Genomic DNA, 288,358 nt, shown 5'->3' on the forward strand with positions numbered 1-288,358 from the left:
AAAGGAAAGGAAAGGAAAGGAAAGGAAAGGAAAGGAAAGGAAAGATCTACAATAGAAGGAGACAGCAGTATTCCTGCTGTTATGAGACAACAAATGAAAACAGCCTACAGTGAGTGATCTGGTGAGTGAGCCAACGCAGCTTTTGAAAGATACAAACACCAGGGTCTATCTCCAGGGCAAACGGGTCAGCCCTGCACTTTGAGAGGACAAAAACTTGGGCCCTGGAGTGGGAAGCCGACAGCCTGTCATTGGAGGTCCTTGAGCTGCTCTGTGGGAACCGTGTTTGGGAACTGACCTTAGATTGCCTCTGGACCATGAGGAAGAACAGACTGTTAGGAAACCTCCTCTGAGATACGGGACTCTCCTAGTAGATAGAAAGCAGTGGTGCTGAGGAATGTGGTTGGGATACACTAAGAACCACATGTCAGTAAGTTAAGCATTGCAACACCCAAACTTTGGAGTTCCAGCTCTCTTTCTTTTATTATAGTCAAAAGTCTTCATAATAGAAATGGAGGCCACACATCTTTCAATGAGTGTGACTGCAGATAAAGCAAACCAAACACCCAGAATGGTTACCCAAGTGCCCACAAGATTATTTCTGATGTTCATACTCCTCTCTGTCATACAGTTTCTCAGAGATTCAGCTCTGGTGTCCCCTTCCATTTCAGCCCCGAATGTAACCCCGGGCGGAGCAACGTTACACTGCAACAGCCAAGAAGGCAGCAGGGTCTGAGTCTGCCTGCACAGTGGTACGAAAAGCTCACGGCAATGGCTTGCCATGGGGTAAGGCAGAAAGGAGCAGCCTGCAGGTTCAGACTCCCTGGGCACGCTGCTCCGCAGGGCCGCAGCCCACCCGGGCTCAGCAGCAGGATCCCGGGGCTTGCGATCGACGCTAATGAAGGGAGTTTGTCATCGTGAGCACTGAACAGGCGCTGTTTTCATTTGAGAACAGCCCGCAACTCCGACAGCGCACTACAGCTTGTAGGGAGAGTAAATCGCGACTGGGACGGGCGTTACGTCCTTCGGGCCAGACCTGTTTTGTTACAGGAAACTGCTACAGGTACACAAGCGCCGCGTTCGGCGTTGAAACAGCCGAGAGGCGTCGTTCCCAGGGCCGGATCCGGGCACGGCCGCGGGGCCGTTCAACCCGGCCTCCCCTCCCCGCAGCGGGAACCCGCCCCTCGGCTGTTGCCCCCACCGACCGGCGGGAGGGGGCCGGACGAGGGGGCGGGTGCCTCGTGCCGTCGCTCCGCCGCTCAGTGCGGGCGGCGCGCGGAGGGACTCCGGGCATCTCGCGGCCGTGCCGAGCCAAGCCGTGCTTTGCCGAGCCGCGCCGCTCCTTCTGCATGGCCGCACCTTGAGGGCCGGGAGAGCGCGGCGCCGCGGCGGGGAGCGCTCAGCGCCGTTTGCCCAGCATGCTGCGGAAGGTAAGCGCCGCGCCGGGCTGGGCGCGGGGCGGGGCGGCGCGGCCGGCAGGGGGCGCCACAACGCCGGCAGCGGGGCTCGCGGGGGGCGGCGTTGCCAGTCGCCGGGTGGGGCGGCGCGGCGCGGCGCTGTCCGTGGTGTGGAGGGGAAAACTTTGCCGTCTCCGAGCGGGCCGCTCCCGGGCTGGAGTTAGCATGGATGGTCGCGCTGCAGCCGCTGACGGCGTGAGGCGTGAGTGTGGAGAGTGGGGAAGGTCTCCCTGCCCACCTCCGTTGCCGCTTCGCGCACAGGAACGGGCTTGAGCAAGTGGAACGGCTCCGCGTTCTACACGGCGGCTGCGCTGTTTGTGTTGCGTGGAGGTGAACGCGAGGCTGCAGTGACTGGCGAAGGCGCTGCTGAAAGCTGTGGAAAAATACCCCGAAGGTCTGAGCAGAGAGGAGGGGGGCTGCATAGCGGCATCAGAGCTGCTGTGGAGCCTGAAGCTGTTAAAGTCAGTAGGAATCTTTTGCTTGACCTATGAGGATGTGCGTTCAGAGCTTCCAGCTCCCAGCCCGGTCCTCAGTAGTCCTCCCAAGTCTCTAGTGCCAGGTGGAGCTGGGCTGGTTCCCACCAGCTGGAAACTGGCTGTGACAGAGAGCTGATGGTGGAGCAGAAGCATTAGCTAAAGAACGACCCGCATAACTGTGCCCTTTTGCGCTTATCTCACTCCTTTGCCTACCAGGAGCAGTGCAGAGATTATCAAGATCTGAGAGGATACAAGGTATCTGAGCCGTGTTTCACTTGCATGCTTAATTCACAGGCTGCCCAGGGGTGAATCTAACTTCGAGGGTTGCTCTGCCCTGGCAGCCTGTTCTGTGCTGTGTATTCAGCGACCTGCCTTTTCCAGGATAACCTCTGTGTGAATTCTAGGCCACTCGCGCGATGTTCCTCTGTTATACCAGAAGTAGCGCAGTACAAAGTGAAGTTGCACTAAGCTCAGTTTAGCTCAGAGGTGATAAAAATAGTAATGCCTAATTCTTAGAGAACACCTCAGGGCTAATGAAGGCTGCGGAAGGAACCTTCTAAGAGAGGGAGGCTCCCTTTAGGAAAGGTAGCAATAAATAAAAACAGCTCTACACCTCACTTTGGATCACAAGTGCCCAAACCACATTTTTGTTTTAGGCATCTCAGTGGAGAACATTCCTATTGAGTTCATGGATCAGGACCTTCACATGTCTCAGTAAATCAGTAATCGTGCTGTATCCAACAGATTAAATTGGTTTCATGCCGTGGCTCTGTATATGCTTCTGCACTTCTGCTCACCGGCACAGAGGCACGCCTTAGGCAGAGGACCTTCCTTGTGTTCCTCAAGTTCTTGCTGTGCTCTGTGTGTCCCAAGCAGAGTAGCTTAGGCTAAATGAGATGTGGTGCTGTGTGCAGTGGAGATCTATGAGTTTAGGAGGAGAGAACGGAGTGGAGAAGGACAGGTAGTAGCACAACACTGCTGATCTCCTGGTTTTAGAGCTTTCTGCTGAGTTTGGAACTTAGCTGAAACAGCTCTCGCTGTGTGCTCCAGATAGGGAGCAGTTGAGACCACTCTGCCTGCTGCCCACCCCATTCTGCTGCTTCCAGATACATATGCTGAAATTGAAGGGAATGCTGATAAATCCTCTGAGCATGAGTGAGGTCAAGGTTTCCTAATTCTCCTATTGTCTTATTTGAGATGCTTTGAAGCAATCTCCTCTTTCCAGAGAAAGTGTCCCTTAGACTTGACAAACATGATGTACTGAGTTCCTTGGCCACTCTTCGGGTGGATCAAAATAGTTAAAGATGACATAGGCATTTCCACATTATGCTTATACAGATACACATTTTTAAGAACACCATTGCATGGTATCTAGGCACTACAGCTGGATTTATAGCTAATGTCAGCTGAGGTTGGTCCACTTGACCCAATTATGGTTGAAAAACCTGATTTTTTTTCTTCCATATGCCCTTCCCTTTTGTTGTGGTTTAACCCAGCAGGTGGCTGAGCAGCACACAGTCACTAGCTCACTTCTCTGCTTTCCAGTGGGATGGGGGAGAGAACTGAAAAAAAGCACCAAAGTAGAACTCATGGATTGAGATAAAACTATTTACTAAGATAGAGAAAAGGAAAAGAATAATAGTTATGACTCTCTCTCTCTCTCTATATATATATACATATATGAGAGTATATAACAAGTGATGTACAAGCAATTGCTCACCATCCACTGACTGATATTGAGCTAGCCCCTCAGTGAGCAGAAGAGAACAATATGAACTCCCACTTCCTTCAAAACTCCCCTTCCATATGAGGTCCTATGGTATGGAATATCCCTTTGCCAGTTTAAGTCAGCTGTCCTGATTCTGTCCTCTCCCAGCCCTTCGTCAGCATGAGCTGAGAAAACTGGAGCAGCCTTGGCTCTGCGTAAGACTGTTCAGCAATAACTATAAACATTGGTATGTTATCAATATCAATAGAACCAAAACATAGCATCATACCAGGCACTCTGAAGAAAACAATTCCATCCCAGCTGAAACTAAGACAACATTTTACTCAGTTTCATATTAGCATGAAAGTCTGAATGCAAATATAAGCAGGAAGAAAACCACTGAGTTGTTTTTATTTTCTTTCTTTTTACACATTTCCCTCCCCACCATTCAAATGAAATAGGTTGGCATTTTTGTTAATAGAGGCACTATCTGTTAGGCAGTGTAGGAAGGTTTTAACAGAGTTAAGAGAGGAGTGACTACATTCCTAAGCAAGGAGTGGAAAACCAGTTCTTCAAACCTTAGCGTTCTTACGTCTTTGAACTTGTTTCTTTCAGCTTCTTTTGCCAGATGTATGTGTCTTCATCTACCATAATAGAAGGTAATTTATTCAGCCTAGACAGTCCTTCAGCAGATCACTGAAGTACATATTAGATATAAATTCACACTGGCTGATTTTGTTCTCACCACTGTGTATCTTGCTCATCTTCACTTAGGAACACGAAAGCCCAATTCACTTGTCAAATTCTGCTGGAGTTATTTTTTCGAGCAAGATGTACCCATGGGAAATTAGTAGAACTCAAACACATCAACAACAAATTATAACAGTATCTGGAGACAGCAAAAGGAAGAAATTACTATACTGAGAATATACTGAAAATCCAGGCTGGTCTAAATAAAATGTATAATGAAGATGAAATTGTGTGTTACTTCTGTTTTTATTGTAAGTAATTTAATGTTCTTAGATTTGTTAATGTTCTGACTCTCAGTAATCAGTAGTTACGGTTATAGATAAAAATGAGGAGGGGAAGAAAACAGCATGCTTGGTGTTTAATTCATAAGGCAGTTAGGAGGGACATACATATCTTGACAGGTACAGTGCTACATCTTGCTGTAAGCTGTAATCACAATGTATTCGAGCAGAATGAAAGATTTATTTTTAAGCAAGTTGTCTTTGTCTGTTCTCTACAACTTGTAGCGCGGAACTGTGCATGGTGCGATAAGGGGAGTGGGTGGCACTGCAGCTCTGCAGGGGAAGGAAGTGCCCTTCTGGTATTTGAAGTTGCTCAGAGATTGTCTTCATAGCACTGTCAGTCAAAAGCAACACTTCAGGGGCTGAGGTAATAAAGAGACTTTCCTTATTCAGCAATTTTAGAGGCTCTACTATGTTGGCTGCCCTCCGGGAATATAAAATGTGTTATTACCAGTTAAATGCATGACAACAGAGAGCGTTCTTCAGCAGTAATACAGCTGAGCTAACACGTAGGCAATTTAGCTGGATAAGACACAGGCCATCCTGAATTGAGAGAGTATTGAGTGAATTCTTGCTCCAGACACAGCAGTGAGATCTGAATACAGGTCTCCACTGGGCTGTGAAGAGAAATGGGACAAATGTGGAATGGAGATTTCTATTAGAGCTTGGGCAAGCTGTTACTGGGAGGGTTATGGCAATTCTGCCAGTGAAAATGCAGCTGCCATGAGGAGTTTAAGGGCCTGAAGATCACAAGGTGTGTGAGTGAGGGTTTCAGTGGCATATTGGTGCTGGTTTGAAAGCACGGAAGATAAGAGGATTTCCAGCTTTTGCCTCCTGTTAGCTAAAGAGTTCTGCTTTCCCATCACTGCTTCTGCTGTTGGTTTGTGTGCGTGTGTGTTTTACTGTGACTCAACTGATCCATCTAAGCCAGCAGCGTATGAGGCAAATATGAACATGCTTGCATGCGTTGAGAAATTCTTGTCTCTAAAGGCCCTTGAGGCAAGAAAGAGGCTCAGAAAGCTCGTGGCCTGCAGATCCCTAGCAGCTGGAAGGTTTTCTAGAGAGCATCGTTCCATGATTATATTGTGATTAGAGTCCTCCCTTAGCATCTGCCATTGTCCACTTCTTCAGCCAAGATACAGGCATGGATGTAATGTGATCCAGCATGCTCCATAAAGGTCATCACCACAGAACTGAGCCTTGTTTTCCCTCAGTTCGTTTGTGAGATACTGAACCTGTTGGAGTCATACACTTGGCTAAGCAGGTCAGCTGAGAAATGTTTTATGAGCCTAAGCTGAGAGTGTTCACATAACTTCTGTCTGAAGCAGCATGAGAACAAATAGAGGAAGATTAAAATCTCTTATGCATGTTGACTTCATTGATCTAAAAGCAGTAGGATTTTTAGCAAGTTATTTCTTGTGTTAGCGACCTGACTCTGGCTCCTGCTCAGGGCCATGGAGCTCAGAGTGACTGTTTCCAGGCTTTTCCATTGGCTGTCCTCACCAACATCTCCCTGGCCTCATGTTCTGAGCTTGCGACAAAGCAGAACTTAACACTTAAAAGATACAGAAAAGGGCAGTTAATACCTCTTCCTCTGGACGTTCTCTGCTGCTAGAATGTTGTCCTGCTGAGAAAACAATAAAATACTAATTAAAAAATATATATATATATCAAGAGTCTCCAAGCAGACATGGAAAAAATAGGCACAGATGTGCTGATTCACCTTTTTGCTTGTGAATAGAGAGAGTTTTGCCTCCTCTAACAAAGGTTGTTTCCAGGTCTGGCCAATGATAGAACTGCTATATCAAAACGTTTTTTCTTGTTGTTGTCTGTTTTCATTGCTTGGGGATATGGCCGTGCTGGATTGAGTGGCCAAATAAATAGAATTAATAGGTTCACTGTGGGATGAATTTTTGACGAACTATTCACGTGTCACTATGTTTTCCTGTCAATCTTTTCTGCAGTAGTTAGCAGTCTGTGCAAAAATGGATTTCTTCAGTCTGCCTCTGTAACACATGGCAGAAATTGGCACTGATGGTTTGTGTTTTTGCCTCCAAGGCTGCCTGTTTCCTCTTAGAGAAGAAATGACTCCTGCTCTGGCGAGAGTGCTGCCTGCTGTTTCTGCCCAGAGCACTGATCCCTCCTTAATAATTCAGTGAGATTGAGCAAATCTGTGTATTTCATGGAATGCTGTAAGAATGACCAGTTCATTTGATACTGAATTTCATGTAGTTTGATAGCAACTGAAGTCTCCTTGAGTTGAAACATTCAGCTTACAGATGCACACTGCTACTCTGTGGTAGGACTTCTTGGCTAAATTTCCCACCTGTTTCAGACCAGAGGATTACTGTGAATTGTGAGCCTCTCTAAACTTGTACTGATTGATTTTCAATTGGAAACTGCCGTGCTCTTCTGTTCTTTGCACCATTTTCTGTGGCCTCAGCTATGTTTTGCAAACAGTGCTAGGCATTCAAGGTATCTCTTCCATGCCATCCAATAAGGTAATTTCTGTCCTTGGAGGAAAAATGGCACCAGCCTGTAAAATCCTTATTGTAATGATCACCCCCTGAGTGTGGGGTGTATGTCAGTGGTTTGGGCTTGAGATTGATTCAACAGCTTTGCTCTTCCCACTGGGATGTTGGCCTGCTGTGTGATTTGTAGGCAAATTTGTCTGCTCTTTTTCCCCTATGGCCTATCTTGTACAAAAGGAAGAAACCTTTTATCTCCTTGAATAAGTAAGACTTTCCAAAACCTTTGATGTTCTCCAGTTGTAATGTGAAAAATGGATAGGACTCACCTTTTCTGTTGCAACATCTGTGCATGCTCTGAGAGATCTCATGAAGATTCAGGACCTATAAAATGAAGACATTGGCTCTTTGGTCATGGGTTTCTTGCTTCTGAACAGCTGATATTCAGCTGTTGTGTTTAACAGTGCAGCCTGACCTTGAATGTCAGAAGCCATTTTAAAGAAAATGCCTCACTACCCCACTTACTTTTGCCAAAGATGTCCTGATACAAACAGAGTTTGATGTCAAACAAACAAACAACCAAACAACAAATAAACCTCTGCAGAAAATGTATTTCTGATGAAAATACTGAATTTTCCCTGAAAAAATAACTTAAAGCTCTTTATTCGCAGAGGAGAATCAAAATCTTTTCCAGAAGGGGAAAATACGTATCTTTCCCCAATAGCAGTATAGTAATAATGCTTGCTAATTTGATTCAGATATTCCACTGTTTTGTAAATAATCGTTTCCATCTGTTTTTTTCTTTTTTACTGTTATTCAAATTGGGTATTCACAATCATGTCATAATTCATACCAGTTAACGAATTAGCAAATCCTTCTGTAGTTCTCTGTCTTTTTCAGAAGCACTAAAAACTATTCCATTAGATGTTCTCTTCATCTTTTTTTCTCTTCCTGCTTATTTCTGGAGAGATGAATATGTACACTTTTTCATACATTTCAATTATCTTACTTTTTGCCAAGATATATTTTCAGGTAACACAATTAAAACTCCATTAACTGTTTTAAAATGAAATATCCCCTAGTGGCAGTTCTTTGGTACTGGCCAACTTTAGTTAATGATTGCAAATGGAGGTATTGATTTGCTCAGAATTGAAAGAGGATTTTTTTACCTTTTCCTTGCTCTTTGATGTAAAAAAGAAGCCTGAAGAGATAGATGCTCCTTCCCGTGCTTTTTGCCACTTAGATTCACTTCATTCTTGTCTTCCTGCATGTTAGATTTTAGGGCTAATTCATATTATTTTGTTGAAAGCAGTGCTGGTTGTATAGATTTGTGATACCTTTTTAGCAAATGGATTCCCTCTGACCCGTAGTAAGAAAGAACTGGGACACGTTACCCAAGTTTTTTGCTATTTGACTTGGTCTCAGCAGAGATGCTGACCCCCACCCTGCTGCAGAATGAAATGTACCCAGTTTTGGTTGATAACAGAAGGAACATTTTCCTGACAGACAATTAGCTATCCCTCCTACTTTTAATGTGTTGCAAGAGGATTTTTTAACTTAGCCCTACAACAGGTGAGTTTTTTCAACTGCCAATTTCAGATATTAAACAGTAGGGGTGTAGCTTTAGTGACTGAGGAGGTGTATCTACCTACCTGATACTCCAGTAATTCACACTCGCTTGGAAAAAAATGCATATTTGTATCTCAGTTGCCTGGCATGCTACTTCCAGAGGTGAAAGCAAGTAGTCAAGACTTTCGTATTCAACATCTCTACTGGCAGACACTACTGAAATTGAAATAATTAAAGAAAAGGATAAAGTTACTTTTACTCAGTATGTCTCTTGCAGAAATACAGTGATGGAGAGAGGTGGAGTCTAGAATCACTGGCAGTGGCTGGCAATCTAATGTAAATCCTTGGGCTGGTTAAGTTAGTCTGTTCTCGGCATGGTGCCCAGAGTAGGATGGGGGGGCAGGAATGGGGAAGGATGAATCAGTTCTGGTGTTTTGCAAGATTCTGCCTTCTAGTTCAATATTGTCTTGTTTTCTTAGCCTGAATTTATTTCTGACAGGTGGTGACAGAATGTTTTCATTAAAGAAATGCTCGTACCTTCCTAGAATCATAGAAATCAAATAAAATCTCCTGTGGCAAACAGTATAATCACACTGACAAACAGCCAGATTTTCTTCACTAGTTCTTTGAGCTTTGGAAATCCTCACTCCGTACAACAGCACTCAGCCCCAGTGCTCACCAGAGCACATAAGCTGTCCCTTTTGTTCCTCTTCTTTGCCCAACCCTGCCCCCTGTAAGCAGAGCTGCCTGCACTTGGCCTGTTCACAGCTGCCCTCAGTTTTGCCATGTGCAGCCGTAATACTGTGGTCTTGCTGACTTTTTCAGGGTCTTTAGGCAGTGCCAGCATCACCCAGATGGATCTTAGAACTGCTTGGCTACCCCTCAGGCTGCAGCATGGGAGCAAATATGAGAGGGTAGCTGTCTATCTGCTCCTAAGCTGGGAAAGCAGTCAGCCAGAGAGCCGCCATTTCCAGCTTGAGGGCCATTTGCAGGGACCATATGTGGGCTGGCTCTCTGCATACAAGGCAGAAAAGGTCATCTGTCTGATGGGTTATCAACCAAAGCTGAGGATGTTTTATTTTGCATTCTGCCACACTGTGCAAAGGCACTGACTCTGAGCAGTCTTTCTTGAAAGAAATGGGATTCAATGAAAAGAGTGAGGGTGAGAAACATCTGGTATCAGCTGCAGCCCAGAGGCTGCAGAGAAGATGAAGCAGCACTGAGAGCCAGGGAAGGGAGCAAAGACCCTGTGACTAGTGCTTTGTGTGCCTGTCTCTGAGATATGTTACACTGGATGCTTTTCAAATAATGAGCTAGGAAAGAGCTAAGTGACTTATTCAAAACCTTCTAACTGTTAAAAACTGGCTTAGATTCATGTATCAGCTGTAAGCCTGCCTTCCTGAAAACAGAGCAAGAATTGGTGTCCTGATTTTTGCTCATGATCTATTTTCAAACTTTCTAGTAACCAGCAAGATGTGCTGGTACCCAAGAACCAGGCTCCTGTGATGCTTTTGCATCTGGCCCTTTCCTGAGAAAACAAAGTGACTGATCAGTGAAGCACTCTGTTTCTTCAATTGTGTGTCCTGTGGTTTTGTTTCCTCTCCTAAGAATGCCAGGCAGGTACTAGCAAGGGTGATTAGTCAGTATGATGTCTTGGTAATTTTGTGTGCTTCTGTATTTGAGATAAACTTAAGGAAATTGATTGCTCTGTGCAGTCAGTCTTCCAAGCTATGGGAAGTCATACACTGAGCTCACTTTGCCTGAGTATCTTGCATTGCGTTGTTACAAGAGACTAAGAACTAGTTAACTTCATGTCACGTTTTGTAGTACTAGTTTAAGGTAATTGAACTATGTGTGATTTGCCTTCTGGTCTCTCACTTCTCCTAAAACCAGCTGATAGTCAGTGCCTGTGTAAGTTAGACATTAGTAAAATGCTGTTCAGCTAAGCAACTTGGATCATGTAGCAAATGGTGCCATTCTGCATGCCTATTCAGAGCACATAAAATCAATCTGCTTCCAAGCTGGAGCCCTGCCACTTGATCTGTTGTTTTCTAGCAGTTTCAGACATAAACCAGTTTACATTATAGTTAGCATAATCATGCTGTCCAGACATCAGCATATAAACTGCACAGATTATGCTAGAGAATTACATTGTGGAAATACAGATGGATCTGTTTAATGAGGTACAAAACCTATTTTGCATGAAATTTATAAACCTCAATTATCCATCTGCCACAAGGGACAAATAATAATTCTGATTCTTAAGCTTTAAGAAAATGGAGAGAATTTTATTCAACATGATAAGCATTAAGAATCACAACCTCATGTGGGGTAATGCAAAGCTTGAATAATTGAAGTGCTTTTGTATTGGATTCTAAGAGTGCAGTGGTATTTTATGTTTGGGCTTCAGTTCAGTATCCAACTCAAAAACATGTGTAAGAGCCATCTAGGTCCAAGCACTTCTCACCACCACTGGTGAGAAGTCTTTAACTAACCATTACTGGAGGCAGAAATAAAGAATTTGATGATTTTCTTCTTAAAGAAAACCAATGTAAAATTTTTATAGTGTGCTGACTAAAAAAAAAAGAAAAAAAAAAAAAAAAAGAGTTTTGTCTGAATGCCGTGTTTTAAGTTTAAATCTTTCTTTTTTTTCTTTGCTTAGTTTGGGTCTCAAAATACTTTGGAGTATTTTTGTTGCTCATTTAGAGTAAATCCTTCTTCATTTGCGCTATTTCTCTGTGGTGATATTTGATACAAGGATCTCTTTAATGCTCAGAAGAGGAAAAAACTAGACTAAAAATCATCATAAATCTTGCAGTTAGAATGTTATCATCCTTCTGCCTCCCACTATCACCACCTGTTGTTTTTTTTAATCCACGGAAGGTTTTTTGGACTGCTCAGATGTCAGTAATCTTCCCATTGCTTTACTAGAATGGTAGAGATTAGGTAAAAATTAGCTGAAGTGGTACACACTGAACAGGTAACTATTTGTGTTCTTGGTATGGATTAGTGTATTCTCTTGTTTGAAACTCAGTATATTAAGTCATCCTAATGTTTTTATAGTTAGAATCATAGAATCCTTAGAGTTGCAAGGGACCTCTGAAGGCCATCTAGTTCAGCTAAATCAGGTTGCTCAGGGCCTGATCCAGCCTCACCTTGAAAGTCTTTGGGAACAGGGCATCAACCACATCTCTAGGCAACCTGTTCCAGTGCCTCACCACCCTCGCTGTAAAGTTAGACCATTCCGGTGACTTTCCAGCTGATTTACTTCACTACCAGGCCGTGTGTAAGTGTAACCTGCTCCACTAGCAGTGAACAGATTACTGTATACAGACAGACAGATGGGCAGATGAATGTATGCTGTTTTTCTGCTAACTACAGCCTGGGTCAATCCATTGGCAATTGCCCTCTCCTGAAGACCTGCCGCAGCTGACGCAGCTCCCTGCTGAACCTCGCGCTGCGCCTGGAAAAAGGTGTGTCGCTGTCCATGGTCCCACCGGCTTTGGAACACTTCAAACCACAGTCAGAAGGGATGCCATCACTGCTGGGGTGTAATGCTAGGTCAGAAGTACTTGTAGGAAAGAAAATGTCAATGTCTAGGCTCAGGTAGTTATGCTGTCTGCCCCTGATGTTCTTTTGCATAGCATGTGGTAGCTGGAGGTGGACAAGCCACGCTTTATGACAGACTGCAAAAATAACTTGTTCAGAAACTTGCGTCTTCATAAATGAAGAGCAGCCTGAAAGCTGAGGCGTTCTTTGCAGTGCAAGTGACCAGCTGGATGTAGAAGGGCAAGGGATACCTAAATTCATGGCCTTGCTGTTTTGAGATCAGTTGGTTTCTTACATGACAGTCCTTCAGAAGGTTCTTCAGTCGGTAAGCATTTATCTTCTGACCCATTTCTTTTCCTTCCACATAATTGGCACTGAACTCTGAAATGCAGCCAGCCTCTCATCCTCTGCATGTGCACAGCATATTTGGCAGATAGGAGCTGTTTGGGCAGGATCCTTATCTTTGCATTTGAGAAGATGTGTTAAGAATGACAGACTTGCACTATTGTCTCCTGGACTGTCATCATCTCCTTCTTTCTCATACCTGTCTTTAGATCTCTTTTGTCATTCATTTAAAATGGTGCCTGCCTTACTGTGCTATTTCACAACAGCACATCAGTAGCCACAGGGAATCTCTATATTTCATTTTAGCATAACCATTGTTCATTTCCAGTAACTTCCACTTGCTGATCCCTTGCTCAAAGCCTGCTTTCCCAAGCACTGTGCCAGTCTTGTCCTACATGAGATATTGAAGAGAAAATTACTTATTAAAGTGTCTTTATTGCATGTTAATGTGGCACAGAAAAAAAGACAGGATCTTTATCGTACTACATGCCAGAGGACAGTCAGTGGTGCAAAGCTGGCAGTGAGTGAGGGGAATGCTGTTACTGGAGGCAACACTTTGAAAATGCATTTTCAAATTGGATTGGAGGTATGGTATTTGAGCTAAGGTATTCAAGACATTTAGTTTTTCAGGACAAAACTTAGCAATTTAAGAGTAAAAAATGTTTGTGAACGTACACACACCAGTGATGTTAATGACAGTTATGCTGATCGGAAGAATGCCTCTGTTCGCTTGGTTTCAGTGGGAACTGTGTGTTCGTGGAGTACAAATTATGGCAAATCAGGGGAAATACTCGGAGATAACGTTTCTATGCAGTGCCACCTAATGGTGCGTTTCAGAATAGAAACAGGTGGCTTTCATTTGTGCAAGACGTAGCCCCTATATAGCTGGGCCTTCTGGCTTCCTTAAATAATCACTTTCTGTGCTTCCTGATCATAGGAGTCCTGATCATAGTGTGACCTGTACCTATCCCTATTAGGACTAGCTGCAGGGTAACAAATACAATTATTAGGCTGCTTCTCAAAGGGCAGACATTCCCTCTGTACAATTAACCATTACCTCTTGCCTCTGGGTCCCTCCTTCCTACACTGCTTGCAGAGGTGCAGTTACTGCTTAGGACTTCCATTCCTGCTGTGACATTTAGTTCCAACCCAGGGTCAAAGTCTATAAGCCAAAACCACATGACTGACAGTCTACAGCAGCCAGCTATTGGTTGCAGTAGTTCTAGGAGAATATTTTCTTGTGCTTAAGGACCTGCAGCAAAGAGGGGAGGGACAAGATAGTTAAATAACTTATCCTCCACACAGTTTTGCTGCACAGGGAAGCAGCTATGAGGCTGTCTTCCCAAAAGTGAAGTCTTTCAGGCTGTGGAAACTGAACAAATAACTACTTTCCCTCCACTTTCTGCAGGCTCTGTACTGTGCCTCCAGGTACTGTGGACTTTCTCAGCCCAGCCGTGCCTAGCAAACATAGAGTAGAAAAAGAGTGCAAAAATACCTCCCACTGAGATTGGTGGTCAGAAGTGGAGGTAGCTTCTGTAGCTGGGATGGAGGAAGGCAGCTTGCAGGCTGGAGAAAGGGCTGCTGTAATCAGGAAGCTGCCAGCCAGAAGCTGATAAGATCGGAGACACAGAAGTACCTTATGTAGCCTAGGAAGGAAGTGTTACTGGAAAAACATGTTCCATGAGCATTTCTCCTCTGAAAAAGCACACAGACTTGATTGTTCTTAAAGATCTCAAGCTCTTCAGCTTGGTGCTCATCATTTCAGCATTCCTGAAAGTATACTCATATTACCACTGGCTATGCTTTTGTCCTGAACATTGTGTGAACAAACAGGAAAAATGCTGACAGATTGAAGCAGTATCTTAGCGATGTTCTCCCTGCTGTCTTTACTTTCATTTTTGCTTTCTGCACATCTTTACTGCCTATATTTGTCCTTGTAAAACTAAAGAAATACTCTGTTTTATGTTTAGCATACTTTTCTGAATAACACTCCCATAGGAACATTTTTCCAGAGCAATTCTAAGGTAAGGGTTCTCATGTGACAGCATCCCACATGCCTGCTGCACCGTCCTGTGCCTGCTCTGGCAGTGGTCATGCAGCTTTTGCCAGTGCTCTAGCTGGGACAGGGGAAACTTTCACCAAATCCAGCTGCACTGTGAGAATAATAAAAGCAGGATGTTGTTAAAGTCCAGCGTAGTGAGCCATGAAACCTCCTTTTTCTCATTTAGAAGAGGCATGTAAATGGTGGCAGATTTAAGATGACAACCTTTCCGGATGACTCCTTGTAAAATAGTGATAGATGTCACCAAGAAATATATTGGAAAACTTTTTACTTTTCAGCTAAGGATTTAAGAAACCTGATCCTAGAGGTAAAGAGTAGAGGGAGAGTTTCTGGCATACGCAAGAGTCATGAGAACCTTTCATTGTGTGTGTTGGCAGCATTTTCTTGATAGCTGCAGCCTGTATTCATCATACCTATTCCCACAGTCCTGTTGTTCACACCACAGTAAAGAGTTGCTGACTGGCCAAGAGTGGGAAGAAAGGTTTTGAAGTACTGCATCCCTGCTGCTCACTGGTGCCAACATCCCTGATCCTTAAGCAGCATGGCTTCACAGGCCTGGATGTGATGCTGCACCAAGGGAAGATGATCTCAGAAAAAATCCTTTCAGTAGAAACTGATGTTATCATTCTGTTCTTGCTCTCATTCTAGTTTCTGGCAGGATAAGCAGCTGCCTGGATGCCAGAAGCTTGTCAAAACTGTCTGGTTGTGTGACTGCACTGAATTCCCTGTGAAATCAATTTCAAATTAATGTATGCTCATGTGTTAATTACAGCTGCTGGTACAGCTTGGAGACCTCTTTTGCCTGCAGTAGCCATAATAGCTTCTATGACTGTGGTGTGAGAGAAGGGTCACTGAGTGACAGAAGAAAAGTGCTAGGGACTTTTTAACTAAATTCTGGATTTAATGGTAGCAGTTTTTTTCAACAACCACAATGCATAAAGCACAGAAGGGGCATTAAGGAAGAAAGGATTCCTAGATGCCCTGCCGAATGCAGAAGAATTCCATTTCATGTAGGAAATAGTATCTGAGCATTGGGAATGAGAAGCAGCACAGACCTGTGGCCAGAGGAGGTGGGACTCACGTTAACCATAGCCACAGTTCTGCTCAGTGCAGTTTGTCAGCCAGCACCCTGCTGTTCTCAGGGTTGATCTGCCATTGGTTGCAGTGGGTAAAAAAAGCCATTAGCTAGGCTTCACCTCATTTTGTTGGATCACTTTATTCACCAGTCCTTTCTTCTTTGTTTTAGTACCCCACAGTAGCTTCCCCAAGTGCTGTGCAGAGATGGATAGCCTAGCAGGACTGCTAAACTCCCTCAGATTCCAGTCTCATTTATTGTGGATGACAGTAGAGTTTAAAAATAAATATCTCATCAGTTAGTTTAAATATAGCTACTGTTACAAATGTAGCTTGTTCACAAAGGTGTGCATGTTATGTCCTGAGGCTACAGAGAGCTGTGAAGTCAACACACAGTAAATCACATTCTCTTTGACCACTAAGTGTAAATATGAAGTTGTTCCTGAGCAGGGGAGCTAAATGAATCTTGGTTTCTTATGGTCTTGCGCACATTGCAGGCTTTCAAAAATTAAATTATACTATTAATTTCTGATCCCACAACATATAGTATAAAATTCCCACCCTTTCTCATACAGCAGCTACTCCAGCAGTCTTGTATGAACACCTGAAAAGTTCACTGTCTTCCATAATCCATGGCATTCTGTCATCTTTGTTAATGAATGCCTTGAGCTAGTTACTGGGGTCACGTTCTTCTTAGGAGTAAACCATTACCGTTTTGCTGCCAGCAGGTTCACACTAGCACGCTGCTGAACACCAGGTGAGGGGGAGTGCACATTGGAACAATTTTGTAATACATCTTGAATCATTTCAGTCCTGTATCACCTCAGAAGAACAGTGCTACTCTGCCTTGGGACATCCATGGAAATTTTAATGCACAGTACTGGTTTGGCAGGCCTTTCTATAATTTAGTCTTTTGCTTGACATTCCCTTTCATTGTAATACACTTTTTTGTTGTTGTTGTTGTTTGTTAATCAAATGGTGACTATATCTGTTTTAAAAAAGATTTATCCTAAATGAGGGAACTCACTGGCAAGGAACTTTACATGTTTATCTTTGACCTCGACATAATCTTTCAACAGTGTTTTCTGTTCATGAAGTGTATTCTCATTTGGATACACGATGGGTTTATGGGTGTCACATATACTATTAGATATTTAGCAAGAGGACAAGAGGAAATGGCCTCAGGTTGCACCAGGGAAGGTTCAGGTTGGATATCAGGAAAAATACCTTCTCTGAAAGAGCAGTTCTGCATTGATACAGGCTGCCCAGGGAGGTGGGGGGGTCACCGTCCCTAGAGGTGTTCCAGAGCCATGTGGATGTGGCACTGAGAGACATGGTTTGGTGGGGAAATATTGATGGTAGGTAGACAGTTGGACTGGATGATCTTGGAGGTCTTTTCCAACCTTGGTGATTCTTTTTGTCGCTGCTGTTTTCTTTAACCTTCTCTGACAGGTATGATTTTAGGTGTGAAGTGGTGAGACACTAGGTTTCAGACCCTCTCGTTGGTATTTGTGGCTGGATTTAAGGATGTGCAGGTCTGTAGTTGCCTCCAGCAATATCTGCAGGCATAGAATATCTCTAATTTTCAAGCCATTAATTCTTGCTTTAACTCTCATACAAGGTCTCATGCTGTATGTAGAGTTGAATATTTTTAATCCTCTGAATTAGAAAACATCTCAGCTTTGTGCAAGTTAAGAAGACTGAAAACCACGCTGTGTCTTGCAGGTGTTTTTTACACCTGACAGAGCGCTCTTATTTGTGACATCTGAACTGTGATCTGCTTCTGGCCTAATAGCACTGCTGGAAAATATTCATGGCTTATTCTTATGCTGTTTATTTTTATGGTATTTGAAGCCTTTGTATTGTTCTCATGTTTTTAGCAAGGAAAAAGTTGGTTTTGGAAAACGATACCATAAAAGAATCAAGTCTTTCTCTCCTTTTTCACCTTGCAGATGCACAAACACACAAACATCTGTGTTCAGTGATTAGGCATTCAGTGCACAGAATAGTGTGTTGTGTGAGTACATTTTCTTTTGGTTACACCATTTGTTGTATCCCCTGGAAAATTATTACAGATGCTGCAAACTGTGGAAAAAGTAGTGCAGCTGAAGAATATGGGGTAACAACTGTTATGCAGGACTTTGTGCTTGCCTGGATCCTGCTGCAGGATGAACAGGTGATGTTGATGTGAAAAGCTCAGCCACTGAAGTGAAAGTGCCAGGTTTAGGGGCCTAAGATGTAATATAAACTATGTCTTTCTGTTTATTTTTCCAAGCTCTGCAGTAGCTACTGCTTGAATACTCTTCATTCCATTTCCTCTTTCTTAGGTACTCAGCAGAAGTGCATCAGAACTGTACTCTTTTAGGTAACATAGGTTTCAGCGCCCTGTTTTGTGTCCTTCTAACACTGCACTGCAAGAGAAAGAGAATTATTTATGAGAAATCATACTAAGAGCAAGGCTCCCTGCAAGAGACAAGTTAACCCCATCTTCTTGCAGAAACCAAGCATGTCTTTCCTGCATCCTAAATTCCTTTTACACAGAATGACTTTCAGCTCTCATGAGCTCTGCTGCTGATGCAATCAGTCTCATTTGTTCCTCTGCACACTGTTTTCAGAGTTTTAGGTTTTGTACAGACGCTGCTCTCCAGTTCCAAGGCTTTCAAGAAATCCATGAGGTACCCAGTGACTTTAGTGAGCACTGATGCCTTTCAGAGGACCAAAACATTAGGAGTTTTGAAATAGGCAAATCAACAGGATATTTATGCGAGGTACAACATATGACACCTTTTTCATCATGTATTCTGAAAGTTACTGCCTTCCCTCAGATAAAGGGATGTGGTTTCATACCTAAACTAGTCTGTAGTAGGATAATGTAATATGACTTTTTGCCTTCTGTATAGAATCATAGAATGGCTTGGGTTGGAAGGGACCCCAAGGATCATCAAGTTCCAAGCCCCCAGCCTCAGCAGAGCCACCAACCTCCAGATCTGGTACTAGACCAGGTTGCCTAGGGCCCCTTCCAATCTGGTCTTGAACACCTCCAGGGCATCCACAGCCTCTCTGGGCAGCCTATTTCATATATACAATGACAATAAGACCTTGGTTACTCAGTCAACCACTGAAGTCAAATGGAGTAATTTTTCTGCTGTCTCTAATACATAAAAGTAGTGATTGTTGAGAGGGTTGGGCCTTCTCCAGGCTGCAGCAGCTAGGTGGGAGCACAGGTCCAAGCACACTGTGAAGCAGGAGAGACTGCTGGAGGCTGGGAGAAAGGAGTGGGAAGGTGGGAGACCTCCTGGCTGGTCTTCAGGGCCAATGCAAGGTTGTGTGTCCCTCTCCCTCAGCCACAATCAGTTGTTGCAAGTGCTGTTGTCTTGCTGGCCAGAAAATCTCACTCAGGTTCCTGCAGCACATCTCTGCACACTGTGTTGCTTTTACCAGCACACACAAGGGCCTGCCTTCAGGAGTGGATAGTCCTGTTCTGCGAGATGTGAATACTGATTTTCATTTTGAAGTGCTATGTACTTGTAAATTCATATGGTATTTATTTTGTAAAAATAATAGAGTTGTGTTTACTTGATACAACAGTAAGTATACACAAATGAGAAACCTATATACTGTGCTTATACAGTGGGACTGGAAAGCAACATCTCTTACTGTAAGCATCTGTCAGTTTCAGAATATCTAGCATGGCAGTGAGCTGTCAGCTGTACTTTGTCCTTTAACAAATGTCCTGAGATCAGCAAGGCAGCAAATATTCATTTTACTCTTGCTCAAACACTCCTCTGGTAACACATAAAAAAGCAGAGGTTTATGAGGAATTGCAGTGCCATTTGGTGGTTTTGGCAATGGGATTGTACTGGATTCTTACAGCAATTGCAGTGCTGCTCTGTTCAGGTCCATGGGGAGATCTCCAATACCAAGGCTGTGTGAGTAAGCTTCAGATCCATCTGTGTTGAGATGCAAGCCTGGCTCTGTGTTTGGGCCCTTGTTTTATTTGCTCCTCTGAGCTCATAGCTAGGACTTCCAACCAGTTGGCCTGAACACTTCAAGTCAGCCACAGGGGAAGGCAGCAGTTGTGTGAGCAGATGTGCTGAGGCCCACCAGTCCCAGCTGCACAGTGCCACGTGCCTGCTACATGGGCCCCATTACAGCTGTGCCCCATGGACTGGGCCATGTCTGTGGCTTTATGGAGATGCCCAGGGTAGCGAGGGGAGGCCATGATAAGCATCCTCCAGGAGGCATCTCCCAACAGCTATCACCTGTGAGTTCAGAGAGCAGCTGCTGCTGCATCCCCTGTGCTCTGCTAAGCACAGGTCTGTGGCTTCAGGACCTCAAAGGGAACAGCAGATGAGGCAAGGAGAGAAGGTGAGAGTTTTTGACTTCCTGGCCGCTTCTGCTGTCTCATGGGAGCCCAGTGCATCAGACCTGGAATCTTCCTGCCCTTCTTAGACAATTTCTCCTGTGCAGTGAAGTCAACAGGAGCTTTGAAATCATTTTCTGGATTTCATTTTTCTTGTTCTATTGCGGTCCCCAAGGACCATTGAATTCTTGCCTGGCCCAGGCGTTTAGCTTGCATGTAATCACAGAAATTGTAAGCCTGCTTCATTAAAATAGACACATTTTCCCAGCTCTTGTCCTCAGTCTGTGAAGAGGAGCAGCCATCCTGGGGTCACGGCAGCCCTCAGCCTCCTCCTTGAGGCCCAGGGATGAAAGTGGGTCTTGTCTGAGTGCCACCATGCTGGGACTTCCAGGAAGTAGTTTCATTGGCTTTGCAGTGTATGTTGATGTCCTTAATGCAAAACAATCTGCAGAAATGGAAGATCTGTTTGCCTTAGCTACAGCTGAACACTTAGCCAGTCATTTGCATCTCACTTATGATGGAAAATTGGTGGTCTTTTGTCACAGGACTGAAAGTATGAAAGAATAAAACTGCCGAGATAGCTAGTTTGAAGATGATTCCTTTTATTTTGAACATTACGCATCTTGGAAAAGCTTTGTTGACTTGGGTTGGTTTTGAACCAACCTCTTCAAGTTGTGGATCTGATCTCAATTTAAAAGTGCAAGGTTAAACAATTCTTTTCAGCTGCTCTTGCAGTTCAAAAGAGGCAGTTTCACAGTTGACGTTTGATCTGATTTCAAGGTCTGTCAGCATGGAGAGTTATTTTTTTGGACTAATGTGAATTTTTTTTCAGCTGTTGTTGCTGTCTTTGAACAAAGTAGCAATAACATTTTCAGGTACTGCATTCCTTTCTGGAAAAATGTTCAGAAGCTGTTAAGCTATCAAATAAATCAGCACCTAGCAACAGGCTGCTTAGGATATGTATGGATTTGATGTGATTCGCCAATAAACAACTCAGTGATATGTACACTGCCAATTGATTTTTCTGCGCTACAGGACAGCAGTGCCAGCTCTGGATCTCAGCCCTTTGATTTATTTATTGTTTTGCAAGTCACAGGTGATATTGATTTCCACATGTTATTTCCTATAGCCAGTAAGGCTTTTGCACGATCTGAAAAGAGGAAGATCCCACCGAATTAAGCTGTTCTGTGGTTGAGTTGGCAACAGAGAAGTTGCTAGGTGTCAAAATACACAGGGCCCAGCTGGGTGCAGCTTGCGAGCAGCTCCAGGCATGGCCTCTGCCGAGCAGAAAGCCGTGTCCTTAGTCCCATGCAGCCTCTCCAGCCACAGGAACCAACACAGCTGCCCAGACAGAGCTCCTGAGGGAACATACAGCCACCCAGGCCTTGGACTGCAGAGTGTTCTGAGCTTTCTGCTAGTGTCTCGTGGCAGCAGTGAGCACACCTATGGGAACTGTTCCCAGGGGGAACTGCTCCACCATGGGGACAGAGGCTGGGGAAGGTGAGCTTTGCTGTAAAATCACCATTTTGAAATTTTAAATAACATTTACAATTTTTAAGCATTAATCATTTTGCGGAATGTGAGAAAACCGAATTTTTCTTTTGCTAGGAATTTAGAAACTGCTTGTTACTTGTAACATCCAAGTAATCTTTGAATAAAAAAGAAAAAAAAAAAAAAAAGGAGAATATGAATCAGTTTGTCATTAAAACACCATCAAATGCTATGGGGATGATAGATTTCTATTAACTTGTTCCAGCAGCAGAAGCCAGCACCCAGATGTGCTTGTGTTTTCCGAGAACTAGCAGCCAAATTTTATCAGATTATATGACAGATAGAGTGCCTCAGAGTCCTTATGGACTAGAACACAGGGCTGGATTTGTCAAGAATGATGCCCAGTTTCTTGAGGGCAATTGCTTGACATCTAAGAAAGTAAAGACATACACTATCTGTGAGTTAACCAAGTTAGCTGCATCAATATGTGCTTGTTTTGAGCTCTTCACATTGTGATAATGGCTTCATTTCCTTTTGCTGAACATTTAGCTCAGAAGCTGCTGTTTCTGTCATGCAAGTGACTTCCAAACCAATTAAACCTAATTTTAAATATGCATCCAAAGCCACTTTTCATCTTCAAAGATGAGTCGTGGTGTGCTTTTGAATACCTGCTTTGGTCTCTCATCAGTATATAAATGCAGGTCTCGATGTTTTCCTGCAGAAATTAAGGAAATAAGGTTTCCTTTAGAAAAAATGCTGTATAAAAATGTTCCTATTTACTACTGTCTTGTTTTCATTATTGTGTGCACAGATGTGAGAGTCCATAAATAGCTTTTGCTGTACTGTGTTGCTCAGTACAGCCTAATGTGCTGTAGAAGTGCTGTAACTGAGGGGAAGGAAAGAATGTAGCTACATCTGTTGTGCAACACATTCAGACACAACCTCAAGTGCATTTTAGCCGCAGTTTACATATCTCCTGTATGTTGGGAGCCACAAACGTTCAGTTTTAATTAAGATGAAGGAAAGAAAGGATGGGATAAACACCACTGTCATCTCTCACTGGCTAGACTGCATGACATAAGGCAGTATTTGCTTCTTGGTGACAGCTATAAAATAAAAGATATCAAGAAAGGTCTGGAACAGATCATTTTGTCTACTTAAACATTCTCTGAGATGTGCATTTTAAATGAATTAAGTTAAAAAGCCTAGTTCACCTGTAGCCTTTTATTGCTTTAAATCTTTTTCAATTTGAGTTGTATTGTTTTGGTTCCAGAATATAGAGCTTTCAAGCCATTAGTGAAAAGATGTATTTCCTGAAGTCTTACTTCTCTTACATTTTCCTACGAAACATCTAAAATCCTGTCCCAAGGCAAAGAAACAAGGTTGTTTGATTTCAATTTTGTGCTTATTATTTAACTTTACCCTTTTGCTATACCTGTCTCATGATAATTGGTCCCAGATTCTTGGAATAAGCTCTACAGGCACATGCAGGAAATAGTAAAAACAAACCAAACTCTTCAACCAGTAATTTGGAGAGGAGCACAGTGACAGCTGACCGTGATGCAGAGCTGTGCCAGTTGAATGGAATGTTTCTGTATGAGTGGTGATATGGCTATGTGACTGCCTGTATGCTTTCATACCACTTTTAGCCAGTGTTCTGTGGGTAAAAGTACAGCTTCAAGTAAAGGCAGTAAAGCCATTTTCAGACCAAGAACATCCATCAGCTCTTAACATAGCTATTTTATGTTGAACCCACTAGACCTGTGTGTAGGCAAGCTCCAAGGTGTGTGCAGACGATGCCCTAAAGAGGCTGATAAGTCAACAGGGGCATCTGGGGAACCTGATGCCTCTTTCCTTTGCATGCTGTACATTTCTTTTCACAGCGGTGTGAAATGAATGACACTGCTGTGTACTGAATGTACATAGAGCAACGTGCAGCCCATGAAGCCTCCAGTCCTGCGGCTCTCAACCTTTATCTTCTAACAAGCTCACACATCATTTTCTGTGTGTGTTCAGACTTTACATTTCCCATCCAGGCCATATCTCCCCAGTTCAGATTCTAGGCTGGATTAAGATACTGTCTTAAGGGATGATGACGGGGAAGTTGTGCGTGCTTTGCTGCTGGAAAACCACCACCCCAGCACCACCACCATCACTATGCTCGTGCAGTAAGTTCTCCATTGGTTAGAGGACCAGGAAGTCCAGGCAGGAGAGATCTGAAGCTGGATATGTAAGAGGATTGAACTTTTTCCTGTGTTTAAATTGCTAGTGCTGCCTGTTAAGAGTGAGAGCAGTGCATGCTTTCTCATGCTTTCACTTCCTGATCCTTATTCTAGGATGGCAAGAAAGTCTACTTTAGTCCCTAGCAACACTGAATACATAGGTGTGAGCAAAAATACCTAATTTGCAGTGAAATGTGCTGTCAGCTACAGACTTTGAGAGAGTCAGAGTCCCGAGGCAGAGTTAAACTACCAGCAGTCTACATTATCCCATGCATTACTAACATTTTTCCTGTGCTTAGGCAAGCACGTATTACTTTAGACAAACCAGAACCCATCCAATGATACACGCTTTCTAAGTACATTGGGAGTATGAGGACTGCAAGGAGAAAAAAAAATGTATTGCTCCCAAGTAGAATTGGAGTATCCTGCAGGACTGCCTCTGTATCCAGCACCCACATCGTCCAAATCTTCACTGCCACAACAAACACAGCATTTGTCTTCCTGGCTGGTAACTTTGCTGATCTGGACATCATACACCTGCTGCCAGGATGAATGAAGTGGAAGGTGGAAGGCTGTCATCTCTCTAAACCACAACAAGGTGGCAGCGTGCCTCAGACTATTCCTGTTGCATCAGCAGCTGAAAAGCCATTGGCTGCTCCTTCCTTGCGACTCCTTTGGTGTGCTTATGTCTGGCACCGACTGCTTCGAGGGCAGCCCTATGCATGCAGGAGCCGTGAGAAGAAACGTTACTATAAGTCTCTGACAGAGTCATCGCCATATCATGTCCCACTGTAGGTTCCTCATGACAGTAGGTATTAGCTCAGATTGTGTGGGTCTGTGCTCCCTGCTGGATGTCTTCCCTGGCTCCCAAAAACTCCTTTCTTCCCTTCCAGCCTGCTACCTGGGCACCTGCCCTGCTGCCCCTGCATAGAGAGCACTTGGCTGTGCTGTGAGCAAGGAGCTCAGAGCTGGTGCTGTTACAGATGGGGTGTGAGAGCTGTCAGACTGATACCAAGGTGCGTAGGCACTAGAATGATGAGGAACACTGGGATGCTTGCACCCTTCCTAAAGATATGTCTTCATGTGTGTTTCAGAGGAGTGAGTCTTTGGGCTTTCTGACTTTCACTGAGTTTACACAGCTGTATGTAGGTCCAGAGATGTAAAATGGAGAGCAAATACCCTATCAGCATGTAGAGATGATAACAACTTTTTATTCTTCTGGAATATCTTTTGTTTGTTGGTTTTGCCAGCTGAAATGCAAGCTTTTTGCTCTTTGTTACATATGCAGCGTGGGGAAGTACCACTGAATCTTTTAGTTAAAGCAAGATTCTTATCTTTTGTTTTCAAACTTCTCAGAGTCAAGATACCTGCTTTCCACTGCAATTACATTCTTGTATTACTTTTCAGCCTCACTTAGTGCTCAGAACTAATCTGCTGCAATTTTTACTTCTGAGTTTTGACCCTGGGACTGTATATGGACAGAGGCAAACTTGCTGAAAGTATTTGTGGAATGAAACGAGCTTGAATTGGTGACTCAGTCATACAGGCATTTTCTTGTAGAGATCTATCTCCTTAGTGAGAAGATCCTACAACTAACAATTGCGGAGTTGGATTCAGGCCTGAATTCATTGCAAATTCATTGGATTTACAGCAGCTTTTGGTGGTGGTAAATGCTGTCACAGTGCTTCAAGATTCAATAAATCTCCTCTGCTAGAGCCACCCGAGAGGGCAGCCCTGTTTGGAAGAAAGGTGAGACTAGCGCATAGCTACCAGAATTTTTCAGCAGTTTTCTCTGAAGGAGTGCAAAGCAGATCTAAAGCTGTCCTCAACCCTCTGGGAAGATCAGATGGCCGGGACATTGGCTCCTCTATCCTGAGGGAGATGTTTTGTTGGAGGACACTGACTCACAACGAGCCATCTCTATAGAAGTCTGATTGCAGATTGGAAGGAATCCATGTCTGGCCCACAGACTGGGAAAAAAAATGGGCTGTGGTAGATGATAAGTATACACAGTCCTTGGCTGAAATGGGTACCTGCGATCAGGTTGGCAAGTGGAGACATCAGTCACAACCTGACAAGTTTCAGGGCTTGCATTTGTTAGTTCCAGAGTATGTTTCACTGCTTTAAACTGCTTGCATAACAGCAGGAAATCAAATCCAACTCGGAGGTTTAAAGTGTTTGCTCCATGAAAATCCTCTGAGTTTAATCTTCTTTGGAACATATATATGATTCAGTGAGAATTAAATCTGAGCAGAAGGTTTATGAGGCGTGAATGTATACATAAGCAAATGCACACACTTGGATATGCACATCTGCACACACTGCATCAAAGTCCTGATTTCCTACTTAAAAGAAAAAATAAAACGTTACTTGGCTCAGAATTATAGAACTGAATTGAATTCCCTTGAAGTAATTAGGGCAGTGCATGGGGCTTGTGGTATTCGTTGGTTTTGGTGTTTGTTTTTTTTTTTTGCACATCTGTACAATTGTATGAAATAGTAATTTCTCCTAAATTTCATTAAGAGATGAGGTGTATGTATACATTGGTTCCCTTGTTTTTCAGTGGTCTTCAGGGACTACAGATGTAAGCATCTTGCCTAATTGGAGATGCAACTGCTCCGAAGTACAATAGCAGTTCAGATAGGACTTCCTAAACGTTGTTCCAAATCAGCACGGCGAGCTGCTTTGGAGGTCATCTATCATCTACAGCTGAGAAAGAGGGAGCACCATTTGCTCTGCATAGAATGGGATGCAAGGGGACTTATAGCATATAATTCTGTTTTCAGTACTGCTTGTGTACTTTATGCACAGAGAGAAAATACTTTAATCCTCTGTGGAAATCTTTTACATCTGCCTTCCCTCATTTTTACTCTTGTGTTGAGGGGTGTAGTGTTAATCCCTAATAATGTGGGGAAAGAATCCCTATTTAAAAGATTTCATTTTATCCATTTATATTAGCAGTTTTCAGCTTTTTGTGGCATACTGCATAAAAGATACTGTGTGGAATGAAAGCAAAATATAAACTGAACTGGAAAAATGAACAGACTTGGGGAATCTAGAAGTGCTAACACCACTTTTTAGCTAAATTACTAACACGTACTTTGTAGTAGTCAGAAATTATATTGGAGCAATTTCCTGGCATTCAAACATATCTGAGAACTCCTACTATTCTAATTCTAGCTTGATGCTTCCAGTGAATAGACTCCAATAAACGTTACATTTTGTTCTCATTTTCCTTATACAGACTTCAGTTTCAATTTACATAAATCATATGCTGTGGGCTGTTTTGTTACTTCCTCTGTTTGTCATTCTGTATATTTTCCTGTACGTGGTAATGCTTTGAAAAGATTTACAGTCTTTCTGAGGTGTACTGAACTAGGAGACTTACTCCCCAGATTTATGCTCCCGATTGTCCTACTTTATAAATAAATTCAGCAAGCTGAACCCAGAATTTCATTACATTTTATGTTAAAGACGGTGAAGATAGTCAGGTGAATTGGCAAACATGCAGGTCCTTTTTATTCCATGCTTTGTGGTATGTATCTGCCACAGTGTTCTAGGTTATCTTTCTTTGCCCAACACATCAAAATATGGTAAAAGCTTGTTCACACCATGCTGTACTTCTGAATGCTCTTATCTCACAACACATGCAGTGCTTGGTTGGCTGTGAGCCTGGTGTTAGAGAATTGCTTCATTGACAGTACAGATGGATAAACTGATTTGAAAGCTGGTTCTATTGCAATTTTCCACTTTCCTGTTACTTCTGATTGTTTAGCAACTGTACCTTCCTACTGTTTGTACTAATCCTTGGCAATGCAAGTATTATCAACAGATTTAGTAACAGACAATAGAAGTGTGAGTTTTAATTTGAGTTCCATTTTCTTTAAGCGTGGTGCCACAAAATAACGTCATCAACCAATCAACAACCAGTAGGTGTTGTATGCACTTGTTACCTCCAAAGCCTGTTTTTTGTAGGCTGGTTTGTCTTCCGTCGGAATCTGTTCATTTCTTCCTCCTGTTACAGCCCATAGGAACAAGGTGCAGACTGAGCATTCTCTCAGAAACCGGTCAGCAGCCTCCATTCACATCCTAATTTTGCAGTTGCAACACAGAGTGGTAAAACCCTTCTTTGCTATCTACAATTTTGCTAGCTCTTCAAAAAAGAGAATGTGATCATCTTGCTCTTTAATAGTAGGCGTAATTAAATCATTGGTAACCAAGAAAACAAATTAAAAGTTCTTTCATTGAAATAATTAATTTGCAGTGTTAATTTGCAAAAACCTGAGGGATGATGGGGATTGGTCTTGTGATGGGTGTTTAATTCGGTGCTTCTGGTGTATGCAGCGCTCTAATCCTAATGACTTTCAAATGATGGAAGAAATGAGTTGTGTTCATCTGCTATCGTCTGAGAATCTTGCTTGCATAAATCAAATGCTGCAATCAGTTGAGAGGACTGATGGAAAATGACAGCACATAATCTCGTTTCAGTGAGTCTGTATGCTCTCTGCAGGTTACTACTGAGTTTCTTTTCATCCTAGCAGATTCTGCACTTTTATTTTTCGGTCTGTAATGTCCTAAACATGTAGCCATACACCATACAGCTCTGACACCAGCCAGCAGCACACTGACGGATGGAGAGAAAAGCTGGGGAGGAAAGGGCAAAGGGCCATGTGGCCCCCCATGCCCTGTGCCCTGTGAGCAGATATTCAACCTGTAGTCATAAAAACTTTATATGCTAGCACAGTAAACTGGAAAACACCATGTTGTTTTTAATATGCATCAGTATCAACTTTTATTATTTCTTGGCTTATCTCTCATTTATCTTTAAAACAGCATGCAAATAATGAAGTAATTTTGCATAGTAGAGCAGAAGTGCACTGATGGCAGCTATATATTAGATGTACTGCTTTATGCTAAAGGTTGAAACCCTCTCCTCTGGTGCCTGTGGCGAACTGCAGGAGGGCCTGTGTTTGTCCTTCAGGCCAGGCGTGCTTCAGCAAGGTCTGGAAGATGGAGATGCCTTTGTAAGCACAGCCCTTCCTCAAGGCCAAAGTGGTACTGCTTTCCTTATTGGGCAGCGGTATCTGAAGCAAACAAAAAGGACCAGCAGATATCTTATATGACATGTATTCATACTGAACTCTGGATTACCTTTGCTTATGTAAGGCAGGGAGGGCAGTGAGGCGGGAGCAGCGCGCTCTTCACCCAGCAAGCACAGATTGAGGGTGGCAGTGGGGACTGGCAGGGACCAGGAGCTCTCTTTGGAGCCTTCCCTTGCTACTTCCCTGCCCTGGGTCTGGGAGCACAGCCAGGCCCACGGCTCCCAGCAGGCTGCCACCGACAGGATGAGCTGCCCACGTCGAAAGGGCCTCACATTTTCCTGAAAACAGTAAATATAAAACATTCGCAGAGACAGTGCAGTGTAGCCTTAGCTTCCTGCAGGCGCTGTAATATTGAAATGATGGTGGTTTAGCTTTTCTGTTTGAGAGAAACATATATTCTCTAGATATTTCCATAACTTAACTCTTGAGGAGCTGAGATTCCTGAATCAGCGCTTGACCTGAGGAGAGGATAAGTAAGAGAGGCTTAGTGTTTCTCAGGCATTTCATGAGCTGAAAACACAGCTTATCTGCAGCATCTCACAATAGGAAAATGTCAAAGCCATTTGATGAATCTCTGTTTTTCATATGCCAGTGCAGTATCACAAATAAGCACAGATCCCTGTGAAGTCCCTTGCTGCTTCTAATGCATCTGTTGCTTTTGATTTTCGTATCTTTGGTTGATATTAATTGATATGAAGAGAGATACTGTTGTATTTATTTTGGAGCTCATTTGGTGCTAGAATAGCCTGGGAGAGCACTTGGACTCTTGGACTGTCACATGCAGGGACTTCTTCAATTAGCAGCAGCTCTCTCTCCACTGGCTTGTTTTCCTTGTCTCTGGAAGTATGTCAGTTTCATTCCTCTTCTTCTTTGTCATCTGAATATTTTTCTCCCTGTCACTTTGCAGTAGAAGCTGTAATGTCACTCAGCTACTGTTGCGCCTCCCTGTCCTCTCTGTGTCAATCAATTCATCTGGGATAGAGAACAGCTCAATATTATAGCCTCACCTTTGCTCTGGCTCTAATAAAATCTGAATGAAATGAAGGCTGTAAACTAGAAAGGAAATAAGCTGTGCTTTGACTGGGATGATCTGAGCCCTGGGCCTTCTTTGTCTGCTCTGTGGCAGTCTGTCCTGTGTGAGGTGAGAAGTGTGGTGCCCAGCCACGTGCAACGCTCTTGCTGAAGCATTAACATCTACTGCTAAAACAGAAGATTTCAAAGTAAAGTTTATTTTAGGGTCACCAGTTGGTTGTCTGGTTTTGCAACAGCATGACATGAATGTGACATTATCTATATGCATGTCCTTTCTGGTGAAACAGGTATATATGTATCCATTATCCATATTGTATTTGTGCTGCTGATAACCTCAAGTGTTCTCTTCTTTATTTGTTCATACTGTATAGGATTGTGCTGTGGAACTGGTGGAATTCTGTTCCACTAATTTCACAAATCCTTTTAAATCCTAATTCTTCCCTCCAGTTTACTCACAGCACCTTCCAGATGCTATCAGTAATGTGCATAGATAGTGCATATACTCTGCATATTTCCCAATCCATGTTGAAGACCTAGGAGAATATCGCATGGAACTCCATTCCAGTGTGGTAGCAAAGCATTGAGAAGCACTTCCTAGCTGGAGATTTGTATTGTGAAAGAGAATAGAAAAGTTGTACATTACCTGAGCATGTAGAGAATCTCCACTTTCTCTACTGTCAAGAAGGGCCTTTATCATGCAGTAGACAGAAGACTGACACAGTCTCTCTCTGACAAATCTGCATGATCTTTTTCTTAATACTGTACAACCTTCTAGGTGCTTGCTAGAAGAGCTCATTTCCTCTGCTGTCTCCATGTTTCCTCCAAAGCTGAGTGAGGTCAGGAAGCTGCTGCTCAGTCAGAATATTCATTGTTCTCAGAAAGACAGCAAGTTTTCTGCTGAATGGAAATTCCAGAGCCCAGCCCAGCCAATTCTTAGGTAGAGTTAACTAGGAATCCATTTCATTTTAATTTTCACAGCAGAAAACCACGTTGATCTGCATTTTTACAGAAACTGTACTTTCCATCTATATTTTTGACAGAAGATTCCTGGCAATCTTCCTTTCAATAACCACCACTGAAAACAGTGTCCTTTATTTAGTGAGTTATTACGGCAGTGACAAATGTGGCAGTCTACATTTCAAAATAGTGGGAGTTAGAAAGCAGAGTCCTACTGCTGACGCAAAAGGATTTGTGTCTGTAGCTGCTACTACTGGGACTTCTACATACATCAGCCCAAATTCATCCCACGTAGTTTGAAGCTTAAATGCTAACTCCCCTCTCTTTGCACAGAATATAGAGAACTGTTTTATACCAATTTAGGTCCTACAGTAAAATAAAACAAGTTATCTCGGTGAACTTGGGCTACAGAGAGCAAGTAAATGCATTTTCAAGTCAATGATTTACTGCATGCATCGATGCAATCACTTAACATTCTGGAAAAAAATGCAGAGACCTCACTAAGATTAGAAAGGTCTGAGAGAGATTCTATCTGTAATCAGCTTTGGCCAAAAATATAATGACTGTGACTATCCAAAATGCTCAGACTAAGAAGACAGGCTGATCAGCCAACTAATTTAGGTTGTGATCCAAATTGCACTAAAATTAATGGATGGACTGCGACCTCATAAAAGTTGAATTGAGCTATAATTGTTAAAGGAATTCACTAAGAAAAAAGGCACTTCAGAATATTTTTATGGCTGCTCAGAAGTTATATTTAGTTTAAAAGTTTCAGTTCTCTTTCTTAAAATAGCGTTTGCCTATGGTGAGCTTTAAATGGCTGGGCTGGTTTGCAGTACAGCAGAAGGTAATGAAATCTTAGTCTGTTCATGTCTCTCCTCAAAATTTTCAGCTTAAGATTTCTTCCACATGATTACCCTAGCAAATATGACCTTCAACTTTTACCTAGGTTATTTTTTTTTAACATTAGCATCTCACAGAGTTCCAGCTCACTAGTCATAGGAAAGAGGTGAATCACAGAATCGAGCAGGTTGGACAGAACTGATGGATGACTCTTCCCTTCTCCAGCTCAAAGTGGGCCTGGATAGAGCAGATTGCTCAGGTACTTTGCAGTGGAGTTTTGAATATCTCCAAGAATGGAGATTGCACTGACTTTCTGGACAGTCTGTCCCCCGGTTTGGCTTAAACAGAGCTCTCAAAGAAAGGTCTTGCCGTGACCTCAGCACATGCACAGGTATCCCGGGTTTCCTCTAGTGAGAAACAGGCATTTGTAGTTGTGAAGAGAGGCCCAGACAGTCAGTCTGTGCAACACATACTGTGTCCTAGCACTCTTGGCAGCTTCAGTTAGGACTGACTAATGTATACACAGTCTGTGGTCTTGCTGGAATTTTTCAAGCAAGAAGAAAACCCAATCTCAACTTGATTGCTTTATTTACCATTAAGTTTTTTTTTGCCTTTTTTTTTTTTTCCTGAATGTAATTCTTTGTTTTCTTTGGCTGCTGCAGAAGTTGCTTTCAAGGGTTGTTCATTTGGATCAGTGAAGAAGACCTCCAGGAGACTGTGATGGATGTGGAACTCACTAAGCTGGCTTCTGAGGTTTTTTACTTTGATCCAGTCACTGTGGTGCTTTCTCTGTGTGTATTTGACACTGGCTCAGCAGAAGGCCTGTCTACATGCAGGCAGGAGGGAGAACATCACCTCTGATTGCCTTTCAGTGAACATTTGGAAATGAAGTCGGCTGTGATAGTAGTCTCCATCCCTGCTGTCGCGATAGCCTCCATCCATGCTGCCGCTGTGAAAATCAGTCTGAGGAGATCAGAAAAGCCCAGAGGGACAGCACAGCCTAGTTGTAGAATTGAAGGTGACTCCTCTTCTGTTCCAACCCAGTCTGGGCTGGCATGGACTTGCCTCATTCAAGATTTAGCTTCCTCATTTCTTGAGGTTTGGCCCCATTTTGCCAAGGGGGAACTGAAAGCAGCTGCTTTCTTCTCCCCCTCCCTGTCTGTAAGGTTGTGTTTAGCAGTTGGAGGGACTGAGCTTGCGCTTTTTTCTTACTTCCTTTTCTTACATTCCTTGAGATGCATCAGTAAACCATGCACATCATGTTATGGGAAACATTAGAAGCAATAACTTTATTACAAGATCCAATTTTATTTATTTTTTACTCACTGAGAGTAATGAAGATTACATATAATACCAGTTGAACAGATTCCTTCTATTGTAAGAAGCTTGCACTTACAGGGACACTCATTGCACAGTTTTGGTTTCAAAATGACTTCGTTTTGGAACAACTGTGCTCAGTTTTCACCTTTAAATACCAAGTTTAGTTTCTCAAGATACAGGAGAAAGCTGGGAGAATAAAAGACTCATTAATCAAAAGACAAAACATTGGAAGTGTATAATCCAAAATCTCCTGAATGTTTTCTAAACCCAGGTCTTGAATCTCACGGACTCCTGTCAGCCTTTTCTTAAAATACTGCAATCCTGCTTTGACCAGCCTCGCTCTGCAGCCCCCAGCTGTCTAGAGCAGCTGAAACAAACCTTGGTTGGAACCTCAAAACTCGAATGTTAATACCACTAATTAACTTCTGGCGTGGTAAAGGGGCAAGAGTATTAAAATTGATTTTCACTTTGTTTCACTGTTTTGACTGATTGTTAAGCTACATACTTCTAGCAAGAATACAAGCACTGCACTGTGAGCAGTGGAAGTAATTTATGGTTGCTTAGCTAGCAGTCTGAATGTTAATTTTTTGCTGGTGTTTAAATTAAATGACAGCACCATTTTGTTCTGTTCTACAGTATCCAAATAAATTGATTACACAAGTGCATTTAAGACAACAAGCTTAATCTCTCCTTTCATTGAGTAAGTTGGCAGTGCTAATGTTAGCCTGCAATCTTCATGAGGTGCTTAAGAATATTTTACATTGCTTTGCAGTCACTTAATAAAATTAAACTTTCTGAAGAAAAATCATTCAATTATTCTTAGAACAATGGACCAGATGTCCATAGCATGCAGGTAACAGTCAGGTTTTAATCAAAGCACATCATCAGTAGAACACACTTTGCAAAACATGTCTTAATGCTGACAGTATTTAATCTCAGTTTTACATACCTGCACGTATATGTAGCTCATGTTCCAACACTACTTAAAGCAGTGGTTATGCATGATGCAGTGTCCTCAAATTACAGAGCTCAACTCTTAATTAAAGCAATGCCTTAGGGAGTTAAAGATCCTATTATGAATAAAAAAGTACAGAAAAAAAAACCCAAGTATTTCCTGACAGGAAAAACGTTAGGAGCAACCCATCTCTTCCAGCAGAGACCGAATTAAAGACTCAGCATGTTATTCCTGCACCAGAACTCAATTAATGAACTTTTTTTAAAGCCTACAAAGACCTTGGCCTTACAGAACTCCTGCCTTCCTCCCTCAGCTCCCTCCAGCTTTAGTTCTTTTCTCACTTGTTCTTCTAAAGCTGCACTGTAAATACATTTGAAAGTCTTTGGAGCCTAGCTCAAGAAATTAACTGCTTCTGTAAATTTTTACCCTGGAAACTGTATGCAAAACTCAGGATGATCTGGGGAGTTTATATTCCCAGGTCATCCTGGTGTGGTTTGGTAGCTGTGGAGCCCTTCCATCCTCTGTGAGCGAAGATGGTGGCACCTGCAGGGCTTTGTGTAGCGCTCATGCCCAGGTCTGTAGGAAAAATAGCATTTGGTGGCAAAGCAGCTTAGCAATGAGCCACAAAGAGAATATTAGTTCTTGGAATCTTGCTTTGTTCTTGTACCTCTTGCTTCCCTCTCTGCCTGTGCCGGGACCTTGTCTTATCCCTGGAATTTTCTGCCTGTGTGCCTCAAGTCCATTTTGCATCTGGCTTCAAGCCCAGGGGTCTAAATCTAGGAAACACAAGGGGGTGGATTAGTGACTGAAGGAGGAGGACTGATCTGATGTGAGCCTCCACCCCACTTTGCTTTCTGTTGCTCTTCCGCACTGGTGTATTTCCCTAAATTTGTGCAGCATCCTTGCTGGTGTTGTACTAGCTGGGTGTGAGCGGGTGTCTGGATCCTGGAGTTTTTATTTGCTCTCAAGCTGAAAAAAATGTTAGAAGCAGTTTTATGGTTTAAAATGAGGAACTTGGGATCTGAAGTAAAAGTCCATTTATAGCTTCATAAAAGTTAGAGGGTTTTTTGATTTCTAATAAAGTATGTGCTTAATGAACTACTCGGCGTAGACTTAAATATAATTCAGGGGAACCGGAAGAATCCTGAGGCTTCCCATGGCTAGGTTAATGCACACCCAGCCAGCTCATGAGTGCAATAGTCTCACTGGACTTAATAACTGCTAATTCAAATCACGTCAGTCATTAACTGTTCATCTTTTTTGTCTTTTTTTTAGAAAAGGTACTCACATTTTTCATCTGTTTTTAATGAGGTGGCTCCACTGGATTTCTTTGCATAATTGCAGTTTGCATACGTCTGCAAGAAGCGGTTCTGGGTTTTGCTTTTTGTTTTCTCCTATTCCATTAAATCAGTCATAGAAGAAACCATGGAGACATCTGAGTGGAAGATCCAGTTAGCCCGCCAAAGTGCCCCAAGATCAGACATCTATCAGACTGCACTAGGAAGAGCAATGCCATCTGGACACAGACAGAGCTGTTCAGATGTTTTTGTGTCACATAAGGCTAGTACCAGGGTAAACATGTTGCAGTGCTGCCTGCCAGAGATCTGAGAGCAGCCCCATGCACTCCTTAGCAGCTGTGGGTATTTAAACTCCCAGAACTAACAGCCTGCAGCTGTACTTCCATTAGCTCCCCACAAATTTCCCCTCAGTTCCTAGATGGTAAAACTACTTAAAAAAAGATCTCATTTGATTTATTACTTTTGGTTCTCTGGTAGGAATCTGTCCGGAAGGCAGTTTCACTGACAACAGCTGAAACATGCTACTTCATCCAAGTGTACATGGATGCTAGTGTTCAGGCATGATTTTTTAGCCATCTACAAAATCCAGCTTTTTAACTAAAACTCTTATTACAGCTTTAAGACTTAAACCATTCTCCAAACTTGTCCTAGCAGACACAAAAACTAACAGGCCCTTGAGGTAGTTTAATTCAGCTGTTCTTGTGGCAGGAGCTCAGCAGATTCCACTGGCCTGCCATGGAGTCATTAAGTTGGAACAGATTTTGGCACATTGCTTGGTGCAAGTGGGCATCATCTTGCTTGGGCTTTGGGGTACAGTTGCAACAGTGTCAGCTCTCTGCAAGGAGAAGATGCCCATTAAGTGCATTGCTTTGATAAATGTTTGCTCTCAGTGCTAAGTCAGTTTGTGAGCAGCTAGGAGCATGTTTCTCATAAGCTGCCTCTCCAGGTCTGGAGGAAACTGTTTGATCTTACACCTCTGAACTGAAGAAAGGTGGTATTGCATCCTGCCGTTATCCTGCCATTCAGCTGTGCTCTCTCTCTCTTCAGAAGATGTCACAGCAATGGGGAAATTGAAATGATTTCCCTAGAAATTGAAATGACTTCCCTTTCCAGGAGCTAGTCCAATCTAAACCAAAATATGATGAGAGTAAAATTGCAAGGAGAAAAACTTAAAAGCAAGCCTGTGCAGTAACCACCTCATCAACCTTTCCCCTCTCATTTGGGTTCAGTATCCCACCTGAGGAAGCTTAAAATCAGACCAAGTGCAGATGTTGTGAATACAGTTCTGTATTCTGAGTGCAGAGCTGTGTTGCCTCCTGACTCTGCTCCATTTTTAGCTTCAGGGTAATGTAGTGCTCTTATGATTTATTACACCAAACATTCTGGCAGCAGAAAGGATCAAGAGTAGGTGAGTCCATTATAGCTGTTATCTAATTCCTTTTGAATGCTAGAGACTATTGAAATAAAAAGCTCCCTTTTTTTTTTTTTTTTTTTTTTAATGTATGCTCTGGAGTTTTCTCTTTGCCTATGCAAAGGAGTGATGTATATAACTGCTACTTGACTCTTCTTAAGCAAGAGAAGATCCAAACACTGAATATCATGAGTAAAAATTTACTGTGTTCCCAGTAAACTGAGATGGGGCAACATTTTAAAACCCTTTGTGTGACCTCAGAAGAAGCTTCTCTCCGCTCTCCAAAGGGCAGGCTGGACCATCCACCTGCCTGTGCATTCTTTGCAGGTTCTAGTTGATAAAGGACAGCCATACAGCTCAATGCGGGGAGGGGGCGGCTGGAATGGTTGCAATTGGATGTAGCAGTGGTAATTAAACTCTTGGTGAGCTACCAACTCTGTCTGGTGCTCCTGTCTGAGCAGTGTGCATTTGCCCTTTGTGGATGCAGGTTGCTCAGCATGTCCACCTGAGGATACGAGGAGAGGTAGGAACATTGTGTGGACAGTGCTCTGAGATGCAGGAGATGCAGGCAGCAGGACTGATTTGGATCGGAATGTAAGATCTAGAATATTCTGGAAAAAAAAAGCATTATAAAAAAAAAAAAGAAGGTAAGTTAGTGGTTGTACTCCTTCAGAGAAGCTTGCTCCTCAGTGCAGAAGCTAGCCAAGGTGGGAGAAAGTGTAGCTTTCTGAGTGTAACTGCTTGAGGCTAGGAAGGTCCTACAGAGGGATCTGGATAGGCTGATCAGTGGGCTGAGGCCAACTGCATGAGGTTCTACAAGACCAAGTGCTGAGTCATGCATTCTGGTCACAAACCAGTACAATGCTACAGGTGTGGGACAGAGCAGCTGGAAATCCGTGCAGCAAAAAATGATCTGGGTGTGCTGGCTGACAGCTGGTTGAACAGGAGCCAGCAGTGTGCCCAGGTGGCCAAGAAGGCCAATGGCATCCTGGCTTGTATCATAAATAGTGTTGCCAGCAGGAACAGGGAGGTGATCATCTCTCTGTACTCTGCTGAGGCCACACCTTGAGAACCGTGTTCAGTTTTGGGCCCCTCACTACAAGACACTCAGGTCCTGGAGTGTGTCCAGAAAAGGGCTGTGAAGGGTCTGGAGCACAAGTCTGATGGGGAGCTGTGGAGGGAACTGGGGGATTTAGTCTGGAGAAGAGGAGGCTCAGAAGGGATCTTATTGCTCTCTACAGTGACGTGAAAGGAGGTTGCAGTGAAGTGGAGGTTGGCCTCTTCTCCCAAGTAACTAGTGATAGGATGAGAGGGAATGTCCTCGAGTTGTGCCAGGAGAAGTTCAGGTTGGATATCTGGAAAAATTTATTCTCAGAAACAGTGGTTGGGCACTGACGCAGGCTCTCTGGGGAAGAGATGGAGTCACCTGGAGGTGTTCAAGAACTGTGTGGATGTGGCACTGAGGGACATGGTCAGTGGGCATGGTAGGGATGGGCTGATGGTTGGACTGGATGATCTTAGTGGCCTTTTCCAGCCTTCATGATTCTATGATTCTGTGATTCTCCACAAGCAGCATTCAGCCTGCAGAGGTGGCTGCTACGTGGGATGGGCTGTGTTTGCATCCTGACTGTCAGGCACTTGGCAGTAATGCTACCAGTGATTAATGATATGACATGAGCTGTATGTGATAATACCAACATTTATGGATGTTGCTGCACTTCTGATGTTCATGCAAGATCAGAAAATAGGTTAATAGCATTACTGTCATCCATGTAGCCCTTACAGGAGAATGCAGCAGATTGGCTTCACATACCTTGTAATTTTCCTTCCATTGGGAAAGGTTATACAGGCTGCACTGTACAGATGGCACACAGCAAAGCTGCTTTTGTTTCTGCACTGTCAGTGCTACTGGATAAGCATCAGTAATCTGTCTTTATTTCCATGGGGCATGCTTGTTTGCTTGGAGTTTACTTCAGTGATCTGGATGAGCAGAAGTGAAATTTCCTGGGTGACACATGCAGCAGTCAGGCAAGGTTATGAGGAGGAGACCGTCTACTGCTGTGGATGGCAGAAAGAAAACCGCAATGGAATTTACCTGACTGTGAGAAGGAAAGCTGCAAGGTCTCTGCTCTGTCTTAAGTTTCCCAATAGTTTTCTTAGCAGGAGGATATTTAAAAAATGGGATCCTACCCTCCCAGAAGGGATAATTATCAGTAGTAATTAGTAATGCAGCAGGTGTGCTATAAACATATAGGTAAAAGGAGGCTATTAAATCCCAGGGGAGAAACTGGCCTGATTTGTGCCTGGATTTTGTACATTTATTGTAATGGTGTTATTACAAATATCAGTGAGCAGTTACTCTTAGCTTCCCCTGACCTCGTGTTGTTCCTATGGGAAGATGGAGTCTGTAGTGGTTGCATCCATTTCAGTCCAGTTTTGTCAGTCATGCTGTCTGAAAGGCAGCAGCTCCCCTCTTGCTTTGGAGCTGAGCTCATGAAACCATGCATTAATTGTTTTCATTCCTGGGGCTAGAGGTATGTTGGGTTATTCTCCAGCCTGCTACTACTCCAGGTTGAGATTCACATAGTGGTTAAAGTCAGCAGTAGCAACAGATTGCTTCTCCTCCAATTTATGCACCTTGGAGAATCTGTGTTGAGTGTCACAGTTTAAGAAAGTCAGAGATGGAGACACAAAGCACAGAACACTTGCCCAAGGGGCATAGGGCTTCCCTCATTTCTTCTTTGGCAACTTCAGTTTGTGCCAGCAGGGTGAAGGTGCTTGGAGTGGACGTAGGCTGACCTTGCTGTGAATCCCTTATGCCTGGGGATTACTGGAAGTATCAGTGAGCTGAGGTTAGCAGAACTTGTCTCCCTGCTGGGGGTTCTTGGGTGGTTTCTGTGCCCTTTGTGGTGCAGTACATCAGAGTAGCACACTGTGATCTTTGCTGCTCTGAAATGTCTCTGCTTATGTGAACCAGTGAAAATGTGCAGTTGTATGTAAAGAAAGCCAAGAGACTTCATCAACACTGTGCTTAACTCAAACCATTATTTGATGTGTTAAATGCTACTTTGAGTCCAACAAGGGATATGATGTTAACTAGACCTTTGTGTTGCCTTTACTCCTTCAAATAGTTCCTGCATTACAGGCTTTGGTGTGGTATCACCTTATCTCCCCTATTAAGGCCTTTCACCACTGAAGTATTTTTAGCCTTGTAAGAAAGTACTCAGGAATAAAAGGAGAGAATCCCCTAGCAGATAAGAAGAACTTAAGTATGGCTTTCACTTCAGCAGGTTTGCTTACAGCCTTTTACTTCAGCTGTCTGGAGTGTTTGTCAGGAAGAGCCCCCAGGTGACTGGTCCTGAGCTGGTGTTTGTCTTCCTGAGGCCATCAGTGCAGGTGGTTCTGCAGCTCTGACACAGGCTGTTTTCCACTAGGACAGGAAAAAAGGCAGATAAGAAAGATGACTGAAATGATGAATTTTCTACTTGACACCCATGTATGCTTATAGCCTTCTTCTGGAAAAGTAAAAGCATAACACAAAATGTCCCACAAATTGTCACCTACTCAAGTCCGGCCAATTTTCACCAGCATTGAGCTTTAAAAAAATCCAAACCAACCAACCTGTTTTCCTCTTGCTTTCTGGAGAATCTTGGCAGTGGTGCATTTAGTCAGGACGACTTGGCCAACTAACCCAGGCCCTTACTAAATGAGAGGCAGAAAACTGGAAGTTTGAAAGAGAAGAAATACAGAAGACAGGATAGTGTGTGCTTTTTGGAGATATAGAATTTAGTTGATGTCACTAGTAATAGACTTTGCATTCTATGTCACTGGAAATATCTGTGTAGTTTTCACTAGTGAGTGGAATGGAAACAATTAATGGTATCTTGCGATCCTTTCAGACCATTTGCAAGGCTTCTAGACCCCTCTGTGTGACATTGCAGAGTGACTGTATTATTGACAGGACACTTGGAGAAGTGTTTTGGTTACTTTCTTTTTTTACACAGTTTCTGGAACAGATTCTATCCACTGTTAGTTTTGACTTTACAGAATAAGATGTCTTAAAACAAAGTTAGTGAATTTTTTAGTTTTGCTATGGAAAAAAAAAAAGTAAGGATGCTTATCTTTCTGTAGTTGCACATTAATTGGCATTGATAAGCCTGAATATGAACATGCCCCAGATTTTCAGAACAAAAGAGCACAAACTTTCCAGCACCTGGCTTGTAGGAATATGCTGGGATTGATGGCAAAATGTGTAATGGTTGCAGCACACCTACAAAATCTGCTAGCAAAATCCATACTTAGTTTTTTGAAGTTTAGACAAGAGAAAAAAGGAGGAAAGAAAAAAAAAGCCAATCCCCCTCCCTTAAATTTATGGGTTCATTTCAAGTCCAGGTGAATTGTGCCTTTCTAGAGACCTTAGCAGGCTTTGGATCACAGTGGTATCTTAAAAAAACAGTATTTATCTTCAGAAAACACAGGCTGAGGCTAAATAATAAAGTAATAGAAACAGTAAATTAAGTGAGAGGTAAAGCCTGTTGGATCATACCCTTCATTGGTGTGAATTCTCCATGAATTTCCCAGTGGTATTTATGCTATTCTTTTCATGTGACTGTAAATCACTTCAGCAGTGAAGCTTCTCCCAGCTGTGAAAGGACAATATCCCTCAGCATGACAGAGCTGACTTTCCCAAAGCTCAGCATCCATTCTCCTTTCCACAGGCAAAACCATTGCCTTCGGTCATATCCCAGCGGACAGATCGTGCAGCATCTCATCTGGAGAATCTGAGGTTGCCTTTGAGGACAACTTGAGGGTTGCTGCCTATCAGCATGTTTGCTTCTAAGTGTTATCTTCTCCTCTCTCAGGCTAGCACTCACCAGGGGTTACCTTTGCCTTTTAATTTGCTTTTCCAGAGATATCTGCCAAGGCAAAAGCCTGCATACCAACACTGCTGTTCCCCATCTGGGTTGCTCTCTCACGGGCAGTGTGAACTGCTGGAACCGCCACGGGGAGAAGGGATGGCACTCCCAAGCAGGGCAGGCTGCCTTCCTCCTGACAGCACGAATAACTGCTGATGTTATTAGTGTTGATGGAAATATCATTTGTTTGCATTTTTTAGAGACTAAAATTGGGCGTAATGCAGTGGCTCTGCAAATAAGAACACTTGGATTATGTATTCTGCTCAGTGTTTGTGTTGTGCCAGGCACTGTGGGAGCTTGTCCTAGCCTGTAGGCACTACTGTGCTATAACTAATAAATAATAGCGTCTAACAGTAATTGTTTCATTACTTTATGAGTCAGACCTTTTACTGGGGGATTTGTTCGTTGACAAACATATTGTTCAGCTCTGCATTTCCATTAGGGAGACTACCAGGCTTTTCTGCATCTTTGTACTGAGATGAAGACTTGAAGTTACTCACAATGTTTTAAAAAATATAAGAAATCAGGCAAATAAGATGGCGTTCTTGCTTTGAGCTTCTTCCAGTTCTTCAGTCAAATGCAGTTAGGGTTGGGGTTTCCAGTATTGGGGTTTCGTAGCCCACATCCCATGATGGAACAGCTGGCCTGTCCATGGAATTCATGGGCATTCCTGGGAGAATGCTCCAGAATTGAAGGGCACATTGGTTTTGGAGCTGAGCAGAGCCTGATGCTCATCCGAAAATGGTAATTTTACTCCTAATTCTGCCACAGGCTCTGGTGATGCTTTAGACATGTTGCTTCTCTCCTAATTTCCAAAGAACCCTGAAAATACCGATTTCTCTCAACCATGCCCAGTTTCTTTCCACAAGTGATTTCTTTGGGAAACAAAGGATGGCTTTGGTTGGAAGGGACCTTAAAGATAACCTAATTCCAACCATTTGCTATGGGCAGGCTAATCACTGGACTGATTTTCTCACCTTGTTCAGAGATAATTGCCAGTTTTCCAGGTAAGATGCCCAAAGATCATATTTTCAGCCCTTAAAAGTTAACAGAACCTTAGATGCATAAGATTTCTCAAGGACAGAAAACCCAAACCCACCGAACAACCACTGTCTGCTTTTGTAAGGGTATTCTCTTTTCAAAACATCCAGATTTTTAGTCTGGATCTCCAAATTACTGTACTGTAGTTGAAACATATTAGAAAAATGTACTTTATTAAAATACACATCTGAGTATATTTTTCCATGCTAGCTTATCTCTGTGACTGTGAAAGCATATCAGATACACTTTAAATGCAAAGGGCTCCTTCCTTCTCAGAGGAGAAGAATAAAGGCCCAACCCCAAAACCTACGGGATGGCCAACGCTCAAGCTGTTTGGTAGTTTTAACAGCTAGAGCAACAGTTTCATCTGTCAGATGAGTCAGATTCAGCCACTGAATCCATTCTGGCTCATGTAAGTTCTAGTTGAAAATCCCAGGATCGACGTAGGGATATGCAAGGAAGTCTCCCAATTTATTGCCTTCTGCATCATAATGGAGCATTCGGAAACAAACATCACAGAAGAAACAAGGATCCTCTGGTGCCAGGCTGTCCTTGTTGGTTACCCACCTGGCTGTATACATTTTGCACACAAAGCATTTTCTGGTACATAACCAGTGTTTTTTGATTAACAGCGGATAGAGGTTCCTGTCCAGGCAGTCCTCATGATGAATAAGTCGTATGTCTGTGACGATAATGATGTGCTCACAGTCCCCTTGGTGGCAGAAGAGGTACGGATAGCCGATTCTGAGGGACACATCATTGAATGTGTAGTCCTCCATTTTGGCAGACTGAAGATTTCCATAGCCTCTGTCACGAGATTCAGACCACTCAATAATGGTTCTGCTCAGATCTCTGCACTCTGGGTATCTGCTATCATTATAAAAGATGCCTTCAAAGTAAAAGAAGGCAGATTTGTAGAGGTCCTTGCTGATGTGCTCCGGCGCTCGGTCCGGCTCGCTGCTGAACTCCCCGCCGATCTGCAGGTCGCTGACACAGGACAAGGAGTCTCTGAGTTCAGTGAGCCTCTGGCTGCCCAGCACCAGGACTGTCTGGTAGGGCTTGTGCTCCTTGTGCTTCTGGAAGATGACGGGATAGAAGACGTTCAGAGTCAGAAGCAGCTCTCCCTCCTCCACCAGGTCTGCTACATCATCAGGCCTCTTCCCAATGGCGTGCGACTCCATCTCGTAAGTCAGTGTTTCCTGTCTGCAAGCCCGATCCACGACGATCCTTTCTTCTCGCCTCTGCAGCGCCTTCTTCCTAAACCGAAGAGTTTCCAGCCCGCTGTCTTCGGGAATCGCTTCTGGGTCCCTCTCTTTATCAGCAGACACTAACGTATCAACATTGCACAAGGCCCGCAGCTCGGCCGCCGTCTCTGCCGTGCAGCCCAGCTCCTCCGCCACGGCCCCGGCCGCCTCCTCCTCCTCCTCCTCGTCAGCCAGCGAGAGGTCTCGGGGATGCAGGCGCTGCCGCCAGCCGCTGCCCAGCGCGCCCACGCGGAAAACGCGGGTGTGCGGCTCCCCCGCCTCGTACTCGATCGCCTCCGCCGCCATCGGGCCTGCCGGCCGCCGCGCAGCTGCCAGCGGTCGCGGTGGAAACGCGTCACGGCCGGCCCGCCCCGCCTCGGCCGCGCCGGGACAGCCGCGGGGGGAGGGGGAGGAGGCAGCGTAGGAGAGCCGAGCGCGGGGCTCTCGTGGGGACAGTCGTGCGTGTGTGTTGTTGCCTGGAGCAGCTTGTGCGTCGTCTTCTGCCGTGTGGGGAAATCTCAGAGGGCCGCTTTTCTCGGTGTTTTTCGGCGCAAATTCCATGCTGGTCGCGGATTGGCGTCGCTTCTCTTTTATTGATCTCAGTGAATGAATGCTGTTGCCGCAGCAGGATTCTCCCCCAGAAAGCCGGGTAGCACATTTTTTCACTGTCGAGATACGAGGTGGCTGGAGAAGAGGGGAGTTGTGCTCAGTGCCTGCTGCTTCCCACTGCCAGCCTGCTCTGTGCCTGTCCCCTGCCGTGATTTCTGCGGGCAGAGCAAGGCCATAGCCTCAGACCTCAGCACCCACATGCTCACAAATGGCTCCTGGAACGAGATGAAACACAGCATTTATTTTCTGCCTCTGTTTGCAGTGACACTGCTGTGACATTTGTGAGGCCATGACACCGCTCTGATTTCAGCCTGCTAGCATGTAGGTTATCTACACTAGGACACGAACACAAGACTAGAGGCTGGCTTTCTCTGCACTCATCCCCACCTGACAGCTGGGCCCCAGCCCTTCTTCCAGGGAGAATCTTTTGGCTTACACCACCCAAAAACTGCACCTCAACTGTGTCCCATCCCAAGCCCACTCTCTGGCACTTTAAGGAAGAGCTGCGTTGCAAACCATCGGGTGCCACGCACTCCCCTTTGCATGATGTTTCAGATTTGATTTGCTCATTTCCGTACCTGACGGTATGACTCACGCTGTGTGGGCTGGTGGGGATGAGGTGGATGAGCTGGGGTTGGGTGTGCTCAGCAGGCCCTGTGTCATCACAGGTCCCTGGGTGTCCTCTGCCACATCCACTTTGGATAGGGTGGGGCTTGGTGCTATGCTCAGGGCTCCACTGCACATTTTCCACCTTCTCACGGTACGGAGCAGAGTTCTGGTCTAGTGAGTGGCTTTCCTGTGGTCAGCTGCTACCCGTGTGTCTTCTCAAACCATGCTGAATAAAACCCAGCACACTCGGAGGTAAACCAAAGACATTTGGTAGGACCAACGGATTGGGAATTTCCTTGGGCCAAAATCAATTTTACCGTGTGCTGCAGAAGTGTTCCCCGAGTCCCAGCTGAGCCAGGATTTTCAAAATGAACTGAAATGCCAGTTTTAAAAAGGTTAACTTTGAAATGCTTTTGAAAGTTTTGAGACGTCAGTCAGTCATCAGTCTTGGAGAGAGGGTTCAGATCAGACTGATAAAAGTGTCACTTTGTTTTGACCTCTTCTGCTTTCTTAACTTCATAGCATAAGCTAACTCAAATTTTGACATGTAAAGAAGTTAAGGACTTTTTGTAAAATTCACAATTGAACATTCGCAATGGCTTTTTTTTTCAAATTGAGATTTGCCATAAATCAGGCATGAGGGGAACAGTTTATTTCAAGAAATAAGCAAAACCTATTTAAGGAGCAAGAAACCAAATGTTCTGGAAAGCCTCATCTAGAAATGGGAGGACTCTGGTCCCGTGATGCCCAGCACAGCCTCTGGGAGTGCGGCAGCCCTTCCTGGGCAGGCAGAAGGGAGCTCTGCTCTCTCTGGAATGAACGTTCCCAGGAAACATTCTGTGCCAAAAATATCCATGTAGCAATTTCTTTTTTGTGTTGATTGAATGCACATGCTGTGTTCCTCACTGTCCAAGAAATAGATTTCACATCTGTCTCAGCAAGTAAGTAATTTCTTACAAGAAGTACCACAACAAATTCATGCAAATAAGGTTACTCAGGTGCAAGAGTGTTTGCAGGGCCTCGCTTAAGAAGAAAGTGGTTCTGACCCCATATGCAGGCTGAAAATATCTGAGTCTGTAGCCAAAAAGGTTCTCAATTGAAATGGCAACTTCTGGTTTTGTCTTCAGTAGGTACTTTTGTGTTTGGTGATGGGACAGAACTTTCCATGAGCAGGATTCAAATATGCTGTTAGAAACCCTTGTAGTGGAAAAATGGCTATTAACTGCTATCCAGAAAATACCATTTTTTCATATTCAAATTTTAGTGGGTACAGGGAGGGAGATAAAATCAGCATTTATTCAATATTTACCTACTTCTTCATGTTAGGACCAGCTCTTATTTTAAGCTGTTTGTCATTTTACTTTGCAGAGTGCCACTATAATTAGAATCTGAAGAAGTGGTATTTTGGGGCAAATAGCAGAACTGCCAATGTCAAGTGTTTAAAAAAAAATGCTGGGTTAGCTGTTGTTCCCAGACCAGGAGACTGACCAAAAAAACCAAACCAAAACAAAAAAAACTACCCATCAGTTTTTCTTCATTAGTCTTATGATTTCTGGTCCTTCAGATGTGCTGAGATCACATTTCACTTTTCCTTTAGAAGAGCTAAAAACTTTGAAGTGTTGTATTGTTGTTTTTTTGTGTGCTGACAGCTGATACAGGAACACTGATCCAGAAACTTCAGCACTAGTGTGGGATTCATCTTAAATTCCTGAGCACCAGAACACACCTCTGAGCACACCTCTGAGAGGTATGTATTGCCATGCCAGTAACTTTGCAGTCCTTTAAGTGTTTGAGGAGAGATTGTGATGCTGGGTTTGTCTGAGTTGGTATGAATACTTTGTCTAGAAGTTGAGAAAAAGAACATCAAATCATTCATTTTGAGGACAAGATTAAGGAAAACCATTGGCTGTTGCCTATTTGCAGGTCTTTTAGACCCCCTGCTTCAAAGCACAAGCCTCAATACAGAAATAATCATGCTGTCCCTTACCCTGTGCTGGCCTAAGGGTTAAGGAGGTTCGTGCCTCATGCTGTGCAGTTAATCTCCCAATGAAGGCAGCTAAGCATATTCTGAGAGGGCTGTGGGATGCAGCACGGCATACTGGTGTCTAACCTGGAAGGATAAGGGATAAGGGCTTTTCTGTTTTCATGCAGGCACATAGCTTCAGACCACCAGTTTGGCCCCATAAAGCAGGGAAGTGGAAGTCCTAATTTTGGGAAAAGCTTGAGTCAGGGCTGACAAACAGACACCAGTTCAGGAAGGCAGACCTTAGTCCTGCTCTGCAGAGAATGTTCTGTCTCCTTTTAAGGTTGGTAGAACTGAGTGATTCAACTGAAGACTATCAATTAGAGAGGCACTTTGGACTCAGTAAGTGCTGTAAAAGCACTGAGTTCTGTGTGGAATGAAACAAAAATTGGTGGATATTATGGCAGTGGTATTTGTGCCTTGTTTTACCTTCTGTAAATTCTTTTGACCTGGTTTCTTTCTAATTCATTTGAAATAGTTCTGGGAATTTTGAGAACTCCGTGAGTCTGTTGTAATGCCCACATTACTGCTGCTGGAGAAATGCAGGGTACAGGGACTGGGTAGTGACTTTATGAAAGAAAGGAAAAAAAACCACAGAATGGCAGATGAATACCAGCAATGAATGTCATTTTCTTCATTCAGAAGAAAGATGCAATCATTTTGTTTAATCACTGCCCATATTTCCCTGACCATCAGTGTCTGTGGAGGCACTGCTGGGCTGTGCTCTGACCAAGCTCCCTAGGGGACAGGATGATTGATGTCCCAGGCAGGTGCAAGATGCATGTTTGGTCATCCTGGGAAGTAGCAAAGTGTGGCAGGCCCTGATGCTCAGGCTCATGCATGCAGCTCTCCAAGAAGGCCTGTATCTGGCTATTCCAGACAGCAGGCATGGGAGTGAGATTGGAGTCAACCAGAGAGCACATGTGTGAGTGGATGTGCTTTGCCCTGGGAAGGGTGAAGTTGGGAAGCCATTTGTGTTCCCCTGGCACTGTGGAGCTTCAGATGAGACTGTTGTGTCTGGCATCTGTGCCTGGCAGAGCCTCCTGGTTAGCAAGACAGGAGAGCAGCCAAGCACTGAAGAAGCTGCCCTGTTTCAAGACATGATTTCTTACTTCTTATTTAGCCTGTGATTTTATTCCTCCTAGCTCCTCTGAGAGGGCTGACAATTCTGTTTTGAGACCACCTTCTTTTTGCAGTGCCCTGGTAAACATACCCTGCCTGTCTCTTCCATCTTCCATTATACTTCATATGCTCTAGCCTCTCTTTTCCTCCCTCCTCTTTCCTGGCAGGCTCTCTGTCTGCCCACAGTGCTCCCAGCTTTCCTTCCCTCCTGCATGTGGTGCTAACCAGCCCTGCAGGCCACCCCTATGTATGCTGTGTCCCTACCATGAACCAGGGGATGGTGATGCAGCATTGCTGAGAGCACTGGGCTGTGCTGACATGCATGTGATGAACCTTTTGTTAAGTAGGAGACGTGGAGCAAAAGAGCTGGCAGTATAATGTTGAGGAGAGACAGTGACTGGATCTGGAAGCATCATTTCAGATAGGGCAGGCAAAACCAAGGAAGGTGTTCTGCAAGTTATTAATTGTACCTGGCTTTAGGCTGCCTAATCCCGTAAATGAAGCTCTGGCATCATAGAGTCCAGAGTTGAACCCTAGAGATCACTGAGGAGGGATATTTGTAGGTACTTTGGCTCTGGTGTTCATTTCGAGAGCTCTTTAAAATAATGACATGCTGCAGCTTACTAATGATTTAAGAGGTTCTCCTTTGTGTCTTGGTGTGAGGCTGATCTGATGCAGCCATCTTCATGATAGCATCCCGCAGTGCTTTGTCTTTATGAGTACATCTTGTTCTGGCTTGCTTCAGAAATCTACTCTTAGCTCTAAGGTCTGCAATTGTTGGCCTGTAATTAGTAACAATATTTCAGTGCTATTACTGCACTGGTCTGAACTGCTGGCTATTTTTAGATATGACGTTCAGGTTTTTGTTACATAGCTTGTTTCTCTCATCATGAATCAGCAGGCCTCTGAGTACAAGAATGCTGTTTTTTAGAGCAAGCAGTGCCAACTTAAGCAGATACACCTTGACCATTATTTACACAAACATATCTTTAGATGGAGACCACTGTCCAGTCCTAGGCTGAGGGGTGTGGGGTCTGTATTCTCTTCTGATGGCTTGAAATAACTGTGTATCTGCCTTACTCATGGGCCAGGTCGTTGACTGGGTTTATGTTTAGAAACCAGACAGAATGTACACAGGTCAGGTAGGCAACATTTACCGTAACTAAAAAAGTGAACTCATTGTCAAGAAGTAAAATACTACTCATACCTTATTGGGAAACAACCAGGTTTGTGCTTATGAGAACTGACAACAGGAATTTTGTTTGGGTAAACATTGGCATGTATAGTGTTTGAACCCTGTAGCTAATGTCTGAGTTATCTCAGCTTGCATCTCCTCTATGAATAGTAAAACACTGGCCTTCCTGTGGCTGTAGTCTTTCCAGGTTGCAGTTGCTATTAATCAGAGATTATGTAGCTTTTCTAACTGAGTAGCAGTTGCGTATTTCGGAAATCTTCTCTGAACGCCCTAAGGTTTTGTTCACAAGTACATTTGTATCCTCATTTCCTTTCTCAGTGCTGCTGTTAAAAGATTACTTGCTTTCTTTTACATTTCTAAACTAAGACCAGGAGATGCTCCTTTGAAACCCGCTGAGCCTGGTTTGGAAAAGAATCCACACAGCTAGTGAAGGCACAGTCCTTGATTCTGCAGGAGAGACACTTAAGACTATAATACTGCAGAGGACAAGACCAGCCTGCATAAAGGCTAAGACTGACTGAGGGGTAATTAAAGCTAAATAAGAAACAGGCAGTTTCCATCTGTGATTTCAGAGTTCTAGAAAATATTTACATTAGAAAGGAAGATATCAGAGCACAGAATTAGAAAAACAGAAATCAGGAGCCTAACTCTAATATAGATGTTCACTTTCTGTGCACACTAAGCAAATCATCGCAGAGGAACAGAGAAATGGAGTCAGAAAACAAAAGGAGAGTCGATCTTCATAAAGCTAGATCTGGGGGGAAGCTTTCTTAGAAGCAGAAACATCTGCGAGGATCAATTCTGAAAAAAAATCTCAGGAGTGAAAGTGTGCAGTTAATCAATTATGACACTGCAAATAGTATTCATTATTCTGTATCAGTTGGTAGCACCCAGAGATACCAAAACCGCATCAGCGTCCAGTTTTTTCTACGTAATTTATCACTGTTTTATCTATTCTGGCTGGCTAATTATTGTATAAATCTCATGATTCTTAGGAAGCTTAATTCATTGATATCTTTACAGAGCTGTGGTGCTTTGCAGGAGAAATGGCAGGAATTTAAAAATCATGGTAATTTCGCACTTACATTTTAGTACCATTTCTGGATTTTGTTAGCTGGCAAATCTCTTCAACATGTGTCCCAGTGTACATTACGAAAATGTACGTATTTTTAGTTTCAGATGTGTACACTGCTCCAGTCTTTTACACTTCCAAGGCCATGACCCTGCGGTCTGGGGGATTGCAGGCGATGTTCATTGGAGAAGACACAAGCACACTGTGCAGATAGTGGCAGGATGTGTCAGCCCTTCTCTAGGTACTCCATATTCAGATGTCAGAAGAGAGGAGACCTCATGCCTGGAGCGGCTGATTGTTGTGATGTTCAGGCACGAAAACCAAAGGGGTGCTAAGCAGTCTGAGGAAAATGAAGATGGATATTCTTGGGCTTCAGCTACAGCAGTCACAGCCTCATTCTTCTAACTGGGCCTCTTCTGTAGGTAAACATGAGAAATTAATAGCAACTATTTAATTAATAATAGAAACTATCCTGTAGACACTCGTGTAGTCATATGAGATGCTAACATCTCACTGGGATGAAAAACTGCTTCACTTAAATGCGAGACTGCTGCTAACAGGACAGTAGTATTTCTCAAGCCAGTTTTCCTCTCTGGTTACCAAGGAATCCGTCATACAGAGGAAAGCAGAAGAGAAACCCTCTTAAAACTGTGGTTACTAAATTGAAATCCAGGGGCTTTTTTCTTTCTTCTTTGTTTTAAATTTTTTTGTTTGTTTGTTTAGTTCTGAAATCTCTGTTATCTTTGGTATATCCTTATTAACCTTACCAGGCAATGCTTCTGAAGATTATCAGCTCTTTTTAGCATTTCTCTTCTAAATGCATACATGCATATACATTTCCAGGCCTGCCTGAGCCCTCACCTGATGACTCTCTTCTCTATTTTCTTATAATCTAGGAGGTGCAGATACCCATCCTGCCCCATTCTATGCTATCTGTTCTATCCAAGACAGAGCCCATGCTATGGCTTAGTCTTGAGAAGTTACCCATTTTTTGGCAGCTTTTGCCTTTTGGATTCTTTCCTAGCCATTGGAAATCCATAGGAATGTGCTGTACCTGGGGAAAACAAGAGCTTTAAGGTGTTTAAAGTAAAGGAAAGAGTGCTGACTCCCTTTGGGTGCTGCAGGCTCTAAAATTGAATGCAGGACACTGACAAACCAGTATACCTTTGTTTGGAGACAAAATCTAGCTTGGGGATTGATGTGATACAGGGAGATAACTCCAGCTGCTTCTCATTTCTTCTCTGTGAGCTTGTCTGTCTAGTTGCCAGGTTGCAATACAGTCCTACTGCTAGTTGCATTGACTCATACTCTCTTTTCCTGGTGATGCACCACAATCAATTGCCCATATGTTGCCTCCAATACCTGTATTTGCCTTTCAAACCATTCCTCCTGAGGTGTTATTGACATTCTTGTGGAGCATGACTACTGGAGGGGACTCTTGCAAGCAACCTCTTGTAATCTATTAAGAGATACTGAGAAGGGAACCAGAAACTTGTTCTCCTTCCCTTACAGTGTTGTATGATGTATGTATGAGTCCTCTCTGAATGGAGTTTTCATTTCTTCCTGATTTCTTCATTAAAAGGTGTGCCACTTTCTGCATTAAAACGTGTATTCTTCTTATGGCTAATATGCAGCAGAACAAATTTCAATATCATGTGAAGACTAGAGAGTGAGCTGGCTCGTTGCAGATAAAATAAGCTTGGAAAAAATACCCAGAGTATGTCTGTCCCCTTTACCATGAGGCAGTGGTAGCACACATCTGCCCTTGGTGACTCTAGTTAGACGCCAGATACTGCAAGGAATCATCATGCAGTCAATTGCAGTACATGTTTTATTTATTGCCATGCACTATTACTTCTGTATTAATGATGTTTGTGATGAATAATATTCTAAGCTGCTTCTTAGTTGCTCCATTAAAGAACTGAGGATCTCACTTCAATGATAGTACAGTATGTTTTGGTACTGAATACTCTTTTCATTAGATGTAAAAAATACTGCTGTTAGAACCTAAGTGGATTGGGATATTCATGGTTAAGTGAGAAATCCAATCTCAGGCCATACAGAATCACAGAATCACAGAATCACAAGGTTGGAAATGACCTACAAGATCATCCAGTCCAACCACCCTCCCATTCCTATCAGTGCCACAAGCTACTAAACCATCTCTCGTAGCTCCTCATCCAGGCGCCTCTTGAACACTGCCAGGGACGGCGACTCCACCACCTCCCTGGGCACCCATTCCAGTGCCTGACCACCCTTTGAGAGAAAAAGTTTCTCCTAATATCCAAACTAAACCTCCTCTGGTATAACTTCTTGCCATTTCCTCGGGTCCTACTATTTGCCTGGGAGAAGAGGCCAGACCCTTTTGCACCACAACCTCCCTTGAGGAAGTTGTAGAGTGCAATGAGGTCTCCCTGAGCCTCCTCTTCTCCAGACTGAACAATCCCAGCTCCCTCAGCCGCTCCTCATAAGACTTGTGCTCCAGACCCCTCACCCTCACAGCCACAGCTGAGAAGGTACAAGTTAAGTGCCAGAGCTCCTTGGGTTCCTTTCCTGAGCACCTGGTGTCTGGCTGTGCTGGGTGCAGGGCTCTCAGCAGCTGGAACAGGACAGCTGTTGGGCCAGATATGGTATTTCTCAGTGAGCAAGGCCCTTTGTCATCCTTGCAGAGCCTCACATCTGCTGGCTTCTTATAATGTGCTGATTGCTAGATTAGAAAATGCCTCATTGACAGTTGTTTCTTTTAGTGAGTTTGTTTTGACTGGACACTGTGACATTGGAGGACTTTTTGTACAGAAAATGAAGCAGAAGCAGAAGCAAAGCTATGCTGCTGAACCTAGTTTTTGCAGTGTGTTGGACTGTGAGTATTTACTCATTCTTAATTGTATGAAACTTCTTTACGTGAATATATCCACGTTTCAGATTGTTTGTGCTGAGCAAATATTTTTAAATGCTACATTCTTCCCTAATTTCATCTAAAGCTGACAGAATTAAAAATGACCATGAGCTGTGCCCTGCAGGAAGCGTGCTTTCCAGCGAGCAGAAAAGTTTTACCTTTGTACTTTGCCAGGTCAACAGGCTTGTAAGAGGCAACATGATAGCAATTTGTTAGAATGGTTGGTTTGTTTTAAGAGAATTGAATTACAGTCAGAGGCGCACGCAACATGCAAACAAATGACAGCATTGCTGTCTGCAGATATTTTTGGGTTTCGATTTGCTTAGGTTTATTTTTTCTGTTTAATTACTTCTATCTAATAAAGGAAGCAGACTTCATAATGGCACACAGGAATTTCCACTATGGATCGCAGTGGTAGGTCACAGCTGTAGTTGTGATTTGCAGCTAGGTGCACCAGAGAAACATACAACAAAATGTGGCATGTGTACTTCATAACTTGTCTCCACTTTAACCTCTTCTGTCTGCTGCTGTTCCTGCCCTTCAGTTGTGAAAACCTGCTTTCTAATGTTACTTGTGGTCTTTAATTTGTAACCTACGCTATTCTTTGTGCACTGTGCTGGTGTATAAATCCTGCGTGTGTCCCAGGTTGAAGCCAACTCCCAGCTGTGCAGGTTTCCTCCTGACAGTCTGTGCTGGTGTTGGGCAGCCCACCAGTGATCATTGGCTTGCCAGCTGACATCTGCCACTCCTGTGAGCCAGGTGTGCAGAATGCAGTGCTGACATTTCACAACATTGCAGTGAGCCGAATGGGATTTGAAGGGCCTTGATTGCACCCATACCATTTGGTGGCTAAGTGCTACGCTGTGCGTGTTGTTTCCTCCATCAGTCAGGTATTTGTTTATGCAGATATTAGCAGGTGACAGCAGTGTGTTGAAACACGTGCTGCTGTGAGAATCACCCATACGGGCCACGAGCCTGGCAGTACTGCGGGGGCTGTACACGTCAGCTTTTCCAGCTAGAAGAAAAAAACAAATCCAACTTGCAGTGGCATCAGGTATTTTTGCACATTCATGTAAACAAGCAGAATTGTGTTAACATCCCACTTCCCTGAGTGCCCTGGTAGAGTTTTTGCTTCCACCCCAGCACCAAAAGCCACTTCAGCCACCTCCTGCTGTGTCTGCGTGGGTTTTTGACACAAACATTGCTCTGGGCACCTCTTTCTGAGGTGTCACTCACTCACATGCACATTTCAGAACAAACGTTTCCCTTTCTGCAAAGCTTCATGTCCAGAGCCCAGCAGCCTTTGGCCTTTTACTGGTTTGGGAGGTGAATACACGTGCTCCTGTCAGCAGCCAGCTGCCGAGCACCATGTAGCTGGCAGGTCCCCACGGCAGGACCATTCTGTGGTTTTTCAGCTCCCTCTCATTTTCTGCAAGGTTTCTGTGAATTGTGCTTCTTCTTTTAATCCCTTTGGGAGACTCACTAGCAGCTTGCCAACAGGGGGGTCTGATACCACCACCCTCCTCCATAGTTTTGTGGAAGCTGTGTAACTTTCTTGTGAACTTAGCTGGAGGAGCAAACACTCCTGGAAACAGATACATTCAACTGATTGTTTTAGAAATACTTGACCTTACCAAATTTAGCCAAAACTTTACATGTGAATTCTGTCTGACTTGCAGCTTTTCCCAGTGCAATGGAAAATGCACTGTTTTTCTGTACATTAACTGTTCGTCACCATACTGCCCCAGTATTTCAGGGAATGTTGCAATGTCTGCTGTTGCAACCAGCTCTACTGTGATAAAATAAGCATGTTTCCAGTGTCCTTTTGGGAAGTGCATGTGTCCGTGAGTTTCAGTTTGAATGGAAAGGCTGAGTGTCATCAGGTCAAACAGATCTGTGGTCATTCATCAGAAAATTCAGGACCACTCACTGAAAGATTAAATGAACTAGGGTATGCTGTATGTTTCCCCTTTTTTCTTTCCCCAGAAGAAGTAGAATCATAGAATGGCCTGGGTTGAAAAGGACCACAATGATCATCTGGTTTCAACCCCCCTGCTCTGTGCAGGGTCGCCAACCACCAGACCAGGCTGCCCAGAGCCACATCCAGCCTGGCCTTGAATGCCTCCAGGGATGGGGCATCCACAGCCTCCTTGGGCAACCTGTTCCAGTGTTTCACCACCCTCTGTGTGAAAAACTTCCTCCTAATATCTAACCTAAATCTCTCCTGTCTCAGTTTAAAGCCATTTCGCCTTGTCCTATCACTATACACCCTTGTAAACAGAGCCATTCCCCCTCCTGTTTATACACTCCCTTCAAGTACTGGAAGGCCACAATGAGGTCTCCCTGGAGCCTTCTCTTCTCCAAGCTAAACAAGCCCAGTTCCCTCAACCTTTCTTCATAGGAGAGGTGCTCCAGCCTTATGATGTTCTTAGTGGCTTTTCTCTGGACCCGTTAATAATTGAGTAGTTGGATGCTGTTTCCCAGATGGACATCTTGTGAATGAGTCTCTAAAAGGCCATCTTTTTAGAATTATTATATCACAGAGTTGTGGCTTACAATGTCTTAAATCCCTTTATTTCCTAAATATACAAGAAGCACATTCTGTCTTTGATAAAGGTGTTTTCTAGTGTCTATCTATATTGGTGTTACTAAAAAATCCCAAAACGCATTACCATTTAAATGGCCTTAAATGAGGCAGTTATATCATGACTGAAGAACAACAAAACCAAAACAAAGTAGCTCCAGGACATAACCCAAACATAAATAATTCACAGATACTTCAAGGACCTAGTTAGATTTGGCATCTTTTAATTGGAAGCTTAACACTGAACTGTGCCAAGGCTACAATTGACTTGGACTGTTACTAATGAATTTTTTAAACACATTTTTATGCAAGTTGTCACTATCCAGTTGCTGGAAGCAAGGGAGTGCTGGGGAACCATACAAGCAGTTGCAGCAATGCCTGGGATTAATTGCCCCTTGGCTTGGCTTTTCCATTTTCTCAGTTTTCAGCAACTTCAACAATTTTTTTTTTCCCCACAGAATCAGAGTCAGAAAATAGGAAAGCAATCAAGTAGTTTTGCTTTTGAAGAGCCTCATCTGTTCATTTTCAGCAACTGCTGAGACAGTGTTCTTCTTGGGCAACAGCAGAAAGAACTGAGTTCCTAGCTTAGCTGAACTTTGTAATATGAGTGAATTGTTTCCCCCAACCCACTCCACAATATTAATCAATTTTTTTGCTACATCAGGTTTTGGGAGCAGAATGCACAACTGTTTATGACAGCTTTGAGGTGGTCTATGTCCCACCTACCAACTCCTGTACTTAGCAGCCATGACTCAGACCTCCCAAAGTAATGAGATTGCAAGCAAGCACTGACTTTTTCTTTGCTGTCTGTTTTATGAGTTGCCAGCTGACACTCTTGACAGATTTTTTTTTAGCTTTTCTTTGTAATCACAAATTTGCACTATTGGAAAATATGAAATCTGAGAATTTCAGTTAGTTTTACCATTCCAGGACTGGGAGTTTTGAGAAACTGTAAACATCAGGAAATTTGGATAAATTGATGGGAGCTGACAGGACTGTCATGGGAGCTCTCTCCAGCATCTGTTTATGTGCCTGCTGGAGGATGCACATAGCCCTCCAGTGATTGACATCAAGAGATCAGGACCTGCTGGCCCAAGGACCTTCTCGGACAAGAGAAGAGCAAAGTTACTGTAAATGGCCTTTTTAAAGTCTCGGTTTACTCTTCCCCATGAGGACAAGACTTGTTATTGTGATAGGGCACCACACAGGAGTGAGTGACAAGTAAATGACAGTAAGGAAACACAGAGTAACAGCATGGTCCCCTTTGGAGGATTGTGCAGGATCGCAGCCACTGCTTGCCCATGTCCTTTGCATTGCCATCTGTATTTGGTGGGGAGCTGCAGAAACTGCCTCTTCCTCAGCTCTACTCAGTCCATGACAAAAATTGATTATTTGGCTCCTGTGTAGCAGTACTGTAGAGAGAGATGGTTATTACCCGTTTTTGTGATGTACCATGAGAACTCTTAGTACAGGGAAGGTCACTGTCCAACCTAATCTATCTCTTGTGACACTGGTGCAGTGTTAATCTGTTCTTGAAAAGAAAATAAAGCAATAACTTGAATTTACTATCTGGTTGTTCGTGCAGGGATTTACTTGCTCTTCATCAACAACTGTGCAATGTAAGAAAAGCAGTGTTTACAAGACAGAGCTCCTTACTGCATCCAGAGTCGCTTTCCAACTGTTTGTCAAAGTGACTGCAGCCTGCAGAAGGGCATGGGAGCAAATCCTAAAATTAGCAGTAGTGGTTTGCAGTTATATATTCTAACCCCCTAAGATTCTGTAGCTGGCTCCAGTAAGTAATCCAGCACAGAGGGGTTCTGGTAACCCTGGGGAATTTTTCTGCAGTGGCTAAATAGAAGAATGATTGGAGAAAATGTCAAGAGAGAAATTACTCTTGTATTTTACAGAAATAAAGTGAAACAGAAATATCTAATTTTCTACCTGTTTGTATCACGTTCTATATTGATTTTTACCATCATGATTTAAGTAAATTGAGAATATATTTCTCTGATTTAAAACGTGATTATTTTATCCTAAGGAAGATTTGTACATCATCGGAATGACGCACATTTTGGAATCTGCTTCTGTTCTGCTGAAAAGTCATTAGGCTAAGGATGAGGAATAGCATATATTAGAAACTCAGCAGTGTAATTATGTGCAAGGACTCTATTATAGTATTTGTTGATAAACTGCAGTCTGGATCTAGTCCTTGAAGATCACAGTATTACTGTGTTGAGTTACTTATCCTGACTCTTTGCTGAAACCCTTTTCTGTACTGTTACGCTGTGTGGTGTGTTCCCACCCTGTGGGAAATCTAAAGGCAGTTGTCAAAAGAGCACGTCTGTGATAAAACCATTTCCTTTCAGTTTGTATTACAATCTTACTTCCTTTTTCTGGATGTGAACAAGTGAAAGGTGTCAGTTTTGCACGCAGCACTCAAATATATTCCTTTCAATCAACCAAGCTAAGACATGGTGAAATCTATTAAAAGAATAAACAAAAAACCAAGTGTCTGGTAGCTTAGGCATTTTGGTTATGATGTACACATGCTCTTCGATCCATCGAGCCATGTAAAGGCCATGAGCTCTCTTCTGGAACTGGGGGAAGCTGAGAAGTGAATATTTAGAGCAAGATGTGTTGACTCTACAGAAAACTTGATTTCCCCACCCCCGATGACACTTTCACTTTGTATCAGCTCTCTTGCTTATACACGTGTGTGTGCTGTTCCTGTGACTCTCCATCAGCAGCCTGCGTGCTTATCACCAGCTGCTGCATGGCTCTGGTGGAAGTGGGTAGGCTGGAAGGAAGGTTGCCAAGGACAGGACGCACAAACCACATGCTGCATGCAAAGAGGGTTGTGAAGAAGAGGTGATCATCAAGCTCTCTTGCTTCTGTTCCACCTGAAGTTTCTGATCAGATGTGCAAGACTTAGATGGCTAGGGCAATGACAGCTTTAACAGTGTGGAGGAACTGAGACGATTTGGACCTATGCTGAGATTTGCAGTAGGTATCGTATTTAGTGTGTGCCTTGAGGAATTTCTAAGTGGTCAGTTGTATGTATTTCTCCCTGAACCCAATGTGAATCCTGCAGCATGGAGAACATAATCTGATTTCAGAAGACTAAAAAAAATTCAAAGCGAAAACAGGAGAATCTGGCGGGACAGCGGGAGTCCTGTCAGGCTGAAGAAAGCCAATTTTTTCTCAAAAACTGAGTACCTTGAGAAAAAACAGGAACCAAACCTCCTACAGGTAACTTTGTTTTTGATGTTATAACTCATGTGTTTTCTTTTTTAACGTGGCTGGCAAAATTACCTCTGTTCTCAAATCTCATAGAACTTTGTCACTGGCTACCAAGGCTGGTAAGAGTAATAGGACCTGACTTTTTCTGGGTATTTTAAAGTATTGAAGATCCCTGAATTGTTCTTTTTTGGATTTTTTTTTCTTTTTTTTGTATGTCTTGAATGAATTAGTATTCTCCATTCCCATATGCACTGGTTATAAGACAGATCTTTGACTTTTGTGAGCTTTAGTTAGCAAAAATTGATTTCTCTGTGTTTTATTGAAAATTAAGCACTGCTGATGACATTTGTGTAACTATTGCTGTTTTAATGGGATGATAATTAGTTGTTTCTCTTATTGTATTTGATTTGCTCTTGTAAAGGGCAAGCACCATCCCCGAGACTCGTTATTCTGCTAGAGTGGTAAATGCTAGATAGATATGCTCTTCATCAAACAAAGACCTTGGGAAGGGGCTGTGATAACTATATGCAGTTGAAGGAATGTGCTTCTCTTTCTCCCCGTACCTGATTTCAAGAATCCTGACAATTGGCCGGTTGATGGGAACAGACATTTTAGCAATTTAGATTTCACTTATGACTAGAATAATTTATGTTGAAGTTTCCTGTGGTGATCTGAGCCAGATGGGCTCTACATGCCTCAGAGCATTCTTTCATAGGTGACATTGGGCTGCTCAGGTGTCAGGTCTGCTTCTTGCACTGGCAGACCACAAGCACATGGCAGAAAAGTAGCTGGAGGCTGTGAGTGAGCCCATGCATTTGTCAGCTCGAAGAGGCTGAAGGAAAGTTTAGCTCTTGGTCACCCTGCAGCAGCCATTTGTCTTTTTCTGAAGAGTGGATCAGATAGGGTTGTTTGAGGTAGGCTTGCAGCTCTCCAGAACTTTACATATGTATTTGCATTTTCTGTGGCAGTTCAGATAAAGGGAACTCCTTTGTGTGGGAGCTTTAACATATGGTTGGGAGTCCTACGAGCACTATTTGCAAAAGGCTGCTTTGCTGACTTCAGATAAGTCTCCAGCCTTCAGTGAAAATGTATCAATTTGTTTCTTCCTGCATTTCCTAACCATGTGTGGGATTTTTTACAAGATGAGCCCAAGTCACAGGCTCAAAGAATTGCAGCTGAATTTTCTTGTTGGCTCATCACATGCCTATTGGTAAGCCATCTGCAAAGAAGATAATTGACTGTAATTTGAGATATCTCATCTGAAGGCCTCAATTTCCATTGCCAAGAAAATGAGACTAATGCATATGACACAGGACTATTGTGTAGAATGACTCTCTGTATCTAACCACTGAAGAGCTCTTTGCAGGTGTAAGGCGCTTGTTAATGGCTAATGAGCATTATTTAATTATATTTTCCACCATCGCAACTCCACTGTCCTAAACTAAACCAAATCAAGCTTTATTATAACCTCTACATAGAGAATATTTTTTCCAGCTATAACTGTGCTTGATTTGCCATTTGCTCCCATCTAATCCATGTGTGAGCTCTTGAGAGTGACTCAAGTTCAACCTCATCTGACTCAGCTGAAATAGTTCAAATGTTCCTAGACTTCTTCCCAAACCTTTGATCACAGTTGCACTTTAAGTCGTCATTTCGTTTGATGGAGCAACTGTCCCATTTCATGCAGTTGAGGGATGAGGGTCATAGTAAATAGGTGTAAGTTAAAAAAAAAATCAGTGTCACACTCAGCAGGAAAATTTTTCAACCAGTAGGGAACAGACTTGATAAATTAATTGGTTGGCTGTTGCTCACCTATTGCAGGTATTGCAATGCTTCAGGCTGCAAAGAGCCTTTTTCTGAAGAAGGGACCAGCTTTGTCAGTTTAGGTGCACCCAAAATGGCACACACTTCATCTCTGCTTGTACCAAGGCATGACAAACTAGGATAACGTAGTACTTCCTTTCTTCTCATTTTCACTAGTTGGAGTCAAGTTCATTACTCATTTGCTCAGCACAAGTGTCAGAGCAGGCTTTGTGAAGTAGCACAAAAATACCAATCATTATCTGTAATTTCACTGTGATGTTTATGACTGTGTTTCTCAAAAGCAATTTCCTTTATGAGGCAATTTCATGCCTTACTACGTGCTAATGCATCTTGCTGCTACCTTCAAATGCACAATTTTAGACAACATTTCCACAAAATTCTTTTCAGTTGCTAAATTTAAAAGTTCTCAGTATACTCCTGTGTGAATGTTACAGGCTTTGGAAACTACAGAACCACTGTGTTTACTTCTAATTTCATTCTCGATAAGTATTCATTTACTTGGAGTGACATAGGATTGATTCAGTCTGGTGAGCTGGTAAATGGTGAGGCCAGTTACTAGTTCAGCAAAAGTTCACTTTTTGAGAGGTCACGGAGGAAACACATCATCTGAGAAACAGTTTTCAACAGTTTCCCGTTATCTCCTCCTTGCGTATACTTAAGCACTGCCTCAGCATTGGTTGTGCTGTGCTGAAATGCTCTCCCTCTGCCTGCGTGATCCTTGCTCTGGGTTTATGGTGTGTTCATGCCCTTCCAGGTGAGCTTCTAAAGCAGGGGGCAGAGGCCTGACCCTGAGCATTCTGAAACCAGTTTTTCCAACTGTGCCCACTGGGCTTTGCACAGAGCCTTGGCTTCCATTATCCTCCAGTCAGCTGCCCAAGCAGCTCAGTCCTGGGCCCAGGTTTTCTGAAGGTGAGTTGTCTTAATTTCTGTCATCTTTTTGTCACTTTTTTTCAGTTCAGCCTGGGCTTAAGCTAGCTGATGTTTCTACAGTGAGATGTGGCACAGTTAGGGCTCAAACTCAACTCTTGTGCTGGAGGCTGCTCTTGGCAGTCCCAGTAGGTGCCCAGGGAGCCCTGCATGGTTGCACCACAGAAAGTAGTGTGCCTGCCATGGTACTGGAATCAATCAGATGTGCCTGGAGCAAAATGTATGATTTATTCAGCAGTGTGAAGTTTGCGTGAATGTGGAGACAGGAGTGCTACATGTGTGTCAGAGAATGCGAGAGACAAAGGAAACGCAAAACTCCAAAACTGGTTAGCTCAGCCCAGAGCTGAGGGAACATCTCATGGTGGCTGCAGCTCCTCATGGGGAATGAAAAGGCAGCACTGAGCTTTGCTCTCTGAATCTGACTGCTTATATTGTCTTTAGTCCTGCCTGCTGCACTTGTTAATCAAACCAGAACCTCTCTGTCCACAGTTGAAAATAAACCCATATAAGTCTCCTCACCCCTTACTTAAACATTGCTTTACAGTATGCCTACCCTGAGCTTCTGGCTGAAAAGATGCTGTGCTGGTATCCTGCCGGTGGACCTGCAGCGCTGTTTGGCCTTGCCAGAAAGGAGCTGCATTATGTCACCCTGATTAACAAATGGACTGCTGTGTCAATAAGCTGCTGCTTATCATGATGTCAGTCTGCACAGTGCCTTTGATTTGGAAGACTTTTTAGAAAAAGAATTATAACCTCTTTCCTCTTGATCACTTTATTAAATCCAGATTGATCTTTCATCCAGAATGTCAAGGAATCTGCCAGCAGCTTAGCTATTAATGAAAATTATGACCTGCTGTAAAACAAACAGCCGTGAATTAGAAGCGCAGGTCATGTCTGCATTGGCTGACAAGGTCAAGGGAACTTTACTTCAGCTGTTATTAATTCTCATATTTGACAATGACATAGATACCAGAGAGTGCAGGTCCTTGTTAATTGCAATTGAACTTGTGCTTCTATCTGAGTGCCACTGAGACCTCAGCTTGCAAACAGGGATAGCTTATGGGAAGGCTGTGTTAGTGACCCTGGCCCCGAGTATTTCGCTCAGCTCTGTTTCAGAGATTCCTGCCACTTTGGAAGTGATTGCTTGGCAAATCATACAGCTGTCATGCATCATCTTAAATTGTATCTGGATGCACTGGAAAGGACCCAGACTGACACCAAGGTGTGTGAACACACTCGAGTGAGAGGGCATTTCCCTTGCCAGATGCTGAACTAGCTCTGCCAGGAGGGAGGATGGCATCCAAAAGTGGCATATGGTTGGAGCAGAGAATTCTTCTAAGCTGAGCTATTGCTACTAATGAGCCAAAGCCTTAATGCCTAATGAATTAAACACATACTTTGTGATGGCTTTGTATTTGTGAATCGCTACCAATCCAGCCCTTAAATTCCTAAGACATTTTGATGATAGGATTGAAGCTCCTAACTCTCTTAGACTCATGCAATGTTGTATCTAAAAGGCTGTAATTACATATAATTCCAATACACAGCTCTGACACAATCTCTGAAAAATCAGTTCTTGATCAGAAGGAGTGCATGCTCCAAGTGCATGGGTTGGTTATGATTCACAGCTATAATTAAATTATTTTGAAGGTTAAATGCTCAATATTTTTGAACAAACATGGAAGTGAAACTGAGTTACAGGTTAATGTTCTACTTTTCTCTCATAAGAATGAAGGCCATGTTGATAAGATTTTATCTGCCTAAATAACAAGAAACATCCCTGTGACAGTACTGGAGAATGCAGGTGGTGCAAGCACAGGTCCTTGCAGCAAGGAATTTCTTTAATTTTTCTTTGTGTAGTCTGAGCTTGCTTCTTTGTTGAATTGGTGGTGCATATACATAAATAATACATATATTTTGTATCTTACTTCATAGAGCTTCACATCCAATTGGGATTATCCACTATGTGGTGTTTAAGTGGTGTTTGTGTTTCATATGTCAGCTCATAATTGTTCTTATGCACATACACATGACAAAAGACATGCCAAAAGGAATATCTGCATTTGGACTGGAATGATAAACTAATATGAAAGACAATCATTTGTATTCTGTATACGTGCATATGTTAACTAATTCTGTTTTCAGAATAGATACATCACAGCTCTCTGGCTCTGAAATAATTACAAGCCTCAGATATAGCTGAGGTGTTAGTCACAATGATTTAGCTCTGCTGGTAATGTTGTGAATATACAGAATATTAACATGGTGTGGGTCAGCTATAGCTGAAGTTGAAGCAGAGTCTTATCTGTGCTGAGAGTCCATCCTTCCAAATAGCACCTGTCTGTCAGTACTGGCACCTATCTACTCACGTAAAACCAGGAAGCCCTGTAACAATTGGATCCTTAGTGAAATTCCTTTCAGTGAAAACCACTTTTTAAAAGTGGCCTTCTAAAGCAAGACAACTATATTCTCTAGTTTTCAAGCTGTTCTGTTCCAGCTATCATGCCCATCCGCACATGCCATGGTGCCTTTGCTCTCTCAACACATTTCAGTTCTGTGCTTAATGATAAGACCAAAATGTGCCACAAGCGTTTTACTCTATTACTCCGACTATGCACTTCTACTGATATTTTGGTTTCTTCAGCTTTTCACAAAATAACTAGCACTCACAGCTTCTTTTCTTTTTCCTGTGACATTTGCAGATAGCAAGCATATCTGGAAATGACAGTGCTGGTAGCAAAGATAGGAATTCAGATAAGCTTAAGGACTGCATTCAGAAACCTTTTGTGATTGACTTATTGGTAGCTATTTTTCCCTCAGCAAGCTCTATAGTCACCACTACAGAATAGGACTACCTATTTTTAAGAGAAAGGAAAAAGAAAAAAAACAAACCCTGAAGACAAGAAAGTTCCGCATTTTCAGAGGTTGCTCACACTTCTGTATGGCACCGCACACCATGCAGCTGTGTGTTTTCTTAAAAAGAGACAGAGTGCTGCTCCCCCTTAGACAAAGCAGCAAAGGCAGGCACAGCAGCAGCTGTGCACTTGGTATTCTGAGATGTGGCTTGAAGCTACACAGCCCTCCAGTTCCTCATTGAGCAGAGCAGCAGCTAGCTTCAGCTTTAGGGTTTCTGCCACCCTGTTGGTGTGCCTTACTGCTGGAAAGGTGCTGCAGCAGTGTTCTTGACTGCCAGTGGGAGCTACCTAAATATGGAGACACTATCTGATCACTACGAATTAGAAAGAGAGGCTTTTTTTTCCCTTCTTTTTCTCTAGCAAAAGAGAAGTTTTATTTTTACCCTTTTTTCCACATAACTTTTCAAAGATTTTCCACATTTGGTTAAGGAGCAATTTACTGAATTTGACAGTAGATGTTCAATTGTAGCCTATAGCTGGAGAGTTGATGATGTTGCATCTTCAGTGAGTTAGATGGAAACAGCAGCTTTTACTGGAGAAGAGTGTCAGGGCAGCGTGTTTTCCTGTGTTACTTTTTGTAATTAAGGAAGAGAAGAATACCTGTAGGTGGCAATAGCACAGTAGCTGTAGCCACATGCCTTTTCTTTTAATTAGTAATTTACCATCAAATGCATTTTCTGCAATTTCAATTCAGCGAGTAGTATTACTGATACTGAGAACTGGAGTGATGTGGTCTCTAACCCTGGATTCCAAAATATGAAGTGCCAGGTTCTCCATGCTCCCAGCTCTGCTGAACTTAGGCAGATTCATGGATGACCTTAGAAACTGCAACATTTCCCTATTTTATATACATATATAGAGAGAGATAAAGAGAGAGAGAGAGTCTGAAATGAAAGCATTCTCTCAGTAAACTGAGTTGGTAGGCTCACGTTCCAGCCCGTGGGTGCTCTTCCAAGATGAACACGTGGTGCAAGTGAGTACTGATGGTATATGGGAGGCAGAACCACACCTGTACAGTTTTATGAGGTGGCCAAGGGCAAAGTTGTGATGGGACAAGCAGCAATGCTGCCAAGGGCCAGCAATGAGTGGACTGATGGTTTCACATGGGTTGTTCAATGCCTTTTGGAATACACTCCTTGAACAGCAACACATCTAAAGTGTCAGAAGTTACTAATTCACTTAGTCATTGCATGATGATGCCTTGGATGTATCTCTGTATTGGTTAAAGGCCAACAGTACAGAAGTACTGTTGCAAACAGTTGAAGTACTGTGTGCAAACAATTGCACAGATGCAAAGTAATGCAGACTTTTTAGTTTGCAGCTTTCTTCTGCAGTATTTCTTCTGCATTGTTATCAGTACTTGATAAGGTATTTAAATACCTACTAAAATTTGGCACAAATATTGTGCATTAAATGAGACAACATTATCTGAACAGAAAAATCAAGGCTCTCTTTATGGTCCAGTGTCTATGGTGGCATTTTCCTTAAATTCCACAAGGTGAGGAAGCAACATACAGCTTGGAGTTCTGGCTGTCCCTAGAGGAACCATTTATCCAGATTATTATTTTCTGGGGGAGCCTGATGTATGCATTCCAAGTACTTTGCTGGCTGACAGTAGTTCACAATAAAGATTTTTTTCTGCAGAAATGTAATCATTACCTTTAGCTATAAAAGACCATTGCTCAAGGAAACCTGTCAACGCTTACATCCCTGTAATTGCACTATCATTTTAACTGGCATTTTAATTAAGGCTCTTCAGCTAATCAAGCTCAAAACCTGGAACTGTTTGTTGCACACCTGAGTTAACAGACTAAAATGAACAAGGTGAAGCAGGCTCAGTGTAAAACGTTGGAGAGTTATCTGAAATTATTTGAAGTTATTTGAAAGACATTTAAGTGCCAAGGTAACGTGAAATTGAAGCCCCCATGAGCACTGCTGTTGAGGCTCTGGGAGGAACAGGCAGGGCAATGACTTCTGCAGCACTGCTTTGTTGGTAGTGGTAGTTCTCCCTGTAGCCGAAACTCAGAATTCCACATCTGTTGATGTTGTTGCCCACACACTTGTAGAGAAGCCTGTGATGGCAGTTTCACGCAGCTGTGATTTATTGCTGTGATTCACTGTACATGACTGGACTTGCTGTCCTCTCAGCAGAAGGTGTGTTGTTTTCATTCAAGTATTTTATAGCTCCTTTTCATTTCCTTTTGCTCTGAAGCTTCAGATAGTTCAGACCTTTAAGGAAACTTTCATGCTGGTAGAATTCATTGGTGAAATATCAGAAAAGTTATATCTAAGGCTAAGCTTGGAACTGGTATACTTCAATCTTGTCTTTCACTATTGATTCAAAGTTGTTTGAACTATATAGTAACATATGCCTGCATTCTTTGCAGCCTTAAAGCTTGCAAAGGAACAAAATTACAGCCTCTAAAGGTTAAGAAAAATAAGCAGCCAACGCAGATTAGAGTTTTATAACAGTAGTGGGGGCGGAAACAAGGTTAAAAATCTTTCTGTGAACCAGATATCAGACACAGGTTTCCATTGTCAGGACTGGGAACTCAATGAAAGTATGATGACCTCAGCTGAACTTAATTATCTGGTTGTATAATGATCATAAAAAGAAAGGGAGAGGCTCAGAAATACTGCCTTTGCTGCTCTTGTGTAAGTGCTGGGCAGGAAAGCACTGGGTAACAGAGAAGTTGAAGGTTTTATTTTGTGTGTATGCTTCAAATCTCTGTTTGTGTTTTCTTTCTTAATAAGATATTTTTAAAAGGTTGTGAGAAAACTTAAGACTTGACTGCACAGGTTAATTAGTTTCTGAGGAACATAGGGGCCAGCCTGTGGTAATTGTGCTGGACAATACAGATCAGTGGTTTACAGCCAGCAGTAATGTTCTAAAAATAGTGCAATTCCTCAGTTTTACAACATGGGCAGATTCCATGCGTATGCTCCTGGATTTGTGGGTAACATCATGCCATTTTTGCTTCCTGTGGTGCCATTCCTGGGTTTGTTGCTACCCTGTGCTGCAGCAGCCTTCAGAGTGGAGGTTGGTGTTGGGCCACAGTGGGCATGGGGCTGTTGGGCAGCCAGCTTGCTAGCTCTGGCCCTGCTCCAGCTTAACAGAGGGGTGGAGCGTGGCCCATGGTGTGTGATGTTTGTCAGGGGGCATGGCACAGGCCTCTGGGCCTCTTCCCATGGCAGAGCTAATCTGACCTTAGCCTCTCAGCTCCTTCTCCTGTGCCCCACCTGGCACCTTCTTAAACTGTTTTCATTACCCGATGGACACCATGGCCTGTAGTAGTGTTCCTATGGCCAGTGTGGGATGTAGGGAGCCTGCTGATGGTGGTGCCTTTTGCAATGACAAGTGTGTTTACAGCGGCAGCAGAGGAAACAAATATCGATAGAAATGGTTTTATGATTCACAGTTTCAGTAATGTCTTCAGCTTTCAACTGAGCTGAGACTTCTGTGAGGTGAATGACCCATTGCAGGCTACAGAGATGTTTCAGTTTACATAAAAATTTTCAGGCATCCTTAAGCATCTGTGAATGCTCCTGGGGATTATAAGGTTACTGCAGATTTCTGTTTCTTTTGCTGTGCGTTTTATTTTGACTCTTGGGATGAATGCACGGAGGCAGAGATAGCAGCTGGTTCGACAGGCTGTCTGTACCCTCCATTGTTGTTCCACCCTGAGCGCGTCAGACAACAAATGCCACCAGCTCTCCTGGCTTTTGCCATCTCCTCACCTGGCATTCTTCTCTGCTTCCTGGAGGTCTCCAAAGCAAACTTCAGCTGCTGGTCCCGTCCCCCTGTCCTCAGGAGCCAGCAATGTGGCGACACGGCAGGGTAGGACATGCCTGCATGTTTACTCCCCAAGGATGTGGTGAGCAATGGCTGTAGAGGGATTGAGGGGCCAGTGTGCTAGTCTGGTGCCAGGAGGCCACATATGATGAAGAGTGCTTGCATTGCATGATGTTGATGCCTTTCTTAGGCTCCGAGTTACCAATATACATTTAAAGATAAAACTTGACATACATAAGCAGGTTGTTTATATTGAATTCTTTCACTCCTGGGCAGATTTAAAACTTGGTACCACTGCATTACAGTGTGCTCACAGATGCAGTGGATCGTCTCAGGCAAGCTCTCGCGTGTCTCGCAGCATCACCTACACAGTAGATTGCTGGGTGTTGCTGCCATGCTTAATGCTAGCTATGACTTTCTTGGTGCCCACCTGCTTTTAGCTTCCCTTGAAAAGTGGCTGCTGCCACAAAATAACCCAATTTCTGTTATTGTTATAACATTTAAATGACATAGCATGGTCAAAACAAGCCATCTGTGCTGACAAGAATTTTCCACGTGAACACAGTTGAGGCTTCAGCCTTCAGCAGCAGAGGAGACTCAGTTAACAGCATCTATCTGTCTCCCTTACAATTTATTTCAAATTCATCTGAGGCATCCATTCACTGTCTCCCATCTTTCAGAGAGGATGACAGAAATAAGATTACTTGGAAACTGTCTGAGGGCTGAAATTCGTTCTGCGCTGGCACAGAGCACAGAACCCAGTGGGAGAGAGCCACAGAGCGCTTCTTTTCTTGGAACACTGTCATCTATATACTGCTTGTATATCTTTATCTGTGCTGTATTAAAGCACAACAGCTTACATATACATGTATATATAAATTAAAAATACCCTCAGGCTGGTATATGGGGGGTCCTGTATGTGTTAAGTCTTTCAAGCGAGCCACAAAATCCAAGGATGCAGAAAGATCACAGTTGAATATTAATCAACTTGCAGCGAGGGGGGGCTTTCAGGCTCTGGGCAGCAATGTTAGTGCTGGGGCCATGTCTAAAAGCTAATGCTGTATTTTTTTCCCTGTTTTAGTTTGTGTTGGTGGCTCACCTCACTCCTTATCAGCTCTTTTTTAAGGAAAAACAGATTAGTGATGAAGTAAAAAGACCAAACGGATTATCAGGTGATGATTAAGTTTTATCAAGTGATTCGTGTGCTATAGCCCTTACCAACTGAGCAACAAATCGGTTTGTCTTTGAAATAAGATCACACAAGAGGCATTGGCCATCAATTAAATGAACAGCTTGTATGTGCACATTTTGAACACCTGCAAAACAGAGAGATTTCATTCTCTCTCTCAGGTACCTCATAATCTAATGAGGTTGGCATATTCTTCAAAGTACTTGCATAAATATGTCGGTGTCTTTGTGAAATGTGAGTGCACAGAGTTAGCTCTGAGCACCCGTTGCCACTGATGTCCGACCTACAGACAGCAGCTGCAGCAAGGGCCAGTGCTGAGCAGTGCAGGCACTGTGATCCACGAAGTCGAACAGAACCGTGGCTTCTCATGTGCAGGACTCCCCTACACATCTAAGCAGCAACACCAATCTGCTGATCAAATCCCTGACAAACAAAATCACTTTGGCTACTATCATTAGATTGGTATCAGAGGGAAAACATACATGCAGAAACTTGGGACATATTTCTGAAATTTCTCATGAGCAACAAACTGCTGTCACATGCATGGACTTTAGGCAGCTCTTCTGCACTTATTCAATTAAATCCCAGTAAATGGAATCAAGAAAAGCCAGCTAAGAGATGCGATGTATTTCTTCCCTCCTCCTGAGAGACTGCCTGCCAGCTTGCAGCCCACCTATTAGTAAGAGAACACTGCAGCTGCTAAGTGCTAGAACTGCAAGTTTTCATAGAGCATCTCACACTTGTGATTTAGGAAACAATTCTGTTTCCTAACATCCTACAATTTATTGCATATTCTGTCTTTTGATTTGTATATGTGTCTACAAATACATGTATTTCTGCATATTTTGCTTGAGATACATAGATTTGCATGATTAAATGTGACTGGAGACTCTATCCAACAATTAAAGGTAGCCATGTGTCACAGAACTTGTGGTGAAAAGACTTGCTTTCCAGTTTAATAGTGACGACATGTAAGGTTTGACTGCATGCCCCCAGCGGGGCTGTAGTCAGCTCCAGACACTGCATCTTATTTGAATGGTTCTGCAGACCATGAGAAACTTGTTCCAATTACAGGGCTGATTTTTCCCCTACTTTAATGGTTCTCTACCATTTACTGAGCTAAAGCCTATCATCAAAAACAGAAGAAATTTGAGAGGATCTTAGCTGCTGGAAATTGGTAATGGTCTCAGAAGTCAACAGCTTTGTCCCAATTACAAAGATGAGCCCAGAAATCCCTACAATCAACACATACCCTGCAGAAAAGCCTGCTTATTCTTTAGGATCTCTTTGAGACATCCTTCCTCAAATTGCTTTCTTTGCCCTTCCTAATTTTGTTACTTATTCTTCATGTAACACAGTGACCACTTGAGAACAGCTCAGGCTTATGGCAGACCCATAGGAGGATGTGACTGGGGTGTTCCCCTGCATGCTGCCCCGTGCCACAGCCAAACTGCTTGTTCTGCCTAAAAAATGCCAGAAGCATTGGAGAGGCATGAAGAAATGATGTGCATATTTTGATGTGTATGCCTGTAAAAGCTAATGAGCAAAGAAACGATAGCTTAAGCAACATATTTTTAACTTCTAACAGCTTTTCTGTCGGGTAATTCATCTTATTTCTGCAATTACAATGTGATGTACAGACCTGGCAGCAGGTGTTCATGTGCTAATTCAGAAGCTGTGTCCTTAACACCGCAAAACCAAACCAGGGGAGAGGGAAATGCAGATGTGCATGTTGTTACTGTCACACATTTGCTGCACATGTAGGTACGTGCAGGTCCAGTAGTACAGAAGGAAACAAGAGGGCTGCAGCAAGAAGTTTTAGCAGAAGAGATGTGAAATTAAAGCAAGGTTTGTCACAGTGCAAACAAGCTGCTGAAAATCTAGCCGTGTGCATGCAACTTGATGTTTTAGGCTCTGCTAATCTCTTCTGGTTGTAAGTCACTTATATGATTTTGATAGATAGGTAGAAGAGTCTTGCTGAGAGCCATTACTTAGCAGCTGTTCATTTTTATTCTCGTCCTAAGAAGAGGATTCACTTAAAAGAATTCACTTTAATATGCTTAGGGATATTGTTTAACTCTTAGATGTTTACTTTGCTTTCTGCTACATTCACTACGCAGGAATGCAAGATATCTCTGCTGGTTTCGTTGAGCTCAGCTACTTCTTTTCTGCATCAGTGAAGCTGAGTTGCGTACAGATGTACCCTTATTTTTTACTCTGGGATGCCTTAGAAAAATAAAAACATTATGGTTTGAGGGACTGACCAGACAAAGTTCAGATAATGAAAGGAAATTTCCATACCAGTAGCACAAGGAAAATTCAGATAGATTTAGTGAAGCATCCACTGAAGATGACACATTCTTAGAGAACACTGGGGCATAGTTTTCCCGCTGGGTCAGTTATTTTGGTTGTGTATAAATGTTTTTCCCTTCCTAGCAGATCAGATAATTGTTTGAACTATTACCTCAGAAGCTTTATTTCCACAGATGTTCTAATGCCACATTTGCATTTTCCTCGGTCCTTCAGGCAGCCCTATTAGTTTTCATCTCTCCCTCATCATAATTTCAGCTGGCATTGCAGTCCCCAAGAGCTGACTTTTCCAGATATAATTGCTGATCTCAAGTTCACCACAAGAGTCACTCCGATGCTTCCTGCTAGGTTTTTGCTTGGGTGAAGCTTGTTTTCTTTCCAAGGCTGTAATGTAAGCTCAGTACTTTTGAAGTTCTCTTAGGAAAGGGGAAAACAGTTTTGACATGCCTGTGCTCCTACAGCTATCCACACATAGTTGTTAGTTGGCTTACCATTTATCTGTATCCTCATTCCTTACCTTTCACAAAGATAATTAACCTCTGTAAAGACCACAGATCTACATAAAGATCAGTTTGCTTGTTGATGTTAATAGTCTGGGTACAAATATTGTGACACAACACAACCCATGGCAACTAAGAACGTGAATTTCTGATCAAAGTCCTCACTCCTGCCTTCTGTGGGGCCTTGGTATCTCCCTGCCCACGGCCAAATCAGGCCTGCTGCATGAGGAGCTGTGTAACACAAATCCCTCTCTCTATCGCTATCCAATAGTGTATTTTCTTTTAACAGAGGTAGTTGTCACCTGTATCAGCTCCCTGACCAGCTCAACAATGCTGCATCCAAATTACAGCGCAACCACAAGAATAAAATATTAGACCAAACACAAGCATTAGATGTATATCTCTCTGCCATGATCATGCATGTATGTAGCATTACAGGGTACCAACTCGATCAGTTCTACACACTAATTCTGAGGCAGGCACACCCTGGCAGTCATTGCTTTGTGTTGCAGCTTAGGAGCATGACATAAACACACCCCCACCTGTGTTATTGCTTGAGGACGGCCTGCATGGGTTGCTTCCAGCTCCATAACCATAATGGGCTGTTTGTCTTTATGGCCCCAGTGCCGTCCTGTGTCTGCGGCTTCAGGGCCACTGACGTCATGCTGCTGGGAGCACCCTCCTGCAGCTCTGGTGCCCTGCACAGCCCGCCTATATCTGCATGGTACGGTACATATAGGGTGAGCCCGCTGGCAGCCGTGTGTTGCTGCTGGCCGTGCAGATCCTGTGGTACTGCAGGTATGTTGCCCACAATTGCTTTGCCTCATAGCCAAGGCGGAAGGGTTCCCTTCAGCTTGAGCAAATCCTCAAACCATACTTAGAGTTTCAGCATCACTGAACTGAACTGCTGGGAATTGTAGGTTTTGTTAATGAGAACTTGTCATAACCATGGAAAATGTAGCTTTTTTTTTTCTCTTAGAAAAAAACTCACTCTCTTAATTAAGAGTATCCTTTCTGGTAAGTTTTCAAATGGTGAAAAGCTTGTGATACATTTTTTCAAAAGACAGAAAACATGAGGAAATATTTTGTGTAGAAAGAAAACAAACTTCCATGGGAAGAAATGCACGATTTTGGTGAAGATTACGCTACTCTGTTTCCTAGTTGTATCAGACCTGTCTGTTTGAGGTGCTGAACACTGGTGGATCTGTTGAGTGTTGGAGCAGTGGTGAGATGTGTGCTTTCCCTTCCTATCAGCCTGTGCAGCACCAGCTGCTGCTGACTGGTTTGTATGCATTTGTGCAGCATGCCTTCTCCTCAGCTAAAGCTGCTGGCTAACAAGCTGCCTTACCTCATCGTGACTTCTATGTGTCTGCTCACTACAAGGCTTAATCCCTTATGATATGTGCCATGTTGCTGTTAGTGATTTTATGCTGCTATTAGAGTATATATATTGCCTTAATGCTTTCTAATATGACTCCTGATTGCAAACGTTTCAAAGCCTACGTGTCATAATTAATCTTTATTAGCTGAATTGGAAAGCTGGCACACTCAATTTCTCCCCTTATAATACTTCAAATAAAATAGTTTGTAAGGTGGTGCGTGCGTGTGAAACACGCAAATAGAAATTCAAGGAAACGTTGTAAAAGAACAGTTTTGCTATTAAGCCTGTAATTATTACAGTTTTTTCCTCTATTTTGATTAGTGAGATTCCTGTTGATAATGGCATGCCTTTATACTGGGCTTATAAAATCTATTTGACATCTGTAAAATTGTTGGCCTGAGGTGCTTACAAAAAAGAAGTGGGAGCTGCTTGTAGCTCAAGCAGGGGCAACTCCCTGCCACTGTTCTGGATCAGGCCAACCCCAGCACTTCTGCTGTAACTGCTTTTTTTAAGGTAGGCGGAGACAGCCTCATCTTAGTTTTGGTCCAGAAAATGATGTTCTTATATGGTAGTACAGAAATTCTTATTGGTCAGTGTTGCATCTCCACCATTCCACCTTCTAGAGACCTAGTGCTGTAATATTTTCCTTTCATGGAACTTAAAGGAGAAAATCCCCTGAAATGCTGGGATTTCTTTTGAGACACAAAGATGTTGATGGGCCTGGGGCATCTCCTGTAAGAGGAAAGTCTGAGTGACGTGAGTCTGTTCAGCCTGAGGAAAAAAAGACTGAGGGGCTATTTGATAAATATTTGTGAATATCTAAAGGGGATGGGAAGCAAATGGATGAGGCCAGACACCTCTCAGTGGTGTGTAGTGATAGAACTGTGAGTAATGGCTTAAAACTTGTACATAGGAAGTTCTGTACTAACATGTGGAAGAATTTCTTTGCAGTAAGGGTAACAGGGCACTGAAACAGGTTGCTCAGAGAGACCGAGAAGTCTATTTCTATGGAGATACTCAAGACCGATCTGGACGCCTACCTCTGTGATCTATTGTAGGGAACTTGCTTGAGCAGGGGGTTGGACTCAATGATTTCTTGAGGTCCCCTCCAACCCCTGCAATTCTGTGATTCTGTGATTGTAACTCATGTTGCTACAGTTTCCAAAATAATTGTAAAATATACTACTGCTCATATATTCCTGCTAAAACATCCCAGGGATGAAAAAAACAACCATAAAACTGTGTGATATTTCATATATTTTATTGCTTGTAGAAGAACAAATTAGAAGACTTAAATCTCTGACTTCTCAGACTTCATTGAATCACAGAACTGCAGGGGTTGGAAGGGACCTCAGAGCTCATCTAGTTCCAACCCCCTGCCATGAGCAGGGCTGCCAATTTCACAATGAATAATAGCTTATGGATTTTTGATTTTCAGAAGGTCCATCAGGGTATGAATATATGTTAAAAATTCAGTTTTATCTTTTCTGCTTAAAATATAATATTTCACATACTGTTCTTCAGCATCTGCCAGATGAGATTTAAAAACAGAAATCTTGCTGTATCTTAATCTAAATAATTATTCCAGTAGCTCAAAATTATATCATTCGGATCCAGAAAAGTATATGTGTGCAGGTGTTGCAATTCAATCTTGTTAAGAATGAATACTTACATGCAAGAGGTTAGGAAGATCTACAGCTATCTTTGGAACATTGGTAGCAAGTTAATTTGCTGTGAAATATGCAGAAATATGCGATAAAAGCTTTGCATTATGAAGCAACTGGCAAAACTTTAGATAGCAGATCTGAGTTTTATCCATAAAAAGCATTATAAAATGAAAGTAAAATGGATTTGATATCTGTCTGCAATACAGCTGAGGGGCAATTATGGCAAATACTTTATTTTATGGAAACTATTCCATAGAATTATATAGTATAGGTAGTAATACCCCAGAACCTGCTCCTTGATAAAGTGCTGTATTCAGGTGATTGAAGGGAGAGTGCTGGTCCATACGTACAAATGATGAGTCATATCAATTTACTTAGCCTAATGTATACTGTCTGTGTTGTGCTGTAGGGCTTTTGTGTGTCTGTCTGGTTTGTTGGTTATTTTGTTATTTGCTGCCTTTAAGACATTTGTTGAGAAAATCAGGCACTTGGAAAATGTATGCCAATTAAACAGAATGACATTTTGGCTTTCTGCTTAGTTGAGGCTATTTCAAGTCCCTGTCACCCAAATCGGAGCTAAATGTCGTATGTTTAAGTCTGGCACATGGAGAAGTAAACTGGAAGGAGCTTTCTGTTTTCCTCACACCCATTTTAAATGGGCTCTTGATCATTTTTATCTAATGGTTTATATTAATGCTTGATAACACAACAGACAACTATGCTTAATATAGGCATAACAGTTTAATTTAACTGTTAACATTTAACATATTATTATACATATACATATACATATTATACATGTTATAATATAACATATATATTAACATAACATTTAACAGGCAACTATGCTTAACATAGGTCCCTACACAGGTCCTCTTAAAGGAGAGCTTTCATGCTGCAGTGAACTAGAGTTAGCAGGACCACAGCTAGGTGAAGTGTAGATGGTCGGTCGACTGATGGTGGAGAGAGAAACTGAACTTTGTGCTCCCATCATTTGCATGTCTGTAAATAGAGAATGACTGTAGTGAAACCCGGAGGGCTGTGGCAGTTTCCATGTTGTAACAAGGCTCACGAGGAAGAAGTGTAGGCATAGCTGTCTGATCATTGATTTTTCTGTCCTCTGGTAACCTATCTATGTTTTCTGGCTGATTGGCAAAGAAGTCCTGCTCCAGCATTTGACATTGTTTGTTGATATGGAAATACATGATGCCACACATTTAGCATGACTTAATGTATATGGGGTCACACACGGGCAAAGCACTTCATAGGCAAATAGAATTGGCAGATTCCTGTCCAGTACAATGTACAATCTGTGTGCAATCATCAGCCATAAACAAAGTCGGGGTGTCTGAAGCTGCAGCCAAACAAGTAGTATGGTGCAAGTGTGGTGTTATTGTATTCACTTGCAGTGCCTTTAGGAGCTCAGACGTCAGCTACCCAGCTACAAACACTTCAGGGGGGCTGCATGCTCTTCTCTGAATAGAAGGTGTGCCCTGAGCAACTGTTGTTATCATGGGCTATACCTGAGTTTTTGGCTTGTTTGTTTCAGTTTGGGATAGAAGGTCTCACTGGCACAACCTCTGGCACAGTGCTTTGGGTAAAAGGTTCACATTCGTGTTTTGGGAGGGTGTGCACCTGTTTGTGGCTGTCAGTCCTGTATACCCCATGGTAATGCCAAGGCTGATTTGAGGCGAGCAGGTTGGATATGCTCATTCCCAAGTGAACTCCAAATCAGATATTGTGAAGCCGAAAACAATTTGTACACTGATGAGCAACAACCATTTCCTTTGCCCAAGGGAGAATTCTGTACCATGTTGCCTCTGCAACATGGGTCATCTTTCCTGTAAATAGCTGGATGCCAGGCAGTTTCTTGGATATAGAGAACAGTCCTTATTTCAGTCAGCTAAAAAGGTTCTTAATGATAGCATTTAACATGCAAAACACTGCCACCATCCTGTAGATAGTTTGCACTATCGCTGTCAGCAGCAGCAGAGGGGAATTATATAGCAGCAATTTCCTTGTCTGTACAAGGACAGGGCAAAGAAGGAAGGGGGAGGACTTCTGCTGCCCTCAGCTGGAATTTTGCACATGCTTATTTGTCCTTAATCCTCTATCAATACATTGCAGTGATAAACAGAGACAGTCTTAGGTTGGGAGATTTTAGGTGTGCAAAATGGATACTCTCGGAGTGCTAGATCCTGAAAGTGCATTAAAAAAGGTCTGTATGAGGAGAGGAGAGGGGGAGGGGATCTGATTGGAAGTTTTTAATAAATATCTGAGTGTTTGTCGTCATCAGAGCTTCTGAGTGATGTTCAGGCTGGCAAAGCAGCCTGTCAGTCATAGTGTGATCCCTTGCAGGTTCATGTTGGTACTGGCAGACCGAGTACCTCCTTTCCCGCGGGTATGAGACTCATGCTTTGGCAGCAGCACTGGGAGCAGTGACGCGTGCTCATGGATAACCTACGCCACTCAGCGCTGTCCCATTTGCTGTCAGATTTAGAAATGGCACTGGCAGACTCTCATCACGTCGGACTTCTCCCTGGAGACTGGCTGTGACAAGCTTTTGAAAAATGTTTTGGAGGCAGTGTTGAAAAGTCTCTTGTAAGAAGCCCCGGTATCCTGTTTAAGTGTACAGATGTTATCGTTGTGAAAAAAGGGACCTTCACCTTCTTCCTGAGCAAGCCTTTGCCAACTTATACTTAGCACTTTATGTGTAATTTGTCCCAACATCATCAGAACACAGCATTTAATAATAGTGTTTTTAATTCTGGAGGACTCAAGGTTCTGTGCAGAAGAAAGGTGCTGTGGTTTTCCTTTTACAAATGTGGTAGTGGAAGCCCAGAGAAGTAAGCTGCCAAGATTCATGATAAAACTGGATAAAGAACGTGGCTAAATCTCTAGCCAGTCTCCTAATCGACAGGACTGTGGTGCCTTTCATCTCCATCAAGGTTTCCTTCCCCATGCGTGCAGAACCCCATCTATCAGACTACTCTGTGAGGAGCTGGACTTAGCTCAGTAATCTCTCTGTCACCACTGCCACCACTTCTCCCTCAGGGGCCTGTGCGTAAGTCGGTGCATCTTATCAGTGTCTCCCAGATGGAATGGCTGTGACTGTTGTGTGGGGTCATGCTACAGGAAACGGATGGCAAGGATGCAGCTCGTGCAGGGGGAGCAAGCTGGATGTCTCATGCTTTGGTCACTGCCTCTGCTCAACCCCCAGAGATTTTGTTTTCCTGAAAGAGGATAATGCAGTTGAACGCAGCACTGATGTCTGCTCCGCTGTGTGCCACTTGTGGTGCTATATGCCCTTCTTCTGTCATCCTAAGTTTAAACAGACCTTCCACTCCTAACTTGCATGATTTTTAAAAGGTCACTTCTTAAAGAAGGCCAGCAAAATAATGTAAATATCAAGAATTAATCACTGTGAGTAGTGCTGGTGTCCTGATGTGAGGAAAAACATTGGAAAAGGATGAAAGAATGCTGTGCCTATTGGGACAGCTGGGCAGTCTGTGAAAAATTTTGAGAAATCTGAACTTTAAGTTGGCACAGTGGATTCCTGGCATGATTTAACAGTTTTATCATTAGCTTAAACCATAGAAATGGATGTAAAAATGACTTTGTCGGAAGATAAAGCAGTGAGAGAATTCTCCTATGGGCAACCACTTCTACCTGTGTCACTTTAAGCTCCAATTCCTGCTCATATTTGGAGGTATTTGCTTTAGTGGATGGAAGGTTCAGTTGGGAATAGGTGCAGCGTGTGGGAAGAACATTTATCCAAGTCTGTGGGCTTTTGAAAATGACAGTGAGAGGAAGTGTCTGGTGAGGCTGTGGGAAGTACTGTGTTGGGCAGTTCTGCAGGCAGTCCTGTCTGCTTTGGAGTGGGGAAGAAGAGCTGTGCAAACCAGCTCAGTGTGTGAGAGGAGGGGAAGTTAGTTGCCTGTGCATGGCTGAACAAACCTCTTCCTAAAAGCTACATCAGGAGAGCTTTCTTTGTATATATGTCTGTATCCGTGTTAATACTGCTGTGACCAAGCACACACAATATTCTCCCAACTATGTATTACACGTTCCTATCTCTCTTCCTCTGGAAGAAAAGTTTCATCATTTTATTGATAGCCTGCTAGTATTATTTAAATAAAGCTGATATTATTTAAATAAAACTCTCAATTGTTGAATCAACTGTGATTTACAGAAAGACTTGTATTGCTAAAAAGCCAAGCGACTGAAGCTCTTTACATGTCCTTTTTCCAACTTATCCTCTCCATGCTTGGATCAACTGGCAAGGCTTAAAAAGAACTCCTGAAGGTTTCTGAGGTAGTAAGGGTGTTTCATCCTATGTGCTGGGAACCACACAGTCCCCTTCGGAAACTGCAATTATCACTTCAGTGAAAACCCCAAACCCACAACATTTGGTTGTCTCATTTCCTACTGACCTTCATCTCCTGAGTTCCCCACCTCTGGGATATTTGGAGTTGTAAATTAACTTTTGTGTCTGAGCTGAGGGACTGAAGAAACCCAGTTCCCACTTGAAAGCTTTTTCCTGACAGCCTTCCAAGTTCAGCTATGTAAGAAGAATGACAAGTTGTCATGTGTGTGCAGGTAGCTTGTGTGAGTTTGCTTGCATGATTACTGCATAGGGAAAGTACTGCTTCCTGTAGCATACTCACCAACTGCTCAGTTGGACTCTGAATTTTTAATAACTTTGAACAAACCACTGTTGGATTTAAAGTAGGAACACCTGCCAAGAAGGTTATTTCTAGGGTGCGTTTTTTTCCTTTGGAATGTCAGGTCTAAAAGTTTTGAAGGCCTCACACAGTGAAAACAACAATAATATGTCAGATAATAATGTCAGATAATTTACCTCTGATAGTAGATTATCTCATAAGATTCAAATTAAAGAAAACAAGCAAATATCAGCAGGGAGACACATTCATAAAGGCAGCAATCCCCTCCAGTGCCCGTTAGCTGTGTCGATATATGTGTGTTTATGTATGTGCATGCCTTGGGACTGTTGCTGCCTCCAGCTAGAGAAGGCAAGCAGCATGACTCACACTGAGCATCCCAACAGCTCAACCTGAGGGTGAGGTCCTGCTGGGCCCATCTGATGGCGATCCTGGATCACTGTGTAACAACATAGAGATGGTGACAAGTATTCTACTTAGCTCAGAAAAAGACTGCCTCGCTACAGTTTTCTGAATGATTATAGGAAGAGTATTCTACTTGCACTTTTCTTTAATTTAAAATGTGTTAAATGTTATGCATTTAAATATATTTTTCGTGTAGCTATTCTGAAGATCTTAGAATGGTTTGGGTTGGAAGGGAGCTTTAAGATCATCGAGTTCCAACCCACTGCTGTGGGCCCATCGAGCCTAGCCTTGAATGCCTCCAGGGTGGGAGCCTCACTGGGCAATCTGTTCCTGTGTCTCTCCACCCTCACAGTAAAGAGTTTCTTCTCAGCCCTCAGGAATTAAAGCACAGGAGGCATTTCCCCGAGGAAGGCACGTTGCGCACAGGTGTGGCTCGTGGCTGCCATACAATTGAACGCTGAAGGATTTATCTTCTATGTATAATGGGGACCGAAACGTCACCAGTTGCTGCAGTCCATCACCTCGGAAAGCCCAACGCGGACGATTTGGTTGATTCGACAGACCGCGTGCGTTCCGCGCACGGCCCCGGGCAGCACCCAGCCGTGCCCGGGGGCTTCGCGCCGCCGGCGCCGCCCCACCTTCTCCCCTCGGGCCTCCGCCTTTCTCCACCCGGGGCTGGGAGGGCCCCGCGTTCTCAGGCGCCGCCTCTCCGACGCGCCGGGCCGTCGAGGGGTTAATCCGGGTGCGCCGGAGGAGAAGCCGTGCAGCCGCGCGCCGCCCCGAGGCGTGCTCGTCCCTCCCGCACGGCGGCGGCGGCAGCGGCATATCAGTGCCGGTGCTGGGTGGCCGCTGGCGGGATCTTTGCTTGGAGCCGTGCCCGGACGGAGCAGCGGCAGCAGGAGGAGAAGCGCAGCCCCGCGCCGCGATGCCGGGCAGCGACACGGCACTGGCCGTGGATAGGACGTACTCGGACCCGGAGCGGCACCGGCGCCGCAAGACGCGGGTAAAGCGCATGGGGGTTCGGGGCCGAGCTCGGGAAGTTTTGTGCCGCGGTGCCTGGCTGTGAGGAGCAGCCCCGACCCGCAGCTGCTGCCACGGGGTCCCCGCTCGCGTTGTGCCGTGGTGGAGCTGGAGGGATGTGGGCTGTTAGCGTGCGCTTCTGTGCCGTGCTCCCGATCCTGAGCGCTCGCTTGTCAGTACAGGAAGATGGAAAGAAACCGGCTGTTGGCATAACAGAAACCGACACGCGATAGAAACTAGTAGGAGGTGGGAGGGAGAGAACTTGCTTACCGGCAACAACGGCGTTAGTGATTTCGGGAGTTCCTGCGGGTCGCCGGGCTCGGGCTGGCGCTGCGCCGCTCGTGGTCGCTGACCTGTGGATCGGAGAATTCATCCAGCGGCACAGCACGGCGGCTGCCCTGCTCCGGAGCCTGCGGGAGGGCCGGGCTCTGCCCTGAGGTGGACACAAAGGTGTATCTGTGTGCCCTGGGTGATGGCATATGCTACGTGCCGCTGCGTGGGATAGTTTTACTTATGGTCCGCTAGCAAGTTGAGCTTCACTTTATTATTATTATTGTTTTATTCATGTAACATATGCTACCTGTACTGACAACTCCCTGCTGTAGTGAGGGCAGGTGGTTCTCAGGGGTCTGTGCGGGTTTGGGTTCTTCCCCCGAGGCTCAGCTCCAACAGGTGTAAGGCACACGCTGCAGCACTTAGGCTTTTTCTCTCTTCTGTCCGTGGTGTTCTCTGCATCCCCTCCCAACCCGTGAATTAAAAGTGCTGAAAAGGTGTGCTGATGACTGTTGCTGTGTAATGAAATGTTTTAAGATAGGGAAGCCTACACACTGTAGCTTTACTACTGAAGTCTAGAATGCTCTCCATGCTGCAAGCTCAGTGTGTGTGCTACTCATAACTTGGTTACAAATTGTATGTATTTCCTTTCTTTTTCTCTTTACAAGGTGAACTAGTTAGTTTTTTTCATTGTTCTTGCTGGACGAATAATGTGCTGTCTAACTTAGTATGGCCGTGGAAGAAAACTGCATGCCTTCAAGGCTGATTTGGGGCATGTGTAAGAGCTAAAATGGGAGTTTCTACTCTGTAGTCCAGCTGATCTGCTTAATAGCATGAAGTATAATGGCTAACATGTGGTACAGTGCATCATACCTGCATATGGAAAAATAATAATAATCTCATCTTAAGACAGTTTCATGAACTCATTGGACTTTGGTCTAATTCTGAGTTTCATTTCATCAGAGTTACCCTCTCCTTTCCTTCCTGCAACCACGGGAATCGGAAACATAGCTCTTTATCAAGTTCCTAGAGGCCATGTAATTGCGTTGTTCCAGGGTCTGTGCTTTAAGAGTTGTGTAGCTCCGTGGAACTTGTAATATAATTGGCAGAGATGGAAGCAGCAGGCTTTGTACTCCAGATGATGGCAAGAGCTGGCATTAAGTACGTTTGTGCTTATTAGGGACAAATAGGATGTTTTCCTGGATAACTTCATCATTCCTCTTGCTGCTTTAACCAGAGGGACAGAAATGGCCAGGCACTGGAGCAGCAACAATTGGTGCTATTATGTAGGAAAGAAGCAAGAAAGAAGGATGCTGTTTCTCTCTTAGAGACTGAACAAAGAGCGTCAGAGCAGCTGGAGTTGAAGCTGCAGTTCTCAAACATTCATGGAGAAAAACAACACAGAGAATGAACACAGCAGCAGTGAGAGGGTACTCTGAGAGCCCAGGCAATCCGGGCAATGCTTGTGTGAAGCAGTCTCAGAGCTGCCTCCATCAGCACAGTGGAGACTGTGCATAGTAAATATAGTGAGGTGCATGTAATGTAGCTTGAGGAAAAGAGGAGGCAAGGTAGCTGCTGGACCTCTTAGTCTGCTTAAAATAGGATACTGAGTCTGGTTTTTGGGAGGCTAGGTTTTGGAGGGACTTAGCCAGCCTTATGGGTTTCAGCTGTGTCCTGACTGTCTCCAAACTGCTACTGTGTATGCTGGAGAAAGTCTTCACCAAATTCAGTTTGTAGAATTGCTAGAGCAACTTACCATGAATACAGCCTTCTGAGGGGGAGAAAAGATCTTACAATTCCTGCTGCTGGTCTAAAGCTCCTTCAGCATAAGGCACTGGCTCTGTTCAGTGCCTTCCTGTTTAAGACCACTCGAAGTATGATTTCCTGGGCTCTGCTGACAGTTCTCCAATGAGCTGTGTTATGTTTTGTGCAAAGATCTCAGCACCTGAAAGAGAGAAAACACTTTAATGAGGAACAGCTGTGTCATTCTTACTGTATGGAGAATTACTGCTGCTTGAGGAGGCCAAGAACTTTGAGGGAGAGGTTGGGGTTCTGCTCCCCTCTTTGGCCAAGTTGTTGGGGAGCTGTGCGTGGCAGCACTGAGTGAGGCATAAAACCTCTTCAGTCTGCTAATTTGTGCCTCATTATGTTATCGTGTGCTTCAGGACTGCTTGTTGGGGCCATGTTAGATCTCTCACTTCTGAGTGGTCACCAGGTTGTCCCGTTTAGATCTCAGAAGCCTGTGCATACTTTTTTGCTGCTGATCAGAGCTCTTCAATCTTGATCCCTAAAACCTTTCAGAACAGGTGTCCTCCGCAATGCATCAGGATTATCAGTTTATACATGTGGTCTTGTACTAGAAGAGGATTTTTATTGTACAACTGGAACGCCAGTTCCTGTACTGCATCCCATTGCAAGCCTATGCAGAGATGCATCCTGCTTTTAACCAACACCAGGTGCTTTGGACAGAGATGCAGGAAACCCCTGGTTGTGTAATGTATGGAACATTGGATCCTGTTCAGAACTCTCCCTCAGTAGTGATAGTTTTATATTTGAAATGGTAATAATTATTACTGCTCAAAAAAAAAGAGAAAAGTCTCACCTGGAGCAGATGTGGATGTGTGGGGCTTATTTTGTTAACAGGTGGGCATCCTTATTTTCAGTCTTCCTATGTTTTCAGCCTTAGTGAGAATAGCAGTAAAATCAGTGTTTGGGGGGATTAAATGATTCTTGTGTGATTGTACCAAAAAAAAAGGCTGACATTAGAAAAAAAATTAAAGAAGTACAGGTTTCCACTTGTTTTCTCATATTCTAGCAATAAAAAACGTCCTCTGAATGTCTCTTCCCTTTTTCTCGTGTCTCTCTTATGATCCCTCCCATTCATCTTGTCTGTAAGCAAGGCAGACTCCTTAATAATCTCGCCTCATATGGAAGTCTTTCTAAGCCTCTAATCACTTTCATCATCTGTGCTAGGATTCCCTTTATTTCTTGTAATCTTTTGTATATTTAGAGGAAATAACATAAAGGGGCTTAGAAAAGATTATTATTATTGTTTTAAACGACGAAAACTTACATACAAAAAAAAACAAAAAACAAAACAAACAAACAAACAAAAAAACACCCACAAAACCAAAACATAACAGTTTCAGGAGAAACAGAGATTTATTTGTTGCTCCTGGTGCTACTTTCAGTATGGGGCTATGCTGCTTCTGGGCTTCTGGAGCTCGTAAACAAACCTCCAGATATTTTGTGCTCAAAGAACTGATGTGTGCTTTTCCCAATTTCCATTTTTCCCATTTTCCAATTTTTTTTTGGCGTAAGATGAAGATAATTTAATGAGACAGAATGTTATTCAGACCCTCAAGCATTAGCTTTGAATCCACAATATGCCTAGAAATCTATGAAACCTGTCAGATAGTAGGCTATGTGATGCAGGAGTGATGGGGATGAGAAGGAAGCCACAATTGAGGTAGGGTCTCCAAAAGACAGATTAGCCATGAAGAATGAAGAAAAGCCCAGTTTGTTTGTGTAGAACTAGAATCCAGTTTTGATTATTTAGCCACTGCAGAACTATTTGGGACACTAACTTCTTAATATATTTTTTCCAGTGCCAGAAAGAGCTGTTAGAAAGTTTACAAAGCAGCTATGTTTTTTCTTTCTTGTTTCTTAGGGGTGGGGATTTGTGTTCTTTCTAAGGTTTAAGATGATTTTTATGTTTGGAAGTTCTGTACTTAAACATTTCATACCTTTTGGTCTCTGTGCCTGGGAACTTGCTGTCTCCTTTCCTTTGCTGTGCTTTTGGCTCCTCCTTACTGCAGTGGGTGATGCTGCTTGCAGGACTGGGGCATCTGCTTGCAGCTCTTTAAACGTTAGGTGTATTAACAGCAGCAACACAAAGCCATAGCCACTGGAGGAAAGTCTCCATCCTTTCAGTTTGCTTGTTTTGAAGGACGTGTGATTGCACTCCTGTCAGATGGCCAGTGCTGATGCAGGGGGCTGCAAGCAGTTCTAGATCCATAAGTTGCTTGCTGTCATCATCTCCATCAGTGAGGCTGTAGTCGGGTGCCACCTGGCACAGTGTCCGCATCGAGGCTGCGTCTGTAAGGATTTGGCTGGATGGATTGCTCTCACTTCTGTTGTCCAGTTCTAGGGCTTTTGGCAGCACCCAGAGAAAGTGTGCAGCTTTTATCTTCGCCCCTAGAACTCGGTGTGGTTTTGGGAAAGATGTGGGTATGAGATGAGATTCTGTATAGTGTTGGGGTGTGGTGTTACATAATAATAAAATATATATTATATATATATTTATATATATATTTATATATATAAAATAATAAAAATAATAATAATTTTTCCTATTATATATTCAAGTGGAATAACTTTACTGAAGAACATTTGCATTATCGCTAATGAGGATTGCGTTGTTTTTACTATTGAAATGTTCAGTTTTTCCTTAAGTCCAAAAGAGGAATGGAGTATTAATATGCAAAGCCAAAAATAAACCTGCTGTTCCAAAACCTTGACATATGGGATCTGGTATGCGACCGGGGTGGCTTGTGCCTGTGCAGCTAACCTTCTGCAGACTCTCTCAGCAAGCGAGAACTCCTCTGAGGCTGTTTTTCACACTGTACTGTATGATCTAAGCTTTAGTTCAGGGGCAGGAGTGAAAGAGGAGGACTCTCCTAGCTGAGGTGTAATGAATATCTACAAATCAGGAGCTTCATAGCATGGAGACGTGGCCCACTTTATTATTGTCATGTTTTGGTGTTGCATGTGCGTAAAATTCAAGAGGGTAAAAATTAGTAGCAGTGGTTTCCCATGTCTTTTCTTAGTTACCCCATGTATTTTCTGGATGCTGCAGTGCATTTTAATGGACCCGATAGTAGAAATTTGGCATATTTTTGTTAACAGTTTGTATAGTAGGCATCTCTTCTGTGCTTTGTCCATTTGTATATGGCTTGGTAACAGTTACCTTCCCTTATACATTTTTGTTTCAGCAGCTGAGTGAAGCAGTAATAGGGAGGTGTAAAGAATTAATACTGTGTAATTGAATTCAAATCAAAATGTGGTGAAAGTAGTTCTGAAGTCTGAGTGTTTCCATTGACAACAGTGGCCTATGGAACCAGTCTGAGATGAACTGGAGCAGCCTTACAGAAAACTGTCTTTGTATCAAGCAAGTGTTCAGTACAGGATGGTAGATGCTACTTTCAGTTTGTCTTACAGTCTCATTTAGCTTCAATCCGGATGGTCACTTCAAGTGATTGTCTAAGTCATATGATTTCCTTGAAATTGATAGGACTGTCTTTCGAAAAGGCTCCTTTTTGAAAGTCACCACTTATTATTACCTTGCTAATGCTATGTTTAGAGGAAGTATTTCTAGCTGGAGACGAAACATGATGGAAGCTGGTGCTTTAAAGATTGGGAAGACTATGCTGCTCTGAAGTCAGTTTGTTTGAGCAAAAGGTGTTGATTTGCAAAATGATACAAAGCTTTAGAGCAGAGATGGTGGCAGAAAAACCTGATATTGCCTACCACTACCATAAAAGCCCTCCATGTTTAGATAAGTAATACAGCTTAGAGGAAATGTGGGAAGTCAGTGCTTTGGGGTCTGTAATTGGGTAGTTTTTAAATCTAAGTTAATTTCTTCCTAGGATTTCAGTGCTGTCTACAGGAAATACTGTGACAGGAAGAGAAGCCCTGTAAGGGAGGTTGATGTAGCTACTTTCTCTGTTTTTATAGTGTTCAGTTTTCCTTTTATTCTGAGTTATTCCAGTACATTTACTATAGAAATTGCAGATAAGCCAGAAGTTATTATTCAAATACAAAGTGATATAAATATGCACAAGTTATGCTGTGTTATACCAGCATGCCTGGACAGGAGAGCGGCTCCAAAGATCCAGCTGACAGACCTACTGTAATTGACTCTTAACATTTCTACAGTAAGTGTGCTGAAGATTCATTGCTTTGCCTTTGATTTCTAGGAGACTAAAATCAGATGGGACGTAGCTGTTGTTTGGGCTCTAGTGGCCATTGACTGTGTTTGGATTACAACAGGCAAGAAGCTTTGGTTGAAAGCTGCAGGCAGCTGCAAGGAAAGGTGGAAGCTTTGAAACATGGTAGGATCAAAAGAGACATCTAGTGTTAGAAAAACTAGATGAACAGATCTCACTGAGTGAGAGTTGTCTAGATCAGGTCTGAGATGCCTTCTTCCTTAAGGAGGACCAAGGAAGACTTCTGGCTGTGTGCTCAGTCACACCCACCACTTCTCCAATTTGCAGCTTTGCACGTTGCTGCTTTCACTCTGCCACCTTTCCCCAAGTTGGTGTGCTATCTTGTACTGAGTCCAGAAATGATACCACTGCATGGGGCTCCTTCACCCTACTGTGGTCATACTGTGCTTACAACCTTTGAGTCCACGCTGCTGTTTGTGCTGTGTGTGGATGCTGAATTACCAGCCTTTTACTTAAGTCTAGAAGATGCATGAATTCCTGTCTGAAAATGACCGTAGAAGACAGGAAAAATGCTTCTCTGTGTTGGGTGTGGGGTACACACAACCAAAGCAGTGGGAGAGAAGGTAATAAAATACTGCTTGCTAGTGTCAGAGTGACTTGATACGATAGAAATGTTAAGAAATATGCATTGCTCCCAAGCCACATCTTTTTGCTTAGGCATTTAGTTAAACGAAAGTTTTGTTAAATGTCAGCATTTGGAGCCCTTTCCTTCTCTTGCCTACATCAATTCTCCTGTTTACCAATAATGTCTGGCACGTTGTGTTATGAAGAGAATTAATCCTGCATCGCACACCTTTGGATTTTCTTTGTCCTGGTAAAAGAAACTTGATGGTACTCCTTGAATTATACCTGGCTTGAGGTTTTTTGTTTTGTTTGCACTTAAATCACTTGGAAGAATCTGCAAAGCATTGAAACAAGTATAAAAATATGTGGATTTGGCTAGAATCAGGCTAAACATTTATTCCAAAGCTTGGATGTAATTTTCTTTTTTTTTCCCCCTTCGTGCTATATAGATGTGTATAAAATAAAATGCTTCAGTACTTGTTACTGCTGCATTTATCGATGTGTGTGCATAATATGGGTGTGCATGGCTCTTATTGTGTTAGGAATCTTTGTTTTACTGGAGGTTTTGGCAGGAATAATACAATTCTGTGTCATGATCGTCTCTGATATTTATTGCCAGATCTGCACAGTATCTCTCCACCCACTCATCAGGCTCCTGATTTCTTTCTTTCTTCCCCCTTTCCTGCTATGTCCATAAAAAAAGGCTATCTTTGTTCAGATTTTTCCTTATTTCTTAAGAAAGAAATCTGGCTACGTTTTGTCAGTCCTCTTTTTGGAGCAAATCACACAATCTCAGTTTTGATGAGCAGAGGGAGAATGACAGCCTGCTTCTAAGAATATCTCTTTAACTCTTCGGAGTGTCTTTTAAAGCCAGGCAGTAAATGGCAGCAGACCGATTCAGTTGCTGCCAGGCTCCTGTTGAGCTAAAATGGGTCCGGAAGGTTCACAGTGTGTTTGTACTCCTGAGATGTTTTCCTTCACAGCTTTATGTGACCATCTCTGCAGTAGTACCATTTCTTCAGCCACAAATTCATGCAATGAGTGACCTCAGGCCCTTCTGAGATGCGCCATTGGCACCAGCAGAGCAGCTGGCCCTGCTTGGGAATCCTCCTTCTGCCATCTGCAAGTGGACTGAGTCTGGTGTCTCAGGTGCTTGGAAAGGCTGGGGGATGTGGGGGAGCAAAGGCAATTCTTAACGAGATCTGAGGAAGGGTTGAGAAAAGGAGAATGAAGGCAGAAGGTCTTTGGCAACCAGCAAGAGTTCTTTTCCTGTTTCCAGTAGGTATAACTAACAAATTCTGGGTCTGTCCTCACTGACACCTATGCATTTTGTTCCTGTAAACTGTATGGATGTAGTACTAAGTGATTTGCCTTGGAGAGTACTGGGGAGCGTTGCTGTCTTGAAGAGCTAGCTGCTTGCTGCTGCTAGTAAAGAATGGGTGTTGTTATCACCTTCTGTTGCATCTTTCCCGTGTTAACTCCCATGGTCTTTGCTCTCTTTAGAGCATGGAGAGATGCTGGTAAGCAGATCTATTTCTGGCATTTATGAAACCAACTTCCTATGGTTTTCTACCTGAGGGGCATGATTGTGCCTACTTACTGTAGAAAAAAAGATAAACAGATGCATCTTTCTTTGTGCTTGTTTTGTGCCTCCAAGGAAAATCTTTTTTTTTTTTTTTTTTTTTTTTTTGTTTTGTTTTGTTTTTTTTGTTTTGTTCAAACATACCAAGGAACTGGAAAGTCTTGAATCACATGCAAATATTCAGGAGGGTGGATAAGAAACAAACTGCCAAAGCTCAATCTGCAAGTTATCAACCAACTTCTCTACTGACATCTTATTCATAAAACTTGGTATCAGGCTTTTGTTTGTGATCTGTTGGTGCCAGAAGCCATAATATTTTTATTCTTTCAGGTTTAGGAAACTGGGCTTTGAGGATTGAGCTCAGTAGTTTACAGATTGTTCTTTCACAAGATATTTTGCATGCAGAGTGGCAACACAAGTCAAACCTTAGGTGGGATTTTTCATTTACTAATGAATGCAAGTGTTTTGCTGAAACATGTATGTAAATTGCTCTTTACTTGTGAAGAAGTACTCTTGCAATGAAGATACACCCATCTGCAGTGTTTAGAAACAAATAGCCAAGCCCTTGTTTCGGTTATTCTTGTTTGTACTTGAGAGGATTGGCCGGTCTGTGTGCTTTGTGCCATTTTGTGGCGTGGAAGTTTATGTCAGAGAAGGCTGAAGTGATTTTTGTGAAGATAATTTATGTTTTGAAACGAAGTCTAGAGCAGTGGGGACAATATTAGCCTAAGGCTCTGCAGACATGGGTTCATAGCACTGGGACAGCTCTCAGCCCTTGGGTGATGATGGAAGTTTCTTCACCGCCCCAAAGACGATGCGGTTCCTCCAGGTGTGCACAGCATATAACTGCAGAGAAGGGTACACACCTCAGAGCCATTAGCCATCTGGATGGGTATGTTTAAAAATAAATAAATTCAACTGAACATCAGAACCAGAACAAACCCAAAAACAAACCTTTTTTGGTGCTCCAAAAATTTGCAGTACTTGCAGCTTTCTGCTTTCCACATTGGGAAGACTTCAAGGAGACTATCTGTCATAGATGCTTCTATCCCCAAAACAGTATAAGCCTTTTGTAAAGCTTTAAATCATCCATCCGCTCCCAGGCTGGTTGTGTGGGGCACCTCTGTAGCTGAGAGAGAGGCCCAGTTCCTGAGAGTGATGGGTCTGGTGTCTACTGATTCGGCTGGAACTTGAACTGAATTACACAGAGGTGGGCACCTGAATCACGTTTCGATTGTATGCCCTCAAAGCTGCTGTGTGGCAATAGATATTTTGGGGCACTGCAGAAAAGATACAAGTTTTATACTTTTTCATGTGTTGTAGAATGAGATGTCTGTACTGAGTATCTAGGCATATATGCCAAAAAAACTTGACTCTTGAGGGGGAGAATTCTAAAGGTAGTTTTTGTTAGTCCAACAAACAGAACATTTTTCTGGCTCTTGCTTTTCATTTTACTTATGCATAGTTCTTCTGTTTTAGGAAACCTTGATCTCAATATTTTGCCAGCTCTGCCATTATGCATAAAAAATTATTGGTCTCTGGGTTCTCACACATTTGGCAGTACAGGACGTTACCATTCCTTTTCTCCTTTCTCTATTTTGGCTCAGTAAAATTCATCTCTCGAGCAGGTTCTGAATTTCTGAACCTTGGGAAATTTCTTCAGGAGTTTTTAAAAAAGTGACTTTGGAAAATCGGAGTGAATGTTGCTTCTTTGTGTGTGCATACAGGACTATTCTGGGTTTGAAATACGATGGTAGGGTACACTGGTTGTTCTTCATCCGTCTGTCAGACAGACCTGAGTCGCCTGTAACCTTGTGGGGAAGTTCTGCCAATTAAAGTGAAACCTCCTGAAGAAGCATACCTCTAATAGAGTTTCCAAAGGATAGGATTTGAAGATGTGTAGCAGGTGAGCATATGCAGGTCTTTTGATCTTAGCAAGAAGTGCTGTGGGGCACACTTTCCATGTCACTGTTACATGTTGCTCATATGGGATTGCTCTCTGCCTGGCCCCTGGTGAGTGTTAGTGCTGTCATGCTTGCTCCGTAAGGTAGATCAGGCCCAAAGCGGAGTCTTGCAGCACACAAGGCTGATGTTGGAGGTGGAAAGACTGTGTTGGAGCTCTCCTGTCGTATTGAAGAACATAGAGGATTTGTAATGAATTGATTCCATGGAGGTGTGAAATAGTCTGCCTGAAGAAGGACATAACTTCACTTGCATAAGTCCTCACCTTCAGAAGATGTGTCCTAATTCCTCTGAAACCTTTAGTTTTTGTGATGAACACAAGAAATTCAAGATCTAATCTCAGAGTAAGAATGCATCAGTACTCCTTGTGAGCGCTTCTTCAGCACGAACTGTCTGTGAATTCCCAAAACTACAGTTATCTTTTCAGAATGCCCTGCCAACTTCAGGATGTAATTGATTTTGCTGTCTGTGAATACACCTTTTCAATTGGGAAAACAAGAGAGTGAAGGAGGAAAAGAGGAGCTTTCTGCACTTCATTTGCAGCACTGGGGCTCAAATCAGTGTTAGTGAGTTAAAGAAATTTGGGTCTGATGCTCATTGCCCTTCTAGTATAGCTGTGCAGATAATATTGGTGGCTGCTTTCTGCCCACTGGCTTGTGGCTGTGATAGGCAGTTTGCTGGGAGCTGCAGTGCTGTTCCTGTGGCCACACATCTTAGCTTGCTGTTGTCCCTCACCTTTTCTTTCTTTAGCAGCATGAAGGCAAAGGTTGTTCATGCTTATGCTGTTTCAAAAACTGGTTGAAATAACTTGTTAATATGGAAATGGAATTCTTAAATGAGAACTTGAGGTGGGTTTTTTTTTTTTTTAATTTAATATATTTGTGAATGGTTTTAGGAGAATCAAGGGCTACAGTTGATTTGAAGGTTGCCCAGTGAGAGAGTTTTAAAAAGTCACTCAGAATTACATTTATTTTATTACTATCCCTTGCAAACGGCAGTAACTCTTAATGTCTATTTTTAAGAAGAATTTTTGGTCTCTGTTTACATCATTTTGGTCTCTGATTACACCCAGTGTAGCTTGCTAATTTTAGGGGTGTAAACTCCTCGTGGTTTAGTGAGACAAAGTTTTAATAGCTGTGTCTGAATACCTGGATAAAATTGATCGCTATGCATCTCCATGTAGGGCCACATGTGTTGCTTGTGGTGTTGCTGTTTGATTTATTAACATAGGGCTGGTAGAGTAGGAATGGAAATTCTTATTCCAATATGATTTAGAACAGTGTTATGTATTAATAAACAGAATCCTCATACGGGTGTGCTTTAATGCTGGTATTGGAATTCAAAGCGCTGCATTTGAACTGAGTTTTTTAAATTTACATCTAAGACGTGGTGAGCTATTTTTGTTAGCAAGCACACAGAGCAGTGTCTTTATTTTTTGTAGTGATTACTCTGCTAAATCTGGGAGAACTTCAGTTTCAGAAGAGCAGCAGTGCCTGGCATCGCCCAGTGCTGCGATTAAGCTACTGGGAAGAGTCCGCCCCAACTGCTCCAAGACTTGTGTGAGCAAGTTGCGTCATTCTCTGAAATGTCTTTTCCTCCTGGGGCAGACAGGTCTATCTGCTGCCATTATCTGTGCAATAGCAGTAAGGTTTAGAGACAGTTGTGCTACCAAAGGTACAAAGTGTACTCAGCTCAGCGGCTCATTTCCAAATGCGGAAAACCTCAGTAATGTCAGCACATACACTTGCTTTTTGAATGTTGGATGCTCAGAAGTAATCCTTAGGCTTACGCTGTGCTCAGCTTTCTTCTGCCTGAGTAAGCTTTGTATTGTTTCTGCAGCCCTCCTGTCATTTGAGAAAGGAAGAATGAGGAAAGATGATGCTTCTGCATTATTTGAAATTGTGTTACATTATGCAGCATTCCTGCACGTTTTTCTCCAGGAGTGAACAAATGGACAGTGTGAAAATATTGCTATGTTCTGACTGGTGAGCATCCCAGGAGATGCGTTTTTACTTTTAACCTCCTTGTTTTAAATTATGTCCAGTTGTCCCCCTGTTCCCACCAAACTAAGGGACTGACTCTTTACTGGATAAAACTCTTCTCTGCCTAAGTATGCTGGTCATGCTGTGTGGCTTTCAAGATGACTTCCTTTAAATTGGACTCCCAGCTCTGTATTATTAGTATACTGGGTATTACTCTTGCAGGTGCTACAGTTGAAGACTCTCAACTGCCAGATAGGGATTAAAAATGACCAGCCTGTACCAATTACCTATTTTCAGCAGTCAATGTATTATGAGAGGAAAAAAAGAAGACAAGAACATAACCTTACTCCAATAAAATCTGCTGACATGTAATTTTATTTTATATTAAACACACATGTGTACATGTATATCTATGTATGAATGTATATTTTAAGTACTTCATGTTTTTAACCTGTTTTTCTTTCTAGAAAAATTTCCACTAGCGGAATTGAAGGATGAATACTGTCTTTATGTTAGAAAATCTGGCTGATCTTTGCCTCCAGTGTTTTGTTTCTGAAAACATATTTGTAAAATTTGACATTGTGAAGTACATGGAATATATTGTTTTGGCTTTTGCCTACTCTTGTGTGTGTTACCACGACTTCAGCTGGAAACTGAGAAGCTGAATTCTTTATGGTGGTTGTGGTGCTGACAGTACTTGCTGTGCTATCGGATCACTGTGGATTTCATAACATTAAAGGAAATCCAGAAACCATATAAACAACCACCAAAAGATTTTCACATTACAGCTCTAAGTCCTGTACAGAGCTTTTATGAATCGATGCATCTCTTTTTCAGATTTTTCAGATTTGTTTTTGTTTTTCCCTATTCTGAGTCACGCACGTTTCCTGTTTCCTCCTATGCTAATCTTTCTCCTCCCTCCATATCCATTTCATCTTATCTTGAACTCATGCATTCTTAGCTTTTTCTTGTCGTTTGGTTTTGCCTCTCTTGGATACATATACGTTGTTTATTAAGCAATTCAGGTACTTGTTTTCACAACATTATTTTTTTTTAATCCCTTGGAACTGTACGCAGTGCGTTCCACTGTATAGATAGAAAGAGAATAGGTAAATCTCTCAAGGGAAATTAACTGAGAATGAAATTAGCCCGTTTAGGTACATGTGTAGAACTTACGCTGTTAACTTAGTTCTGTGTGTTTAATGTAAGGGTGGAGGCAGAGTGGCCAATCAGAGTGAATCCATAGAGATGAGAGGCCTACATAATCCAAGTGAAAATAAAACATGGAGAGCTTCAGCTACTGTAAGAAATCAGCAGGACTGTCCTCCTCCAGGAGAACAGTGAACACAGGACCTCTTTGTAAGAGAGAGAGGTTATACTTTTGTTTAGAGTATTCTTGAGTGATGTGGGTGGCTTGAAGAACGTTTGTGTCCCTGAACAAATTTTCAAGGAGAGAGTAATTAAAGGCTTAGCTGAAGTCTTGGAGGTGAATAAACAATGAAATAAATGTAACTTCTGGTTTAGCCAGTGTTGGATCTTGCCAGTTAGTGTGGCCTGCTGACTGCCTGTCTTAGCAAAGGTGAATACCAAGTGTGCTGAGTTCCCTTTTCTTAGAATACAACTGCAGTCCTGGGTCGAACAGTTGCTATAGAGCCACATAAGCAGGTTGTGAAGTTGGGGACTTCGTGAGAGAGAGGGGAATAGAAGAGATGGATTTAGAGGTGGTTAAGTCTTGCAAAGCTTCTGGTATAATTCCGCTTTAAGCAAAGAGGAAATTTGCTAATGTATGTCACCTCGCACCTCCACACCAGTAACAAAGAGGAGTGTTTGAAATGAAGTTGGGCACAGAAGAGAAGGATGTGAGTAAAGCGAGACTCGAAATTGAGATGAAAAAACATTAATCTGTGGGAATAATGGTGTTCTGAAATTACTTTCCTAGCTTAAGTAGCAAGAAAAATACGTGACTTCTTTTGAAAGAGAGCCTGATAAGCTTATGAGTGTAATTTTTCATTGTTAGAAGCCAGGAAATTCCTTTAAGTCCTTTGTTTCTTTGCTGGAAATATTTGTTCTTATTTCCTGAGGCTTTTGCATTATTCAGATGCGTTGAAGCAGAGCGTTTTCTGCCTTCAAAGGTGATGAGTGCAGACATCACGTGAAAATAATTTTGTCTCTTCATCAGGAGCTTGGCTATTCTTCTAGGAAGTTAAACTTAGAGATTTTTCCCCACTTTCTACTTGCTGGCTGGTCAGCAGATAGACAACCTTAAGATTATCCATAGAACGTGCTCTTCTGCTCATCTGCTAGGCCATGCACTGCTAGGTGAGGCACTTGCACATGTTGCCCGGAGAGGTGGTGGATGCCCTGTCTCTGGAGACATCCAAAGTCAGATTGCAGGGGCTTTGAGCATACTGATCAGCTGCAGGTGACCTGTTCATTGCAGGGGAGCTGGACTGGATGGCCTTCAAAGGTCCCTTCCAATTCAAATGATTCTATGAAAGATGGTAGGAACACTAACAAAGTTGGAGCTATTATTAGTGATGAGGATACAGAGGGAAGCAGAATGTGCTCAATAGAAATCTAGGGACATAAGAAAATCTGAAGTTATTGAGGTGTACGGATGGGATCTGATGAGCTGATCTGGGAAGATATTACAGGTGTTGCTGCTGCAGGAAATGAGTCTAAGGTCCGTATGATACCATATTCCATTGTTTTTTTGCTGAATTAATGTTTCTGCTGAACTGTGGGAGTTTATGCAAGACTGTCCCTGCCGCTTCTCTATCAGTTTGAATGTTTCAGGGGAGTACAGCAGTGTTCCATGCTGATATTCATGCTGAACAAGGGCTCGTATCTCTGAGAGGTAGGGGATAGGTTTGTATTGTGGAAAACTAGAAAAATTCTTTGTGGCAGAAAATCGTCATGTCTCCTATCTCACGTACTTTTGCAGACACAGAGAATATTTATGTTTGCCTGATAAAATGAAATTACTATATTAAACTGCTTAGTTAGCCATCCAGTCCATTTAGTGATAGGTAAGCTATAATTTTACTTAAGTGTTAAACTCAAATATGTTCACTGTAGCACTCTATTATCTGCTGGTCTTAATAGCTTCCATGTGCACAGGATGGGCAGTAGGTTTCTGGAGTTTGTGGTCTCAGTAATTGAAGGCAACCATAAATTACTGCCAAAAAAAAATACTGTGACACAACTGGTTCTTACCCTTAGAGCTCACCAGTTCAAGAATTAAGTCAGTAGCAGAAGATTTATGTTCCAGAGCATCCAGTATATTATTGTAGGGGGGGAAAAAAAAAAAAAAGTTGGCAAAATGTGAGCATACATGGTTTATGGCAATAATTTAGAGATGCTTAGTGGAAAATGCATACAACTTGTTCATCTGTCAGTTGTCAGCTGTGAGAGAACTATGTTGCTCGTCTTTAAAGCAATTACTGATATTTGCTTTTGAACTGTAGACAGCTTGCTTTAATGTACAAACTATGCTCAGGTACAGGATTTCCTATTTTTGGCCTCTTTGGTAACATTAAGGGAAGATGCCTGTGTGCGGGTTCTGAGCACAGCCTGATGTTGTCACCTTTCCTTTGACCATCAGTTTGCATGTAACCAGCCTTGCAGAAGAGTTCTTTGTGGAAACAAAATTTTAATCATCTGTAACCTGATTTGCATTGCATTGCTAACAGCTCCCATCAGGAGAAGCATGGAGTTAATTTGGGTCAAGCTCTGTGTCTGATGGTAAGTGCACAAAGTGCTGGTGCTTATTCAACTAATGGTCAAGTGCAGCATGTCACCTCTGTCAGTGACTGTGTTGGTGCCATGGAGTGCTCCCATGATAGGCAGCTGATTTGAATGAGGCTGTTGTATCAATTGAGTCATGAAGAACTGATTAATGGTGAAAGCTGTGTTACTGTTCTGCTCTTAATGCTCGGGTGAACATGTTCTAATGTCTTTAGTATGTCTTCTTGGGGAGCAGAAGGAGAAGTAGGCTTACCAAGAGATCTCTGCAGAAATATTGCAAAGACTGTTTTGACTGGGAGACAACTTCATAGCCAACTATTGTACTCTTAGCAATGGGTAGGGGCTGGAGAAAGGCACTGTGCTGAATTAAGGTAGACCATGTCAAAATCACAGAACTGCTCCGGTTGGAAAGACCTGAAAAATCATTAAGTCCAACTGCAACCCAACAATACTATCCTAACTCTAACAATCCTCTGCTAAATCATGTCCCTGAGCACCACATCCAAATGGTTTTTAGACACATCCAGGGATGGTGACTCAACCACCAAAATGAGATGGTGTGCCTCTGGGAAGGTGACATGCCAGGTAAAGAAGGAGATAATGACATCAGACCGCTTTGTTCTGGTGTGGTGCTTGGTGTTTCTCAGCCAAAGAGCTTGCTGCCACAAATTAAATGCAGTTATTGTTACGTCCACATTTAGGTGCACCATTTCTTATAGCACCACTGCTCACTTGACTGAGAACAGATGCCATAGGAAGGAGCTTCTGTAATTGTGCTTGTACATAAAGAACGAGTCACCAAAACATTAGAAGGCAGCAAATTCACTTTTATTTTCTTTTTGACCTTTCCTATGGTTATATTTGTTGTTGGAAACTAAAACTGAAATTTTAGTTCTAATCATTTGATGACCTCATTTATTATCATACGTTTCATGAGTTATATAAGATTCACAGAAGACTACTGTTAACTAAATTTGGGCATATGCTTTACATGAAGGGGGATATACTGAACTTTCTTAGCAATCTGCATTCTGAAGTCTTTCATTGCTGTCTAGTGTGTTTTGTTTTGTTGGTTTTGTCCATTCTGTAGATATGCTTAATTATTCTTGACTGTTTCACTGTCTTCAGGTGCATCTTACAGTGATGTTTCGAATAAGTTTTTGACAATTTGTTTTCACTGATGCTTGGAAACCAAAAAGCAAAAAGTCGAATATTTGAAATTCCTTTCCACGCTGCTTAGTTGCCATACAGTATGGAATGCAGAACGGAACAGCCCTTATTTATGTATCTCTGGTGGATGCTTCTGATCTTCTGGATCTAGGTTCCTTGGCAGTTCTAGGGGTTTTCACTATGTATCATACCACGTGCATGACACGGATGTTTTTATTTTATGAGCACTGAAGCAAGAAGACCATTAGCTTAATAAAAATATTAACAAATGTTGCTGCTTTTTTTTTTTTTTTTTTTTTTTTTAGTAGATTGTTGAGCAGAATCTTAGCACATGTTTAAGTGCTCAATGACTTGTTAACATGTAGTGCACTTTCATTAAAAAATAAATTCTCACTTTTAATAAGAGTTGCTTTTTGCTGCATATGAGGTTGGACACTGCAGGTAACTTTTTAACTGAGATTCAGTTTTTCCTTTCCAAATGTTAGTCCTCAGTGTTAATACTCATTATATGATAGCTAATGCTTAAGGTGATACTGAAACTCTGTTTTTTGAGTCTATTACCTTTTCTAATATCTAATATATAGAGCAGAATTATCCAAGAAAGTGTTCCAAAGGGTGTAAGCTATTCTGTGCTGGTACTTGCTGTTCTCTGACTAGCTGAAGAAAATTATTTATGAATATATTTATTGGGGAAAAAAAAAAAATTGTGTTTTAAAATATCATGGGCTGCACAGTCAGAACAGTTGAAGTTCCTGCAGCCAAGCAGCCTGGGATTCTTAAGTCAGGAAATATGTGCAGAGGAATCTCAGCAGTGACAAACCCTTGCTGCTTGATTTCAAACTGGAGTGCAGTCAGCACTCCTCAGCGGTGAATTATTTAGGGGTATAAGTCAATTCAAGCCTAACGTTTTAGAAGTAACTGGATGGCATTATTTGTATAGTGCATTTACTGGAGAGGTAAAAAAAAAACCAGTGCATAGAAATCAAATTCCAAGACTTCAATTTATTCTTGTCAATATATCAGGTGGTGATGGGTGTGGTTTTTGGTAAGCTCCATTCTGGTTGTAGCTGGTGGTGAACATTACAGCCTGTGAACATAAAGCAACATAGCAGAGTGCCCTCTTTCAGCAGCAGTGCATTTCTTCCAAGCACACCTGTTGTGTGAACTCAGTTTTTCTCTTACCAAGCATGTACTCATTGCTGAGCTACAGCCCTACTCGCTTCTGTAATCTCTCATAGACCTCAGTTTGCAGTGTCCAGCATCTCTTTGGAGAGGGAGAGGAATGCAAGCATCATCAGTTTAGTGCCTGGGTTATCTTTCTCAAACCTGTGAATTTGAAATGTCTGAAGCTGAAGAGCACCTATAGAACCCAATTGTTATTTCCTAGTTCAGTCATTTTGACTGATAAGGAAGCTTATTTTCCCCACCCCCTGCCACACTTGTCACTGAAGACATTTATGACTAAACAAATGACTCATCTTTGATGGAGTATTTCTTCCCCATTGATTTCTACAGTGATGTCATGGTACTTCTGTATCTGAACTGATTTCCCTGGCAACAGGGTGTGATATCCAGACCTCAGCTAGTAGACTAGTAGGAAGAAATTGCAGAGAAAAAGGAGAGAATGCACTCTTCAGATAAAGTCGTTTAAGCATGTGAAATAGCGGGGAAAAAGAACTTGGGAAATGGTTGGCTACGTGTGTCATTTGAAACGGCAACATTTGCCTGAAGTATGTAGTCTTCAGATTGCCTACATGTAAGCTATTCAGAATTACAGCTCTGTTTCAGTCATCTAAAACTACTTTTGAACTGTTGCCTACCATCCTTCCAGACCTTGTTTGAGTGGCACAGGGAGACAAAAAGACTCTAATTACTTTTTATTGTGCAGGTACCAAATGACCTAATTTGTTCTTTTAATCGCAGCAAGTTTAGGAAAAAAGTAGCTAAAAAATGGGAAGTAGATTTTCTTGTGCAACTGAAATTGTTTCAGCCTCGTGTAGTGTCTGCAGGACTGCACAAAGGTAGGTTTTAAAGCAGGTGGTGTTTTTTCTTGACAGGCAAGTGGCAGCCTGGAGGGCTGTTTGAGTAGATAATGGTGCTTAATACCTTGGTGCTTAAGCTTTTATGGCAAGGTTTTTGTTCGTTTGTTTTTAAAGTCTGTGATCCCTCTCAGTCTTCTGATAACTGAATGTGCAGACATGAGAGGAAAGTTTCTCCTAGTCAGACTGATGAGGAAGGCTGATTGAACATTGGCAATTGTTATGTGCTTTACAAAGCTTGGCATTCCACATGCATGTTGTGTCATAATTCTGCAACTGCATCGTACTGCTGCTGTAAACTTACTTTTATTCTGCTAGAATTAAAGCTGCTGTGGTGTTTCTTGTAAAGTTATGCAAGTTTAAGAGTATCTGTTCATTTGATAAGACATTTCTAGAGATCAGGAATGACCCATGAGAAAATCTGCACTTGGACAGAGGGAGATTTCCTTCAGAGATAAAATGTGGGTGGATACTGGTATGATTTGCAGGAAGTTGTACTGCTTATGACAGATTGTCTGTTTCTGTTATTAATCTAGGGCCTAGCTTCAACAATTCTGGCACAGAAATGACTAAAATCTAAATCAGGTCAGGAAATTTTGGGGAGTTGGTCGATCTCGTACTTATGGGGAAGATACCCAAAGGTGACGCAGTAAATAGACAGAAAAGTGGGAGGGAAGTAGTAACTGAGTAGAAACTGAAAGCTGAAGAGCTCACAAAAAATTACAGAGAGAAGGAGGCCTGAAAGAAAGTAAAGGGAAAGACTTGAGCTCACGTGAGCTATAAGCTCATGAACTTGTATTTAACTAGTAAGCTGTGATTTGAAGTCCTTGTGTGTGGCATCATCCTGTATGCCAGGAAACACCAAAATACCCTGCAGTGTTTTCCAGAGCTTAACAGTGAAATGTTCCTGGCCTTGCTACTTTACCCAGAGTAGCAACTGATTCAGTTTCTCTTCCAAAGTGGGTGCCATCATCATTTGTGAATGCCATCCCAGACCATGGATGAGATAAAGCACAAACATATGAGTCTACAGGTCCTCTTTTGCAGGTAGCAGCATTGCGATGTGCAGGATGTCAGGTGCCTGTGGTATCAGATTGAGGATGAAATTTCATCTGAGGTGGCTTCAGGAGCTATGTGCCATCTAAATCTAAGCACAGATCAAGTGTCTGGTTGTCAAAGCCATGCTTTGTTTACTTTTGGCCTGACAGCAATCCTTGAATGTTTCAGCAGTGAAAGCAGTTGTGGCACTTGATCTTCTGTGGGCAGGAGATCACAACGTTTTCATCCTATAAATTCATGCTGAGCAGGTTCTGGAGGCAACACTAACAAAAAGAGAAATAAATAGATCATGTTTTAATACTTGGAACCTGTGACTGGTTTGAAGGTGATTCGTTTTGTTCTTTTCAGTTCAGGCTCATATTTCTCATCCTAGTGTTTGCATGCTTTGAAGGGAGAGGGGAAGACAAATTCCTCTGGAACAGATCATTGATTAAATCTGGCATGACCATCTCAGTGCAAGCTTTGAGATGGAATTTGTCACTGGAGCTGCTCCTGCATCTAGTGAGGTTCTTCCATGATTTGGCCCTCTGCTTGTCAAAAGCACTGGTCAGACCGTTCCAGCAGGTTATATTCCCAAGGCAGATATCTAGAACTACCATATGTAACTTTTACCTTCTGCTATTATGGTGAGAACTTCTTTTAAAAAAAAAAAAAAAAAAAAAAAAAAAATGATTATAAGGCATAATACTCCAACTCTGGTAATTCTTTTGCTCTAAAAACATTTTTACTGGGCTGGATTTATTCCTTCTTAGGAATGCCATCATGCTGCCAGGTCTGTCAGTGGTGACATGTACACTCACATACAGCAGCCTTTTACAGAACCAGTAGCATCTACTGAAGCCATTAGATTTTCTCTTAATTGCTCTAAGAGATTTTATCTGGCAGCAAGGATCTACTCCTAAATAGGTCTTCACATTGCAGCTTGTAACAAAAAATCAAGGATTGGGTTAAGATTCACGCAATCTGCAAGGTTTTTGCTGTGTGTAATGAAATTATATACCTCTTGGAATCATGATCTTTTCAGGATGTATTTCCAGAAAGATTCCTTAATGGTATAACTGTAGAAAACATTAAGTCAGTTCTGATGCGAGTTTCAAGCCCTGTACTTTAGTCAGTTAAATATTACAACATTGTGTTGAAAACATGGTGAGACCTCTTCTTATCTGTTACCTCATGTGACCCAGAAGCCATCTAGAAGATTTGAGAAGCAGTGGCAAAATGCTATAAATTTTGTATTATTCCACATCATAAGTGTATTAATTTATTTATACTCTGCATGCAAGACACCAGTTTGTGCACGGACCTTTCAAAAACAGTATTGTGAAATCAACGCCAGAAACTATATATCACTGTCTTTGCAGTGAGAGGGAGGGAAACAGCTTTTCAATGAATAGGTAAATAAATCAGAAATGGCTGTTTTACTGATCTATTTTAATGAACTTTAAATGTACTTGAGAGTTGTTGCATGGATGCTCTGCATGGCCTCAGCTTCTATGACCTGGCAAATCTAAAACTGTTTGGACGTGTAGCTTATTTTTCAGTTTGGGTAAATCTTTGGCTTTCAGCTGGCAGAAAGGCTCAGTGAGCCTTTTCAATCAGTTTGTATTCAGGTTATATGGCTGCTGTCTAAATATTTTAAAATGACACAAAGGAGCATAATACCTGGTGTATTTATTTCTGTACTGATCTTTATTTTTATGACACCTTTGTTAAAACAGTAAACAAACAAGGAATATAATCAAAAGCCTACAGATTAAATGGGACAAATAATTAACTGCTTCACCTTATTCCATGAGGCAAAGATATTGTGGTTTTTCCTTGTTAGTCTCAGCATCATGTGTACAGACTCTTCTAATTTGTGCCTTTTTGTTTTTTCCCTTTTGAGGCGGTGGTGAGGTTTCCTTATGTTGGTGGTTGTCTTTTTTGTGTTACATGAAAGGTTTTGGCCTGTGCAAGGCATTACAGCTCCCAAAGTTTTATGATCATTTGCAATTCTACAAGCTTCCACCCTAGCTGAGACAGAATACAAGCCTTGGTGCTCTTTGAGTAGCTGAAACATCAGCTGTTCTTAGGCTTAGCTTACTACCTGCTTTTCTTTCGAAGCAGTGCTGATTTAAGTGCACTGGAACAAACTTTTAAGTGTCTGTTCAGACTTAATGCTGATAGCAAGTACTTTTCTTAGCTCTGAAAAACAATTGATAATCTGGAACCAAAATCTGAGCCTCAGCCAGGCAGCTGCATGTTAAATTCCTGCGTGCAGAGTGAGGCCCCTCTGCTTGCTTGCCTGCTTGCACTGTGCTGGCACTGCAACATGGACCAGGAACAGAAAGGCAGCAGCTGAAGCAGCTTCCATTGTGGTCTCCACTACAGTTTCTTGGACAGCCCTCTATTTCCCTGAATTCATTGTTGTATCAGTAACAACTTCTTAACACAGCAGCAAGTGCGGGTTTTTCTGGGAAGGTCTCTGAGATGGAACATAACCTTGAACCACAGGGCTCCTGGGTTTCTGGCCTCATTTCATGGCAGGACTTGTGAAACCTGGACATACGCTGTGGAATTTTCAGTGATGTAATTGGTAAAAATGTTCCTTACAAACGATTTAAACTGAAAGTCGAAGGATGACAGACTTCATGGGTGAGCAAAGAGCAGTAGTTGAAGGGAAGAGTGAGATTTGCTTGAGGAACTTTCGGCACCATTGACTTGTGAAAGAGCTACGGTGCAATTTATGCGCTGCCTAAACTTGCCAAGTAACTGACTGCAGCAAGAGAGGGGATTTGTCAGCCTGCTTCTTTAGGAGGTCTGGCTGGAGGATGTATTTTTCAGCGTGTAGCACAGTGCAGAGTATTAACTCATGGTGTGGAAGCTGTAATTAGTTTGGGACCGTCTGGCTCGTCTCACAGGAAGTGTGTGTTTGAGGGTGTAATGGTGGAAACAGGGCTTCATCTGCCTGTTGAGAACACTAAATATCTGATTTATAGACTGCGCTTTATGCTGGTTAAATTACTCCAAGGACAAGACCAAATGAGAGATGAGGAGAGGAAAAAAACTACTTAGGCAATTTCCTAAGGCCTTGATCTTTTAAAATCAGTGCTGTGCTTTGGGGTTTTTGTGCTTTCCCACTTTGAGCAGTGCTCGGTGTCCTGTTGGGAGCACCCAGCTGCTTACTGCAGGCTGCCACAGGGCTCCCCACACAGGTACAGGGCTGCCAGGGGCTGTGCTCGGGCTCCAAGGACAGCAGGGCTCTTGTCTGCTTCCTTTCCCACTGCGCTGCACTTTGTTCCTTTTTTTCTGTGCTGTTGCTATGACTGAATATGGTAATATGTTTATAAATCTTTTACACTAAAGCCAACCATGTGATAAAGCATATCCTTTTAGTCAGACTGAATAGCTGCTTGAGAGGGAAAAAAATGAATCTGTTCAGAAAGTTCAAAGGAGAGGGATGCAGGCAGGCTAGGAATGGAATATTGATTGTGGCTTCATTTCTAATCAAATCATATCACTGAATAGGCAGCTAATATCTCCATAGTCCTAAAAAAAGAAAAATCTAAGTTTAATACTAGGAGCCAGCATTTTGGAAACCAGTGTTTATGTCTATAGAGCATTTCTCAGCACTCTATGTTTAGCTTGAATGGATGCTGAACACTTGCCATTTTCTCTTGATAATTTGTGTTGAATGCTCTGAATTGAGATTACAAGCTACTTTATAAAGACCTTCAGGCTTATTGCAGTATTCCATGGCTTAATAAAATTATATTGGGAAGGCAGGTAGGGAGTATGACTGAACTTCTGTATTCTGCTTTAAATGGTTCTGTTGTGCTGTAATTGCTGAAGAACCAGGGCAACAGAATTCCCTGAGCTGGACAGCCTCTGGCTTCCTGCTGAAATGTTACAATTAGGTGAGTGCAACTGTTGTGCTATATTACGTTAATCTGCAATGGTGGCTTGAATGAGGCTCTCCTGATTCTCTGTGGCTAGGTCAGGGAGACGGTGACTCCCAGTAATGCCCAAAAGAGCTAGTAAGAGAAGCCTGAGCATCTTGTGCTGTTTTATCCATGTCTCGGAGCAGATGCTCAGGGCAGTCTGTGACTCAGTTCCTAGAAGATGTAAGTCACGGGCAGGGACCATCCATGCCACAAGTTGGCCAAGCAGAAAAGCAGTAGCATCTGCTCTTGTGGCAGAAGTGCGAGCTAGACTGCTCTAGCTAACCGAGGGCATGGCTGTATGAGAATCTGAAGTATCTTTTTGCTTCATCAAGTTCTTGTGAGATGTAATACGAGTAACTCCTATCACCATTTCTGCTAGACAATGTAGTTATACCTTTTTGTTTCTTAGTAGCAAATGAATCTTACTTCCAATGCTGGGAGAGATTGTTGGGGTAAACCACAGGTCTATGCTAATGCTACACTTAAAAATTGTATTTTTTGTTGTATGTTTTTATACAGCCTGACTTGATCACTGTGTTTGATAAAGATGCTACTGAGGATATGGCAGAATATCCTCTTTTAAGGTTGTTTTGTTAGTTAAGCAGTATTCCCAGTTGTATCAAGCATCCATGCAAACATATAGATTGCATAAAGTCACGTGCTTTGGATTTTGTAATATCCAGAATGAACTCTTGGTGCTTATTTATACTAGATCACATAACTCCCAGCGTTTTAAAAAACAATTCAGTGCTGATCTTCATTTCCTGTATCTCCTCCCATAAAGCTCTTAAGAAACATTAATGAGTACTTTCGCAGTTTTTGTAACTTCTGGCAAATATTGTGCCAGGTAAAATGGTTCCCAGGTAAAACAGTATGATGAAACTCATTTCAGATAAAAAGATGGGACTGCAAATATTAGAGCAAGAGCTAGATAAGAGGAAAGATAACTGAAAAGAAAAATACACAAACTCAGCATGAATAAGCACATTGATGTCAGTCTGGATATTACTGTTTCTGGAGCCAGCTGTACTTGTTGGTACATAAAGTTGGCTGTACTGAACTATTCTAATGTCAGGCACTGGGTTTTTTTCTTCCAGAAAACCTGTTTGATCACCAGCAGTCCCTGATAATCGAAGCTGTAAGAGCAGCACAGGCTGCAAAGCCCTTGTTGCATTGCATCCTTTTCTTTCGTGACTTGTAGAGCTACTGTCAGGTTATACTGCTGTTGTCTTTTTGGCCCTGCTGTCTACCATGGTAACTCCTGACTGGTTGCATGGCTGCACTGAGCACAGTTTTGCTTAAATGTATTAACATAGCAAGGAAATTCCATAATGATAATCTAAATATTGTATTGTCCTTCACAATTACAATATCTGCAGTAAGTGGTTTTTAATTTTACTGTATTAACTGACTTAGATTAGCAGCATGCTTTGAGCAGATTAGGATGGATGAATTTGGACACTGCTTTCCTTCTGCCTTTTCTGTCGTGCTCTCTGCAGTTTTGTGTGCTGTGCTATGGTACAATTTGAGCCCTTCCCAGCAGGCTGTTAGGGAAAGTCACTAGTTTTTCATACCTCATTCTAAACTCACTGTCCTGTGTTTGGGAATGTTTTTTGTGCTTGGTTTTGTCTGGTTTTTTTTTTTTTGTTTTTGTTTTTGTTTTTTTTTTTTTTTTTTTTTTTTTTTTAGTTTCTAAGCACTGCATTTGTGCCTAAATTTTGTGCCCAATGTGCATTCTCTGTGCTTACACTGCATAGAGGGATGTTCATCAGACATGCCTTGCAGTTGGGGTAGTAGGCACTGAGCTTTGTAATGAGCCTTCAGAAACAGCTGGAGTTGATTCCACCTTTGGCATTTGAGTTCATGCCAACCAGGTGGATGTATTTTCTGTCTGCAAATTGTGATCTGTCTGAGTGAGTTTGCCAGCGCTACGCAAGCAGTGCCCAACTCTTACTACTCAAGTTTGGAATGACATCAGAGGTTCTGTACGACATTCTCCAGCTTTGTGACTCCCTGTTGTTTAAACAATAGTTTCTTCCTTTGTCCCTGAAACTTCAAAACCCACGATTAACACTTCTGTTACAAGCAATGTGGTGACAGAAGTATAGTTCAGCTTAGTTTATCTTCCGAAATTGTCTGAATTGCTATCTCAAATTAATTCAGTTTAATAAATCTAGCTAATTGGGGATGTGTCCTCTAAGGATAGGAATATTTCTGAGATTAGATAAACACTTCGCTGCAGGGTTTTATTCCTCTCTAATTGAGTGAATCTCTTTGATTTCCTTTTCAGTTGGATGAGCTTTCTGCATTTCAGTTTTTTAATTAATTGACATTATCTTACTGGCTTGTGAAAATTCTCTACAATACAGTTAGTCTGTATTGAGATATCCTTTGTAATCTCTGTTAGTATTTAAAAAGTATGGCATAAAAATAACAATTTAATATATGGTTCCTTCAGGACGCTTAACCAAACAGTTCATTTAGAAATTGTTGTCGGCTTCCAAAAGGCTTTTCTTCCCTTGCAACTAACAAACAGGCGATTAGCAGCAAATACACCAATTGATGCACAGCTAATTGTGGCCTCTATATGAATTGGAATGTTCCTGTGGTTGTATTGACTCCTTTGTCAGCCTCTATAACGTGAGCAGGATGATTTCTACCCTCATCCCCTAAAATAGAATCATCTATTGGCTGAAAAGTGTCAGCAGTGTGTTTTATGTTGCCTCATCAGTAAAAAATAAATAAAAAATAGATTTTGGCTTTAAAAAATGAAACAATAAAATGGTTTAAAGCTCTGTTGTTGTGATCTTCAGGAGATCACAGTTAAATCCATTGACTCTGCAGGGAATTTTGGCACTTGCTACACTGCGATTAAGATGCTTTCTCTGCAGAGTTTATTCAGAGCACTGTTATGTCTCTGCAGTTTTCTGCCTTTGGCCTCACTAAAGCTATCTGTATCAAGCCTTTGATATCAGATATAGGAACGCAATTGAAAAAATGTACTTCATGTATGTGTGCTGTGACAAATAGTCAATGCTTGCTCGTGTGTATGAGTAACTAACCTCTGTAAAAGGAAGTTATTTGTGAAGATACTCAGTAGTTACTGTGGAGAAGGCAACAGGAGGCTCTTCAAAACAGAGAGTAGATTGAAGCATAAGGGCAGTAGTGGGAAGGAGGGGCCTTAAAGTGCTTAGAGTAGCATATCTGATTGCTGCTGATAGCTGGGCATGAGGGCGGCCGGGTTTCTGAACCAAATGGACAAGCGTGGCTTGAGCTTCTAACGTCTGAAAGTCAGAGGTGGGACAAAGGTCAGATGTGTGAACTCTTCTTAAAGAGGAATGTGAGCCATATCTGTAAGTTGCCCAGGAGTTCCCTTAATGATGGAAGCTGGCATCTGCTCTCCTTTCCAGGCAGCCCGTAGCTGCTAGTCACACTGAGTAGTGAAACAGGCTGTATCTTTTGAGGCTTTTGTATTGAAATGATCTGAAAGTCCGCTGTGTGGACAGAGAGCTGATGATGTAACAGAAGGGTTCTGAGCTTCTCCTTCGTCAGCCCAGTGTGAGAAGAGTGTGCTGAGAAGGAAGATGGGCAAAAAAGGAAGAAGCAAGCTGCTTGAGTGAGTGGCTCAGTTCATGTACAGGACAAGATGTGATTGTTTATGTGCTCAGGATGTGCTGCCACAACATTAACGCAAATGAAAAGATGTTATGCGCGATGCAGCTATTGTTCTGTTGTTTATAGATGGAAGTTTTGTGGCTGTTAAAGCAAACAAAATACCCGTGTGTTGGGTCTTCTGCACACGAGGGCCACTGCCTGGATTTGAAGTATTTGTCTCCAACATTCTTTTTTTGTTTAGTTGTAATGTTCCTATAACAAAATAGGTTTTATGTAAGTGTTACTGGCTCAAAGCAATTTAAAAAAAAAAAAAAAAAAATAAAAATCATGTCAGATTCTGATTTGAATTTTTGTGGATTGTACTTTTTAATCATACTTACAAAAATATCCATATCATTGTATATTGACAGGTTGGCCATGAGCCAGCAGTGTGCCCTCGTGGCCAAAAAGGCCAATGGCATTCTGGGATGCATTAAAAAGAGCGTGGCCAGCAGGTCGAGGGAGGTGATTCTCCCCCTCTACTCTGCCCTGGTAAGGCCTCATCTGTAGTACTGTGTCCAGTTCTGGGCTCCCCAGTACAAAAAAGACAGGGATCTCTTGGAAAGAGTCCAGCGGAGGGCCACGAAGATGGTGAAGGGCCTGGAGCATCTCTCCTAAGAGGAAAGGCTGAGTGAACTGGGTCTGTTCAGCCTTGAGAAAAGACGACTGAGAGGGGACCTGATCCAGGTTTATAAATATCTGAGGTGTGGGGGCCATAGTGGTGAGGCCAGTTTCTTTTCAGTGGTACATGGAGACAGGACAAGGGGAAACAGACATAAGCTGCAGCATAGGAAGTTCCGCACAAATGTGCGCAAGAACTTCTTTAGGTGAGGGTGACGGAGCACTGGAACAGGCTGCCCAGGGAGGTGGTGGAGTCTCCTTCTCTGGAGATGTTCAAGACCTGCCTGGATGCCTACCTGTGCGACCTGCTGTAGGGAACCTGCTTTGGCAGGGGGTTGGACTCGATGATCTCTGGAGGTCCCTTCCAACCCCTGCAGTTCTGTGATTGTATATGCTCTGGGGGAAGGAGGAGTTCATTGGTTGCTGACTGTGAAGTTAGATGTGGAATTTATTTCTCTCCCTCCAACCTAAAATGAGAAACTTTTAGTAATGTTCCCTGAGAATATCTGATATGCTTGCATGTTTCCAGGAGCTGGGATCTCAGGAAGGGCCTAGGCAATCTGACTGGCAATTAAAGCAAAATAACTGATTGTGAAAGAGAAAGGACTGGGTTGGGGGCAGACAGGTAGCCTGCTGTGGCTTAATTAACACTGACTAGATCATCTGTGATGTGAAGCTGGACAGTGGGGTGATATGAAGGCAAGCGCACCATACATCCCTGACGGTGGGAAATCAGGAGGAGATGCTTCACTATGAAAGTGGTGGTCACGGCAGAGATAAGACTGGATTTTTAAGAAATTCTCATTCATAGAAAGGAGTTTAATAAAATTGAGCATGTATGGTGCAGGCTCTCCAGGACATTTCACGCTGTTCTGGAAATTTTCATTCTTGCCACCTGTTTCAACACAAAGAATAAAAAAAGGCTCCTCTTGAATGGAAGAGGAAGAAAATCTATGGGAGCTATAGTGGTGCTGGAATGGATGAAACACTAAAATGAGTTGAATAATGAATTGGAAAGAAGGCATGCTGAATGCCTTGCATCCTTCTTCAAAGATCTGCCATCCCTGTGCTGATTCATACTGGCAGTGTTTTGAGGGATTTGTGTCAGGTGAAAGATGCTCTCCTTCGGAGGGAGCAGGAATCTCACATGCACCGCTGTAGCATCTGGGGCTGTGAGACCCCTCTACCTTTCCATTAATTGCTATGGAAGCCTGAGATGAAAGGAGCATAGACACAAAGATGACGTTTATTTTGATTTAAGAAGCTAAGAGACAATTTTAATGAACGTTTGTTAATGGTGCTTGTCTAAACAGTGGGACTGACTTGAAGCAAAGCAGCTAATTATGTAACGTAGAGCTTACCTCTTACCCTCTTAGGAAGCTTACTAGCATAGTAACTTTGAGTGTTAGTTCATCTCTGTTTTGTTGTCCTTTGCCAAGTCGGTGATTTGGCATTGACTGCTACACAACAAGTAGAGGGTGATTGGTGAATTTGTCTGGGCACAGAAGTTGTTTGTACTGAAGCTGATTTGCTTGTGTCGGCTTTATGCTGTGGAACAACCTGGAACAGGGCTTATGGTAGGTCGTGAATGAGGGGACTTTTCAGTGAATGTTGTGTTTTGAAGTATTTGGTGTTAGTCATCAAGCAGAAAACTGCTTCTTCCCTCCATTGTTCTCACGCTGTTGATTTAATTGGAAGCAATACTGTATCTAAATGCTTAACTCAGGCAAGCAGTGACCCAGCTAATTTGGCCTTAGTTCTTTCCTTTAATGAGAAACTGGATGAGAGGTTACTTTGTACTTTCAATAAGTGTTCAAGGCTGCTGGCTACTGTGCCTCAGTGTGATGCCTCGCTCCTGAAACAGCCTTGGAGCTCCCCAGCTTTTGAATACTGAAGCCCAAATATCTGCATAAGGGTATTTGGGGCTGCTTTAAAAATTTCTTTGCTGCAGCTGCAGATTGGAAGTGGAATAAAAACAAGTAACTGACCCCCTCTGGTAATGAGATTAGCTTTCTAGGAAATGCTTTGTGCCAGTGGTGAATTTGGTGTTGCCAGACTTTGGCAGGAGCCAGACTTTGACTGTGACCTGAAATAAACCCCCTGTGTTCTGGTGGGAGCTCCATACAGCTTTAATGTTTGTATTTTGACAGGCAGTAGAGGAACTGTTGATGATGAAGGAACTGTCTTTCATATTAATTGACTCCTGTATTTTTTTGGGTGGTCTCAGACTAGTCATTTAACACCTGGATCTCTGATTTCCCTAGGAAAGAGCAGAAGCAACGTTTACTGTCTGTCCTCATTCCTGCATTCTTAACTCCATGTGACTTGTTATAATATATTAAGTGCAGCTACTTCTGGATGTTATAATTAAGCAGCTTTTTAAGAAACAAAAAATCAAGAAGGTGTTTTGCAGTGAGGATACTGCACAGCAATAATTTTGTGCACTGATTTTTATATAAATTAAAACCCTTGATGATAATCAAGTGCAGGTTTGAGACATCCATGAAGAATTCTTCTCCTGTGGATTTTAGAAGGAGCGCTGAATTTGTAAGCAATGGGTAAAATTGCCTTCCCAAACACATTTCTGCTTTGAGAATATGCTGACAACTAAGAAGAGTTCAACTGCATGTTCTTTTAGCCATCGGAACCACTATTCTTCTGGTGTGTGGATGGTTCCTGACAAGAAAAAGAAAAAAGAATTAGTCCTGATAATCTTTGCTGCTGTTGCTAAGCCCTAAAAAGCTTTAGAGCTGCTCTTATCCTACTTTGCATGTTTCTTGCAGATTTTTTTTTTTTTCTGAACACTGATCGGGTATTCCTCTAAAATTCTTAATAACTTTAAGTTGTCATCTAAGCTTTTGCTTAGCTTGCACAGCTGTGGCAGGTGACAAGGCAGTACAACAAATGAACAAAACTAAACCTTTGAACTGAGCCCAGATGAATAAGACTATCACTTGGTATCTTCATGGCTTGCAGTTGTTAGTGACGGGACCCACAGGTGTGTGCTTTCTGCAGTTCCCATCCTCGTGGTGCCCTTTCCCACAGACACTTATGAGTTTAAAATCTTACCCGTGACGTTGGGGCACGTTGGTCCTTTAGGACTTGTGGTTTGCTTGGCCTGCCTGTGTGAGCTTTACTTTTGCAGATGGTGAATGAGAAAACCGGTGTATCATCAAAGTACTGATACAATCCTTACCCTTTCCTCTGAGCTTGTGTTTTTAAAGCACTGTTGTGCTCTGAATGCTTCTTCATGAATGGCAGGTTGCCTTTAAGCCACTGCCACTTTCTCCCCTTGTGCTTAAGGGGATGGTTTGGTTGTGGCTCTCCTGTGCCCTTGGTGAATTCTTGGTCCCATCTTAAGATAGGAAAAACTTCTAGCATTTTATTTGGGAATCTCGACTATTCTAAACTTCACAGAATTTAATCTGAGCCTACCATTGTTTTGCTCATTTCAGAAGTAGATTTACCATGTGCTCTACCTTTCCCTGCATGCAAAAGCAATGAGTCTGAGCTGATGTAATCCCTTGACACTCTTGTTTTTCTTTCCCTATTGCTGTTATGACCTTGAGGTTCCAGGAAGGCGCGGGGATGAAGGCAGACCTTGCTGACTGTTGGAAACTCCAGCGAGGGAGAGGACATGAGGGAGAAGGGATCTGATTGGGCTTATATCCAATTATTACAGTGTATTTTTAGAGTATTTTGTACTCAGGAAGTAAACATTCATTGCTGTGTAGAGGTTAGAAATGGACCCACCCATTCTTGGAAGTACGTACAGCTTGTCCTCAGTAATATCAGTGATGGATCTGTCTTGTGTATATATGCAAGTCAGTGATTTATTATAGTATGCTGTTGTGCCAAAGCTTATTAAAAAATGTCTTTGGTTGTTTCAGGAAACTATTGTTTTATGCTTAGCTTTTTCTCTTTGCTGTTCAAACCCAGTAAATGCATTTAAAGAAATATCTGCAATATGGGATGCAAAGCTTGTATCAAGCAGCTTTTCAGCTGTTTGCCTTGGTTGCTTTTCTTGCCTGTGTTCTGCGTGAATCTATTTTTGTGTAATTTAAGTGCATGTTTTAGCTACCATAACAGTATTATGAATATTGCCACTTCAAAAATGGTAACTGTTTTTTCCACTATAGTTATAGATCTAAGACTTGTTCAATAGTAATAATAATAATAAATACAAAAAATTGAAGTTAGTGTTGAGCCACCTATGACTTTTGTTACCTTTCAAATTAGATGTTGTAGTAATAAATATGAAATGCCATCCCATCCATGTGTTGCATTTGTGCTTAATACAAAAATGAGATGGCATCACTGAAACGACATGATATTAAATCATATATGTTTCTGTATCTATAAACAACTTGTATCCCTTTTCAATAATTAAGCACATGGCTCAGTATTAATTATTTTAAGCAAAGTGGTAAAATGCAGAGCTATGAGGCTACAGTATTGGTTTAATCCTTGGAATAGACTCCAAGTCTTAAGTATCACCATTAACCAATATTCTTCTGAAGAAACTGTGAAACCTAGAGCTGTTCAGTTGGCATTGCTTCCAAGCATCCATTTATTTTGGAGGTTAGAAAATGTGAACTTCTACTTCATCTGCTTTTCACCAGTGCCAGATCCCAGCTCTGCTATGGACCCTTTCACATCAGCAATGCCATAGTTGGAAAGGCAAACAGGCTGTTCTAGTTTAATAAATTCACACAGAAGAGGCTTAACAACAAATTATACTTTTTTACCAGGAGCCTGCCAGTTTCTTGTAAGTTTTTATGAAAATGGAATTTAAAAGTCTCATCAGCTTATGAAGTAAACACGTCACGTTTGGTTGGGGTGGGAAGTGTCTTGAGGGCTTTATTAGTTTCTTGCGCAAGTGTTGATGAAGTGCTTTTTATTTGTGAAGTAGATGCTGTTGGCTGTGGCCAGCTTGACATCGTGCTGGTTTCCTGAGAAAGCAATTTGTGGAGGGAAAAAAAAAAGAAACATTAGGGAAAGAAGATTGATGGACTTTCAGGCCATTGTAAGCAGTTTGTTTAATAATCATAGAATCATAGAATGGCTTGGATTGGAAGGGACCTCAGAAATCTCGTTCCAGTCCTCCTGCCGTGGGCAGGGTCACCGCTGACTAAATCAGGCACTATATCTGGCTGCCCAGGGCCCTGTCAAGCTTGGCCTTGAACATCTCCAAGGATGGGGCATCCACAGCTTCTTTGGGCAGCCTGTGCCAGTGCCTCACATCCCTCTGAATAAAGAATTTCTAATCTGATTTAATTTCCCTTCTTTTAGTTTAAAACCATTCCTCCTTGTCCTATCACTATCTACGCACTATCCACCTCCTTATGTTATGTTATCTTGCTATGATGAGTCTGAGCAGTGCAGAAGCAAAACAAAACAAACCCAAAGACAACTAAACCAACCAGCCCCATAGTCCTCGGTAATAAAAGGGTAAGAATATAAAGCAAGAGCAGAGATGGTCTCGTCTCTGAAATGTTCAGGGACAGATCCAATTTTATAGCTGTGTTACTTCCTCCATGTTTGTAACTCATCACAGTGGATGCAGGGTGAGGTTAGCTGTTGTGGTCAATCTGTGCGTGATGCGTGTCCCTCAGTGGGGTACCATGTCTTGTTCCTCAGTCTCTTTTAGGCCATTCTTGTCTCACTGGCTCTTCTGTGGCTTTGAGTTTATAGGAGGAGATACTCTGTGTGTTTTTGATCAGACTATCTTGCCTTTCTTTAAAAAAAGGTGAATAATCCATTGTGCTGATATTGTGACATGTTGACTAATTGTTTTGGTTACACTGCCTGGGGTCGTTGTTAAGGTGTGTGGATCCTACAGTTGAGTGAGTGCAGTTTTCTTTCCTGAGTTTCTTTTGGTAAATCCCAATTGGTGAGTTTGATACCAAAACAGATGAAGTTGTTAGACATCTTCATCAAGTATGGGAAGTCAACTGTGGGGCAGTTCCTTCTCTGTGATGTCTGCACTAAAAGCTAACAGCTGCTTCCTGCTGAAGCGTTCTGTACATTTCCAGAAGTGTTCTGCCAGGTGTGCAAAAACTTCTGAGTGTGATGAACTTGAATGGGAGGAACATTTATCAAAAAGAGGCTTTATCCTGGTAAAATATACTGTTCCCTGTAGAATGAAAGATCTATTTACCAACTCTATCAGTATGTGACCATTTCTATGAGAACAATAGAGCAATTAACAGTTGTGATCTCTCTGAAGTTCTTAATATTAGTATTTAGGACCTTCTCCTAATCAGGTGTTGTTCTAATTTTGTAGTGAACTGTATATGATTTTGAAGAACTATACTTGCATAATTTTTGCTCTCATTAGTCTTGTTTTTTGTTTTTTTTTTTTTTTTAATGGAGATGAGGCAGTTCCTTGTTCTGTTTTTCAGTCTAGGCAAACTGAGAAAAATGCTTCCAATTTCAATGACACTTGCTACAGTAAAATACCTTGCATTCTCTACTTGTTATAATTACATGTAGAAACGGAAAGTGGGATTTCAAAAATAAAATTCACGCTCTGTTTGTCTCTTTTCTCTCTCCTCAGGTGGAAAGACATGACATGAATACTCTCAGTTTGCCACTTAACATTCGCCGTGGAGGCTCTGACACCAATCTGAACTTTGATGTACCAGATGGAGTCCTAGAGTTTCACAAAGTCAAACTCAGCGCAGATAGCTTGAAACAGAAAATCCTCAAGGTTACAGAACAAATCAAAGTCGAACAAACCGCTCGAGATGGAAATGTGGCTGAGTACTTGAAACTGGTAAACAGTGCAGACAAGCAACAGGCTGGACGCATTAAACAAGTCTTTGAGAAAAAGAACCAGAAATCTGCCCACTCCATTGCCCAGCTGCAGAAGAAGTTAGAGCAATACCACAAAAAGCTCAAGGATATTGAACAAAATGGATCTTCCAAAAGTACTAAGGATACTTCCAAAGATAATTTGAAAGATATTCAGCATGGAAAGCCTCGTAGCTCTGGGCATGGAACAGAGAGCAACAAATCGAGCGTGCCAGGTGTATCCTTGACACCGCCTGTCTTTGTTTTCAGCAAGTCAAGAGAGTTTGCAAATCTGATCCGAAACAAATTTGGTAGTGCTGACAACATCGCTCATCTCAAAAACACCCTGGAGGAATTTCGGCCAGAAACGAGCTCTAGAACCTATGGGGGCAGTGCCACCATTGTTGCCAAACCAAAATACGTTAGCGATGACGAATGCTCAAGTGGCACCTCTGGCTCGGCAGACAGCAATGGAAATAATTCATTTGGTCCTGCCACAGCTGGTGCCCTGGACAGCCAAGGAAAGCTTTCTATGATTTTGGAGGAACTAAGGGAAATAAAGGAAACTCAGTCCCAATTAGCTGATGACATAGAGAATTTAAAAACACAGTTTAAGAGAGACTATGGCTTTATTTCTCAAATGTTACAGGAGGAAAGATATAGGTATTTTCTTTTAATTGTTCTCTCAAAATGAGTTTTATGGACATAGAAGCTATTTGAAAAATGTGAAGTGTGTGCTTGTGTGTGTGTATGTGATACTTCAGAAGTAAAAGGAAAAAATAATTCCAGCTGATATCTAGTACTAAAATGTTCCACATCTCCCAATAACTGCCTTACTGAAACTGACAGATGGCTTACAGCTGTGACATCTTTAGTGCTGAGTACCTTGTGCAAACACTTCTCAGGCACAATGCTATCTAGTGGACACAAGGGCACAGTTTACACAGGTGTGGTGTAATTTTAAGTGCTGAAGCACAACCTCCTTTTGCATCTGTTGCTTGTAATTAACTCCTTTCTCACTGTGGGAAGTGAGACGTGTTCTACAGAGGGTTTGCACCTGCTGTACCTTCATGCCATTTGTGCCAACGGAAGTATTTGTCTGTTTGTGTGCTAAACCAGGTCGCAGATTGACAAAAAAGGTTTAGCTTTCTACTAGTTTAGTTGATTTACCATGTAGAGATGTGCCAGAATGGGCTGTACGTGAGCTATAGGACTTTACAGCTGTGATTGAGGGGGGATCCAGGGAAAATCGTCACTGCTGGTGAGTTGTTAGCTGGCTCAAGCTTACTTAAGAAACCACATTTTATTGTCTTAACGAACAGTGAAAAATATGAAATGTGAGTTGGGTAATTTCTGCCACTGGTTTGTTGTTATATAATTCACCAATGATATGCAGATATTTGTTCTTTAATATGCACTGCCAGCAAGGAACACTCACAGAAAGCTTTTGTTTGTCGAGTAAGTGCTTGTGAAGTGTTTCCAATAATGCTACTGATTTCTCTAGTGCTTTCTAATGCCAATTAGATGAATCGATAATACTGAGAAGTTCTAAAAATGTGTGATTGTTTTCTTGATTTAGCATTACTTGAATAGAAGGCACTAAATTTAGACCTTTTTTCTTGAAAAGATATGAAAGATTGGAAGACCAATTAAATGATCTCACTGATCTTCATCAACATGAGACAGCAAACTTGAAACAAGAGCTAGCCAGCATAGAGGAGAAAGTGGCCTATCAGGCATATGAGCGATCACGAGATGTTCAGGTACTTTTTTATGCTTATCAAACTGCTAACATTTTCTGTAAATCTTGTACAGTAAAGCATTTGCATCATTCTATATCCTTATATGTAAAACTGTGAGGAAAGACTTAAGCCCTGTTTTCTATTTTAAGGTGAAACTTCAGCACTTTTTCATTAGTGATACAGTCTCCACTTGTTACGATAGACTCAGAATTTTACCTGTTGGAATTGAGGATACAATATAGGCAGGCTTGTGGATGAAGAATGGGCAGTGTTCTAATTTCTTGCACCAAAGGAGGAAGGATTTGAGTCTATTCACACTGTCTTAACACAAACCTCTTGCTCAGACTTTTTCCAATATGTAGTTGTGTTACAAGACAACGTTTATAATAAATTGAGTTTAAAGTGAGAAGAGAACTGATAGATTTGCAGATTTGTCATTATAATGTAAGAATTTTAACCTGTGGTTACAGCAGCCCCTCTAGTCGAAGCGATACGGTGTGTTCAAACCAATATGTTATAGTCTTGTCTGCCTTCAGTCAAAAACCACTAACGTATTCAGGTGTGTCATGAACACTATGTAATTATATACTTCAATATTTACACACGATCTAAGTGTTGGTATAATGTATAATACTTCTATCTGAAGTCTGAGGAAGTGGCGGATGCCTTACTTTTAGGTTTTCATTCACTGATGAATGAGGAATGCTCAATGACTCTCATCTTATAGGCTCAGATGGTGAACAGAAACTGTTCTGTACATGCCTGTGCTCACATCGCTAAGTGTAGCGCAGGCAGCAGGCCAGGAGCAGGAAGATTAGCCTCTTTCCTGGTTGATAAAAGACTGAGAACAATCTTCTGTGTACTAATTCCTACAACTGAGAAAGGAACCTGTCTTTTGTAAATGGCCATGTTTTTTGCTGACTCCGGTGACTGACCGGTCTTACAGTAAGCCATGAGAAAACAGATCCAGTCAAAGAGCTAATAGCTCTGCATACAGTGTGTTAGTTGTTTTTTTACATGGAATGCTGGATTGAATCAATTTACTGTGAGATCAGGAGAACACTCCTTCCAGCCCAAGGAAAATGACTGGAGTTTGAGACTGGGAAGGAAGTAGAGATGCTGGAGCATACTTTCTTCCTTCTATGCAGTGTTAAAAGGTTACACCAAGTTGATCCATCTCATGAAACAAGCCTTACACTGTGTCATATGATGGTGCCCAAGTCACAACCCAAGTAAGAAGTGGCATTTAGGCAAGTCAGTGAAGCAGCTGGATGTGTTTACATGAGAAGTTTTGTGTGTGGGTGACTGATTCAGCAGCTGTTTGACTCAAAAACCATTTTTAGTCCACTCCCAAGCAGAATAGCAGAGTCTACTTTCTTTAGAACAAATTGTGAAGTGGAATATATCATGAGAGAGAGAGAATGCTGGACAGGCATCGCTACAGATGTCTCCACTGCATGTTGTTCACTTGAGGTGTGGATGAATGAGCCCTGACACTGTGACAGAATGAGGAATCAGTAAGATGCTGAGAACTCAGACCTAGCACTGTACTGTTGGTGGCTTTGAGGACAAAAGTATTGTACACCAGAGAGGTGGCCTAAGTCAAATGTTGCACAGTAATTTAATTAGTATCAGAGCAAGCCTTTACTACTGTAATGTTTTCTGTAGTCTATGCAAAGAAAATTACTTTGACACTGTTTTAATGCAGTCAGTTGCCGTGGCAACAACTTTCCCAGCACTTTTTCTCATCAGTATATACATGACACGTTATCGTGAGCATTAGATCTATGATAATTTTTCTCAAGCATGAAAAATGGAAATACTATATTTTGGACAGTGTTGTCAGACTTAATTATGCCCAAATAGGCAGTGATACATAGAAGTAGATAAATATGTATGTTTACTTTTAAATGAGTTGGTGTTTCATTCAAGTTTTAGCTGTCTATTATAAATGACACTTTGTAATCTAGATGATGGATGATCCTGCTGCTAAAACAAGAAGCACTGTGTGGAACAGAGCTGCCCTGATTCTTGTTTTTCTATCTCTAGGAAGCCTTGGAAACGTGCCAGACCCGGGTTTCAAAACTGGAGCTCCATCAGCAGGAACAGCAAGCACAGCAAACTGAAACGGTTAATGCCAAAGTGCTCCTGGGGAAATGTATAAATGTTATCTTGGCCTTCATGACTGTCATCTTAGTGTGCGTTTCTACTATTGCAAAGTTCATTGCTCCTATGATGAAGAGCCGTTTTCATATCATCTGCACTTTCTTCGCAGTGACACTGCTGGCAATATTTTGCAAGAACTGGGATCATATCGTTTGTGCCATAGAAAGGATGATTATACCAAGATGAAGCTGCTGGTCTAGCTGTTGTTTTTTTTCTTCCTCTCTGTTTTTAAGTGCTGTGTGTTTACAATTTTTTTTGTCAGTTTAAATGTGCAGACTGAATGAAGAAGCCTACAAAGACTCCCGGATTGTAAGGTGTAAATATGTAAATGTGTACTTGTTGGCAGTCAGTAGACTGTTCAGTCAGATTGTGTCAAACTGGGCCGTGTCTGTGATAAGCCGCTAACTTGTGTCAGTCTTCTGCCTTAATCCAACCAGTTGTCCACTCTACAAGCCTGTGACCACAGAAGATGGTGGGATGCTCTGGGAGGGATCCAAGCCACTGCAAGTGTGAGGTGTTCTTTTCACTGGACTGGAGTGCAAGGAGTGTGATCACAAGGAAGCACATCACAGCGTGTATCAGCCCTTTTAGATAAATCATTTTCTCTCTGAATCCAGCTACCAAGATAAGCCAAACTGTACAGTATTAATAATTCTCGTTTCTAAATTAATGGGTAATGATACATGGAGTTTCCAGTTTTCAGGAGCAGCAAAACCTGTGATGCTTCTGCTAGTAACTCTTTGTACAAAGAGTTTATTGCTCAAAAATTAGACCGCTGATGACTAGTGACCACAATTAGCAGTTGTTCTGTTGTCCCTTATCACTCTCGAGAAAAACGTGAATGTGGCACAAAGCTTACAAAGATGAAGAACTGAATTAAGTAAATCTCCAAGCCACTTCATAAAGGAGTGAGGGAGCAAGTGTAACTCATGGGTATGTTTCCATGCAAAGAAAAGTGCTCACTTGCTTCAGGCACTGAGAAAGGCAACATTTAGATTAGCCTTTGCTAGCTCTGAATTGTTGGGGTTTCTTAGCTGAATGCAGAGCAGATATATAGTGGGACTCTGGCTACAGTGGATTTTTTTTCCCTTATGTCAGATTAAACAGTGCAGAAGAAGCATGAGGGAACTGATCCTTAGGGGAGCAGGGAGTTAAACTTCTGTAAATAGACAAACACTGTGCAGACTCTCTTAACAGACATTCCTGAAAATAATGTATTATCGTACAGTGCCATACTAGGAGACAGGGTTGGGTTTGTTTTCTTACTAGAGATTATTTTGTTTAGGAACTGCAGGAAAAAAAAATCCCCGAAATCCTCTGCTTGGCTCTCAGCCATCGTGTAGAACAAGATCTTTAATAAAAAATAAAATTAAACAAACAAACAAACAAACAACAACCAACAGAATGGCTCCTCTGCTCTGTATTAAATGGGGGAAAAAAATGTCTCTAGTTATTTGATGTTCAGTGTTACTTACTTCTGAATTAACTGTCATTACGATTTCTTTTTCAGTTGTGGTATTTGTTATGCCGTCTTTACAGAAGGGGTAGAAAGGGAACTCCTTGAGTGGGTGCAGGTTGTTTTATTTTTACTCGATCACAATTACTCAATAGGTGGTGTAGAAATTCAGAAATCTTTATTCTGAGGAACAGGGAGGCAGTGGAAGAGCTTTGACATTTCTTGACTGCTGGATTATCAGTGAATATAGTTACCTTTTTGTGGCTTCGGGGGCTGAAGAAAGGACAGAATTAACTGCATAAGTAATGATATGACTTGGCATTAAAAAAAAAAATTAAAGCACTATAAAGGTCATTAAAAAATTCTTTGTATTTGCCACAGCTCAAGGAAGGATGGTACCTGGCCTGCAGGCACTGGTAGCAGATCAGATCAGGCACACCCATGTTCATAACCGGGCCTTGTCCAATCTTCTGAGGAAGGTGGAGTGGAAAGCAGAAGTCCTGCTGCAAGTGGCATCACATCATAAAGCCCAAATGTACCAATGGCCTCTGCTGTGGCTGGAAAAATTATTAGATACATTCTTCCTTTTTTTTTCTTTTTTTTTTTTCCTCTTTGCCTTTACCTCTGTATTCCCTGCAGAGGAGCATGACAGTTGTGTTATGCATAAACCTTCTTTGCCTTAATTGCTGCACATGCTCCTGCTGCTGCTTGGTGCAGGAAGGCCTTTCTTCCCACTTCTATTAACTCATTTTGGCACAGTGCACAGCAGCAAGCCTGCAGCCCCCCTTCCAAGTATCTGCTCTTGGCCTCCTTTCTCAGCCAGCTGATTAACTGAGTTTGCCTCCACTGATGCAGCTCATAAAGTTATCTTCACAGGGAAGTCTGTTTACAATTCTAAAAAGATTAAAAAGAGGGTGAAAAAATGTTGCTCTTTTCTGGCCCTTACATCACAAGAGAGGATTTCCCTTGGTTTCTTTTTATGCCCTTTTGATGTATGTGAGACTTCTTTGGTCTTTTCTACTCTTTCAATATAATTTGTTCCCATCTTCATTTTTAGAAAGGCAAATAGTATATTTTTAATTTGTACTTTTCATTTCTTTAGATAATGCACGTGCTTCTAGTCAGAGTCCATTGCTTTCTGAAGCCACTTGCTAAATTACAAATAATCCCTATGACTTTTTGTTCTCATTTCCCCAGACCACAAGCATCTCCGTTTGTTAAAAAATAATAATAATAATAATAAAAAAAATTACAACCCAACAACAACAAAAACATGAGAATGCTGGAGGTGATCATCAGAAATGCATGAGTCTTGATGGTGCTCTTCTGCCTTCCTTATTATAACCTTCTGCCTTCTGGTTGGGCTGTTCAAGAAATCACTATCCAGCATTTTGTCATGTGGCTTCAGAAGAGTACATGCAGAAGAAAGGGATACCGTGCATTGTTAATTTTACTTAAAAACTTCTTTGCCTGATGCACAATTAGATGCTTCGGCAGATGAAATTCCCCGTGCTGGTATATGTAGTTAAAAATGAAACATCAGGTAGTTGTCATGTTTTGCAACAAAGGCAGTTGGTACATCCTGAGGATGCGAAGGTTTTCTGCTCCAAGGTCATCCCGTTACATCACTGGAAGATGTCCTCAGTGCAAAATGAAGGTAGAACATAAAATCAATGGGCCTATGAAAGATTGCTCGCTATCCTGATAAAGTATCTGGGGCCAAATTGGAAACAGAAGGTCCTTGCATTTCTGTATTAGCTTTTATCTGACAGGGGATGCAGAAAAAGCTGTAAGCTCTGAGTAATGTTACTTACAGAAATTAAACAACCCTAATGGATAAACGGGCACAGCACTTCTCTGGGTTATTTCCCTGCTGTATTTAAATTGCTGGGCGATCTGACATGCATCAAGAAATTAAGCAAGATGTGAAGGGCAAAAGACAGGCTGCAGTGCGAGGAGCTCTGCCAAGCTGGTTTCCACCAGAAAGGCAGGCCTCCCCTCCTGCCTTCACCTGTTTCTTACCTTTTGCTGACATGGGTGTGTGTTGCAGAGAGAAGCTCGTTTAACTTCTCAATCAACTGACCGTGTTGTGTCAGGACATCGTGAGCTTTTCTGTTCTCCTACAACACGTTAAGCGTCATTCGTAGTATACCTACTGCACTTACTCATTGTCAGTCTCTAATAACTCCCACTCTACAAAAAATTGCCAGTATCTTTTCTGCCTGGTGCTGCCTGGTAGTCAATTATTTCACTTCCCTTTGATGTTGTTCTCTAAATGAAATGTCTTTAAGTTAATTTTTAATGCCTGTCCTTATGGTTTAATTTCAAAACACCTGTGTTATGCAGTGTCTCTCCTGCAGAACCATTGCACATGGACCTGGCACCTGCTGCGTATGAAGGATCTTTAAAAGCCAGTGTTTTTCTTTGAACAAAACCACAAATGTTTATCTGGGGACTAGAAATAGAATAGGTGAAGCCAAATTGCTGCAGCAAAGATACAATGACTGGAAGTTGAAGCTGGGTAAATCCAATGTAAACATAGTTTAGTGATCGTTAAGAGTTACGAGCTAATTGTTAGCTACAGAATAACTCAGACAAGAACTCAAACATTTTAAGCTCAAGTTGAATGGTGTTGTTCAAGGAGGAATCAGTCCAGGCTTATGCTTGATCCAAAGTCAACTACATAAACAAAAGTAGTGCTTTCTGGAGTTAAAATTGATGAACAAGAGATAATCTGGGAAAACAAAACAAAACAGAAGTTTGTGGTTCATCCAGCTGGTAGGGGATTTTGGAAGCCAAGCCCATCTCTACTGCGATACAGATATATTAACTTGGGATTCAATGGTGCAGCAGAAGGTAAACACAGATTAATGTAATTAAACACTTTAATTTGGATAACATAATTTAATCATTTCTGAAAGTCCAGCTAGGAACTCAGGCAAGTTTACTCTCCTTTTTTTTAATCAAGCAAATATCTGTCAATTGTCTGGGGTTTTTTGTGTTTTTATTTTTTTAGTGATGACAGTAGTCATGCCAAAATTTGGCCTTTAATTATATTGCTCCCATTTAAAAAGCAACAGTTGATAAGAGCCTTGTTTTCAAATGAATGAATGAAAGTTTGAATGGTCTCTGATGCTGGATAGAATCCAGGAGAAAGAATCAGACCATTTCACATTACAGCAATGAAAGACTAGGAAAATTCCAACATTAGTTAATGGAATTGTATATTGTCCCTAAAAAAAAAAAAGTGGAGTTGATGCTGTGTGTAAAGACTGCATGAGGACTGTCAAATGATCTTGTACAGCTGATTTGCTTTATGCATAGCATATGAAGTTGCACTGTTGTTGGGAAGTTTTGCACAAAGCCTCATTCCTTTCCTTTTTTTTTTTTCTTTTCTTCGCCACCACCCTCCAAGAAAGCTAGGCCTGTTAATCTTAACCTGTACCAGAAATTGTCTGTTTTAATTGACTAGAGTTAATTGTCTCAATGTGCAGTCTCCAATGTTTCTCATAGCGTACTCACTTTATGCTCCACAGTGGAAAGATGCAACTATAAAAACGTAATTTTTGTACATTTTGTTGTGTAGTCATGACTGCCTCTAAGGTGCCATTGACTTTTTTTTTTTTTTTTTAAATAAAACATATTTACATTTATTTGATGATGGAAGTTGTCTCTTAAACTTACTGTCTGATCACTCTGCCTCATATTGATTTCTCTTTGTCAGTAGCAGTGCTAGTGAACTGAAAGAAAGCTTTAAAGTACTGAAGAATCTGAGCATTGTGCTCTCTTGCAGTTCTGATCCAACTGATCATTTGAATTGTATTCACATCTGTGCCATAGTAGATCTGTAAACATCACAGGAGATATCATCCTGCTATTCTCAGAGCTTGTGTGAATCTGTTCTGCAAACATGATGTTATTGTGCCAAGCAGCTGGACTCACTTTGGATTACTTTTTTGGAAAACAGAATTTGAAACCAAAGGCAAATTTTTTACGCTATTGTCAGAAATCTTGGTCATGTGCCGCAAAATCTAATATGTGATGTGCCTAATAGCAAGCGTCGCTGACATGAAGCAAAGCATTTATATTTCCTTTTCACAAAGCAGAGTTTCTGTCATCTGGCACTGGCAGCCAGTAGCAGTGATCTTATTTTTACACCCTAAATGGAGAAGGAATAGTGCAGTAACAGTGTTTTGCTTTGGGCTCATGCTGTACTTCCTATAGCTTTCTATTCCTCCCATTCAGTTGCTCCTAGGTCACCTGCAGACTGGTCTTGTCATGCTGAGTCTCATGCAGATGCCTGGAACTCAACTTCTATATTAAGACTAACTCAATTCACAAACAGCAGGGTCCACCCCAGCTGCTAATAACTTCTGCCCTTTTCTGAGATGAGCTGAACAACCCCTGCTAACACGCCAACAAACTAGTTATAAAAACAGCGTCTCACTCATCATCTGTTCTGAGCTGCTCGTTTCTTAGGTTTTGAAGAGTGCATAGCGCACTCTGGCCAGTGTTTTCACAGAATCACAGAATATCCTGAGTTGGAAGGGACCCACAAGGACAACTGAGTCCAACTCTGGACTCCACATAGGACCACCCAAAATCAAACCCTGTGTCTGAGACTATTGTCCAAACACTCCTTGAAATGCAGGAGCTTGGAGCCACAGACACTGCCCTGGGGATTTTGTGCCAGTGCCCACCGCCTGCCGGTGAAGAACCTCTTCCAAACCCCCAACCTGACCACAACCTGACACAGCTCCATGCCATTCCCTTGGGCTCAGAGAGCAGAGCTCAGTGCTGCCCCTCTGCTCCCTGCAAGGGGCTGCAGCCGCCATGAGGCCTCCCCTCAGCTCCTCTGCTCTGGGCTGAGCAAACCAGGGCCCTCAGGTTGCTCTCAGGTTCTTCACCATCTTTGTAGCCCTCCTTTCGATATTCTCTGATAGTTTTATGTCATTCTGATACTGTGGTGCCCAAACCTCCAATTTGTCAAGATCTTGGTGCAAAGCCTCTCTGCCCTCAAGGGTGTCAACACTCCTCCCAGTTTAGCATCATCTACAAATTTAGTTAATATAACTTTCAGATCTTTATTGGAGTAATCGATGAAAACATTAAAGAGAACTGGTTCAAAAATAGAGCCCTATGGAATCCCATTAGTGCCACCTAGGGCAACTCTCAGGCCATAGCCTCCCCTTGCCCAACACAGCCATGTTTTGGTTCTCATGGGACATTCTTAGGGTCACATTGCCATGGCTTGGTCACAAGCCACCTCCTGACAAATACAACCACTATAAATAAACCACTGTCAAAGTAGCGACTGACAACAGAACACCAGTCTCTACCCAACTTGTGCAATTATCTGACACAAGGAACAATTTAAAGTCCCTTCCCACCCAGTGCAGGCCATTGTGGAGGAGGATGGATCCTCCTCCACCGAAGAAATATCTGCTTCAGAGGAGCAGCAGCAAATCAGAGCCAATGGATGTTGATCCACCTGATGGTGATGCTGAGCCCTTGGAGGTTGACCTACCAACGGAGGTGGTGGAGTCGCCGTCCCTGGCAGTGTTCAAGAGGTGCCTGGATGAGGAGCTACGAGATATGGGTTAGTAGCTTGTGGTACTAATAGGAATGGGAGGGTGGTTGGACTAGATGATCTTGCAGGTCGTTTCCAACCTTGCGATTCTATGATTCTGTGGAGGTGGATTCACCTCCACCAGGGCTGGGCAAGCACTATATCATCAAGCTTGCCTGGAGATGGTGCTTGATAAAGGAGGAGTTTACATTTGAAGCAGTCATGAGCACTTGCATGATTGTTCGCATGAAGTCCCATCCATCTACTACATGTATGTAAATTAGGAGAAAGTGTCTTTCAGTTAGTGTGGCTAGAACTGAGCCAATTGAATGGGAATGGAAGTGCAGTCAGATCTGAAGCCTGTAACATACAAGTACAGTATGCTCAGATGTGAAATCCTCCATAGACCAATAAATTCCACCTGCAGTTTTTCTCTGATGAGTACAATTTTAGTAATTTGGCACTAATCTGGAAAACATCTCTTTCTGTCACAGCTGTAGAAGGGAAGGAAGCAGACAATCAGCGCTGTATAAGTGAGATACAGCCTATGTACATGCTGGTAGAACACTAGAGATGCCTGAGCGGTCAGCAGTCCTGTACAACACATCTGACCGAGTAATGGTTTCATAAGTTGCCTCACAGTTTCTTTTTATTGTGGTCTTATGTGCTAGCATATACTCTGTGGTACTGCATGCTAAAAATTATATTCAGGTCATAATGAGCTTCACGGTAAAAAGTGCTCTTTTTAAGGACAGACTCTTATCACAGCACTATGGCATTTAAAAGTGATTGCATCTTCCGATTTTGCAAGGCCAAAGGTGGTATTTTTTCAGGCAACTTACACCAAGCCAAGTACAACTCAGCTGTCCAACACATCGGTTGTTGGATTACCATGAGCTGCTCAGTTACAGGTATCTCTGCTGTCGCAGGAGACGACGATACCATTCGCATGCTGCCAGCAGTACCGCCAGGCAAACGCCTGGAGGAGATCTCTACTTTGACTCAAGCTTTCCCAGTGCTGATACCAGCTGGTTGCCTAGAAAACAGCTATCGTTGTCGGGCATCTTCTGGCTGTAACCCCCTTTAGACACGGCTAAATGAAGTACGGCGTTCATTTGCCTCGCAGCACAGAAGCGGGCAGCAGTGCCGCGGTACCGGCAACCCGCTGCCAACCCGCCAGCCCAGCCCGCCTCAGCGCTGCCGCCCGTCCCGCCGGAGGGAGGGCCATAGAGGCGCCACAGGGCCGTTCCCGCCCGCAGCCACCTCCACCGCGTGTAGGCGGTGCCAGGGCCGACGGCGCAGGCGCAAACGGGAGCGGGGAGGCAGCGTGAGCCCGTTACCCCGGCAACGCCGCCCCGCCCCCTCGCCGCGGCCCGTCCCGGTGCTCCCAGGATACCCTGCGGGGCGGTGGCGGGCGGCGACGCGAGCGGGCGGCAAGGTGAGGCGAGGCGGGGCGCGGCGCCATTTTTAAATTCCTGGCGGCGGCGGCCGGTCGGGTTGGGTGTGGGGGGTTTGTTGAGGGGCTGGAGGGGGTTTTCTGCTTGGCGTTCCGCTGTGCGGCGTGCACTCAGCCCTCCCAGGCCTTGCTCTGTTCGTCTGGGAGCGTCGTTCCCGTGCAGGGGTCTGTAAAGTGGGGAGAAGCGGACGACGCGTCTCAGAGAGATGTTGTCTCGGTCTCGTGTCCTGTGTGGGGCTGGCGGGGCTGCAACTTGCCTAGGCTCCGAAGTTCAGGGGCAGAAGAGTGCCATACTTCCGTGTTTCTCAAGTAATGCACAGCTTTGTGTTGATTTTTGTTCCCTGTGGTGTTGGTGGGAAGTCTGATCCCTGCTGTGCTGCAGAGGCATGTCAGGTAGGGCTAATGTAACCTAACTTTATCTGGAAACCAAGGCTGTGATAGCACGAGCATCCAAACTAGCGATGCAGCTGCTCTCTGTGTCTGAAAAGAGAAAGTCATGTCCCTCCTTCTGCCTCCTTATTTGGCTCTCTGTTCCTTCATGCCAGCCAGTACCAGCTGCCTGCTCGCACCGATTCTGCAGCTGGCTGGGTCGTGCCGTGAGGTAACGTGACTCGTTGACCTCACCAAACAAAGCGGCTGTTTTCTGCTTGTCAGAGCTTATTGGCTTCTCGAGTTAAATCGAAGGGTCTGATGGATGTCAGATCTGGGAATGAGGCTGGAGAAAGCAGGAGGGTAATGCAGAACAAAATGAACCTCCCCACACACACCTCGAAAAAGAAAATGATGCAGCATTTAAAATAATATAGCTCAAAAGATCTTATGGAAGATGTCCTTTCGTGATGTGTGGATTTAAAGGGTAGAGAGGTGAAGTAGGTCATTAAGCATGAAGACCTTCTTTCTGTATGAAGATAATAACTGGAGAAGAAGGGCAGAACAAAGATGGTTCTAGGAAATGTAGCTCATTTAAGCTCACTTAGCTTCATTTTCCACCAAAAATATAACTGAAGCTTCAGGACTTTGCACCAATACTTTTCTGTATGTACCTGCACAATATGATGTTAAGATTTTCTAGTGTGGATTTGGGCAGCTGACAAAAGCTTACAGTTCTGTAGCAGGGTAAAATTTGACGGATGTACAAATAATGTTATATATATTGGGGTTTTAGTTTCTTTAAAGTGTATTTTATGGTTCTCTACTTTTCAAACAGGTCTTCGTGGGAGGCAGGAATTTTAACTAGCGTTCTTGGAAAGTGCTTTTCAAAAATAGCATGGGTGGTCTTGGGCAGATTTGAAGGTGTTTATGTCTAAGCATCAGCCAGCATAGCTGAGATAGTGCCACTGGCACAGAAGAGATTCATGTCAGTAGTTGAGTATTAGCAGCCCTATCAGTAATTATTGGTTGACCTCAAGTTGCGCCAGGGTAAATTTAGGTTGGAGATCAGGGAAAACTTTACAGAAAGGGTTGTTAAGCACTGGAATGGGCTTCCTGGGGAGGTGTTTGAGTCACCATCCCTGGATGTGTTTAAAACCCGTTTGGATGTGGTGCTCAGGGATGTGATTTAGTGGAGGGTTCTTAGGGTAGTATGGTTAGGTTTGGTTGGACTCGGTGATCTTTAAGGTCTTTTCCAACCTGAGTGATTCTATGATTCTACTTTGTTTTGAAAGAAAAAAAAAAAGTAAGAAAGCGAGATGTTTACATGTTGCAAATTGCTGTCAATGGTTTCAGGGAAAGGGACTTCGGGAAATCTATCGCTGCGGATTGCAAGTCGCGAAGTTTGCCACTAGATGTCCCTGCAAGCCAAAATAGCTTTGTTGCCTTTAGAGCATCCAGTTTGGGTTTTTTGAGGGTATGAAATGGTTTTGTGCGCTGTGTTTTTTCCCTTTTCTTCTTTCCTCTTTTGTTCTACTTGCAGCCTTTAGGCAGATGAATGCATAACTGCATGTGTGTTGCTTTCTAATCTTTGGAGTTTCTGATAGTAGTGAAAGCTGTGAGAGTGCGTGTGAAGGCTTGGAACTGAAAGAGCAAAGGCCTGCGTTTCCATTTCTCTCTTTCTTTTAGTCAGAAAACTTCATGGTTTTGTGGTGATGTTGAATTTGTATCTGTTATACAACTTCAGAAGCACTTCTTGTTCACGTGAGCCGTAGGGTCCAGGCCCAAGCCCTGTGCACGTAGTTCTACAGGTTGGTGTACAGTTGCACATTTACATTTGGTACTGCAGCTTATGGAACCAGAGATCTGAGATGAAGAGAAGTATTGTTGTTTGCTTTTTTATGGCGGTCACGATTAACCTTGTTGATATGCTTAGAAATTCTGAGGAGCATGCTGCCTGGAGTTCTCTTTGTCCTCTCGCGTAGCTTATTGTCCTTAGGGTTTCTGAGCAGATTTTCCCACGTGGCTGCTGCTTGAACAATAGCAAATGCCACAATATTGAGTCTGAAAATGGCTACTGTGCTTTGTTTCTCAACAACCAACAAAAGCCAGGTATGAAAAACAGGTTCTAGTTTGATTAGAAGGTTCTTCAGAATTTATTCTGTTCATGTACGAAACGTGCAGTGTATGCATATTTTTGAGCAGAACATTCTTTATTCCAATTTCCTCCTCCTTATCTTCAGCAGATTTGGGCAGAGCAGAATGAAAGTTGCTGTTGTCATCGTGTGCTGGTACTGGAACACTGGTAGACTTTGCTGTCACCTTTTCCCATATAATGACAGAGGAAGAAATTAAGCACTAATGCATGTTTCTTTTCCTATCTGGCAGATAATTTTCATCTAGTTTGTAGTTTGGGGCTTTCTAGAATGAAATGCTGAGCTTTTAAGGTAGGTCTGTGGAAGATCTGGGGACTAGAATGCAGGAGAACGTGATGTGTCCAGCTCCAAATGTGAAGAAGGTGAGGAACTTGCTGATGCTGGAGAAGTAAGTTGTTTTGTTCACACTGCCACGAAGGCACCAGTCACTTATGCTGAAAGCTAAAATGGCAGAGCAGTTGTTTTAAATCTTGTAACTTCCTAAAATTCACCTCCCTCCCCAAATCCTCTAGAAGCTGCAGCAGTGATCAGGCTAAGGCAATATCTTGCTCAATATCAAAAAGAATTGGTGAGGTATATTATAATACTTCCTCGTTTCTCAGCATCTGGTGATTTGCAGCTTTCTCACATCCCCCTGAGATTGTCATATTTAGCAAAACTCTTGCTGGAAAGTTCACAAAAACCCACCACGTGAATTCAAAAACAAGGAAGTGACACGTGTTGGTGATATGTGTTGGAGCTGAACTTTGGGTAGCCTGGAAGGTGGACGGCCATGAAATCATCCCTCTTTTCCAGAAAGGACTTGGTAGGACCTCAGCAGTGGGGGTCGTCCCTGTTCTTCCAGCTGATGTGCTGGTGTGCTGAGCAGCATGATGTAGTTAGGTAGTGAGAAAGACTGTGACTATGATAAGCAAAAGCTGTTTGTGTCTGATGTCTGTGTCCTCTCCTTGAACCAAAGTTAGCAGGACAAAATGAACTCCACGCTTGGATTCTCAGCATACAGAATAAATTAAAAAAGCATTTTATATGGTCTGGCACTGGCAAGATGCTTGTGCTTGTTTTGTACTGACTCAAATAATCTCCTCCTAACTTAATTATTTGTCCCTGAGAGAGTACGAGCAGGGAAGAGCTGCCTTTTCAGCAGGAGATTTCTGATATGAGTTACAGCAGAGCCAGGATTCTTCTGTATTGAAAGCAAAAATGGCATGTGAAGCCTTTGAGCAGAGTGTCCTTGATTGCTAATTGCATCTGCTTCTATTTCTGCCAGGTCACCCTGCCTTCTGGGATGGCAGCCAAAAAAGTGGATGTTGGTGTACCTTTTTTATAAGTTAATTTTTTACTCTGTCCTCTCAGTAGCCATCGTGAACGGGCATCACAAAATGGATACTTTGGGCAGCCTCCTTCCTCCCGTGGTTGGAAATGGTGATGCGGCCAATTCCCAAGAGTTGCAAAAACTTCTGATTGATGAAAAAATGCGCTGTGAACACCATAAAGCAAATTATCAAACTATAAAGGCAGAACATTTAAGGTACATGAATTTAAGTAGGTTTCTTCATTTGAAATGTTAAAAGACGGAGCTCGGTGCTGGGTGGAAGGGGTTTTGTGTGTGTTGGCTATTTCTCTACTTAAGGACATTTTTGAGTATTGGTTACTGCAGAAAATTCAAAATTCCTTAAGGCATTATAGATATGAAATAAGTTTTCAATATATTACAGGAAAAGGATATTAAAAGCTTAATTCAATCTTGATATTTTAATTTTTGTTTCTGAAGATGAGCTTTAATTTGGAGGGTAGCTATGAAAGAAACTTGTTTTCTCTCACAGATTACAGGAAGAGTATACAAAATCCCAAGATGAACTGAAGCGATTGCTGGTTGAAAAGCAGGCTGTACATGACAAATTCCAGCTGCTTCTTGCAGAATACAGAGAGGAGTTGCTGGGTAAAACACAAGAGTTGGAAAAACTGAAGATGCAGGTGAGATAATTTACTGGCAGAGCTTAATATGGACTTGAATCCTGTAACAGGGCCATGTTTTAGTTCTGTTTGTAACATGCATATACTTGGCTTGGATCTATTGCAGGTATCTTGAAGCATAGTCAATCTGAATATATTTCTTCCTTAGAGTGACTGTGGCATGAGGTTATTGTTTTGTTTTTTAACAAAATCTTCCAAATTCTTTTATCATGTACTACATTAATAGTGAGACCCTCAGTCTGAGCCTCAGTCTCTGTCCTTGTGTGTCTTGATATGAGGACAGTCATCTGTCCTGGGATTACCAGAGTAGATACTCGTTTCTCTTCTCGATGGCAACTTTCCTCATCATGAAAGCAAACAAACAACACCAAAAACCTTTAAGTCCAGTTGCATGACATTTTCTATAGTTACTTGTTTCCTTAAACTAATGTGAGGCAGTTCCTAGGAAACAAATACAGCATCCAACAGAGGATCCCCAGACACTGACTGACATTTGTACTGCTTCTTCTAGTGAATGCTGACATTTAAAATCTGTTATCTACCCAGAATATTTTTAGTTCATTAATATTATATTTCTTTGCTTCTGTAACTACTGTTTGAAAAATTCCTTAGAAAAACATAGAAAATTAAGCAGAACTTAGAAGACTTTAGAACTTAACTTAAAATACTGGAGCCTTACTTAAAATACTTTATTTATGGATATTTGGGCTGTCACAACGTACATAAACGAATATGAATACCTTTCTGTCTGAAGGTGCTAACTCCTCAAAAATTAGAGCTGCTAAGAGCAGAAATACAACAGGAATTGGAATCTCCAATGACAGAACGTTATCGGAAACTAGAAAATGTAAGTAGCAAGTATTTAATCTTGTTTCTTTTAGAGTGGTGGTTACCCATTTGTAACTGCTCCTAAAAACCTTAGGAAACTGAAATTGAAGGGCAGTCAGTGTGCAACTTTGCTTTGCCTGGTATTGTTCAGTACTGCTGCCCCAGGTGGTGAATGAAGGCTGAAGCCCTAGGATAAGGAGGGATCCGTTCCTACACAAAAAGCCCTTATGAAACGACTGAAGCGTTGCATGGATGTTTGAAGCTGGAGGTAAAACTGCCAACTTCATACCGAATGTTTCATTTGTCTGATTTAGGAAATGGAAAAATACAGAACAGAGTATAACAAACTTCGGTATGAGTATACTTTCCTGAAGTCGGAATTTGAGCATCGAAAAGAAGAACATGAACATGTTTTAGAGGAGGAGAAAATAAAATATGAGGCAGAGGTACGTGATATTACTTTAGCTTAAACTGTATGTGATAAAGCTGTGTGAATGCTGTGAGTGTTGGTGCTTTGGTGGGTCGTCAGATTGACATAATTTCATAATGTAGTATTTGTTTCTGCTCTCATAATTCTCAAAACACTTTCATGGCTTAGCCTCAGGCTGTCTCTGTAGGCTTATTCAGCCATGTGTTGCAATATCGTATGTGCTACCACAACAGTAGACTTGCCTTCTGATGAATGTCAACTAGTAGCTCTGCTTACATGCTTTTTGGAAATCATGGTCCTGATAGGAGATGAGATGTTATGCTAACCCGAAATTAATAAGTTATGTGAGCAACTGGTAAAAAAAAAAAAACAAACAAAAAAAAAAAAAACAAAACAAAACAAAAAAAAAATTAAATTATGTGGTAACTAATGAAAAAAGTTCAGAAGATATTGTTGCTACCAGGCAAGGGCATGTGTCTTGAAACTAGGTTGGATTATGACAGTAGTGGTAAGAATGATACTGACAGGATACTCAAAGCTTTGGTAACTTGATTTCACTTGTGCCAATTCCTGAATAAGCAATTCACAGTTTGTTTGTATCAGAACTGGACTTTCAAAAGTGTAGCTAAATAAATTGGCATCTTATTCATCTCTTAAATACGTGCAGCAGCGTAAATGAGTGTTGTGCATGTCATTAGCATATTCATTTAAGTATTTGTCTGGGAGCGTATCAGGAGATGCCAGATTTGGATGCATTAGTCCAAACATGAGGCATAAATCAAAGGCAATCATTGCTTTCAAAATCAGTCCAAATTCAGAAATGAAAAACATTAAAAACAGAACATTTGTCCTTCCCAGAGCTAACTGCACATGCTGCTTTACAGCCTGCCTGTCTTATGGGCTTGTTGAGTTTGTGCTAATGCTGCAACTAATTAGCGCTCCTAAAGAGAATGGAATTACCTTCAGCCCAGGGCAAAGTGTAGTCTAGTTTTTTTCTCATATTTTGAACCTTTTTAACCTCCCACATTATTTATTGCAAGGGGGCTACAAAAACATCCTAATTCCTTAGTGCTTCCTCAGGCGTGTCATGCAGTAAGACTTGAATTTTCTCATGAAAGGGATTTCGATGGCAGCTGCTGCAGATTTTGGCTTTGCTCTGTAGAAATCACTGATGGAACTTCTAAAAGTGCTGCTGCCGAGCAGGGTTTGGAATATTGTGCCTTCAAATATGGAGAAAGCTCTGTCAGCTTACTTTCTGACTCTTTTGCCCCTGTCTTCACAATACATTTAGTCCATGTAACTTATTTTGGAATCTATGTGTATATGTTTGTTACAGTCTCAAGGTGAGTTTGTATCTATTTGTACTGCCTTGGAAGCTTGCTTTGTTTTCTGACCGGCCAAGTCACCTTGACTGTCTTCAGTTACTGTGTGCTTGAGCTATACTGTGGTTACAGAATTATAGAATCATATGGTAGGTTGGAAGAGACCTCCTTCTAGTTTAGCCTAACCCCCTGCTTAAATAAGAAGATGTAATGAGATTGGGTTGCTCAGCACCAGGCTTAGCCGAGTCTTGAACATCTGTGAGGATGGAGACTCACAGCCTTTCTGGGCAAAGTATTCCAATATTTGACCACCTTCATGGTAAACATTTCTTCCTATCATCTACTTGAAATTTTTCATATTCCATCTTGTATTTGTTGCCTCTCTTCCTATCACCACGCACCTCTGAGAAGGTTCTAGATCCATCTGCTCTATCTCTTCTTGGAGGATCACTGTAGCAAACAGTAGTTATTCCAGAGCCTTTCTTATCCAAGCTGAACGGGCCCAGTTCTCTCAGCCTGTCTTCATGTCATGCTCCCAGCATTCTCGGTGTCCTACCACTGGATTTATTCAATGTGTCAATATTCAAGCACCAGGCACAGTATGCCAGCTGTGGTCCTACAAGAGCTGGAAGGAGGAAGAGAATCATTTCCCTGGATCTGCTGGTTGTCTTTTTGCCAGATCACCAGTTACAGTTGGTTATCTTTGCTGCAAGGCCATTCTGACTAAATACTACGCTTGTCTGCCAACTCGTACTCTAGCTGTTGGCCAGGATACCCAGATTCCTTTCTGTGCAGCAGTAGCTCTTCCACCTACTTCTTCATATACTTGTTCAGCCTGTATTTCACCAATTTGGTGAGACCTAGTGTGCTTTCTTAGTCTGCAGTGCCAGGCATCTCTTCCTAGAAGGAAGTAAGTCGAGCATGTTTTGCCTTTGATAAGCTCTGCATTCCATCATCTTGTCATTTCCAGACGCATGGATAAACTTCTGAGAGGGTTTGCTTTCTAACCCTCCCAGAGACGGATGTGAGGCTGACCATCCTGCAGTTACCTGGATCTTCCTCCTTGACTGGTTCGCCCCCCTAATCATGGCTTTGCCACCTGCCTCTTTCCAGTCTTCGGGAACCTTTTCTGATTGCCATTGTTTCTCAAAGATTCATTCCAAGGACTCCTGTATGCAGTGCTTTATGTGATCCCCAACTTCCTCCTCTCCTGTAGCTGCTGATTTACTTCCACCTATTGCTAGGCAGTTTAGGAACATCTGAGCATGAGCCTTATTGGTGAAAACTGAATCACAAAAAGGCATTGACTGCTGTGTCTGTGAATTGTTCTAATATAAATGTTAATGTAATTTCATAATAACTTAAATGCACGCTGTTGGACTTTCCTGAACTGTCAACCACTGTACTTATTGCTGTGTGACACCTTGTCAGTGTGAAGGCTTATATTTTTCCATTTAACAACCATTAGATTGCGAGGCTGGAGAAAGATAAAGAAGAGCTCCATAATCAGCTGGTTAGCGTTGATCCCACGAGGGACAGTAAACGTGTGGAGGTCCTCTCCAGAGAAAAAGCACAACTGTGTCAGAAATTAAAAGGCTTAGAAGCAGAAGTAGCTGAACTAAGAGCAGAAAGAGACAACTGTGGTGTACAAGCAGAAAGTGTCCAAAGGGTGCAAGTACGGCAGTTAGCTGAGCTGCAGAGTCTGGCAAGGTCTCTAGAGGTAAGACTCCTCTTTTATTTGTTGTCTTGTGTCCTTGTGAGTGATGCCACCTTCACAGTCAAGCAGTTGTCACTGAGTTGCAGTTAGAAACTGACATCCATGTGTTAATCTGCTACAGGTACGTTGTCATTCTTTTGAATAACTTTTTTTTTTGTCCTTTCTATCTTTGTATCTTCGCTCTTCAATGCATTACCATGACTGCATGGTTATTGGCTTTTGTTCACTCTTTTAAGAACTGCTTTTATTTCTGGCCTGTTTTAGTGTTCCTCTTCATTCCTTGTCTTCAGTTCTTGCTATCTGCCTAGCCAGTGAGTCTTTGCATGTAGACTTCTCACGTAACTGTAAAATGTGGATATATGGTTTACTTTCCTTTTCACTTTTTTAACTGTTATATAACTTTGTTACAAAGTGCTGTGGATCTCTGCTGAGTGCTCTGATCCCGTTTTAAAGAGGATCATGATATTCTTAATTTAGAAAACTTATTTTAAAAAAAAAAAATCCTGCTGGAAATATGCAATTAGAAAAAATAAGGTGAAAACTTGGGTTTAATTGCTTTTTTGATACTTCAATCAATCCCATGTCTTGAGGCTGTAATACTCATACTGGTGATTCCAGTATTTAGAGCTGAGCTGTCTTTAGAGCTTGTAGCAATAGGTGCTGTCTTCTAACTGAGTCAGATTATCTCTGCCTTTTGAAGTGTGTGATTCTGTACAGGCAGTGTTAATCAAGATAGTTGTTGTTTCTGAGTAAAATGTGAGACCCTTGCTGTATGGGAACGTATTGTTAACCAACGTTGATGTATTTTTGTGGATAGTTGTTATATGAAAGGTTAGTAATATTTGGAGATCACTTGAACCATACAGGTGAATAGCAAGAGGCAGCCCTGCTCCAAAAATCTCACAGATGCCTCTTTTATTCAAGGCAGAAAAGAAGTCAGCTGAACAACACATTAGTCGGATTGAGGAAGAACTGCAGATGTGTCGTGAGCAGAACTTTCTTTTAACTAGCAAACTCCATAAATCTGAACAAGAAGTCAATTCCTTGGCTGCTAAAGTAAGTGCTTTTATGATGTCTGAAACAGTTGTTCATATGATGTATAAGTTTTTCTGTTTATATTTTACATTTAGAATAAGGTCACATTTTCTTCTGTGACTTAGAGTAGGCTTGGGTTTTCTTTCCAATATCAGGTAGAAGATGTAGATAAGAGTGTGTGACTTGACAGGAAAAACTTCATCCCTAAAAGTATCTCAATATCTCCAAAATTGATGTTATGCACTTATTTTTTTTTTTTTTCATTTTAGAGATCTTTTTGTCTAAATGTAACCGTGCACAAAGAGGCATCTTCATGTTTTTAGTACTCATGAGGATAGCCAGCTTATCCTAATGGCAAAAAGCTTTCTTTTCTCATAAACTCTGTGAAGTGCCATGGGACATCCCATCATTTCGTTGGTTTTGTTTTTTTTTTTCTTTTTCTTTCTGGAGTTATCTGCATTGGAATCACCTGCTGAGATTTAGGTTGCATGTGAAACAAGACAGTAGTGTTACTATAGCATCACTCTTGGACTCACGCCAGCATAGCTTGTACAGAAATGCTTCTGTACAGCATTGCATTCCATCAGTTTAAGTAGTTCGTTGTCTAACGACGTGTTTGAGTGTCTTACATGCTGGGTTGGTGCCGTATCTTAGGGATTTTGAGAATTTTTTAGAAAGATCCTTAGCTGGGGAAAAAAAAAACCACCAACAAACGGCTTCCAGGATAGGGAAAATCTGCAAGTGCTTATTGAGAAACTCGGTGCCACTATTCAGTGTTTCCCAATAATTAGATCAGCATGGACACCAGGTTCATCTGGCTGTGGCTCCTCCTTAAGCACTTAACTTACAGACAGATCTTTATGCAATTCTCTATGCTAGTATTTGGATAAGGAAGCAAAACTGAAGCACTAGGAATTTATTTTTTTTAACCTCAAATATTGGGAATTGTTACTTGTAAATCTGAGCCCTCACACTTGTCCTGAGGAAATAAGTACCTAGTTAATAAATACTGTTGTTCCTTATTCTTCCCTTGCTGGAGAAAACATTGGCTGATAGTTTTTAGCACATTTGTCAGTTATTGGTAATGATCTCCATCCTGTTTTCTTGCTCGTTTGAAAAGGATTTAGTTATCTCTGAACTAACTGTAAAGCCAGTAATTTTGGTCTTGTGCTTCTACTTGAATTATCTTAAGCACTCTGTTGACCTAAAGCTATCCAGTGTTTCTAACTATACTCTCCAAAGCAACGCTGACACGTTCTTTGTATGGGCATGATGGTTCATATGGGCATATAGACACAACACAGGAAAAAAAATCTTCAGTTTCTTCCATAATTGCTCTTTAGCAATCTCAGATTTCATCCAGGACAAACTTTACAGTACACATTTATGACTGTGAAGTGTTGAGTTTTGGTCCTTAATCCGAAAGAAGCTCTTACTTACCATACGAATAGGATGTATTACAGTTTTAAACCTCTTTATACAACGTGTCATACTTGTCCAACAGGAATGATGAATTGGAGGAAGAAACTTATATGAAACATTTTTTAATCAATAGCCTTCAGAAGTTGGAGAAAATGAAGGTGTTCAGCTGAAGGGCAAAAAATCATGTCATATGCTGACACCCCAGCACTTCTACACTCACTCAAACTTATTCCTGAACAAAGATGGACTTCTGAATCTCGTGCCTTAGAAAAGCCACCTTACCTTGCAAATTACCCTAAAATGTTCTCAGCTTCATATTGAAGCAACCAAACCCACTGACGTCGTTACTTAATAAGCAACTGTGTCATTCTTAACCTTTTGCCACTTGCTTGTGCTAGCAGGTTGTAATTACATTTGTCACTGTGAATGGATTTTTGATATGAGTGCTTTCCTCTAGGTATTTAATTCTCATTGACCGTGTAATTACTGTGTACAAATGCCTAAACTATAAAAAAGTTTCTGTGCAAGCAGTAATTGTCTTTGATTTGATATTCTTAAGACTCCTGCTTTTAAGAGGCTGTTTGATGTGCACGTCACAGCTGCAGAGAAGCATTTGACTTAAAATGCATTTGACATCTATGAAGGCCTGGATTTTGATAGTAGAGTAGCACTGCAGGAGGTCGAGGGTGATGAAAGGGATAAGTGATCTTCACATTGAAATGTCTTCGGGGAAGCATTGGATACCCTGGTTTTGCATATCACTGTTTTGTTTTACTCTAGGGATGTTACACTGAGCTTAATTTTAGCTCGACTCTGAGGGATTTTTAGTCAGAAGTGAGGTATGTGCAAGCTGCCATGCTAATGCTTAGTGAGGCACTGGGGTCGTATGCAATATTGGATCAGTGTCCCACCACAACAGTTCAAATAAGCAATCTTTTCAGAACTGCTCGAGTGTTTGGAAGCTTGCTTGCAAAATGCATGGTATTTGCTGAGTTTTTACAGGTAATCCTGCATGTTTTTGCTAAATCTTAGAGTATTTCCTACACTATAGCTTGTAGTAACTGTCTGGTTAAAGATGAAATCCATGTCTGTTGTCAGACAGCGTGGTTCCTGGAACCGATGGGGTATTTGGGCACTTTGTCTTTATTAGGGAACACAGAAATCTTGTGTTTCAAGATGAATCACAACACATTCATGAATTTGCAATGTCTGACTCGAAGTAATAAAACATGTCAGTAGATTGAGTGTTACAATACCCATATAGTCACCATTAACTATTATCTACAAATCTGGATATTGTGGTATGACTTTCAGGAAACCTGTGGAAAAAAAAAAAAGATATTCATGAAGATATATTTAAAATAAGCCTAATTGTCATTATTTGACAGATTTTCTTGTTAGCAAAGTATTGCCTGAAAAACAGTAAAGCTGTGAATACTATGTATTTATTTTCAGTGCATTTGTTATTTTTCTAATTCATAGGTAGAAGAACTTAAACAGTCACACAAATTAGAAGTGACAAATGTCAAACTGGAGGCAGCAAGAACTAAGAATGAAGTAGAAAGAGAGAGAAACAAGATTCAAAGTGAAATGGATGGTAAAATACACAATAAATTTCTAGCGAAATTAATTTCTAGTGGTTTCTTTGATAACTTCCACTTAGAGCTCTTCAATTATTTTCCTCCAAATGTTCCCCAGCAGTCTTCACCTTCTCCTTCTAGTCTAAGTGATACAGATCAGAAAACTCATTTCAGTGTCTGAAATAACTGTACCCTACCACTTGATCTCCTAGGTTATGAAGGGCTGTTACAGGGCAACCTGCAGTCGTGTAAATTAATTGGTTTGTGATACAAGTTGAGCATAATCTGTTTCAAATCATGTGCTTCCTAGGGTTTTACCTTTTTATTTACTGCCAAACTGTACAGCTATTTGCAATTTGTTTGAAACCTTAATGTACCAGAAGACTTCAGAGTTTTATTTGTTTTCCAATTCTGTATCCATGGAATTGAAGGGGAAAAAAACCAAGATGGGTTAAGCGTTTTTGTGGAACAAAATAGAATTTCTAGCTTGTTCTGTGAACAAAACAGGCAATGGTCTAAGCAACCAGGTAACAGCTGAACTTGTTGGCAATGTGAAGTAGCCTCCTGTATTGTAAGGCCACAGCTTTCTAAGACTAGTTGCTGATGATGTAAATCACCACCCAGCTTTTACTGGACTGCCTTCATGGGTTTGCCATAACATTCATCTAGAATGGTGGTTTCTATCTTGATTGTTGCTGTCTTGGGTCAGCAGGGACAGGGAGGTGATTGTCCCTCTACTGTGCCCTCATGAGGCCCCATCTGGAGTACTGTGTCCAGGTCTGAAGCCCCCAGGACAAGAAAGACAGGAAGCTGTTGGAGAGGGTCCAGAAGAGGGCCACAAAGATGATCAGAAGGCTGGAGCACCTCCCCTGTGAAGACAGGCTGAGGGAGCTGGGCTTGTTCAGCCTGGAGAAAAGAAGGCTACAGGGTGACCTCACTGCAGCCTTTTAGGACCTAAAAGGAGCCTACAAACAGGAGGGGAGTCAACTCTTTACAAGGGCAGATAATCGCAGGACAAGAGGAAATGGTTTTAAGTTGAAGGAGGGAAGATTTAGGTTGAATATCAGGAGGAAGTTCTTTACCAAGAGAGTGGTGAGGTGCTGGAACAGGCTGCCCAGAGAGGTTGTGGATGCCCCATCCTTGGAGGTGTTCAAGGCCAGGTTGGATATGGCCCTGGGCAGCCTGGTCTAGTATGAAATGGGGAGGTTGGTGGCCCTGCATGTGGCAGGGGGGTTGGAGATTCATGATCCTTGAGGTCACTTCCAACCCTGGCCATTCTGTGATGATCTCTTCTGTCTTTCTTGTTCTACTTTTTCATTCATTCACATTCCATCCTGTGAGCTCAGATTTTTTAGCTCTCCTTTTGCTATTGATAAAGTAATTCTAATAATGAATTTCATCAGGATCACATCAATAATGACATTTTAACATATTTTTTTTTCATGCATAATGCAGGATTGCTGTCAGACAAAGAAGTTCTTAAGGAAGCTGTTGAGCGTCATAAAGTGCTTTTAGTAGAAAAGGATCAAGAGTTGGTTCGTAAAGTGCAAGCTGCCAAAGAGGAAGTTTTTGGAAAAATTGCAGCCTTACAGGATGAAAAGTATGTGTTGATTTAGTGCTCAGTTTCTAAAAGTCCTGGAAGGTGTTTGGAGTCACTTCTTAAATGCCACTTTTAGTAGCAATCTCGTAGCGCTGTGTCGCGGTTTGCCTGTAAATACTGCATCATGTTTCAGGTTAGAACTCGAGAGCAGATTAGCTCATGTGGAGAAGGTGAAGTTGGAACAGGACGCTTGGAGACAAACTGAAAAGGATCAGTATGAAGAGAAGCTACGTGTGGTGCAGCTGGCAGAAGAATCCAGCAAAAGGGAACTTCAGTGCCTGCGGTAGTGCCTTTCCTAGCCTTAAAACAAATGTCTCTTTTTTTTTTTTTTTCCCCCAATTTCTTCTCACAAGTCATTAGACAGGTTTACTATTTATGGGCATGTAAATGTTGATTATGTGAAACTAAACAAAGGATCTTCTTGTGCAGCGTGTAAAAAGATGGGAGGAGAAAAAAAATGTGCTGTTTATCAAAAGTGAACGTTGGTCGTCCCAACCTTAAATGAACACTTAAATGAACATGTTGAAGAAGTTTCATTATCTGTGTTGGAATTTGGACCCTGTTGGCCACTTGCAAATGGCAGTGTTATAAGAAACCATTTTTCTTGGCATGGTGGCATCGTGCCAGCAATTGGCAAACTGGGACAATAATATGATATCTGTGAGTTCCTTATTATAGCTCTCAGCAAAGTTGGTTTGCTGTAGTATTTGTATGAAGGTCAGTACGAGAAAACCAGCAAAATTCTTACTTCAAAAGCAAGCAAACCAACGTCTGTAGTCATCAATAAAAATGGATTGTTAGGCATTTTGTAGTTAATTGGTAAGACTGCTAAATATGTATGCAACGTATTCTATTGTCAGCCTGATTTGTACTTTGCTACCATCTATATTTTAATGAGATAAAAATAAGAGTATCTTAAACAATTCCAGATTAAAAATTCAACAGCAAGCTATTCAGACAGAGGAGCTTGAAGAAAAGAAACGTGAGAGAGATGATCTAAAACAGGTAAGGGTTTTGGTAACATTTCATAGAGAAACACAGCCTTTCCTGCAGTTACCATGACCAGTGTCTGAAGATCAGATTGGATTTGGAAGGATTTTTTTTTTCTGAGGGACAAAATGCATTTAACAGCTCTGTAAATCAAGTGTTCAGTAATCAGCCCTGCTTTCCTGGACCTTCATAAATGGATTACAGCTTTCTGCCTCGTGCATTTTGTAGGTATCAGTGATTTCAAAATGGAATGTTTATAGGCTGCTATATTGAATATGGTTATGCACTATTTAACTGGAGATTCAGTTTCCATGGAAACTATAAACTGTTTCTAGGTAATGCTCTGCATTTACACTGCATCTCTCATCTGAGGTTCTTCAAGTGCTTAACAGATGTTTCATAAACGAATAAACTGGAGTAAAAAGATATATTTCTATTGCAAGATGAATTAATGGCAGTAATGCAAATGAAACCTAATTCTTATGACTCCTGCTCAGCCGTACTATTCCTTGGTAGATACAAATATGGCTGTGCACCTGAAGTTAATATTTTTTTTCCTTTAGAAATTGGGATATCTGAGCGTGTAATTAGGGAGAGGAAAAGGGGAATAAGCATCCTTTTTCTGTGCTGACTGCAGGGATTGGACTTTTCAGACTCTACTTGCTTTTGTGAACTGGTTTGTGCAGCCACTGAGGGCTGTAATGGAGAGAGAAGAGTGAGTAGCTCCAAAGCTCAGCTCATTGGTGTGCTGTGATGCTCTGGTTCTGTTCAGCTCTAAGGCCTAATGTCAGATTCCCTGAGTTACAGGGGAATCAGACTGGATTCCTTCCTCTCCTTCCCTTTCGTATTTCAACAACAATAGAAAAGTTCTTTCTTGTCTAGTAGTAGTTTACTGTAAAACTGCTAGATAAGCTGTTGAGTAAGGAGAAAGGGAACAAGTAAGAAAGGTTTATGATAAAGGAATGTTGACATGTGCAGTATCTCCAAATTAATGTAGATATTTGCATATATATTTCTTTTTTTTTTTTTTAATAGCAAATTCAAGACATGCAACTCCAAGTGGCTTCACTTTCTCGGTCAGAAAATGATTTGCTGGAATATAATCAGAAGTTGAAGGAAACAGTAGAAAGATTGAGACAAGAATGTCAAAATGCAAGAACTCAGGCAGAAAAAGCCCAACTGGAAACAGAGAAGTAAATTTTGTTCTCTTTTGGTTTTACTTTTTGTTTTCGCACTGCTTGTATTGCTTTCACATGGATTGTTCAGAATGGGATGTAGTTGCTGAAAATGTCTGAAATTAACCTGATGTAGCTGTGGTGTCCCTGCTCACTGCAGGGGAGTTGGAACAGATGACCTTTAAAGGTCCCTCCCGACTCAAATGATTCTATGATTAAATGTCAGCAGGAAAGACTGGACAATTGTGCTGACAAAAAAAAAAAAAGCCATACCTTCTGTTATGCTGTATATATAAAAACTTTGCTCCTGATAACTTCAGAAGTAGGGGTTTGATTCCATCCATACCTGTTACAGTTAATTGTTGACTAATGAAATGCATCGATTTTATGAGATGAGGTTCTATTTCTATTGAACATAAATCTTGCATGTAGAGTGGATCCAGAATTTCACAGAGTGTTTGAATGTTAGAGAGTGTTGAAGCATGAAAGTAAAACAAGTGACTGTACTGCTGTGCTTTGATAAGATTTTGGGGACCCAGCCCATGTGTGTGTACTTCTTACTTCTTCCACCACATCCTTTTAGCTGATACGAGGCCAAGATAATTTTATAAGCCTATAGATAATAGGAGATGCACCAAGACTGTTAATGCAGAAACTAAGAAGCTTTGCAGCCTTACCTGCAAGTCCTCCCTGTCTGTCCTTCTCTTACCACAGCAGTCTTGGGATGTTTCCCTTTTTTTTTTTTTTTCTGACTGTGTGGCTGATGTGACTTCTTTCCTCAGTTCAGTAATTCTTTTGAGCTTGAACTCCAAAAGTTAAGCAGCACCAAAGCAATACAGCTTAAAGAGAAGCAAAAAAAAAAGGACCAAAAGATAAGAGAGGCTGAGATAACCAATTTCAGATAAGTTAAACTAATGCTATTTGGGCAAACAGCAAGAGTAGGCAAAGAATTTAGCTTTGTCTGGCTTAAGCTTGGCAATGAAAAAGTGAAATGAGAAAAAGAGCCAAAGGCAAACCATGAGCCTGATAAACTGACAGAGATGAGAGATGAGCTGGAGGAGGCACTTGTTAAACATTTCAGGAACAATATTAGTGGAATTTCCTTGAGAAATTGAATAAAAATGTTGTGAGGCTTTTAACCAGTGTCTCAGCTGAAGTTCTGTTAAGCAGTGTGTTTCTCTTTGGTTCTGGGGGTGGTAGTAATTTTTTTGCGATCAACTAAAAGAGCAGTGAAGGATTTCAGGTAGGCCAGGATCCTGGTTCTGATTTGAGTGATGTTAACACTGTGGGGAAGGGAAAGGGTGTTTGAGGAGAGCTTTATGAAGAATCATCAAGACTCCCATTAGGGAAACTGCATCAGCCCAAGTCTAAATGCATTGATGCTGATCTGTATTTCTTAAAAACTGCTGGACTGAATGTCACCATTTGACTTTTTTTGTCACAAAGTAGTTAATAGGCAGTTGGTTCTTCTCCGCTTTGAGATAGCTGCAACAAAAAATCCAGCAGAGAAACTTCCTCCTTTCCCAGTCCACTGCTAGAGATCGCAGCCTAATTTTAATATGTTCCAACCATGCAAAGTTCTAAACAAAGAATAGATGTTGGCTGTGGCGTGCGTGCAGCTGGGATGCTGTCTAGGAAGCGTATCTGCGGGAGCTTCTTGTCATGCTGGTGTTTGTTCTGCTTGGGAGCACAGAATAGTCAAGTCTGAACTTCTCTATTACAAAGGAATTGTGTGGCACAAATGGCAGCAACCCACTGCTGTGCCTCACCTCTCGAGCACAGAGAGCAGTCACCAGCCCTTCTGACAGCTGGTGCTTGGCACAGTTGTTTCATGTTGTGTTCCAGTGTGATGATTTGATTGGAATTTAGAGATGTCCTCTGCACAGTTGCTGGATTTAGTCTTCAACATTTCCTTCGAAGATGTAAAACCTCTAAGGTTACGTTGATGCACGGGTTCAAATATGGTGAGTCTTGAGCACAGTCACATTGAAGTTGGAAGTTTCAAATCTATAAAGACGGGAGGGAGCTGCGAAAAGAAGTGTTTATTTTAAGAGCCTTAAGGCATTAAGCCAAAAAACTACTTCATCTGTGTAACTCCTTACCCTTTTAACCTGTCCTTTTGAAGGGCTTTAGAATACAGGCGCATGGAGTGGCTGGAGGAGAAGCATCTGCTTACTCAGCGCGTCACAGAGAAGGAAGAGAAATACAACGAGGTGAAGAACAAGCTGTGTCGAGCTGCAGTTGCCCAAAAAAAGGTACGTTGGCTCTTCTTTTGTAAATGATCCTATTTATGAAAAGTTCAGATTTCTAGACCAGAATTGTTTTAATATTAAGAGTTGATTTGCAATCTGCTGTACGTAATGACAAAGTACATCCAGTTCTTAGCAGAGAAATGTGTTGAAGCGATGTGCACAAGAATGTTACAGCTGACAACTTTGTTTTAACGCCATCTATGTCTATGATTTGGTGAGGGTTTCTTTCTGTGTGTATTTCTGTGCTTTTAAGAGGTGGACTGCTTGGTTATTAGAATCACTCACTCAGGTTGGAAAAGTCCTTAAAGGTCATCGAGTCCAACCACGATCTAACCATCCTACCCTAACTAAAAACTCGCTGCTAAATCCTGTCCCTGAGCACCACATCCAAATGGGTTTTAAACACCTCCAGAGATGGTGACTCAACCACCTCCCTGGGAGCCCATTCCGGTGCTTAACAACCCTTTCTGTAAAGAAGGTTTTCCTGATATCCAACCTAAACTTCCCCTGGTGCAACTTGAGGCCATTTCCCATCGTCCTGTCACCAGTGAGATGAGACTTGTCAGAGCATTAAGCCGCGTGCAGGACGGATTTGATTTCACAGGAACTGATCTATCAAAGTGTTACTTTGCTCTATTTGAAATGTCTCTTTGGCAGAGAAAGACTCTCAATGATAATAAACAAAGGAGGATGCAAGAGAAACTGCAACTTTTGGAAGCCAAGATAGAAGAACTAGAAAAAGAAAACCAGGTGTTAAATAGGTAATAAATAAATGCTTTTTCCTAGCTTGAAAAAATGATACATGGCCCAAATGTGACTCAGAAATGTGAATTGCTTTTGAAGATGCGTGCTAGTTAGTGTGGTAACTGCAGTACAATCTAATGGTTGTTCATATGGGAATTCTGTGAGTGGAGTCCATTTCTGATGGCTGTGTTGGTGGTGGAGAGATAGAGGAAAGCTATCTGGAAACTGTATAGATGTGGTTGCAGGAGTCCCTTCAAAAGAACAAATTCTTTTTACAAAAAAAAAAAAAAAAAAGAGATATGAGTGAAGCAGTGCTGGAATTGAAAGCACAGTATGTGGAGGTGGAAGACAGGAAAGAAAACTGACTTCAGAATGACAAAGGAAACAGGCCTAACGCCCTCTTGGAAGGACCAGCTGCTTTTTCTCTTCACTGTGCAGTACGGACGGCTTGGTTCAAATAATGAATTGAATGGTGCACCTGTGGCTCACCACTGTGAATGCTATTAGCAGCTTAGTTTATTCCGTGTAAAATCTAATCCTGCTGTAGGTTACTGTGTGCTGGCACTGCTAGCCATTCAGGCAGAGAAACTCACACGGGTGGTCAAATCATGTCTTCATGTTTGCTAATGGTAGTGTTCTTGCACAAGGACAGTAAGCAGCAAAGTACCCACAGAGAGGTGTGCTGCCGTGTCGGGATCGTAAGCATTTAGAGCGCTAAGAAATGTTATTTCATAGGCAGAATGTTTCCTATGAAGAACACACACGTCTCCAGAGGAGACTGAAGGACTTGCAGCGCAGACACAACGAATTCCGCAGTTTGATTTTGAATCCTGGCATCCCATCCCTGAACCCAGTCAGTGTAACATCAGCATCTGTCCCGCCTCCTGGGCCCGACGTGTCCTTCCTCCTCCTTCAGGTACTGTGTCACAGCACGTGGCACTAATGCAACAGAAGAGCTTGGGACCTCAGCGGTAACGAAGGGAGGAGCACAAGATCTTTAAAAAGAGGGAGGAATCCCTTTAGTTATGTTTCTTTGCTTATAATGGCATATTAACAGGAAGGAGAACTGCTGTTTACGAGGGTGGATAGTGATAGCACAAGGGGGAATGGTTTTAACCTGAGACAGGGGAGGTTTAGGTTAGATATCAAGAGGAGGTTTTTCACACAGTGGGTGGTGATGCACTGGCACAGGTTGCCCAAGGAGGCTGTGGATGCCCCATCCCTGGAGGCATTCAAGGCCAGGCTGGATGTGGCTCTGGGCAGCCTGGTCTGGTGGCTGGCGACCCTGCACACAACAGGGGGTTGAAACCGGATGATCGTTGTGGTCCTTTTCAACCCAGGCCATTCTTTTCAACCTGTGATTCTGCGATAATGGGAAGGAGTTCTTGAAAGACAAAGGGCACGTTACAGAATGTAACAAATGCAGTTCTAACCCCTTTCTCTGCCCTCTGTGCTTATTTTGAGGCTTTAAATGGCTCCTTCTGGACATGAAATGTCATAGTGTTTTTTCTCACATCGTGACTCCGTAATTACAAAACAGGATTGCCACTCACTGTTTCTTGTGGGCTTAAAAGCATTCTGTGTACCCCAGAGTGCTTCTGAGGGCGATAATCTCTCTGAGGTGGCCCAGCCAGCACTGCTGATTGCTGTCCCTGAGGTGAGGCCACAGCTGCTGTGCGTCTTCATCTCAGAGCAGCAGTGCTGCGCTCCCATTTCTTGCTACTGCTGCTTGCCATGAGTGTCAGAGCGAGACCTGCTAGAAGTGGGGGGTGCTGGAGGCTGGAATGTAATGAATAGCATTTCAAACATCACAGTTTTTGTTTCAAAATCATTACTTTAAAAAATGAAACAACTGCTCGTTTTGGTCCCTTGGAGGTGTGCAAAATATAATAGAGCCACTTCTATTAATTTCAAGGAAGAACAGCATCAGAGAGAGCTCTCCCTGCTTCGCAAGCGACTGGAAGATCTCGAAACCAGGCAGAGAAAGCAGCTGCAGGAGCTTGGGCCGGCTGGGGAGCGGCTCACAGCAGGAACATGCAGGGAGCTGGCGTCCAGCAGGGGAGCAGAGGGAGCTGCTGTGCAGAGCGAGGACTCTGCATAAGGCGTGCAAACTGTAGGTGCTGTTTGCAGTAGCTTCTCCTGGCTACGTGCTCTTAATATCCTCCAAAGCACGACTGTGTGTGCGGAGGTGCGGGAAATACATCCTGTGTAGTTTTGTGTTTTGATAGACTGCCATCCGTTAGCAAACGGGATGGTATCCGAATGAAAACCGTTGTAACAGCATTTTGAAAATATCTTTATAGAAATGCTATACAAATATTTGGAAGTCAAGACAAAAACTACATTTTTGATAGTACTCCAGCTGCTGGAATCCACGCCTGGAGTGGTGCTCCAAAATTCCCATGCAGACAGATGGGGTGAAATGGGTGCTCCTGACTTTGCTCTTGTCCATGTGCCTCTTGGTTTCGTAACATCAAGAAGCAACAATCAGTTTTTAAAAAAATACTGTTGTAGAGATGAAGTGTAACAAATTGCCTTCAGGTGATGAAAACGTTAGTTTGTATTTGTTGCCATTGTAGCTTGTTTTGTCAGCTACAATAAATTTATTTATTTAAGGTTTAAGTTGTTTTCCTTGGTTATCAACTTAACACCTGTGGAGATTCAGTTAATTTTTGATGACTTGATAGTGAAAACTTGGAGGTGTGGGGTGTCTTTTTCTTACTGTTTTGTTTTTTTCAGGATACTACAGTGTAAATTCATTAAAGTGTTTAATACTTGACTGCATATTGTTGGAACTGTAGGAACAGTCAGCTGAGGAACGAGCTGCAGATGGTGGCTGGCATTGTCATGCATTCAGCTTTGCTCTCCAGCATGTTTTACTTTCTGTGCTATAGGTAAACATAAGTGCTGCATTACGGTTTCCTAAGTGCTCTCCAAGGAAAGCAGTGCATGGCACCTGTAACTGCTGGAAGCAACGGAAGCTGATTATACTGCATCTTGCACTCCCCTCCTGGCCCGGGCACCACTGCAAAACTGTTTGCTCTCTCAACCATTTTAAAATACACAAAGTAATCTAACCAGCCTTCAAATGCACTTTATTTGAGATAAACCCATACAAACACCAACATGTATTTGTCGTTTGCACTTTTTTCAAACCATTCATTTTAAACAACAGGTTAACTTCTGTACAACAGGAATTACTTTACACATTAGTAGCATTTGACTTTAAATGACTGCAAAATAATGCTCTGTAAGCTAGTGTTAGAAAATAAGCTGTTTGCAATAGCTGTTTGCCTGTAAACATGTGGAAATCAGTTCAAGAGAGGTTTGCTTTCATTTTAGAGAACGCGACTACAGTTGTTGGGTTGCCAGAAGGCAGCTTTAGTCATACCTTGTTTTGTCCGAGTAACAGCAGACTGTGAGGGTGGGAGTTGTGCCAATGTTTTGTGAGGTCCCAAACCTACCACAAGAGCTACAATCACTTCATTATACTTCACGTCACTTTGTGAGATCCACTTCATGGTTTACAAAGTCCCAGCATGACTTTAAATGGGCTACAACAGAGTGAAGCTGGTTAGGAGGCTCCGATACAAGGCAAGAATCCTATTCAAGGCCGTAGGCAAAGCTACAGGGCCTGCTTCGACACATACTTAATCTCTAGAAATCATTAACGCTATTGCAGCAAACAAGCAGTAGTACAAATACAGAATAGGACTGGTTTCAGTTTTCTCATCATATAAACACACAGAGTGAGGTTCACAGGATCAGACCCACGCAAACAGATTCTATTTTACAGCTTTCCAAGCAGAAGCTGTGAGTTGTGCTTCTGCCTGTACAGAAGGTCACTGTTGAACAAAACGAGCGCGTTTCCTTCTCATGCACTTCCAGCCATCAACCGAAATGGAGCTCGACTCGTGAGACGTCTGCCTGAGTGCAGTGAGCAAACTGCTGATGCCTGTCCTTCAGTGGTAGTTACTGTGCTTTATCATTGATTAGTTTGACGCTGCTTAAAAAGGTCAGGTTAAGAACATTAAAAATCACAGCCCTTAAGTACAGCTGATCTGCGTTTATGTGCTACTCGAGCCACAGTCCACTCCTTTAGGACAGAGGGCAAGACAGGTTAGATTGGTTCGGCTCTTTTCCATTAAAATGAAACTTACCACGCCTGGCAGAGGAGAGAACTGCTGAAAGCACTGCAACATTGTAGTGCAGCTTCCTGAACAAAGCCATACATTCCATCAAATATAAAGTGTAAACTTAATAGCAAGTATAAGACTTGAATTAAAACAAAGCCATCACAGTACGGACAGGCGGCTCCCCTCTCTGATCTGCAAGAGGAACAATTTGTGCAATCGTAGGGCAGGGAGGGGGCAGACCAGTAGGCAACGTGTTTTGTTTTGTTTTGTTCTTCCCATGGGAGCAGATGCCCTTGCTTCAGCCCAGGTGTGGCTGTTTGCCCCCCCCTGCTGCTGGCCGGCCATGCACAGCCAGCCTGGCCAGCTCTGCTCTGCTGGTGTGCTGTGACCTCTGGGCATCACCAAAGCAGTGCTGCACGGGAACACCTGTTTGGAGTGCTCAGCTGCCTGGGAGCCATGTGCCACATCTCTGCCTCATCCCAAGACCCAGAGGATGCTGCCTGCTCTAAGTGTGAGCCGGTTGTACCAAGGCAGAGGACAGCGCGTGGCTGCCCGGTGGTGGGGCCCTCAGGAGCCTCGAGGCAATGCTTTTTGGGCCTTCTCCCACCTTGTAGAGGAGATGCTGCTGATCAAAGCCCTGCCTGAAAATTGGGTGCTGGCTGAAGCCTTAGTATGTGCCATTATAGCAATCAAGCAGAGCCCGTGGTGACCAAACCTTGCAGCTCACATGGAAGTGCAGCTGTGTGGCAGCAGAACGGCACCACAGCTCTTCCATTGGGTGTCAGCCACAAATGCAATGCTTCTTCCTCCCAGGGCTTTCTTTGAAAACATCCACGCCTCAAAAACCTCCCCAGCAGGATGAGGGCAGGCTGCCCAAGCCCTAACTAACCTTCTTTTGACAAAACCATTGTTTGGACAACCTGGAAAAATACAATGTGATGCTGGCATTGGGTTTGTGAGCCACCTGCACACAGGCAGTGAGGCTGACAGAGCTGGCAGAGAGGGGCTGTTCTCTGAGCGCAGCCATCACAGCTGCCTGTTCTGAGGCAGCGTGGCCGCAGAGGTTACACCTCGGAAGCTGCTCACAGGGGCTTCACAGCTTGTCTAAGGATGGAGAGGCAGAAATGTAAACACAGACTGATGCCAGAGCAGGTCCTTTCTCCGAAGCCCTGATCTGTGGTTGGCTCCCCCTGCAAAGCCATTTCTAAACTCCTGCCATGTGGCATTTGCACTTCAAAGCTCAGCCCCCACCCCCTTGCAAAGCAAGCTTCTCCCAAGTGTCACTGGGTGCTGCTTTTCATTGCAACAGGAGCCAGCCTACATTTGCCTGGAAGGAAGGAGCCTGCAGCTGGCCAGCATGCTGACCCCACAGCCTGTCTGCGGCTGTGGGAAGGGTGTGGCAAACCATCATCAGCTTTCTCTTTTCCAAACAGAGCAAAGCAACGTAAAGGTTCACATGAGCAACTCCGAGCTTGCAGCGTGCAGATTCTACAAGCTGCTGTGCAGTCTGTGGGAAGCTTACAGAGGCAGTAGCTGGCAGTACCTGGGTTCAAGTACCTAAAACCTCTGGGCTGCCAGTGCCAGCCTCAGCTGCACCGTCACATTGGCATGTCCAATATCCAGCCCTGTGCACCCTTCGTTCCCAAACTGGGGTATGGAATGGTCAGAGTGAAGCAGTGTTCAAGTGGCTCGAGCCCTGTACAGAGTCATTCAGAACTGCCTGGGGAGCAGCAGCGCTTATTTCAAGTTCCCCGCAGTGATGCTGTGAGGCAGTGCTTTGCTCAAACCCATTTGCATTTCTTCTTTTCATCAAATAAGGCTTTTACTTGCTGGAGCTGTTTCTGGACATCTTCAAACCCCCGTTCTCGCTCAAGTTTGCTGACAATCTGTTAACAATTAGCAAAAAAGGGAATCATTTTGTTAGTGTTTCTTTGATTTGCTGCTCTTTAAAGCCTACTTGTCTTCATTCCAGCAGCCACTGGCAGAAGAACTCATCTGAATGCCCGTCTGTATGTAAACATTCTCTTCTGACTTCAGCACTTCATTTTAGTAGCTTTCCTTTCAAGTCATTATAATTACAGCAATTGCAACACTCTACACAAGAACGACAGAGCCAAACTAAGAAGCAGATGAATCCCCTCCACATTCAGCTTCTGGAGTGCGTGGGGCAGTTTTACTCCAGTGCAGATTTATCCTCCTTTATTTCTCCTCCTCCCTTAAGCTGCCACCCCCCAGCTCCCCTTTGGCACCCAGCAGGCAGTGGGAAGCAGCCCGGAGCACTGCTGTGTCAGAGAATGCTGCTGGCACCTCTACAAAGGGGCCAAGAGCAATGGCAGAGGTGTAGCTGTTCCTCCTCCCCCCACTCCTCCCCCGTGCCTGGGGGAAACACAGGGAGAGTGTCCTAAGGATGGGGTTAAGTGTAGTGAGGTTTTATGCCTTCAAAAGAGCAAAAATTGGCATTAAGATTGGAATGTATCTTGAACTCTTCTGTGTCAGCGATTCTAATAAGCTTAATAAACCGTCCTGCTTTTCCAATTATTACGTCAAGCTTTTTAGAAGTTTGATGCCAAAGCCAGATAACTCAAGATGCTGGAGACCAGAAATAGGAGCCATCAGGTGCCCGGCAGCTGGGCGCTGCAGCCAGGCAGCCACTGTGCTGCTGAGAGACCCTGGGACTGCACCTCAGATGCCTCTGCAGCTGCAGGTACTGCAGCCTCTCATGAACAGCCAAGCAAACTGAAATGAGAATCCCCCTGGGGAGGGAGCAGGGAGCTCCTCACAGAGTGGCCTGGAGGCAGCCAGTGGCGAAGTGAATCCAGGTGAGAAAAGGTTCTTTGTTAGTAATAGCTCCATAGCTTCTTTTCCTTAAGAGAAAGTGTGTTGGAGCAGAGGGCTGTGATGGGAAAAGAGCAGACATGTCTTGCTGCAGGGCTGAGTGCTCTGCTGAGGGGTTTGTGCCAACTGTTACGATCCCTGGTGCTGAACCCTGATCTGTTTTCTCACTCCCCGGAGAAAAGGAGCGCAAGCACAGGAGCCATGGCAGGCAATAAGGGATACTGTGCAAACGCCACAACACAAAGCACTGGCTACTTTCTCTGCAGGGAGAGTTCTGTGGTGCAGCAAAGCAGTGCTGACATCAGGGTGCATCACACCCTGGGCTGGCAAACCCACATGCAGATGGGACTGCAGCAACACCACGTCAGTGGCATCCAGCAGGGAGAAGTCTGGCCCGGTTGGTGTGCTGGGCGCAGTGAGTGCTTACCTCATCGTAATACTTCACAATGTATCTGTAGATTTCCATCAAGGCCACTTCCTCATTAAATTCATTTTCATGTTTCTAGAACAGAAAAACAGCTCTGGTCAGATGGTTCTCGTCTTTTAAAAAAGCAAACGAAGCTCCCACTTCTCAGCCGCACCTTAGATTCCTGAGTTAGAAATTCTTCAACCTCTGAAGTGGTCAGGGGAGGCAGATCCCTGATGGCTTTGTAGTACGCCTTCACCTCCTTCTTGTACAGCGGAATGTCCTTAGCGTAGAGAAGCTTGTTTGTTGGTGCTTCCTTAAGAGAAAATATTGGAAGCATCGTCAGTTTTCACAGCACACAATTTCCAGAGGTTCCACCTCCACACAGTTAATTGCATCTAATCGTGTCTCTGTGTGACTCACTTCTCTTTGCAGTGGTTCCATGCAAACAATCAAGGTTACAGAAGAAAGATGAAGACCAGACATTGGTAACAGCTCACTGTGTTCTGTGACAGCTGCCATGTAATTATTTTCAGTGGCATCAGGAGTGCTGATTATTTATCTCTCAGACGTTTTTCTTTCTAATCTTTCCTCTGCCCCTCTCTGGACCTGAACGATTGTCAGAGCTGAAGTACAGGGCTTAATGGAGAGCAGATGCAGCAGAGCTGTAGAAAGTTCATAGAATCTTCTGAGTTGGAAGGGACCTTCAAAGGTCACCCAGCCCAATTCCCTGCAATGAGCAGGGATGCCTACAGCTAGCTGCTCAGAGCCCCTCCAGCCTGACCTTGGATGTCTCCAGGGATGGGGCATCTACCACCTCTCTGGGCAACCTGTGCCAGTGCTTCATCACCCTCACTGTAAAACACTTTTTCCTTATATCCAATCAAAACCTCCCCTCTTTTAGTCTGAAATCATCTCCCCTTATCCTGTTACAACAGACTCTGCTAAAGAGTCTCTCCTCTTCTTTCTTGTAAGCTCCCTTTAGATTCTGAAAGGCCGCTCTCAGGTCTCCCCAGAGCATTCCCTTTTCCAGGCTGAACAGCCCCAGCTCTCTCAGTCTGTCCTCACAGGAAGCTGTTCCATCCCTTGCATTATTTTTGTGGCCCTCCTTTGGACACACTCCAACAGATCCACGTCTCTCCTGCACTGAGGACTCCACATCTGGATGCAGTACTCCAGGTGACATCTCACCAGCACAGAGCAGAGGGGCAGGATCACCTCCCTCACCCTGCTGGCCACACCGCCAGCTGCTTTTGATGCAGCCTGGAATACAGTTGCCTTTCTGGGCTGCAAGGGCACGTTGCTGCCTCAGGTCCAGCTTGCCATCCACCAGTAACTCCAAGCCCTTTCTGGCAGGCTTGACCATTTCATCCCTCAGCTTGTACTGATAGCAAGGACTGCCACCACCCAGATGCCAGAACTTGCACGTGGCTTTGTAAAACCTCATGAGGTGCTCCTGGGCCCACTGCACGAGCTTGTCTAAGTCTCTCTGGATGCCATCCCATCCCTCAGGCCTAGGGATCCTGGCACCCAAGTTCCCCTTGGGCAATATGCCAGAGAACCCTCTAAACACCGTGCTGGTAGAGGTTCCCTTGAACATTGTCCCATGCCCTGTCTTTCTCTTTACTTTCCGTGTGCAGAGCCGATTGCCAGGCAAGCAGAGCCAAAGGGACTTCGTTCCTTCTCCAGGACTTCAGCGGCCCAGGTGAGCACTGCTGACCAGTCAGCTTTTAGCTCAGCTGAGGAAATAAGCGCTGGTGTTTGGTAGGAGCCAAAGCTCCATCTGGAAACCATGACTTCAACATGCAAAAGTGGGGGCTGGTAGTTTCCTGTAACTGCTCAAATTTAAATTCTGGGGACTAAATGACACAGCCCTGTGACACCTTGCTTCCCCTGTTTCCACTGTGTGACAAAGCGTTTTCAGCATGTTTGTTTTCTAATTGTCTATACAGAATGTTTTAAGACGAAAGGCTAAAAATCATGACAGTAAATTTATTTTACTAATACTTAGCAATATGTTAATGGCATCACAAACCAGCATGTTTCAGGACACCTTCTTTTCACATGACTAATGGGAGCTGTTGTAGCAACAGGACTTCACAATGGATGGTAGGTGCAGAAACTTAACTGACTGTGCTCATCTCCATTTTTCCCCATCAAGAAAGTGAGGTGATTAGCTTTAGTTCATAACACTCTGCTCCTGAAGCATGAGAAACGAGCGCACTATTCGTTATTTAACAGATGAGCAGTTGGTGCAGCTCAGCTCACACAGGAAATTACTGAATTTTTCTCTACAAAATTTTAGTCTGAAAAATCTCTGGCTTTCTTTCCTTGGTAGCATGAGCCTGAGTAAGTACAGCCAGTTCGCTCCAAAGAAAAGGAATATAGCCTCAGGAAAAAGGAATTCTTTCTGGTCCCCAGACTTTCTGACATTGTACTAGAGAACTTCTGAATGCAAGATTTCTGGATTTGTTCCTTCAGTAAATAATTCTGGATATAAAAAGAGAGTGGCTAACGCCCATGAAAGGAACTGTGTTGAACTTTTGCCCTCTTTCAGATATTCTCACCGATCCCTGTAGCTTACTGTAACTCTTCTCTGCACATCAACAAGCTGCAAAGTCTGAAATACTTCTTAGATAACATTAACGCTTTTATGACCTCTACTTAAAAACTTCATTAAAATTTATACCATTTCCACCCTCTTCCACATATTCTATCCGCTACAGTCTTTTACAAGGGTAGATAACAGCAGGACAAGGGGAAATGGTTTTAAGTTGAAGGAGGGAAGATTTAGGTTGGATATCGGGGGAAGTTCTTTACCAAGAGAGTGGTGAGGTGCTGGAATAGGCTGCCCAGAGATGCTGTGGATGCCCCGTCCTGGAGGTGTTCAAGGCCAGGCTTGACTGGGCCATGGGCAGCCTGGTCTAGTATTAGATATGGAGGTTGGCAGCCCTGCATGCGGCAGGGTGCTGGAGCTTGATGATGATGCTATGAAGATAAGCAGCAGTTACCCATACAAATAGCATTTTACCTGCTGTATCTGTCTATGCCAATGAATTCTTCCGAGTCTTCTAAGATGGAGCAACAAGAAATGGAAGCCTGGCTTAATAACACCACAGCCAATTTTGCCCTCAGCTTCAGTAGATTCACGACTTCTTTCATCCCCCAAATAATTAAATAGTTAGAAAAAAATTAATCACTGGTTGAGAAGTTAGTGATAGCCATGCAGGGCAGCATTACCTTCCCCATTGTCTGTTCTGCTAAAGAAAAGGCATCCATGAAGGCTTGTGCGATGACAGACAGACAGCCATCTATATGTGATGTTTTCTTAACATCAAAGACAAACTGGGGATTCTTCAGTATGTTCACCCAGAAGCGCAGAGGAAGACTAGGAGAGAAAGAACAAGCACCCTGAAGATTTAGCTCAGGCCACGCGACTACTTTATAACAGTACTTTAATCTCACTGTACTCATGGAAGGAAGCATCTTTTTGTGTTGTTTGCTGTTACAAGAGGGATTGGGGAACAGAGGCTACAGAGCAAACCCATCCATCGGTCCCCCCTCCACCTACAAATACGACTCTCAATCTCTTTCTGGCTCTGAAGTCAGTGTGCATACTCCAAAGCCCTGAGAGCTACGGGGGTTTTATCAGTACCTAATCCATGTCCTCACATTATGGGGACACGTCTTCAACCTGACCCACCAAAATCTTATTCTTTGGATTATGGATGACCACCCATCTTTGCAACTACACTTTTGAAGAGCACACGCACTCCTGTGCCTGTCACACAGCCGTACCTGTTGGTTTTCCATATGTGAACCACATCAGGGTCAGTGATTCTTTTGCTTTCGGCCTGGGCGTCCAGAAAGTCAAAAAAGTACTTGATGGCAACAGGTGCTTTATTGTTAGGTAAACTCCAAATACTCCGGAAGAGATTTTCGACAACGGAATGAATTGCAACCTGAGAAGTAAGGAAGCAAGGAGTGCTACAGTTACACAGGAGAAAAACAAGATTTGTCATTGCCGAGAGCTGAATGTGTGCAGGTGAACCCCACGCACAGAAATCACCATGTGTTTGTGGCAAACACCTGGGCCATGGGCTACCGGCAACCGACAGTCAGTAACAAAACTGAAACTACAACCACAGCATAACAAACTGCTTTCACACATCACTACTGCTCTGCTGACGGGAAACAAGTGACAAATGGTACGTGAAAGGAATCGCTCGTGGCATTTCCTGAACAAAGTACCTCAGCTCTTCAGACACTGTTCACACCTCTGCTGAAGGCATTTGCAACACGTGGCTGCAACAAGAGGGAGGTGAGGAACTGAAGTTTAACCATCTCTTGAGGGCATGAGCCTTCAAGCTGCCTTACAGATAGAATGTGAGCTGCTCTCACCAGTAGCACCTCTCAGCCAAGGCGCTGTGGCTGCTGATCTAATTCTACGATAGTGGCTTGGGGTGGCATACAAAGATGAAGAACTAAATGCTGGGTATTCCTGATCCAGAAGTGAAGCTGTTCGGCTGACAAAAGCAAAGTCTGGACTGCTGACAGACACACTGACATCTTCACTAATGGCTTACCCCAGCAATTCCTAAGGGCTGATGCTAGTTTCCATGCCTAATGAGAAGTGACCAGACTTCACTCCCACTTCAAGTAGTGTCCCAAATTGCCTCAGATGCTATCAACAGTCTAATTAAATGATGATTGATAGCTTTTTAAATGCAAGAAGGCGATCGTCATCATCATCCCTTCAGGCCTCTCGTATCTCACAGCTCTCAGCACAGTGCACTGATTAATATTTTAAGTAATACGCTGCTGAAAGAATTTTATATCCCATCTGAGCAAGTCAGAAACAAGATGACATTACTGGAGGGAATAAATGTGGCTAACTCCAAGGGATGTCAACTGTACATATTAAGTAATTATATTACCAATCCCAAGAACCCTGTTTTTAAAAATTCATCTATTTATTTTGGATGCTTCATTGGAGACCCTAAAAAGATTATTTCATTTCATGGGCAGCGTTTGCTGAAACTCAGGCACTAGAACATAAGAAGTTGCCTCTGAGCTGGGCAGACTCCACCAGAGGGCAAATGAATTGCTGACTGACAGGGACTGTTCTTACTCTGTGGAGCTCAGTAGCAAAACTCAATTTCTGTAACCCCAATTAAAAAAAAAAAAAAGTTTCACTTCTTGGGGAGATGGAGTGTGTGAACGTGTGAATAGGAGTATTTTAGACCTCTAGCATTAACAAACCTGAAGTGTGGCTATCTTTACAAATGGTCCCAGTCAGTAGTTTGCAGAGTGATTTTTACAGGCTTTTTATTTAGCATTTGATAATGCACAGGAAGCTTGCACAATTTCTGCTTAAATTTCTATTTTCTTTGTGCAAAACTTGCCAAGCCTAACACCAGCCCCCAAACAAGACCTTCACAGCTTACCTTGGTTGACAGTAGCTTTGTCAGATACATTTCTTTCACTTTAAATTTTTGCTTTCCTTTGTGACCCGATCCTTTCATGTCTTTATTTGCTTCAGAGTCTGGTAAAATCTGTCACGATAAGGTTAGAGAGATTACACAGATACAAATACAGTTCAGTAGTACATCTACTGTGTAACAGTGCAATGACTGAACTCACCAAATGACAGTGCTCATCAGAGTAGTCCACATCTAAACAACAGAAAGCAAAGAGCAAACAGACATTAACGAAACATACAGCTACCAGCTGTGAAGTCTGTGCTGTGATGCGTGAGGGTGCTGAGCAAGCCGATCAGTGTCACACTTTCTTGCCTGCAGGGTGGGGGGAACCTCAGAATTGCACCAGTTTTGGGTCACATCCTAGTTCCAACTTGTCCCACTAAGACGGTTCTAAGCTGCTGCTGGAGTGAGCTGGCTGCAAATATCAGCCCCTCTGAGAGGAGGGTGATCAGCAGCAGAGGAGGTGACTGCACAGTTTCATCTCTGGTAAGAGCCCTTGGTGAGGCAGGCTGAGGTCAGGTTTGAAAGCAATAGCTGGGAATGGGCAACTCTGTTTTTGCTGAGGGAGGAGGCAATGCCACCCCGTGACTCATTCCCCAGGGGCACGTCTTGTAGCTTCAGATGCCCGCTTTGACTGCATGGTGAGTCACAGTCACACGCCACGTGTGTGTTTCTCCCCAGGGGCTGACACTGGAGCAGGGCACACTTCCTGTGCTGCTCTCATCAGTTTGTGCTATTCTCTGGGGTTCCCCGCTTTCCTGCCTATGAGTTTGTGCCTTGAATCACTCAGAAGCCAAGGACTATAGGTCATGCCTCTCTTTACTTTGCCTTCTTTCTTCCTCCTGAGCCCACTGTACGTGCCAGAGGCCCACAGCCAAGGTAGCACGGCTCTTCATCTGGCTCAGTTCTGCTGAAGTGCCAATTTTTCTGAGCTGCTATTGACTGAGACACAACCTGTCATAGCTCGGCTCTCTGCATTCCCAGCCCATTCTCTACAAAAGATCAAATAGATTGCAGTTCATTTCTTACCTGAGTGGGTATTTGTCTTCTTTTTCAAGACTTTTATAGTTGCTCCATTTGCAATCTGAAAGCAAATCCAAACATGTCTTGCTGAAATAGGTCACACTGAGGGTCTAGCCCAGAGCTATTCTCAAACTCAATTCCCAAAGCCACCAACTTATTTATGCCCCATGGAAAGTAAGATCAAAATGCATACCTAGTCACTTTGTAATTTCTAGGCAAGATCTTCCTTCTCCTTGCCTGAATTTATAGTGCTGCCAGGACAGTGAGCGTTATCATTGAAAGGCCTGGTCTTCACAATGAGCATCTGGTTTCAACCCCCCTGCTCTGTGCAGGGTCTCCAACCAGCAGACCAGGCTGCCCAGAGCCACATCCAGCCTGGCCTTGCATGCCTCCAGGGATGGAGCATCCACAACCTCATTGGGAAACCATCCACAACCTTCCCTGTGTTATCTTGGAGTGAAAGTGCAACTCATGCTGTTATTGTCAAAGAACAAGTCCAAAATGGCTCACACTGAGAACTATACCACTGCTCTGCTGTCAAACACTGGGTTTTGCCAAGTGCCAGTTTACTTCTCTCTATAATTACAAAAACAACTGGCCAGTCCTAAGAAGGGATCTTTGCCAAAATATTTCAAGTGTTTTTTAAACCTTGGCAGACAGCCCAGTGTGAGAAACCAGTTTAAACATTAAGATACTCTATCAAAAGCTGTGTCTTGCAGAAAAGAATTATGCACTTACACTTGCTCCCCGAAAGTCAATATAATCTGTTTCACAAGCTTTATTTTTTGCAGCATTTCCACTTATCATACAGTGTTTCAGAACTCTTCAGATAACACAGAGCACTTTAAAATTTGGCACAAGTGGGAATCTGCTCTAAGGCTCTCTCTTGACACGACAAATGCCCAGAGAGAACAGGAATCCTCCTCCTTGTCCCTGAAGACAGGCAAACAGTCCCTGAGCAGCATGGGCCACGTGCTGCTGGCAGTCCCTCCCTGAGGAGCAGAAGAGCAGCCCAATGCTGGGATGGCAGCTCCTGCCCTGGGGGGGGAAGGGGAGTTCAGGAGAGAACTCTGCTTTCTGTCAGGAGCTGAGGTGCTGCTGCAGCATGACCAGGATCTGAGCTCCTGCTTTGGCTTTTACTTCTGGGGCAAGAGCTGCTTTTAGCACTGAATGGAATATGCTTCCCCTTCTTTACTGTTGCTGCAGTGGTCATACTTACAATTTTTTTTAGTCTGGTCTTTAAAAAAAACCTCACGATATAAACCCTTATTTTGGGGTCCAACTGCCTGACTTTTTGCAGTGGGTTGCTCTGAACATCATTACTGAGCTGGGTGTGTCACTGAGGGAACAGAGAAGGGCAATCTGCACAGATCCATACAACGTGGTGTAAAGCAGTTCTGCAAAACAGAAGACGCAGTGTGGCTCTGTGCCTCCGCCTTGCTCACCAGGCCTCCTCTGCTCCCTGTAATAATTATTTTCAAGGTCTGCGTTGGTTCCTAGAGAGCGTGATGCCACTATAGCCTGATAAATTGAGATCCATGACTGGGCAGCAGATCTGAAAGTGGCTCTCTAGCTGTCTTTTTATGTGGAAAATAAGACTTCATGATAACCAGCAGCTTTCTTGCCAAGGCTTGTAGTTATTTGCATGCAAGCAATGCTGCAGACCTCATAAATAATCATATCAATGTCCATACCAAGAACACAGACTTACAAACAAAAGAACACACAAGGAAGAAACACAAAGTTATCTCTCTCTTCAGAAACACTACACCAAAACACAAACATCCCCTACTTCTGCATTTTTAAACACGGTGTAGAAACTGCCTGTTTTTTCAAGAGAGGTTGGTGAGTGTAGGACCTTTGCAGTGCAACCAATGCTTGAGTATCTTAAAAAAGACTCGGAGGTACTTCCCAGTTCCAGATATTTGATTCGTTTGTAGCGTTTAAGGATGGTAAGCAAAAAGAAAAGTTCTGGCTTGCCACAAAACTCTAGATCCTGTTGAGGTGGTAAGCTCAGGCAACGTTACTACCCTCAAACAGTGCATGCAGTTTCCTCTTCTTGCTCTGCTTGCCTTTGCGTTCCTTTTTGCATCAATATACACACAAGAAAATAAACTGGGTAAGCTAATTCCTGATACCTGCTACTGATCCGCTGCCTAAAATGTCTTCTCAAGGTCAGAAAAAAAAAAGAGGACTAAAATATCTAACAGATATGCCCAATGCTATTTTTCCATAGGGCAGCTGCTAAGCTATAATTAGTATAGTTACAGCTTTGTAGAAAAGAACCAAACCTCCCATCTAACTTGCATCTGCCTGCAGAAACCACAGATGAAAACAAGGTCTAGGACAAAGATACCCAGGGATGGCAGTGACCAACTGGAGCAAACTTATTTGCCACGAGGTATGGCACCCATGAGCAACAGCACACCACGAGCTCAGGGAAAGTAAAAAGCTGCCATGTAAAGCAAGGCAACACTTGTAATAGCTGCCTGCAGTAAAAAGGGCTGGTGCTATCACACTAGGCACAAGTTTAGATACTTCATCAGATGCAAACCTGCAACAACCTTTATTGCATAGATACTGACTACAATGTCCTTATTTGTACAAAACCTCTGCTAGAGTGGGGGGAGGTCCTATGCTGACGTATAGATAAGATTCAAGAGAAGCACAGGAAAATCTCTTAAGACACTGGACTGAGGACTCAGGATGTCTGGTTCACCTCTGTCACCCTAGGATGTAAGGAGAGCAACAAACACCTACAGAAAACTATGAAGTCACCCCAAAGGAGCTTGCTTCAGACCTGAGCAGCCTTATGGTCCACCCAAGCTACAATCAGTACTGCTGGAAGTCCTTGCTCCTGTCTCTGGATGGCACTGTACTTGAAGACAGCAACTTGTTCAGGGTTTGCTCTGGTTTCTGAGAACCACACTGCATTGCATGACACAGACATGCTCTCATTAGCAAAGCTTACCTATATAAGCCAGACTTTCAGCAATGAAGCATGAAGAAAGCTCACTAAAAGTACTCAGCACAGCACACAAACTTCATTTCCAGCATCTATTGGTAAGCATCAAAATGTGAGCTACCATATCAGTTCATGCCAGCCATCTGCTGCACACGTTAACTCACTCTCTTGCCCTCCAGTTTGTCTAGCATCAGTGGCAACTCCCTAGCAGGCAATGCTGCTTGCTATGCTTTTGCAATGTGCCACTCCAAAAAGGGTTCTGTCCCTAAAAGTGGGCCTCTATTGTTGCAATGATGGAGAGGAGTGCAGCATTAACAAAGACTGTTTGAAAACTGGTTGCAATTGGAATCGGAGGGGAAAAATTAGGTTGTAAGTGGTAATATAGATGGAAGCAAAAACAGAGAAAAAGGGAAAGAGTTAAGAACAAGGTCTGTAAAGAATAGAAATCAAACTCATCTCAGCAGCCATTTGATTCTGACTCTCGATGAGCTTCCACAAAAGCTCAGATAATGAAAATATGAGGTGGGAAGAGGTTCATAGCTGCTTATGGTGAGACAAAAAACTCAGCAGCAAAGAATAGAAGAGGCTCAAGACAGTGATCATAGCTGGAAATCAGATGATCTTTTATCTAAATTGTCTGACTAAAGTAACTGTTTCTCTGCAAGGAGCCCTACAACAAGCAAAACTCTGAAAAGCAGTAGAAAATGTGAATCATTGGCAAGAACACTGTGGGTCACATTTCTTTCCTTCTGTTGGTGATGCTCAGCTGTGTCTCCAAGATTTTAATCAGTCGAGATATTTCTGCACAGACAGCATTTAGAACTGGGGGAAAAACTGCTTCTCAATTCATTGCTATTTATTGTTCATGGCTTTCCTGCTTACCTTGTAATGAGCAATGGTATTTAGCTTCCTTATCCCATCCTCCATCATCTCAGAGGATCCATCAATATCCAACAATTCTCTTTGCTGCTCCTCAGACACAAGTTCTGCAGTATGACAGCAACAGAAAACAATTACATCTCAACCACGTTCTCACTGTACAGATGGTTGTGAAGAAAAACACCGCCTAATTATTTTTGTACAAGTGGCTCCCAACTAAGCTCTGCTTCTCTCTGTCCCTCTGCAAGTTCACATGGGAGTGGTTTTGCAATCCCACACTACAGACTGTTCTTATGGAGAGACAGTCAGGACGGCTTCCATTCACGGAAGCTATTTTGTGTTGGTCGAGACAGAATTTTAGAGGTGCTATCACCTGCTGTTCTTTTGCACAAGCATTCCCTGGTGTTACTGCTATGTTAGGACTAGAAGACACAAAGAGTAGCATGTTTACTGCTAACGCATACTGAAGTTCCTGCAGAAGTGAAGCAGATGCAGTTCTGCTGTTCTAACTGCTACTATAAATCACGTAGGTTTCCCTAGAAATACCTTGTAATAAATAACGTTCTTTCTAGAAGGTAAAAAATATATATATATCAAAGCCAAATGTAGGAATTCCTAGAATGAAAACTCCACTGACAGATCACTGAACTTTATGAGAATATAACACAATGACATGCTCTTACCAAGACCAATTTCACCCAGCTGAAGACCATAGGGAAAGCCATTCTTATTAAGGAAAGCTTGAAGGCTCTTCTCCTTGGTTTGGCCTATGGTGTCACAGTCCAGCACATTAACTTGAATAGTTTGACAGGCATCTCCACTCTCATTTTCGGGGATTTTTTCAAAGATAACATTCACAGTCTGGGAAGAAACACAAGTCATTCTGACTTAAAGGGAGTTTCTGGCATGGAAAACAACAACCGCCCGACAGAAAACCTGACACGTTTTCAGCATATTCATTATTAAAGCTATTTTGAATAAGGATTATTAGAACAAATTAAACAATGAAGCATTTAGAATTCTTTATATCTGAAAAATCAAAGATAAACAGCTGTGTATTTCCAAAAGTGCCTTTTCGTATTCTGCTTTTATGCAAATCTTTTAAAGTGAATTACAACAAAAGGCCAGGAAAAATTACAATAAATGTTCTGAAAAAAAGACTAACAGCAACAAAACAAACAGACCCCAAAACAGTTCTTGCCTTTAAAATGAATTTTTTAAAAGCAAAAACTGTAGCTGATTAGAGATCTGATAAGGTTACTAAGTAAGCTGTCATGGTAAACATGATTGATTTTGAGCAGATAGGAAGCAGTGTTGAAAAACAAAAACATATTTAGACCAGATTATGCTGAGTAGCCACATCACACACACACAAAAAAACATCTATCTTCCTTGGAGACATCAGCGTCTGTCCACATACAGCCACATCCCTAGAGGCAGGGCTGTCATGGTCAGTTGCAGAAGCAGTGGAAGGGAAACACACATTGCAGGAGTCAGAACCCAAAGTTCTGGTCCAAATCTGCACAGAGAATAGTGTAATTTAACCTATGCTGTGTTACCCTGTGTCAAACAACTCAACAGATCCTATGGGTGTAGCACCCCTGCCCTTCAGCTCATAGCAACTCTTAGCTGGAAAAAAACAAACCTGTCTGCTAGACTGCACACAAGGTACGTATGGGTCAAGTCAGTGAGACTGGGTAAACATCTCTGGTCTTTTTTCAGCCAGGTTCTATTTCTGGGCAGGTCAGGTCAGACAAATCAGCTGCTTCCAAAAGGAAGGGAAAAAAGGATGACGACGGGATAGCTACTGCATGGTGATAAGAGCAATCCCTCCTAGTGCCACAGCTTACTGCCCACAGAGACATCACTGTTCAGCTGCATGCACGCAGATGTGCTGGTGATGTCTCCAGACAGAATTACTGCAAGCACTTTAGGTGCCTGCAAAGGAAAAAAAACAAAAAAAAACAAAACAAAATACCCACAAAAAAAACCCCAAAAACGACCTACTTGAATTGTTCTGGCTGTTGGACACCTCTGGTATAATGACTATCTTGTGACTGAAACGTGGGGACTGCAGGTACAACTCAATAAAGGAGCGATCGTTAAAAGAGGAAGCAACTATAAATGTTTATTTTCTTCCTGCTGTCATGTGAAGGAAAGAACTTCTGTCCAGGTTGCTGCAGGAACATGCTTTATCTCTTCTGAGAAAAATGAATAGTTATTAATAGCTCTGAAGTGCTCTTTTCTGCTCTGCTACCCAGCAAGTGTAGAAATTACCAGACGCTGCTGGTATAAAAAGTAGTCCAATAAGACATTAATGAATTTCACTGTTTCTGTAGAAGCAAAAGAATTATTAAAACAGGGTTGTGCGGCTATGAAGATCAGGATTTAATGAAGACTAGGACATAACTAGAGTAACTGAGAATAACTTCATCATCAGGATATGGAGAGGCTTAATTGTGAGGAAAATGAGTCCACCAGAAGGACAGATAGAACAGAAGAGGAAGAGATGTGGGAATGGTGCCTGCAGAAGGACAAACAGACTGTATGCCATGCCTCAGGTTGGGATTTCATGCAGAAAATTAGTAAAAACTACACTGGCACAAGAATGAGGGAGTCATGCTTGGTCAGGCCCACAGACCAACTGAACAGGCAACAGTATTGTCCTTGACTTTGGCTTCACTGAGGTCATGATCTTGTGGGATAAAACAGTAGACAGAGACTAACTGCATTTTGTCTTTGGAGATCTCTCCTCTACATTTGAATCGAAGTCTTTGTCAACCTGATCTTTCAGGAGTAGCTGCTCACTCTTCAACTGATGCCTATTTGTCCTTACGTTCTTGGAAATGCTCCCTCCTTTAATTGAACCTTGCTCCTACACTGCATTTTTTTTCCCTTCCTTTTGGACTGTCAAGAGAAGCAGTCCTTTACTCTTCTGCTATTCCTTTTCAGCACAGATTGCTCACAAGTGTGCAGCCTCTTCACTCAGTAGCACAAGTGTCCTCCTAGGCCTGCTCAACTCATTGTAGGGAGACAGGACTGTAAAAAAAGAAAGGTAGTTCCTTATGTGGGTGGAATATAAGTCATTTACAGAATTGAAACTTCAGATTAAGGAATCTGTAAGGAAAATGACACCTTGTGACTCAAAGAAATATTTGAACACACAGTCTCTAACCAGGGAAGCCAGTTTTGCCGATACAATTTCCTGCAGAAGTTAATCTTAAGAGATGAAGCAATTGATGAGGAGCTAGAAAGCCAATTATGATTATGTCTTCTCTCTGCAGCTGAAGTTTTCACAAATAACATTCAACCTGTCTGAAAGCACAACCCCATCTTTAGAAACCATTAATCAGAAGCTGACAGTCACAGTCACTGCATTTAGATACAAAGCGTGGAACTGTAAAAAGAACCAGAAGCAACTGTAAAATTAAAGGAGCCTTTAACGACGAACCGTGAGGGCCAGAAAACACCGAGAAAAATCACAGGAGGACACATAGACATCGTGAGCAAACACTACTAGGCCCTTTTCCAAGACTTCGGAAAGGAAACAAACAGAAAAACAGCACAAGTTAACTTAGGGAAAGACTCAGGAGGAAATTACAGGACATTTAGTGCAACTTAGTAGTATGTAGAGCTGGGATTTTGTGCACTAAAAGTTAGTGGTTAGCAACATGAAATCACAGTGCTCTTTAGAAAAGGCTTAACACACATTGCAAGAACTGTTAGGGCCATTTAAGGAGAAGGCAGCAAGTATCTGGAACTTCTTGTTTGGAAACTAGTTTGGAGTCTTGCTAAAAGACAGGAAAAATAAATTAAAAGACTTTTTTTTTTTTTCACTCATGCACTGACAGTAATAATGACATTTGCAGACAATGTTTACAGATGCCTTTTCAGATTAGTAGTTTTCCTGAAAATGAATCTCAAACAGTTCAGTAAAGCTATTAATATCTATAGCAGCTAATAACTGAGATGTGATTTAATAAAAAAATGCCATGATGCCATTCCTTTTATTAGATGCAAAGAAAATTCATCCAGGAAATTCAAGGGCTCTTATTCATTACCCTGTTCTCTATTCAGCTTTGCATGTCAACAACATATATGGCCTTTTATGAGACAGACTAAGGAAGCAAGAAAGTCTTTCAAGCAGCAAAAGAGAACAGTAAAGTAACATAAAGGAGACAGCACCGAGATGTGCAAACAATGATATACCTTAAACCTATTCCCTTATCTTCCACACCATAAAATACTAGAAACAGGAAAAAGCAGAGTGACCACAAGCTCCTCCTGAAGCAGACAGAACAGTTGTTTATCATAAGCGATAGTAAAGCCAAGAAATTGGCATTAGAAAATGTTACGCAAAACAATATCTGCATTGCTGATATGAACCCTCCTTGCAAGGGTTACTGTGTCCCTTTCTGTTGATGAAAATCTCCAGACATCACACACTTGTAATAGTTTGCTTATCTCTCACAAACACGACCGGTAATACCACATCCATTGCATGCTAGTAGGAAATCAGTTTCTGTCTCTGTTTTACTCCGTTACATCCCTCCTATTTTTTTAACACCCTTCTTTTAACTAGTAAAGCAGTTCAACACTTTAACAACTTCCTATCACCACACAGCTTTGCTTCACTTTTGACAAAAGACTGTTAGCTGAATGAAATCATTTCTTCTCATCTAAAAATGCAAACTTACTTATTTCAGCAAAGAGAATTCAACAGTCTAAATCCCTTCTGAAAATTCAAGATAAGTCTGTAGCTCTTAAGTGCCCACACATCAATTTTACCACACCATCAGATCCTCTCTTTATTTTCCACAGGAGAGATCCCACCAACAATTTCTCCCAGGTCAGGCCCACATTGTGTAGCTTTTCTATTTAAAACAAATCACTTCAGTCAAATGGTAACACTCAGCTGGGCACAGTTTTTTTTCATCAGTCACTGAGCAAATTATCTACCGAGAGCTGCAGCTGCTTGCCTTGCCTGTGAGAAAGCAGGCTTGCTTCCTCTGCTTCTGAAAGGCTCTGTGATGCATCCACATCTCTTTCAAGGCAGTTTTATTTCTCAGTACTCAAATACAAACACAGCATGAAACCCACATGGCTTCTCAGCTTGCACTGGACCATTGCTTTTAAAAGCATCCTTCTTTCAATCCCTCTGCTTGAATATTGACTTCAGAAGCTCATTCCCATTCAGTATCTGGCCCTTTCCAGCAGAGAGCGGTAACTGTAGGGGGTCAGCTGGTCCCAAGGTCTGTGACCTTTTTAAAAAATGCACACAGCTTAGCCAAGGGATGGCTCTAATGTAATTCAAAACCAACACCATTCTTCGTTCTCTTTTTTTTCTTTTCTTTTTTTTTTTTCCTATTACAAATGGCCTGATTTTTAGAAAATCTCTCTTTCTGCACGCCCAGAACTTCTTCCTTCTCATGCCCACAGCTCAATCTGCTACCTATGGAGCTTCTTCTGATTTTTGGTTTGGCTGTATCCTGCTTTTATTGGTTTGGAATGGAAGTCTGCTCCTGAATTAAGGATATGCATGTAGATTGCTTACACTTGTTTGTAGCGCCCTGCCACTGATTTCAGAGTTGTATTCTGCATTACGTGCCTCCCTGCATCTTCAAGTGTCTCCATACCACAACACTCTGGACTCTGGCTGTCTGCAGATGTGCTGCTGTAACTTCCTGACACCCTCTTTTGGGCTGTTTTTTGTGCTCTGCTCTGAACAAGCATGCTTTTAGCACACCACTTTTGCAGGGCCTTCAAAAGGGGAAAATTAAAATAATTACAAAAGATTGCAAGACTGAGAATGCGACTGCAGCGTCCAAATGTGCAAAAGGCACTTGAAAACTCAGCTCAGAATTTATTTGATATAGAAAACAAAAATGCAGTCCTTTAGACAGCAATTTGCTTCTAAAGAAAGGAGGAACATTGCTCCCTGTCTGTACAATTGTGGTTCCCTCTCTGTAGAATCAGGTCCTGTATGTCCTACGATGTTAGAAGAAAAGCTGACTCCTTCTACTTTAACATCTGTTAAATCCTGCTCTTGAAGAGAAAGCCTGCACAGCTGGCCTGCTTCATCACCCAGATAGCCTCTCAGTTCCATCCATATCTATTTCACAACAGTTTAGTTTACAGTATAAAACTCAGACAAAACACCAAAAAAACTTTCTCTCCATCCAGCCAGAGCCGGAGTCCTTAACACCCCATCTCCAAAACTCCAGTGCAGGATACCCTCTCCTCTTCTGACAGTTTTAAATGGAATATTCAGTCACTTCTCGCCTGAGTCCAATACACCGTAGGACCTTGGAAGAGGAAGCTGCTTTATTAATCTTCTAACAGTATGATTTATAAAAGCAGTACCATTTAAAAGCAAGAATACAAAGTACAAGTCAGCAAACACTTGAGAAAGGCTTTTTGCTCTCACTTCCTCATCCATCCTCAGACAGCCTTCCCTAAAGATACTGAGTCCTTCAGACCACTTCCCCTCTCTTCACTGCCCACAAGACCCTATCAGTAACTGCACGTACAGAAATAATAATAGGAAATGAATTTCAGGCAGCGTTCAGTAGGTTCAGAATCAGCTATCCCCCAACGTGCCTCTCCATGTAAATTTGTGCTATAAATAAGAAAAGCCAATCAATTCCACAAGACTGGATGATCCTGTGTTATCTATTAGCAACAAGCACATTGAGCTCTAAGAAGATTTGACTGTAATTTTGTCAGAGTTTTCAGCTGAAAACGAAAATTTAGAAATCTGACACAGAAAAGTTATTATTTCAGTGAGCTTCCTATATGACCCGACTTTTGATCTAGCTAATCCAATGGGTTGCTGACCAGCCAAAATTTCCAAGGTCATGAAAAGCTCACTCCAAAACAAGGCATCCTAGGACCTCCTGATCCAAACATGCAGACCTGGAAACTGAGGCCTTGCCTCAGAGTACGGGCTGTGGAAAGGCCTGATTTTTCCTCCAGAGCCACTGGCACTTGTGCTGTCCTTGCCACGGTAGCTGCTGCCCTGGTGATTTTTGCTCCCAAGTTCTGAAGCCTGCTTTTTGGTCACACTTCCCAGACTCTGGAGACATTCAAGGTCAGGCTGGACCAGGCTCTGAGCAACCTGGTCAGCTGCAGGTGTCCCAGCTCATTACAGGGAGTTGGACTAGATGACCGCTGAAGGTCCCTTGCAACTCAAATGATTCTATGACTCCACTCCTAAGTATGCCTGGTAACTACAACAGTAAGTCAAGAGTTGAGGAGCAAGGAAGCCATGGAATGATTGGAAATGCAGATTTTAGAGTTCTCCAACTCAAAATAGTTTAGAAATTCTGGAGAAAAATGTGTTCCACTTAATCTGAAAACCTTTTTCAGATCTTCTACTCAAAAAAGTCATTACTTTTACATGCTCAAACATGCAATGATCTTTCTTGTCTATTCTCACAGTTTCAGAATGACAGTCAGGGAAGTCCAGTTTTCAAAGAATTCTGTGTGTAACTGTGAAATAGGAAGCATTTTGCTGTTGCTTTGGGAAAGAGATCTATGGTAAAGTTCAGAAACTCAGCTAAGTTTCCCAGATAGCTTAGTTATAATTAAGCAATTAATTCAAATGCATTACACTGTAACCTTGCTAATTTGGACCTAACAACGTGGAAGCCCATAGCAAATACTCACTCCCTGAAGATTTGCCACAAGAAAACACAACAGAAAAATAGAACCTCTGCATTTCATTCTTTCATTCACAGAAGTGCAATGTAGTTAAAATTCTAAGAATATGTTTACAATTTTGTAGAACACTTTAAAATCAAAAGAAATTTTAATACACTGAGACTGTACTAAACCTAACCTTTGCCAATTAAAGCATGCTGTGAAGCAAAAGGTGACAGCTATTTTTAAAATGTATATTGGTGAAACACCCTCTCGTTAAACTCCATTGGATTTTGAAGCTTTGTGAGCAATAGTAATTTTCTTCTTCTCTATCTGGGAACTTAACCATCACCTTTGCATCTAAGAGCCTTCATTTACCTTACTAGAAAAAAAGAAAACATTGTAGTTGTCTGTTTTCAGAATGTAAACTGCCAAACATACCACTGTTTTGAATTCAGACACTTGCCACAACAGCCAGTCTTCGTTAAGCGTGTACAGGGCTTTGCAAGTTATTGCATCAACAGGTCCTTTGTTTATCTTCTGATTGAGGGTTGTCACTAGCAAATAGAAAGGTTCACCAATTGTCTCCTAGGACAAGAAACAAACACAGAGAATGTATCTTTACAGTCACTAAACAGGCATAAATAACTAGAAAAAAAAAGTCAGGTGTAACAAACATTTCCTTTCAACTAATATATTATCTTGCAATTAGGAAAAAAAATCACTCTGAGAACTATCTACTTATTTGTTTAACCTCCATGCTTTGTCTTTGCTTTTCAGTGTGAAGGACTCATGCAAATAGTAAGAGACAGCTGGAGTGTGTGTGGCAAAATAGCTCACAACCCCCTGCTGTGCACAAGTGCACTACAGACAAGCTGCTCCTTCTCAATCTGGCAGATGCTTCCTAGTTCCACCAAACTGCTCATGTTGGGGGGAGATGTGCTTGTGTTCATGTGCATACTTCAGCTACTTCTTCCTTTTCAGTTTTGTGAGAAAACAAAGTAATATCTGGTTTCCTTTTAACTTACTTCTCTTGTGGTTTCTGAAAAAAATCCTTGGGAGAAAAGCTGTGGGACATACATGGTTTATCAGTAAGAGTGAATGGTATTGAGCTTCCCCTTCCAACCTGCACCCTAGTATGCAGGCAAACACTTGAGAAAAGAAGGATGGATCTTTGGCTCCATGCAACACTATTCCTGCAGCCCAGCTGAGGCATTTTACTAGCAGAGCTCCATAAAAGCAACTGGTGTACTGAGAACAAACCTCTCTGACAACTCTTTGTCTCTTTCCTGGGGTTTCAGGAAAAATGTTTGAATTGCTGAACCCTAAACAGTTCTTCTGCTGTATCAGTGGTACAGGTGGGACTGATACAGATGACACCATCATGCTTGTCAGTGAGATACAAGCAGGACTGATACGAGTGATACCATCATGCTTTTGAGTGAGACACGAAACATAACCAAGCACTGAAACCAGGAACAAAATGCTACCGAGAGGGCTAAAATAAACAAGCTGTAAAAGAAAAAATTCTTGTTTCTACTTGAAGTTATAGAGTTATTGAAATTTACAACGCTGTTTGGAGGTTAAAAACCCTGGAAAGAAGTTTAGTTTTCCAGTTGGTTTTCCTTAAACCTTCACCTACACAAAAGCTTTCCAACAGTTTGCACAGACAGGCACAAACTGCATTTTAACATGGAATAATGGCTGACATGAGAAAAAGAAATGCTGTGGCTGCAAAATTATCCAAATCTCATCCAAATAAATGAAACAATAATTTCTTACAGTCTATCTCTTTTCCTACATCCCCTTGATGATATGTCAACTAAACTAGAAGTAATACGTTAAACAATGCTTTATACAGATCCCAATAACATTCCTTATGGAAGAAATCAGTTAAAATATTGCTTTTTGTATGTGATGCAGTGAAAAGATGTACCCATACCCGGAGAAACCCAGACAGGCAAACAGACATCCAGTTTGTCAGCAATTTTTCTACCACAGATTCAGTTCGCCTAAGCAGGAGTTTAGGCTGCACATTGCTTGACTGTTCCATCAAGTCCTTTGTCAACACTTCCAAAATATGGGTTAGATAAACTAGCTTAGTTTGTAGTGCAATAGTCAAGAAGGATGCAAACAAGCACCTGTTCAAAATAAAAAAACAAAACATAACAAAAGAGAATGCTATAATATCTGAAATTTCTCTTCCAAAAAATATCTTTAATAAAAGAAACACTCCTCAGCACAGTTTATATCTTAAGTTTTTAATCTTTAGGCATTAGATCTCCCCATTGATGTCTACAAAAATATAAAAAATGCAAGTCCATCTGCTCTTGAGATTATTTTGTAAACATATAATTTGTCTCTACATTTAATTCTGCAGAATTACGACTGCTTTGGTGACAGAACATTTTTAAACTGTAAAACTGTTGATGTAACTGCAGGAAGTATTTACAGTTTTGATGTGAGCTTTCCTGCTCCTTTCCCTCTTTGTTTACATCTATAAACATTCTGATTTCTCTGTAATGGTTTGTTTAACAGCAATGTTTTTCCCTCCACAGTGTGTGCAGATGGAGAAGATGGAAAAACGCTCTGGAGAAATGCAAGTTTGTTTTGTAAGAAGTGGAAATTACATTTGGATGCTACAATCTATGTTGACTTTTCCTGTTAATTCTCTGTCTTGAAGATGATAAGCAAAATCATACTATACCTGTCTTTCACAGAGAAATTTTTCTGCTTTTCAAGAGTGTGAATGAGAGTAACAAGAAAGTTCTTGTTACAAATTAAAGCATGCAACATGTTGAAGCTTTCATCCTTGCGTGTTTGGTCTCTGCTCTGTAACAGTTAAAGAAAAATAAGCAAACTGTAGTTTGGCTACCATGGATTCTTCATGTTCAGAATGATGGCAAGCAACATACGGGATAAGATCCTGGCCTCATTTCAATCAGTGGGAATTTTGCATTTCATGGGTCTCAGGATTTTACTTAGGATGAATTTGTGCACAACACGGAGTGCACACAGAGCATACATTTTCTGGCATATCCCCAAAGTAGTGCCAACAGCTAAGTTTGCCTGTTATCTGCCATGACTAGATCCTGTTCATCTTATTTAAATATACACTGGGTAATGGAATCTTACATATCAAATTTCTTTTACACATAAATCCATGTAACCTCCCCCATAGGGAAAAAGAACATACAGAAAATGCAGTTTGGTGTGTTATAGGACAACACAGCCATAAGGGATACAATCACTTGTGAAAAAATATTTATTGAGACATATCACACTTACCTGTGGCATGTCTTCACTGAAGATGGATGCAAAACCTCCTGACTAAAATATAAGACATGTGATATATATCATTCTGATGTATACAAAAAGTTTCACATTGAAGATGCCAAGCATGTTCCCAATGGCATACAACTTGAAATAAAACAATGGAAATCCTGGCCTCTACACAATGACTTCTTCCAGGTTCACTGAAAAGTAAACTCCAGAAGATGACCTGGTATTGATTTCAGTGCCACTGTGTGTTACTCTATGCTGCTGAGCTGCACTAGCACAGCAGTGAAATAATGCTCTGCAGGAAAGGCTGTTCATTACCCTCATCTCCAAATGAGGAAGGGTTACTCCCGGCTGCATCCTGCTGGAAAGCAATGATAGGGTTTTTGTAGCACAGTGACACTTGAGTTCATCTGCCTCCATTCATTTCAAAGCAGTTTCTGAATGTTCCCAAATGAACTCTCCAGGAGGTCCATGCTGTCAGAGACACAGGTGCCACTGCACACCCAGCCCTAGTGAAGGCTATCACAACACAGGGACACCCCCAATTCTCTGACACTTTGCATGTGCTCCTCGTCTGACTCTCACAGACTGCAAGTGCAGCATTCTTTAGCACCAAGTTTACACTAAAAATATTTACCATTGCAAATATTTTATCTGTGATGCTGGCAGCCCTTCGTTTCTTAATTCTCCCCTTTCCACATGCCTCAGGTTTTCTTCTTTTCTACCCTTCTCTTCCTCTACTGGCTATTCTCATCTTTTTCACAACTTGTTCAGCACCCCTAACATCACCTACCAGTAACATTTTCTCTCCCTACTCCCCCACTATCTGTGATGCAACCAGAATCACATAGAAGGTTAAAAATAGTTGCAAACAGGGAACAGTCATATTAGTGTTAAACCAAACAATGTGGAAAATGGAGAAAGAACAGAGGTAATAAACCAAATTTCACAAGGAAAGTGAAAATCAGGCTGAACATAATGAATACTTTAAGAATAGCTGTAACATCTGTTTAATTTAACACCTACAAGTGTTAAGCTCAAACCAAAAGCTACCAAGCTGGACTAAATATAGAAAACTGGAGCAGCAGGAAGCTAGAAGCTCAGAATGAAGATGGAGTGCATCACTCTTAATTTTAGGTATCTGACTCCCTCCTTCAGCAACTAATCTCATTCTGAGACAGATGTCTCAGGCAAGTAGGATGAATCACATTGAGCTGTCTCTCCTTACACCAACTACAGAAGATGCTCAGTGAACAGCTTTGATGCTCATGTTTGAGCAGCTTAGATTATACAAGACAAAACCCACTGAACTCACTGGAAGGCAGAATGAGCAAAATGTAGATATCATTTGAACACATCAAGTTAGCAAGGGAAGTTGTGGTTTATCTTACTTTGACCTTTCTGACACAAGATTGCCATCTACTATGTCTTTTCTGCTTATCTGTAATATTTGCTTAATAAAGCATTTCTCTCCTGCCACATCCACACTGCACAAGGTATATTTGAACACTCACACAATGTAAATGATAACCACTTAACAGGAAAGATTGATACATAAGACATTTAATAACTTGCCTAACACTACATGTCTGCAGAGAGCTAACAGGCAAGTTTACTTCCTCCATTTATAGGTATTTCAAATTAAGACAAAATCCTCATTGGAAACACTTCAGGGCTGGCAAGGCAACATTCATAACATCTTCAGACAAAGGTGCACTTTGCCCCCGTGCAAAAAAAAAGAGGAGTCTGTTCTTTTCTGATCTTACATAATGCAATAGAGTGACACACTTTGTGCCTTTTTTTCCCCTTTTTATTTTCTTTACACAAAATGAACACTTCTGCCCAGTAAAACAAAATGAAATGAAAAAAGGCAGAAAGCAGGTTTTGTTGGCCTACTGAATTCAAACCTCCCATTCTCCCCATACAAATTAGACTGGCAGCATCATAGCAGGGTAAGGAGAGATATTGCAACTTCCTGCAGTGTGAAAAGTGGACTCAAGTATATAAAGATGATGCATATGTACTATATTAAATATGAATCTGATTTAGTAACTTTCATTTGGCACTGTACCAGCAGGAGTCCAATTCTGCATTTGTCACGTGGGTTTAATTTCATCACGATGAGTCTTTCGTGGGCTTACATGCAGTGATAAAGCAAAGCAGTGTGCAGACAAGATTGCAGGACGAGGCCACAGCAGTGATGAGTGACATATGCCAAGCAGCATGCAGCTAAACAAACAGATACCAGCTATAACTTAGAACACCACCTAAGCAAACATTTCCACTCATTGGCATCAGTTACACAACAAAATATTAACAGCTGAGACCAGAGCTTTTGCCAATTAGGAAATGCCAGTCAGCACTGTTTAACATCACGGTATAATTTTGAAAGCTGTGGCAAATGCACTTAGCAGCACAGCAATGTGCCACATAAACAGCAAATACAAATATATGTATTTATATATATATATATAAGGAAAATGTTCAAGTGAAGGCTTCTCCAGTCCTTTTATTATGCAGTGCCATAAACTACTCCAAAGACCAGTGAAAATATCCACTTCCAAGTAGGACAGTACTTAAGTACTTATGTAATTTCAAAGAATTTGATTCGTATTTCTTTGAATCAAGGTCTTATCAGTTCTGTCAGCAGCTTGAAGTAGGCAGTCAGCACAACCCGAGAGCCATCTCTTCATTCTAAAAGTCTAATTAGGAAATGTCATGATGATAGCTAGCATGTTAGCTAGCCTGACTGTTACTTTAATTAACTATAGCACAGGAAATGAACACATGAGATCAAAAAAGCAATGGGCAAATTATAGTTTTGTTAGAGTGGCCTGAAAGGCGAGGCTGGACAAAAAGAAGCTGATGTATACACAACCCTTGAAAATTCAACAGCAGTGCTTTAACTACAGCATTTAGGCTTGGTTAAATATAGAGATGCGCAGTCTTAAAGTGCTCTTTGGTAGCTGATCTAAGAAGAGTTTCTTATGAAAACAATATGCAGAGACTGTGTAGCATTTTGTTATTTGATCCTTATCTTTCTAGCTTTTTCATTACTATACAGGGCTGACAACTGAAAGACTTGTAAATAGTTACCTCTGGAAAGAAAGTTCTAATAGCAAAGTGTTTGTAGTCAAGGAAAGGAACAGTTCCAAAACTATCCACCACATCTAATTCATCCATCTGCAGTTCAGCAAATCCTGTAAAAACACCCCCCCCCCAGAGAGTTAGTTTACTTCACACAAAATCACCTCTACAGTTAAAACGTGGACCCAATACATGTTCCTTAAAAAACAGTTTTCAGTCAAGAGGATTTGCTTTTCTGAAGCAATTAGGGGGTGGAAAGTAGCTATTTGTTTTTAGTTTCACTTGTTGAAAGAAATTATTACATGCAATCCTATTAGTTTAGTGCTATCTGCTACTGAGGAGCAGACCAACATTAAAGAGGAACTCTGATGCACCACAAAAATAATTTAGCAACATTAAATTAAAGTGATTATTACGTGAGCTTCTCCTTGACAGTTTCAGATCAGAAATCACTGATCACAGAATACACTGAAGCACTATAAATCTCTTTATACCTACCCTCGCGTATTTCTTTCCGAATCTCATACTCCAACAGTTCAAGCTGCTGACTCTGTTTACGAGTTAACTCTTTGGACTTGTATCTAGTAACTATGAATGCCACTAAAAGGGAAGGAAAACAGAGTCTGAGTACAGAAATTTCAGAACAGACAACTCCATAAAGGTCATATTTTAATATTATTAAGAATTTAATGTAGTATGGAGATTAACATACAATTGCAATCTTCAGATGGATTAATGCTTCTACCATCATCAGTGTGGTAGTACTCATGTGCCCCAGTTTTCTGGATCTAAAACCATATTTAATAAAAAAACATTCCCTGTAATGACATCTTGGAATTCTGAATCCAACCTTATTTGAATGTACAGCACACTGCTACACACAGCCTGTGCAGTGAGGTACAGCGTATAACGACCACTTCCACTACTAACGGCCTACTTAAGGTAGCACTGATTAAAAAGGAAAAGCAATTTTGAAAAGGAAATCCACTTCTAGACTGTTCAATTCTCCAAAGCTTATTTTGAGAGAGAAAAGGTGCCACATACGATCCATGTAAAGATAATGCACTTTTTAACAAGAAATCCAACCAAACAAAAGAAGAGGCAAACACCAAGCTTATTACAATAAATCGAAATGTATCAAATACATAACCAGGTCAAGACATTTAGAAAACAGGAGTGAGAAAAGGAGAAGGGGACAATTATGAAATGATGGTTCTTCCTCATTTTTATAATGACCTACAAATTCATAAATTATCCCAATGAGACTAAGCAGAAGCACCACAATGAATGCTTGAGGATGAACAGTTGGGTGGGGCTCATCCACCCCCAGGGAGGGGAGACTGTTGGAAAAGCCTGAGCATTTTGCCTTACATAAAAATACAGATCCTAAGGCTTGCCACACTACATGCTAGTGAATAATCACAGCAAAATGGTCAAAATGACTGCCTTATAGCATGCTGTCATCTAGTGAGATGGGACTGCACCACCAGACCAGATTTAACTTTGCCTTGTCTTGTGCATATTTTTGTACATTTTTGATAAATTTCAGTTTATAATAAGCTCAAGGTTTCGCTCCTGTTTTGTATGTTTCAGTTTCTTTTCAAGCATTTCTTTGTGTACAGCAAATCAAAAAATTAAAAATGTGTGATAGTACTTACCAATTATGACACCCACTACAATAGGTAGCAAAATAAGGACATATAAATATATGTATGATGATGTTGGTTTGACTTCAAGCTCAAAATTTCCTAATTTGACCTGAAAAAAGCAATGGCTGTGTTAATAGAGGACAAGTATTTCAGCAATACTTACAGCGGCATTTCACATATATTACAAAATTATTTGAAGCACATTTGAAGAGAGGAAGGCAAGAGTTAAAAACATCTCTCTGCACACAGAGTGTCTATCTGTTGAGCAGGAAAGCAAAGTAAAACTCCAGCTGATAATGAGGGAAGGAACATTTGCAATAGAGGCCCTGGCCCATCGTCCTCTTCCCCTTTTCTTTGCGGATGTTTCAACCTCTTCACATAGGACTGCTGGGTGCTCCTGAAGGTCAGCTTCAGAACAAATACAGCACACAAAACATGTACAACACTGTCCACAGCCAATGGGCTTGCCAAAGGCAGGACAGACATTAGTTCTTAGGAATACACCAAAGTTCTGAAGCCTGTCAGACACTGAACTCAGGCACTGACCACTGCTGATTACGGCAGAAGAAATTTTGCAAAGAAGGAACTCCGAGAGGACTGTGAAAACACATAAATAAAGGGTAGCTAAGATTATAAACAGACTAGAAGTAAAAATACACTTTGATACAGAAAAAGAATACCACCAAGTGCTGGGGATAGGAATGAGGCTCAGATAATTGAAAGGGAGAGTTGGGTTTAAATTATTTTGGGTTACAGCAGGGAAGGCAGAGATCTGGTGATTCAATTGCTGGCTTGTCACAGAAGGTGAGCAGCCAGCAGACTGCCAACTGGATGGTCACACTGTTGCTATACCAACATGAGCAGGCAAAGAAAACCCACAGGGTTGAAAGGATGCAGCCTTCATACGTTTCATACGGGGGCTGAAAAGTACAGAAGAGAAAGCAGGCCTATTTCCTGCAGCAAATGTATTTTTTCCTTCATTGTTTACAAGTTTTCAACATCTTATACAAGGTACTTTTAGTCTGAGCCTTCCTAAGATCCCATTTGCTTTTTCCAAGGCTGGAATGCATTGGTAGCTAAACTTGATTAATGTATCTGCCTTTCTCCTCTTGTTATGTCTAACCAGAGTGCTCCTAAAGCAGACATTTCTGCTACTCATCTCTGCTTACTGAAAACTGAGGCAAAGCATTCATTTAATTTTCAGGTCACAGAGCATCTTTAATCTTCATCACAACTTTCCTAGTCTTTTCTTCTATTTATTTTGCTTGTGAATCAGATTAAACATGGAATACCTGAAATCATCTGACTTCTATTCCTATGTTCATTTCATTCTTCCTACATGGCATTTTGAAATTTCCTCTGCATCAGTAATGCCTCCAAGCTTTGCAGCATCAGCAAATGTTATTAGCGCATACCTTATTTTTGTGCTCAAGTCACTAGTGATATTAAATAATATCTATATAAAAATTGACACTGCCCACAGTCAGCTCCCATACACAGCATTCAGTTGTTTTAATTTCTAGCATCTTCATAATGACCATGTTAAGTAGTTTACTGAATTACTTCCAGGTACATACAACTGTTGTTTGTTGTTGAGAAAATCACTCATCTTACCAAGTAAACAGATGCAGTACAATCTGCTTTTATTAAAAAGAAGTTGGAGATTATCCCATTTTCCATTTATTTCTAGAGAGCCATTCATTCAAAACACAATGTAAAGCCTAAGACAGAGTGAGGATTAAATGAGCAAACCAACTTTTGCTGAATTCTGTTCTATTTGCTTTTTAAATATTGGCTGTATATTTGGTGATCTCCAGTCATACAGTACTGTTTCTGTTTTTCTTGAATCTTTCGTACCAAGTCTATAATACCATGTGCCAGATCTTTCTCTGTGCTGTGATGGGAATGAGCCCACTCTTCCTGCCTTGAGCCCCCTTATCTGCCTGAATCTTGTTTCTGTCAATAGAATGGCATTTTCTTCTTTGCAAACTGATCATCCTGTCTTTCAGCCCAAACTTGACATCCTAATTCTTAATGAAAACTGAGGCAAGAGAAACACCTGTTCATAAACCATGACTATCTCATCTTTAGCACCCAGATTATCTTTTCTTCATAGAGGATCTACTTTTTTACAGTTATTTATTTGCACAATTGAAAAAAAAAACAACCACATGATGATATCCTGTTTTCACATTTTTCTTGTTGGAAAAAAAAAAAAATTAAGCACCAGAAGTAAAATGTTACATGATTACTGCATTTGATTTGTCCTAGCAAGGTGGTGACCATTCAGTGACAGTTATTCCTAAGAAGCTTGCAGGGTGGCCATGTGATATTGCAAGGCAATGTGAGTATTCAAATTCAACACCCATCTCAGAAAGACTTTTCTATGCTGTAAGTGGCTCAGATGGCCAGAATCCACAGATGGGAGATCAGTTAACAGTGATATGAAATTGAGAATAGCTTCGTTAATCTTTACTATATGCCATATGCCTTGAAGTCAATACAGTTATTTCTGCTTTATACCAGTTTTACACCAGCATACACTGCAAAAAAGTCCGCTATCATTTTTCTTCCTTAACCATGGTGACAACTGCATTTAAAAAATAAATGTATCTTTATCACGGAGCAAATATCTTAAGATGTTCCTTAGCCTTGGAATCCATGCTAATGTTCTCATATTTGGTCTGGCTTTGTGCCGCGTATTCATATTTTGGTCTCCTCGGTGCATGTTGAATTTTACCTCTTTTTTCATTCAGAAATGCTTTCTCTTGTAGTGATTACAATGCACTTGATCATTTAGTGATCAAGATACTTAACTAGTTTCAAAGGGGAAAAGTGAACAGGAGGACAGAATCCTTTCTTCTCGGTCACACTGCAGCAGATTACTTACAGATCCTGGCACTCCCAGTAATGCTTTATTATTAATTTCTGTGCTGCATCCAGAGGTATGACAAGCTGCTACTCTCCTGGAGCTTAGAAGGAGGAAGCTCAGTTTGGGCTGCACAGACCACTTCTTATACTACGATGGCAACCAATCTGGAAAAGAACTCAGTACTGCTAGTGATACCTATGCTGGGGAGGCCTGCTTAGATGTGAGGAATATAACCAGACAACCAAGTACCAGGAGAGGGGAGAATGCACCCAATTCCTCCCTCTAAAGGAATATTCATTACCAGAACATGCTGGTACATTCTACAACATTTGTATAAACAGCCTATGTTAAACTGCATAAAGGGAAATTCTACTTACAAAAACTTTCACTGTGGAAAAGTCAATCTTTTCTGTTCCTTCCCTTTTGAATTTGCACAGTATGGTGCTTCGGTCTGGTTTTTCAGTAATATTTTGGACACTGAAGTGTATCTTCACAGTCTGTGAACCATTCATATATGACAGATAAACTTCTACCTCAGTTTTAGAAATATTCAAGTTGTCATTTTCTTTCTAGAGGGAAAAAATTGAATATAATAAGCAGTCACTAAATATGGTAAGATGTAAAAGAAATTTCAATGACTGTTTTAAATAAGTAATTACAGTTTATTACTTTCAAACTTACTTACATATATTTTTAATTCCAGATCAGGATCCAGCTCAGTGTGCAGCTGATAGTTAATGAACACTGGGTCAGGGTGATAATGCAATTTGACACAAGGTACAAAGGCAGTTTCCACTTTAAATATCATATCAACAACTTTACCCTCCGTTGCATGGCTCAGACTTGGCGATAAGTAATGATACTCAGATTTGTTTTGAGGATACTCAGAGATCTAGAAAGGCAATAGCAAAGCTGCGACAGTCATTAAGTACTCAACAGTGTGTATAGTTACAAACAGAGGCAATCAAAATGATTTTAAAGCCTTCCTGACTTCACACAGATAACTGGCAAATGTCTTCTCTACGATCACGGCTGCATGCAGAGCACCTGAGAAAGTTTCTTTGTCGAGACTGTGTCGACCTTTAAGCATATTTGCCACACTCTCTGTGAGCTGTTTTAAGGCTGACTGAACACTGCAAAGGCAGCTATTTCCTGCAGTGAGATGGGAATAGTGATGACGAATTCTCCTTCCTTCCCCTCAATGCAGGTCCTATGAGACAGGCAGAACAAGCTTTTTGGCACCCTTGGCACTGCCTCTCTCCACTCCTGCACTTGCCAAAGTAGAGTTTGTTATAGACATCCATCCCATGGGCAACTCCACGGGGCGGTGCTACTGTTTTCTGGTCTTTGTGCTACAAATTCTGGGGGCAACACCTCCTCACAGCCTTGGAAGAAGGCTTTCAACCCAACGTTATCTCGTCTCCTCCTGTTTGCTGAGGCATTGGCACCATGTGGGTGCCAGAGAGACATACAAGATCCCCTCCTTCAACTGAACCACATCTGGAGCTTGAGGGGATGCTCAAGAAAGGACAGTTTTGGAACAAGTCTCTGGAGCATAGAAAATGTCACAGAGGATCATGCAGGGGAGTAGCTTATGTTTATCCATGATCCTGTACTCAGAATATATGCAACCATAATCCTACAAGTGGTCATGTTTATTTTAGGAGGATGACTGATGTTAAGTGTGTATAAGCATTTGAAAAATGCTGAGATCCTCCTAAAACCTTAGGAACAAAACCTAATCTCTTAATAGACCTCCATTTGGTATTGTAAAGAAGATTAAGACTTACGGTGAGGTTTGATCTCTGGTCATCTGAAATAATCACTTTGTCCACCACATTCAAATTTCTACCAGTTGTAGTTATTTTGCGACCACCACTGTTAAAAAAAAAGAAAAAAGAAAAAAGGCAGGGGAAGGCAAGGTTAAAATTATCTCTTTTCCTACATAAACTCCCTATTAAAGCTTTAGCTGTGAATGAATTACTCATGCATTTTCCTTTGGTAGAAGCCTATAAAATAGAGTCAACATGCAGGACAAGATAATTTGAGCTATATAGCGTAATGCCATCTTTTCTTCATAATGTTATGATAAATGCTTTTGCACAAAACCAAATGACTTGAAAGCTTATGAACACATTCTCTTTTTCAAAAAAACTCTTCTTGTGTTTTCTTTTCTCACAGCCTAAGGACTAGACTGCAAGTTAATATTCTGTCTTGAGGAAAGAGCATCATGGTACTTCTCTATCCTGAAGCAGCTCTGTCTGTGCTTAATTCCTGTCTTCCTCAGGACAAACCAATGGTGCCAGGCACCTCGCAGGGAACATGCTTGTCGATGTTCAGACCATCTGTCTCATCACACACAATGGTGCTTGTATACAAGGGCTGGCTCATCATTTCTGCTGAACACAGTTGGAGTGGTTTAAGGTATTATTAATTTCCAGCTGTCTGTGCTGCACCTCACCTGGAGGCGAGGGCACGTGCCCTATAGCTGCTCAGTCTGCTGCAGCTGCCAGCCCAATGCATTACCTCAAACCCACACTTGGCAGTGCTTGATGCCAAGATATCAGCTTGAGAACATGAAAGCAGGTAAAATCCCTTCTGCTACTCTGCTGCACAGGCAGACGGACAGGTGGAAAGCTGTGCCTGAGAATGTCTCAAACCACCCTGCAAGTCTGACACCAGAGCTGAGAGCTTCTCGCAGAACGCAGCAGAGGCTTGAAAGGAGAAGCTCCTTTGGCTTTAAGGAAGCCAGTCCTAAAGCAAGGCTGCACCTTCCATTTCCAGTGTTGAGTACTTTCCCTTCCAATTCACTGATACTTTATATTGTTTTGAAGATGAAGCGTATAGGAGCACCAAGAAATTCATCAGAGTTTGAAAGAAAGTTAACTGAAGTTTGAATTTGCATGTGCTAGCAAATTTTGGATTTAGCTTTAGCTGGAAGAGATGACTTCTAACTTCTACTGTGGAGACTTGAGACAGGCAGTTAGGAGTTTATGGAATCCTACAAGTCACAGAATCATCCATGCAGCTGTTGTGACCTTATTTATACGTTAAATGTTAAATTAGTTCACTGACAGAAATTCATCCTCCACAACACATCACCGCAGTCATCCATGTTCACATTAGTTGCAGCCTGGCCAAGGAAGAATGCTCATGCATACTGGCTTAGTGGAACCACATTTTAATAAATACATAAAAAGCATAGAAAGACAACTTTACCTGATCCAGGAGGTATTTGGTGTGATTCCAAAACATGCTGGCAGTGAAACATAATGCAGGGTGACTGGTGGCGAACATTTTCTCCCGTCAGCCTGTATGCATACACTTTTGGCCTCTTTACGCATCGGTGGGAGAGCAAATGTCATTTGTGTATCATTTATCACATTCCTAACTTTAATGCTGCAGGAGAAAGAAAACAGTCACAGATGCTGAATCACAGATGCCATTATGTCACTCGTTTGGTGTTACTACATGAAGCCTATAACCTAACATAAAGGATGAAGAGAGGAAAGGAATGAATCTTTGAGCTGCCAGATGGAAGTGAAGAGAGAGAGCACGGAGTGGAAAAGAGAAAGTAGGGCTTCTTTTGAATGAAGTTGCTATGTGTCACCATAATTATACAGTATGGTACGGATATTGGTCTCAAGGCCTTGGGACAAGGCTATGTAATGCAATGAGTGATTTTCCTGTTATTTTGTACGCTGTTCAAAAAAAATGGCTCAAAAGCTAGTCAAGAATGAGAATCTTCAGATTACTCTTCTTTTTCACTCTTTTCTTGCTTCATTTTTTGTCTTTTGCTCTTCCCTCCCTTTCTCTCCTTTCTTTCTTCCTCTCTGCCATCCCTTCCTCTTTTTTCCCCTTTCTCTCCTTTCCTTTTCTTCTTTCCCCTTCTCTCTCCTCCCTCCCCACACTTGTCTTCCTTTTCTTTCTTCTCTCTCCACTCTTTTTCTGTATCTCTGTTCTTCCCTTCCTCTCTTCTCTTTTGTTTTCCACGGTTCTCAGAAAATTCATGGTTGAAGTAAAAATTGAGCAGTACCATATGAACACTTGCTCAAGTGCAAGCTATATAAAAAGGGCTTGGTAATCGCAGGCAGCCATTGCAGCTGCTACTGAAAATGACTGATTGAGAATAAGATAGCCTAATTTCCTAGGGTTTTACACTGTGCAATCATCAATAGAGAAAAGTACAAGTTGTTGCATGAGAGATTTCCTTCCCTGGCGTCTTGTCTGTGCCTTCAAAAGCCAAAGCCTAGAATATGTGGGGAATAATCTGAAGCAGAGGAGAGCCAAACAAAAGCTGAGGTTTTTGGTCTTCCTGTGATCTAATTTCTTGTTGCCTGCTGCAAGAAACAAATGGCCACATATACAGACATGCCCTAACCAGTGTTGAGAAAAATTCCCACCTACCCACCCCACATCTTGTACTGTACCCAAACACCACACTCATTTCCATCCTTTGGGAATACGATGTGGAAGATTAACTAAAGGAGTGCAGAGCATCCCCCTTTGCTGAGGAGAGGTCCAAGGACAGCTGTTCACACAATAGTGCAACTAGGGAAAAATTTTAGGGTTTGGAGTGTAAACAAACAATTTACACTATGCAAAATAAACAGCAGTACTTTTCAGAGCTGTGCTAACTCACATTTCTTGTTTACAGCCACTGCTTCCTGTCAGTATCAGTTTTATGCCTGATGCATGTGTAAAGTTTTCTCCTTTGACTGTTATTTCACTTTTGCCCAACGTAGAAATCCACAAAGGCTCAATGGAATGAATGTTGATATGCTATTAGAAAACAAAGCAAAACAAAATCTGTTTATAAAAAGGCTAGGCAGTTAGACAGCAGCAAAAACAACCACCGCTCAGAAATGTGGGTTTGATGGCACTGAGATGCATTTTTCTTATTAATTTCAGATCTTGTTACGTTTGATCCTGGGAAGTATTGTCAATCACAACTTCTTTACAAGCCAACTATTTTTACCTACATAATTTATACTTCAATTTATCTCATAAGAAATCTGCCAAAAGGAATCACAATCTGACATGCTGGAAGGTACGTATCATGAAAACCCAGTTTGAAATGATACATTTTGCATGATTCTTGAAGAACTACGAAACAACATGAGACAAAAACCACAGTGCTGTCACTATAAGAGATTGGAGAAACAAATGAAGGTACTTCTCATGACCTGAAAAAGGAAAGCAGAGTCAAATCCCAGAATGAAAAGTCAAGAAACAGCCCAGAATGAGCTTTACTACCTGAAGCACAACTGCAGAAATCTTTTGGTATTCCATTTTGATTCAAAGCTCACAAATCCATCTCCATGCATTTAAGAATAACCCTAGTTTGTGGTGATGCTGTCAGTCTTATATAAGTGTGCCTAGTTTTAAACTTTTCTATATGTTTTTCTTTATGTATCTTTACATTTACTTACTCTAATTTACTAACAGCACCAAGAAAGAGATTTTTTTCCTAGCATATTTGCTATGGAAATGATGTGATTGACAGCATCTCATGTTTACTCAGATTTGATGCTTCCCTGTTTCAGTAATCAGTGTCAGGTTCCTCTCTGTGCATCTTTCAGATATCAAAAGAAAACAGTAAACATTCAAAAAAAAAAACAACGGGAAAATACACATGTGAAATCACAAAATGTTTGAAACCTCCTCAGGGAAATGATTTCTGGGTTGGTTTTAGATTGCCTGCACAACCAGTTTCAATTCAGTTTTTAGAGTTTTCTGGTTATCCTGATTTCTGTTAAGTCTGCCTGTGGATGTATTCTTGAATAAGTTTAGCCCCTGACACTGAGAAGAGAGCTAGTGCAGAACCTCTTAGGAAAGCTAAGAATGTTGTTGCCACAGCAGTTTTCTCCCCACTGATCTTTTTGTGCACACAGATTGGCAGCAAGACTTCAGGCTTATTTTCTGAGGGGATGATGTGGGTCCCAACTCCAGTCCTCTGCAAAAAAAAGCCACTGCCTGCTTCAGAAAGTGCATTTTCCCCACACACTACCATCAGAAGCCTAAGCAATGCAGAACAAATGTGAGACCTGTCACAGCTGACTAAAAGCCACAGGTTGTGCCTTAAGGAAAGAGCAATGGAGGGCAAAGGCCAGGGCCAAAGGGCTGCAAAAGCAAGGAATTTGTTAATGAATTTCCTTTGCTCCAAGGTGACTTCTGGTAGGAATAATGGAGGAGGGCAAAGGAAATGGCTGACAAACTGCTGAAGGGGAAAGTCCACTCCCACCCTGACCTGGGGATCAGATTAACCCTTGGTAAGTGAGGAAGATGAATGAGGCAGAAATTTGAGATCCTGAAGCCCTCAAAACAGCAGTGCCTTACTGCAGCTACATCCTGCCCTGTCCTTCTGTTTGTGCCCCGGTGTCACACACAGTCACAAGCCAAACGCTACATAAAGGAGGCCAAAACTGCTTAGGGCTCCCCCAGGCAAACAGCAGGATCATACAGTATCACAGAAGCACGCGGAGACCTGCACAGCTACATTAAGACAGCAAGCAGCAGGCAGAAACAGAGTGCCCAGGGGTGCAGGCAGAAAATGAGGCCTCTTCGAACTGCAGTTCGCATCCACTGGGTGTATAAGCAAAGAAAGATGGTGCGGTTGTTGTGAAGAGTGCTTTGCTTGCCTTCTTCCCTCTTTTTAAGCTAAGTGGAAACCAGGGTGAGAAGAAGCTTCACCCCAGCTAAGCCTTTACCAGAGTGCTGTGACGTGGGCCTCCTCACTGCACCCTGCCATGCTCGATGGCATCAGGCACATAGAGGCAGCTCTGGGGCCAGCTTGCCTCCATCACTGGAGAGCCAGTCTTCAGACATGCCTGGGGCAATCTGCAGCACTTTCCTCAGCAGCAAAGAAGCTGAAAGCGGGAAAGGCAAGGCTTTCTCGCAGGCCAGCTAGCTTGGCAGTCCTTATTTCCTCAGAGCAAGGGATCCGCTGCCCCTCAGTTCCTGCACACGCAGCCCTTGCTTAGCTAGAAGAGGCTCCTGCAAGTATGAGGAAAGGAAACAGCAGAGGCAGAAAGTCATTTATAAAAGCCAGAAGTTGTGAGGCACACCGATGCCATGGTGATGAAAGAGAGGCACAAAGAAAGGGTGCAGCAGGTCCTCAGGTGATGTAAATCAGCATCACCCTGTCAGCTCCAATAGAGCTCTGAACTTGGAGACTTCGCCCCAGCCCGGACAGCACGGCGCTTCCCTGGGGCTGTGTAAACAGTGACAGCCACATCCTCAGAGCTGTGGTTAGTGCGGCTGCAGGTCACAGTGAGATGCTTGGCAATGGCCTGGTTTAATCAGCCTCTGCCTCCCCGGGGAGCTCATGCCTGTCCCTGCATTCCTTCAACAGAGCTGGCATAGGACTCCGAGGCCACACAGAGACATGGATCATGCAGCCGACCCAGCTGAAAAACAATCTGCTGAAAGAAAACATTGATTTCCAGCCAAATCAGTTCCCCTGTCAAATGCACGTGCACAATCACTCCTGCTGTTGTTGTGGTGCAAGGGGAGGAGGGTGCAGGCATGGAAACCAGCAGCTGGAAACAGGAGGAGGGCTGGAGCTCCCATCACCAAAATAAATGTATTAATGCAAATGCTGTGCTGGGGTTGTGGGAAGACACAAATCCTCTTTCTTGACCCTCCAGTATGTTCTTCTTAAAGCCCCAGTAGTCAAAGGAAAACAGGATTTCAAATGCAATTTCAAGCCCTCTGAAAGGATCAATCATGTCTAAATAAACATCTGTCTTGGGGCTGCCTGTAGTGCTTTCACAGCCTTGTCCATCACTGTCTTTTCCAGATAAGGCATGTGAAAGAAAGCCATCTCCCAAAGAAGTCCAACTATTTACCAACGTCAAATTAATGCACTTGGAAGCAGAGCAAAGAATTTCCTCTGTTCTTTCACCAGCAATAATGCTTTGTATGCACACCAAATCCAGAATATTAATGTTCAGAAGCACAAGTATTGAAATCACCCTCTTCTCTGTGGAAAATAAAACAAATTTTGTGATATTGTTTAAGGCCTCAGCTGAATGGCCGGATTTAGGAGGTAATTCCTGTCTTCACAGGTAAAAGTTTGTATAGTTCTAATGAAACATTTAGAGATAAGAACACAGTGCCTATTTATACCAACCATGCTATCATTCACAGTAAAGCAGAAACCAAAATGGGTAGGGAGCAAATCTCTATGTAGTTACTCATCAATCAAATTTTTCTTCACTACTCATTCCTCTCCTAATATCTGCATGTCATAAGCAACCATGGATGACAAGATTGCTCAGTTTTATGAAAAAAAACAACCACATGACCATGAAGAATAAAGAGATAACCTTGTGGTTAACAGGCTGTTCTACGAGGAAGAAAGAGTAAGTTCACACACAGTCTTTATGATTTCAGGAGAGAACTGAACAACCAGATCCAGACAGGTACTGTGCCACCAGTAACACTTCCATTCCGGTGATCCAGCTTGAGTGGGATAGATGGAGGTTAGTTCCATCTTCACTCTACCCACAAGCTTTTGTGGAGTGCCTAAACATAACAAACATGGAATTTAAGTGATTCTGCAAATACTGCATCTAGAGGTAGGCATGTGACTTTCGCGGTGCTTACTATCTCAATGCCTGGATCTGAAACCCCAAACTTTGCTGGTACCTTTAAACATCAACCAAGCACTAAGAAAAACAGTTTTAATCCAAGATACGCATTACTTTTCTATGTTTTTCATCCACAACCGAGTTCCTCTGCAAAGTCCTCTCATTTTGCAAAAATTTCTCCCCCCGCCCACAGTACTTCAATAATGCTGATCTCGAAATGCTAACTGACCTCTGATTTCTGGGCTGTGGTGATATCCTTGGAAGCATTTTGGACACTGCAAATATCCTGAAAAAAATCAGCATTTCTCCATGTCAGGACAAGAAAGAGAGAGAGTATTGCTCAGATGTAAACAATACAACGAAAAGGTATCACAGGGGATTCCAGGCCTCCTCAACAAACTTCACCTGGCAGGCAGTGGCAGGAGAGACACGTGTCCACTTACAGCTGGCACACTCACCGTCGTGTATGCACCGTGAACAGCTGTTAATACACAGAACAAGAGATTTTGTAAGAAAAAGGGACTCAAATCTAGATTCAGTCATGAATGTGAAATTTCAAGTGACAGAAAAAATGCACAAATCCAAGAGAAAAACCTGGCAAGCATGTAATGAAATACGTAAAATATAACCTGAGTCTACCCTCCAAACCTACTGTTCTGTTCTGCTTATTCTGAGGACAAATTTAGTATGAAATAGAGTCTGTGCTAAGACGCTGAAAGTCATATACTTCTGAAAAGCAAGAAGCAGGCAGAGCGTTATATTTTATTTTGCTCTGATCTTCCCTGATATGTAAGTGGCCAGTTAGTACATTCCATCCCATATAGGGCAAACTTCCCAAACTTCTACTCTGTGTGCATAAGTGTTAGCAAGTATTTCTTATTTATTGTTGCCTCTCCTTACCAAAAAATAGGCCCGTTGGAGACCAGCTCATATCTGATGCATTGATCAGCACAGAGGATGGCCAAGAGCAGCATGCTCTTCTCAGCTCCATCCATGCTGGGAACAGCTGTGCCTTAGAGGAAAATAGTTCCTTCTCTATGTTGCTCCAGGGACCAGGCAGCAATGTGCTACTTCCCAAAAAGCAGGAGTTCAGTTTCATGCCAAGTTGCCTATGAATTAGCCTCCTCATAAAGGAAAGAGGTGTTCTGAAAGGAAATACTACAGCTACCTGGAGTATCTGTTAGTCAGACCTAGATTTTAACAACCACGTATCGTAAAGGTTTTGGCCATCTACTGGGCAGAGAACAATTGCATTGTTCTATTGCAAGCTCTCAACAATGACTTTGGCTCTGAAAAAGAAAAAAGTACATATATGTACAGAACAACAGGTATTTGTCATTGTTAGCAGATTAGATGCCTTTTTTTCTTGTTAAAACGTATTCATGCCATCCTTGTACCACATTTGAATCATGTCCCTGTTCAGTTAAAGAACAGCTCCATAAGGTGACTTTCACAGATTCTCTTGATTTCTCTGACCTAGGTCTTATCCTGAGTACCAGAGGCACCTTTTTCACAAGAACAAAAAGGATTTTAATGTCATTATGACATCCTTTATTATCTCTTCAGGCACTCAGTCATTCAGTCATTGTAATACCTCTCCTACAGCTGCTAGAGTCCCATTAAATAAAAGAGTCATCAGAAGAAGTATCTTTCTAAAGGCAATCAAAAAAGAGGAGAAGGAGGAAATGGGCCAAGAAAAGGGATTCGGCTATCTTTAATGAAACGTATTTCCTTAATAACAAAAAAAGAACAGTCACACTTCCAGTGCAAACACATAAACCTCCCAAAGAACTGCAGTAGGAAGCAGGTTCTTACTTTTCCAACTGAAATGTTTCTGTGATATTCCAAGAGCTTGAGGACAGCGATGCTTCAAGGACCAGACAATCTGGAAAAATGTGACTGTTAGACAAATGCTGAATATTACATGAAATACTTGTTAAAAAATAACTGACCTGAAGACTTGCGTGCATTCAGTCGTTCTCTACGTGGTACCCACTATCCCTCATAAACATATTCCTCACATTTTTGTCTAATAAAAATAACTAGATTTTGTCCTTCCCTAGTCCCCTTTGTCCCTTCCCATAGCGCCCTTCTGCAAAGTTATTCAAACGCTACGCACACACTCATTAATTGAGCTATATGCCACCTATGCATGATACAGACAAATAATGTTATTGACAAGATATAAATAAGGAAATGTCACCACAAAATAAGGATATAAAATCATCTCCTGAAGAACACACAGTATACCTGTGGCACAGCCAGACCCTGAATTCAAGATTTCCAGTACAACAGAACAGACTGTTCAAATGCAGGAGACCCTGACATACTGTACTTCTATATCTCTCTGTCTCACTTGGGTTTAGAGTCTTCTTTTGTAATCTATGCAGTAGCAATTTTCATCCTATTTAAATCTTTTATGATTGCATGAGTCAATTTGCTATTATTTCAGCTAGTAATTACTATACCGACAATTCGCTGGCAGCTGTGGAATGAAAGAGGATCTTCTCCCATGAGCAGAATACCACATCGAAAAACAGAGTTAGATATATACCACTTAAGCCATGGTCTCTTTCATCTGTGTGCCTGCAGATGTGTACGTCTGCAAAATGAATGAGTGTCTGAGATCAAATGAAACCCACGTGTGCAGACCTTCCTAGCTTTCCTATGCTAAGAAGCAGGATAGCTTTTTAATACAGGAAAGCTACACAGATTTCAAGTATATCCACCTTGCAAAGGTAGAAAAAGCTTTGCCTTTATCACAGGCTGGCTTGTTCAGATGAAAACCAGCTTTGGCTACATTTAAATTGCTAAATAAGTAGTATCTCCTGGCTCCACATGCCAGCATGGCACTTGGGCGCTTACTGCACAGGCCACCTGACAGCTTGTTAGAAACAACCCTTGGGACTGTTGGTGTGCTTAAATACCTTGCTAAATGGAAAGCAAAGCGTCTGACTTTAAAGTTATTTCAGTAATTGAAGATGTAGATGAGCATGTACAGACACTTTGAAATCCTCCACCATTTTTATCTTCAGAAATCTACATGTCTGCAGAGATGTCTGCAGGGCACAAAATTGACTGAATGACTTCCCTGTTCATCGTATGAGAGCTCAAACCATGAGCTACTAAAATGCAATATTTTACTGGGGGTAATAAGTAAAAGCTTGAATTTTATCAGTGTCTGGCAACGCTTTCTTCTAAGTTTATTTAAACACTTTAGAAAGAATACTGTCAAAAATGATTTCCTGATTTTGTCTATATTGAAATTTATGGAAAACAAACATTGCTTTCTGCATGACCTGGGCTGACCTTTGAAATCCACCAGACTGCACCGAATAGCAGGTATTTCCAAGTCCCTCCCCCTACCTCCCTCCCTACTTTGCTTCCTTTCTTCCTTCCCCCCTTTCAACCTCCCTGCAACCTCCTTTCCGGTGGCTGTAGACAGTGAAGAGGTGTCCCATCAACGTCTCCAGACTGAACAGCCCCATTTCCCTCAGCCACTCCTCGTAAGTCCTTTTTTTAGTCCCTTCAGCAGCTGCACGGCTCTTGTGTGCTCATACTCCAACAATTCAATATCCTCCTTGTAGCAAGGGGCCAAAGCCTGAACACAGTACTCAAGCTGCAGTCTCATCAGCGCTGTGTACAATGTCACAATCACCTCCCTAGTCCTGCTGGCCTTGCTATTTCTGATGCAGGCCAGAATGCCATTGGCCTTCTTGGCCACCTGGGCACACTGCTGTCATCTAACACCCCCAGGCCCTTTTCTGCTGGGCACCTTTCCAGCCCATACCACTGCATGGAGTTGTTATGAGCCACATGCATCACCCAGCACTGAGCCTGGTTGGACGCCATGTGGCCAGATTTGGCCCATTGATTTGGCTTATACAGATCCCTCTGCAGAGCCTTCCTGTCCTAAATTACTAAACAAAACTGTCCCTGAGACTGAGTCCTGGGAATGCCACCTGTGACCAGCTGCCCAAGGAACTGAACTGTGTTCACTGTGACTCTGAGCCCAGCCATCACACAGTTCTTCACCCACAGAACTGTACGCCTGTCTAAGCTATGAGCAGCCAGTTTCTCCAGGACAAGTTACCCACAAAATGCACAAAACAGATCACGATTCATGCATCCAGTACAGATCAGGTCTCTAATTTTGAGAACAACTTGCGAGCAGTGTAGCAAAAGAACGAGTGCAAATGGATTCAACCAATAACTTAGAAAGATTAAAGAAATTCAGTCAGACACAGACTGATACATCAGTGAAATTGCTCTTTTAGAAGAAAATCACTTTCTCACAAGTGTCTAAATTAGGTTGAAAGAGCTCACTGAATGTTGAGATTATTTTTTATACAGACATTCACACTGAGATTTTCCTTGTATTTATGCTGGTACAGCTTGGTTTGAAAACAAATTCAGCTTGCAGGTGAGAGAAGGGCTAACATGGGTTAATCTGTCAAAGCAGAGCATTGCACCAGCACTGCTTCCATGGCTCCAGCCAGCTTGACTGGCCTTGCAGCTTCCCTAAGTTTCCTTACATATCTCCTAACTGCATCATGTAAATGTAGGCCCCAAAGCTGAGACACTGCACTGCTATAGGCTGATTTGAAGAAGCTGCTTCTAGTAACAGGTTAATGTGTTTTATTACTCCTAGAGAGAACTTCATAATAACAAATTGTTAATGATCAAGAGTACTGTAAGTATACTCAAAATCACTTGACAAAATAGGAATAATTTTTTAATGACATTTAATATAAAGTATTACTTACTGTTCTAAGATCTGTATTTATGCACAGTTCTCTTCAGTAACAAATATATAAATAATAATGACAGCAAATAAGTATTAAATAAATGTAATATTAAGACATACCATGATCCAGTATCACTGGAGTAGCGAGATTGCAGACACAGGATGAGTTTTCCAGCACTACATTTTCATGAGGCATTTCAATAGGTTTTACAGTTTTTATTATACAGGAAGTAAGGGTTTTGCTTATACTTGCAGACACAGAAATCTATAAAACGATAAGGACATAAGCGTTCAATAGATATCTTGTAATAGTTGTTAAATAGCCCCCTTGCCTCTACAGAAAATTTCAAACTATGAAATGTAGAAATATAATCTTTTATTCAGCAGCAGACAATTCATTAGGCAGCTTCTCAAAGGAGAAGACCTCTCCCAACTGGAAAAACAATACAAAGAGTCCAGAAATGAACAGCATTGCTTACTTGCACAAATTAAATAGATCTCTAATGTATGTGAGGGGAGCAATCTAGACTATTTTGGATTTTAAAACAAGAATTTTGCTGTAGCAGTATTACATGCTGTTACAGTTCCTTCAAAATATTTGAGTAAGAATTACAAATCCTCACAGAGAGCCAACATTTGCATCCATACCTAAAATGCACTTAATTATGAAACAGAATTTGTCTCGTAATTAATTATTCTTTGTTTCTGGCTGAGAGTGCTTTACAAATGTGAGCACATTAATGCATTCAATCAGGAAACCAGAAACAATACCATGCAGATTAAGTGGCCAGTCACCATACTTGATAATCAAATACTCAAGGCTATGTTTGCTGAGAACAGATACTGAGCAAATACTAATATCAAGCACTTAAAAGACGCATTTGTGCTAGCATGTGTGTCCCAGTGAATGTTTAATAACTTGTTACAAAGCTCAGAACTTACATAATGAACTCAATACATAGTCACTGGAAATATAAAAATAACTAACACAGTGATATAATGGAAAAGTTGTCTTTGTCAGTAGAGCAAATTTTTGAGACAACATCATGAAGATGTTGCTTCAAGATATATTTTATAGGAGAGGAAGAGAACATCTGTCTGGTCTACATATTCAACTTGCACAGTTTTCCAATACATTTGCCAATTGTTGAGGTAAGAGGGATTAACGTATGGAACATCATGTCAAAAGAAGGGAAGCTGCAATAAGTAATAACATGACACATTTTAAGTCACAGTAAACAAACATGCATAAAACTGGGTGTACATACCTGATTTTTGGCAGGGAACCTTAGCAGGATTTTCAGATCTTTATCAGGTGCATGTGAAATGCTAAGCCAACCCTTTGTGCTGTTTGAACGTGTACAATTTTCTTTTAATGTGCACCTAAAATTATACATAAGATTATACTAGCTTCCTTATGGTGGCTTTGATTTCAGACACTGTACTTCAACTTATTTAGTATGCTATTGATTTTTTACAGGAAAACTATTGATTTTTTACAGGGAATATGGTTATAATTGCAAAAAGCTCCAGGGAAACAATCAGCGAAATCTTCTGCTTATCGAAATAAATTACAATGCATTGATATATGCTCTAGGGACCTAATTAAGTCAATGGGACTCAGGCAAATGTTAGATGCTTGGCAAGTAACAACAGACTTGGTAGTCAGGGACAGACTTCATTACCCCGAATTTTGACTACAGCTCTGAATCTGACCTCCCCCATTTCCCTCTACACTCAATGGAGAGAAATATGCTCTTTCAGGGTCAAGTTATCCTAACCTATTTTAGACATTAATTCAAAAATGAAATGAACCACTTTATGAAAGCTGCTGTTTCTCTCCAATGTAAATAACAGGAGATGGGGGTGAAGCTCAGATGTGGAACCACACTTTGAATGTAAAGCTAAGATGAATTAATCATTCTTTCCAGTCACCTCTGTTGTCCACTGATATGAATAGCAATCTTTGCTTTTGATTATAAACACCTGTTTTGGAAAGGTAATTCAAAAAATATATCTCATTCTTCAATAATGAGATTAATTTCAGAAGTAGGATAGCAAAAAGGAAATGAAAATGTTACAGATGCCAAATCGTAGGATGAAGAAACTATACAACAGCACAAAATTAAGAAAGAGTGAGGAAACACCAGGACATATAAGTATTATAAATATTACACAAATGAAAAAACACAATAAAGAATGGAGCACGTTGACATACAAATTAGATGGATGATCACTGAGTCTGAGAAATGAATCCTTAAAATACTACCTGGTGTGAACAGCTAATGAACAATTCATGGATTAACTTCAAGTAATCTTCTAAAGCAAGCAAGTAAAGTTATTTCTAAATGCATGTATCTTAATGTTAAAAGTGAATATTCATAAATAGAAGCAGTATTTAATATTAATGTTTTAATAACAGCACTTTTCTACAAAAGTAGAAGTATGCTTAGCTTCAATCACGTAACAGTGACATGTGCCTTAGGGAACTATTCTTTTGCTAAAAATTAGAAATGTGGACATTCTTGAAACACACGGACCTTGGTATAGTCTTTCCACTAGGAGCTCACTGCATAAATATACTTTGTGGCAATGTGGTTGCTCTCCAGAAGGAAAACACATGAAAGACCTTAAAAAAAAAAATCTATCACTTTTGAAAATGCCCAAAATAACCCAACAAACCATACAAGCCATAAAGCCATCTTCTCTTTAAATCAAGACATTGGCAACAGTAATGCATTTAAACACAAGGTCACTTCCTTTGTGGTCTAACTGAGGAAACTGCGACATAAGAACCTTGTGGAGCTTTGCATCTGAATACATTCAGATCATAACTACACTATCAGAAATTGAGAGTATGTCTGACATATTTCAAACTGACTTAACCAGGGCAAATTTCAGTCTCATTTAGGTCTTTCTTCACCTTACTGAGATCGCAAGGATCCATCAGCACTGTTTTAGAATCACAAAGGATGGATGGGATCTGTCATCAACAGATGCCCATAAACCCGATGCTCAGCTGTATGTAGTTAAATAAGTCTAATTGGCAACATGACTGGCAACTGGAGACATCCAATAGTCTTTGATAGGCTGAAAATCACACCCTTGAACATACAAGGCAACATGCTTGTCATACTTGACACTAAATAAAGACATGCGTTTCAGTAACATTAATACTAAAATATTAAATAAGAAAACGGTTGATAAAGCTGAATGTTCAAAACTGTCCTAGGACAAAGATACTTATATTCTTAGACCGCCAGAGCAACATAAGCAGTGAGCCAGTTTCTCTCATCTACAATGAAGAACTTCGGAGCTTCATGGCAAAAATGTACTATCATTTTTTACCAAGGGCTGTACTTGTCTTCATGTCAGGGAAAATTTGTCTTTTATGCTCTAAAAGATTATCTTTAACATTCAAACAATGTACAAAGGAGAATGGTCATTTCATAGGAAAGAGCCACACGGGGAAGTAGAGGATCTGATGTCTCTCATCACAAACTCTAACAATTGCCTTGTAGAAGCCAAGAGTAACGTGAATTTCACTCACTAAGGGTTAAACTGTTTTGTTATATCCCTATTTTGAGACAACATATACTGTTTGTAAGCACACTGTAACAAATATAAGTATGGTTCTGAAAAGTAACATACGAATTCAGATAGCTACTAAGAAAGAGAAAATATGAATGCAGCAAATGTAGCTGAAAGATTCTGGACTCCTTTTTCTCTGGAAAGTCAGACTGGATCAGGCCCTTTACAACACAGAAGAGAATTAGCCACAGCAGCAAGACAAGACACAAAGCAAAGGGTAAGGTTAATTAACTAACTGGGAGAAGAGAGCAAATTTAGGGAGAAGGACTCGTAAAAACTTCCATGGGAGACAAAGGGGCACTTTCTGCTTTCGACACCCCCGTAAACTTCAGGATCAAATTTCAGGCACACATAGATATATTGTGTTATTTCCATATTGAAAATACACGTAAAACATCAGTGCCTTCTACTGGAATAACTGTAACATACTTTGGATAAATATGGTTCATCTAGAAAACACATAAACATTAAGAGAAATCACACTGTTCTATGACTAATTGTTTTGAATGATGTTAAGGGAAAAGGGGAGTATGTATATATTTGTCCCTATAGAAGACAGAGTAGAAACAGAGTAGTAACATTTTGTTGCATTTTGTTTTCACTTATAATAAGATAAGTGTATTTTTCATCAAAATACTGGATTGAGTTCACATTGTCTTAAAAAAAAATATTATGTAATATATTGCTTTAATGGACATGCATGGACATTGATAAAATCAGACCTCCCTCCAAAAAAACAGGCATTTAATGATGCTAAGTGCTAACAGTGAAGAAAAGATGTAGGTGTTGAAGAGGAATCACATGACAGTAATCAATTTTTTCTTCAAATTATTTCTGTTTCAATTAGGTGGAAACTTACCGTGATTTCCCTCATAAGAAGGGGATTTACTGACTAATAACTGTTATCTTTATAAGATAACTAAAAGCCTGAAAAGCTTAACACTGTAATTTATACAGTCTAACACGGTAGCAAAAGAGAGAAAGAGATTTTGGAAAAAAAAAAACAAAACCCAAACACTACAGAATAAACACCAACTCTCTTCTGATAACCACCTTTAGAAATGCAAAGGAGCAGATTTTCAGCAAAACCATGGTAACGTGGTAAAACAAATCAATCTCACAATCAGTTTTCTTTAATGTTTTAACCAGTGGTGAACTGGTATAAAAAGAAGTTTTATACTGATAGCATCTGATGATGTTGGGAACATTACCATGCAGAGTAGGGTGAGACTATCACACAGAAAAGCTTGGATAACTTTGAAACGGGATGACATTTCGAAGCATGAAGTACGAGAACATGTACCTACAGCAATAAAAATCTCACAACCCATATGTGCTATAGACTGGAAACTCATCAGCTGGAAAGAAAACAGAGAAAGAGAAGGGCCTGGGGGCTTTATTTGATCATGGATGAATGTGGCCCATCCATGTGATGCAGTCATGAAAGACATTTGTGATCCCAGGACACACTAAGTAAGGTGCTTCCTGGACAGACTGGGAGGGATTGAAGACTGCTGAGCAACGTACAGTTGAAATCTCCTTTGGATTAATTTGATGGCTTTGGCCATCCTTATTTGAAAAGGATGCACAAAAACTTCACAGAGGGTGAACTTCAACAGAGTTAAAGAAAGCAGTGTCTTATATGAAAGGAGCTTAGTGAAGTTAGCTGGTTCAGCACTGCAAAATGAAAGTGAAGAAGGGGACTGTTTTCACAAAAACAGTGAGAAGATAAATGTGAGGGACTAAGAAACCCTACTGAAGCCAAAGCAAAGTGGGCAACAGAACAGGCAAGTATAACCTGCCACCAGTATGTATGTGATGAAAACAAGCTGAGAGATTTTAACCAGGAGAAAAATGAAATTCTTGAAGAGTCACACAGTAAAGCAGGGAGAATAAAAGGCCTGTTTAAATTTAAGATGGAGCCTGATGAGGTTTGCAGCTGTCAACACTAGGCTCGAAGACCCAGGAGCTCCTTAAATCCAGGCCAAAGACATGCAATAGCTTTCAAACTTGATTCAAAGAAAGCAGCAAAACTAATCACTCAGATGCAAGGATTAAGAGTTAGAAACTAATTCTCCTCTAGCCTAAATGAAAAGCAGTGATTCCAAAGCGCTATGAATACTGAAGGCAACTGAGCACCCTTTCCCTGTTCTCCAATGCAAGTGACTCCCTTTTAAGGTGCTTCAAGGACAGTTTTACCCCTCAATCAATTCTAAAAACAGAATATTTCTTCTTTTTAGCTTAACATACATTTTATGAGTAGAACTCAAAAATCTGAGGGCTAACACATGCCTTAAAAGGTGCACAATTCCTTTTCACATTACAATGAAGCATCTCACATTTATGGCAATGATTGATTTCATAAAAATTCAGTAGATACAATCTTGATGCTGAATATCCCCAAGCCTGTAAAAATGTGCACTGAGTAATAATGCATTGCTTTTATGTGCAAGGCTAAAACACCAGAAAATACCTTTGATTCAAAGAACACCACCCACAGTAGGGATCCTTTGCAGATAAGCATTCTTGCTCGGAAACATATCTACCACAATTTGCAACTGGTATTCTTCTCACCTAAAACCAAAGAATGCAATAATACACTGAATTAAAATAGCCTCCAGAAACAAGAAAATTGAGGGTTACCATAAAAATTCTGACATCAGTCAAGCACGATCCCTTCAGAGAAGTTTCCTTATGGACTTCCCTCTGTCAGAAGACCTTTGGATAGAAATGTGTGGCCTATTTTACACACGCTGCATTTTGCCATCAGATGGTGAAACTCCTCTGACAATGACAATTTGGTTCTACTACTCAAAGGCCAGCATGGACAGAGTAATGCAGGAAAGTCTGATCAGCATAGTGAGTTATAGGGAACAATAGAAAGGAGGTTTATTTTATGAACAATGCTCTGCTTAGCAGCATAGTTTTCCTCTCATCAAAACTGAAATTTTTAAATGACTGATGAAGGTGCATTCAAAATGCATGCGCAAAACAAAATGCTTCTGTGTTTACATCAACATGTCAGGTAACTGCATGTGCACACCGGAACAAGCGCATGCAACTAGTCAGCATGCATGCAAGCAAATGCTATTTCAATAAGCAAATATAGATAATTGTGGCTATATTGTATGTATCTATACTTGTACATTCAGCTTGAATATCCTAGTCAGCCATTTTCAGAAAAGGAAAGGAAAAAGAAAAAGAGAAAGCTGTTTACAAATACAATAATGTTATTAATAACAATGTTAAGTAATAGTATTAATAAGAAAAATATTCCTGATTCAAGCCATTTGTTTACAAATTTGTAAGTTCCTATGTTTTGTGAACAGAAACAAGGATATGTAGCAGGTATGTATATAGGTATTTACTTTCTTCCAACCACAAGTTGTAAAATTCAATTTACCTGCAGATGTGTGAAATAATATGCTCAGAAACTAACCAACATCTTAAACAACTAGCAATTAAAAACAGAAAACACAGTGAAGATGTCTCATTTAAGCTACAGGAGATAACTAGAGAAGCATGTACTCCTAAAAACTGTTGTTCCTCTTTAACAAGCTGCTCTTTCACCAGTGCCTAAGAAAATGGAAGCCTTTCCCTTGAATATTTACATATTTACATATTTTTGACTGAAATCTTGAAGGTTTCTGTGTATGTGATATGTGGTTTGTATCAATCAGGAGTTCTCCCACCAACTTACCCACTCCCTCAGATGGCAGGCTATTATTTATGTTCGCTGCTGGAGAAGTGATCTTAATGTAAATAAAGTAGCCATGTGCTGGGGTAAAATCCCATCCTGCTCAGATGGCCCTCATGTTTTTCCTGACATTTTCTCAACTACTGGTGAGACAACGGAGCTTGCTGAGTTAATTCTCAGCAGCCCTGCTGCAGGACATGCTGCAACAACTGTGTGGGCTACTGGGAGCTGCTCTTAGCTTAGGATGTGCCTCTGAAGTGGGTACCCATGTGCAGAAGCTTACAGCCTCAGCACCTTGTTAATCAGTTCTAATCGTGGAGTTGTTCTTTTGTTTGTTTGTTTGTTTGTCTGTTCATTCATTTATAAAGTCTAGGCCTACCTGAAGATGATGACAACTTTATTATTGACTTCAGGACTAAAAATTCAAAGCCATCTCTCAAATTAAGAGATTTCTCCACATCAGAAAACCCCCAATTGAATAATAAGCTCTAGCCTACCAATACCTGGATTACTACTTCAGAGGAACTGTCTCCATAGAATCTAGTTTTCTGTGCTACCTTCACGTTCGATTCTGTATAATGCCAGACTCCAGGAAAAAAAAGAAAAAAAATTGACTCTCTTGACTGAATGACATAAAATAATCAAGGGATTAAGGGCCTTGCTGGATCAGAGCAAGAGTGGGCAGCACCATGGAAACAGAAGCTCTTCTAAGCTCTGCAGAAGTGCAACCAAAACTTAGAGAGCATAACCCGATCTTAAGCATAAAGCTGGTAACTGCAGTTTGGATGTTACGGTTTGGACTCTGACTGACCCAAACTGATACTTCATCTATAAATGGCAGAAGTCCTTAAAGCAGCAGTTTTTATTTGAACTTATTTATTTTTTTAGTGCTGTGCTTACCTTATTGGCAGAGAACAGATAGATGTAGTTACTATCTACTGGATCAAGTCGAAGTTTGGGAAAAATAGAGGTTTCTTCCTCAATTTCGTACAAAATCTCTGGGCAATTAGATTTCATATCCTCATTAAGAACAGCCTAAAAAACATGAGAGGAAATTATTCACAAACCCCCTTATCGACGTGTTAGTATTTTAACCCAAAATCGAATTTCTGTTCTTTCACTAACAACATCAGAGATCTCTGAGATGATTTACTGTGCCCTGATACAGTTCATGTGCTGCACTGGCTCTCGCGCTGCAGAAAGAAAGAGGAAAAGACCATCAGAACAAGAATTTCTGCAACATACATAGCAGATAGAAAATTTTGCATGCAACCTTCTACTGCTTTAGTGTATGAAACATCCCGCTCATTGAGTATGTTCATGATTGGTGCAGAAACTGAATATGGAAGAGACACCTATATCTCAGAGTTATATTGTGTTAAATACTTCTATGAGTGGAGAAGAGTACTATTCTTCTGGAAAAAATGAACGTCGAGGCACCCAAAATGTAAATGTGGTTCTATGCTAGTAATTTGACAGAAGTTTCTTTGTGACTTTTCTGGGTATACATATAAGGTGGTGTTCCATCATATCTTGCCCAACTGTAGTTTTCTATCACCCTGCTCACCAAATTCAAGAGACTCAGAGATCACAGAAACTTTCATTTGCAAGTTAATAAGCATACCAACACAAATACAAGGTGGTTTTTTTTCCATAAACATGACTAAATAGGGTAGTATTCACTGTCTTCACTGTGCTAAGGACACATGAAAGACTTTGATTTTATTTTTCAATATCAAAAGCACAGTTTTATCAAATGGACAAAAGCTTTTTAAGCTATTATACTCATTTTCAACAGCATGAAAAAACAAAACAAAACAAAAAAACACCATAAAAGAGCCATCCTTTTCAACATAGACAGGAAATGCCCATTTTAGCAAAACTCAGAAGAAATTAAAGCATAAATGATGTTTTGATGAATGGTTAAGAAGTTTGAGAGTAAGGTAAGATGACTTTCATTTCTGCGTGACTGATTTAAACTATCTAGGTCAATTATTCAGAAACCAAGGCAAAATGGGCCCTGAACTTTCTAATGGACAGCTATTCACGTGACACAGGCCAACAAACCAGTAAATGTGCTGCCTTCCAGTGCTCCTCAAATCCACCAATATTGAGTATTTCCACTGGAAAATGTTAAGGCATTCAGAAAGAGAGCGAATGCTCCTTTAGAAGTACATGATCCTTACAGGACCTTTTCCATTATTATCATTCAGCTGGGTTATCTGATGGAGGACTTCTAAGCTCAGAGACAACCACAGGACACAAACCTTCCAGTCAGGGGCTATAAAATGTGTATATTACCCATAGGATGTAAACCAGGGGGCCCTGGGAAAGTGCAGAAACCACAGAGCTTTACAAACCCATGGGGCTGTGCACAGGAAGGGGAGCAAGAGGGACAAAGAGGGGAATAGGTAGGAAAGAGTAGAAAGGGGAAGAAAAAGGCACGTCATAGGTAAAACTGAGACCATAAACACACTTGTCTGGCCAGGCCCTGTGCCTGATCACTGCTGCCCGCCCTATCTTCTCACATTTTCTATTAAATGTTTCCTTAACACCGTTTTTACATCTTTACACTCTTACATGTATGCCATGGGGCAGGAACACCGTGTATTCCCAAACTAGCTGCTGGGGGGCACTGGTGTGATGAGGTGGGTGCAACAGTTGAATGGGGACTGTGGGTCAAAGCCCATGTGCCTGGTACTGCCCGCCAAGGCAAGGCAAGTGTGTACGGATTCCCAGGCCTGGTGTGCTTGGGATGTGTGCGTGTATATAAACCTGAAAACTTCAAGCTGAACGTGCTGACAAATAGGCAACCTGTGAAGTCCAGGGCCTGCGATCCAGACAGGGGTGTAGGACAGGTCCAGGGGCTGTGCTGGTACTTGAGGGACCCATGAACTTCAAGCTGGACTAGCCAGCAAGCAGGCAAACCAAGGAGCAGTTCCAGGGCCTGGGGTCTAGGCAGGGGTGCTGGGCAGACAGGGCAGACACATGGACTGTACCAGTATGTGAAGGACCCATGAATATGTGTATGTTTGTGAACCTAGAGTGTGCTGTGTGCCTTCTTGCACCAGTGAACTTCTGTCTCTCCCAGAAACGAATATGGAGTCCTGGCTCTGTGTGTTGGCATTTTATGTGAATCATGTGCCTGGGCAGCCAGAAAGGCAAACCGTACCCTGGGTACATCAAGCATGGCGTTGCTAGCGGGGCAAGCGAAGGGACTCCCCATTCCGCTCTCTGCTGGTGAGGCCTCAACTTGAGTACTGTATGCAGTTTTGGGCACCACGGGAGAAAAAGGCCATAAAACTATTAGAGAATGTCCAGCAGAGGGTTACAAAGATGATGAAGGGTCTGGAGGTGAAGGCTTATGGCGAGTAGTGGAGGCAGAGAGGTGTGCTCAGCCCAGTGCAAAGGAGATGAGGAGAGGCCAGATGGTGGCTGCAGCTCCTCACAGGGAGCTCTGCTCCGTGTGACAGCGTCAGAGACTTGATGATCCTTATGGGTCCCTTCCAAATCGAGATATGCCATGACTCTATGCTTCCCATTACTGATCATGTCAGTGTCCTATCTCTGGGAGTGCCTGTGTCTCTCTGGGATACGTACTCAGCTTTGCTGATGGTTGGACCAGAAGAGGGGAAAGCAGCAGCCACACCCCAGTCTGGGCAGAGACCCTTGGGTCCTTAGGCATTGGGCTGGGTCCCAGCAGTCAGACAGGAGTGAACTTGGACTGGAGTGACTGGAGGAGGCAGACATGCTTTTTACCTCACTTAACAGAAAATCAAAACAGGGAAATAAACGAAAGACAGAGTAACTGAGAACTCCACAGTCCATAAATCGATTACCGAGGGCATTAGCAGATTAATGAAATGTTTCCCTGCTCTTTAAGCAGGATACATAATTGCTTTTGAAAGTTATCTTGTTCTTCAAGGAGCAATGCAGCAATTACTTCATAAACAAACAAAAAAGAAATAGAGATTCCAGGTGGTATATCTGCTCATAATGCAGCACCTAAACAATAGGACACACATACTTATTTGAATGCAGTAGTAGTCGATGCAGAAGAGAAGAATTCCCATGCTCTACTTACCTTCAGTAACTGTCCATCATCTGTTCCCAGAAAGAGAACGATCTGATTTAAAACAACTGTGCCATAAACAGCCACTAATCCAGAGTGAATCAAGGTGGGTGATTTCTTGATTGATTGTACCTTCTGAAAATCAGATATAAGAGAAAACCATTACAAAGTTATTCACTTGTACTACAAAATTTTTATAAAAAGAAGAATCCCTGGGAAGATTCTCAGAAAACTCATCTATTTAAAATAGCATGGTAACATTTTTATTCTGGCAGTACTTCACAGCAACATGTCATTGGAAATGGCACATGAAACTCCTTTTTTGTATACAGGGCAATTGGCCACATCCATGATAGAGAATACATCTACTGCAGATAAACCACTGATCTCAGTGGGACACAGACTTGGTCTAAAAGCTGCACACTAATTTTCAATATCCTTTCTCTTCCTTGGGACATAATGCTCTGAAACTATTCTGGACTGCCAGTACTTCTCAATGCAACCATTTTTTTCCATCACCTGACAGCACCTATCATACGGGCTACAGATATGCTCAGCAACCACATGAAAAGATATGCAAATGTTCTGGAGAAAGGATGTATTTCAAACACGCAGACTCTTTTCTCTTGCCAGAAAATGCAGAGCTTCATCCTCCCCAGTATGGTTTCCTGCTTTACACTAAAAGGAAGTTGAGACTTGCATACTACATAAATATAAAAATGATACCAAGCAGCACAAAGTTCAAGTCAGGCAGGACATAAATGTACTTGCACAAACTTCAAAATCAAATGTTACCTATAATTCTCTGACCAAACTGGATAAAGTTAAGAGACAAATGCACGTAAGAAGCTCATGAAAGAAAACACTGTGTAGGAAATCCCTACATCTTGTGGAACAATGAAAAAAATCCATACCAAACAACCCCGATCTACCTTCACTACAGAAAGCCAAGTGCGTAAAGGAAGCCCCCTCTGTGTGAGAGGCTGGGGGAAGAGCTCATGCAGGACGAGGCCTTTGAGAATAACCCCATAGGTCAGTTTAAAATGCCCAGAATCTCAGCCTCAAGGGCAGGTTCTTAAACCTACAGGAAAACCCTGAGTGCAAGAACCTATTTTGCATTATTGCACTAGACAAAGTGTGAGAATGGACTATTAAAATCCACATTTTGCAGAAAGGTGAAGGCATTTCTCAAACTTATGAAGTCAACAAAAGACTTTTTTTTCAATAACAAAAAAGAAACGAATCTGTAACATGGTAACAGCTGAATCCTACTCTCCTGCATGCTTGAATGCTGGCTTAACCCCAAAAGCCTTTCCACATAGAAATACATTTTTTCTGAACTGCAATCCTAAGTCAATTAAAATCTTTTTCAGTCATCTGAATTATTTTAATTAGCTTGCAAGAACAGCCATTTGGAGTAAAAGAAGACTTGATTAACTTTCATATTTAAAGATCTTTTTTCTTCTTTTTTTTTTATGCAGCAGGAAGAAAACATAGGAACTGCCATGTACTGGCACAGAGTTTCAGTAAAACCCACTTTGGCATACGATTCCAGTATCACAGAGGTCTCTTTTATATATGGGGAAGGAAAAGTGATTGCATGCATCAGAGGGTAACAAACTCCAGCACTGGTACACACAATGAGCCCTCGCTCAGACCAAGGAGTGAGGAGATGAAGTGTTCCAGCCTTTGATTACCAAGAGAGTTAGGATTTTTTCTCTCAGTGCTCTATATAGCAGTGCTAGGAAGACAAACCACCCCAGGTTTCCTGCAGACACTGTACAATAGGATCACAGAAGAGGGGAGGACTCACCCAGTCTCTGAAAAGCCTTGCTGCCAGATTTTATTTTGACCCACATACAAGTAAAATAACTAGTGTCATATCAGTGCATCCTCCTCATCTGACTGAGGAACCAGTACTGACAAGTGTGGAAGCCTCCTCCCCTCACTCCGCTTGCTAGAGGGAGGGTCAGCACGACATTGAGCTAATGTAGATAAGAAGAGGAGGAATTTAGATGGTGGGCAATCACAACAAAAATTGTCTTCTCTCTTTTGCAACCTATTTCTCCATTTCTGCCCATTCCCTCCAGGGTGCAGCTGCTGCTTTCACCCTTCTGTCATCCCTTTTCCACATGCATTTATTTTTTTAACAAGCCCTTTTACTTCTTCCAGTGTAACTAATGGGGTTACAGCACTGTAGGGCCTTCCAAAGCTTTTCTCTTTCACAGCAAAATCCAGCCCTAAAACACATTTACAGTCTAAACTTCTTTTATACTTGAAGAGCCATTCACCTCCACAGTCATCTATCCTGTAACATCCAGGCTCATACAGAAACAAGAAATGCAAACGAGAAGACAACAAATACTGCTATAGAATGTTGTTGGTTTTTTTTTAATTCTTCAGTTGCGCTCTTCTATTTTAATCTATTGTTTCCCAGAATCTTCACAGCCATAGGTAAGCCTACAGATTTCCTGAATAAATTTACATTTTTGCCTTTAAAATCAAGCTTTCTGTGCTGTTTGGTTATTGGCATTAAAGTTATTTTTATTCATTTCATATTTTGCATCTCATTTTCAGATTTCTCTCCATATGATTCCAGCTGCAGCAACCGTATTCACACTTGTCTTTCTGCCTCGATTTCCTCTTGATTCTCACACCTCGAAGGGAAGGGCAGCACTCTAGCTCAATCAGCTCTCAACATATTGCAGTTAGCCAATAAGTAAAAGGTAAGGGTTTGAGAATTCAGAGTGAACAAATGGAAGCAACTGTACGAAAGGACATAAAATTTGTGAACTCTGTATAGCAACAGTCAACACTACAGCAACACATAAATGTCTTTCCCAATGGGAGAAATCTCCTGGAATCTCATTCTGAAGGGACCACCCTTCAACCTCTTCCATCAATTTTTATGACATCAGTGGGTAACAAACTTATATATCAATGCATGCTGTGAGCCTTTGTTATGGCTAAGGAATGAGGAGCTGATCTGTTCCAAAATTTGATACCTATCAGTTGTTTTTAATTTGTATACAGCATAGCAATGCTAGGAGAACAAACCATCCCAGGTGAGCAGACTGCAGAACATCAGGGAGGACAGTAGGAAATGAGGGTCTAAACAGAGACCCTGTAGAATCAAAATCCTGACCTTCACAATGCAAGGCAGGAGGGACACTCGGAGGCTAGACCTGAGGAAAAGCCAGATTGAGGATTCTGAGACACGAGACAAACTAGAAGCTTCTTGCAGCAGAAGAAATGTTCCTCCTCTGCCCCCAGCTCTGAATTTACAGGATCGGTAAAGTGCTCTAACAACAAATGAGGAGGGAGATCAAGCTCTATTAAAGAAGGCTTGCAAAGCAACTGGGCTTGAAATGAACAGTAACAGAAAGAGCAAGAGGAAGTGGTGGGTGACAGTGACTGGAGATTCCCTTCTGTGAGAGATGAAGGCACACATCTGTTAAACAGTCATGCTGCTAAAACAGGTTTCTTTTCTTAGGTTTCTTGCAGAGAGACTGCCAATGATGTTCCATCCCTTGGGCTACCATCCAGTGTTGCACACCCACGTGGACATCTAAGATAGTGCCTAGAGAAAATGAGGACTACAGAGCTCTGGAGGAGGGAGGAGTCCAGGTCTTATCAGTTCTACAGGATCAGTGAAAGGTGATGCTATGCTGTCCTGACTTTGCTGCTCACGAACAAGAAAGAACTGACTGGAGATGTGATAATCAATGGCAGTCTTCTCTGTAGTAACTATGAAATCACTGAGTTCAGAATCTTGAGGGGAGTGAGGAAAGAACAACAGTGTACAGATGCTACACTTACAGGCTTCAGCTAGTTCAGGGAAGTAGTCAGTGGGATCCCCCAAGAGGCAGCTTTGAAGGGCAGGGCTTTCAGGACAACCTGCTCCAAGCACAAAACTCAGGAAAACAAGCAGACATAACAAGAGATGGGCTAGCTAGCAAAATCAATGTTCACCTTGTGTTGAAAATGGCAAGAGACATTATGGGCAACAAGAAGGACTTCTATTCTGTCTGTGGAATGAAAAAGGGGATGTTTCAAGTGGACATGACACTTAAAAAAATCATGGTGGGAACAATTAAGCAGAAGAGGTTGTTCAGAGTGGTTGTGCAGTTTCCATCCATGACGGTTTTGAGATCCAATAAAACAAAGCCCAGAGCAAGTCTGTCTGACCTCAGAGCTCACCCCCTTGCATGCAGGAGGCTGAATGGAGACCTCCTCTGATGCTCCTTTCAATCTGAATGACTCTGTGGTCCCAAAGAAGAAAATCCTGTGCTCGAGTCCCCAGGCTCTCAAAAGTTTCCATTAAGAACACCTGGGAAAGCCGGATGAGTAAAAGCAACTCTACTTCTTACAGATATTGTGAGAACTACAGGTCTCATGTGACTTATTTCCAACACCAAATATGGACACTGACATTGAAAATTCACTGTAATTGGACAGAAATATTAACTCTAGAAATGTTAATTTGAGAAGTCTGCCAAACATCAGGTGAAATACATGGGAGACGACTTTACTACTGGAAAATTAATTGCAGGATCAATTTAGATATCAAATGATATTTAGAAGTCTGTAAATCTCTCCTTAAATAAAAGATTATTAATCATTTTTGAGTGAGTTACTGCACAAATTCAAATGTAATTTCTGCAAATTAATGGCCATGATTAAACTGATGCAACTGTTGACTTCAAAACCTGATTTCAGTCAAGCTTCCACCAGCTAATATTTGTCCCAAGACTCTACACTAAGCTTGATAAATTACGCAGCATATATCAATTCACATGTTTATCACCCACTGAATAACACAAAAAATCAGTGAACAGGCCGTTATCTACTTGTACCAAAGAGCAGACAAGAATTCAACAGAGCTGTCATTTAGTAGCTATCACAGCCACTTTGCCTTTTTTTTAGGATTTTCTCCCTCAAATATTGTAAATACTTTTATTTCCCATGCAAATTTTTCAACCACAAACCTAATTTCCAGATTTCTCATTGTGGGTAGGTAATTTCCTACAACTCCCTTCTGTCGTCGTTCTCTCATCTGAACACTTTTCCAAAGCATCTGCTTATCTGTGTTGTGCTAGATCCTGGGATCTCTATTCTAGTAGCTCCCTGTCAGTCACAGAACAGAAGGAATGGCTTTCTAAAAGTTCAAAACTACTGGAAGAAATTTGTGACAGATTCCAGCATGCCTCATATGTCCTGGCTAAGAATCTTCTAATTTATAATTGTAATCACTGAAAAAGTTTGTCAGTGCTCGGTCAAGTTTCTGAAAGGAAACTGAGAAGATTTGGCTAATTCAGATTTAGTATTTACAGAAATCCTGAAGACGATGTGCTTACATACATGTAGTTTGTGCGATCAAGTCAGTTAACACATACAGCTCAACAGCGCGTGCAAGGAGATATACACAAAATGAAGAGATGTATGGATCAGAGGAAAACCAACTAGCTACAGAACTGCAACAGGTTTTCAAAGTGTCACAAGTTCTGTTGTCTCTTGCTAGTTATGGATCATGTCTCTGGAATACAGTATTGTATACCTCCAGAATAAATACCGCCAACTATGACAAAATGCTTTGTGTATGAAATGAAAGCAAATTTAGCTTCTTCTTATGAGCAGAGATTCCAAAGGGTTTTCAGCAGTCACATACTTTTTGATAAAGCTAGTAAGCAAGGATTTTAAAAATTACTCATTCTGAATGACAGACTCAAATCCTGCATTAAACCTTACTGCAAATGTCAGCACTGGCCTAAGTACTGATGCGAGACCAAAGAGATTACACACCTACAGTGAGATCCTACAGGATGGCAGACAATTTGGCTCCAATCCAGTGAAGTACTCCAGTTCACGCTTAACTTTAAATGCATGGGCATCTGCCCTGATGATGATGGAAGTACTTATATGCCTAATGTTAAATATGCCCTTAAGTGCTTTACTGGGCTGGGGCCAGAAAGCTCGGTACCTTATAGGAACAAGCTCACGGCGGAACATGCAGTAATAGCAGGGCAGGAAATTCACAAGCACAGACACCACAGAGCAAGGAATCCAGGAGCACAGATACCTCAGGTAAGCCCTGAGTGTACTACTGAGTCATAGTGCCAACACAATGCAAACACAAGCAGCTGTGCGACAAGTGAAATGTTGTGCTTAAAAGTAATCAGAATAGTTACAGAAATGTGAAGAATGTAACAGAATCAGAAGGAAATCAAACTGCCACTAATCCTTAGCATATACTCTTACCATAAACCTCATTTCTGCAGTGAATAAATGGTATTTGCAGTTCCTCCACAAACTGTCAGGACATGTTCATGCACACATACCTCATCACATCTTGTCTCACCTCTGCAACTCAAGTGCATCTGGTGAAGATGACTAAGACATGCAGCACCCTACAGACATGACATCTTCAAGGCTTACGCTGAACAAGGTCCATCAGTCACAAACACCATGCAGGTCTTGCATTCCAGGCAATTATAACATCACAACACGTTCATCTGATCAGTATAAACAGTGTCTGTAAAAGACTAGACTTAAGGCACAAGGAAGCACTGGTGCTTGCTGCTATTTCTACGCACTCTCTAAAACGTGCTCTTGGCACTCTGTGCTACAAGGCACTCCTTTTGGCCAGAACCCCTGCCAGCTGTGGCACACACGTGTCTGTATACCATGCTGTACGCTGTCTGCCTGCCAACTCTGAGCTCTGCATGCTTTTGAGTCAGAGAAGGGTATGTTCCACTTTGTAGGGACTCATGATTTGGTGAGAGACGGTAGAAGGATCTGGGCTAAAACAACCCAGAAGCAGCAGCATATGGGCCTGTCATCTCCAAAATTACTCTGCATCAGCTTCGCCTAACCTTCTGTGCTATAAAAAACATATTAAAGCTGAACTAGATACTTTTATTTCTGTGTTTATAAACTAAAAGCATATATCCTTAGCTTAAATAGGGAATATAATTAGTCATGTAATGTTACAGGTCATAGTATTACACAACACTCCGATGTCCCACTATCTCACAAAGTATTAAAACACCATCTTCCCATCAGTGGTAAACTGCATTCACTGTTGTGCCAAAACACCACGATTAAGGATCTTGCTGCAATCAGGGACATAGTGTTAAGCAAATAACCACTTTGATAATCTTTAGTATTGAGATTCCTTGGTATAGTGCCCAATTACAACCTACATTCCCAGGAGGAAGACTGACCTTTTGGGATAGTAACCTTGGAGTAACAGGAGTCTGATCTAAATCAATCTCTTGGAATGGGTCCAGAGGAGGGCCACTAAGGTGATCAGAGGGCTGGGGCACCTCTGCTATGAAGAAAGGTTGAAGGAACTGGGCTTGTTTAGCTTGGAGAAGAGAAGGCTCCAGGGAGACCTCATTGTGGCCTTCCAATACTTGAAAAGAGCATACAAACAGGAGGGGGAATGGCTGCTTATGAGGGTGGATAGCGATAGGATAAGAAGGAATGGTTTTAAACTGAAACAGGGGAGGTTTTTTTTTCACACGGAGAGTGGTGACACACTGGAACAGGTTGCCCAATGAGGTTGTGGATGCCCCACTACTGGAGGCATTCAAGGCCAGGCTGGGCAGCCTGGTCTGGTGGTTGGTGACTCCACACGTAGCAGGGGGGTTGAAAGTATCTGATCATTATGGTCCTTTTCAACCCAGGCCATTCTATGATTCCATGAATCCTTCAAGATGTGGGTTGCTCATTTTTGGTGTTTAGCCATTTGGATGCAAAGGAGAGAGGTACACAGGTCAGACAGACACCAGCCTCACCTGACATACATCACCTTACTCTGTGAACGCCCAGAGACTCTTCCAGAATTCCTACTGTGGGGATTGGAAAAGTGTTTATCAAGTATCTGCAGTCCAGGAAAGTTTCTCTTTCTGCTTTTGTAGGCTCAGAAAGACCTTGTGAAGAAATCCCATAAGTAATTAGAAATAAAGAATACAGTTACAAATGCAACTAGCAGGCAGATGTTTTGGGAGGAGGACTTCACATTCATTCAGCAGGTTTGCCTTGTGACAGCACCATCACCGTGCAGTAAGTTTCACACTGGCACTGAATACCAACAATCTGGCTCTGGCACTGCAGTGACAGTTTCACTATGTACTTCAGCACAGTTAATTCATCCACTTATCTGGTTCTTGTTCATAAATGCATCCTCTAACCCTAGCCATGGTTTTGCAATTCACCAGGGAAATGAGCAGACTGAATCACATGTGCCCTCAGGTAGTTTTTATCTGGAGAATCTCTGTACTCTGCTGTGGGCTAGATTCTGTCGCCAACAAGAGATGGTAAAACACTTCAAGGAGTTTTCAGCAAACTCCTGCCACAAGAGAGCAAGGAGCCAGGGGTTAAGCTGCAGACCCCATGGACACAGGGGAAGCTGCAATAGGTCATGTCTTTTTAGCATTGTTCCTTTTACCACAACTCTGAAAAGATTTCTGAGGGTGACTTGAAAGCACACATGGGCCTTACAATGCACCTGTTTGTCCCAAATTACATTTTTAGCCTTCCGAATTTCTTTTTTCCCTCATTTCTTGACCAGCTGCAGAAGCTGCAGTGAAGCGGGTGGTCTTGCCTCCCTTCCCATGTACAACAAGGGATGAAGGAGCTCAGAAACAGTGTTGCAGAAGTGGGTGACCAGGGGATCTCCAAGGGATAAGGCTGCCTGTGAAAATGTAACCACTGCAACAACATAGATCTATGGCTATTGCTGCCTGCTGCACCAGGGCTGGGGGCTGTGAGCCCTCCTGAGCACGGCCAGTCGCAGCAGGGCTGAAGAACACCCACCGCTGAACAAGCAACCATAAATAACTCGTGAGCAGCGGGCAGCGCAACGCACACAGCCCAGTGCACAGGAGTCAGCTTGATGGGCTTTTTTTCATTCCTGATGTAGCTGCAATGACATGAGATGTGAATGCACAGAATGAGGTAGGAGATGCTCTGTGGAAAATACAATGAAGGATGAATGATCCTTGGCAGAAAAGGGCGCATGGAGTGAAAAACCCAAGACTGGGGCGTGACCAGGATGCCCTCAGGTGCTCCCCCAGACACGTCTTTCCCAAGACATAGATGGGAAGCACACTCCAGGGTCCATTTCAGGGATCACCTTCTGAGGAACAGGAAGCGCTGCACAGGCCCATAGGGCTGATGGAGCACGTGCTGACACTCAGAGCCTGGCCCAGCTCTGCAGCTCCCCTGAACTCCGTGTGCCTTTAGGTCTGTCTGCCAGGAACTCTCTGTGAATCACGCACACAGCACCACAACAAGAGCAATGGCACGTGGGATGAGAAGTTAGCGAAACGATGCCCAGACTTACGCAGTTGGTCCCCGCGTAGAAGTGTGTGATGTACACACAGGTTGGATCCTGCAACTCTTCCATCCTGAAGATGCAGACGGCAGTGGAGTCCCAGGCCCTGTCACCGTGGTTGTGGTGGAAGACGCCCACCCACCAGCCCCGTCCTTCCTGGCGGATGAGGCTGGAGGAGATGAGGAGGCTCCTGCAACCACAGTCCAGATACACTTGGCCTTGCAGGTCAAAGCTGTGCTCAGAGCGATGCGGCTGATGCATGACCACCATGCTTGGCAGCTCTGGGTCCTTGTCCAGTTCGGCCTTCAGCCGGTAGTAGGGAAAGAAGAGGCGACCACCCCACCACAGCGCGTCCACGAAATGCAAAGGCTCCTTGTTGTACTTGATGATGTCCCACTCTCCGCGAGGCTGCAGGGTCTTTATGGGGCGCACGGTAATCGCCGCTGTCTCGCTCGACTTCGACGGCTCGCAGCCCGCGGGGGGCACTCGCCTGCCATTGTAGTAGGTGGCCGCCACCGCCAGGTACCAGTCGTCCGCTTGCTGGAAGACCACGCCGGCCGTGGAGCCGCGGGGCAGGCAGCTGACCACCTCGGTGCGGTTCAGGACCAGGCGGTAGTCCGGCAGCCGCCACACCTCGCAGCTGCCCTGCCCCTGCGTCCAGCCGGCCAACAACTCGCCGTCGTCTCCGGCCTCGGTGTAGGTCCGCAGCAGCAGCTTGCTCCGCACGCCCGAGGGCTCCCCGCAGCCCGGCCCGCCCGGCGGCACCACGCGGCGAGACCGCGAAAGGTCGGACCGCACCTCGTAGAGGCATCCGCCGCCCGCCACCAGCACGAAGCGGCCGCTCACCTCGACGTTGTCGATAGGGGCCCCGGGCAGCTCGAAGGAGCGGTGGCCGCCGGCGCCCGCCAGCGCCGCCAGGAGGGGCAGCGCCCAGCTGAGCGCGGGCGGCGCCGCCATGGGCGCGGGCTCCGCTCGGCGCCGCGGGGCGCCTTAGGTGGCGGCGGGCGGCGGGCGCCGCTGCGCCATGCTGCGCCCAGGGGCCGGGCGCCGCCGCCTCTGCCGCCGCCTCTGCCGCCGCCGCCGCTCCCCCCCTCCGCCGCGGCCGGGCTGCGCGCGGGCGGGCAGTTCCTCGTTCGGGGCGGGGAGGAGGGGGTGCCTGTGCGGGAGGAGAGGTGGGCCGGGCTCCTCCGGGAGGGCTGCTCAAGCACCTCGCCGCCGCGCGCCGCCGCTCCCCCGCCCGGCCCTCTTCGCCTCGCCTCGCCGCGGACGAGGGGCGGGAGGCGGCCCCGCCGCCGGGCTGCGGGGGGCCGGGACGGGGCCGCGGAGGGGGCGAGGCGTGGCGCCGGGCCTCGCCGCCGCTGCCTCGCCTCGAGCGGGCGCCGGCCGCGGGTGCGGCCCCTGCGGAGGTGTCCGGCCGCGGGTGCCGAGCGGCCGCAGCCAGGGCGCCCCGCGGGCGCGGCGAGCCCCGGCAGCGCGCGGGGTGGAGGGCGTGCCGCGCCGTGCCGCCGCCTCGGCTGCCGGCGCTCACACCGGGGAACAGCGCGGGATGGGCGTGAGGTGCGGCCGCTGGGCTGTCAGCGTCCGTGAGGAGAGGGGAACCGGCGGAGGGGCGCCTCTCGCAGCTCCCTCCCTGCGGGCTGCCCCGCGGGACCCCGCCGCCCGTTACGACGCTCTGCGTTAGAGCAACACCAGTAAGCCAGCCGGCCGCTGCCGCTGGGAGCAAGATGTCAAAGCTCTGTTTACAACCTCTCGGTCCCGACTGAGGTGGAACAAAGAGCCTGCCTCCTGTGCCTTGCTTTGCTCGGTCCTGCTGCCTCGAGGCGGGTGGCTTTCAGCCTGCGGGGCGAGGACCGGGCGCCGAGGGAGTGGCCTATCGGAAAGTGGCACCGTAGAACGGCACTGGTTGGAAGGGACCTGAAAGATCTATCCAGTTCCAACCCAGTGTCCTTCTGCCTCTGCTCTCTCATTTCTGGGATGGACTGAGAGACCTGTGGGCTGTGTGCTCAGCTAATGTGATCCTTCTGCTGACTTTTAAATGAAAAGTGGGATTGTGAAAGGTAGCAAAGATGCATTTTAGTGTTCTCTATCAGGTGTCTCTGGTAAGTCTGAGTGAGGATGGCGCAGGGCCCGTGGCCACTCTTGCTAGGAAGTGAGCGTAATGTTCAAAACTGACACCAGTTTCTCAAACACCGACCCTGCATTTGCACTGCTTTTACTGTAAAGTGGCTTTACGGCCAGACTAAGTGGAATGGTAAAAGCTAGAACGAAAGTGGTCTCTGTATATGGGTTGAGCAGAGTATTTCCAAGAAGTAAGTACAATTTGTCAGCGAATTTGTATTATCCTTCTCCATTGCTTCACTCAGCAGCAGTTATTGTGCAAGAAGTGCTGTTGCTCTGATCAGCAAAAATATTGTACTATCTTGCCTAGACCCATCAGGGTCTAGGACACATAGTACCATAATATTCAAAACCCTGCACAACTCATCTGCTTATCTCTGATTACAAAATCTGCCCAGTGTAGCAGGAAATGTGAAAGAGAATCCTTGCACAGGTCTTTATTCTCACCAGATGCAAAGATGCACTACCAACAAACACTGCCTGCAGCTCCTTGACTTCCACCTTGACTTCTAGTTGCTCTTTAAGTGCAAATGCAAAGCTCCCAGTGATCTAGATCTTGCTCAGGCTATGGGGAAAGCCAGCCAGCTTCCTTCCTGCAAGACATCCCTGCTACTGGCCACAGAGCACATCCTGCTGTGACTTCTGTGGACAGCCCTCCCATCATAAAAACATAGATTTCTGTATTTGCTGAGCTTGGTTCAGTACTGATCAGTTGACCTATTTCTTTGGGTTTTTGTTTAGAATATGTCATGTGTACATCAATGAGTGATTGATTTGCTGAAGTGGGTGATGCCAGACTTCCCTCGTCTTATACAACAGTGATAGCTCCTAAGTCTGCAAGCTCCTCCGACTGCTCACACAGCAACATTCTGCTTCCAAATGTGCTTATTCTAGGACCCAGGAAAGATAGATCGCATCCAGGTACACGCATAAGGAAGCAGCCCAGCTGTGTGGGGTACAGGAGCTTCCAAGGCAGGGCAGGAGGCACCACCCATCCCCAGATAAATCAGACTCATCCCTGCCTGCAGCACATTTCTATTTCTGTCCCTTCTTTCTTCCCAAGGAAGCAGCATCTAGGACCAGGTCCTTATCTTACATCACTGAATATTGTCTGCAGTTGAGAGAGCCACTGAAACAGCTGTGCACTGGGAATCAGCTCATGGGAATATTACCCATAAGTAGCCCAGTTCTTGAAGCAGCAAAGTCTGCTAGATTTTTTTCCAAGCCCCCAAAGTAAACAGGAGCTTTTGTCTTCTATCCATTCTTCCAGAGGCAGCCGGCAGGATACCAGCAGAGCTGAGTTTCTACTGATGTCATGGAAATAGAAAGCAAGGCTGCGGGTATATTTTGTAATGCTGCTAACATTCACTATTAATACAGAAGTCCGGAAAATGGTGCAATCATTGTGAGATGCTCTTATAAAAACTAAGCAGAAGGAAAGACATTGCATTGTGCTGTCTTGGCCACCAGTCCCATATTTGGTAATTCTATACTCCTGTTGCCTCTGTTTTATTTTTCAGGCACAACAGACATGGCAAACTGTGGTGTCTGCCCACTGCCTCACACTGCACCCCAACCAAAATTCCTAAAAAAGCTGGGGGAGCACAAAATTCCTAAAAACAGGTTGGCTTTCTGAAGTGAGCTTTATTGATTTCAGCGGGGCATGTGAGATCTGAAGTTAGAACGTGAATCACACCAGGGCTTGGATCTACGTTTAATGAGCTCTCTTCTAAATCTTCATCAATATTAGCAGAACACATCCTGAATTAACTTCTGATTGCCTCTCCCACTGTGGCTCAGCTGCCTACCCCCCCACTTTCTCATCCGCATGCTAAGCTTCTCAGAAAGGATGACTGTGCAGAGGACCTGACAAAATATTAGTCAATAAATGAAATGTGGTTTTTAATGTTTAATTTATTTCACTTAACTTTGATATTTTTTCCTATTTTGGGACTCAGAGCCCAATTAAGATTTAGTTTGATCTGTTTATTTAACACATGGAGTCACCTTAGCTTGGTTCTGAAATGATGTTTTCTCTAAGGGCAAATATATAACCTTCTGCTTATGAAACAGCAGCAGGTAGTATTACTGTTAACAAGCATTTAATCCTTGGTGAAATAGCTGCATTTCTCTTTACACAGCTAAGTCAGTTTTCAATGTAACTAAATGTTGACTAAATAAAAAGGAAATGCTGAGCAGTTTTGCAAAAAAGTTCTTCTGAGAGTTTCTTTTCCTTGCAAAGTAACTGCATTTGAATACTGAAACTGAGTTTGCAATTTTGGATTTCAGTTCTGTTTTTTTTTGTTTTGTTTTTATGCATCATTTAATCTAAAAAATTACTGATTCTTCTGCATTTTCTGATGGCCTTCATGGTGGTGAAATGCTTTTTTCATGAACAGCTCCTTTGTGACCCTTAAGAGGAAATTCCAATCGCCATGCAAAAAATGAGACTCTGACAGGTCTGCAAATAAAACAGATGAGGGTAGAGGAGATTGCCCTGAATTCATGACTTATATTTGCCTATGTTGAAATATTCCCAGGTGCTAATGCTTTCTGTATTGTGAACGGGGGAGGTAAAGGAGGAATGAGGGAAGAAGAGAGGGATAGAGGGAAGGAAGAAGGAAGCAAGCAAGGAAGGAGGTTCTCATCCTATCTCCATTACAAATAGTATAAAATTTTGGATAAGAGATCAAGAAACAATTATAATATAAATAAAATGCTTTTTTTTTTTTTAATATATCACATTATTTCCTTTCTTCTCAAATGTACTTTGAGATACAGTAGCAATGATACAGAGAAAAAAAAAAAAACAGGAAATACACACAGGAAAAATACGTTTTGCTCTTCTCTGCATTGAAAATTACTCATAATATAAATTAAAGTTTAGTATAGATTTTGTGCCAGAAACACAAACAGGAAATCCAGGTTCTGGGTGATCTGTGCCATAACCTTCGTACGGAACATCGGACAACAAAAACATCTCCAAACCCCATGTATGTCTCCTGTGCTTAGGAGATAAATAAAATCAGATAGCTCTCAAGGAAGCTCTGAGGGTCAACACCAATAAAGGCACTATATACACGGGAAATAAAATTACGGGATTACAGGAAGGCAGACATGCAATACAGATAGCAATCACAAGTGAAAATAACTTAATAGGCTTTCTTGCTTAACTTATCTTCCACAGCTGATATATATCAACAGCTGTGTTTTATCTAGAATGTGCTTTCTTTTAATTTTATTTATTATAACATTTGTACCTTTGCATCCAGCAAAATAATGTCTCCATGAAGTAATTGCAAAGAAGCAGAGCTGAAAAATATCATATTTTTTTTTCTTTACAGCTGTAGGGTTGATCAACGGTACTATCTGGCTTGCACTGTGCTGAAGCAGAATAAAGTCGTTTGTTGGCACAGGCCAAACTGTGGCATTGCCCTTAAAACTTGTATTTGCTGGTGTATTTAGATGGGTTTTGTTTTGATGCACAGAAGGACTTCTGGCTTTGCCCGTAGTTCATTGGGGATGGATCTAGTGTGTCAGTGTATCTTGCTACATCCAAGGCAATGATGAATAAGGCAGGCACAAAGGCATTCCAAGACCATGGTATTGGTACAGGGACCTTCCAGTGCTTCATTCTTAAGCCAGACTTGCCAGGATGGTGATATCAGGTTGAGTTACAACCTCTGGTAGCAAAAGTGCTTTGAAAAGTGACCCAAGCTCTTGCCCTGGCTGTGTCCTCAGACAGTGATAGCGTTCACACAGTGGAAGCGCCTGAGATCTAGAACAAGGTGTGGTCACTACTGATTTGGATGAAATGAGGAAAGAGCAAATGTGTTATGACACAGCCCTTCCCATGTGGGCCAAATGTATGAATTGTATGAATGCAAAGCCTTCTTTTTAGGTCTGTTCCTCAGTGTTAGACAAATATGTCCTCAGTATTATGAGGGCAGATTTCATCTGCCATATTTATCTGCATCAGTAGAGAGGAAAAATTACCAAAAATCTGTTGTAAATTCCTTTGGTTTTTCTCCCAGGAGGGCTTACTGCTGCTTGGCACCTGCAGAGGAGATACTCATCTGAGGGCCTAATAGTTGCTGTCTATGGGGTCAGAATGTTTGCTATTTAAGCTGTCTAAACCAAAACCAACCAATTAAGGTGTCTAAACCAGCCAGTCACCAAGGAGAATCTCCATTCTTTACTGGATGAAGCTGGGAATGTGACCACTGAGGATAAGGAAAAGGCAGAGGTTCTGAATGCTTTCTTTACATCCGTCTTTAAAAGTCAGACCAGTTATCCTCAGGGTACTCCACTCTCTGACCTGGTAATCTCAGCTGGGGAGCAGACAAAACCCCCCATGATTCAGGAGGACGCAGTCCACCTACTGCTCCAACTGGACTGCCACAAGTCCATGTGGCTGGATGAGATTCACCCGAGAGTGCTGAGGGAACCAGCAGAGGTGATAGCTGAGCCGCTTTCCATCATCTATCAGCACTCCTTGTTGATTGGTGAGGTCCCAGAAGATTGGAGGCTTGCCAATGTGACTTCCGTCTACAAGAAGGGTTGTAAGGAGGATCTGGGGAACTATAGGCCTGTTAGCCTGACCTCGGTGCCAAGGAAGGTTATGGAGCAGATTGTCTTGAGGGAGATCACATGGCATGTGTGGGACATCTAGGAGATCAGGCCTAGCCAGCATGGGTTCATGAAGGGCAGGTCCTGCTTGACCAACCTGATCTCCTTCTATGATCTAGTGACCTGTCTGGTGGATGAGGGAAAGGCTGTTGATGTGGTCTACCTAGACTTCAGCAAAGCCTTTGACACTGTCTCCCGGACCACTGTCGCAGTGTTCTCCTGGAGAAGCTGGCAGCTGCTGGCTTGGACAGGTACACTATTGGCTGGGTAAGGAACTGGATGGAGGGCCAGGCCCAGAGAGTGGTGGTGAATGGAGCTAAATCCTGGCGACTGGTCACGAGTTGTATTCCCCAGGGGTCAGCGCTGGGGCCTGTCATCTTCAATGTCTTTATTGTCTGCCTGGATGAGGGCATTGAGCGCACCCTCAGTAAGTTTGCGGATGACACCAAGTTGGCTGGAAGTGTGGATCTGTGTGGGGGTAGCAAGGCCCTACAGAGGGACCTGGACAGGCTGGATTGCTGGGCTGAAGCCAATGGGATGAGGTTCAACAAGGCCAAATGCTGGGTCCTGCACTTTGGCCACAACAACCCCAGGCAATGCTACAGGCTTGGGGCAGAGCGGCTGGAAGACTGTGTAGAGGAAATGGACCTGGGGGTATTGATTGATGCTCATCTGAACATGAGCCAGCAGTGTGCCGAAGTGGTCAAGAAGGCCAATGGCATCCTGGCTTGCATCAGAAATGGTGTTGCCAGCAGGAGCAGGGCAGTGATTGTCCCCCTGTACTCAGCTCTGGTGAGGCTGCTCCTCGAGTACTGTGTCCAGTTTTGGGCCCCTCACTGCAAGAAAGACATTGAGGCCCTGGAGCGGGTTCAAAGGAGGGCCACAAAGCTGGTGAGGGGTCTGGAGCACAGGGCTTGTGAGGAGCAGCTGAAGGAGCTGGGATTGTTCAGTGTGGAGAAGAGGAGGCTCAGGGCAGACCTTGTTGCTCTCTATAACTGCCTGAAGGGAGGTTGTAGTGAGCTGGGGGTCGGCCTCTTCTCTCGTGTAACTGGTGATAGGACCAGAGGGAATGGCTTCAAGCTGCACTAGAGGAGATTCAGGCTGGACGTTAGGAAATACTACTTATCTGAAAGAGTGGTCAGGCACTGGAATGGGCTGCCCAGGGAGGTGGTGGAGTCACCAACCCTGGAGGTGTTTAAGGAATGTTTGGACCTTGTGATGAGGGACATGGTTTAGTGAGAACTATTGGTGATGGGTGGATGGTTGGACTTGGTGATCCTGTGGGTCTTTTCCAACCCTGGTGATTCTGTGATCCTGCAAGTATTTCTTCTGCTAGATCTCGAGGGCTGATAAACTCAGGCTGATAGTTGTGGTGGTAAACAGCTGAATATGGGCCTAGAAGCGGTAAAGAAAATGGTGACCTTCCCAAAGAGTGTGGATAGGAGTTTGGTAATGCTTGTTGATGTGAAGAGAGGCTGAGTGAAATGCACACATCCATTTCACAGGTGCCTTGCTTGTTTCCTAATTTATCTTTGTATTAAAGATTCATTGAGCTTTTGTTGAGTGCCCCATCACAGAGACACAATAACAGCTGCCTTCCATCAGCACAGATATTTGCAGAGTGACTGTCTGCCTAATTCTTTAAGATTTCCCGAACTCTGACTTGCTTTCCTTGCTCTTTTGTCCTCACCTATTTGTTTCTAACAAACCTTACACCTAACTGTAAACCTAACTGATTTACAGACAATCTTTGATAGATAAGTTTAGCAAAACCTTTTTAGAAATACAGATTTTGAACTAAAAAAAATTTCACCTGGTTGCATTTGAAAAGCCTGGATCATTCCATTAATAAGAACCTTCAAGTCCTAGAAAAGTCTTCAAATGCCATATTCCTTGAGATCACAAACTCAACCAGGATTTGGTCACTGCAGCACTGGCTGCACCCACATTTAACCTCCTCAGTGATCTCCTCTGCACTGGTGAGCACCAGGTCCAGTAACACTTCACCTCTGGTTAGTCAGTGCAATACCTGAACGAGGAATTTATCCTCAATGGAATCCGAGAGTCTCCTGGGTTGCTTGCAGCCACCATGTTGTATTTCCAGTAGACATCTGGGGTGCTCGTAATTCCCCGTCAGCATGAGAGCACAACGCTTTTCTTAATTGAAGCAAGATGGCCTCCATCCACAGGCTCCCCCTGGTCAGGTAGTAGTCCTCCCACCACCAGATGCCCTTTATTGGGTTGGTCCTTGATTTTAATCCACAGGCTCCCAACGTATTTGGAGCAGTTTCTCAGAGGCAGCTTTTTGCAATCCACTTCCAAACATAGAGGGCAACTTCCCTCCCCTTCTTTTCCTTGCCTACTGCTTCTGCAAACCTTCTAACCCTTGACTGAAGCGTTGCAGTTGTGCTATTCATCCCACCACATTTTCATGATAGCAATTAGGTCACAATTTTCAAATCGCACCGGGTTTCCAACTCCTCCTGCTTATGTCCTGCGCAGTGCGCATTGGTGCAGAGCCACTTCAGAATTACACTCTTGTAGCATTTGTGATTGAATGCTGATAGCTGCGTCATCTTCTTAGAGGAGCACTCCCTCATTCCTATGGAACAGTTTTGAGGTTTTTCCCTGCTGCTTCCTGAAGTGACAGTGTTCTCTGTCTCTTCTCTGTTACTTAGAAGTACATCTCCCTCCCCCATCGAATCTAGTTTAAAGCGTTGCTAATCAGTCCAGCCAGCTCGCTGCCCAAAAAACACACCCTAGCAGAGGATGGTTTCGATCCATCGACCTCTGGGTTATGGGCCCAGCACGCTTCCGCTGCGCCACTCTGCTGTTATAATCTTCCTCAGAAGCAAGCAAAATGAATGGCTGCTTTAAAGAACTGTCATCTCCACTTTAATTACAGGGTTGGTGCAAGAGTCGTCATAGCATTTTCACGCCTGGAACTGCTCAGGGTTCAGAACAGGTTCCGAACTGGTCAAGTACTATGTATTCCCACTGCTCTTTTCTCTGATTTCCCCAAATGATATCAGTTTTGTGCAATCTCTCTGCAGATGTGTATAAGCATGCTGACTTTTATTTATAACTCTGGCTTTTGGTTGCGATTGTTAATCTGGTCGCAGCCAGAATTTTGCTATTTGACAAAGATGTCACTTGGAAATTGCATTAGATTACAGAAATATTCTGCTGTAACAGACAGGAATTAGCCTGAAGAAAAAGTTGCCAATGGCTGTTACACATGAAGCAACAGATCTTAATTATTTATAGTTTCCAAAGAGCGCAAGTATTCCTCCTCTTACCCTGACATTCATGGATGACAGGAGCTGTTACTGTTGCTTGATGGTAGACCCACTGACATCAGTTGGATCTACCAGTCTCCAATCACATTCCAGACACTCACTTCTGCGCTGCAACACTGACATCACATCCTTTAATTCCCAGTGTGTGGTCTCAGAGATGACAGCGCACTGAATCTGCTTCTGCAGGACACTTGGAAAAAAGCCTCCACAGGCTCTTATCTGTGAGAGGGAGGCTCAGCACGTCTGCATAAAAGCATCTTGGGCTTTTATAATTAAACATGTAAGCAATACACTGGTGCTAGATAACTGATACATGGAGATTCATGGAATTAAAGTTGATTTCATCATAGAAAACAAAATGTTTTTTTACAAATGCTTGTTGTTTTAAGGGTCTGTGTATCCAAGCACCCGTTTAGGTATGATACCTCTGCTCCTGTACTGACCTTGCAATTTTGAAGTATTGTTGATGAAAGAAGAACAATGATATCATTTCTCAAAGTTAAAGATCACGGGAGTTACGACTTACCATAAAAAAATATGACATCGGAAAAAAAGAATAACTTCACAACTGTATGTGCATAGGAAGTCAATGAGAAGTGCCAACTCCGCTCAGAGGGGAACATGAATATTTTCTGGCACTCAGCCCAGCCTTGATCTTTCACTCTCAGTGCTGGACCTTTCCATAGACATTCTCACCTTGCTGCCTCCATAGCTGTTTTTCGGAAAGGCGTCTTTCAGGAAAGGTGAAAGCTGACCCAACCTTAACTCCTTAGTCATCATTCTTGTGATTGCTTATCATCTCTCTCATTTCCTCCTTTTCGTTTGTGTCCTGGAGACTTTCTCGTGGAAACAGGATGTCAGGGGCTGACAAACTGGTGCAGCGCTGCAGGGTAATCAGTACTCAAGGACTTCACTTTGCAAGCTGCACTTTTTTTTTTTCTTCTATGGAAGTCTAAGAGGAGTCAAAACAGACAACAGAGGGAAAGACAAACTTGGCACACGCACACACGCACACACACAAAAAGCAATTTCTTTAGAGAATGTTTTTCAGTATTTTCTGGATATCAACAATCTTCCATCAGATTTTATTCTAAAAAACAGTGTCGATGTGACAAGGTGTACTTAGTTGTCTTTTCATTCATTTTAATGAAAAACTGTTTAATTAAGCTAGTCAAGTTAATTAACCTAGTGAAATAACCAAGACAACTTTCAGGTTTGTGTCCAGAGGCTATAAAGGTAGTTTTTGCTGAATTATCTCCTCAATACTTCCCCTTTGGGCCAATAGAAAGACCCAAGATGTGCAATAACGTTGCCACCTGAGAACAGGGGAATCAATCATTTTAATTACAATTGTAATTGTTTTTCATTAGTTCCGTGCATTAAATACAGAGCTTGCATTTTCTTGGATGCTATTAAACAATGGTGGCTCTAAAGAAACAGAGGCAATCCCCCTAATTTGTAAGGATTTTGCTTGAAATACACAGTTTTTTCTTCTCCTGTTTCTGTTCACTGTGTTAATTCTGAGAAGAACCTGAATGGTGGTTCTCTCTGATGATTCAGCAACAAATTCACCCAGAAGAGACTGCAGTTTCTGGTTGAACCCTGAGTACAGCAAACTGGAATACTATTCTGAAAGCCAGTTTCCAGTCTTTTCACTGTGTCCACATTTGCAATGAAGAATCTACTAGTCAAATTACTCTATTTCCCTTTCTTTTTTCCTTTCTTACTCCCACCTTTCCTCCCTTCCATGCTTCTTTGCTCCCTTTCTCTATCTTTGTTTACCTTTTTCTTTTTCTCTCTTTCTTTCTTCCACTTTTTTTCCTTCCTTCCTTCCTTCCTTCCTTCCTTCCTTCCTTCCTTCCTTCCTTCCTTCCTTCCTTCCTTCCTTCCTTCCTTCCTTCCTTCCTTCCTTCCTTCCTTCCTTCCTTCCTTCCTTCCTTCCTTCCTTCCTTCCTTCCTTCCTTCCTTCCTTCCTTCCTTCCTTCCTTCCTTCCTTCCTTCCTTCCTTCCTTCCTTCCTTCCTTCCTTCCTTCCTTCCTTCCTTCCTTCCTTCCTTCCTTCCTTCCTTCCTTCCTTCCTTCCTTCCCTCCTTCCCTCCTTTCCCCCTTCCCCCCTTCCTTCCCTCCTTCCCTCCTTCCCTCCTTCCCTCCTTCCCTCCTTCCTCCCTTCCTTCCCTCCTTCCTTCCTCCCTTCCTTCCTCCCTCCCTTCCTTCCTTCCTTCCTTCCCTCCTTCCTTCCTCCCTTCCTTCCTCCCTTCCTTCCTTCCTCCCTTCCTTCCTCCCTTCCTTCTTCCCTTCCTTCCTTCCTTCCTTCCTTCCTTCCTTCCTTCCTTCCTTCCTTCCTTCCTTCCTTCCTTCCTTCCTTCCTTCCTTCCTTCCTTCCTTCCTTCCTTCCTTCCTTCCTTCCTTCCTTCCTTCCTTCCTTCCTTCCTTCCTTCCTTCCTTCCTTCCTTCCTTCCTTCCTTCCTTCCTTCCTTCCTTCCGTATTTCTAAGAACATATAACACACACAAAAAGCCTTTGAATCATCATTATGTTAAAAAAACATAATAAATTAGAAGACAAGGTATACATAGTTAGGCCTGGATTCAGAAAGACAGTTCAAGAATTACATTTTTTACAGAGCTATGTGGAAGCCAGACAGTGGCTCAAAGAGCAAAGCAAGAATCTTGCTATTTCACAAGGGAAGAGCGGGAAGAAATACAGTCCAGACAGGACTGCTCTGGATTACCACGGTTTGCTTGCCCAGATTAGTCTCCTTTTGAAGAGAAGCGGTAAATAAACTCTTTACTTTTTCAATGTTCTTAAAGCCTCTTAATCTGCTAAGGTGAAATACTTTTAGAAACTGCCCCAAGGTGATGCAGCTCAGCATAAATTCAACATTTAACAGCTGTGTTCAGAAGTCTCCTGGGGTTATTGTTTGCAGTGAGCACTGGCAGACACGAGGCTGGGAGGGGCTTCAAGCATTTTGGAGGACAGGATTATAAATCAAAATGATCTTCACAAATTGGAGAAGTACCCCGGGGGAAAAATAAGATGAAATTTAGTAGGGGGGAAAAACCCACATAATTTGTTTGGCTGTAATAGCCATGGCTTGAAAGATGATGCAAGTTCCTTGAAAGTAAAACAGTCCACTTTCAAGTGAAACAACCAGTGTTTTAGGCCCAAGGTTGGGAGAAGCGAAGTTTGACAGGAAAGGATTCATGAGGTATCATATCACAAGCTGGAACACGTGTCAACATTATCATGCCTTTGTGAAAAATTACTTGGAGAGGAAAATTCGACATAAGCAGGAATAATGCCTGCAAGAGAATGAAGTAATCCTTCCTCCCTACTCCGCAGCGGTGAGGCGGCAGCTGAAGGCTTGCCTCCAGTGTTAGGGCATCACCTTTCAAGGAGGAGAAGAACCGCACAACCGACAATAGGCCTTTGAAAATAAGAACTGGATAAATTAGAACTGTTTGGGGCTGATTTTCTCCAGAGAGTAATAGAAAAGGGTAAGCTGGGAGGGGTTGCAAGGATCTTCAACAGTGCAACAGGAAAGGAAACTGTTTGTTCCCGATGTCTGTGGTCGATTGCTTCAGAGGAAAACCGCAGCCTGTAAGATTCAAGTCTGACATTAGGAAATGTTAATAACGAGAAGTTTCATAGCATCAACCAGTGGAAGTATTTAACAAAGGAAATCTTGGTAAGGAAAGACAGAGTTGAGCAGTGACTGAAACATGAAAAGGGGATGTTGATTCTATTTAAAAGTACAAGCTTAAATGTAATGTATAATGTTTGCACAATACATAATACACACCATATTGTGCATTAATCAGAATATTATTAATTGACCAAAACTAATCAGAAAATATTTCTTAACGGGCTTAAGGCAGAATAGGATTTTACTTTTGCTGCAAAGTAACATTGCCCTTAGAGTACTGGAGCTTTTGTGTACTTTTTTTTTTTTTTTTTTTTTTTTTTTTTTTTTTTTTTTTTTTTATGCAGAAAGTCCCTTCACATCAGTCAGAGACCTCTAGAGACTGAACAGCTGCAACTAGAAATCACAGAAAATAAGGCAGTACTGAACAGTACCTTACGATGTCCTCTAGTCCACTTTCCCTCTCTCATAATGGAGGAACAGCCCCAAGAAAATAATTCTCAAGAGATTTTTATCTCTCCGGTTTATAAGAGTCATCAGTGATGGGAGTCCTTTGCCTCCCAAGACAATCTATTCCCATGCTTCATTAACGGTAGGAGCAGAGTCCACATGGGTAAGAACTGTCAGATTTTCTCTGGCTATTTGGGAAACAACTGTTAATTTTTTCTGTTCTATCTTGTTTGAGGTCTCTGCCCAGCAGCTGGAGAGCTAATATGGAGAAAGCCCCAAAGCACCACGCTCACTGTCTAGGATGTGAACCCAGGAGGGTAGGTGGCTGAGACATATGCACTTCTGCTGTGGGCAGAGGAAACACTGTTGGAGGGGTGGGGGCTGGAGACAGCATCTTCCTCTCGGAAGTGAGCATTCATGCAGCAGGATGGCCTCTTGGCCAGCACTCCCAAATGAAGATTCCACAAAGTGAGGGTCTGTAACAAGTTAAGCTTCAGGTTTGCTTCTCCCCAGTGCTTGAAGTCTGGTGTGGTAGGAGGAAGGAAGCAGAAAGGAAATCAGGTTTTGAAACTGTCCCTTCAATCCTTCTGTCTTGGAGGATAAAGGACAGAGCAGCTTGACTTTAAGCTCTGTAGGCTACATTTGGCAGCAGCCTTGGCAGTGCAGCTATGGGCACGAGTCTGCAGGCGAGGCCTGGCCTGTGGGGAGCCCTCAGTGAGCGCTCTCTCTCACCTCTATCAGTATCTTTCATTTTGAAGCAGCACGTCGTCTTCTGCTCTTTCCCTGCTTCCCACACGCAGGTTCTCTCTCTGAAGTACTGCAGATGTGCTCCCCTCTATGGACAAGCACCTGTGATCTGCCTCATTTGTTCAGCCCTGAGACGGAAGGGCTGAGACTATGCATCAAGAAACCACGTGTTAGGAAACTCTGTGAGAGTTGTGCCAGCAGCAGAGCAATGGAAGCCTTCCTACCTGTGCTTAAGGGAGGCTTTGCACATCTCTGGATGACCTGGCCCTCAGCCCACGGCATTACAGCCACACTTCTGCTGTTACCCAGCCCGGGGATGGAGCCTGCAGGGTGTTTGAGCATCAGCTCACCTCATGTCTGAGTGGGGGGATGTGATTTAGGGAGGTTTCTTCCACAGACATGCTCAGAATAATGTTTTAAAGTTTGGGTGGTCCTGTGTGGAGCCAGGAGCAGAATTCAGTGATCCTAGTGGGCCCCTTCCAACTTGGGAGATTCTGTGATTCTATGATTCTGAGTGCTAACACTGCCCAGCTCCATGCTAGCTTTCAAATACTGCACAACATGGACCAGTGGGTTCTGGACTTCATTATGGAAATGCTTGTTTGTTCACCCACAGCATGCTGTTAGAGTGCACACATATATGAATATAAATAACATAAACATATGTATAAATGCATGCATGTCGTATCAAAGGCAGGGCAGCTTCTCCTGTTTTACAGCATATGCTGTACATAGACAGGAGCTCACTGCAGACATTTTGCTTCCTATTTGTAATTATGTGGATCAAATCCCTTGCAACAAACAATTATGTAACTTCCATGGCAACAGCAGCAGTTGCACGGGAAAATAATGTTGGGAAAATATATATATATAGCTGTTTCAATGAAAGAAAGGGAATATTCCAAGGGTAATGGATACCCAAATGCCAGATTCTTTTCTTTCTCATGGGTTGGAAGCAGGCTAGGAGGGGACTTGCTAGTATGAATCCAAATCAAGGAGGGCAGGCAGGGCTTTATATCTGGCAATAACAGGTACTGTGCAGCTGGGAAATCCTCCGGTGATATTTGTAGTCTGTATTTTAGCCACTTGGTGCCGCTACCCATTCAGTTGACAGAAGCAATTCGGCAAATAGGAGACGGTAATTTTACTAGCTCGCATTGTTGCAGCCCGGCCCGTGGCGCTGGGTTTGTGGGGCTGCCTGCTGTCCAAAGGTTTGTGCAATAACCCTCTTCTTGCCATCGCCAACGGGGCTCCGTTCAGCTGCAGTCAAGATGTTTCTTCACAAAGGAGTGGCTTTTTATTAAAGTGTGCAAGTGATAGATGAGTGGAATTAATAATAAAAGGATGTAAAAAAGAATTTTAAGAGGTATTTCATAAACTTCGTAGGACTTATAAAAAGGTTAAAAAAAAATGGGTTCTTATGATATGATTTCAGATGAAGCCATTGAAAATGAGCTATGCGACTCCACTATTATACAAACTTATAAAAAATGTTAGTGAAATGAAATGATCGACTAATCCAATTTCAAAGCTCATGGATTACTTCAAACATCTCCTTCGTGGTCACCAGGAAAGTGCTGTTTCAGATTTTTTTTAATCAATTGCAGATTTTCTTAGACTGCTTCCTCACATTATCCCCACTATTCTTGTGATTTTGTTACGTCAAGAACTGCTGTATGTATCAATACAGTGCAATCACAGCTGTATAATGATACATTCACACTTGAGAGATTTTATTTGCAGTTGTCGGTGGTTAAGGAAGTGCATATTTTCTTACATGGGAAAAGCCTGCATCTCAACTCATGCACTGCCTCTTGAAAAAGTCCATCAGCATTTTACAGTGACTTCGGGTATGCAGAGAAAGTGCAGTGCTGTGAAGTCACGTCTCTGGCAGCAGAAGGGCAGGTGACAGCTGAAAGCCACTGATGGAGAGCAGAGATGGTGACAAAAGCTGGGGAGAGGAAGATGTGATGGGTGATCAGAGGAGGGAAAGGAGTGGCAGCAGCAGCAGCAGTGAGGGTGAGTGGAAGGGGAAAAAGCAGCAGGATAGGGGTGGTGGTGGTACATGCACGTATTATTAGCAGCTTTCTCTGATGAGCCTCTCTTATGAAACAGCCGGGAGCTGCTGGCCTAGAATTCGTGGTTCTGCAGGTGATAGAGAACATGTTCTCATTCTGAATTTCATAACTCCTTCCTGGAAATCGTAACTTCTTGAATGTTACTGGAATCTGGCCAAATCAGATAAAATTTCACAGATCCTCTGCCTGAAATCGATTTATGATAGTGCGGCAGTGAGAGAGTCTGACAAATAACTTCACAGAGCTGTTCTCGACTGTAGACTGGACTTTATATTTTAAACAGAAATTTGCCTCTATTCATAGCCAGTTGCTTTTAACTTCTTGATATTAGCTCACGCAACAGTGAGCTTCAGGCATGCGTTTCGATGTCAAGCCTTTGAAAAAAAATTCACTTTTTTTTCGGTTATTTATCACTTTGTTTCACTTCCCTATGTTCTGCAAGATCCAGGATTTTGAAGAGTAAATAAATTCAGGGTGGCTTCATGCCATTTCCATGCAAGGTACAGGATTGATGTTCCCACAGCAAGTATTCTTCTCAAGTCCCTGAACGTGATCTCAGTAAAAGTCCCCAGATTCTCATTAAATGGCTGGAATGTGTCAGGCTGCAGGAATCCAAACACTCTGCAGAACAGCTCAGAGGAAGCTCCGTCAGCCTGTTGCTGATGTTCACATGGTACATTTGTGCCCTGCTCTGCCAGCTGTGGGATGCCCTGGTGTGTACCCACAGCTGTGTCTCCTTTCAGAGAACATGAAACGCTTGGTTGTCTGCTCCACAACAGGAGGAAAACACCTCCAAAAATACCCAAATCCTCTTCCAGACAAATCCATGTTGCTCTGGCAATCCAATCACTCTCTTTAACACTTTTCTTTTTTTTTTTTTTTCCCAAAGAGGTGCTGCTATGGACTTTTGTCTGCACGAGCTGATTACTAGCAGGTTGGCTAATGCCATATGGGATCATTGCTGCTTGTGTCCAGGGAGCAGACTGCCCATGAGAGCCGTGGGATCTGGGAGCACACTGCAGTTTACTGGAAAGGAAGCACAGGCACTTGGATCTGTTTGCAGATGCAATCGATGCTGTGTTTTCCCAGACCAATTACTAAATCCCCTCTTCCTTAATAAAGACCTCTCTGTTTGCATTGTTTCTCACGAGCTCACATGCAGCAGGTGTGAAGGCAAGCACCTTCAGCTTCCACAGGTCTCAGGAAGAAGGTTCAGGTTGCTCAGCCTCTTGGCAGGTGATTGACAGCTGCATTCACTACGGTGGGAAAGAACAATATTTAAAGAAGTAAGCTAATGAAGAAGGCAGCGGGGAGGAGGTGGTAATTCAGCCCAACTGCCTGGAGTTTTGTGTACCATAGGAGTTTATGCCAAATGAAGACAACTGGTTTCACCCAGTTAGAGCACTGGTCAAACTTGGCTACGTTTTTTAAAAACAATCTGACAGAAGTAAAAGTGCAAAGGCATGGAAGGATTCAGGCAGCCGCTTTTTATTGATGCCCCACACAGGCAAGCTGGTGGGAGAAGGAATGTAAGATTTCCTGCAGAAAAATGCAGTGCAGTGTTCTGTAGTGAAGAGAATAAAACAGTGAGAGAGCTACTAAGTTCCTCAGCAGGGGGAAGAGCCTGCCCACCTTCATGTGCACAGCTGCACAAATACTCCGCCTGCGCTGCAGTCCCGCGATGTGGTTCCTGAGCCCCCTTTCTCTGCTGCTTTCTGAGCATCGCGCAGCGACAGCAGGCTTGGGCTGGACCTTGTGCAACCTTTGCAGAACACAGGGCAACTGCGTCTTGGCCAGAGCTGGTTTGGATATTCCTGAAATGTGTTGCAGAAATAACCCTAGCTTGACTGCCTCTTGGAGACCTTGTTTCATACTTCAAAAAAGAACCAAAGCTCAGGAAAAAAAAAAATTGAGCCTGTGGAAGAGTCCAAATGACTCAGACAGGCTACTCTGCTCTTTGGCTCCTCTGCTCTCTACGGATGGTTTCAAACTTGGGGCCTGAATAGCACTGCCATTGCAATTAGTGACTGCAGGGGAACAAAAAAGGGGCTCTTCTTACTACAGTGAGACTCGTAAGATGATCTCTTTCCCAGTCCTAAGCTCCCACCGGTCCAATAATAACCAATAACTGGGATTTCCATCATGTGCATCCTCTGGGAAGCACTTATACATCACTGATTCAGATCACAAGCTTCCTTGTGATGTGACTGCCATAAGCCTGGCAAATCAAAGAGTGCTGACAGCCCAATGAAGGAAAGGATACTGAGTAGAGTTGGACAGGAATTTTTCAACAAAACATCACGTCAACACCCAAACATGTAAAGGAAACGACATGAGTGTTGGTGAAAGTTTAACGAGGAAGGTATTTCAGAGAGAGACCCATCTGCTTCAGGACCCATGGTGAGGATGTTACTGACAAGTGGCACGGGTCTTCCTTCAGTCAAGGCTACCACCAGCTCAGTCTGCACATAGGCCTCACACCCAGAGCGTGCTGCTTTCAGCCAGCCTGCCAGATGGAATCTTCCCCTCCCCACGTGCTGGCAGATGACCTTTGGAGACCAGGAGGCGGCTGCCTCTCAAGAAGCAAGATGCATCCAGCCCCTGTCCTGCAGCTCTCTCTCCTGCCTCACCTCATAGCAGCAAGACCCACTTCTTATCCACCTCAGGGCCCAGGGCTGAGACCTCTGAAGGTAGAGGAACCACTCAGTGTAACTGAGCCCCATCTAACCACCGTGTTATTTCCATTTGACTATGTGGTGGGATGACTGTTAGACTCAGTGTATTTGAATCCTAAAGAGTAAGCTTTTTGGAAGCATAAACAAAGGGGTTTTTTTTGTTTTTTGTTTTTTTTTTTTTTTTAAATACAAACATTCTAGGTTCTGAATTATTTGCAGTATGTTTCCACAATGAGATACTTGAGACCCAAAGTTTGTATTTGACAAAACCTAAGCCACAGAGTAGCTTAACATCCCATTAGCGGTATCACTGATGCACCCCCAGCAGGCTCCATGCGTGCCTGATTTGCAGCCTGCCTGAGCCCAAAGCTCAGACCTACTTCCATGCACTAACTACAGCCCTTGCAACAGGTGTAAACAACTTCCCATTAGAGGTAATGCTCATGGTACATTAGACAACATCACACTTTAACCTTCCAAGATCTAATTTAATTCCTAGGATCAATAGCTCATGTTTCTAATACATTTTGCCAAAACCCTGCGATCATGTCCTACATATTACAGTAATTCTTTCCAGAAGAATTTCAATTTGTAAATAATGAAGAGCTCGTACAGCTCCTTCTGTTAGCAGTACTGCCGGGCCTTTTGCCAGTTTGTAAGCTGAAGAATTTTGGTGTTTAGTGCTCCCATCTGTTCAGAAAGCCTTGGGGTGAGTAGTTATCAAAAGCAATATGTGGGCTTTTTTATTCTATGTCTGCGATTTTATGACACACTTTGTCACAGAACAGGCCACTAGGGACAGGAGATTTCCCTCCTTCTGAGTCTCTGCCTGGGGAACCTCTGAAGTCCCACATACTTGATTTTTGCCCAGTCTTGATCCACACAGTCCAAAAGTTGCACAAACAACTAGTAATCCTCATCTTTGATGCCCCAGATAGAAACATCACTGAATGCTTAACAGTTTCAAAGGAATTAAAATATCAGGCATGTATAGAGTCAGTGCAGAGGAATTTGATAAACACAGCTCTATTTGAACAAGGGCTTTGAAGGCAGCCCTGCTGTCAAGGTATAAGGAAACTTTTGTTCCCCAAATGCATACTACAACTGTGCCTTCCTACTGCATCGAGGTTGTAGACGTGGGCGCTCCTCTTCACGCTGGGACTGCGGGGCTCTGTTGGGACTAGGGAAGCAGGCAGCATCCATGGCTCTGCCTGGTGGCAGCGGTCCAATGAGCCCCGAGGAGTGGCCCTCATGCTGTGCTTCAGGTGGGCCACCTCAGTCTCCCCTTTGAACGCGCTCCAGCATGACACACAAGCTCTCCACAAGTGACCATTTCATTAGGAGTCGCTCTGGACACCTCAGGGCGGGTAGTTTGGCAGCTGCACGCTCTCTACACGCTGTGTCAAAGGGCAGTTTGTCCTCTGTGTTCTGTTCCACCGTACAGACCCTCGCCTCTCCTGCTGAGGTGCTCACTGCCTCTTTAACCCTGGGCAAGTGAGTCACACTGCACTAGCATTTCATCGCTTCTCATGCAAGCTCTGTCTATAAAGGAAAATGCTGCATGAAACAAAGGTTACCATTGGCTCCCTCTGATGGCAAAGGAGATGGGGCAGATGTCCCTTGGGCTGGTGGCACCCTTGACACTACACCCAAGGATTTTAAGTCCAGTTAAATACTAGGATATAGAATGATTTATCCCTCTATGTTTTATTTCTTCAGGGAGGTTTAACCATGCAAATTAAGAAACTGGATTGTACAAAATAAGGGAAAAACTCAGAGGGGCTTTAGATGGCAAATAGATTTTAAATCGGTCTTTAAAGTCTCCAGTATATTAGCTTCTTCTATATTAGCTTAGGACATTAGCTTCTTCAGGGTTCCTTCCTGGTCCTCTTTAATTCAGGAGACTCTCTGTTGAGATAATCACGAGCAGCATGCTAAATATTTGCTGAAGTTTCTGCACTGTTTCTTGTAAATGTTGAAAATGTTATAAATGTCAATATTTAAAGTGTTGATCATTTTTGTTCAGTTCCTCCATCAGAAACTGGTGGTTTCACATGGCTGTGTTTTAGCATAGCAGAACCCAGACAAAATTCAAATGAACTCTATTACTAAAATTAAAACCACTACTAAGAATGCAGAAATCATACGATTTCCTAGAAGAAGCTTATCATGGCAGACACAAGTGAAGAAGCGTCAAAACATGATTCTGAGGAGGAGCTGCAAGGAGCAATTTTTTAAAACACCCTGTTATCTACAAATCAGCCAATTCCCATATTCATTAGATAACTGTATGTCTGCAGTTATCTCTACTCTGCACTAACTCTGCTTACCACATTCTCCTGGTTTCACATAACTTTGTCTGCATTTATATTGCAATCTCATTACAGTGATGAAACAACCTTCACTCTTCCCCGTACATATCTATTGAACATGTTGAAGTCAATAGACCTATTTCCATTAAAAAATCCTCTGTTAAATCTGTCAGAGCTGCTTTCCTTTACTTAATCACAATGCATTCCAGTCCTAACGAACTGGCACAGCAAGAGGTTTATTGCCCTCCTTCCTGATTAAGAAACAACAGGAGTCTTCCTTGTCAACACAGATCATCTGAAAACTGGTCTGCATTGTATTTGTTATCAAATCTCCTAGCTTACCTCAGCTAATTAGGCTTTTGCCTTCCAAAATCCCCAGTTCTGCTGACACTATTTTGCTTAGGTTCAAGTTTTAGTTGGCTTACATACATGATACTGGGCAATGCTAGTTTTGTTATGTTTCCCAGCTTAAGAGAGATTGTTTGGAAAGTGATTAAAGGAGTCTAAAGCCAGTACCTGAGCAAGACTTAAGCACCTTACTCCTCATCTACATTGAAATGGGAAGCATATATTTTGGATATCCTTGAAAACCAGGTCTTTAATTGCAGGAAATTGTACATCTAGGGCTTTATTCTCAAAAATCATTGCAACATGAGCCATGCACGTTGCTCTGATAATGAGTAACACTGCAGCTGATGATCAGTCGAGCAGTTCCCAGATGTGAGAGGCCGCACTGCCTCGTGCTTAGAGGAGACAGCGAGTTTGAGTGCTGCTGCCTGGCACCACATTGGCCTTCAGGATGCCCACACGTGGTCAGGTCTCCCACAGATAGCCACGGGGCAGCTTCTGCAAGGCATCATCTGGGAGGAAGGTCCAAGGGGCACAAGGCATGATCTGTGGCTTTGTGGCCCCACGGGGAGGGTGGCAGAGGAGCAAACGGCCCAGCATGCTGCTCCACTGGCCTGGCCACAGTGGAGCCTGTCTGGAGAGCAAACACACACGGCACTGTCACAGACAGGCAGCAGGAGACATTTCATTAGCTTGCTTGTTGGGTTTGCTTGTGTGTTTTCAAAGGGAGCCTCCTTTCCCCCTTTCTCCGCATGATTTCAGCTTGAGCAGAAGCCGTGTCTGCAGAGCAGCATGTCGTGCCATGAAAAGCCGTACAGAGACGGGTGTCTTTGCAATGGCAGTGATTATGGATGGTAGCACAGCGTGTCCTGCAGGGAAGGGAGGGCTGTGGTGGTGCAGAGCACTGGTGTGAAAGAGTCTCTTTCAGCAGCCAGAAAAGCGTATCAGTGTCGACTGGAAGCATTAGGTTTATATCCATGGTTTTATAGTTTAGAAAGTTTAACATCCTGGAACTTAACTGAACATTACTTTTCTGAGTATAAGCATAGTACACTTTCATCAAGGATCCAGTGGATGAATTCACGCTTTTGTACACTTTGCAGGACGGTGCTTGCCATCTGTGGCACTTAGATATAAATCCTCTACAAGACTTGTTGGCATTTGAAGGACCAAAGTTTTGGTGGTTTATTTTGCTTTTTTGTTTTTTTTTCAATCTTAGGACAAGCTGCAGGAACTTCAGTTTTATTTGCTTGAATGCTAAATTCAAGCCCCTCACTGGGCCCCTCACTACAAGAAGTATATTGAGTTGCTGGAGTGTGTGCAGAGAGGAGAAACAAAGCTGGTGAACGGGGTAGAGAACAAAACCCATGAGGGGCAGCTGGTGGAACAGGCTGTCTTAGTCTGCAGGGGAGGAGGCTGTTGGGAGATCTTATCACTCTCCACAACCACCTGAAAGGAGTTTGCAGCAAAAGAGGATTGGTCTTTTTTCTTAGATGACAGCTGACATAGGATGTGAGGAAACAGCCTCCAGTGACACCAGGGGAAGTTTAGATTGGATAATAGGAAGAATTTATTCACAAAAGAGGTTGTCAAGCACTGGAATAAGCTGTCTAGGGAGCATCCCTGGAGGTATTTATGAAATGTGTAGAGGCAGCACTAAAGGATGTGGTTTAGTGGTGGGCTGGGAAGTGTTAGGCTGACAGTTTGAACTGATGATCTTAAAGGTTTTTTCCAAATAAATGATTCTATCCTACTCTATTCCATGATTCTAAATTAAATGCGCTTGAGTTGTTTGTTGTCAGAACGCGGTCTGTCAACTTTAAACTTCACAGTGATCATAATGAGGAAGCACAAAGTTAGGAGTTTGCGCTTCCTGGCCAGACAGCTGCAAGTTCATGCTTTGGGCTATGTGTTTCTATGTGTTCCAAGAGTTTCTATGAAATCTTGAGAGCGTCATTTCCTATGACTAGAATATTTAAACTTGCTTCTCTGGAGTGGCTTCCCTTAATGCCCAGTAGTAGCGTTCAGAGCTCAGATAAAAAGCATAATTTCAGGTCTTTCTCCTCCAACCAGTCAAAACATCACAAAACGTTTAGGGATTCAATATTTTTGAACAATCTACAAATCTCTGATATGGCTGCAGCTGGCCAAAAGTCATCATGGAGGACAAGGAGAAAGACAGACAGGCCTCCAGGCTCTGTAATCATATAAAGAGCCGGATATCTGTAGGAAATTTGACTATAAATAGTTTCCTTGTAAGTACTTGCTGTGTGAATGTCCTACACAAGCCACAGGATATCCTCATTAAGGGACTAGACTAGGAAAAGGGGAACTGCCTTGAAAGGAACGTCAAAGGTCTAAACCACACTATGTAACGCTGATTTTTTTTTCCACCGTGGTCATCCTGAGTGTTGCTTGTCATTACTGTTAGCTTAGAAGAATGACCTCGAAATCACTGTGTCACCTCCTTCTCTGCGGATTTTCTGAAATTCCCTTTCCCCTTCTTCTCTTCATGGTCTTGCACAAACAGTTGAATCGACTCTCTGCATGACTATCGTGTACCTGCATGTACAAGATCACATGTGCTCGTTGAAGTGTAAAATCTGAACTAATGAATTCTCAGTGTTACGTTATTTCCAGCATTACTGGTTCAAAGACAATATTGTACAGCTATATATACAGGTATGTACATATTAGGTAACTGTTCTCTAAACGTGCCAGAAGCAAGGCACCTGGAGTTCATTTCAGGCAAGAAGGCACACTATGTGTAGTCAGTGGGAAGCAACCTTGATATGAATCCTGGCTTACCCCTGATACCATCTCCATTGAAGCTGAAGGAGTTGCTCTGGATTCTCACTGCTGTTTACAGGAGCGGAGCTTGGCACAGAGCCCCCTGGCTCAGCCTTTGTCATATACATATAATATCATCTAATTGTACTTGCTTCTACAAGATTAACCCAGCAGGTGAGATTTCTGTGTGTAAATAGCTATGAAATACATTGTGTAATCCCTGTGATTGATGTTTCTGAACGTATTTTGGGCAGAGCCGTGGTGCCTGTCTGCACCAGATTCATTACACACCGGAGGGCTGACAGTATCAGTGCAAACGCTGCTTTGCAATGTCTTCTGCTCTGTCAGATCAAGCCACAGTGAAACCACTTCAGAGCAAGCATGTATGGAAAGCAAAAACTTCTGAGTCACTCTCCTCTGAGGGAGGAGGTGTGAAGCTGGCATGTGTGTGGCTCTTATCCTGTGTACCTTCCTCTCCCCATCTTCTTTATTGATACATTAATGAGCTTCCTGACGTAGGAATGGGGACTTATATAACTGTACAAACTGGGTATTTACATAATAACACAGCAGCTCTTGGTGCTTGTTCCTCAAGTGACTGGAAAGTCCTTTTGTAACACCTCAGTGCCTGCTACCACAGTGATCAGTGATTATGTTGTCCCATGGGAAGATTTATGGCCCGCTCAAGGATGGGTGGTTTTGATGGGAGGATTTAGTGCAATCTTAATCTCTGCCAGTTTGTTCCCAGTTAATTTCATGCTCAGTCTCCAGCTCATGTGAACTCAGAAATCAAAGCAGAAAACAAGAAAACTAAGACCATGTTCTTCTCCCTTGGGCTAACTAAAGGCCACAGCTTTGTCCCATTTCATCTGTAAAACCATGGAAAGCATGCCATAAACACAAACAAAACAAAACAAACTTGTCAGTCTTTGATAAAAGTTGGGTTTGTAACAAAAGTCCAGCAACAGGTGAGTTCCGTAATAATAAGTTTTGTTCAAATTAAGAACTCTAATTAAGCAACAAAACAAATAATGCTGCTTTGTACTCATGGAGCTCTACTGAGAACCAGTGGAGAATCCACCCAGCTCCTACCAAAATTAAAGACATATTTATAAACAGAATTGTTTCTAACAAGAAGACAAATCTCATCCTTGTGTAACTGTCCTGAGGTCAATGGAAAACCTCAAGGGATTAATTAAAATCAGAATGTTCATAAAATTCTTATATACTGTGCCAGCTGCTCTTAAACAGGGAAGCACGTTAATGGTTTCTCAATAAACATGTTGCAAGATCAGCTTCTTTTATTCAGCAATTTTGGTTTTCAGAAACTGAAATCTTTTTTTTTTTTTTTCTACAGAAACAATATTCCCCAGTTCTGTTGGAAAAAAAGATTAAACATTAATATACTTTGAATGGATTTAAAATCTCTAATTGGTTATGGCATTGTTCTGAATGTACTGGCATTTATTTTTTTTCTTGTTATTATTTTCAGCATAATTCTTTATTTGTAGAGGCTGATAAAGGTATCGTAAATCACTGATTAAAAACGCTTACCATTTTGGTTCACTGTGTCTAGAAAAAGAAAACGTCAGAATAAAGATGTGATCTTATTCACAATTTACATCGTTTGGGTCAGATTCCCAATGTGAATATTCGTGTTCATACATAAAAAGTCATTTTGAAGAGCACTGCCGTTTTTATGTTAATTACACTGCCTTTTTTAAATGATTCTCTCCAGCAAAATGTGTTTTACAGTTTTGTTTAATTTAACACAGAAGAGTATGCATAAAGTCTACATAAAGAAATCTATCAAATTAATTGAAATGAAGAAATGTAGTCATTTGAAAGAATATTCTCACGACTTGTCTTATTTGTTTTTAGCAGCTTAAAAAATAGCTCATTATAAATGTGTTGTATACCAACAATCCTGCTCCATACACGATTTTCCTTCAGTTTCTCTTTATTTTTTCTTTACTTTTAAAATAAATTAACTTTCCTTATGAGATTCTCCTAGGTCCCCGAGATTTGAAGAAGTTATTTGTAAAACAACATTTGAAAATCCATTTCCATTTCAATACATGGTAGTATCTTGCTACTGATTATAAATGGGAGTGAATGGCAATACATTATTATTCTATAATATCCTTTCGTTCCCGAATCTCAGATTTTGTCTACCTCAAAGAAGAATGGGCATATGAAGTGGAGCTGTATGTGCAGGATTAAGAGTAGAAGACACGTATTAATACAGGGGGGAAAAACAACACTAATTTTAGAACCTGGGTTTTTCTCCTCAGAAAACTGAAAATTTCAACTTCTTTTTCTACCTCTACCCTCTGTCTTTTCGGAAGACACGAGGACATCCTTAGAAAACTCAGTTGTAAGAAGACGTGTGGTTGCGCGAGGCACCACTGTACTGTGTGGCAGAGAGATAAAAGAGGGGTTTTAGAAGAAGGGACACCCTGCTGTACATGAGGAGACCTACTTTGTGGCACAACAAAAGATCTCTATAGAGACATTATATCCTGCAGCACAGTTCCTGGAAGTTTAAGAACTGGCTGCAACCCCTTATAGCTGGTTTATTACGTAAAAGCGTAATGAGTTACTACTGACTGCTAATTTTGAACTGTAAGCAGCTCTGTTTAAGGATTGTCTTGAGCGGGTTTCCAGGGGCTTGTTTGTGCAAACATAAAGCAAACTTCTGAATTTTGGCCAAATCCAGAATCATCTCACACTGCACAAGGACCTCAGGCCTTGTTCCTCAAAGCCAGGCATTTTATTTATGCAACCTTTTCAATATGTTGGTTACTCTCCCGCTGGCTTGATGCAAACTGCGATCCATTTCGCTCTGGCATAACTCTTTTTTCCCAGTACCTGTACCACCGAACACAGAGGGAGAAGAGATCAGTCCTCTGATCTTGCCTCTATGGTGCTCCAGCACGGATAGTGTGTTGCCCAGTATCTTGTGCAGCCATCTGCCTAGTGGGCACTGAGATTGACAGCAGTCGGTGCTGGCAGGACAGCAGTCACTGCACTGCAGCACTATGGATACATAGCCACAGCTGCAACAAAAAATGTGTAAGGGGGTTTCTTGAATGAGTGCCCAGAAAGAAACCTTGAAGGCAAATTAGGCAGCATTCCTTACTTCCTGAAGCGTGTCTTGGGGTAACTCAGCCCTTAACCTCTCTCCATCTCTTTCCATCTTTTGCTTCTTACATTTCCAGTGTATCAACCCCATGTCATATTCTCCAAGGCAACACGGGAATAGGCACCTCTTTAATTTGCATGTAGACTGCTTTACTGTTTCTGCAATCATACAGCACAGGTTGAAAACAGGAAAAGAGGAATACAAAATGAAGCCAAACCTCACTCATCATGTCACAACACGTCTTCACATCTTGGAACCAGACACTGCAGGAAAGAACAAGTCAAGGTATGAATGACCCTCTCCTCCTCATAAAGCCCCAAGCTGCAAATTTGAACATGGAGATACACATGGAAGGGTTTATGTGAGTCCATAAACCCAAAACAACTGTTGGGAGTTATGCGCCTAGTACAATCACTTCTTCATTGACGGGGCAGCACCAATAGCTTAACTATTCCAGAAAATCTTAATGATGAGTTTGCACTTCTGTCTCTCTTAGAATCCTTCGATTTAACTTTAATTTCTGCTTCCTAACAGGCAGTCTAACTATAACTTTCTTCAGGGCTAGCTGTAGGTCTTGTTCCTTTGCCTGATCTGCCAACATTTGATTTGTGCTCATTTATGAAACACACAATAAGCAAGAAACAACAGCTATTTTTTTTTTCTCCCCTAATCACTCAGAGAATTATATAGCAATTATTTGTTGGAAATGACCTCATAGTTTCCTAATTTTACTTGGTAATCTGAAGAATAATTCTATTGTAACCTCAACGCATAAATGCCTTGGAAGTATTCAGCTGGAACCTATAACCATAGAAGATTCCTGTGCCGTTGGCAGCTAAAATGTAGCCCACATTTGTAAGTGACAAATTATACGATAATAATAACCTATGTGGAGTTAGATATCCTGGAAAACTGCATGCCAAAAGACGATAAAAATGACTGTGTGAGGATGGTATGGGAAAGCAATATTTATATAGTGACTGCATGCTCAAAGGAAAACCAAAATAGAACAGTATACTTCCATAGTAACACTTTGTAATCAGTAAATGTTCACATGAAAAATGTGTTTTTGAATTTTTAGAAGCGTACTTTAGTGGATTTTGCTAGCAAATGCACTTCTTGCTGCTCTTCCTCTTAATTCCCTGCTTCTCTTGTTGAATAATTGGCTGATTTTTAAGTGGAAAAATATTGTATGGTATCTCATAAGCATTTCTTAAGCACAGTTACCTTTTTGCCACCTCTGACGTCTTTTTTTGTTGTCTCTATCTCCTTTTCATACTATGTGGCCACCAGGCTTATTCACTGAGTGAATGAGTTTTGCTGTGGAAATCTTTTTTCTAGTATCTTGGATTTCTGGCTATTTCACAGTGACACACTGAAAAGGTGTCATTACTTTGAAGGAAGTGGCTGGACGGTGGCTACACTTCTCTCCAATTCTTTTTATATCAGATACTTTTATTCAGATACTCTTCATCAGCCCTCAGCATGCATCCCTGATCTTTGATTTGCTATCGTAATAAACACAGCTCCACCATGTATGGCATCATCACATGAGCAAGTCTTCAGTAAGTAAGATACAAAAGCTTTTTTTTTTTCAATAAAATGAAAAATTGACTATTTCAGATCACTATGTCCGCACAATACAGACAAATTTCTTGTTTGATTGACAGTAGCTTCTGACCTAAGTACAATCTGATTAGAAATTTTGTCAAAATTGTCCTTTTGGATGCCGCAGACTTGAAAAAAACTCCATTCCAGCGTTTTCCTAAAGTAATTTTCTGCAGATTAGCAGCATATTTTCTTATAAATATCTTTGAGTCCCAAGCTTCCTTCAAAAAGACAGACCCTTCCTTTTGTTTGCTCACTCTGCCTTCACAATCCACATTAGATATGTAATATTATTTATAATTTTAACTATCTTAAGTGAGGAAGTAATGAAGAGAGCCAATTATTTTAATTCTGGAAGTCCAAGAGCACCTAAGCCTCTTGAGCCTTGTACTGCTATTCTTGAGGAACTTATTATGTAGGTTTCCAGCATTCTTCTACCTTGCTTATTCACTGTGCTTCCGTTTTGTGTTCCATCAGAAACAATTCAAAGTGGGTAGCTTGGGGTAACCTGGGCTAAGTAGTAGGGAAAAAGACAGCAGAGGAGGCATTCTGTCCTATAGAAAAGCTCGCCATTAAAATCTTTCCCTAAAATTAAAATGCAGCTAAAGAAGAGGAATGCTGTTCACAGAACGACTCTGTATTTCAGAGTCATTTTGTACCATCTACAAATAGTGCTTTTAAACTGTTCCACTTCTAAATCCAGCAAAGCTCTGAAACATGGCTTATATTAGGCATGTAAGGCGAAGTGCTTTAGGGCCAATGTTTCTGTTCATACAATAGAAGGGTAAGTACCTATTGGGGTGCTTTGTTCGACTTTAAACCTGCATTCTTCTCTTTACATGAAATTAGCCGATGTGATCTTTAAAACACAAGCAGTTTAACTACAAACAGCACAGGGAGGAAGTAGAATTATTCACAAAAACACCATGCAATTATAACAAGCAATAAATGCTGAAATCTCTGTGAATGACAGCATGGGATGTTTCAGTGGTCAGCTGAAGGGATGGTAACGCTTCTACAGTTTGTATAAAACATAATTTCAGTAGCCCACAAAGCAGGAGTGCTGCAACTTTCATTAAATATAACTGTTATGCCTCATAGCATCAAGCTCTTAAATCTCTGTAACGAGCAGCAGGCATTTCAATAAAGTCAGAAATAATTATGACTTTGTGAAATATTACTACTTCATGCATCTATCAATTTTCGGCAGCTAAAGATACCATCAACAGTCCCTTTTTCTACTTACTACCTCTGATTTACTGGCTGATTCTGTTATTTCCGTTGTGCAGTTGATAGGACATAATTATTTCAAGTGGAAAGAGAGAACTTGTAATAGAAATTTTATTGCAGACAGTTTCTGCTTCGAATTTATTTAGTTCACCAGGCTCTAACATCAAGGAAGATGTACTGGTTTGCAACAGGAATAAAAATGACAGAACTGCGATGAAAATGAGCAATAAATAGTGAAGGATATATTACCAAATCGTTCATTATTCCAGCCATGTAGTTTCTCTACTATAAAATCAAAACAGAATTCATGCCGTCACTCGCTAAATGCATCAAAGGCCCTCGTAGAGACCCAACTCAAGATTTATTCTCCTTTTAAAGCAAACAGTCTCTTTGAGAAAAGAAAAAAATGCTTCAAGCATTCAGCTCCAAAAATGAGGGTTTTGTTTCTTTTTCACATTATTTAACTCTGTTTTCAAGGTGCCTCCATCAATTTCAAAATGAAAAATGACTTTGAAATGAGGACTCCAGTCATTCTCCACCGAAAACTTTCCAGTTAAATTATCCCTGCTTCCAGAATTGGAATTTGCTTTGCAGTTCATGTTACATGCCTACAAGACATCACACTGTACAAAGCACAATTTTCAAATTCGCTCAAATTCTTTTGCATATTCTATAGGTCCTTCTTACATTTCAGATACATAATATTTGCCAGTGCTTAAGTAGAGGGCTAATGCATCAGAAGATGAGCTACTGCTTCTTGAAGAGAAGCTACTGCTTCTCTTAACGACGTGATTCAGGAGCAACACCAAATGCAGGGCCAGCAGAACGGACGAGGAATTGTCCTGCTTTGTTTGGAAGCCGGGCACCAGAGAGCAGCAGCTCCCAGGAGTTGAGGAGCTGCCGAGCAGCAGAGCAGCTCCGCGGCAGGCAGCGCTTGCAGTAGGAAACGATGCGGCGATTTTCGATCTGGGAAACAGCGTGGCTTAAACGGGTTCTTCTAGGTTAAACGGAAATTTTGTGTTATTAACAGTGATCGTTTTACCGACTGACACTTTGACACTTACCAGGAGCAGCTCAATGTCTCCTTCCCCAGCTCCTGTTTTAGGACTTTCTGAGCCTGCCGAGCTTCAGTGTTTGAAAGGGAAACTGCGAACTCTCAGTTAGGTATAGCGCTGGGGAATCCCAATGCCCGCTGTATGACCCTGGCACTCATCCTTTAAAGTCATCGGAGCTTCACCAGTAACAGCTCAGGCTTACATCATTCATTTTCCCCCTTCCGCCTACCTCGTGCCCTTGTTTTCTACCCAAGCCTGCTCTCCCTGTGTTTCTCTGGGTTGAGAGATCACTACCTATTAACGTGACAGCCTTCAGCCTTGGAGGATTGTCTGTTACGTTGAGCCATTTTGGAGGATGAGAGAGCATCAGTCATACACTGAGCATTTCCGTGCACCTGAGCGCCAGCATGACCCAGCTGCCTCCTTCTGGCCTCAGAAATGCTGAGTAACTAATTGCTAAATTGAGCAAAAACACACAGATAATTTAAAGATGATGTGCTGAGTCCAAAGAGGGGCCCAGCTGCCCCATCTAGCCACAGCAGGTGCAAGCAGGATACGTGAGAAACTGGCCTAGAATCATCCTTATATTGTACATCCCCCCCCTTTTCTTGAGGCCAGAAGTTAGAAACTTTCTGAGCAGGATGTCTGTGTTTAACAGCCACTGACCACACTGACCATGTTGCTGCCTATAAAACAGAACTATTCACTCCTTCTCTATATCTTTCAGGATATTTATATGTCTTGGCTGAGTCCTGCTCAGATGTTTGGGGTTTTTTTCAGTGATAATGGTCTTCACAACTCCTTTTCGCACTGAAACCTCTACTCATTTTTCATTATCTTTCTCTCCTAACTTTTCTAGTTCTTCTGCATTTTTTATGAGGAAGGTGTTGAGAAAGAAGTTGACCTTATCTCTAAGATATGGCAGGATCATTAGCATAATGTTCTCAGTTTTATTCTCCAGTGCATCCTAGTCCATCCCTAACACTGTTTGTCTTTTTGACAACTAAATGTGGTCAAGCAGATGTCTTTGGAACAATGTCCTAAGCTTTCCCTCAACGCTAAAACAAAACCAGTCAAATTTGGATCTAACCATTGCCTATGTACACTTAGGACTGTGTTCCTACACTCCATTACCTTGTATTTATGAAGGGTGAATTTTATCTTCCATTTTATCACCTTCTTAGCATGATGCGAGCTTTTGAAATTCTGCAGTCTGCTTTAGTTTCCATCGACCTGAACCGTTCTGAAACACCAGCAAACTTTTCTGCTCTCGCTGTTCTTCAGCTTTTGTAGGTGATTTGTGGCATGATGAACAACACCACTGCCAGCAAGGTGCCCCTGGGATTCCCGGCTAACTGCTCCAGGAAGAAGGCTGACCATTTATTCCTGCCTTCTCCATCTGCTTTGAGCAATTATTAATGCACAGAAAACTCCCCCTGAAGTGAGATTTCTGTAAGGCTATTTGGGAAGGGATTTTGCGGGAAGGTTTAGGAATCCAACTGTAATTTTTTTTTGCTCAAGTTACCTTTGTCTGTAAGTGCAATGGTACTTCCACAGAACTATACAGGATTTGTGAGGCATGGCTTCTTTTCTTGTAAACTCTCTTCACTCATCCCTACTAAGTTGTGTATATTCACATCTACTAATTCTGCTCATTATTATAACTTCCATCAGTCTGCCTCAGCAGGAAGTCAAATTTACAATTCTCTGGTTTCCTGGCTCCCCTCCGGAGATTATTTTAAAAATTGAGGCCACATTTGCCACCTTCCATTACTCTGGAACCTGGGCCAACATAAGCGATAGGTTACACACTACTGTTAAAAGTTCAGCAATTTTATATTTGAATTCCCTCAGATCCCTCGAGTGATTGTTACCTGCTCCTGGCAATGTGTTGCAACTCACTTTATTGATTTGCTCTAAAACCTCTCTAATGACAGTTCAATTTAACACAGCCCCTCAAGCCTCATCCAGTAAATACAGACCTTGTTGTGCAAAATTACTTAAACTTCTCTGTGCTGAATGTTGACACATGGAATCCATTTGTTCCCTTCCCTTCCCTTCCCTTCCCTTCCCTTCCCTTCCCTTCCCTTCCCTTCCCTTCCCTTCCCTTCCCTTCCCTTCCCTTCCCTTCCCTTCCCTTCCCTTCCCTTCCCTTCCCTTCCCTGCCCTGCCCTGCCCTGCCCTTCCCTTGCCCTTCCCTTGCCCTTGCCCTTGCCCTTGCCCTTCCCCTTCCCCTTGCCCTTGCCCTTGCCCTTGCCCTTGCCCTTCCCCTTCCCCTTCCCCTTCCCCTTCCCCTTCCCCTTCCCCTTCCCCTTCCCTTTCCCCTTCCCCTTCCCTTTTTTTCACCCTTTTCTACTCTTGCATTTGACTACCAGGATATAGGTTCTCTGCTTTTTCCGTTTGTAGACAGCTTGGATTTTTCAATTGTAGACAGTTCCTTTACCTTATGTGATTTATATTCACAAAGGCTATTCTATTTCTGGCTTTTGGGTCTGAGATCAGGTTTAAGTCTTTTTAGTAGACAACATACATTTACTCTAATAGTCTGATAAGGTGTCTGTAAAAAATCTCCTTTTCCAAGTTTTCATTTTTATTAATTACTCTTCTTAAAGTGCCATGATAATATAATTTATTTTTGGCATTTTTTCTCCTGCTACAATACGAACTTTGATACTGGAGGTTCTGCAATGTCTTTTTTACAGTTATATCTTGAACTGTATCTTGCATGATGCCCACAGGATGCTTTTCTTCTTGTACATCTCCACTATTCATCTAGATCAGAGTGTGAGGTCTTTTGTTTGTTTGTTCATTTTTCTTGAGAAAACTGTAATTTGTGATTTCCACAACTTATGGCTCTGTGTGATGCCTGCAATGACATATGTCCCTTGTCATGATTATTCTATTTCTGATCCTGGTCATCACTTTGTTCCCCTGATGTGGAGAACCGTTATCCCTTAACTAACACGTACTCCACAATTTCAGTCCACAGAGTTACCATAAGACATGGATGATCTAGTCATGTTATTTTACTGCCAGGGCTTTCTTTAATGCACATACTGTTCCTCTACCAGCACAGACAACTATACTTTCTGATATAATTTTTGCCTTAGTGTTACAGTATTCCCACTGATTTCCTTTCCTTCCTCCCAATTCACATGCTATCTCATAGAACAATATCCTCATTTAGAGCTGAGAATTTCCATTCATCTGCTTCTGGTTTTAGACCATTAGCTTTTGCCTACAGGCATTGTCCATTTTTACTTTTATTCTCATTGTATACTCTATTTGATCCTAACTTTATTTGCTCTTTAATGTTGTCCAATAATTTTACTGACTTCTTTTGCATACTCCTTTTCCAGAATACAGAGGTTTTATCTCTTCCTCTGCAGAAGATGAATCATCCTAACTGAGTGTGATTATTCATTTTTCATTTTTTTTCTTACACTTCCATAACCTCTTAAAATGACGTTTCCTAAACTTCATTTCACTTGCAAAACAAAGTACTGAATTTCTTAGGTTGATATTAATGAGATGATGCTTACAAACAAGTCTTTTCGAATAAAGGTGCATTCTGTGACAAAGTTTTTTTGTTATTTTCTGGTTTATTTTGTTACTATCAATCATCTAGTAAGAATTCAAATGTGCTCCATGACCACTATATGCCCTACTTAGTAACATCCGAACTACTTGGTACAATGTAAACTAATTAACAGCAAGAGCAGCACTGAACTCCATTACAAATGCATGTGTTTCTTAGAAATTGTAGGAAAGAGTAGGGATGTATTTAGGGGGTCACAAAGTACTGTAAGCCACTGGTACCACTGGTCCTAACCATTCATCCAGATACCTCATTTTCTTTCTTTTTTCTTATTACCACAAAGAAATTACCCAGTAGAACAGCCTTTATTTTAAGAGATGGCCTATAAAGCTTCACTGAGATTAGCTGAAGCTTCACTTCAGCAGAGCAGTTTCTGGCCCTGATCCTGTCAGGATCTGGATCTGACGCAGAACAGGCAGGATCCATGCCAGACTGTGGCCTGGTTGGGTTGAGGGAGCTGGAGCAGGTGGGTTCCTTGCTGGAGCCAGGTGCCACGTGGGTGTGCAGATAAGAGATGGCCTCAGTGCTATTAACCTCACTGACAGGAATGATTTCTCTTGCTCCTGTCTCTATTCCTCAGTTTGGAAATATAAAAATTACACATAATTACTATTGTAATAATTGTTATGCTGTTAGTATTAACTGTGTATTACAGTGTTAATTTTGAATCGTGAAGTATTAGTAATGACAATAGTCAATATATAAGTAGTTTTCTTTGAAAGTAATGCCTCCTATTTCTTTCCATGGAAACAACAGGTACGAAAAGCACAATAGCACTGTTTGATAGAGCAGATTCTCAGCTACAAAACACAGTTTTTCTACATAGCCACCACCATTAGCTGTGCATTTTCTCCAGTGGTGAACAAGAGCCTGCGTGCTGCTCTTATAACAATCTGCACCAGCAGATGTATCCCAAGGATGCTGTTCTCACTGCTGGAATGCACCACCACGTCACGATGCAAACAGCCACATTCTGGGCTCTACAGACATTCAGCAAGTGTTGGTGAATATCGCTGGATGTCCTTTCTTCTTCAGGGAGGAATTCCATTTTACACCTTTGCTTCGTAAGCACATCCACGTCAGATGCCATTGTGCCACACTGCCCCTCTGCTGCCATCTGTTGTACGGCAACAAAACGTAATGGAATATTGGTGGGAAGGGTCAACTTCTACTGTCATACCACCACCATCTGCCTCTGACTGTGGGCCAATATATTAAAATAAGAGGCATTCCTTTTGGAGCAGACTTCGTATATGTGCATGCATATATACAAATGCATCTATGGATTTAAAATATACACAAAATATACACGTAAATACGTGTGTTGGCCTCTGCACTCAGGAAACCACTGAACGCATATTTGAAGAAGAGTATGTGAAAAGAGAGCTTTCCCAAGATCCAAGTTAGTAACAAAGCACGGCAGGAGGAGGTAAAGAGCAGCAGCAATATCAGAAAATGACAGTAAAGCAAACAATCAATCCTGTAAAATGCCAAGGAAAAAACGAAACACATCAGCGAAATGGTTTATCATAAGGAAGGCTCTTTCCCTGCTTCATTTGGAGTCTGAAGAAATGTCTCCAGGTGTCGATTTTCTCACAGAGATTTATTAAATCTGTTCCTGGATTTAGCTCATTTTAGGCTACTTTTGCACAGGTTGTATATGTCTACAGATATGTATTTATGCACAAGAAGTATGTGTATAACTTTATACACACACACATTCATATATCTCTTTGTCCATGGCACTTTCATGGGCTATGTGTCTTTATAAGGTAAAGACAAATCAAACCACGTATATATTTAGAGAGCTGAAAGAATGTTGTTTTCTATTAAAGTCAAAAAGTATTTTCCAGCACAGTACCTCAAACACAATTGTTGAAGTTTGTGGCAGGTGGGCCAAGTTGCTGCATATTTTGGGAAGGAAGGAAAATGCTGCAAAATCCTCTGTGAAAGTAGAACTGGCCAAGCAAGGAAGAGAGAAAAATGTCCAGAAAACCAGAGCGGAGAATGAGTCTATTAGATTGAACTGGAAGACAAGATGTTCCGATCTTGTTCAGTTCCCCCTGCATTTCGGGAGTTGTCCTTACACGATCCATCCACACAAGTGAGTCACAACATTAGGACAAGGCTGAGAAGTCTGCGTGGGATCGCTGTCAGCAACACATAGCAGCAACGCATCCCAAGGCCTTGAGAATCTCTCAATATGGCAGTAGGCACTGAGCTGGCAAAAGTCTTAACAAGTAAAAACAGCAGCAAAAAAGGTATTTTTCTTCCTAAAAATAAATGTGTTTTTGTGATTTTTGTATAAATGCAGTTGAAGAGTTGTCATGAGCTATATTAACTTCCAATCTTAAGCTATTAAAAGCTTGTAAGTTACAAGAGGAACACCATATTAGACAACATATTTTTCTTAAATGAAATTTCTGAAGCATATGAAAGCACTAGCTGGGCTCTGGAAACAGAATTTGCTGAAGCATTACATTTCTTTTTGGCAATCTATAGTCTCTTCTGCTGGAAGGATGTTTTCTTCATATCAGATCTGTACAATGCAATAGCTACTTCAGTAATGTAATAGAATTTGAGAGACCAGATGGGATTTGGAAAGAAAAAAAAAGCAAGCAGAAAAGCTGGGTTTGCTCTTCCAATTTATTTATAGAAATGAGATATGAGAGGCTAACGTACTTCAATCCTAAAATTCTGAAGAACAGTGATCAGAAACCATCAGTTCAATTGTTGCTATGAATAATGCCTTCTTTGTTTAAGGTTTCATTTTATTGCAAATGTGTAGCATGCTCTGACTCAAACTTTTCTTGCTCATCCAACACAGGAACTGCATTTTTAAGTAACATGTGTAATATATGTACAGTATATATACATATATCACCTTGGCTACCAAAAAGCAAATATCAGTTTTAGTTACGGGCTACTTGCAGTACCAAACCAACATATTTTAAAAGCAACCAAAAATGAGAATCTGTCTGTCTGTAGGAAAATAATATCCAACTTCTTCTGCTAGGCAAAGACCCACCCCAGAGTTGGTTCAGACAGCTCGCACACAGTCTGCAGTGAGCTGGGAGCTCAGGGCCAGCAGTGTATGCTGGTCTGGGACTGTGATTTCCCTGGCTGACACAGGGGCCTGCAAGGTTTTTGACTCTTTTGTGTAACCTCTGCTGGTCCTGAAGTATCCAGAAGACAGAAAGATTGTTGAGAGCCAAGTTAAAGTCTGGATAGCCTTTAAAGATGTTTAGATATTAGAAAAGTTAACTTGGGGCTTACTTGGGAAAAAATGCACTTCAGAGAGAAATTTTGTTTGGCGTGGTTATTAGATTCAGTAATGATTTCAAACTAATAAGTTGAATTTTATGGTAGGCAGCTAACTTCACAGAGTTGGGGAGTGATGTGAAAGCCAAGCAGCTGCCCAATTCCATGGTCCAGCCCACTATGCACTGACACTCTGGAATCGTGTGGAAATTTCTTTCCTGAAGCAGGAGAGCTCTGTTTCCCGAGGAAGGTGCAGTGCCCATGCTGCTTGCTGCCACTGCTACAGCTTCAAACTTTTTGTTTTCCATCTCTTTTCTGATAGCACAGACACCAAACTTATTCAAATTGGGTTGCCAGAGTTTATTGTGCTTTACTGAACTTCCCCTTTTTAATCTCCTTAAACAAAGCGCCTCTTTATAGCGAACCTCAGCTGGTTCTTCAGTCTGGTGCTTTGACCTTTCTCAGCTCAGCTGTAGCTGAAGAGCCTTTTCTGATCCTGAAAGCTCCTGCAGGAATCCAAGCACTGGCCCACAGGAGCAGCCCTGCTCATGTTGGAATGCAACCAGTCCTTGTTTCTTTGCTTTCTGCACTCTGGATCACTTTTGGCGTGGTTCTGTTGCTCTCCTATGTTCTTCAGAGCACAGGTTCTTTCTGCAAAGTCACCCAGATCAACTCTGAGCATGCAGCCATCCCACCACCTGGCACTGCAGCCTTTTGGGAAAGCACTCTGAGAGCGCTGAGAAGCAGAGTGAGACCCTATGAGATGAGAGATCCAGAGGTAACAGAAGTCACGGTGAGGATGGTGAGCCCTGTGCCACCCTCACCAGGACTACAGGTCTTGGACATGGTGGTTCCTCACCTTTCACTTAAAGGCCCTGCTCTCCCCACTGGGAGCTATCACAAATACTGCTCCCAGCTGCCCACATTGGTTCCCCTGTGAGACCATCAGCCTATGCCAATCCTCCTGGGGGACAATCTGGTGGGATAGCAGCTCTGAAACAGGAGAAGACTTGTATCAGTCCCACAGAATTTGACCCATGTTATTTCTTCTCTGTTTAAGGGCTATTCTTAAAGTGTAGGAAAAAAGGGTTCTGCAGCTATTATTTCAGGGTTTGCAGTTGTCCTGCCTCCAGCCAGGGCACTGCAGGGTGCTCTGTCAAGGTGTCTTGGATTTCCATTTTCACTCTCTGACATACAGTTCTTTCCCTTACCTTAATTTCTGGAGCCCATAATCACTTGACTTCTCTGTTTTCTTTTCTGTTTCCTTGGTAGAGAAATAAGGCAGACAGTAGCAATGGAGACATTACTGAGGGAGAGTGTAGACACTATGGTGGTCCATTTATGGTACTCTCCAGCATCCACAATTGTCACAGAAGGGCTGCTACAGGATACATCACTGCTTCTCACCTTTAGCACCTTTTTTGACTATTCCATCTTTATTATCATTTAATTGCCATCTTCCCCACTCCATTACGTCCTTTTGCATGCAGAATGTTTTCAGATTAAGGGAGGTGTCTCAGTACACTTTCTTTGACATCTGTGATTCAGGCTTTTAGTTTTCCTTATGGGTGGCTAATTGCTTGAAAATGAATAGAGTACTCTTTATACCATGCACTTTCACTGTTGGTTTTTTGTTTTTTATTTCCCTGCAGCTTCCCCTTGACTTTAGCCAAGTCTATAATCTTATCTACAGTATTGACTTTGGTAGCATCCCTGAGTACAATGTGTCCAAAACTAAGCAGAGGGGTAAGTGGCATACAGAGCAGTCTATCAACAGTGAGTCACCAAATAAAGAGTTGTCCTGGTCACTGTGTTATCAAGGTACTGACAGTTCCTCCTTTCTCAATGCAAGCCATAAAAATCCACCTTGTCCTTAATTACTCCTGGACAATATATGAATGGCCCTTGGATAGAAAGGCTAGCCAATATTCAGAGTTTGCAAGGAGAATTGATTACAGGAGTCAATTATTAGCTCTCTGGGTCTGCAATGGTTGTTTACAAAGAATGCAGTATTTTAAATAAAACCTTTTTCTATGAAGACAGAACAAAAATCTGACATTTTTCTTCCTCACAATTTCCAGTACTGCTCTTTCAGAGAGTACACTTTCTGCCTGTCCTTTCTCTTAGGGGCATGACAACATCTGTCCTTATTTGCTGGCTTGGTCTTTTGTATTGCAGCTTTTTGTTTGTGATATGACAGATCCATCCTAGGCTTGCAGCCATTTTTCAAGAGAACTGAATTTTTGGTGATGTCTTATCTTCTGCAGCGGTGGCTAACAATTTCCTCAAGGAAATGGTTTCAATTATTTTTTACATTAGAAGATGCTCCTAGTTTTGTATGAAATGAAAGCAATTGCATGCACTGAGTTTATCCAGGTCTGTGATGACTGACGATTACCATATTGTCAGAAGTCTGACAAAAAGCATGACAATATTTGTTAAATTGTGCAAAACTGAAGTCGACAAGTTGCAGTGACGCGCTCATCTTATGTTCACTTCTTTTAATTAGATTCACTTAAAATTCTACTTTCGGAGTATTTCTTAGAAGATGAGCCCAGGAGATGGTCTGGTTTCCAAACCCAATTATCATCTAAAAGGGATTTGTTGTTGTGTCATGTCTAGACAAGGAAAACATACTAGTGAAGCTGCTTTTAGTAATGCCGGCTCTTGGCTGGGAGCAGGAAGATATTATGTACTGCATATGCAATTTGAACAAGAGGGAGCATCAGTGTGTGATTTAAACATTTTCCAGGAAACAGGGACATGGCACTAAGCATTCGATGCAGTTAATGACTAGCTGTAACCTTACTGAAGTAGGGAAAGAGTCACTAAAGGCAGAGTTCATCTTGCCTATTTTAGATTCCTCCAGCTCAGATTTCACATTTGAGAGAGCAGCTTGAGGAAATCATGCTTGTGAAAGCATTGTTCACTTGGTCTTCTTGAGATATTGTGTAAGTATGCAATGAGTATAGCCTAAAAGTTTACATAAGCATCCACAGCTATCATAGGACTGCAGATCATGATGTCAACATCGGTTATCCACACTACAGATGTCCATATTTCCTCAGAAAAATCCCACTCGGTCCATCTGGACAGGTGAGATTGTTCAGGCCACACATTGTTAACACCTCCAGAGCATCTCCAGAAACATTTAGAGGGAAGATCCAAACTTGGGAAGATCAAGTTGGGAAGGAAGGAAAAATACTGAAGTGAGCAAGAGGACAACAGACAGGCAGGGTTACAGCATCAGTATATCCCGTCCCACAGCTGGAACCTGGGAAGATCAGGAAAAGTGGAAACTGTTCCCTGTGGAGGGTTGGCTATGGGCTCTTGACTTCCTTGAGCCTCCCAGACCAGAATCCTTTGCTCCTCTCACACCCTGAGTGATGGCTCCTCTCCAAGCACAGGGGATTTGCTGTGTGGAAGAGGAAGGTGGTGGCTTAGGTTGGCAGTGCAGTGCTAAGGAGATTGGTGTGATGGCCATCCGCTCCACCTGCTCATGCCCAAGGCCAGTTCTCAGTAGATAGGCACCAAGAAAGCCTCCCTGGACAATTATCAGCAAAAACATTTGCTAGTTTCATCACCCAAGATGAATAACATTTTTCTCAGAATGTCCTGCCAGCCTCTGAGGATGGTGTGACATGCCATCACAAGTATACCAGGGTGGGAGAATATCAGCATGCTCTAGATTAACATTTGGATAAAAAAATCCTCAGTTCCTCACCCCACTGGTCCCTTTGCTATTCGATTCCAGTGTGTACATCTGAAATTAGTAGTTCAAAAGTATTTCATGGCAGGGGTTGTAAATGGTCTATTTTCCTAAGCCTGCTGCTCCTGAGGCTTATTTTCTGACATCTTATGACTTGGCTTGTGGCCGGCATCGCATCTGCGTACATTTTGGAAGTGAAGGTTCAGTAATACACTCACTAGCTAATACTTCATGAACAGATGAGCTGAAAAAATTCCATTAAAGCATATCAGGTTTATTTAAACAAAGAGCATTATTATTTAATCTCCAGAATCATGCTAGAAGGAATGTAGGAAATAAATCCTCAGCACTCCAGGATCTACCTGAGTCTCAGTGCAACATTTTCCCCTGCTGAGTTTTCCTTGAGGCACCAGCTGGGACTTTTAGACACATTGCAAATGATCTCCATTTAGGTGGGACCTGCGTGTGCCAAAGAGGGAGAACATGTACTTTTCTGCTGCTAACAGCCTGAGCGCCCATTTTGCCAACACCTTCAGAACACATCAACCAAAGATTTTTTAATGACCATCAATTACAGAAAAAAAGTAGTCTACTGAACGATCTGCACAAATACGACAAATTTTGTGTACTCAAGGATTTGGCTTCAGGTCACATTTCACCGGGGCATTCCCCAAAGTATATCTCAAAATAAAACCAGTTCTATTTTCAGGGGTTCTATTTTCATAATGGGTTTTCTAATTTTAGATGTAAGTTCCCATTACTGGCCCCAGATTCTTGCAGGTTTTGGACAAGAAGCAGGCTCATAATAGAGGACTAGGTTATCCCATGCAGTCTGCCTCCTTTAGTTCAGAGCTTGCTTTCTTGAAGAAGTTAGCATTGAACACACTGTGGGTGAATGTAAGGGGCAGCAGCACTCACTCCTCAGCCAGTCATTGTGTGAACCCATCATAGACACCTTATGCAGTTCATGCTGATGTCTCTGGAAGCAAATTACCTCCAACTTAAAAAGCACTTGCTCTTTTTCACTCCCTCACACACACTTGCCCCTAATCCTGCTTTTCTTCTGGCGTCAAGATAACGCCACTGCCAATTTATCTCTTTAGTGCATGGCACACAATAATGTTTGTGAGATGCTGTGTTAGCTCTCCCAAACCTGCTTTTTTACAGCTTTGCTCTGTTCCTTCATTTTAGCTGCTCTTTACTGTGGCATCATTCTTGTCATTCCTTCTGATATTTTTGTCTTTGTGTTTCTCCACATCCTGTCATTAAGTGATTTCTTGAAGCCACATTGTGCACCCATGTTATTTTCTTTCCCTTTAAGCGTTTATACTTGTCCACCATCTCAGCTAAGATAACTGGGATAAAAATTTGGTGCTTGCAATAGCTAAAAAAATGTGAAGACCATAGAGGATTTAGACATACCAGTACCATGATTTCACTTCCATACCATTGATGGAATATGGCCTGAAGGACAGGGGCTGGCAAGAAAGACCAGACATTTACCCTCCAGTTCTTGTGAGACGTGGTGTAATTTCTTGACTCACTCTCCTCTGCTTTTCCCAGCTGTAAGATAAAGCTGACAGGGTGCCCTTAAGTTATGCAGAAAGGAGGTGCAATAATTGTTAAATAATTATTAGAATTGCTTGTTTGATTTCAGGCCACGACATTTCGTCTCTCTGGACACAGAGGTCAGTGAAGGGCTCCATGAGAAGGAAATTCCACATTGCTTGAAGGCATTGTGTTATTGATGGTGAAGTATGTTAAAAAATATACAGTAAGATTTTAAAAATTACACATGACTGGCTTTCTATAATAATTTTATCCTTTTGTAACCCACTGACTAAATTATTCTTGTGTGTTTACCTTGTCCGCTAAAAATCCTCTCGGGGTTGCAGATGCAAATATCTTAGCAATGACTTGTATCATGCCACTCCAAAGGAAGGTGTATTATCCTTTCAGACAGCTTTCAACTCTTCCTGTTGATCACCTCCAGCTTTGGTGATACCCTTCACTGGAGTTTTATCAGCCATTGCTAGCCCAGGTAGAGTGTGCATGGCCCAGCATTAATTCTTCTACCTTAAATTAATAGTAAAAAGCTGAAAAGGAAAAACTGAGCCTATTACTGAGTGGGGCAGGTGATTTAATGATAGTGAACATGGAGAAGACTGAGTACTCAGTGGCTTGATGAGGGGATAGTGTCCAGCCTCAGCAAGTATGCTGATGATACAAAGCTGGGAGGAGTGGCTGATACACCAGAAGGCTGTGCTGCCATTCAGCAAGACCAGGACAGATTGGAGATCTGGGCAGCAGAAAACCAGATGAGGTTTAATAAAGGCAAACGTAGAGTCTTGCACCTGGGAAGGAATAACCACAACTATCAGTACAGGATGGGACATGACCTGCTGGAGAGGAGCTCTGCGGAGAAGGACCTGCGGGCCCTGATGGATGACAGGTTGACCAAGAGCCAGCAGTGCGCCCTGATGGCCAAGAAGGCCAGTGAGATCCTGGGGTGCATTAAAAGGAGCGTGGCCAGCAGATCAAAGGAGGGGATCCTCCCCCTCTATTCTGGTCAGGCCTCACCTGAAATATTGTATCCAGTTCTGGGCTCCTGGGTACAAAATAAAACAGGGATCTCCTGGAGAGAGTCCAGCAGAGGGCCACAAAGATGTTAAAGGACCAGGAGCATCTTCCCTATAAGGAAAGGCTGAGCGAACTGGGTCTGCTCTTTGACAAAAGAAGACTCAGGGAATCTGATTAATGTTTATAAATATCCTACTAACTGTGGGAGTCAAAGAGACATGGCCAACCTCTTTTCAGTGCTTTATGGGGACAGGACAAGGGGAAACAGCTATAAACTGGAGCATAGGAAGTTCTGCACCAATATGTAAAGGAGCTTCTTCACAGTAAGGGTGACAGAGCACTGGATCAGGCTGCCCTGGGAAGCAGAGGACTCTCCTTCTCTGGAGGTACTCAAGACCTGCCTGGACACCTACCTGTGCAGCCTGCTGTAGGGAGCCTGCTTTGCAGGGAGGCTGGACTCAATGATCTCTGGAGGTCACTTCCAGCCCCTACAATTCTGTGATTCTGTGATTCTTTGCATCAGTCTTCACCATCAAGGTCACATTGGCCTTTGTGCTTAAAGACAGGGTTAAGGAAGGAAAGAATGACAAGCAGTGGACAAGGGTCAAGCCAAGCATTATCTCACAGGACTTGACCCATGCACATCCACGAGACCCAATGGGCTTCATTGCAGGGTGTTGAGAGATAAGCTAATATAATTCCAGGGCCGTTTTCTAGTATCTTTGAAAGGTGGTGGAGACTAGGGGAGGTCTCCAATGATGAAAGGAAAATTAGGCCATTAGTCTTCCCTTCAATCCCTGGGAAAATCGTGAAGCGAGTCCTCCTGAATCATATTCTAGGTTTCTGAGCATGTGGCAGAGAAAATGATTGTAAACTGTCAGCATTCGTTTACAAAGGACAGAGCGTATCCAAACAACTTGAGTGCCTCCTATGACAAAATGAATGGATGTGTGGAATAGGACAGAGCAGTGGGCATTGTTTACGTTGTCTTCAGTTCGCTGTCCTGCAGTATTCTTGTGTACAAGGCGGAACACTGGGGTCTTGATGATGTATCTTGATGTCTTGATGACTATGATGTAAAAATAGTTGGATGGCTGGGTTCAAAATGTTGTGCTTAATGAGCTGTATCCAGTGTGAAGGCCTGTGGCAAGTGGAATACCACAGGGTCTTGTGGTATACAGTACACTTGTATTGTACAACATCTTTATCGGTGACCAAGAGGAGGAGACGGTGCATGTTGACAAGATTTACAGATGACACCAAATTAGGGGGTCCAGGTGGCATGCTAAAGGGCAATGTTGCCATTTGGAGGGACCTAGATAGGCTGGAAAAATGGACCAATGGGAACCTTAGGAAATTCAGCAGGGACAAATGTGAAGCCCTGCATCACTGAATAACTGTGAGTCTAAGATTCTCTTTTTAGTCTTTTTTTATGTGCACATTCTGGAAGGCAGCAGCTCTAAAAAGGAAAATGTGGATGCTGCAGATTATAACACTGCCAAAGAAGTGCAGATATGGCTATATATCTACTGAATCTGTCTTTATGCAGAAGTAGATTTAATTCCTACCAATGTAAGGAGATATTTTGGTTTAAAAATAAAAGATCATGACACCACTGATGTTATGAAGAGAAACTGAACAACTCTCTTATTACTGCTAAGCCTTCTGTGTTAAAAATCAGATCTTCTTTTTCTAAGAACAGACCTACGTGGAATTGTGAGTTTTGTTTGTTTTTCAAGGGTGATGGAATAAAGCTTCATATCAGTCCAATCTTTTTAATATTTGTAGATCAGCTTATCTAATTGGGCAGGCTGCCAAAACTGATTATAGCTGCAGAAACTTTACATTTGAAGAGGGATTTTATCAAATCACTCACATCTGGAAAAAGGCCAAGAAAAGCAGTGGCTGGAGAGAGTGGAAATCATGTCTAAAAAATGGGATGAGAAACTGTGGAATAATTATTCAAAAGCTATGTGAATGTACATGAACATCTGCCAGGTGACCAAAATTGCCATCTGAATAAAGCATTATCCACATTTAAACCAGATTTAGCTAAACAAGCCATTCCACCAAGCGTAATTTCACATTTTCCATAGTAACAGCTTTTCTATCAAGTGTGGGTATCTCAAGAGCACTGTAAATTCATACCCTATCTTAGTGCATGATAGCTTCCCTCTGTAGACAAGCCCTTGGAAGCAGGGACACCTCCAAGAGCATGAAGAGAGTAATGCTTACTCGGAGGTTACAAGATTAGGAAGTGGTTCAGTGATCACTGCAAACAAAAGTGGGTAAATACACTGCTGTCCATTGGAGCAGACTTTTAGGAATGAAGGGTTAGCCAGAAGTGCAGTCATATGTGCGCAGGCACCCACTTCATATATAAGCATGCTCTTCACAATCTATGGGAATGCTACATGCAAAAGTAATTTCTGAAGCACTACTGGACACAATTTTTTTTTCCCACTAACGTGAGAAAAGAAGAAAAAGGTTACAAGATTTTTTCCATCCCAGTTGTGTTCCACCAAATAGCTGTCCATGGCCATAACCGTCAGGCACCCAGAACACCTGAGGCCTTCCAGGGGACATTAATCACAGCCCACGTGGGAGGAGAGGCATGTGAACACTCGCATCAGGAGAACTGGCTCCATGCATGGGACCAAGGGATAGCTCTATGAAGGTGGAGTGAGACTCTAGTTTGCTTTCTGCTAACGTTCCAGGAGGAAGTCTGCACCAGCCAAAATTCCTCCAAGGATTTGGAGGCACCAAGGACATTAAAGAAAAAATGTTAGTTGGTTTCAGGCCATAATCTGCATCTGCATAGCAAGTTGCTCTTTGCACGTGTGTAAATTCAGCATCTCCACTCTCTTTGCTCATTTCAACAAAGTTTGTGAGTTCACAGAGTGAACTTCAAATGCAGATGTAGCCGGAAAAGATTTCTTTTTAACTAACGCTTTTCTTAATTCCTTCTGGACTATATTGCCTAGATTAAATACTCCAGTGGCGTGAGGCTCTCAATCTATTTGCCATGCATCTTAAATCATAATTTAGAGATGGAATGCATAGTTAAGTCACCTAGTTTATCTACTACAAAATTTCACAAGGTGAAGATACAGGTTGCTTTTCAATTGCTTGTACACTCAAAAGGGAGTATTTGTTATTTGTAAAACATATTCCTGTGGTATTTCAGTGCCACCTGAGCCACCACAGATTGTATTTAGGTATATAAAACAGGAATGCAGCAGCATGTGTGTGCATGCACACACATATGCAGCAAGAGCAACCAACAATGAGAAGCAAAGAACCAAAGTTATGTGCAGAAGGCACATCTATGCAGATGGGTGCAGACAGACGTGATCTCCTCTACAGGACATGTTAACTTGGGCACAGAGCTGCAGGAACATGGCTCAATGGTTTCCAGACCTGAAATGGCTCCCCTTCGATCAGATCAAAGCATGGCAGTTGAGCACACTTGTCTGGACCCATCTGTGCAGACATGCCCAGACTTTCAAAATATCTCTGGAATGACAAGGAGTTTCCAGTTAGGATCTAAAATAAATATTTACTGGGATAACATGCATACTTGCTAATGCATTTGAAGTGGGAAAGACAAAAATGACAGTAGAAGCTGAAATTAGATGATGATGAAATGCCGCTTGCTAGGTTGTTTAAGCAGGGCTCACTAATCATGAGATTGTGGCAGTTCTCCAGTTCTGTGTCAAGTATTTATTTCAGAAAATAAAGAAGGACATGAAATATAAACACTAAAGTTTGGCAGAGCTCAAAGCAGAAGAGCACAAAAGGAAGAGAAAACACAAAATGAATTCCCTTTGTGATGCTTAATGACTGAACTTTCCTTGGGTTCCTTGGGTGCCACTGTCAGTGTTTCTCACCTTTTCAGATCTCTGACCTTAGGAGAAAGAAAGGGTAAAATCATTATGGATACTTGTGGGACCATTAAATCTACCTTTAGCTATCAAAGCTGAGCTGTGGACTGTCTGAAGACAGTGAAGAGGGTAAATCACTTTCAGAGGGAGCATTTACAGAGACATGATTGAAGTTGAGGTGAAATAAGTGCCACGAAGGACAGCTTATGGAGGTTGGTGTCTCTCTGGTTTCTATTGACTGTAGCAACGAGTAGCTTAATCTAAATCACCTGAAGACAGGGGAGATGAATCTTAATGTAAAGGAAGAAACAGACAAGTAAATAATGTTCACAGAGGATTCTACATGCACAGAGTCTACTTTTGCTGCCAGTGTAAATCTAAGCATGAATGAGTATATCAGAGAGTAATGAGGCTCAGTGTATCTGCAAATTCTGCAGCTGAAGAAAATGCTTCAAATGAATATTCTCAGATAGAACAGAACTTGGAGGTTAAAAGAGATAGGTTTGCTTTTGATCAGCTCCCCATCTTGCAATCCACATTCCTCGTCTAAATATGTACCTCAATCCATTGTGGTACTTCAAAGGCACCATTTCTTTTCATGCTGGTGCTAACACTTGGAGGCTTAGTAGAAAACTGCAACTTGTATCATGAATTTCCTCTGCTTATTCAGTTACTGTCAGATCAAATTAAAAACAAAACAAAACAGAAAAAAAAAAAAAGAAAAAAAGAACAAATCAACCACCTAAATGAAAAAAAAAAAAGCACAACATTTCTTTTGCTCATTTTAAGAACCTTAATTTAGGCATTTTCCACTGTCCAGCTTAGTAATTATTAAAGGTCAGATTCATCTCCAGCCTTCCTACAGCAACTGCAATCTGCCCACGTTATAATCAGAGACACTGGTGTTCATAGAAGCATATTCTAAAAACTCTTGCTAAACAAAACTGACACTTGCTGGTTCTTTGTTTCTCACCACTTACCTGACAAAATCTGGTAAAAAGGGATATGTAATGGCAACCCTACACAGGTTCTGAGCAAGGACTGGACCCAAGAGTCTAACATTTACAGCATATGAGGATCGGTGCATGCTACAGGTCTGTTTGCCGCAGTGCTGCTCTTGCTGGTCCAACAAATGAACTCCTTATGTTAAAGAATGTGAGCAATAATAAGTGTGCTTACAACAAAGGCCTTAATAACAAGGTAGAGGGGCTATCCCTTCCCCTTCGCCCCATAGCTGAGACAAAAAAAAAAAGTTGGTGCTGTAATCCCTTTCCAGGTAAGAAAAAGCCAATGAGATTTTCATTTCTACCTCTTGGTAAAGAGACTAGCATGGAAAGGATGGAAAGTTGCCATATACTGTAAAGATGGTAAGCATTAGAATACCTGGCTGAAAAAGCCAGTATAGCTCAGTGAGTATAACAAAGGGAAACCACATCCGCAGCAGCAGTAAATTACGCTGCTTGGCTGTAACAATCTGAAGGCACCCCTCTGCCAGGGTGAAGAGAATTCCAGGCCTGCACTATGGCTCGTTGTATGCCTGATTGCTAATGACCACTTGTGGTGAATCCAGACTGTCTTCCATAGCTTTAGCAGGGACCTCTCACAGTATTCTTTGGGAAGAAGCAAATGTCCAGCAATGAACACCTCTACACAACATCTCCACTAATCCTCCATCCTCATTCCAAGAGCAACCTCTGTGAGAAGTTGCCCAAAAGGCACCATGATGGCACCAGAAGTACTTAGATGGGGACCAGCTGTGATTAGGAGATGGCTATCATCTGAAAATTCGTAATGATTATTAGAATAACTAATGCTAATGTATTCCACTTGGACTAGGCCATCTGTGCCAGAGATTACTGCAGTTTAAAAAACACGAAATGAGAAGCCTCAAGCAGTTGTGTTTCTCCAGGACTTTTTAAAATGAGTGTTTCATTTATAAAGCCCAGATTTTAGTATCTTACACAAGCCACAAGACAACTAGGCCTACCTCAAATTGATCAAAATGGACTTTTTTCCATTGGGTTCAGCATTCAGCTGACTATCCAAACATCTGTTTCGTGGTTCGTTCAACCTTATACGTCAATATGATGTTAATCTCCTTTATACACAAAAGCTGAAGCAATGCCAATGGTTTAACTTCCTAGGAAGATGGAAGATCCTTTCTCAAGCTGTAAATCCTTCTGGCCTACGTCCAAAGCGAAAAATATAAATCAGCAGAGTGGAAACATGGCAAATATAGTTTTCTGTCTAAACATGGGCAGTCTTAAATTTGGAAATTAATCAGGCTCTTTCTTCAAAATCCTTTTAATGACAATGAAGACAAATCTTCCAGAAAATTACTTGGGAAATTAATCAACCTCCTTCTTACACATTTTTTCCAGTATTTTTCTGGGAGATTTGTCTTCGTTGCCATTGAAGGTATTTCTAAGTGAGGAAAAATCTCTTCTTCAAGAACACAGCCAGCAAAAACATTTTTTTAATGTATACCAACCTTTCTTCCTCTGGGCTATTATTTTCTAAATAATCCTATTCTTTCCTTTACCTGAAAGCAAACTGTTATTCTATGCAGAGGTGAGCCCAGAGATGGGGTAGGGACAGAAGGCTTTATATGCCTCACTCCTGCCCACAGAGCCAGCAATGATTGCAGTGGAACTTGGTCCCACTCAGGGAGCAGCCAATTGTACCTAGAGCCACTTTTGCATACATGAGTCATACACGATGTCTGATAGAAAAAGGTAAAGAGCCAACTGAGTTCAATCCTATCTTTACTTCTTTATAAGTTTGAAAACTTATCATTCATGTTCACATTTATTGAAGTTTCCTTTAGGCAGCTACAGCCCTTTGCTTTTTATTAGTCTTTTGTATATGTTTTATGGACTCTTTACTCTACAGTGCAACTCCTAATAAATGATCATATCTATCATGAACTTCCATGACTTCATAACTGTCCATGAACTTGCCTTGCTTCCTCATTTATTGTTATCTCAGTCATGGTTCTCCAGCTCACTGCTCAGAGCAGTCCTTAACATTGGTGTTGAAGACAGGGGAAAAAAAGGCATTAAAAATCTCTGTTTTGCCTATGTACCTATTTGTGTGGTGATCATCATCATCATCAAGTAAAGAACTGATGCTATCTCTGCTCCTCCTGTTGCTGTTAACATATTTTAAAAAGCCATTTTCATTGTGTTCCATAGTACTGGCCAGCTTCAACTGTAATTGAGCTTCGGCTGCACAAATTATCTCCCTGCAATAACGAATAGAACTTCAGTAGTCCTACCATATCAGCTGACCTTGTTTGTAGTGCACACACACTTTTCTTTTTGATCTAAGAGCTGGAAGAAGATTCTTGATTAGCCATGATACCCTTCTGCTCTGCTTGTTGACTTCTGATACTTTGGAACTGTGTGCTTCTCAGCCTTCAAAAGCAGAATTCCAGGGGATCTTACTAACCAGTTCCCTGAGCAGCCTGAAGTCTGCTCTCTGCATATTCAGGATCAAAGTTTTGTCACTAGTTTTCCTTGTATTGACAATTTTAAACAGTGACACTGAGTCACCTCTGCTGGTACAGATTTTTACGAGTGCAGCATGCAAGCTCTTGTTCATAGATGGCAAAAAAATTCATAGCTAATGGTGTGAAAAACAGCATTTTGTGGCTGAGAATTTGCTTTATAAATTGTGTTATTGTGCTTTTTGTATCTGTTGTATTTTCCATTGAAATAAATTAGAGGGATTAATTTTGGAGCAACCTATGCAGAAGAATCCCTTAGTTCCTTCATCAGTGTTGTCATCCTGGCTGGGTGACCTACAGAAGACTCCCACAGTGACATCTGCTTTACTTGTTTGTTCCTTCAGCCTTACTCAGAGTCTCTCAACCATGCCATCACCTGTTGTGAGCTCCATAAAGGCCAGCCCCTCCTCACACACAGCTACTCCCTGCCTCGACTGTCTTGCCTGTCATTTCTGAAGAGCCTAGAATTGTCCATCATGACCCACCAGTCACAGGGCTCTTTCAACCAGGTTTCATTTATGGCAGTGATATCATAGCTCTGCAACTGAGCCAAGGCTTCTGGCTCCTCTTGCTTGTTCCTCAAGCTGCATGCATTGGTGTAGAAACATCTCAAATGTGCTCCAGTGTACTCTTGCTAGCACACAGCCTCTCAAATTTTGACGTAGTGCCCTTTGCTTACCACTGTTTTTATCCCTTATCCCCTTCAAATCTAATTTAAAACTCTTTCAGTCAGCCCTCATGCACAAAAATCCTTTTCTGCCTCTGAGAATGGTACAGTTCATCAGGTGCAAGCAGGCCTGGTGTTGTGTGGAACATCCCATGATTTAAAAAATAAAATAAAATTCTACTGGTCACACCAGTCCTGGAGCCACATATTTAGCGTCTTGGAGCTCGGTCTGCTTCTTTCTTCCAACATAGTTCCTTCTTCTGGTTAGAAGAAAGCCCTATCTGTGCTCTTAATTCTTTAGCCAACCATCCCAGGGCCCTGAAGATTCTTTTGATCACCTTTGCACTTCTGTTTCCTACTACATTGCTGTGTACATGAAGAATCACCCCCCCCCCTAATGGATAATAATCAGAGGGCTGCACCAGTCTAGGAAGTTCTGGGGGAAGAATAGAGTTCCTTAGTCAAGAAGAAATGAAGGAAACATGGCTACATCTGCACAATGGAGGCTTAGGAGCAAAAGAATGAGAACAGGAGCAGGCAGAGAGGAAAGGTGACAAAGTGGGAACGCAGTGAGAATGGATGTGGAGGAAGGGAATATGGGGAGCATATGATACTTTAAAGCAGCAGTTTCTGCAGAAGGGCTCACAAGTGTGGAAGGGCAAGCTGAGGGGACACAGGAAGTGGGATTAAGAGTTAAAAAAATTGGAAACTGCAAGCTTAGGGGACACAGGAAGTGGGATTAAGAGTTAAAAAAATTGGAAACTGCTGCCAAAAAGTAATAGGAACAGGAAAGCAGCCCCTGCTCTGATTCAGTTGGCAAAAACTGTCAGGTCCTCCATAAATTCTGGCAGCAGATGCCTCAGAGAAAGGTGTAAAAGAGGTATGTGGGTGAAGAGGTAAATGCAGCTGTGCTCTGCTTGGGAGGAACAGCCAGATTGCATTGCCCTGGCAGCCATTGGTGGTCAGAAATATTGCACACATACCAAAGTTGATCTGGAGCTCAAACAGCTCTCCTTAGCTTCTGCATAACAAAGAATCACCTTGGGAGGGTAAGGCTCTTCAGTGTCACCAGCCACTCTGATGCCTTCCTGTTAGAGATATGAGATTTGGAGAAGATTTAATATCTTTCTTCAACAGTGTTTTCAGTATATGTGGTGTCTGGAAACGCACACTGTCCACATTTATGCTCCATGTGGCTTTTTGAATCTTAATCTCAGCTAAAATTTGTTCCCATGGCAATGAACAATCTAATGATGAATTGGTGGGAAAAAAATGCTTCCATTCAGCAGTCTCAAATTACTTGTGCTTTCTATGTCAGTGACCTATTATTAGAAGAGAGAAAGAACTACCCACATTGTCTACGTAACATAAACAATCCAGCCCTCCTTTGTACTTTCACAGCTGTAAAGTCACAGAGTAAATACAAAAGGAGAAACTTCACACAGGCATGAGCACAGCAGGCTTGTGCAATATCAGGAAGACGAGATGAATGCAACTTTGTCTCAGCAACTAATAGAACCACTCAAAACACAAGAGTTGGTATTAATGAGAACTCCCACGCAATCATTTGCTAAAAGAGAAGAATAGCAGGATAGAGACTGGCCACAAGATACGGGGATATGTTGTGAGTCACTCTGTTAATACAGAGGGTGGACAAAGCAATTAGAAGGGAGTGTCTTTTACATCTGGGTTTATATAAGAATATGGAAGTGAAGGTGAACCATGTGATCATTATATGACTCTTCGGAAAAAAAAAAAAAAAACAGGAAGAGAAAGTAACCTTCAAAATATTCCAGCACAGTAAGATCAACACTGAAAACAAACGTAAGAGGGAAAGTACTTCAGAACAGTGGAGAGTCCCTGAATGTTACAGTAAGGTCAAAAGCATGATCTATCCAAGTGAGGAGAAAGGCTAAAATGAAATGTCAGAAGCAAACCTGGGTAAATCACAAGCCTAAAACCAGATCTACATAATTATCATCTTTGTCAAGGAACTGGGGAATTACAAGGCAATCAGCTGTTCTTCAATTCACAGAAAAAATGCTGGAGTAAGTAACCAAAGAACTGTGGGCATCTGGAAGATAACAAGCAGATGAATAGCACCCAACATGGGCCTGTCATGTCATACTAACAGTTTACTCTCTGTGGCAGGGCAGCAGGTCTTATTTGTTGGAAAGAGGAAGCTGATGGCCCATATATATTTTTTATTTCATTAAGGCTCTCAACATGCCTTTCATGACATCCTGATAAATAAGCATGAAAAAAAGGAAGACATGAACATTTGGAAGTACCGAAACTGGTTGAAAACCTGTACTCAGAAAGCAGAGATCAACAGCTCATCCTCAAAACCACAGAATCTATCTGCTGAGGTTTAGCGGTATCTGTACTGCATCCAATACTACGCTGGATTTGTAAAGGTTACTTGCATGAGAGAGCAAACATACGCTGTTTAATTGTATGAATTACTAAACCGGGAGAAGCAGTGGTGATGACAGAGGACAAGATGGGAATATAGAACAATCTTGACAAATTGAGTAAGTGGTTTGGAAGAAAAAGGATGCAACTGAATAAAATGTAAATAATTAAATAAGAATAACAAACTCCAGAAACATAGGAAGGGAATAATCAATTAACACAGAGTAATGCAGCCTGGGGTCCAGTAATATTCCTATTAGCTACTAGTCAAGAATTCAGTCACAAAATAGGCGAGAGCTGAATTACAATGCATGTAAAAACAAGCAGTCCATGATATATGATGTGATTTTTTGTTCTATGTGGTGTCATTAAGTTGAATGGGAGAACATGTCCCACTTTGGTCACAGAGATTCATCAAGGGTTCATCCTCCAGGGGTTGCAGTGGGAAGGGTTGGAAGATTTTCTCTTATTATGGAGGAGGCTCCAGTGAGAGATGAACGAGTCCTTAAATTTCTCATGATGAGCCCTTAGAAAATGTGTCAATAAACACAAAAATAATGATTTAAATATGCAAGAAGTAAGTCATAGGAAAAAACTGTTCTCAATGTCTGTTGTGTATTGGATAAAGAGCAACTCCAGACATCAAGCAAAGAGAATGGGTTACTTGTTAGGAACGTTATGTGATAGTCACGGACTGTGCAGCAGTGGAGCAGGGTGACAACGGGAGGCAGGGAAATCTCTGGCACTGAAGCTTTTGAAAAAAGGATCTGACAAGATCCAAAAAGGCATCTGTTAAGTGCAATATGTATTTAATTAATCTTCCTCTACTGCCTTCTTTGAATCATTCATAATTTTACTACCTTTCAACTGCCTTCCTATTTCCAGATAATAGGGACAATAAATCACACAGGTTCCAGAACAGGATCTTCTGCATTTGACCATTTTGTCATTATGAAAATAAACTTCTCCACCTACCCATTGATTTTTGTCCCCTGCACAACGTTTGGCTCAGGACAGAGTTTTCTCACTTCTTCGCTATTTAGTTGCTGAGATAGGATTTAACTAGGTCTCTGTAGAAATCCAAACAATTTATTCTGCTTCCCGATGTCTTATTGCTTTAACTTCAATGATTGTTTCAACGTATTCTGCAGCACAAAAGTGACAATTAGTGATCACAGCCAGATTTTTACTCATGTAGGGTAGAGCTTGCCACTTGAAGTCCCAAGGCAGACAAAAAGCTTGTTTTCTTTCAGCCCATCAGCGCCCTTCAGGACTGGAGCAATTTCCCAGTCTTGGACATACGATCTGAATGTAGCAACATACAAGGTTTTCAGCTTGCTCCAACACCTCAGTTATGGTATTTCCTCAGCAGCTTCATCTAATCCCTAGGAACAGAACCAACATCACTCAGTAGTAAAGCCTTGCACCAAAAGATAACTTTAATTCTGAAAAATTTCCTTTCCTTCCTTAAATTGTTTCCCTTAGACTCTGGTTCTCTCACAGAGCCATAAAGTCTCTCTTCCATCTACCAATTCTGATAGACTTAAGAAAACATGTTTTCATATTTACTCTTCTTTTTTAAGCTATATTCCTTTGAAGGCTATGTTGATCTTTCTGATTTCCTGCTAATTTATCACCTACCATAATTTATAATCCTGTTTATTGCCCTCAGTAGGGTCAGATTTCCAAATGCTGAAGGACTGGCTCAAATTACCTCTTAAATCTTGCCACTTGGCATTCTTCTGCCCCTGTCTGGTTCCCTTTTATTCAACCTCATGCATATCTTCCAACACTATATAACTGTGATTTGAGTAGGTAGCTTTCTAGAGATTTTATTTAATTTTAATTTTAAAGCCTTTTAAACTAACATGTTCATCTTATTTTTTAGTGCTTACCAGAGCCATGGCACATTCCAGTGTTTTATTTTCCCTTTGTGAGCCTAATTATATGGTTGTCTTTAATTATATAACGCTCAGCTACTGACACCTTTTTTATAAATTAGCTCGTGCATGTTAATTAAGACTGAATCAGGAATGTTTTTTCCTCTGAAGTGCAAGTTCTTGGCCTAGTTACGCTGAGATCCAACACTTACATCCAAGAACCCATCTCTGCAGGGCTGGTGCCAGCGGCCCAAGCTGCAGGTGGGCTGCTGATTCCCCACTCCCACTGCTGTTTTCCTGCTGCTGTCACATCACTCAGTGCTTACTCTCCTTCCTTTCATCTGGGGACACGAAGCTGAGATGTGGTTTACTATCAGCTTGGTAATGACACTTTTCTCTGTGCTCGTGATGATGCTACAAGCTTTCCCTTTCTCTCCAAAGACTGCACACAGTTGAGTTTGGTCAGGTTGGCATCTTGTGAGTAGCACGTATTGAGTTGTGTCTGCATCACCGCCGACTGTAAATTCCCCTTCAGTGTGCTGCTGGGCAGGAGGACACCTCTGCAAGGGGTACAGGGACCTCTGAGATGGGTTAGCGGATGGAGAGTGAGGAAGAACAAATAGTGTGGCTTGTGGCTTCTCACTTGGCCAACAAAGAGCCCTCCAGAGAAAGAGTACAGTGCTGCCTGTGGCTGTTGGGACTGATATGCCTCTGTTTCAGTCCCAAGCAGATGATCTGCCTCATTAAGGGGAGAATACAGGCAACTATTTATACACTTCTTTTGAAGTGTTCTCATTTGGGGAGCTAATCTCATTAAATGCATCTGCAGCAGCCCGAGCAGTCACAAACATCTGTTCAATAGGCTGCCGTACAGTGGCGGTCCCTCTCCCGCTCAGCTGCCACCCGCGTTGCCCGACAGCCACGCATTGTCTGCTATGGGTGGTGGTGACACTTGTCCAGCTGGCCTTGGCAGGAACATCTTGTGCAGCGCTCAGCACTGATCAGAGGATGCGCCGGGTGCATGGACACCTAAAGCCTCCCGGCATTAGGTTACGTGCTGCACAGCTGTTTAAATTGTTGGGAGGCTTTCCCTCGGTGGTTATTTTATATGGTTTATATGATGTAAAGGGAGCATTATTCTTGAAGGGACTTAAAGATCTTGGCCCGGTTTGTCTGTGGTCTTTAAAGATCCCATGACGCTTTTCACAAGAGCTGGAGAATTAATCTCGTTGTGCTGCTTAAATTTCAGCAGAGAGAGTTATATTTTGCTTTTCTGTCCTTTCCTTCTCTGTACTTTGCTCTGTAGAGTCAGGCATTATTAATCCCTTTTATGACGTTTTAAATGTACACTGTGTGTGGCACTGTGAATGGAAATCTGAGGGGTTAAACTCAAAGTAAAGTCAGATCCTGAGTGGTTTATGTGGCTGGGGGAAGATCACAGTAACAGGCAGGATCAGAGCTGGCAGCTAACATATGGGCACTATGAATATCACGTAAGGAAGGACATGGAGTAAAACGGCTGTTATGCACATAAAAGACTCTTCTGTTCCAACACAGTTTTTAAAGCACTGCGTTTAAAAGAACGTATTCTTCAAAAAGCTATTTCTTTGACATCATCGTGGAGTGCAAGGGTAGCAGAACTGGTATATGCTGTAAATACTGAGTACAGTGACTACAGACCATAAAGCAGCTCTGTTTGTGTCAGCGTAAATGAGAGCAGAATCCAACCCAGGGCAGTACGCACATGGCAGTGGGTGTTTGCTGGGTGGGTGTCTCATGCTATGCTTCCTTCTCAACACTGGGAATAAATGAACGTCAAATTCACAGGAAGAATTTGGCTTTGGGTAACAGGTAAATAATAGCCATTAGATAGAAGATGACAAAACAAGGAAAAAATGAAATGGAAAGAATAACTTGAGAACTCAGGAACAGAAGAGCAATGAGACAGGAACAGTTTCAAAGACGGGATTTTAAAACTCATGGTGAAGTTCAAATACCTAGAGCATGCCTAAAAGCTTTCTATAGTAAATAACTACTGTAGTTCACTTATTAAGGGCAGAAAGACCACCAACACCACGGATCGTGCCTGTTCCTACAGTGGGCCTTCTATCACAAGTGGCAGAAAGTGGCCCTTCCAGACCAGAAAGCCTCCACTTCTATCCATGTCAGAATGGCACATCGTATGGACACTTTCTGCAGGTGTGCAGACCTCATGCACTGCCCACCTCCCCTGGCCCCTGGTGCTCAGCTGCACAGCCCCTCCAGAAAGTGCACCCCCAAACACACCAGCAAGGAGTCTGCAATGCAGACCGCATGTTCCCACTGCTGCAGGAGAAATGGCTGTAGGATTTGGGAGGTGGAATGTCAGAAATGTTATTGCTTCATGTCTAATAACCAATAAATGGACTTTATTATTTGCCTTAAGTCATAACCTCTATGCTAGCTTTCAGAGCTGATGCAATCTGAGATAGCCGGTATATTAGATAGCATGGTGTCATGGGGAAATATATGGCTTCCTGAGGTTTGAACTGCCAAATCACACTCAATCACCATTGTTCAAAAATTGCATGAGTGTTATATGTTATAGCTGTAACAGATGACACAAGGAAGATATGCTGACGTGCTGCACTCACCTATCATCAAGTGTAAGTAACCACACAGTGGGGCCATTCTGATTTAACAGAAGCTGAAATTAAGTTGGCAGTTGTATATCCTTATTTCTCTTTGATTTAATGTGAGCCATGACATATATCATCAGCATCTCTACCAGGCTTTGCAGTTGAAAGCCATCAATCTAGTCTGGGGATTAAAAAGCAAATATGATACTGTCTCAGAAAAAAAAAAACAGAAGCTTTTAAGTGCAGAAGCCTAGACTTGAGCATGGTCTTCGGGCTAAGGATCATTGCTGGTTTGTATCTCAACCACACAGATGAAGAATTATTCACATACACGTCATACAGATAAGGAAGGGCACACAGGGGCCATGTGGCTGACATGGGAACTGGAAGGAACAGTGCATGCAGCTTCAGGAGCATATTTTCTTGCAGGCACTGGGTGATGTCTCAAGAAACAAATAAAGATACGATTGTTCCCACCTTCTGCTTTCGAACTCCAACTTCCTGATGCACCCATCTGATGCAGTGAGTGGTACATAATTTGCTGGCATGTAGCAGTAAGGAGCAGGGCTTGCAGCAGAGTCCAGTGGAGCTGATTTGTCTAATAGGAGAGGAATTCCACACAGAGCAAAGAAGAATCGGTTCCCAAGGACTACAGAGGAAATGAGGGATTATTCCAACATTTAGGAAACTTCCTTAGTTCACTGGAAAGATTTCACAACTATAAATCCGACACCTTCTTTGAGTCTTGCAAAGCTCATAAGCCTTTCCCCCAGACACACGGGCCAACTCGTGCCTGCGCACAGAGCCAGCCTGGGGGCGAGGGGCTGCCCACCATCACAGGATGGGGTGAGCAAGGGCCCCACATGTAATGTCCCTGGTGCACCCAGTGACAGTCACCAGGTAACAGCTTCCGTGATACAACAGGCATTGAAATTTTTCATGTAGAGTTCCATTCACTCCCTTTTCCTCCAAAATGAGGCAATTTAAAGCAGTTATACCACTCCCTGCTAGAGGTAGGCATTGCCCACAGCCCCCTCCTGCAGCCTGCAAAGCATGGAAGAACTACACCCCACTGCCTTCTTCAGATGCAAGCATTGGTGGGACCTCTCCTTTGCAGGACAGGTTTGATTCTGCTCTAAACAGGCTGGACGCGTGCCTTGCTGCAATTGAAACAAAACAAAACATGCTCTGGATACTTGTCAGCAGATTTTTCTCCAGCTTTCTTCCAGCAATTAAAACATGGACGATTCCTCCAGCTCTTCCAGCAGGATTTAAGACAGCCTTCAAAACAGGCTGTGCATTCAGTATTTGCAGCATCATTTGATTGTGAGAAAGGAATTTGCAAGGAAATGCTAAGTACTATTGCTTCTCATTTTCTCATGAGCACTGCAGGCAGGCACAGCTGAGTGTTTGTAACCTTTCCATCATACATAAACCAGAGATCATTAAAACCTTATTATCATATTTTGAAAAATGCCGTTAATTTCTCCATCTTCCAAGAGCCGAAACGCTTATCCACAGCTGCTTTGAACAAAACCTGATTTGTGCACTTCACTGCATTTGAAAAAGAAATGTTTTCTTCAAATGAATATAAATGAAATATAACTGTGAGCTGAAAACTTGCATTCACATACACACATCACAGAGCTGGGAAAATGGTCTGACAAGCCAAATGTCTGCTCTACGCCTTTATTTGTGTTTCCTTGAGACCCAGAATCACAAAAACGCGAATGCTGGTAGAAAGTCTACGCTCTTTTTGTACAAGAAAATGTAATTTCAAAATTACAGCACACCCCTTAATACTCTGAGTGCTGAAAATATGACACTGTTTTCCATAACTGTGCTTTGTGATAAAAGAAAACAGCCAAGCTACGTGATTTTGTGATACAGTACTGGAAGCATTTGGGTATCTGCTAACAGTACCTGCATTAATCTCAAATAATTCAATTATGTGCAGTTTTTTCTTATGTTCTCCCTAATGCAGCCATTACTTTTGCCATCAAGGAAGCCTGCAGTCCTAGCAGAGCTTAATTTATATTAGCACAGCTATTACTGCACCAGGGGCTACAACAATGAGCACCACACGGCGGAGGACTGTGAGGAGCACATATAACCAAATGATTTGGGATGGTAAAGTGATCAAACAACAGGAAAAATCATTTTGTATGCCCCAGGTTTCTCTGTGTCCAGAAGCAGCAGGCAGGGCCCTACATGGCCGCTGCGTATAAAGGGACACCGCATCCCCCCAACGCATGTTTTACTATGGGAGTAATGTGTGATGGGCTCCAGGGCTGTTCCTGCTGAGCCCGCCTTCCCAGCACGGACAGCAGTGCAGGCACGGAGCCCACCATAGGCCCTGTGGGGAGGCCATTCCACTCTCAGCTTTGCTTGTCACTGGCCCCACATACAGCCAGGCTCAAGATCTGTGGCCATGCCCTGCAGAGCAGTAGGGTTAGACCCGGCACTCAGTAACCACACCATAAATAAGCTATAACTGCAGGGCTGTTTTTCTCTGTGACAGCTGTCTTGTTGATTTGTCACAGTTCAGGGAGAGCTGCTGGGCCTGACTCATGTTGGGCTCAGGTCTCCCATAGTACAGATGCAGTTTTACCCTGAGGGCCGCCATGTTTCCTCGTTTGGATTGCTGTCACATCTTGCTGCTCGTGAGGGACCTTTCAAAGAGGGGGGAAAACCCCAGCTCTAGCTGCAGGGCTGCATCTGAGAGCAGAGGTGTTCACCCACTAACCTTCAAACGGTCACTGTAGCAAGAGCCCTAGAGGCTCAATAAAGTCACACTGATATCGAAGATGTAAACACAGACCATTTAGCTGTGGGAGAAGCTCAACTAAGGCTTACCAACCACATTCATTTAAATGGTCTTCGTTTAAAGCCAGCAGGATTGAAGTGCTGCTAACAATTTCATCCTAACCTCTCTACTGAATGCTGAAACTCTGCATAAGGTTTTGGCATCAGCTGCTCCTTTGCCCCAGACTCCCAACAAGACATCTGTGCATGGACAGTCCCAGCCCCACAACGTGGGGGTTGTTGCTTCATTAGCACAGCCAAACCTCTTTAGAGCCAGCCCAGGGCCTTAACAGTTACCCCAAGAACTTGTGGCGTAGCTCACTTAGACAAGGCTGTCCCCACAGATGTCCTACTGCAAAAGCCCAGATGGCCACAGGTGTCACCTCACTGTGCAGGATGTGGTGGCAGGGGTGGGATGAAACTGTAGGCAATGGGAGAGTGAAGGATGTGGGGTGATCCTGTGCAGAGCCAGGAGTTGGACTTAATGATTCTTGTGGGTTCCTTCCAACTCAGGATATTCTGTGATTCTGTGAAAATGTTGTTTGTTGTTAGGTTCTCCCGCAAGGCTATCTGCTTCATTGCATTACCAAAAACTGAGCAATGCTCACAGCCAGTATAAATGAGAAAGATGAAATCTCCAGGGACAGATACAGTCTCAGTGCCAGTCAGAGATCTAATCGAGATTTTGCTGTGGAACACCAGCACTCAGAGGGCACCAAGGGACACGTTTGGTGCCACTTGTGGTCCCAGGTAGCAGAGTGCATGCCGGTGGGGAGAAGGGTGACAGTATCGCTGTACGTCTGCATGCCTTCAGCAGGACTATGGCGTGTGACCTTGCTGGGGACCACCTGAAGACTCTATGGGTGTCACGTTGCTGTGTCTGTGGTGCTATGTGGCACAGCTCCATGAAGGGAGGATCACCCTGAATGCTTCCCCTGTTTGCTGGGACCTCTCTGCTGCTGTCTCCACTGTACCCCACTGAGAAGGGCTGGGACTTGGTTTTAGGAAGCTGATTTATGGCAGCTGACAATTCCTCCAAACAAGCCCTGTGCTTCTGTTGTGGTTTAACCTTGCAGGCAGCTTAGCACCACACAGCCATCCGCTCACTCTCCCCAGGTGGGACAGGGGAGAGAATCAGGAAAAGGTAAAACCTGTCCTCTGCACACCCCAGCAGCATAAGAAAATAAAAAGTCCTTGACTTAGAGTAAGCACTGTTCTCCAACTAAAACATCAGAGTTATCAACATTGTTTTTCTCCTAAATCCAAAACACAGCATCATACCAGCTCCTATAAAGAAAATTAACCCTGTCTCAGCTGAAACTAAGACAGCTTTGGTAGAGACTGGTCCTGGAAATATAGCCACACCACTCCTCACTGCTCTTTGTAGCATAATAATCATGATTTAGGGCTGCAGCTGGACTCAGAGGCAGTTAAATACTTCTCATCATATTGTACGAGATGGGGATAGACTGTAAAGATGATCTCTGAATGAATGCACATGGCAAGTTTACAGCATCAAGCGCCTCTTAGTGCTTCTGGCATACAGAACTACTCCAGAGGGTAATCAGAGCTGCAACGCACTGGGAAACACATGTTCAACTGCAAGAGCCTCACTGACAAATGGACAGAGCTTATAAACTGCAACGTGTGGTGCGCAGCAGTGGAGGGAGCTTTGGCTGTTGAGAAACAGGAGGTGGATGCCCGAGCAGCTCCGTGGCTGCAGTGGGGTTGGATCCCACGGAGTCAGGCTTCCTGAGAGGGATGGAGCTGCTCCTGCTGCCTGAGACGACTCTGTGCTGTGCAGGATAAAGGCAGAATTGCACCTAGGGCTTGGAGAAAGCATCTCACCCCCATCTTTACTGGGGAAAGAGGCAGCAGGGCTGCTCTGTGGCCGGTGGCAGGCTGCCACTGCAGGCTGCCTCATACTTGGCCTTGCTAGCACCAGCTTTGAATAGAGGAGCCTTTCTGATGAAAGCATCAGTTTCTACCAGCTTCCTAAAGGGAAAAATTCTATTGCGATTTCACATAACTGATGGTGCTATCTGAGAGGATAATTGTTGGGTGTAATAAAAAACATTCCTGTTCTATTCTCCACACCGCCAGCAGGTTTTGGGAATGAATAAGGGATTCTTGTTTGAGCAGTTACCCCTGATATATTACAGCTCCTTCCCTGAGACACAGCTCGCTGCATGCCATACAAGCCTAGGACAACTGCATCTCTCAAATGCAGGGCACATTTCATGGCTCCCCCAGAAATCAGGAAGCCCACAAATCAGTACTTGTGATCCTCAATCTTCTTTTTTCTTCTTTTAATCAATACGAAGTATTGACTTGGTTATAGTGAAGGCACTGCTTAGAAAAGTTCAGGGACAACCCCAACATGGCAGTCCGTGGTGGGCTCCTTCTCAGACACAGGTTGCCCTCCTGGGGCCCCACTCTCGGCTTTTACTACATACACAGCCAGGGGAGCTGGGTGAAAGCAGTTGAGGGGAAGGTAAATAAAAAGGTGGTGGTGGAACACAAGGCCACATCTACGCACTAGCAGGCCTGCCATGTATTAGGTTGCACGCTCGTTCCAACCTAAGTGTGCCAGATGAGCAGGTGCAGACAGACTCTGGCTCCTCTGCCAGTGCTGCGGGTGCAGGCCAGCGGGGGATCAGCCCAGGGTTCACACACCACTGACCGCAATACATGCAGCTGGCGGCGTGCTGCTGCGGTTGCACGGCTTTTGTACAAGAACTCACTTGCATCTGTTTGCACCTGACTGCGAAGACATGCCCTGGGGGGCCACTTGGTCAGGTGAACTTTGCTTTTCTAAGATTTCCTCTCCTCCCGTCTTTGTGCCTTTATGACTTTCTTAGGATTGCTGTGGATTTCCCAGCCAGGCTCACCTGTTTGCTATTTTCCACAAGCTGCCTCCTTTCCCAGTAGGCCTCTGGGTTAATGCTCTGGCTTCAGTTTCAAAAATTGCGGCAGCCTACATCTTGTCCTGGGATTGTGGATAGAAAGAGTCAGCAGAACAGGCAGTTTGCAGAAATTTCCTACATGCTCTGCATTTATGTTTAGTTTGCTAAGTGAACAAACTGCCTTTTCCTTGCGTTTGTTGCTCTCCTTTTAATTTCTCTTTATAAATAACAAAGCAAATAAAGACCACTGTGAGGGGTTTATCATGCTTGGTTCCTGACTCTGTGAGTAAAGGAATGGATTTCGTAGTTCTAGGATAAATAATGATAACTCAATTAGTGTGAACAACAGGAGACAGAAACATCAGAAACACATAGGTGTGGGCTTGCACATAAGAGAATGGGAGGACAGTTATTTTGGCTGCCAGTAACCAGAAACAGAAAGATGCTGTCTTCTTGGGGATGGAAAAATGGGAAAAAACCTGCATTTTTCAGGCAGGGTGTCTTCAATTTTCTATGCCTTTTGCGGTATGATGTGTGCATATGCACACCACAGTCAATACTACAATTTCATAAGTATATCACTCTATCTGGTAGCGCCTCCCTCCAAAAAGTGTGCCGCTATGGCCTCCAGAGGCTCAAGAGCTCAGCATGTCACCCTCTGGGAACAGCAGGAGAGGAAGGGGAAGCCTCAGGCCATGCCTGGAAGGGGCTTGGGGCTGGGGCTGGGCAGGACACATGCTGCCAATCTTCCCACCTTGCTGCAGCACTTCAGCTGCCCATGCAGTGTCTCCGACGGTTCTGGCAGCTGTGCTCACCTGGCACCAAGGGCTACAAAGTACAGAAAACTTGGAACCAGTGCCCAGGGTTTTAAAAAACCCTGTAGCCTCCTGTGAGATCAGGCTCTGATTTTTGACTCAAGCCTTGTCAGTTGTGAGCTGACAAATACTCAGATGAGCTTCAGGTCTGAAGCACTCCATTTTCCCACCGACATCATTCTAATCTTTCTCTGGTTTTATGCCAAGCTTGTTAGGAAAACAAAAAAACATTAACACCTCTCTGCAACACTTTCTAGGAAGACAACTGAATTTCAAGATTACCTTTTAAGTTAGACAAACAAAAAAAAAAAGCAGAAAGAAGAAGATCAAGACAAGTCCTTGTTACGCAAGCAGACGTGAAGTTGCCATTTGCTTTGCAGTTTTGGTCTCCTTCGTGAGCCCAGCATGTTCCAGCAGCAATTTTGACCTACCCGGTATTTCATTAGGAGGCTTGAATTAAGCGGTTCCAACTTAAGAAGTAGATAACCAGATTAAACTATCGGATTTTAATTAAGGCACTTCCTTACAAGGAACAGCAAAGGGTGCTGAGAGCAGGAGCTTGTCTTAACTCCCTGCGGGAGGCAGCTTTTTGCAGGAGCGCAGGCCAGAGGTTCCTATCCTTGCCCTGTCCCATCCCATTGCTCTGCAGCTGCCAGCGCAGGCCTGCCTGGCACTGCCATGCTGCTCCACCATGTGGGCAGGTTTGTTGCAGAGATGGGTCCTTGGTCACACCTGCTACTCTTCTGCCTGTGGTATTGTGGTATTAGCGAGCCGGGTCTTGAGGGTAGCCCTCCAGCAGGTGGCCTGAGCCAGGGCAGGCAAAGCCATGATGACCCATTAAGGTGTGACAGTGCAGGCAGAAGTTTCTTCTGTCATGAAGAGGCCCTCTTTCAGCCATGTGGGCCTACAGGACCTCTTCCCCCCTATCTGTATGAATTCCTTTCAATCTCCCTATGTTGCTACCTGGAGAGAAGGCAGCACATACTATGTTGTATAGAACTGTGCATGTTAAATCAGAAAATAGCTCCACTGATATATAAACTTTCCTCTCAGAAAGGCCATGGATTTGAGCCTCTTTCCTCTGCTCTGCTGCCTATTTTCAGAAGACTTTAATGAATCTTTGAGATTTCTACTTCACTGTTATTTCACAGAATCATAGAATATAGAGTTGGAAAGGACCCAAAAGGATGATCAAATCCAACTACTGGCTCCACAGAGGACCACCCTAAATTCAAATCCTATGTTTGCCGGATGTACTTTCCAGAGGGATACTGTGAAAAACGGTATCAAACATCAGCTGGCTTCCTTCCCTTGGTCAACTAGTCAACCTGGTCAAATCTGTGAAACTGACACCTAAGGACAGCATGGCTGCACAAGTAAAATTACCTGAGGAAATAACACTACAAAAGAGCTCATTGCTAGACATCAAATGAAATAAAATGAAGGGCTTGGGTCACTTGTAAAGAATTTGCAGTCTGGCACTTGTGATTTTCTGTAGGGAAGACTCTGATAAAGGTTTGAATTCCAGTCAGGGGTGTAGGCAGAATAAAAGAATTAGTCTCCTCTTTTAACTATTGGGAAAAATCAAACTGGTTAGCCCAGCTAATTTGCACAAGGAAACAATTTTCACAGCCGTGGTCAGATAATAATGATACAGTCCATTTCTGCAGTATATGTCAGGCAAGGATCTCAAAGTGTCTTTTAGCTCATTGGGCACTCTGACATCTACATACTGTTTGACATGCAACAGCTCTTCTACACGAGCTGGCAGAAAACATGAAAGGTATTCATGTTACATCTTCACTAAATGGAGACTGATCAATATAACAAGGCTAATGTGTTGTACAGCCCCTAAGTCAAGCAAATGTGTTAGGACCTGGGTGTTACACTCTGTGGGCTGCCTCTCTTGATCTAGCTAGGTACACCTACGCATCATTTAGATTGTGTACAGCACAGTCTCGTGACACCCATGAGGATTTGGCAATGCCATGTCAACAGATGGCAGAATTGACTGAAAGCCAAGATTTGCTGG

The 288,358-nt window shown here is 42.5% G+C and overlaps 4 protein-coding genes across 5 annotated transcripts; 2 read left to right on the forward strand and 2 right to left on the reverse strand.

Moving 5' to 3' along the window:
- Positions 1–1,412: 1,412 nt before the first annotated feature.
- TMCC3 (transmembrane and coiled-coil domain family 3) lies at positions 1,413–121,367 on the forward strand (the record flags this gene model as incomplete). Of its 2 annotated transcripts, none has more annotated exons than XM_079549055.1 (4): positions 1,413–1,427; positions 117,038–117,936; positions 118,901–119,036; positions 121,065–121,367. In XM_079549055.1, the coding sequence occupies 4 exons, from the start codon at positions 1,416–1,418 to the stop codon at positions 121,365–121,367; spliced, it is 1,350 nt and encodes a 449-aa protein (XP_079405181.1). The 2 variants fall into 2 exon arrangements, with proteins under 2 accessions (XP_079405181.1, XP_079405180.1); XM_079549054.1 differs by lacking the exon at positions 1,413–1,427 and adding an exon at positions 81,800–81,877.
- Positions 43,107–44,237, reverse strand: SNAPC3 (small nuclear RNA activating complex polypeptide 3; the record flags this gene model as incomplete). Its single annotated transcript, XM_079538831.1, has 1 exon — positions 43,107–44,237. The coding sequence occupies one exon, from the start codon at positions 44,235–44,237 to the stop codon at positions 43,107–43,109; it is 1,131 nt and encodes a 376-aa protein (XP_079394957.1).
- A 12,199-nt stretch (positions 121,368–133,566) lies between the features above and the next one.
- CEP83 (centrosomal protein 83) lies at positions 133,567–150,009 on the forward strand (the record flags this gene model as incomplete). Its single annotated transcript, XM_079535121.1, has 13 exons — positions 133,567–133,715; positions 134,011–134,161; positions 134,916–135,008; positions 135,304–135,435; positions 138,210–138,461; positions 139,383–139,514; positions 142,398–142,512; positions 143,951–144,095; positions 144,229–144,378; positions 145,025–145,100; positions 146,121–146,278; positions 148,386–148,515; positions 149,992–150,009. 13 exons carry the CDS (start codon positions 133,567–133,569, stop codon positions 150,007–150,009), a joined length of 1,701 nt encoding a protein of 566 aa, XP_079391247.1.
- Positions 150,010–155,173: 5,164 nt separating this feature from the next.
- On the reverse strand, positions 155,174–220,512 carry PLXNC1 (plexin C1; the record flags this gene model as incomplete). Its single annotated transcript, XM_079549372.1, has 31 exons — positions 155,174–155,278; positions 156,655–156,729; positions 156,809–156,949; positions 159,874–160,021; positions 160,432–160,595; positions 162,081–162,188; positions 162,277–162,308; positions 163,146–163,200; positions 166,987–167,090; positions 167,667–167,844; positions 175,066–175,212; positions 176,567–176,765; positions 177,332–177,456; positions 177,913–177,954; positions 181,003–181,106; positions 181,492–181,593; positions 182,652–182,751; positions 185,892–186,083; positions 186,200–186,406; positions 187,305–187,392; positions 188,734–188,913; positions 190,157–190,296; positions 194,338–194,394; positions 194,514–194,589; positions 195,924–195,993; positions 198,976–199,120; positions 200,124–200,238; positions 204,920–205,020; positions 207,044–207,178; positions 210,228–210,350; positions 219,565–220,512. 31 exons carry the CDS (start codon positions 220,510–220,512, stop codon positions 155,174–155,176), a joined length of 4,506 nt encoding a protein of 1,501 aa, XP_079405498.1.
- Positions 220,513–288,358: the final 67,846 nt, after the last annotated feature.

Source organism: Tetrao urogallus (genome assembly GCF_951394365.1).
Source record: "Tetrao urogallus genome assembly, chromosome: 1".
NCBI classification, from domain to species: Eukaryota; Metazoa; Chordata; class Aves; order Galliformes; family Phasianidae; genus Tetrao; species Tetrao urogallus.